Source organism: Chiloscyllium punctatum, chromosome 44, assembly GCF_047496795.1.
Source record: "Chiloscyllium punctatum isolate Juve2018m chromosome 44, sChiPun1.3, whole genome shotgun sequence".
In the NCBI taxonomy this organism is placed as follows: Eukaryota; Metazoa; Chordata; class Chondrichthyes; order Orectolobiformes; family Hemiscylliidae; genus Chiloscyllium; species Chiloscyllium punctatum.
This window is the reverse complement of record NC_092782.1, coordinates 2,191,755-2,430,534: the sequence shown is the minus strand read 5'-3', so window position 1 is coordinate 2,430,534 and position 238,780 is coordinate 2,191,755. Positions and strand designations below refer to the sequence as shown.

The window sequence follows — 238,780 nt, the reverse complement described above, 5'->3', positions numbered from 1 at the left end:
GGTGATGTCACTCCACACAGAGTATTGACATTCTGTTCAGGGATTGCTTGTTTTTCATTGGAGTGACAAGGGAGGGGTGGTGTGGAGGGGAGAGGTGAGCCGAAGGGAGTGTCAAGACAAACCTGACATTTGTCCTTATTGTTTTTACAGTTACTGTGGCTGGGCGATTTCGCTGAAGTAAGTGAAGTGCATGTTCAAATTTCAGATGTGCTACTGTGTGCTAATGTGCCAGATGGCCTGAAAACAGACCTTTGTTTATAACAGTGGGTCTTTGTACGGAGGTGATCAGAGGTTGACTTTTGAGGAGCGCTATCATGGAGAAATGTGCAGGTTGTTTTAGAGAGAAGCTTCCAGAAATTAAGGCCTTGGCAACAGACTGTATGGTCACAACAGCAGTGTGATGTTTAGCAAAAAGATAACGTAGCAGAGGCCAGAATTGTTCAAGTGCAGAGATCATGGTGTTGCTGGACTAGAGACGGCTAAATGGAATGTAAGTCAGTGGGTGCAGTGGTGATGGATAAAAAGAACTGTGTGCGAGTTAGATTGTGGGCAGTAAAATTTTGGATCAGCACAAGTTAATGTAACATGGAAGATGCAGGGCAAATCAAGACAACAACATGGGTGGGGGGGCTTCAGTTCCAGATATGGCAAGGCAGGGATAGAGGAGGCTTATGCTACTTAGGTGGAAACAGGCTGTTTAGTTGTAAGGTTTTGACAACCATTTGAATTTAACCAATTAGTTTAAATTACATTTTAACAAATTACAAGGCGAGGCAAACTTTTCTGGGTGTTTGGTTTTAATTAACAGAGGGGTTTGACCTCTCATCATAACACATGATTGTGGAATAGATTGCAGCAAGGATTGAAAAGGAATGGTTCTAATCTTTCAGATTTGATTGAAAAGCTCATATGAACATGAAACATGACAAACCTATGGAAGCGAATAAAGCAAGAAAGTTGAAGAAGTAAGACTGCTTATCAAGATGATGATGATGAAGGCAAGTTTTCCATTTGTTTTTCACAAAACCTGTTGAGAATTGTGGATTTAAATTGCTAAAAGATTCCCAGAGGGTCAAATGATAATGTTAAATGTTAATTAGTTCAGTTGTCTTAAATCTGTGGTGCTGACTCTTATTTGAAAGTGTGTATTAAATATTAAAATCTGTGACTACGCCACAACATTACTGCAGCCTTCTGTTTATAAGATGATGGGTATGCAGCAAATTTAATCTGTTTGGGGATGGGGTTATCACATACCTATTAGCTATAAGATACTATTGTGGGTTGTTGTTAATGTCTCAAACATTAATGGCACATTCCAAACCCTAGGTGATGTTTCCGCCAGCCTCTTTCACCTTAGTGTCTCTCTGGTGTGAGAATTGTTTAGTGCCATCATATCATGTTTAAGCACCTCTAAAGTGGAGCTCTGGGTATCCTGCTGGTTATCTGATTTTTGGTTACCTTGGTATATAGAAAATCCTTAGGTAAGCAACAGTCCATTATCCTGGAAACATGCCCAAGCCAATAACAACATGTCTGCTTGAGTGCCAATTTTACTCAGTAGTTTTGACTTTGAGGGGACTGTAAACATTTGAGTTCTTCCTTTGAGGAGATACCTGGAATGTGCTGCAACCAACAGAGATGGGAGTTATGGAGTTTTCATTCTTGATGTAATTGTTCATCTTTCATGGTTATATAACAGGCTTCATTAACCAACATCTTACTCCTTCAATGACCACATCTTATTAATTTCCTTTTTATTTTCTGATGGTGGCCTATAAAAGGAAAACCATGTTTAAACCAAGAAGATTGTGCAAAGGGATGACTGCAGTTTCATAAATCTCGCTTTTTTGGAATACACTGAATTTTTGGAATACACTGAATTACGTACAATCTTGCTTTCATCTGGAGCATTAAGAACTAAAAGCAGACACCATGGAACCAATGAGATCTGCAATAACAAGGATAATGGCTTGACAACAACATATTTATTGGCTCCTGACCAGGTGATCATAGCTTGTGCGGTGCCAGTGCAGCAGAGAATCGCCTAACCTGCCAAGAAGTAGCATCAAGAAATCTCCATTTGTCTCTACCTGTTGTGTGGAGATCTAAAATATTTGCAGTAATAGCTGGCTGTCTTTCTCTAGAAATGCCCTGTTTAAGAATAAAAGGACTTTTAAAAACTAGGAAGGGACAAATTCTCATTCAACGAATGAAAGAGGCATTTATGTGCAAACCAGCTTCTGTCAGCAGCAAAGAACTAAAAAAGGAATTGAAAGGAAGTAACGCATTGGGTTTTGTGGTACAGACATGAGCTATCAAATTTTTTTGTTGAATATCTTTTTCCCTCAATATCCATGTTTTGTTTACATTTTGAGACACTGAAGGGGGTGGGGGTATTTAAGAAGTGATCGAGTTTAACTTGTAGAGATAGAATTTCGGTGGCGATTGATATTTCCTAGTTGCTATTGGTTAAAGACAATATGTTTGTATACACAGTTATTTTCTTGCCCAGTGCAGTAACTGGTGGTGTTTCTCTTTTTAACCTGAATTTGCCAGTCAGGTAAATTAGGGACTTGGATAGCTTAACCAAATATTTTCACATTTGTAATAACTCTGGGAATAGCAGGGTTTGGTTTCTAGTCCAGTACACCAGAGGAGTTTATGACTAAGTTTCTATGCTTGTGGATGGGGTTTTGGAACAAAGACTGGGCATAAAGTTCATCAGTAATGAAAGGATAAAAGGAAACCAGATTTGGTAATGGAGATAAAAAGGGAATAGAACTTTAAAAGACTAAAGTTTGAAGAGAGAGAGAGAATGAGAATCATGGATTTACAAATGGGAATCATGTTTGATTAACTTGCAAGAGTTTTTTGCAGATGTTGCCAACAAAATTGATTTAAAGGAGAGCCAATAGATCTAGTGTACTTAGATTTTCAGAAGAATTTTGATAAAGTCCCCACAAGAGGTTAGTTTGAAAATATTGACTTGAAAAGAGGTATGTACTGATATGGACTAATTGTTTTCCATCGGATAGCCGAAGTAGGAATAAATGTGTCATTCTCCAGCTCTATAGCTGTTCGCAATATATAACAATGATATTGGAGATGGGGCCAAAACGCATGTTCGCTAAATAAAGCTAAGTGGGAATTTGTGTCCTGAGAATGAGCACCTGGAGTACTCTCTGCAATTTGATCTCCTTGTATCAGTCGTTCTGCTTTATCACAACAGTTGTGTTCCTTTGCAACCTCGCACTATAGAAAAGCATGCTATAGAAAACCGCTATGCTCATTCGGTAGAAAGTTAATGTTATCCAAACAACATCCACAATTTGTTAACTGCATTATAGCCAATTTGTGCTTATGAAACAACCTGTTTTAAGAAAAATTCCGATTGCCATAGACCGAGTACAAAGGAGGCTCACCAGACTTGTTCCTGAGATGAGAGGATTGTCCTATGTAGAAAGATTGAACAAACTGGGCCTCCCTTCTCCAGGGTTTCAAAGAATGAGACTGATTGTATTGTAACTTACAAAGTACATGAAGTTATAGACCGGGTAAATGCAGTGAAGATGTTTCCCAGGTTGTGGAACCGCCCTCTTGAACTGTCCTACCTTGGTCCATGAACTGTTCACAAAGGTCCAGGACACCACCCATCCCCTCCATAACTTTCATTTCCCTAGCCCCCAACACCTCATCTTCACCATGGATAGCCAGTCCCTAAATACCTCCATCTCCCATCACAAAGGTCTACAAGCCCTCCATTTCTTCCTCTCCCACTGACCCAACTGAAAAGTTCGCGAACTGAATCAATTTTTCCCATTGTTCGGATAGCGTAAGAATGCTTGGACGTAGCAAAGTATGCTGTTCACAGCGTACGCGCCAAAGACTAACTGAATGAGATCACGTGGGGCCCGAGAGCTTTTGCGTTCAACAAGCGTGTAGCAAAACAGAACAATGAAACCATGTGGTCACACACTGGCTTTTTGCGTTTGTACCTTGAATTTCGTACGTACGTTGAAGAAAAATTTTACGTACAACCCTGTTCGTTAACGGAGGCGCTACTGTATTGTACATATCTGCATTCTGAATCTGAACGAATGACGACTTCAAGTGAAACAAGTTAGCACAGGCAGCTCCTGCTGAATCTGAAGTGGATGGAGTTCCGGATTGCTGTTATATTAAGAATGGAGTTCTGACGAGGAAGTGGAGACATCCTCACAGGCCCAAAGTCGATCAGATGGTTGTTTATCAAAACATCCTACTGTCCAGATACTGGAAGGAGATATTGTGAGAAGCATGACAGGACATGCAGGAATACAGAAACTTGAGCATTGATTGTTAAATAGGCATTTTACCTGGCCAAGGCTTCATTAGGATGCTGTGAAGTTCTGTAAAACTTGTTATACATATCAGGTGGTAGGTAAACCCTAACACTTAATCAAACCAGCACTTTTTAATAGCTAAATCAGTTTTAAGAAACCATTCAGTTCACTGCGAGTAGATTGTTTAGTAGTTCATTATCCAAAATGAAAGCAAAACATCAGTATGTTCTTTCAGTAATGAATGTAGCAACACAAATTCCTGAATCAACTCATTTTTAAAAGACAATTACAGCTAAGGTTATTGTAATTCTTTACTTGCTTTGGCCTATGAATTGAAATACAATCTAACCAGCTTCTAACTTTTATGCCCAAAGTTTTCCAAAGCATAATCAGACGTTTTTTGGTAGCAAACTTCATATCTTCTGCAAATATAGGGAGCTTTGGAGAGAGAACCTCCAGTGGGCGGCACGGTGGCACAGTGGTTAGCACTGCTGTCTCACAGCGCCTGAGACCCGGGTTCAATTCCCGCCTCAGGCGACCGACTGTGTGGAGTTTGCATGTTCTCCCCGTGTCTGCGTGGGTTTCCTCCGGGTGCTCCGGTTTCCTCCCACAGTCCAAAGATGTGCAGGTCAGGTGAATTGGCCATGCTAAATTGCCCGTAGTGTTAGGTAAGGGGTAGATGTAGATGTAGATGTAGGGGTAGGGGTAGGGGTAGGGGTATGGGTGGGTTACGCTTCGGCGGGGCGGTGTGGACTTGTTGGGCCGAAGGGCCTGTTTCCACACTGTAAGTAATCTAATCTAAATACTTCCAAAACTATTCTTAAAGCATTTTGTTCATGAATACCCAACTGGAGTGGGATAAAGTGTTAAATTTATTTCTGACAGTTTCCTCATATTGGATTAAGTCCCTTCAAATTGACCTGTGGCCATGAGATAAGAGGTCCATTAGCAGTGATTTTTAAAAAATGCAGAAAGACAAATCCTGAGTTGGATTACATCTCCAAGTTTTTTGAGAGACTCCCAGTAGCAAGTAAGGTAGCACAAAACACTTTAAAAATAATTTACAAGCAAATTCAAAAGAATGGGTGCACAAACATGCTACAACTAAAGTCTCATGCAGGAGACCAAGTATTGAGGTTATTTACTATGCAGGATGGACCTTTTTGAAATGAAATGTAGTGGTCCATACAAGACATTTTGAAGGGTTAGTAAAGTGTCTTATCTGATAGATATTGCTGAGTACAGTCAAAGAATTGGTTACACCAATATGAACACCTTTTTGAAGCAATACCAGCATCGGTAAAAGGATAAGAGGGAGATAGTATGTTAGCTGGTGAAAGTAAAAGTGCAGTAGGGGAAAGGGTAGACAGTTTACAAAGTAAACCTCCTGATATCCAACAATGTTAATATGGAAATACTGGGGCAGTTTGACACTTATGTTCTTTAGAGGAGGGGAGTGGGAAGAGCTAATTCGTTTACTGAGCACTTATAATTAACTCTCTAAAGGCAGAGTCTGCACTGATCATCTGAAGAACATCCCATCCAGATCCACTCACCCATCCTATCTCCAGAAACCTGCATTCCCCATTTTCTCCCTAGCCTGCACATCCCTAGACACGATTGATAATGCACCATGGCCGATCCAACTAACCTGCACATCATTGGATTGAGAAGAAATTGGAGAACTAGGTAGAGCCACTTGGAGAAAATGAAAACTCCACACAGACACAAGGCTGAAATCCAACCTGGGTCGCTGATCCTCTACGTTCTCGGTTAACTAGGTATTATATGGATGTAGGGGATTCTGTGTCAATAAAACTACATCCTTATTGGTTGAGCACAGAGAACAACAACAGGTAGAAACAGAAATTCAATACCTGCTGGAGAACTATTTGATTGAACTTAATCAAAGCACCTGGAGTTCACCAGTGGCACTTGTTCCTAAGCCAGATGGAACAATTATATTTTTGCATGGACTACAGAAATGTAAATGCCAGAATGAAAACTGATTCATGACCGATTCCTCAGTCAGAAGATTGTATTGACAGGGTTGGCATTGGTTCGCTTCTTTCTGATGTTCATCTGTTGAAGGGTTGATTAGATGTAGGGATCCTCTGTAGGTTATCCAACCTCATTGTGTGGCTTCCCATTCTCAAACTGACTAGAAAAACAAGACTATTCAGACCGGGAAGTCCGAGTTGGGAAAGTGGTGACTCCAGCTCACTGCTTGCTCCTCCAGCCCTCAATCTTGGGCACCTGTCATCAATATTGCAGGGCCATGGGCCACAATGGCACCCATACCCTGTCCACCAGTTCTTTCAGGTTCCCGTCAGGAAAGCAGGGTGCCAGTTGCCCTCTGGGTAATTGACAGGAACTGTGCAGGGCAGCTACAGACTGGCAATGCTCAACCAAGCGAACAGCTTGGCTTTAAAGATGGCATTGGTGCCAGGAATCTCAGGAGGTTCTGACAATGCCTTATACTTCCACCTAAGGTGATTGGGAGAGTACAACTAGTTGGGTGGAGCAAAAGGGGCCGTGGTAATTATACCAAGTTTGAGAAGATAACGTAAACTTCAGGGCTCGTGAATTGAAATCTTCCACAAAAATCTCTAATGCTACTTTGCTGACTACTGATAGATTCAAGGAGAAAGTGAGGACAGCAGATGCTGTAGATCAGAGCTGAAAATGTGTTGCTGGAAAAGCGCAGCAGGTCAGGCAGCATCCAAGGAGCAGGAGAATCGACGTTTCTGGCATGAGCCCTTCTTCAGGAATGAGGAATGTGTGTCCAGCAGGCTAAGATAAAAGGTAGGGAAGAGAGACTTGGGGGAGGGGCGTTGGAAATGCGATAGGTGGAAGGAGGTCAAGGTGAGGGTGATAGACCGGAGTGGGGGTGGGGGTGGAGAGGTCAGGAAGAAGATTTGCAGGTTAGGAAGGTGGTGCTGAGTTCGAGGGTTGGGACTGAGACAAGGTAGGGGGAGGGGAAATGAGGAAACTGGAGAAATTTGAGTTCATCCCTAGCCCAATCATCCCGTGGCTCAACATTTCAACTCCCCCTCCCACTCCACCAAGGACATGCAGGTCCTTGGACTCGTCCATTGCCAGACCATAGCAACATGATGGCTGGCGCCTCATCTACCGCCTAGGAACCCTCCAACCACAAGGGATGAACTCAGATCATGTTGGTTCTTTGAAATATCTAATTGGTTCCATGCTGCTCCCTTTTCCCCTTAACTGTATTTTTTTCCTCTCTTATGATTTACTTGATTCCCCTTTGAATGATGAAAATCACACAACACCAGTTATAGTCCAACAGGTTTATTTGGAAGCACTAGGTTTCAGAGCGCCAGTCTATCAACCACCTGATGAAGGAGCAGTGCTCCAAAAGCTAGTGCTGCCAAATAAACCTGTTGGACTATGACCTAGTGTTATGTGATTTTTAACTTTGTCCACCCCAATTCAATACCGGCACCTCCAAGTCCTTTAAATGATGGAAAGGAACATACTCAATCAACCAAGCCCTAGATTTTGTGGATCTCCAGAAGGCCATTGAATCATTATGTTGACTAAAGGTGTTTGTGACTTTCCAGTTTCTTTGCTGTTGTACCCTATTTCCACTCCTCTGCCTTTTTTTTCTTTCCCCTAGCTGTCTGTCTATCTGTTCATTTCCTCACTTACTTCAGTCAGGTGAGGTGAAGCCAGATAGAAATCAATTGTAGTGTAAATAAGTGAAGATTAGAATTCCAGTGATAAAACAAATCCCATTTACATGATCTAATCTCAAGACTTTCGTTGTGAATAATATGATGTGCATTGTCATGAACTAGCAATCTGTTAAATACTTGCCTGTATTACTTGCTAAAGAATGTCCCCTACTCCTGTTGGGTCCTTCCCTCTTTGACACAATCCTCAAAGGTAAATGTGTCCTTCAACATTTGATCAATTTTGTTAAGTTTGAATAATGAGCTGTTCCTGGTCATTCCTTCCCCTCTGCATGCTTCCAATCCAATCCCTTTTACTTCCCTCAATGCTCTTTTGAAGTAGAATAGTTAAAAGAAATGCTGTAATGAAGGATGGTTTGCTGAGATGTTTAGAATAATATTAATAATGCCAAGTTTAGTTGCTCACTCCTTTTTTACGGGTGGCACGGTGGCATAGTGGTTAGCACTGCTGCCTCACAGCGCCAGAGACCCGGGTTCAATTCCCGCCTCAGGCGACCGACTGTGTGCAGTTTGCACATTCTCCCCGTGTCTGTGCGGGTTTCCTCTGGGTGCTCCGGTTTCCTCCCACAGTCCAAAAATGTGCAGGTTAGGTGAATTGGCTATGCTAAATTGCCGGTAGTGTTAGGTGTAGGGGTAAATGTAGGGGAATGAGTGGGTTGTGCTTTGGTGGGTCGGTGTGGACATGTTGGGCCGAAGGGCCTGTTTCCACGCTGTAAGTAATCTAATCTAATCCTAGTAAATCTTTCCTGAACTCTTTCCAACCTAATTGTACCCTTCCTACAATAAGGTGATTGTACCTGGACACAGTACTCCAGGAGAGGCCTCACTAATATCCTGTACAATCCCAACTTCAAGACCGAAATGTCTGACCAATAAAGGCAAGGGTGCAAAACATCACTTTAGCCACCCTGTCTATGTGACGCAAACTTCAAAGAATGATGTACCTGAACCCCTTGGTGTCTCTGTTCTGTAACACGAGCCAAGGCCCTACATTTGTGTAACTCCTGCCCTTGTTCATTTTACCCAAATGCAATACCTCACATTTATTCAAAGTAAAATCCTTCAGCTACTCCTCAGCCCATTGATGTATTTGATCAAGATCTCTTTGTAATCTTAGATAACCTTCTTCACTATTACTATGCCACCACGTTTGGTTCCATGCCTTCTTTATTCTCATCTAAATATAAATGAGCGACAAAAGTGGATCCAGCACCGATCCCTGGGAACACTGCTGGTCTCAGGCCTCCAGTCCAAAAAACAACCTTTCACCACACTCTGGCTTTACAGCAGGAGCCAATTTTGTATCTAATTGGCAAGCTTACCCTGAATCTCGTGTGACCAAACTTTACTAATTAGTCCACCATGTGGAACCTTGTCAAAGGCTTTATTAAAGTCCAAATAAACAACGCCCAATGCTCTACCCTCATCGATCTTCTTGGTGACTTCCTCAAAAAAACTCAAGCAAGTTTTGTGAAAGACTCTGAGTCGCTCGCTCGCTCGCACACGCGCTCTCTCTCTCTCTCTCCCTTTGTCGCTCGGGCGCCCTACCTCTCTCTCACATGCTCCCTGTCTCTCTCGGGCGCCCTTACTCTCTCGCACGCTCTCTCTCCCTCTCGCTCTTGCTGTTGCTCGGGCGCGTGCTCTCTCTCTCTCTCTCTCTGTCGCTGTTGCTCTCTCGCTCGCTGTTACTCGTGTGCTCTCTCTCTCTCACTTGCGTGCTCTCTCTCTCTCGCTGTCACACACACGCCTGCTCTCTCTCTGTCTCATTGTCGCTCGTGCGTGCTCGCTCTCTCGCGCTCTCTCTCTCTCGATGTTGCTTGCGGGTGCTCTCCCACTCGCGCACTCTGTCCCTCGCTGTCGTTCATGTGCGCTCTCTCTCTCGCGCGGTCTCTCTCGCTGTCGCTCGTGCACGCTCTCTTTCCCTCTGTTGCTCGGGCGCACGCTCTCTCTCTCTCGCTCGTGCACGCTCTCTCTCGGGCACACTCTCTCTCTACTGCTCTCTCACGTGCGTGCTCTCTGTCGATCTTGTGCGCGCTCTCGCTGTCGCTCGTGCGCTCTCTCTCTCTCGCTGTCACGTGTGCTCTCTCTCGCTGTCGCTCACGTGCGCTCTCTCTCTCGCGCTCTCTCTGTGTCGCTTGGGCGCTCTCTCTTTTTCTTTTTCTCTCTCTCTCTGTCGCTCGGTCTCTCACTCTCTGTCGCTCGGGTGCTCTCTTTTTCTCTCTCTCTCTCACTGTTGCTCGCGCACGCTCTCTCTCCCTCTGTCGCTCGGGTGTGCGCTCTCTCTCCCTCTCTCTGTCTTACTCGCACGCTCTCTCTCTCTCTCTCTCTCCCCCTCTGGCGTTCGGGCGCTCTCTCTCTCTCTCTCTCTCTGTATGTCTCTCGGGCTCTCTCTCTGTCACTTGGGCGCTTTCTTTCTTTCTCTCTCTTTCTCTCGCATGTGTGCTCTCATGCTCTCTCTCGCTGTCGCTCGCGCACGCTCTCTCTCTCTGTCGCTCAGGCGCTCTCTCTTTCTTTCTCTCTCTCTCTCTCTCTGTTACTCGGTCTCTCTCTCTCTCCCTCTCTCTGTCTCACTCGAGCTCTCCCTCTCCCTCTCTGTCGCTCGGGCGTTCTCACTTTCTCTCTCTCTCTGTCACTCGGGCGCTCTCTTTCTTTCTCTCTCTCTCGCTGTCGCTCTCGCGTGCGTGCTCGCATGTGCTCTCTCTCGCTATTGCTTGCTCTGTCTCTTGGGCGCTCTCTCTTTCTCTCTGTAGCTTGGGTGCTCTCTTTTTTTTTCTCTCTCTCTCTCTGTCGCTCTCTCTTTTGCGCGCTCTCTCTGTCGCTCGGGCGCTCTCTCTTTTTTTCCTCTCTCTGTCTCTCTCTCTCTGTCATTCGGGCGCTCGCTCTTTCTCTCTCTCTGTCGCTCGGGCTCTCTATCTCTCTCTCTCATGCACGGTTTTTCGCGCGCTCTCTCTCTCTCTCGCTGTAGTTCACGCGTGCTCTCTCCCACGCTGTCTCGCAGTTGCTCGCATGCGCTCTCTCTCTCGGACGCACGCTCTCTCTCCCTCTCACTCGCAGTCACTCGCGCTCTCTCTCTCTCTCTGTCGCTTGGTCTCTCTCTCTCTCTCTCACATGTGCACGCTCTCTCTCTCGCTGTCGCTCGCTCGCGCGCGCTCTCTCTGTCGCTCGGTCTCTCTCTCTCTCTCTGTCGCTCGGGCGCGCGTGCGCTCTCTCTCCATCTCTCTCGCTGTTGCTCGCGCGCACTCTCTTGCGCTCTCTCTCCATCTCTCTCGCTTTCGCTTGCACGCGCACTCTCTCTTGTGCACGCTCTCTCCATCTCTCTCGCTGTCACTTGCAGCTCTCTCTCTCTTTCGCTCTCTCTCCATCTCTCTTGCTGTTGCTCGCGCTGTCGCTCGAGCACACTCTCTCTCTCTCTCCCACTCTCGCTGTTGCTCGGGCACGTGCTCTCTCTCCCTCTCTGTCGCTCGGGCGCGCGCTCACTCTCTCTCTCGCTGTTGCTCGGGCACGCTCTCTCTCTCCATCTCTCTCGTTGTCGCTCGCACTCCCTCTCTCCATCTCTCTCGCTGTCGCTCGCACTCCCTCTCTCCATCTCTCTCGCTGTTGCTCGCACTCCCTCTCTCCATCTCTCTCGCTGTTGCTCGCGCGGTCTCTTTCTTGCTGTTGCTCTCGCGCGCTCTCTCTCTCTCGCTGTCGCTCGGGCGCGCGGTCTGTCTCCCTCTCTCTGTCGCTCGGGCGCATGCTCTCTCTCTTGCTGTCGCTCGGGTGTGCTCTCTTTCTTGCGCTCTCTCTCCATCTCTGACTCTTGTGCGCGCTCTCTCTCTCCATCTCTCTCGCTATCGCTCGCGCGCACGCTCTCTCTTGTCGCTCGTGCACGCTTTCTCTCTCTCGTTGTCACTTGGGCACATGCTCTCTCTCTCTCGCTCGGGCGCGCGCGTACGCTCTCTCTCTTGCACTCTCTCTCGCTGTCGCTCGCGCGCACTCTCGCTCTTGCAATCCCTCTTTTGCGCTCTCTCTCCATCTCTCACTGTCACTTGGGCGGGCGCTCTCTCTCTCTCATGCACTCTCTCTCTCCATCTCTCTCGCTGTCGCTTGCGCGGTGTCTCTCTCTTGCTGTCGCTCTCGCGCACGCTCTCTCTCTCGCTGTTGCTTGGGCGCGCGCTCTTTCTCCCTCTCTCTGTCGCTCGGGTGCATGCTCTCCCTCCATCTCTCTCGCGCGCGCTCTCTTTCTTGCGCTCTCTTTCCATCTCTCACTCTTGCGCGCACTCTCTCTCTCCATCTATCGCTCACGCGCGCTCTCTCTTGCGCTCTCTCTCTCTCCACCTCTCTCGTTGTTTCTCATGCGCTCTCTCTCTCTCCCTCTGTCGCTCGGGCGCGTGTCCTCTCTCCCTCTGTCGCTTGCGCACGCTCTCTCTCCATCTCTCTCACTGTCGCTCACGCGCGCTCTCTCCATCTCTCTCGCTGTCACTTGGACACACGCTCTCTCTTCATCTCTCTCACTGTCGCTCGCGCGCTCTCTCTCTCGCTGGCTTGAGCTCCCTCTCTCTCGCTGTTGTTTCCACGAGCTCTCTCTCTCATGCGCTCTCTCTTTGTCTCGCTGCCGTTCTCGCTCTCTCTCACTCACTGTCGCTCACGCGTGCTATCACTCCCTCTGTTGCTTGTGAGCGCCCTCTCTCCCTCTGTCGCACAGGTGTGCGCCCTCTCTCTTGCTGGCGCGCTCTCTATCTCTCTCGCTGTTCCTTGTGTGAGCTCCCTCTTTCTCACGCTCTCTCTCTCTCTCGCACGCGCTCTCTCTCCCTCTGTTGCTCGCGAGCACCCTCTCTCCCTCTGTCGCGTGCCCTCTCTCTCTCTCTCTCGCGTTCTCTCTCTCTCGCTGTTCCTTGTGCGAGCTCTCTCTCTCTCTCGCTGTCACTCGCACGCACTCTCTCTCCCTCTATCGCTCGCGATCGCTTTCTCTCCTTCTGTCGCTCGGGCACGCACCCTCTCAACCTCTGTCACGCGCCCGCTCTCCCTTGGTCGCACGGTTGCGCGCCCCCTCTCCCTCGGTCGCGCGCCCCCTCTCCCTCGGTCGCGCGCCCCCTCTCCCTCGGTCGCACGGTCGCGCGCCCCCTCTCCCTCGGTCGCGCGCCCCCTCTCCCTCGGTCGCGCGCCCCCTCTCCCTCGGTCGCGCGCCCCCCTCTCCCTCGGTCGCGCGCCCCCTCTCCCTCGGTCGCACGGTCGCGCGCCCCCTCTCCCTGGGTCGCGCGCCCCCTCTCCCTGGGTCGCGTGCCCCCTCTCCCTCGGTCGCACGGTCGCGCGCCCCCTCTCCCTGGGTCGCGCGCCCCCTCTCCCTGGGTCGCGCGCCCCCTCTCCCTGGGTCGCGCGCCCCCTCTCCCTGGGTCGCGCGCCCCCTCTCCCTGGGTCGCGCGCCCCCTCTCCCTCGGTCGCACGGTTGCGCGCCCCCTCTCCCTCGGTCGCTCGCCCTCTCGCTCTCTCTCTCTCGCTGTCGCTCGGGCGCACGCCCCCCCCCCCCTCCCTCTGTCGCTCGGGCGCACGCCCCCCCCCCCCCCCCTCTGTCGCTCGGGCGCACGCCCCCCCCCTCCCTCTGTCGCTCGGGCGCACGCCCCCCCCCCCTCCCTCCATCTCTCCCTCCCTCTCTCTCTCCGTCGCTTGGGCGCACGCTCTCTCACTCGCTTTCTCTCTCTCTTTCTCACTGTCGCTCTCTCACTGTCGCTTGGGTGCGCGCTCTCACAGTTGCTCGCATGTGGTCTCTCTCTCTCTCTGTCTTGCTGTTGCTTGCGCATGCTCTCTCTTGCGCTCTCTCCACCTCTCCCACTATCGCTCACGCGCGCACTCTCTCTTGTGCATGCTCTCTCTCTCCATCTCTCTCGCTGTCGGTCGCGCGCGCTCTCTTGCACTCTCTCTTTTGTGCTCTCTCTCTCCATCTCTCTCGCTGTCACTCGCGTGTGCACTCTCTCTTGCGATCCCTCTTTTGTGCTCTCTCTCTCCATCTCTCTCGCTGTTGCTTGTGTGGTCTCTCTCTCTCGCTGTCGCTTGGGTGCATGCTCTTTCTCCCATTCGCTGTCGCTCGGGCGCGCTCTCTCTCTCCATCTCTCTTGCTATCGCTCATGCGCGGTCTCTCTTTTGCGCTCTCTCTCTCCATCTCTCTCGCTGTCACTCGGGCGCGCGCTCTCTCTCTTGCACTCTCTCTCTCCATCTCTCTCGCTGTCGCTCGTGTGGTCTCTCTCTCTCTCGCTGTTGCTTGTGCGCGCTCTCTCTCTCCATCTCTCTCGCTGTCGCTTGTGCGCGCTCTTTCTTGCGCTCTCTTTCCATCTCTCACACTTGCGCGCGCTCTCTCTCTCCATCTCTCTCGCTGTTGCTTGCGTGCGCTCTCACTTGCGGTCTCTCCCTTGCGCTCTCTCTCTCCCTCTGTCGCTCGGGTGCTTGCCCTCTCTCCCTCTGTTGCTCGCGCCGCTCTCTCTCTCTCTCCCTCTCTCGCTGTCGCTCTCGCGCGCTCCCTCTCTCGCTGTCGCTCTCGCGCGCTCCCTCTCTCGCTGTCGCTCTCGCGCGCTCCCTCTCTCGCTGTCGCACTCGCGCGCTCCCTCTCTCGCTGTCGCACTCGCGCGCTCTCTCTCTCGCTGTCGCACTCGCGCGCTCTCTCTCTCGCTGTCGCACTCGCGCGCTCTCTCTCTCGCACTCGCGCGCTCTCTCTCTCGCACTCGCGCGCTCTCTCTCTCGCTGTCGCACTCGCGCGCTCTCTCTCTCGCTGTCGCACTCGCGCGCTCTCTCTCTCGCTGTCGCACTCGCGCGCTCTCTCTCTCGCTGTCGCACTCGCGCGCTCTCTCTCTCTCTTGCTGTCGCTCTCGCGCGCTCTCTCTCTCAGTCGCTCGCGCATGTTCTCTCTCTTGCGCTCTCTCTCTCCATCTCTCGTGGTTTTTTGCGCGCTCTCTCTCTTGCTGTTGCTCATGCGCGTTCTCTCTCTTGCACCCTCTCTCTCTCCATCTCTTTCGCTGTTGATCGCGCAGTCTCTCTCTCTCTGTCGTTCGCGTGGTTTCTCTCTTGCGCTCTTTCTCTCTCGCTGGCGTGAGCTCCCTCTCTCTCACTCTCTCTCTTGCTGTCTCTCTCTTGCTGTTGCTTCTGCGAGCTCTCTCTCTTGTGCTCTCTCTCCCTCTGTCGCTCGCGAACGCTTTCTCTCCCTCTGTCGCTTGGGCTCACGCCCTCTCGCTCGCTCTATCTCTCGCTCGCGCACACTCCCTCCCTCCGTCTCTCACTGTCGCTCGCACGCTCTCTCCCTTGCTGTTGCTCACGCGCTCTCTCTCACTGGCGTGAGCTCCCTCTCACTCTTGCTCTCTCGAGTGAGCGTTCTCGCTCTCTCGCGCCCTCTCTCACTCGCTGTTGCTCGTGCGCGCTCTCTCTCCCTCTGTCGATCGGTTGCGCGCCCTCTCTCCCTCTGTCGCTCGGCCCTCTCATTCATTCTCTCTCGCTGTCGTTCGTGCACACTCTCTCTCTCGCTGGCGTGAGCTCCCTCTCTCTCGCTTTCGCTCTTGCTGTCGCACGCGCGCGCTCTCTCTCCATCTCTCTCACTGTTGATCGTGCGCGCTCTCTCTCTCTCGCTGTCACTTGCGCGCATTTTCTCTCTCCCTCTTTTGCTGTTGCTCCGGCGTGCGCGCTCTCCCTCTTTCGCTGTCGCTCGGGCGCGCGCTATCTCCCCCTCTCTCGCTGTTGCTCGGGCGCGCGCTCTCTCTCCCTCTCTTGCTGTCGCTCAGGCGCACTGTCTCTCTTGCGCTCTCTCTCTCTCCATCTCTCTCGCTATTGCTCGCGTGTTTTCTCTCTCTTGCTGTCACTTGCGCACACTCTCTCTCCCCCTCTCTCGCAGTCGCTCGGGCGCGTGCTCTCTCTCCCTCTCTCGCTGTTGCTAGGGCGCTCGCTCTCTCTCCCTCTCTCGCTGTTGCTAGGGCGCTCGCTCTCTCTCCCTCTCTCGCTGTCGCTCGGGCGCACTCTCTCTCTCCCTCTCTCACTGTCGCTCGCGTGCTCTCTCTCTTGCTGTCACTCTCGCGTGCTCTCTCTCTCTCTCTCGCTGTTGTTCACGCGCTCTCTTTCTCTCTCTGTCGCTCGCGCGCACTCTCTCTCTTGCGCTCTCTCTCTCTCCATCTCTCGCTGTCGATTGTACGCTCTCTCTCGCTGTTCATTCTGCGAGCGCTCTCGCTCTCTCCCGCCCTCTCTCACTTGCTGTCGCTCGTGCGCGCTCTCTCTCCCTCTGTCGCTCGTGCGCGCTCTCTGTCTCGCGTGCACTCTCTCCATCTCTCTTACTGTCGCTCGCGCATGCTCTCTCTCGCTATCGCTCGCGCGCGTTCTCTCTCTTGCGCTCTCTCTCTCCATCTCTCTCGCTGTCGCTCGGGCGCACTCTCTCTCTTGCGCTCTCTCTCCATCTCTCTCGCTGTTGTTCGCGCGGTCTTCTCTCTCGCTGTCGCTCGCACGCACTCTCTCTCTCTCTCCCTCCCTCTCTCACTGTCACTCGCGCTCTCTCTCTCTTGCTGTCGCGTGCGCGCATTTTCTCTCGCGCTCTCTCTCCATCTCTCTCACTGTCGCTCGCACGCGTTCTCTCTCTTGCGCTCTCTCTCCATCTCTCTCACTGTCGCTCGCACGCACTCTCTCCATCTCTCTTGCTGTCGTTCGCGAACGCTCTCTCTCTCCATCTCTCTCGTTGTTGTTCGCGCGGTCTCTCTCTCGCTGTCGCTCACGCGCACTCTCTCTCTCCCTCTCTCACTGTCGCTCGTGTTCTCTCTCTCTCTCTTGCTGTCACTCTTGCACGCTCTCTCTCTCGCTGTCGCTCGCGCGCATTCTCTCTCTTGCGCTCTCTCTCTCCCCATCTCTCTCGCTGTCGCTCACGCGGTCTCTCTCTCTCGCTCACGTGCACTCTCTCTCCCCCTCTCTCACTGTCACTCATGCGCTCTCTCTCTGTCGCTTGAGCGGTCTCTATCGCTGGTGTGAGCTCCATCTCTCTCACTCTCTCTCTTGCTCTCTCTCGCTGTTGCTTCCGCTCTCGCTCTCCCTCGCGCACTCTCTCGTGCTGTCGCTTTCGCTCTCTGTCGCTCGCGAGCGCTCTCTCTCCCTCTGTCACTTGGGCACGCACCCTCTCGTTTTCTCTCTCTATCTCTCGCTGTTGCTCGCGCGCACTCTCTCTCTGTGTCGCTTGCGCGGTCTCTTTCTGTCGCTCGTGCGCTCTCTCTCTAGCGCCCTCTCTCTCTCGCGCTCTCTCTCTAGCGCCCTCTCTCTCTCGCTGGCGTGTGCTCCCTCTCTCGCTCCCTCTCTCTGTTCATTCCACGAGCTCTCTCTCTCGTGCTCTCTCTCGCGCTCTCTCTCTTGCGCTCTCCCGCCCTCTCACTTGCTGTCGCTCGTGCATGCTCTCTCTCCCTCTGTCACTCGTGCGCGCTCTCTATCCCTCTGTCGATCGGGCGCGCGCCCTCTCTCCCTCTGGCACGTGCCCTCTCGCTCTCTCTCGCACACGCTCTCTCACTCTCTCTCGCTGTCGCTCGCGCACGCTCTCTCTCTTGCTGGCGTGAGCTCCTTCTCTTTTGCTTTCTCTCTTGCTTTCTCTCTTTTGCTGTCACTCGCACGCGCTCTCTCTCTCATGCTCTCTTTCCATCTCTCTCAGTGTCGCTCGCACGTGCTCTCGTTCTTGCGCTGTCTCTCTCCATCTCTCTCTCCCTCGCTCACTGTCGCTCGGGCGCGCGCGCTCTCTCCTTCTCTCGCTGTCGTTCGTGCGCTCTCTCTCTCTCGCTGGCGTGAGCTCCCTCTCTCTCTCACTCGCTGTTGCATCCGCAAGCTCTCTCTCTCACTGTTGCTCTCACTCTCTCTCACTCGCTGTCGCTCGCGCACGCGCTCTCTCCCTCTGTCGCTCTGGCGCGCGCCCTTTCGCTCTCTCTCTATCGCTCGTGCGCACTCTCTCTCTCCCTCTCTCACTGTCGCTTGCGCGCTCTCTCTCTTGCTGTCGCTCACGTGTCCTCTCTCTCATTGTTGCTTCCGCGAGTTCTCTCGCTCTCTCTCTCCCTCTGTCGCTCACGAGCACTCTCTCTGTTGCTTGGGCGCTTGCCCTCTCTCTCCCTCTGTCGCTCGCCCTCTCGCTCTCTCTCTCTCTCTCTGTCACTCGCACATGCTCTGTCACTCTCTCTCACTGTCGGTTGCGCGCGCTCTATCTCTCTTGCTGGCGTGAGCTTCCTCTCTCTCACTTTCTCTCTTGCTCTCTCTCTCTCGAGATCCCTCTCACTGTCGCTCTACGCGCTCTCACTCTTGCACTCTCTCTTGCGCGCTCTCTCCATCTCTCTCTCCCTCTCTTGCTGTCGCTCGGGTACATGCTCTCGCTCCCTCTCTCGCTGTCACTCAGGTGCGCGCTCTCTCTCCCTCTCTCGCGCGCTCCCTCTCTCACTCGCTCCCTCTCTCGCTGTCACTCAGGTGCGCGCTCTCTCTCCCTCTCTCACTCGCTCCCTCTCTTGCTGTTGCTTCCGCGAGCTCTCTCTCTCTCTCTCTCTCTGTCGCTCTCCCTCTCTCTTGCTCTTTCTCCCTCTGTCGCTTGTGCGCAATCTCGCTCGCGCGCTCTCTATCTCTCGCATTCGCTCGCGCACGCTCTCTCTATCGCTGTCGCTCACGTGCGCTCTTTCTTGCTCTCGTGCTCCCGCTCTGTCGCGCGCGCACTTGCGCTCTCCCTGTCTCTCTCTCGTGCGCTCTCTGTCAAAGTAAGCAGGCAGGAGCAAGTGAGCATGCCTGCGGATTGTAATTTAGACAATATGGTCATGTTGCATTATTTGTCACTTTGCAAATTGGTGAATTACAACCTCATAAACCTCAATGGTTTATGCCCTAGGCATCTTTTTGCCCTAGGCATCTTCCCTAAACCGACAAACCTAAGGTGTTCCCATCATGAATACAATAGTGATGGCCAGGTGAGTGTTCTGTAATGTTAATAAACATGCCAGTGTGGAATGCAGTTGGTTGTGTGTAGAACATTGCGCAGAGCTAACAATAGCGAGCTTTTACTTCGGTAAGTTTCTTAAATACAAGGCACAGCATTAAACCAAAGTATTTTAATTGTTCGCTTTGGTTTGCAAAAGCTTGCCTTTTTATTTTTTTCCCATCACCCTCTCCACCTGCCAACAAGACACCTCTGCTCGTGCCCTTGCTGGTTTTCAGGCAGCCAGCCAGCCTGATCACTGCTGTTTTTGCTGAGGCAGTGCACTCCACAGTTCTGGGCCTAGAACTGCACCTCCATAGCCAGCAGTGGTCTCACTCAGTGAAAACCATTCTGGAACCATTGACTGGCAATGATAAGTAGCAAGAGAAAGTGAGGACTGCAGATGGTAAGTAGCAGACAGGAAATAAGGGATGACACAACAATGATAGCTTTTGGATACAGTTTTGGCATGGGTTCATGTTTTGTTTTGGTTTAGAATGTTTGTTTTCTGTTGGTTTGTTTTTATTTTGGCTGAAAATGTGTTGCTGGAAAAGCGCAGCAGGTCAGGCAGCATCCAAGGTACAGGAGAATCGACTTTTTGGGCATAAGCAACACATTTTCAGCTCTGATCTCCAGCATCTGCAGTCCTCACTTCCTCCTTGTTTTTATTTTTGTCTTGTTGCCAAATGATTGTCAATGGGTGTGATACTGGTGAACAATTTGTGGTGACTGTTATCATAAACAAATCTGTAACGAGAGACAGCCCAGCCAGTAAATGGCAATCTGCCTGATCCTCCCTCCCTTCCTCCTGCTCCTCGCCTGTGCTAGCTGTATACCTGGTGTTATCTGTTGTATGGAAGTGAGGTTAATGCAGGATGATACCACCTCTGCCAACTATTACTGAATTCAATTTAGTGATTCAAGCAGTGGAAGTTTTGGGCAAAACATTACTATCTCTGGAAGCAGGAATAGAGATAGGAGTGCTGGTTAAATGGTATGGGCTCACAGCAAGGCAATCCCCTAATGTTTTCTGGCTGCCAACTAATTTTACCAGATACGGGCCCTGGGACAAATCAATGACTGACTGTTGATTTAGGTATTTAAAGTCAATGTGCAACCAATATTATCCTTTGCATCAGTTTTCAGTGCTGAACAGAATGCACAGAGGCACAAAGTTTCACCAACTCAAACAAAGCAAGTTTTTGTTGGTAGCTGAGCTGTGGAGGGAAACACCAAGGGCATTGTAAATCAGATGACCGACTGCATCTTGAACAAGCAACAGAGGAGATGGTGCCAAAGTGAAAGGCAGAAAACTGTGTTCCACAGCAGCCCCTGCAGGCAGGGCAAGGCTCTCTGGAGGCTCAGCAAAGTGTTGGGTTCAATGCTTTTAGTCATTGACTCCTTCGGGAAAGAGCGAAATGGCAGAAATGGGGATACAGCCACATGGAATGTCTGTGCAGTGGCCAGAGGAGCCTCCAAGTGGCTGGAAATGCTGTTGGATGTGAATGAGCAAAGCTTATGGAGGCAAGAGTTATACCTCATGGTTGCTAAAGTATTATGCACTTAAGAGTGAATAACAGTCAGAGGGATGGCATTGTGGAGGTGTTCCAGTACCAAAGTCTGCAAACAATATCTACCTCATAGGAGGTGGTGAGGGAACTGTGCAGTAGCTGGAGCATGTATGAACGCCAAAAGGGGGAGACATTGCTAATACCAATAGCCTTCAAAGGAACCCTCATACTCCATACTCCACATGTGCTTCATTTTGGAGATCAATATGGCATCTGTCAGCTGGTGGCCCATCACTGAATGAAGAAGGGTATAGATTCCGTGTGCCATTATGGTGGCCAATACATCAAACCCAAGCTAGTCTGTTTGAGAGAACAGTTGGTTTCGAGGTCATGGCTAGATTTTTTTCCCCCCAGATGTAGGAGCCATGGACTGTACTCATGTGGCCTGGGAGTCTCCCCCTGAGCAGCCAGGTGTATCTGTAAACATGGAGAGGTCTTCTGCGTGAATGTTCAAGTTATCTATGATTACCAAAAGTGGATTAATGTACACAAGGTTTCCAGTATGCTGTCATGATTCCTACTTCCTGAGGCAGTCCCAATTGTCTTATCCCATCAAACCAGTCTAATGACTTTGTGGTTAGATCTGAGTGGACAAGGGATATCTGGTGCGGTTACTTTAGTGAGGACATTCTCACTCCACTATGCCAGGCAGTGAAGGATAGAACTGGTACTAATTTTTTTAAAAAAACTTTTATTTTCTCAGATATCCATTACAAACTCAGACTTTGTTTTAACTCTGCATTACTTTCAAGTGTGATAGCATACAGGAGTAGACATGTACTACTGAGACTGTATAAGGCAGTAAGACAGTAAGAAAGTAAGACAGTATTTGGAATATTGTGAGCAGTTTTGGACCCTTTACCTAAGGAAGGGCATGCTGGCCTTGGAGGGGATCTAGAGGAGGCTTACGAGAATGATCCCAGAGATATGTGGAGTAGTTGAGGACTCTGGGTCTATACTTGATGGAATTTATAAGGTGGAGGAGCGATCTCATCGCAACTTGCGGAATAATAAGAGGCCTGGATAGGGTGGGCTTGGAGAAGATGTTTCACTGATAGGACAGAGTAGAACCCTAGGGAACAGCCTCTGTGTGGAGAGAGGACCCTTGAGAACAGAGGTGAAGAGGAATTTCTTCAGTCAGAGGATGGTGGAGTTCTGTGGAACTTGTTGCCACAGAAGGCTGTAGAGAGCAAGTCATTGAGTGTATTTAAGACAAAGATTCTTGATTAGTAGGGGAATCAAAGATGCTGGGGACACAGCAAGAGAATGGGATTGAGAAGCCAATCTGCCTTGATTGAACGGTAGAACGCACCCAACCCTGTCTCTGTCTTATGGTCTTATGCAATGTGAACATTGAACATTGTGCAACCTTTGGTGAACTTTCCCATTTCTGTCCTTACAATGGAGGGAAGGTGATTGATCGAGTGGTTGAAAATGTCCAAGACACTACCCTGAGGAATTCCGACAGAAATTTCTTGGAACTGAGATGAGTGACCCACAAAACCACAGTATTCCTTCACACCAGGTATGAATTCAATCTGCACAGAATTTTCCTCCTGATTCCATTGTTTTGCTAGGGCTCTTTGATGTCACGAATGGTCCAATGCAATCATCCCCACATCTCCCCTTTGGAATTCAGCTCTTTTTGTCTATGTTTGAACCAAAGCTGGAATGAGGAATGAAGCTAACTGGCCCTGGCAGCACCCAAACTGAGTAAGTGAATGGGTTATGGTGAGCAAGTGCTGCTTGACAACACTGTTAATGACCCTAAGTATGATGACCAATCGTGCCAAAATGATTGTCTGTAAATGTTGCAATTTCTCTATCCAAATATGGACGTGGATTAAGTGCTGAAAATCTGTCAATGGGGAGAAGGATCTAATGACTCAGGAATCTGACAGAAGCACAAATTATAGATAGAAAAGCAAACTGTCATGGATATGAGTTATGGGAAATTTTAACAAAAAAATTGTCTGTACTCAGCAAGTCTGTCAGCATCTGTCAAGGGTGAACCAGATTAAAATAGCAGGTTCTTGACATTTTCAACAGAGCTGTGAAAGTGAGATGCTGGTCATCACTAGGGGTTGAATTTTCAGGGCTCCTCCTAAAGGTGCGCGTGGAGATGGGTGCAGTTTTGAAAGTACACATGCCAGGTGGTGTGTTAATTACAAGGTGCAGAACCTGGCTCTGGCAATAATCACCACCAGAACTGGAAGAGGTCAGCAGAGGAATCTCATACTCCTCCTAATCTAGGCTGATTACATTAACTGAAATGCGTGTGGAATATTTTTAAAACAGTGAACAGATTTCAGAAACCTTCAATTTCTGAATCGAACTGAAAGAAAGTAACTTTGGAGTGGGAAGCCAATCAATGTTTTCACCTTGACTCCAAAAAAAAACCTGAATTGAGTCCTCTTTTTTATAATGTGGTAAGTGGGTACCCTTGGTACTGCCCAGCTGGCATTCCATGTCCAAGCTTTGAGTGGGATTGGCACTGCTTAGGAAAATGAGGGCAGAAAGGCTGGGATTGAAGACACCAATCGCCATGGCTACCTCCATAAAAGAAAAGCTGCTGTTGAGGATACCGGCTGTCCGAGTTCAGGTCCATTGGCATCAAGGGTCAACAACACCCAGTTCAAGGACAGAAACCCCTGACATCAGGAGGGCATAGGTGGGGAAGAAGGGCAGTAAGACAATGGAGGTCAAGCCTCCACACAGGATCCACCACTGAAAGCAGAGCCACTTGGAGATGCTGCAGGACACTCTGCCTCACTGGCCAGATCTTCCACTGCGTCTATAATCCTAATTGTGAAAGAGCTCACAGCTTGTGCAGTTGTGTTATCCTGCAAGTAGCTGTCAAAGTCAATGTGGCCTTAAGCTACTTCATTTCTGGCACCTTCCAAAGCTCATTGAACATTGGTGGCATGTGATTGGTCAATGCTACCTTCACGCAAGGTAGATGACCTGTAATAGGGCAGACAGAACCAGACTGGGTGGTAGGAGCCTGACCCCTATTTCCTCACCATCCAAAAGGAGCCCATTATAGTACTGCCCAGAGAGGACTGGGTCTGCTCCTGTGGGGTTGATGAAACAAAATCCAATGTGCCTTTCAATGCAACTCCCACATTTTAATTCCGCTGTCAGTGTTGTATTCCCTTATCCTACTGATAATCGTTGGCTGCAATGCATCTGCTCTCTTATGTCTTGCAGGCACCAGCAACACACATGGTACTCCAGGGCAAGAGGGTTTCTCTGCTGCCTCAGAGGAAGAAAGGATGGGTGCCTCAGAGGACACACTGGTAAGGCTGCCATCTGACACTTCAGTGACTATCTTAGCTCAGGTCAGGAGCACTTGCTGGTGAACCCTGCACTGCCACATCCCTACAGCTGGCTGAGGAAGAACCACACCAGATCGCTGGTGCTCAGGGAACTGCCAGAGAGCAGGGACTCGCTCAGCTCCAGGCAGGAGACCCATGATGTTGGCAACTGGGAGCTTCATATAAAAATACAAGCAGACACAAGAGGTATGGTGAGAGGCACAGTCCCTGGTTTGGGGTCAGAAGGTGGTTCAAGTCCCACCTCCCCAGAGGTATTTCATAGCATGTCTGTTTAAACATATCCACAAGCAAACACAGAAATGCCAGGCAGATTTTTGAGTGCTGCCGTGGGGCACCAGTTGCAGGATATAGCCATTGTTTGGGAGCTAGGAAGACTTCACTCTATGGTTGGTTACTGGTTGAAATTGCCCAAGTTATCAATCGGAGAAACAATTTCAAATTGAGTTAAAGGACATGAGGAGTTTCAGGGTGGATGGATTTGAATCATGGATTGATTTGTAACCTTAGAATCCTTACAGTGTAGAAGCAGGCCCTTCGGCCTATCGAGCGCACACCAACTCTCTGAACAGCATCCTAGCCAGATCCACCCCTCCTATCCTCTGCGTGTAACCCTGCACCAATTGTTGATAAGAATGTGGTTTTAAATCCAGAGCACCAGCTGGTGAAGGTCAAGATCAGAATGATTGTCAGGTATAATTTTTGGAATTTGGGTGATGGAGTTTTCAAAGGGATTGGAATTTGTGTTGGGTGGAACTCAGCAAAATGGTTAACAAGATAAGAAAAGTCTTACAGGCATAGGCGATAGGGTTATAGAATGTGCCAGAAATTATTGCCTGTCACTCATTGCTCTTTCAAGAGGGATTCTGAACCATCTTAAACAGTAGTGGTCCATGTGGTTAAAAATATTTCCAAAGTATACCATGACTAACAGATGTACTGGTTTGTTATCCCAGTGTTTCTTTCTTTGTGAAGGAAATTAATATTAATTCATTGCTGCTTCTTGTTCTTAATAGCAGACAATTCTATTTTAACCTGTTTGTGTCTATAATTCTGGGTTTGGAAACTGTTTAAACAATATTTTGCAGAAACATGTTTTAAGTATGATGAATGTGTCACTAAAACAACATCAACAAAGTTGTATGCCAAATCACTTTGGTTGCTCTTCCATGGCAGTGCACATTAAAATACCAAATCTGGAAGTCTGCTCTATGCAACAGTTGTCTTGTGTACTGGCACTACCAGACCTTCTGGTGACATTACTCGAACTCTGCCCTTTCCGGAGTTAAAGCTCATCACCTAGCCATGGTGGGGCTTCATAGTGACTCCCCAGTGAGACTGAGGAAACTTTGCAGCAGGGATGTCGCTGGCGTAGGGAGAACGAAGTAAGGGGAGAAACAGAGTGAAACTGAATGGGAACAACAAAGATGAATAGGACTGCACACATTCTCTTATTCTCAGTTTCATGTCACAAGACCTCCACTGCAAGTTTAGTGTGGAGATTGAACATTAGGTGAGTATTGATAGTGCAGTAAGTGAGCATGACAAGAAAATGTTTGACTGCTCCCAAGAAGTTCTAATTGCAATTCAATTGAATAAAAGCTGCTGCACAGCTACAGATAAATCTCTCAACTGTAAAAGAATGTTGCAAAGAGACTTTGTAATTGCATCGGCTCACATCAGATCCACTCCTTTAACTGGTATGTGCAAGTGAAGTTTCATGAGTCATAGGTTTGATTAGCTGACAGTGCGATAATTAATTTGAAAAATTTTAAGTTGGTTGGTATGCTGTCCAACATCAGAATAGAAGATTGACACAGCCTAATGAACAAAGGGATTGAAGGGGTTACAGAAGAGAAATATGTGAGACTAACTTTAAATCATGACTGTACACTAGTTGGATCAAACCTTTGTATGATTAATATAGGAATATGCTGCAATTGAAATGGATGTGAAAAAATACATAAATTACTTTTAGAATCAGCATTTAGTCTTGCTTCCTTGTCAGTTTTCTACTTACTTTTAGTGGATGTTTTACAATAATAAATCAGTTAGCAGGACACTCAATTCACCTAAGATTACGATTTCTTATCAGGTATTCAACCCAATTCATGATTAATAGCTCTATGATCATTTTACCTTTGTTACATTGTCTATCCAGGACTGTTTCTTGAGAACAAAATGTTGCATTGAGTTCATTGTCTTAAAAGGCTACAGCAGGTAACACATTGACACAATTCTCAATCTTAACTGGGAGACAGTGTTTTAACATCCTGTCTTGACAGTCCAATTTTGTGAAGCTCTATTTAAGCCCCTTAATATGTGATAAAATTCACTTAGTCTGTTCTTGGGCAGAGATGCTGCTTTGAAGACAAAATCTTTTAAAAACCAGCTGCTCAAAGAATGATTGAAATCCGTTCCTTAGCATAGTTTAAGTAACAGGTGATATAGTGATGGTGATCAATCCTCCATTAGGAACCTGCCAGATGATGAATGGCAATTGTGGTCATTGGAGATGAAATTCCTGGCATCCTTTTGGGACTTAAAAGGATGCTTCCACTTGGAGGAGGGGCTAGAATTAGGGGACGTAGTTTAAAAATAAGGAGATGCCCATTTATGAGGAGACTATATTTCTCTCGGAGGGTCTTGACTTTTTGGAACTTTTGTGCCCAGAGAACAGTGCAGACAAGGTCAATTGAATATCTTTAAGGCAGAGGTTAATAGCCTCTTGACTGATAAAGGAGTTAAAGGTTACCAGGGTAGATTGAAATGGATAGCTTTGGTAACAATCAGATTAGCCATGATCTTACCATGTATTCAAATAAACCTTTAGGACTATAATCTGGTGTCCTTTTGATTTTTGACTGTGATCTTACTAAATGATAGAGCAGGCTCCATTGTTGTTGTGTTGCCATAGTCTTACCAGATCATTGGGGCTGCTCTCTCTTTGGAGAGAAGCGATTGGTGGTGACTTAACCTGAAGGCCAGCAGCCCTCAGATGATGGAAGAGGTTGAGAAGGCGAGTCCTTCCTGTTAACCTCAAACTGGTGATGGGAATTGAAGCCACTCTGTTGAGATTAAGGAACTGAATGAATGGCCTACTCCTGCTCCTAATTTGCACATTCATGTGTTATCTCTCCAAGTGATCCTTTAAGACACTGCAGAGCATGATGAAAATAGTTCTATTTTTGGTGACCTCTCACTTAAATAGCACAATCCATAGAAACTCCTATGCATCTGATTACAACTGTCCTGATATGCCCATTTGCTTCTGTATGTCTCCACTGAGCTGAAATTACATACACACGTCAGTTATGATTATAAAATCAAGGTTGCATATATAACCTACTAAAGAGCCAGACAGCAGCTTGGAAATGAAGCAATTAAAGTTAATTTGTGCACAGTTGCATGAGTAGCTCTAGTTTTTGATGTCCTTTACAATCGAAGACCTTCATGGTGACTTGTCCTTTTCGGGTTGCTGCATGTAATGAAAGGACAGTAATCAGCTCAAAGTCTGGCTGACACCAACAATGTTTATTGCAAGTGATTGTGAAGAATCCACCCCACAGCAATTGAGAATCACAGTCCTGGGTAATACCAATGAATAGTAGACTGCGTCACCATCGTAGGGATCAGTGATGAGTCCCCACTGATCCACAGTACATGCTCTCTGTGTAAGTGTTGATCATTTCCCAAAATCCATGTATGTTATTCTGCTCTGGTAAACTCATTAAGGCACACAGTTTCTCCACGCATCACCCATGAGGCTACAAGACACAGGAGAAGAACCAAGCCAGTAGGCCCATTGAACCAACTCTGTCATTCAATGAGGTCATGGCTGACCTGATAATTCTCAACTTCACTTGCCTGCCATTTCTCCCTGTAACCTTTGAAAACCTGATGAAAAATCTGTCCATCCTCAGCCCTTTATATTCTTAATGAATTCCACAGATTCACTACTCTCTGAGAGAAGAAATACCTCTTTACATGGGTGACTTCTCCCTTTGAGATTATGTCCTTTGGTTATAGACTCTACCACAATGTGTGGAATGACCTTCCACAGGTACAGTTACAATGTTTAAAAGACACTTAGGTAAGTACATGAATAAGAAACCTTTTACAAGGATATTAGCTAAGTGTAGGCAGGTAAGGCTACTTTAGTTTGGGATTATAGTTGGCATAGACTAGTTGGATTGAAGGGTCTATCTGCAGCTACCCTGGCAAGCTCCCTAAGAATCTTGTGTTTCTTTAAGGTGTCCCCTCACTCTTTTAAACTCCAATGAGCACAAACCCAACCTATTCAACTTCTCCTCGTAAGAAAGTCCTTCCCTACCCAAAATCAATTGAGTGACCCTTCACTGGGCTTCTTCCATTGCCAGTATTCCTCCCCTTCTGTAAGGGGACATGTGTTTCATGCCTAAACTATAATCCAAAAAAAGATAATTTTCTTCAGTTGTTTCCCAAGTTGCACTATGATCAATTTTGGGCAGTTTTTCATTTATTGCATCTTGTCTTGCACGTGCCTGACCCAGAACTTAGAACAATCGCAGTTTGAAGTAAATGTGAGTGCTGTGTTGTTTTGTAAGCTGAATCCATAAGTTGGATGTGTCTGTTTTATACAAGTGGAAAAAGATCTGCATGTGTCAGTAGTTTGGAGAATTAGGAACATGGAGTATTATTCTGTTCCACACTCCTGTTGTGTGTAATTTTGAATAGAAATTGGCACATACTCAATGTAATAGTGTAATCTTTTGAGTTCAAGGTGATTATACTGCATTCTTTAACAAGGCAGTTCTGGTAGAATCGGGCATCAGCAAGTTTGTTGGCAGGGTGCTGAATACGTGAGTGAGGAATAATGCTTGCCTCTCAGCTAGAATGTGGGCGGCACGGTGGCACAGTGGTTAGCACTGCTGCCTCACAGCGCCAGAGACCCGGGCAACTGTCTGTGTGGAGTTTGCACGTTCTGCCTGTGTCTGCATGGGTTTCCTCCGGGTGCTCCGGTTTCCTCCCACAGTCCAAAAAATGTGCAGGTTAGGTAAATTGGCTATGCCAAATTGCCCATAGTGTTAGGTGAAGGGGTAAATGTAGGGGAATGGGTCTGGGTGAGTTGCTCTTCAGAGGGTCGGTGTGGACTTGTTGGACAGTGTGGGCCTGTTTCCACACTGTAAGTAATCTAATCTTAAAAAAAAAGAATCTATTTATTCATTTCATCAGTCTTTTCTTGAATCCTTGCAAGCGTACTGGCAGTAGGTGCAATTAAAGAGGGTGCTATAATTTCAACACCTTGAAGAGATCTCATTGATCATTGGGGATGGTGATAGCTGGATCGGAATATGAAAGGTAATGTCAGAACTTCAATTGTGGGAAGATATGGTGTGTGGGTTGGAGGTGAGAATTTGCCAGTGGTATACATTAAGGGAAACCGTGAAAGACCTTTGTAGACATGCTTTTTTCCTGATGAAGGGCTTTTGCCCAAAACGTCGATTTCGCTGTTCATTGGATGCTACCTGAACTGCTGTGCTCTTCCAGCACCACTAATCCAGTATGTAGACAAAAGGCCTATAAAAGACACACATTGGCAATGAAGCAACAACATTTTTCTACCTTTTTAAAAACTCAATTTTTGCCTGTTTCGTCCACAAAAGAGCTTCATCATTTCTAGATTCGATTACCTACAGTGTGGAAACAGGCCCTTCGGCCCAACAAGTCCACACTGACCCTCCGAAGAGCAACCCACCCAGACCCATTCCCCTATATTTACCCCTGACTAACCCACCTAACACTATAGGCAATTTAGCATGGCCAATTCACCTGACCTGCACATCTTTGGACTGTGGGAGGAAACTGGAACACCCAGAGGGAACCTGCACAGACACGAGGAGAATGTGCAAACACCACACAGACAGTTGTCCGAGGTGGGATTCGAACTCAGGTGCTGTGAGGCAGCAGTGCTAACCGTTGAGCCACCATGCTGTCCAACTTACTGAGTGCACTGTGAATATATATAAAAAAAACCAAGGAACTTACAGCTGAAGTACCAGTGGTTCTCATTTATGATAAATCTAAATGAGCGATGTCTGGACTGCTTGGCTGATTTGTGGCAAGAACACACCAGAAGCTAATTTTGCAGGAAATATCACAAATAACTAATATTCCTGTCACAGAACATCACTTGATCTGATTAATCATTAGATTTGTGCTACAAATGAAAGGATGATCTCCCCAGTTCTGTTACATGCACAGAGTGCTGGAGAAACCCACCAGGTCTGGAAGTCTCTGTGGGGACAAAACCAGAGATAATGTTTTGGGTTCAGTACGACTCTTCTTCAGAATCTTCTCCCAAGTTACATGCAGTGTAGACCATGGATGGGTGAAAACTGTTCTGTTATCTATGCACCTCAAGATTCCTTTGAATAGAAAGTAATGGGCCTTTCAGAATTGGCACAATTGTGGACCTGATCTGTTTCAGATTCTAGGATTTGAATTTAAATGATAATGAGAATTGATATTTTGGATCTGACTAGCTGAGATTCTTAGCTTTGATTTGACGAAAGGTTATCGTACTCTGGGTTTGTCATTTGATTCAATGGGATCCTATGACAACATGATCACAGTGAAGCATTCTCATAGCTAAAGATGTTTAATAATGATTTATGTAATTGATTATGTAATCAATTGTGTAAATGATTTATATACAATGATTGTAATGTATTTTACATATGTATAAAGTACTAAGCCATTTGAGAAGCACTAGTTAATTTTAAGGTGTTAGCTGATTAGGACTGAGAAAACAAAATTTGTTTTGGTGAAGTTTCAAAAGCTTGCCTATATAACCCGTCCAAATTCTGTCACCTAGTTGACCAGCGGCTTCTATATTTGTTCCTGTGCAAAGAAAGGAATTATGCCAATGCATAGATTGTGATGTTAAACTCTAAGATCACACAATATATAAAACAACAGCATACGACTTGCCTTGGACTATCCCTAATTGCATACTATACTTCAATAGACAAGGGAAACATTGTCATGGCAAAACAGAAAAGTTGCTGGCATATGCACCAATTGTGAAACATTCTGTTTTTTTCTTCTATTATTTCAGAGATTGTTGTATTTTGTGAATTTTAGATTAAATTCTGTTTGGTTCATTTACTGTAAAGAAGGATCATATTTTGTGTAGGGAATGCGAAACAATATGTGAAATGTGTACAGAGAAAGCTGTGGTTTGTGGTTAGGGTGCTGAATGGACTTCCTTTTTAATCAGGGATTGCCATGATGTGGTAGTCAGCGGGAAATTCATGGGGCAATGCTGCACCTAATCTATGATGGCCAGAGTCTCAGTTACAACTTTGACGTTCTAGGACAGTTTGAATTGTTTTGTGAGTCAAGTGTCGAATTGTTGAATTGCTTTTGCCACTGTGCAATAATAAAATCATGTAAATAAGTTCAACTAATTTCTATCAAAAAATATTTCTCCTGTAAGCTTCTCTGATGCATAAAGATGCACATTTTGGGATGATACCAAATGTTGAATTGCCAAGGGAAACTGCAAACTTCACAAATTGAGGGGGAATAAATCCAAATTTTATTTTGAATCTCAAGTATCGGCCCAGTGGTTCAGTGGTTAGCTCTGCTGCCTCACAGCGCCAGGGACCTGAGATCAATTTCATTCCCGGGCTGTTGCGTGGAGTTTGCATGTTCTCCCTGTGTCTGTGTGGGTTTCTGTCGGATGCTTTGATTTCCTCCCACAGTTGAAAGATGTGCAAGTTAGGTGGATTGGCCATGTTAAATTGCCCCATAGTGCTCAGGGGTATAGGTGGATTAACCATGGGAAATGTAGAATCAGGCAGGGGAGCATGGATCTGCTGGGATGCTGTTCAGAGGTTCAGTGTGGACTCATTATGCCAAATGGCCTATTTCCACTGTAGGGATTCTGTGTTGATCCACCTTGTCTATATCCTAAAAGGTTGTAGCTAAATGTAGGAATTCCTAAGGATTATAAACTGAAACCATTTGGATATGAAATGACTCTGAGATCCAGTTTGATTCTTGTGACTCAACACTATCTTTTTCTTATATTGTTGAATAACAACTTCAAGGCAGTTACAATGTGACTCAGTTGATGAAATATAATCACTGAATTCCGACTGGTGTGTTCAAAAAGGGAAGTCAAACAATAACTAAAAACATGAATTTATATTTTACTGATCAACCCTATTTTATAACATTGGATCCAATGTTTTCTTCAAATTAAGTCATTGATGTCAAAACTCGAGTAATTTATATGATCCAGGTTGTTGTAAAAGGGATTACATTCAGTTCTCTTGATCTATTAAATAACTTAGACTCTGAAGCAGACTTTAATTCAATGAAAGACAATTGTAACCAAACTGATGGAACTCTTTGACATGCCGTGCAGGTGTGTTCACAAGTATCTTGCTTTGTTACTGAATGAGTCATTTTACAATTATTTGTATGTATGTATGTTCAATATGCAAATGTTCTGAGTAGATAAGGAGCAAAACTTTGGCCATGAGACAGGGCAAGCGACTGAAGAAATATTAGGGGAACACTTTGAATCTAGTGATTTATAATTCTATTTATTTTAAAAATATTTATGGAAAAGTTTGGGTAGCACAGTGTCTAATGATTAGCACTGCAGCCTCCCCATACCACAAACCTGGGTTCAATTCCACATTTGGGCAACTGTCTATGTGGCATTTGCACATTCTACTCGTGTATTCATGGTTTTCAGCAAGGTGGTTTCCTCCCACAGTCCAAAGCAGTGCAGGATTAGCCACGCTAAATTGCCCATAATGTTCAGGGATGTGCAGGCTGGGTGCATTAGCCATGGGAAATACAGGGTTACAGGGATAGGGCAGCGGGGTAGGTCAGCGTAGGATGGTCCTCGCAGAGGTCAGTGTGAACTCAGTGGGCTGAATGGCCTGCTTACACACTGTGGGGTCTCAATGATAAAGTCTTTCATTAAAAATTAAATTTGAGTAAGGCAATTTTTAATCGTATGAAACAAGAACTTTTGAAAGTTGACGATTGAAGCAGGTGAAAGGGCATCTGATAAATGGAAAGCTTTCAAAAATGTGTTAGAGCATTCAGATTGCTCATGTTCCTGTTAGTGAAAGGTAAAGTTGGTAGGATTAGACAAAGATATTGAGGTTTTATTCAAGAATTTTAAAAAAGTCCTATATTCGATCAAGAAATGTGTGTGTTTAAATGTATCTTTAATAGTATAAAGAGTATAGGGGCATTCTTAAGATGGAGATGAGGAAGACAGAGAAAGGCTATGCTGTAGCATTGGCAAATAAGGTTATGGATAACCCAAAGAGACTCTACAAGGTAAGAGCAAGAGAGCAGCACTCCTTTAAAGGTCAAAGAGGCCATCTTTGTGTTAACCCCAGGTGATGGGGGAGATAGGAAATGATTAGTTTATGTCAGTTTTTACCATGGAGAAAGAGATGGACTCTAGAGAACTCAGAAATAAATATTGATGGTTTGAAAACAGTTCACATTACTGAATAGAAAATGCTGAGGTCTTAGAAAATGTAACAGTGGGTCCATCTCCAGGACCTGATCTAGTGTTGTGAGGATGTTGTGAGAAGTTAGGGAGGAAATTGTGAGACCCTTGCAGAACTTTTTGTGTATCATTTATAACTATGGGTGAGGTGCTGGATGACTGGAGATGGCTAATGTTGTGCCTTTGCTGAAGAAAAGATGAAAGCAGAAGTGTGGAAACTAAAGACCTGTGAAGTCTATCCCTTGATCATCTCTTTTATAGACAGCTGTGTTCAATAATGCCTTTTACTGTTTACTTGCCTGAGCACAGACCTGATCTTACTACATCCACTAGGTCCTGGGACAGGAATTTGGAATACTAGTTGTTGTTTGAACCTGGTAGAGGTGGAGGGAAGATCAAGCTAAATGTCATCCAAAATTTTTTTTCGTCCCTTTCAAAACATCTGAATCTTGTCCCATTGTTGCCTTATGTCACAAAACCCCAGCATCAGCAACCTGCTAGCTTTATTTCCTACTTATTCAAGCATTGGGGTTTACAGTTTTGTATTATTCAAGTTATTGGACAGAAATTCCTTGGAACAAAAGAAGTAGGAACAGGATTAGGCTATTCAGCTCCTCGTACTGTCCTGCCATTCTATAATAACTCGACTTAGCCAAACAAGACACTCATATGTTCACCGTTCCTCTTTCCTGGATATTGAACTTGCAAAACACAATCGCTATGGCTATATGAAAGCCCTTGTTAGTGTGGCAGATAAATCTGTGTCCAGATATTCCAAAAAGGGCTGCCATGTCTTATAAAGATTCTCAGTTTTGTGATGTACCATACTTGTGAGAAAATCCAAGGGAATATGCTATATAACAATCTTCCGCCAACCTGATGGGTCTGGGGGCTTTTCGGACACCCAACCTAGCAAGATATTCTTTCCTGCGCAAAAAATGAGGATATTGAAAATTTCTTTCTTATGCGCATCTGGGCAGGCCCAGAAGAAGAGAAATTTGGTTCTTCTCCACCCTTACACCCAAAACCCTCTTCATTGCACCCGCTACAGCACTCCAGCATGTTTTGAAGCCTACCATAACACCAGAGACAACGGCTAAGTGTGCCCGTATAGACCTTGTACTTGGGAAATGTTGAAGATGCCCCTGGTTTAAATTTTGACAAATAGTCCAGAGCCAAGTGGACCATGTGGAGAATCTTTTAACTGTAAAGCATGGGTCCTATTGCAAATGGATATCTTTCTTACCTTTTCCTCAAATACATTCCCGTGCCTCTGAGGAGACTTCAACACCTAGCTCTCTCTCCCACACCCTGCAGTTGATCTGAGGAGGCACCCCCAATTGATGACATAAAGTGCTAAAAAAATGTACTCTTAGCACTGAGAACCCTCCTCTCTATGTTGGATTTATAGGGATCAGTCAGAAGTGTAGTCTTTTTTTGAATAAAATCTGAAAATGTGTTGCTGGAAAAGCGCAGCAGGTCAGGCAGCATCCAAGGAGCAGGAGGATCGACATTTCAGGCATGAACCCTTCTTCAGGAATGAGGAAAGTGTGTCCAGCAGGCTAAGATAAAAGGTAGGGAGGAGGGACTTGGGGGAGGGGGGTTGGAAATGCAATAGGTGGAAGGAGTTCAAGATGAGGGTGATAGGCCAGAGTGGGGGTGGGGTCGGAGAGGCCAGGAAGAAGATTGCAGGTTAGGAAGGCGGTGCTGAGTTCGAGGGATTTGACTGAGACAAGGTGGGGGGAGGGGAAATGAGGAAACTGGAGAAATCTGAGTTCATCCCTTGTGGTTGGAGGGTTCCTAGGCGGAAGATGAGGGGTTCTTCCTCCAACTGTCGTGTTGCTATGGTGTGGCGATGGAGGAGTCCAAGGACTTGCATGTCCTTGGTGGAGTGGGAGGGGGAGTTGAAGTGTTGAGCTACGGGGTGGTTGGGTTGTTGGTCTGGGTGTCCCAGAGGTGTTCTCTGAAACGTTCCGCAAGTTGGCGGTCTGTCTCCCCAATATAGAGGAGGTCACATCTTTTGAATAAAATCCCCAACTTGGGGAAAAAAATGAAAGAGGTCCCTGTTAGATAGCTAGTATTTCCACGCTAACTGATTGAACGACATCATTGTGTCCTTTAAATAAATTGCCCATGCAAGATACACCCCTAGCTGCCCAACATTTGAATCCTGAATCTATCATCCCCAGTTGAAATCCTGGCATTCCCACGAAAGGCATAAAATTAAATGTTTTGCCAATATTGTCTTCCCTCTGCCAAATTGCCCTCCATGCTTTACCAGTATCGATAACTATTGGGTGATGGCAATGTTCCTTGACTGTCCTCATTTTGTCCAAAAACACCAAGCTAGTCAGGGGGCACTTTGCCTGGGAGGCTTCGATATCTAACCATATTGAAAGAGGGTCCCCACAAGCCCAATCACTCACATAGGATAAAAGTGAACTTAAGTGTCTGGACGGTCACTCCCCCCCCCCCCCCCCCCCCCCCCAAAATCAGTGAGGTAGTTGCATTTGAGCTAATTTACTGAGGGGCCACTTAGTTTGCCAAATAAAGGAGCTGAACCAGCCGTTCAATCTCCTGAATATTTGCTTATTGAAAATCAGGGAGTGCATCCAGATAGGGTATAGCAAAGGGGGGAGAATAATCATCTTAATAAGTGCTATCTGACCCAACCACTAGACTCGAAGTGCCTCCCATCTTTGAAGGTCTTGTTTGATTTTTGTCAAATAATTGAACAAAATTGGCTTTGAACAGCTGATCCAGAACTGGAGTAATGAATATGCCCAAATATACACCCCCCCCCCCCCCCCCCACCGAAGTGACCACTCAAATGGGAATCAATATTCATCCTGAAGACCTTTCACAAGACCACCCATAGGCATAGCCTCTGATTTTACAAAATTAATTTTGTACCCCGAAAAGCCGCAAAGTGCGCAGATGCATTGTATCAGGTGAAGCACTGAAACTGCTGGATTTGACAAAAAAAATTTAGGACATCGTCCACACACAACGAAATCTTATGTAATTTTGACCCCACTTCTGGAGCTGATATATTAGGATCCCTATGAATGGCCTCTGCCAATGGTTCAGACACCAGTTTAAAAAGCAGTGGCGAAAGGGGACAGCCTGCTGGCTGCCCTAAAAATATTAAAATTGCTTGATCGTACCCATTGGTGATGACCGCAGCGACAGGGTCACTGTAGAGAACCCTCACCCATCTTATGAAGACTTTGCCCAAACCAAACCACTCCAGAATATAGAAAAGGTACAGCCACTCAACTCAGTCAAATGTCTTCTCTGCATCGAGAGAAATCACCAATCCCTGCATTGACTGTTGTTGACACACTTGAATTACATTAAGCAGCCTCCTAACATTATTTTAGGATCTGTGGCCCATTTATGAAGCCCGTCTGATCCTCTTTAACGATAGTGAGTAACACAGTATCCAGCCTTAACGCGAGAGTCTGAAAGAGGATTTTAAATTCCACATTTCAGAGTGAAATGGGCCTGTACAAAGCAGAGTCCTCCAGGACCTTCCCTTTTTTAAGAATAAGTGAAATATTAGTCTCTCTCAGAGGTGGTGAAAGATAATCATGGGTGTATGAGTCATTGAACATATTGAGCATTGGGCTGACAATATATTTATAAATTCTGATAGAATTTGCTAGGAAGTGGGAAAGTAGGATGAGATCCAAGTCTGTCGTATGCCAGAGATATCCTCACTTATCATCCCTTGTATAAAATTCTGTTTAATTAACTTGTTGTTAATGCTATTGGTAGCAAACTTGATCTTACGATATCTGCTCGGCCCCCAGGTCAGGAATTTGTCGTGTTAGTTGTTGTATTCTGAAATGTGATTGCAAATGGAGGTGATTGCTGGTTCAAACAAGACAACCTGTTTATTCATTATGTGTACATGGGGAAACAGCATTCTGAGAGATTGCTTTGCCAATTGTAACTGGAGTCATATTAATACATCTTGCGATCAAAAGTGTTCCTCAGGTTACAAGATAAATGTAGAAATTAGCGTTTCACATTACTGCGTGAATCCAGACTGGTCATGGTTCTACACATTATAAAGTTAATCATCCCTGTCCCAGTGTACATTTCACAACCACAAGGCTCTTTGCCCTACTAATCAGCTTCTGAACAGCATACAGTTGCCATGGTGGCTGCTTTTTGAGTTTTGAAACAATTTTGCACCTCATCTATGCATGGCAGTGATCTCATTTCCAGGCTGAATTCTCCTTAGGGTTTTATAAGACCACCATGGTCCCTTTTCCTTTTGTGTCACAGAATAGTTTAGTTGATCTGTTAATTACCATTTGCCCTTTACAAGATTCTTCCTAGTATCTGCAGGTATTACAGTGTGTGTTAAGGTGATTTACTTTTCCTCTCAAACTATTTGTTCAGTCTGGCTTGCAGGTTAAATGATTTAATTACAGCATACAATACTGTTATTTTTCCTACTTGTCAGCATCTTCATCTATCTTACTTCATTGATGTACAGTTTCTCACTCTTTCACTGGATAGAAAGCAGACAGTGACAATTCCCAACATGAAAGCCAGAGCGGTCCCCTGGCAGCTGCAGATTGCTTTGCTGGGCCTCTGGTTTTGATACCAGTCATCAAAATCACAGAGCATGCTCCATGCACCCCCTTTCTACGGATGCTTACATCTAATAGTAGCAGGCTCTCCGCATCCATCTCCAGTCCATTTGCAGTGCCGTCCAGCACTTCGATGCTTCACTTTACTCTAAACTTGCCCCTTTCGTTGAAATAATGCTGCCAGCCTGTTTTGCATGCAGGCTCAGACACTTCTGTCATGGATTGGACCAGGATGCGTCTCAGAGATTCACGTTTGCTCTCTCAGTGCTTGCTTGCTTCAAGATACTCAGCAACCCTTCATTGCCTTGCCTTTCTGAGCTTTCCCCCTCAATCAGAGCTTACAGGCACATAGCACTTGTGTTTTGACTTGCCTTTTAGTACAGACACAAAGCCTGGCACCTTCTGTTAGTTGTCTGCATTCTTCAGGTGAGAGGATGGCCATGTTGCTGTATGGCACCATGCTATGTCCATCTCAAACCCACACCATGAGTCATAAGTGTACGTGACAATCACACAACAAATGACCTATATTTCAAAGTCTGAGGAAGTAATCTTCCCTTATGAAAAGGCTGGGTAAAGGGCTTCTGGCACAGTGTGTCATGGGAAATCTGGAGTTGGTCAGGAGGTTGGGGAACGGGCCACGGTCAGGGATTGGCAGGAAGTAAGTTGAGGAACCATACACACTTCAGCTGGGGATCTAGTTACTGGTCAAAGCCATGAGCCACAGTCCATCCTGGGTGTCAATTCACTAAAATTAAAGGGGTGGGGACGTAGGAGTTATCAGGCCACTGTTGCAGGAGAGAACCTGGGCAACTGATTTGTTGGAATTAGAGACATCTGGTTGACATACAAAGGATATAATGATTGTGGGGTTGGGGGGGATTGGGGAGACAACTCAAATATTTAAGGAGGGGAAAGACAATAGGCTATTGGAATGGAAGAGATAATGAGGGAAACAGAGGGTCATTGACAGTCAGCACCAGCAGGGCTTAAGTGGTTGTGGAGGTTAGTGGATAATTATGTTTTGTATGATGGGGGTCAGGGGATAAACGGTGTTGATGAACAATTTAAATAATAGAGTTGGGTGGAAAAGCGGGGACGATCAAAGTCAGTGGGGTTGGCAGAAAGCCAATTAAGCAGGTAATATGAAAACGTGTGGGATCACCTAGTCTCAGCTAGTGTGACCACTGTTTCCTCTCGTTGCGATGTAAATAATAAAGTTGTGGTGATGACAAATCTGCCACCGCAACCAGAATGGGAGGGGTCAGTGTTTCAATCTGCAGTGGAAGGAGCTCTACATTTGTGTGATGTCAGGTTAGGGTAACAGCATTAAGGAGATGTCCACACTCTACAGGTGAAAGACATCCAGGAGCACTAAATGAACCTCAGGCATTAACTCACCGTGTGGGTTTCAAAACATAGCCCCAAGCACTTAACCACAACATACAGCAACGGGAATCCATCTCATAAGCAATGTATTGCACACTGGAAATATCACCTTAGACACTGTAGTAGCAATCACCTTTTAAAGTTCACATAGCCTGCACAAGGTGCAAGAAGTGCTCACTTCACTTGAGGAGAATTAGCAGACATTATAAAAAAAATTCATGGTTCACAACAACAATTTATCCCAGTGAGAAAGAGGGATTGTTGGAAAAGAATAAGCCAATCATGGTTAACTGAGGAAATTAAGGACAGCAACAAAATTGAAAGAGAACAGAGGTACAATGTGGCAAAGATTAGTGGTGAGCCAGAGGATTTGTAAAGTTTTTTTTAAAACAACACCACCAAAAAATAAGGGAGAAAATAAACTTTTGAGGGTAAACTTGCAAGTAATAACATGATAGCATCAAAGAGCTTCTTTAGATATATAAAGTGGGAGAGAAGCCAATTTAAACAGAGGCTGCTTAGAAAATGAGATGAGAGTGTGGTGCCGGAAAAGCACAGCAGGTCAGGCAGCGTCTGAGGAGCAGGAGAATCAACGTTTCAGGCATAAGCCCTGTATTTTCCTGATGAAGGACTTATGCCTAAAGTGAAAATTCCCCTGTTTGTCAGATGCTGCCTGACCTGCTGTGCTTTTGCAGCACCACACTCTCGACTCTGATCTCCAGCATCGGCAGTCCTCACTTTCTCCCTGCTTAGAAAATGATGCTGGGGAAATAATATTGTGGAACCAGGAAATGGCTGGAGAGTTGAATAAACTCTTTGCATCAAACTTCATTGTAGAAGACACTAGTAACACTCCAACCTGGCTATATCAAGTCAAGTTGCCATAGTCTTACCAGACCATTGGGCTGCTCTCTGGTTAGAGAGAGAGTACTGGTGGTGCTTTAACCTGAGGGTCACCATACTTCAGGTGAGGAGAAAGGTTGTGAAGGAGAGTCCTTTACAGTAATCTTAGTCGGTGAGGAATTGAACCAATACTGTTGGCATCACACTGCTTTGTAAACCAATAAATGAGTAGTAAAATGTGAGGTTATGCATTTTGGCCAACAGAATACAGGAGTTGAATATTATTTGAATGGGGAAAGATGCAGAAATCTATGGAACAGAGGGATTTTGGAGTCCTCATCTAGGTTCAGTAGGTGATAGAGAAGGCAGATGGAATGGAATATAAAAGTTGGGAGCTTTTGCTAAACCTTTACAAGGCATTCGTTAGACTACAGTTGGAATAGTGGCCCCCCTAAGTGAGGAAAGGTACAAAGGTACACTGACTTTGGAAGAAGTCCAGGAAAGGTTGACCAGGCTAAGACCAGATATTGAGGGACTGGTTTATGAGGAGAGGTTGAGTAGGTTGGGCCTGTGCTTATCTTTTTAAAGTCTAGATTAAAGTGGTGCTGGGAAAGCACAGCAGTTCAGGCAGCATCCGAGGAGCAGTAAAATCGACGTTTCGGGCAAAAGCCCTTCATCAGGAATACAGGAAAGCAACTTGTAGTAATATACTTCTTTCCAGAACAACATTTGCATGCCAACAGCTGATTATTATTTGGTTTCTTGATTACTTATATCAGAATTCTGTTGTAAGCTCTTCATTCTCCATTCAAGTGAATATAATTCCTGGGATTTTGCAGCCAGTAGCTCAGCTACAGCACTTGCCACTGATCCACAAGAAAGCTGTGCTAAAAGATCCAGTGATCTCTGTGGGAAGAATTTTCCCTGTATCAACGTGCAATTGATTGCAATATTGTTAAATTGTTACATTTAGTGGTGAACTGTTGCATCAAGCTGTTCAAATGTAATTCTCACAGACAGCTAATCAGGAAATAAAAATAACAAAAACCAAATCACTTTTTAAAAACTTTAAAAACAGAGTGATATTGAGGCTGGGTCATATGTATGAAGTGAAGGTAGAATTGAAATATTGTGAATGAACTTTTTAAAAAATCCAATTATCTTTTAAAAGACTGGATTTATGAAATAGTAATTAATCATAATGGAGGTAATGAATACTATTCCTTTAACAAAATTACTTTCTCTTGACTAGATCAGTTGTTCAGCAGCATTTGTTCAGATTGTAATTAAAAACTCAATTACATCTGATTGAACAGGAGTTAATTTTTGATGGGGTTTCTAAAAATGATATCAAAACAGAAAGTGTAAATTTGTTTTGCCAACTTGAAATGGCAGTTGTGGAATCCTTTAGAGCTGCACTGAATGACAGACATCAACTTAAAGATTTGTATATTCATTTAAAAGCCAGAAGTTGTGACCACTTTCCTAAAGGTAATGATACTGAATGATGACAGTTCAGAAGAGAAGCTTCCACCCATTCTGCATTCTGCACTAATTCTATAGTCTGATTTTGAATAAAGGACTAAAATCAAATTTGGACTTGTATTGAGGTACACGTGAAACATAAGCTAAAGTAAATAAGTTCCCAAAATTGGACAATCAAATAGAAATGGTAAGACAATGCATGCAAAAAATGTAATCATTTAAAAGAGATGTTTGCATTTTACTGAATTGACATCTTGAAAGGCAACTATGTTCCACAATATATAAATATATGAAAACAAATTTCTTTACAATGCATTTTTACAACAAGCATCTCACTGATTGACTGTATTTTGTTGAGCAGCTGGAAAACTTTGTTTTTCGTGAAATTGAAAGGAATCCTATGGAGCTGGAAAGACCAGTCAGGACACTCTTGCAACATAGTTCATTGACAATAGAAAAGCAGCCAATGTGGGAAGTGCAACAATATTCTGAAGAGTTGCCTTGAAAGAAAGGCACATTGGGAGTAAAGGAAAAAGAGAATTTGTATTTATGTTGTATCTTATTATCATATGTCAAATTTCTTGTGATGAAACAAAATCAGAAATTGTGGAGAAACTCAGCAGGCCTGGCAGCATCTATGGAGAGAAAGCAACATTAATGTTCCGAGCCAAGTGACCCTTCTTCAGAACAATTTTTTTCTAATTAAAAACTGGAAGAATTGCAGATGCTGGAAGTCAGAAATAAAAACAGAAATTGCTGGAAAAGCTCAGCAGGTTTTGCATCAGAGTTAATGGGTCCAGTACCCCTTCTTCAGAAAATTTCTTCTAATATTTCTTATGCAAACAAACCTGGTATCAAACCCTCACTCAAAATATTAAACAGATACGAAAATGAACAACCAGTTAACATTTAATCAGTTATGTGTTTTAACGCATACTGGCCTAGATTTTGCATTTGAAGTAAAAATGAGCCAATCACTGCATTCTGTTATTGAGTAGCTAAGCGTGAGAGTTGCTGTACAAGTTGATCTGCACTGTTAAACATTAAAGGTTAGTTAGACAGAGTGCGGGTATATACCTTTCTACTCAGAATTTTATTTCAACTTATGAGTCACAAATCTCTAAAATATTGACTACTTATTTGCTATCTATACCTAGTTCTCGCTCTATTATCCCTGCCAAACCCTACTAAATGATAAACATGCTGCACTATGTCACCAATCACGGACAAGGAATACCAGGAGTCTGGATCACTTACAGACTGTGAATTGGATTAGCTCAGTTGGCTGGATTGTTAGTTTGCAGAGCAGTGTGATGCCAACAGCGTGGGTTTGATTCCCATCATCAGTTTGCGGTTAAATTGCCACCATTCGCTTCTCTCTGTAATAAGAGAGCAGCCCCTATGGTCTGGTACGACAATGGCAACACAACAACTTACAAACTAGAAACTCTTTGCATTTACCAGATAATGTTGGGCCTTGTCCAGTCAAGTGTAAGTGAGTTTTAATGGAGTGATAAATCATAACTGCAGTCAAAAAGTTGAAGATTTACATTTGAATTCATTTCATCAAATTTTAAATATTATTGAAGATTTTTAAAAATATTATATTTTCTTCAGCATTGTCTTTTGAATTTTGTCTTAAAGCTATTTTTTTTGTATGTTATTTGCTGTTTAATTAGGTATCTTAGCTACTTTCAACTTTGTACTTCAATGAGGATTTTCAGTCTGATTGATTAAAGAGGTATTTTGTTGCTTACTCCATTCTCCCAGTTCTGCTTTCTCTGTAAAGAATGTTGCACTGTTGTGACCCTCATTACCACAAATTGTGTAAATGGTATAAAAAGTCTTTAGACAAAATGCAAGTGTAAAGAAGAGATACTTTTGATGCTGTAAGATCTCAGGGCAGTATGGTGGCTCAGTGGCTAGCACTACCTCACAGCACCAGGGACCTTAGTTGACCCCACCCTTGGGTGACTACCTGTGTGGAGTTTACACACATTCTCCCTGTGTCTGCATGGGTTTCCTCTGAGTGCTCTGGTTTCCTCACACAGTCCAAAGATGTGTGGATTAGATGGATCGGCCATGCTAAATTGCCTGTAGTGACCAGGGCTGTGCAGGTTAGGTGAATTAGCCATGGGAAATGCAGGGTTACAAGGATAGGGTAGAGGGATGGGTCTGGGTAGGATGTTGTTTGGAGGAACGATGTGTGCTTGATGAGTGAATGGTCTGCTTCCACATTGTAGAGTTTGCATTATATTTTCTGGTGAGGCTTATTTGTCAAAATGACTTTCACATAAAATGATTATTCCTTGCACCTCCATTAACTCGATTACGTTCTTCAATTTGGGCCCATTTGTTATTGATTCACTAAGTGGTGCAAATAGCTTTTCTCCATTTACTTCATCAAAACATTTGAATAAATGGAGACTTATTTAAAGGCCATTTCTTTTCACTTTTTACTGTAAATTGAAAATGAAGAAAAAAGAACACTGCTTTTAAACAAAGTGCTATGTTACTTTCTTGCAACAGTGAGTTGACATTGTGTCCAGACAAAATGGCATTACTTATTGTCTGCTCATGGGAACTCTGCCTTGAGACGTTGTTTCTATTGACAATCTTCACAGATGTGTGAGGTTACCAGGAGAAAACCTCAAAAAGCCTGCAGAGAAAACATCCCTCTTTACCACTCCATGTCAAAAGAGCAGGAAAAGCTACATCCAGAGACACTGAAGGAAAGAGCTCCAAAACATAATGGAAAAAGGAAAACCCCTTTTTCCCCCTTGGGGGCAGCATGGCGGCTCAGTGGTTAGCACTGCTGCCTCACAGTGCCAAGGACCCAGGTTCAATCCCAGTCTCTGGTGACTGTATGTGTGGAGTTTGCACATTGTGGGTTTCCTCCCACAATCCAAAGATGTACAGGTTAGGTGAATTGGCCAAGCTAAATGATCCATAATTCAGGGATGTGTAGGTTAGGCACATTAGTCAGGGGTAAATGTAGGGTAGGGCATTGGGTCTGGATGGATTGCTCTTTGGAAGGTCAGTGTGGACTTGTTGGGCTGAATGGCCTGTTTCCACACTGTAGGGATTCTACATTAAAAAAAACCCCCAGGATCTACTGATCAATCGGTAAATTATAGACTGTCAATTGCTTTGCAGACAACATTGTGCCATCATCAATAAGACTCAATAACAGTGTTGAAAAAGCTCATATATAGTCAGGTCTTCGGATAGAAAACTGGGTTTGTTTTTCTTTTCTATATATTTTTATACAGCCCATAATATCTGTGTCAAACTGTCATTTTTGCATGTTATTTATGAATGACTATGTATTTGTAGTAAGAGGGGCAAAATTTAAGTTGATAATTATCATTAATAATCCACTTTGGTATTTTTGGTAAAGAATAAGTTTTAATTTTTTTTTCTGTTCATGCAAACCTTGAGACAGTATATAGGGTTTGGGTACCAAATTGCAGTCATTTGGCCAGGTGCATTGTCTTTTGTGCTCCAACTAGATTCATACATATTCGTCATAGTTGAGCCTTATTATTCCACAAACTATTTGCGTGTGATCTCCCTAATTCAGTTGTGACGTTATTTAACCTTTTGAGATTGTTTTCAAGTAGATCATGGCTGACTTGTACCTCAACTCTTCTTACATGCCTTTAGTCAAATCATAGAACTGCTGCAGTGTGGAAGCAGGACATTTGGTGTATTGAGTCCACATCAATCCACTCAGACCCACCACCGTCCTCTCCCATAATCCTGTGTTTCCCATGGCTAACCTGCCTAACCTACACATCCCTTGGACACCATGGGCTAAGTAGCTTTAGTCAATCCACCTAAATGTAAACTTTGATGGACTGTGGCGGATACCAGAGCACCTGGAGGAAACCCACACAGACACAGAGTGAATGTGCAGACTCCACAGCAGACAGTCACCTGACGGTGGACTTGAACCTGGATCCCTGGTGCTGTGAGGCAGCAGAGCTAGCCACTGGGCCTCCCCAGTACTTTGGAATCTGTCCTTGATGAAAAAAAACTGATCAATCTCAGTCTTACAGCTATCAATTGATTCAGCTTTCTGGGGGAGAGAATTCTTTGGTTCTGCTATCCTCAATGTGAAAAAAGTAATTCTTGACCTACCCTAAATAGTTTAGCTTTAGTTTTGAGACTGTAGACCCCTATACTGGATTCTTCCACTTCAGGCAACAGCTTCTGTGTATATACTTGATTGGATCATACTAAAAGACACAATTAGATCATCTCTTAACCTTCCAAACTTGAGATTACAAGCCAAATTTAGGCAAGCTATACTCTTGATTCAGCACTTTGACTTGCTTTCTTTCTGGTGAATCTGTACTGTTCTCACTGTAAGATTAATAGATCCTTTTTGAGATGAAGTCATCAAAACAACAGAGTCTGATCAAAGCTCTCCCTTTGTGTATTCCAGTCCTTAGATAATAACTTTACTGAATTCTTTTAAAAAAAACACAATGTTTTGGGTCCACGATCTGGTTTTTAATGACCTGTGTGTCTGTACATCTGAAACTCTTTGTTCCCTAACAGTTCCAAGCCTGTACCCACAATGAAAGCACTCACCCAGGTTCTTACAGTGACTGAGAGCCTCTCCACCATGTGCATATGGCACAACGTGTCAGTAATCCTAAAGCCTGCCCCTAAATTTGGCATTTCTCATTTTCTCAGGGGCAGGATTGGGGGCTGTCTGTGGTCCATGCACACATGCTTTGTGGAAGCATATGACCATTTAAATAATGACCTGCCTCCATTAACATCCTCTTTGGTGAATGGAATGGGAAGTGTGGAGTTTAGATCAAGAAACACCGACCTATTTGCAGTGCGAATCTTTAGGTTGGTCTGGCTTTACCTTTTGGAGAGATGTGGTTCCCTGTAGATATGAGCCTAGGACACCTTAGGAGAAGGGATAGTAATTGCTCAATTGGGAGGATCAGGGATCATCTCAGGGGATGCAAGGTGCCATTTATGTTTGTTAATTGTGGAGAGGAATGTGTGTAAAAGATGAGTACACCCCTTGAAACTATCCAACTTTTCAAGAACTGTTGAGAGATGCCAAGACCTGGTGCATGCTGAGTGAGTTGGCAAGGTAGATGAAGTGAGTAAGGTTGGCAAATGGAAATAGATAGTCCATTGGCGAGGGGGTATGAGGGGGCTGTAGCGGTTGGGTTAATGGTCACGGAGTAGCGGAGGGATTATGAAGGGTGCACCTACACAAATTAGAGGGAATGTTGGTAGTGAGGTGAGTGAGTAGGAAAGAAAGAGCAGCAAAGGTTCCTACTTTAGGAGAATGAAATGGGTGAGCATTATTGAATGAACATGATGTAGACTATAGTAAGACAGTGAAATTGTAGTGAGTAACTCCTCTCCTAACTCCCCAAAGACTGTCCACTAGCTACAAGGCCCAAGTCTTGATGGAATGCTCCCCAGTTGCCTGGATGAGTCTGGCTCTAAAATGCAGCCCCTTTTGATAGGCACCACATTCATAATCATTCACTCCCTCCACCACCCATGCTGAGTAACAGTAGTGTGCACCCATTTATAAGATGCATTGCAGAAACTCACAGTTAGAAATCTAAATTTTTGGAAAAGGCAATGCAAAATCTATTTTCAAATTGAGCAGAACTTGGCAGGCACCATTTAAAAGATGCAGAGTTCTCACCTGAGAATGGAATACAATGGACTGTCTGCATAACAATCTAGAAAACCTTTCAAACCAGGCATTTGAATCATTGTTAACACAGGAGTAGATGATAGGAGAATATGACAGTAGAAAGACCACACCCCATCACACAGCTATTGATCGTCTCAAACAGTTTTGACTCATACTCAACATTTATTGCTTCATTTCATCTTCATGGAGCACACCCACATCCCTAGTGCTAGCCGCATCTCATGCCAATTGACACATTTCCTTTTTCTTATGGAGCAAAGTGGTCCTTTGCTAACTGGTCCTGAGGATACTTTTAGCCCAGTACAGGAGATAGTGCAAGGCATTATCTTCCAAAAGGTGAATGCATTCAGACTCCCGTCTTTGCCAATCCAGCAATTATACAGCTGACCAACCCAAACTGCTGCTTGACCATGACTGGATCATTCCTTCTAGGATCAAGGCTGCTCAAAGTCATCATGTAAGGCCATCATCCTTCACTAAACGTCACTAGGTTTCCACCAACTGTGTTGCAGCCTGTTGGGATGCACCGTGCTATAGCATGAGGTCAGGGAAGGACACGTAGGTGACTGACATTAAAGGAACACATGGGCATGATTGCTTTACTTTTGATGTGTAATATTGATCTGGAATATTGTTTTACTTTCAGTTTAAATCAGATATTAACTGGAGGCTGTAATAGTCAAAACCGAGAGAAGGGATGGCTGATGAATGGAGAATTAGCGTTGCAGTTGCCGGTAGTGCAGTTGGATGTGGCACAGACAGCTGCCCAGAAAGGGTCCAAGTTGGTTACATCCTCTATTGCTTTTCCTCCTCTTTCTGTTGCTCCTCAGCCTCTTATTGTATAGCTAGTGGGAAAGGGCTCTTCCCTCAGCAGGCTGAAATTTCCCTCTGTACAACTCCAATGAATCTTGATATTTTCTCTATTGAGAACTGTAGGGAAATCCAGGCAGCCAAAGTATTGAATCATTACATCAATGGTCTGCTGATTCATTTTTATTTTGTGTAGAAGTATGGCTGTCAATACGCTGACATTTTATTTGGTTATATGTGGGGCTTGTTATTAGGAAGTAGCCATTGTCATCCCATGAGCACTGTTTTGTTTATGGTGATGGTTCAAACACAGATGGTACAATGGATTGTTGTCGATAAGGGTGTTGTGACTGCTTCCACTGACCTGCATCATTTCTTGCATTTGGTCACACTCCACACGAAAGCTGAGACCCTGGAATCCATTTTAATTAGATACATCTCAGAGATGCTATGCGTCAGCTGTAGCATGACATATGTGTGTTCAATGGTCAACTTCTGTCTTGTGTAAACCTTGTGGAACTGTGTGCACACTTCACCTGCCCTTCTCCAGCAGGAGAGCATGCCATGTCGACACTGTACTGGGATACAGGATGTCGGTGACCTTCCTGTGCTGATGTAGGCAAATATTGACTGCTCCAGCCTGGAATGACTGAAGCACAAAGACTCACAGCAACAATCCCCTTCACTTCCACTGGGAATGAAATTCTCACTTGGTTCTTTTGCTGCAATTGAAGTTGATTTCAGAGAAGTGTAATTATCTGACACATTTTTCCTCATACAGGTTCAGCCAGAGGGTTTCCTTCAACATGTTGGGTGGCTATGGCTTGCTGTTGAGAGTCTGTCTCCCCTCTCTTCCATCTTCCAGAAGCTTGTGTTGCTCTCATATAACCTCTGGTCTGCTCATCGGCACTGTCATTCTGAATTCAAAGGAAATGCCTCCTAGTGCATTATTGCCTGGAAACAGGTGATTTATGCAGAATCATCGAAGCTAGCTGTATTCTTCAGGAACAGTGGACTCCACAAAGCACCTCTATCATCACAACAATCACCAATAGAAATTAATTAGCTGCTAACTGAAAAGTAATTAATGGTTCCTTTAAATAACTCCACCGGAGCTGTTCCTCCCTTTTGTGGAACACTTTTCTCAATAGTTCAGTTTGGGTTCGAAAGTGACAATGTAGCATCAAAAAATTACCACTTGATCTGAACACTCCGCACCCCTGTTCACGTGCTAATACGCTGACCAATATACCTCTGTAGCGACCAATTGAATTGCATAAGCAGTATAGAGTCATAGAGTCACAGAGATGTACAGCATGGAAACAGACCCTTCGGTCCAACCCATCCATGCCGACCAGATATCCCAACCCAATCTAGTCCCACCTGCCACCACCCGGCCCAAATCCCTCCAAACCCTTCCTATTCATATACCCATCCAAATGCCTCTTAAACGTTTTTAGATTTTTAGATTACATTAGATTAGATTACATTACAATGTGGAAACAGGCCCTTCGGCCCAACAAGTCCACACCGACCCGCCGAAGCGTAACCCACCCATACCCCTACATCTACCCCTTACCTAACACTAAGGGCAATTTAGCATGGCCAATTCACCTGACCTGCACATCTTTGGACTGTGGGAGGAAACCGGAGCACCTGGAGGAAACCCACGCAGACACGGGGAGAACGTGCAAACTCCACACAGTCAGTCGCCTGAGGCGGGAATTGAACCCGGGTCTCTGGCGCTGTTGCAATTGTACCAGCCTCCACCACATCCTCTGGCAGCTCATTCCATACACGTACCACCCTCTGCGTGGAAAAAGTTGCCCCGTAGATTCCATTTTGGAGGCAAAGTGGCTCTGATAGTGTGAAATCATGGGGATGATGGGGCCAGATTTTGAGGTCTTCATTGTTCTCCTTTTCTAAAAAGAACAAGTGGCTCCAGTTGCTTCAGAGCTTTGGTGCAACAATGTTAACCTCAATAAATTACAGCACGCTGGTTGTCAAGGAGGTGTTGGGCTCTGAGCGAGGCTGCTGTTATGTTTAAGATAAACTAATGCACCATGAAATTTTATTGAAAGTTTGAGTTTTTAGAAGTGTATACAGAGTAGCTATGACTGACAATTTACTTGAGACATGAGTAAGGTAAAGAAAATTCTGACGGAAGTAGCTAGGTCTAAAAATATTTTGTCATTCAGCCAAGATTGAAGGATTCTCTATTAAAGTATGCCTTTCATAAGATACGCTAAAGTTTCATGAATAGGTAAGAAATGCTAACAGACTATTTAATTGGCAGAATGTAAATGCCAATAGTTATATTGAACTGGAAGAACTGGTCACATACATACCTACTATTTGGCTCAATACACCGAACAAAGAAAATATGGCCCAACCCAAGTGATTCACTTTGAAGGTGAAATTTTCCATCAGGACATTTGAGATTAAGCAGGTGAGCAGAACAAGAAAATAAACCAAAGAACTGCGGATGATGGAAATCAGAAACAAAAACCAGAAATTGCTGGATAAACTCAGTAGGTCTGGCAATATTTGTGGAGAGAAATCAGAGTCCGTGTTTCAGGTCCAACGACCCTTGCTCAGAACGCCAACTGAACAAGTATTCAGTGAAACAACTTCACAGTTCCGCTCTGAAGATTGGAGCCAGATCCCAGGCACATGCCTCAGTGCTGTAGAGAGTTACTAGGAGAAAGTGAGGTCTGCAGATGCTGGAGGTCAGTGTCGAGAATGTGTTGCTGGAGAAGCACAGCAGGTCAGGCAGCATCTGAGGAGCAGGAGAACCGAGAGCTCTGGCCTGAAATGTCAATTCTCCTGCTCCTCTGATGCATACCAAATGCCTTCTTCATTATCCTATCTACCTGCAACTCCACTTTCAAGGAGCTATGAACCTGCATTCCAAGGTCTGTTTGTTAAGCAACACTTCCCAGAACCTTACCACTAAGTGTATAAGTCCTGCTAAGATTTGCTTTCCCAAAATGTAGCACCTCGCATTTATCTAACTTAAACTCCAGCTGCTACTCCTCAGCCTATTGGCCCATCTGATCAAGATCCCATTGTACTCTGAGATAACTTTCTTTGCTGTCCACTACACCTCCAATTCTGGTGTCATTTGTAAACTTACTAACAATACCTTATATGATCTCATCCAAATCGTTTATATACATGACAAAAAGAGGGACCCAGCACCGATCCCTGTGGCACTCCACTGGTCACAGGCCTCCAGTCTGAAAAACAACTCCCCACCACCACGCTCTGTCTCCTACCCTCAAGCCAGTTCTGTATCCAAATGGCTAGGTCTCCCTGTATTCCATGTGATCTAACCTTGCTGACCAGTCTCCCATGGGGAACCTTGTTGAATAGCTTACTGAAGTTCATGTAGATCATGTCCACTGCTCTGCCCTCATCAATCCTCTTTGTTACTTCTTCAAAGGACTCAATCAAGTTTGTGAGACATGATTTCCCACGCACAAAGCCATATTGACTATCCCTAATCAGTCCTTGCCTTTCCAAATACATGTACATCCTGTCCATCAGGGTTTCCTCCAACAAACTTCCCACCACCAATATCAGGTTCACTGGTCCACAGTTGCCTGGCTTTTTCTTACAATCTTTCTTAAATTGTGGCACCACGTTAGCCAACCTTCTGTCATCTCATCTGTAACTATAAATGGGTAAAGTGTTTTTAATACATGAACTGGTTTATGTGTCTGAGGCACAGACAACACACTTTTCAAAGACCAAAGGATTTCACCTAGAATCCTGGTCAATATCTATTCCTCAAAATGTAATATTGATTCTTTCATCCTTCTCTGTGGGACCTCACTAGGCAGAAGTTGACTGTCACTTATCAGGACTTTGCAACCGTGAGTGTCCTCCATTGGCTGGCAAAGCTGAAGTCCTGAGGTCATGAATAGGAATGGATAAGTGCAAATTTCTTACTTCTCTAATTAGTCTTTTTATAGACTTTAATAATTAAACCAAAAGAGGCTCTTTCTCTCTTCCCAGTGTGTTTAACAACCGAATGGTGTAATTAGATTTTTCCATCTCTGCAAATATTTCCCATTCAGCTCACTGATCAGCTTTTAATGATATGAGAATGGGCTAAAGAGAAGATGAGTTGATAGATCAAATGGCCTATTCTTATTGCATATTCTTGTTGTGCATATCTCTTGTCATGGGGTCTTTGAGCTTATGTCCAGCTGTACAGATTGGATACGTCCAACTGTTTACCCTACAGTTATAAGTGCTTAATTTGTGCTTAAGAAACTGTGTCAGTCTAATTGGAAGATCTGAAAGAAGCAGTGAAGTGAAGAAGGCATTACTGGAGGGAGAGAAGAAGAGGCCATAGCTTTATTATCACCAATGTATAAACTCTCCTGTATGAAACTGACAAATAAGGGTTGATGGCAAAAACAGAGTATGTCTCGCATCTTACGAAGAGCTGTACAATACCACAAAGTGACTAGGCAAGAACAGGCAAGGCGATACAATAAGACAGCAAGGAAGGTCAACCCAATAGGAGCAGGTTCAGAGTTCCTTGAAAGTGGAGTCACGGGTAGATAGGATAGTGAAGAAGGCATTTGGTATGCTTTTTTTTATTGGACAGAGCATTGAGTATAGGAGTTGAGAGGTCATGTCATGCCTGCACAGGACATTGGTTAGGCCATGTTTGGAAAATTGTGTGCAGTTCTGGTCTCTCTCCTATAGGAAGGATGTTTTGAAACTTGAAAGGTTCAGAAAAGATCTACAAGAGCGTTGCCAGGATTGCACAGTTTGAGATATAGGAAGAGGCTGAATAGGCTGGGGCTGTTTTCCCTGAAGTGTCAGAGGCTGAGGGGTGACCTTCAGAGGTTTATAAAATCACGAAGGGCATGTATGGTTATGGTAAATAGACAAGGTCTTTTCTTGGGCATGGGGGAGTCTAGAACTGGAGGGCATAGATTTAAGGTGAGAGGGGAAAGATTTAAATGGGAGCTAAGGGGCAATTCTTTCACACAGATAGTGGTGCATGTATGGAATGAGCTGCCAGAGAAAGTGGTGGAGGCTGGTACAATTACAACGTTTAAAAGGCATCTGGATGTGTATATGAATAGGAAGGGTTTGGAGGGATATGGGCCAAATACTAGATTTATTTAGGATATTTGGTTGGCATGGACGAGCTGGAGTGAAGGATCTATTTCCATGCTGTACATCTCTCTGACTCTATGACTCTATGTTGGTGAGGCAGACAAAAAATTTGGTTTGCTGATCAGTGCCTAATATTGTGCCATTGCTTAAGAAGGGATCTAAGGAGAAGCCTGGGACTTATAGACCTGAGACTCTGACTTTGATGACAGTATTTTGAAAAATAGGGTTTAATAGTATTTGGAGAGGTAAGGAATGATTAGAGATAGTCAACATGGTTTTGTGTGAGGAAAATTGTCTCTCTCACACTTGATTGAGATTTTTGAGGAAGTAACTGAGAAAATCGATGAGGGCAGAGCAGTAGTTGTTGTTTACTGGACTTTAGTAAAGTACTCTCCACATGGTAGACTGATTAGTCAACTTAGATCTCATGGGATTCAGGTGAGCTTGACAATTGAATACAAAATTGGCCTAATGGCAGGAGACAGAGTGGTGGTGAGGGTTGTTTTTCGGACTGGAGGACTTTTACTAATGGTGTTCCACAGGGATCAGTGTTGGGTCCACTCTTGTTTGTCATCTATGTAAATCATTTAGTTACGAATATAGAAGGCATTAAGTTTGGTTAGTAAGTTTGCAGATGACATCAAAATTGATGGTATAGTAGACAAGTGAAGAAGGTTATCTAAGATTGTGATCAATTGTGTCAATGGACTGAAGATTGGCAGATGGAATTTAATTTGGATGAATGCGAGGTATTGCATTTTGGTAAAATAAGCATGGGCAGGGGTTTTACAATTAAAAGTAGGGCCTTGTATCATGCTGCAGAATAGAGAAACATAGTGGGCTCATGTACATAATTCTTTGAAGTTTGCAGCACATGGAGACAAGGTGGTTAAGGCATTTAGCACACTTGCCTTCATTGCTCAATCTTTTGAGTATAGCAATTGGGACATCATGTTGAGGTTATACAGGACATTGGTGAGGCCACTTCTGGAGTACTGTGTACAGTTCTGATTACCCTGTTATAGGAAGGATATTCTTAAGCTGGAGAGGGGTTAAAAGATATGTACCAGGATGTTGCCATAAATGGAGGGTTTAAGCTTTAAGGAGGTTTGGACTTTTATTGCTGAAGCGTAGAAGGTTGGGGGGTGACCTTGTAGAAGTTTATAAAATCATGAGGACTATAGATAAAGTCAATGGCAGCTGTCTTTTCCATGTGATGGGAGATTTCAAGACTAAGGGGCCATATTTTCAAGGTGAGTGGAGAAAGATTTGCAAGAAGACATGAGGGGATCTTATTTTCACAGGGAATGGTTCATGTGTGTGATACACCTCCAGAGGAAGTGGTGGATGTGGGTACAATTACAACATTTAAAAGTCATTTGGTTAGGTACATGAATAAGAAATGTTTGGAGGGATATGGGCCAAGTGCAGGCAGGAGGAACTAGTTTAGTTTGAGCTTATGTCTTCCGTGCTGTATGACTCCATGACTCTATAAATCAATTTTATGAACAAAATATTACTTATTGAAAGACCATGTAGGCTTTTCAGAAATTCCCACAATATTTACTCTTTATCTAGTTCTATCTGTTTGAGAAAGGGTATTACCTGCAATTATTCAAATGTTTGAACCAGGCAATTGGAAATCCCTTTCTCTCTGATGTAGGACTGGCTCTCTTCTACAAAAGTTGCAGGTCAGGGCCCAGCTTCTCATGGATCTCACTGGGTTGCCAAATGGTTTTCTGCCACGAGTCTTGTTGCAAATTTTCCCTGTGAGTCTTCACTGAGCCTTTGTTGAGGGGGTGTCGTTCACATACGTGTTCTTAACTGCCCTTTCTCCTGACTTCCAGAATGTACCATGGCCTTTGACCAATGGGGTCATGAGCTGGGTTCACATCATCCATTGGAGTCACACCAACACCTTTCACTGTTGCCGCGCCGGGAGGTATAACATACTCAGGCAGTCAAGATGCAGAATGTCTGATCGATACTTCTCTAAACACAACCTTTGGGCTGGTTGTAAGTGGTTCCCCGTGAAGCTTTATGACCTCATTTATCTTGGTTTCCACTATTCTGTGTAGCCAATAGCTGCTGGCTGGCTGCTGTGTAATTTAGTTTAGCTAATTTTCTGTCAGGCCTGATTTCTCTGACTGTGGGACAAATTGAAATGTGCAATTTTGGGCCCATGGTCGCTTGACCCCCCCAAGTGTCATTTTTAAAATTTGATCACCTCTAGGAGCAGGCAGTCTTGGCTTGATGCCTCATCTGAAGGGTGCAACCTTCAGACAATCCAGCCCTCATCCAGGAACAAGTGTTTTACAAGATTATCCGCTCAGTTCCCTGAAGGAACCTTTGGAATGCAAATTGTCAGATTTACATATGAAACAAGGCTGACTTATAGATGAGTAAACAGAAAGAAACTGCTAAACTCTTTGATCTTTTCATTCATTTGTTGAAAGAGTTGCAAAGATACTTTCTCATAAACGCATGGTCTATTGTGTTATTGTTGCTGTTTTCATCATTACTATAATACTTTATAATCAATGATCTGTCTAAAATGACAGTGAAACAGAACTGGAAGAACAGGGTAAATTCACCTGTAACAAGCCAGGTTATCCAGGTTAAAATAGTGAAAATATTGGAAAGATTTCAACTCCCTGATCAGTCTTAAAGATATGTGAACTGGCTAAAGTTAAGCTGAGTTAATGGGTCAAATGGCCTATTCTGTTGAAGCCTTATTTTCTTGTCATGGGCGGCTTGAGACTATAGATTGTGTAGATTTGTTTCCCCTTCAGTCATAAGTTCTTAAACAGCGTCCAATACAATTTTATTCAAATTTTCCACATTTCGATGGTAAAATTAGTCTGATTTAGAGAGATTATAGAGGTGGCAATGGTGGAAAAATTGAAAAATTGCTATTTTGTTGTAGGGTAACATTAATCAATCTCTTTCACATGTGGAAAAATGGATATTATGTGTCATGAGATAGATGCATCCTTCCACCACTCCCAATAATTAGTGCCATGCCTGAAATATTTGCAACAAAAAAGACAGTTTGAGTGACCTTCACGGTGATTGGCTATATTGTGCTGATGATGAGAACTGGTTGCTGGGTAAGTCTCTGTGATAGATTGACATTGATGAATGAAAAGATTTGCAGTTGGAAGGACCAGGGTTATTTCCTGAGAGTAGAAAAGTATGTGATAAGGAGCGTAGACAGGGTAGGCAGGAAGAAACATTTCCCTTTGGTGGAGGGATCATGACCAGGAGGTGTAGATTTTACTGTAGGGGCAGAAGAAGGTTTACAGGGATGAAGAATTTTCTTATCCAGAGGATGGTGGGAATCTTAAATTCACTTCATGTAGATGTGATAGAGGCAGAGACCCTCATTACATTTAAAAAGTACTTAGATGTGCACTTGTGTGGGCGGCACGGTGGCACAGTGGTTAGCACTGCTGCCTCACAGTGCCAGTGACCCGGGTTCAATTCCCGCCCTAGGCGACTGACTGTGTGGAGTTTGCACATTCTCCCCGTGTCTGCGTGGGTTTCCTTCGGGTGCTCCGGTTTCCTCCCACAGTCCAAAGATGTGCAGATCAGGTGAATTGGCCATGCTAAATTGCCTGTAGTGTTAGGTAAGGGGTAGATGTAGGGGTATGGGTGGGTTGCGCTTCGGCGGGGTGGTGTGGACTTGTTGGGCCGAAGGGCCTGTTTCCACACTGTAAGTAATCTAATCTAATCTAATCTTGTAATGCCAAGGCATATAAGGCTATGGGTCAATAAAATGTGGAGCTAGAGAAAGCATGGCAGGTCAAGCAGCATTAGAATACCCTGATGAAGGGTTCTGCCTGAAATGTTGATTCTTCTGATTATCCTCTGTACTCACTGTATACCCATTACTATGTCCCCAAATACCAGGCGAATGCCATTTACAAATTCGCCGATGACACCACCATAGTCGGTCAAATCTCAGATGGCGACAAAACAGACTACAGACGGGGCGTGGAAGACCTGGAAAAATGGTGCACTGAGAACAACCTAGCTCTCAATGCCAGGAAAACCAAGGAACTCATTATTGACTTTCAGGGATGTTACTCATGCCCCCCTACACATTAACAGCACAGAGGTGGAACGAGTAGAGAGTATCAAGCTCCTGGGTGTGGTCATCCACAACAAGCTTTCTTGGACTATTCATGTGGATGCACTGGTTACAGAGGCCCAACAACATCTCTTCCTCCTCAGGCAGCTGAGGAAATTTGGCATGACGGCGGATACCCTTACTAACTTTTATAGGTGCGCTATCGAGAGTATTCTGTCTGGATGTATCACTACCTGGTATGGCAACTGTGCCATTCAAGATTGGAGATGGTTTCAGAGAGTGACGAACTTGGCCCAGACAATCACAAAGTCCAACCTCCCATCGATAAAATCCATCTACCAAGCCCGCTGTCAGTATTCGCAAAGATCCATCCCACCCTGGCAATGTTTTTCTACAATCTCTACCATCAGTGAGAAGGTACAGAAGCCTGAACACATGCACCAGCTGGTTTCGAAACAGTTTCTACCCTACTGTTGTTAGAATACTGAATGGACTCTCAAACTCTTAACATTCACCTATACCTGCGTTTTTGTTTTTGCTGCAGATCACCTATTATTTACTTATCTATGCTATTTAATTCTGTCATGCCTGTATTGCTCGCAAGTCAAAACCTTTTCACTGTACCTCGGTACATGAGACAATAAACTCAATTCAATTCACCATCTGCAGTCCTCACTATCTCCATATAAGGCTAAGGACCAAGTGCTACAAATGGGATTAGAATAGTTCGGTGGTTGCTTTTGATTGGGGCACACTTGATGGGGTGAAGGAATTTGTTTTGCATTGTAGATTTCTGTGACTTTATTGCCAGCCCCTCAGGTTATGTACATGGTGGCAGCTGGGCATTGCTCTCAGCTTTTATTAACAAGGTTTAGTTGCCCAAAAAAGTTGGTGGTAAATCACCACTTTGAACCACTGCAGTCCATCTTACCCAATGCTATTAGATTAGAAGTTCTAGGAATTTGCTGAACAATAATGAATGAATGGTATAGCGGCTCAGTGGTTAGCACTGCTGCCTCACAGCGTCAGGGACCCGCATTTGATTCCTGCCTCTGGGGACTGTCTATGTGGAGTTTGCACCTTCTCCCCGTGTCTGCATGGGTTTCCTCCGGATGCTCCAGTTTCCTCCCACAATCCAAAGATTTGCAGGCCAGGTGAATTGGCCATGCGAAGTTGCATTAGTCAGGGGTAAATATAGGGTAGGGGAATGGGTCTGTGTGGGTTACTCTTCGGAGGGTTGGTGTGGACTTGTTGGGCTGAAGGGCCTGTTTCCATACTATAGGGAATCTAATCTAATGGCCTGATTTCAAATAAAAGTAGATAAAAGTAAATGCATTTTTGCTCATCTTTTACAGCTCATAATGTTTCTAATTGTGTATATTTTGGGGAGCTATAGCAATTGTATCTTAAGCAAAAAGCAGTAATTTCCTAACAACAGGAACATTATATGGATTTGTCCTCTTCAGTTCTCAGCCCAAAGACAGATTCCAACCATATCTCCATCATAAGGAGGCAGCTCCTGAATGCACCTCAGTCAGAACAAGGATCAAACTACGTGTCATAGGTGGATTAGTGGTGCTGGAAGAGCACAGCAGTTCAGGCAGCATCCAACGAGCAGCGAAATCAACGTTTCGGGCAAAAGCCCTTCATCAGGATGAAGCCCTTCCTGATGAAGGGCTTTTGCCCGAAACGTTGATTTCGCTGCTCGTTGGATGCTGCCTGAACTGCACCACTAATCCAGTATTTGATTTTCAGCATCTGCAGTCATTGTTTTTACCTACATGTCATAGGTGCCAATCTGAACCATACTGTCTAGCTGTCCAGCCAACAGCCCTCCAAGGACTCCAAATTGTTGTGGCAACATTCTTTTCTCTATCTGTGTGATAAACTGGGTAGTGGAAACTCCACTATTCTTTCCATTACATGACTGACCAGGAATCTCTTCAGTGTTCACTGCCCGGCATTTGCATCTGTTAGAAGGATTTATAAGTTGATACTCAGTCTGTTTAGCTATTTAGTAAATGCATTTACCTTCCTAGGAGGGGAACCTCCTGTTCATCCAGTCCTGTTAGTTGAATAAGCAGCCTGATAATTTCAATACCGTGAAAGGGTTGAGAGAGTTGGGATTGAGTTCATGCTGGGTGTTATCAGCGTACATGTTAAAAATGACACCATTTTGACAAAGTCACTGAGAGGCATCATGTAGATTAAAAGTCAAAGGAAAATATTGTCTGCTTTGTCTCAAAGATATGCAGGGATGATACACAAGGTTTTTAATGTATATACTTACAGTACGTTTTTGAAATGTCCACTGAGATAAACCTCCAGCTTACCTTTAGTCTCTCTTGTTCTGTAACATCACCCATAGGTTTGTCCAATGATGCAACATGCAACGGAAGCACACAGTCAAACACCAAACCAGTGAACTTTACAGAGGTAACAGAGGAATGGGAAGGGAAGCCACTGCCATTGATTCTTTGGCTAAGAATAAAAATGGAAACAGGTGTTTGTAAGTCCAAAATGGATGACCGGAGAGGTATTGGAGGAGGAATGTGTAGACATATGTATCAAAGGCTGGATGTAAGCAGATGAAGAAAGTTGAGGGGTATTCGTTTCCCTTTGCCGCAACCACAAAAGATAACAAGCACAGAAAGTATGAAATTAATTTTGATTTCTAGGGTGGCATGGTAATTCTGTGGTTAGCACAGTTGCCTTATGGCACCAGGGACCTAGGTTCAATCCCACCTTCTGGTGACTGTCTGTGTGGAGTTTACACATTCTTCCTGTGTCTGTGTGGGTTTCCTCCCACACTCTAAAGATGTGCAGGATAAGTGGATGGGCATGCTAAATTGCCTGTAGTGTGCAAGGGTATTCAGGCTTGGTGGTTTAGCCAGGGGAAATGTTGAGTTATGGGGTTGGGGAAGTGGGTCTGGTGGAATGCTCTTCAGAGGTTTGGTATGGGCTAGGTGGACTGAATGATCATCTTCTACAGTGTTATTTAATGGATATAGTATCCTTCACTGATTCCAGTCACTAATATTTAAAGCTGGATTTTTCTTTTGGGGCCATGATGCTGCTGTTCTGATCAAATGCAAGTGCTGACCATATGATGCATCGTTAATTGTCACCTCTGAACAATTTTAAAGGATTGACCAGCTATAAGCCAGAGAATGCACTTGCTACCCAGCTGAGCATGGTGTATGTCTCCTAACCTTGAAGATTCTCCTCTAAAGCTGCATAGCTGCATCCCTAAGATGGGTGTTGTTTATTTTTGCATATAGAGGGCACCTCAATGGAGGCACCAACAACACAGTAAAATTTAAATTGAGGGAAGCCACAAAAAGCTTGACGATGATGGTTGAGGGTCAATTCCCCCCCCCACTGGACAGCAAGTGGCTGCAGCTGTGGTCCAACAACCGTGCCAGCCCACCTCACACTTTCACTATCCCATAATGAGGCTGCTTTGATAAGCTGGTTACGCTTTGGTTAAAGTGTAGAATCTGTTTGTTGACTAGAAAATTAATCTCTTCACGAAGTGGTCATTTTAATCCCTGAACTAGATTAACTGGTTACCAGCAACATGCAGGTTGGTAGTCACCACCCACCACGCTTTCTTCAACACAGCTCCTTTCACAGGGACAGTGCTGGCAAAATGCCAAGAGACCAAGCAGTGGGAAATTCCAAGGCCACCTACCCCTGATCCTACTGTCCACAAATCCCAAAGATCCACTCCTTAACGTCAGTATGATACATAATAACGCTGAATTTTGGAATCATTTTGAAAAAGATTAATTCAGAAACCCCTCATGAATAAATGCCGGGATTACTGTGAAGAGGAGTGAGGTTTAGAACTGGTTCTGGCCAATGTGCAGAAATACTTTTAAAATAACTTTGCAAGACATTTTATTTATCTTACTTTCGTGTTTTAAAAAAAGACCTCGATGAATTAAGAGGCTATAACAATGTTTTAAAATCTAAAGGGTTAAATTCACCATCAAAAGGAAAATGCTTATCAAATAAATGCTTTCAACTTCCTTGTTCTATTCAAATGAGCTAAGAGAGCAGAGCTATATAAATGGACTGAAGAAGTGGTATGCACTGGTGAGTGTAGTTCACTAGGATGAGTGTAGTGCCTACTCACATTCAAAACTAATACAATGGAAAAGCTTGTATTAGTCGTCCTCTGGGGTCTGTCCCTGTGCAAAGGTAAGTAACATCACATATTATTTTGTTCTATATTTGATTTTGAAATAAAATAGCTGATGTCTTTTTAGATTTATGCAAACTGTTATATGTAATAAAATCGTATTATCATATATTGGTTTTCTTCAAGATGAGTCTTTGTAATGGGGCCTTGCATAATCACTTATTTGAATTCTACGAAACTTAATATGAATGGTTCTTTGAACATGTAAAATCTCAAATGGCTGTCACTGTGCTGGTAGATGGGACTGAAAGCAATACCAATTCCATCAGTCAAAAGAAAATGACAAGTTCTTCTCTTTGACTGCATGAGAGAAACTGTTGTTTGCAGCAGTAATATACATTTAATCTATAAAGATCATTTAAAAATTCTTCTTTTTGTGGGCAATGGGCATTGCAAGGGCAGCCTCTGTTGCCCATCCTCACTCTCCCTTGAACTGAACTGAATAGTTTGTTATGCTTCTTCAGGTGGCATTTAGGGTGTCTGGGATACGTAAGCCATTCTGAGTGAGGAGAGCAGATCTCCCTCCCTGAATGATAGTCGTGAACTGGATGGATTTTATTTAAGACCAATCAATAATAGGCTGCATGATCACCATAACTCAGTTGAATTTTATAATTCTAGGGTTATAAATTGAATTCACAATGCTGCCATGTAATTTGAAAGCATGTTCATTAGTTTGGGGCATCTCAATTACTAGTCCAGTGATATTATCATTGTGCCACTATCTCCCTGTAATCTGTTCAATTTTAAGTACTCTTAAATTGTATTTACTATCTCCCTGGCTAAAAAAAAATCCTACAATATAACATATTTCATATCTGAGATAAAGTTGAAGAGAAATTAAAATCTGTAGAATTGAATTCCTACCTCAGTATGTCAGTACCATCATCCATAGACATTGACAATGTAGCCAGAGACCATTCATCTATTGTGACTGTGCTGATATTTTGTTACATAATCCCAGGACTAATTTTATTGCTTGATGTTCTTCTGACTGTCTTGTAGCTTTCTCTTTCAAATAGATTTCGTTTAAAGTATGGAATGGTATTTGCTTCAACCACTCCCTGTGATGAAACATTCCAGGTTTACTGAAATTTCTTCTAATCTCTCTCCCCATTCTCTATGATCTAAGTGACTGTATCAAAAAATAGGGTTTGAAAATTAAAGCTTGCCTGTTAACTATTTCTGATGAATTTGTTCAAAGATGACATTTTTATTTTTATTAAAGAGTGGCTGGAAGCATTTAGTCAAGTTTTCTTACTGGCATTAGACTAAAAATAGCTTCCCATTTTTTAAGTTTATATGTAATTTCTATACAAAAATAGGGCTCTTGCATTGTATCAATCAGATTATTAGCTCAATCTGAAGGGCTCATGTTTTTAGTGCTGTTACTGGAAGATAAAAATAGATTTGTTACTGTCCACCGTTGGCTTCCTTTGATAAAGTTACAACTTCTCTGAAGATACAGCATGGTGACTCAATAGTTAGGACTGCTACCTCACAGCACGAGGGACCTAGGTTCAATTCCAGCATCTGATGACTGTATGTGGAGTTTCCTCCAGGTGCTCCAATTTCCTCCCACAGTCCAAAGATGTGCACGCGAGTGGATTAGCCATGGGAAATGCAGTGTTACAGGGAAAGGGTGGGTCTGGGTGGAATGCTGTTCAGAAGATCATTGAGGACTCAATGGGCTGAATGGCCTGTTTCCACACCATAAGGATTCTATGATTCATTTCTACAATTCATTAGATACACCGATACAAGTCCAGCATTTTAGAAAAGCCACCCCAATGTTGGACTGAAATTTTGACTTAACAAATTTTTGCTGCAATACCAATCATTTTTTACACTGGTATGCAGGAGAATTCATTTGCAGCAACAATTACCTTTCAAAATGACTGTCAGTCCTAATCCCTTTAGAATAAAAGTTTGTGTACAAGGCAGCCAGGAACATCTTGTTGAGCCTGATTGATAACCTATTTCAAATTACTGCCTTGCTCCTAACAGCCTAAGACCTGAGGCAATTGGTCCCTTTATCTCCATTCACACATACTTTTGATTTGTGGACTGAAAACCGAATAAAGCTGTGCAGGTCTTGCATTTATAAATAAATATCTGATCATTGCCTAAATATGTTTATGCAATACTAAGAATAACAATCCCTTTAGAATACATTTGCTTTCGATTTTCTCATCTTCTACAAAAATGTTGTGGCATTGAAATGGTCCAAGAGCTTTTCAGAAACACCTTCTGAACTGACTGGTTTCAACAGTAGTTTGTATTTATGGAGTGCCTTTCATGCAGTAAAAGAGGGCAAAAGCATTTCACATGAATGTTATCAATCAGAATTTGACACTGGGCCATGGAAGGAGGAACTAAGATAAGTGGTCAAAAATTTGGCAAACAAGGTAAACTTTAAGGAGTGACCCAAAGGAGGAGAAAGAAATGGGGAGGGTCCAGGGAGCAGTTTAGAATCTGAGGACGGAGGGATCTGAAGGCACAACCATCACTGATGAATGAATGAAAACAGGAATGAGCAAGAAGCCAGAATTGGAGCACTACAGCATTGCTCGAGAGTTGTCATGATGGACACAGTTTCAGAGATAGAACACTGACAATCTCTCCAATTGTTTATTGAAGAAAACCTTTTTTTTAAAAAAAGTGCACATACTGTAGAAAGTGGCTATTAACCGGTCTGTAACTCTCTCAGGAACATTTGCAAGCTATCCAGACTGGTCAAATGCTCAAAGCCAAATTCTCTTTAATACTGTCCTCTGAAATGCTTTTGGGATGTGTTTCTATTTTAAAGACTCTATATAAATGTTTTTGATATAAGTTACATAAGAACAGTTCTCTGAAAATTCTTGGAGCATCTCAAGTTTACAATATTTTCACAGACAATGAGATGAAAACAATTGTGCTCTAAAGAAATTGCTGCTATTGGTAATTCATAAAGGTGCTGAGACAGTGATGATCACTTATGTAATTCTGAACACAAGAGCATCTAGCTTTGTAAGGTTATCATAACATAAGAATTATTTACTCCATGTTTCCAATAAAACATAAACTATTCAATTTTGAAACCTGGATATATTAGAACCATATTTTGAAATGATTTTTTGGACCAGATTAAACAACCTGAATAATCATGTGATCATTAATCAGTGTAACACAAAACAAAAAGGAGCAAGGATCAAGATTGTGTAATTTACTCTAGTGTGGGATGTTATTATTTACTTTGCTGAGGGACAGATTTATTGAATTAATCGAGCAAGCTGCAAAATATTTATTCACTCCTTATTCCCAACTCCCTTCCTACTTATGTTCCAAACTCATCACAGGAGCATTTGTTAAAGTTTTAAGATTAATATGATTAACGAAGACTGGTAACCCAAGGCTTGTTTCCAAGAATTGTTCCAATGAATTTATGATATAATGTAGAAAGGGATAATACCCCAATGTTACATGGTGAGGTTCACATTTAACTATTGGCTTTGCAGATTCCCAAACTGTGCAACTGGAATATCCAGGAGCACTAGAACCTTTGGGATTGAATACATAATTCCCTGAAAATTGCTAGGCAAGTTGAAACAGTTGGTAAGAAGGCTGACAGGATCCTTGAGTTTATAAATAGATGCACGGAATAAAAAGCAAGGAAGTGATGCTACATTTCTACAAATTATTGATCAGACGTATATGGAGTGTTATGTTCAGTTCTGGCACCTTGTTCAAGGAAGGATGTTAAAGCCCTGGAGAGGGTTCAAGCAGATTTACTAGAATGACCCCAGCAATGAGGAATTTTAGGTACCAGATATTTAGAGAAATCTGGCTTTTTTTCCTCTGCCTGTCTAGGTGGAGCTGCAGCTGCAAATTGGCATTGGGAAGGCTTTTATCAATGCCACCCCACACCCCCCTTTCTCTTCCCATTAGTGGCACTTGAGTGCAAAAGTGTTTGCTAAATAGGAACTTTAAAAAAACTCAGAAAAGGGCTGCCTGGATTTTGAAGCACCCTTTCACCTATCTGCACTGGCACCCTGCTCCCAATTTCAAGCTGGAAGAGTACTGATTGGTTGAGCCAGGAAGGCTCAGACTGGATGACTGCTTCCCAAATCTGCCGCCCTCTAATGCCTATTTGAAGGTAGTACTGAGTTTCAGAAGACCACAGACAGGAACTTGTGTGACATTTCAGTCTGAAGGTCTTTTGTCAGAACTGAGTGATAGAGTCATAAAGTTATACAGCATGGAACCAGATGCTTCAGTTCAACTCGTCCATGCCGACCAGATATCCTAAATTGTTCCAGTTCCATTTGCCAACATTTGGCCCATGTCCCTCAAAGTCCTTCCTATTCACATACCCATCCAGATGCCTTTTAAATGTGATTGTACCAAGCTCCTCCAACTCCCCAGGCAGCTTGTTCCATATGGGCACCACTTTCTGTGTGAAAGAGTTAGCCCTCAAGTCCTTTTAAATATTGCCTTAAAGCTATGCTGTTAGTTTTGGACTCCTCTATCCTGGGTTAAAGGCCTTGGCTATTCACCCAATCCGTGCCTCTCCTGATTCTATAAACTTCTATAAAGTCACCCCTCAGCCTCCAACACGCCAGGGGCAAACAAAAGCCCCAGTCTATTCAGCTTCTACCGATAGGTCAAAGCCTCCAATCATGGCGACATCCTTGTAAATCTTTCCTGAGCCTGTTCAAGTTTAGCAACATCTTCCCTCTAACAGGAAGACCAGAATGGAATGAATTAACCCAATAGTGGCTTAAACAATGTACAACCGCAACATGATGACCTAACTTGTATACCCAATGCACTGACCAATGAAGGCAAGCATGCAAAATGACTTCTGAACTACCCTACAACTCCAATTACAAGGAACTATGCTCCTGAACCTCAGACCTTTTTGTTAGGTAGCACTCCCCAGAGCCCTACTACTAACTGTGTAACAGATAAAAGATTAGCAAACATTGGGCTCGATTTTATTCTTTTTGGTAAATGAATGACAGTTTCTATTCAGTACATATAGACTTGGCCACAAACCTTCTATGGGGTTAAAGTGTAACTGTGTTTAGTGAACTTTCACAGCACAGGGCCTTCTACTCGGAATCTGGAACTTGCATGAACAGAGTTAGATTGAATGATCTTTAATGAACACACAGATTGGAATTTGGCAAGTGCCAGATAGAAATCAAATGTTAAATCATGTACGGAGTATGACAGAAAGAGTGGGGGAAAAAAATGAGACTAACACAGATATAAAAGCAGACAAGAAGAAAAGTTTAAAAATGCTAATTTTCCAACGAAAATCAAAAACTGAAGCATACTTGTAAAAATTAATGTTTGGTTGCAGAAAGGTTGTTAGCCATGAATTAAAGATGGCATTTTCTCCTATTTGATACTATGGATGGAGGTCAGCCTGTTTATTGGCCACACACATGCCAACTCCCACTATAGAGAGAACTCACTCGATGGCACTCCCATCAGGCCTCAAAAATGTTGGCCTAGGTTGCTAGAAGTTGCAGGCCATTCAGAGGCCAGCAGGTTCTGTGCCATAAATACCACAAATTGAAGCCTACTCCTTGGGCAATCCAGCAGTGATGTTTGGGCGTTGTAGGAGGTGGGGACTGTGTTGGAGGCAATAGCAAAGGGTGACTTTTAGAGTCCACCCTCTTGCACTCCATCTGTACCTTTTGGTTGCCTCCAGACTGGGCAGGCCCACAATCTGCCCCACCTTCGTAAGCAGGTTGCTCTCGTTTCCAGTTTACCATTTTTCTCACGCACTGGGAAGGCATGGCATTAATCAACATGTTGAGGTCTTTAAATGGCCATTTATTTGGTGTCAGATTGAGAAAGTTGAGTGTGGACTTTATCACCTGGAACTTAATTAGTGAGGTAGCTATAAAGGGGCAAATGTTTCTCCAGGGCTAACATGCTCAATTAGATTAGATTAGATTACTTACAGTGTGGAAACAGGCCCTTCGGCCCAACAAGTCCACACCGCCCCGCTGAAGCGCAACCCACCCATACCCCTACATCTAACCCTTACCTAACACTACGGGCAATTTAGCATGGCCAATCCACCTGACCTGCACATCTTTGGACTGTGGGAGGAAACCGGAGCACCTGGAGGAAACCCACGCAGACACGGGGAGAACGTGCAAACTCCACACAGTCAGTCGCCTGAGGCGGGATTTGAACCCGGGTCTCTGGCGCTGTGAGGCAGCAGTGCTAACCACTGTACCACCGTGCTGCCCACAATTATTTCCCTTTGTCATCATCTCTGGAGAAGGAACATTTTTATTCTGAGAATTTTTACATTGTTACACTGGAAAGGACAAGCCAAAACATTTTCAGGCTTGTTCAGTAATCAGCTAAAAATCACGTTGGGTTTTATGGAGTGAAGCTGTTAATAAATATATATATACATACACATATATTTAGATTGCTTCAGGCTATTGCTGTTAAGGTGTCTCACTGGACTGCTGGGACTGTTGAGCAATTGGTTTTGTCAACAATGTTAATTCTTTTGCTAATTTTCATAATTTTGTGGGCGGCACGGTGGCACAGTGGTTAGCACTGCTGCCTCACAGCGCCGGAGACACGGGTTCAATTCTCGCCTCAGGCGACTGACTGTGTGGAGTTTGCACGTTCTCCCCGTGTCTGCGTGGGTTTCCTCCGGGTGCTCTGGTTTCCTCCCACAGTCCAAAGATGTGCAGGTCAGGTGAATTGGCCATGCTAAATTGCCCGTAGTGTTAGGTTAGGGGTATGGGTGGGTACGCTTCGGCGGGGCGGTGTGGACTTGTTGGGCCGAAGGGCCTGTTTCCACACTGTAAGTAATCTAATAATGAGACCTATATTTTACAAAATGCATCACAGAATTGTTCCAAAGGATAAACTTGTAGAAATGGCATTACCTCACAATTTTCAAACCATGGTTCAGGATAATAATGGAAGAGGGCAGCAAGGATCTGAGAATACATGATAATAACATACATCTATATTCATTCTATTCCCTGTTCGGGTAGTGTTGTACTTGCCATTGCTTCATGCTGTTTTTTGTTATTTTAGCCTGGGCAAATGTCCTCTGCTAGAAACCCAGGTGTGATTTCCCACTGGCAAGGTCAGTGCTAATGCTGGTGTGAATTTCAAAATGATTGGAATACAGGAAATCTGGATCGAGTTTTGTCCTTCGTTTCAGACAAGATTAGATTGTATTTAGGGATGGAATAGACTAACAGAGTGACTAAAGCCTTACATGCCTTATAAAGCCATCTTGTGTTTCCATGGCTCCTCTCCTGAAGTAACAACGGCAAGTGATAAAACACAATGGAAAGTACCCATGTTACTTGTACATCTAAATCAAATGTAATAGAAATATTTTCTTTTGAACCAGGTTTGGATAGCTTATCTGAGAAACATGTCCCCGTATCTTTGGAGGAAACAATACTGGGCCGAAACCGTGGTAAGTGTGCATTTATGCTCTTATAGAGAAATACGAAATTTTAAAATTATTATTTACAAAGCATGTACCGGGAAGATGATGTTGAGAACAATAATAGGTTTTCTACTCTGGTATGTCAGGTATCAAACATATCTAAATTTATTAGAGTATCATCAATTATGGTCAAATTACTGAAATGTCAGGGAAAGTCTCCTAGTGCACCACAATCTTTAAATTTTCTTTCAAGCTATATTTAGAAACATAGAAAGGAGACTGGTTAGTTCGCTCAGCATCTATTAATCCAAAATGCCACTGGTCTTTTTTTTAATAACTTTCTTATTCTCACTTTTATTGAGCATGAAAGAGACACCATTAAAAAACAAACAGAATAGTCACCCCTCAAGTCTGTCCAGCTTCCTAATTTCACTCCTGAATGGACTAGCTCCATTTTTAAGACTGCTCTTCCATATTCTGGATTATTTCATTAGACAAAATGAGTTCTCTTTGATACTTCTCAATTGAGTACTTCCATTGTTTTAAATGCATCAATCTGATCATTGATTACTACTTAAATCCTAGATTTCCCTGTTCATCTGCACTTTTGTGTGACACTACAAAATATATTATCTCATCCCAATATACATCAGCCACTCACTTTGGCCAATTGTCTGGGAGGCACATTTATCTTAGATGATGGGACAATGGACAGTATGGGGTCAGATACTTGTTATACTTTATGTCTAACATTTGAGTTTCTTTACAGTCTGAAACAATGCAGCCTGTTTTGCATCACTACCTGAGACAAATTTCTCCCCTTCTGTTTTCCCAGTGTCTTTTACCCATTGATTATTAAATTTGGCTATTGAACCATGGAGGTTATGGACAATTGTTTGGAGGTGTCTCCTAATCTGTGTTGTGCCTGTTAACCAACCAGTATAATAGTTTTTCTTACTGATCAACTCATTCCTATTGTGGAGAGTTGGGATACTGGGATTCCTCAATGAGAAAATAACAGATCAAGAATAACATCTGAATTTGAGTGCACCACGATTAGGTTACTGAGACCCACTGTCAGGCCACTTCCTTCCATCATTATCTGATGGGATCTCAACTGTTTTTCCAGGCTTTTGCAGCACATGGGGAAATGGCGCATTCAGGACGTTTGATGACAAGTTTTATCATTTTACATCAACCTGCAACTACATTCTGAGTCGCCACTGCACAAGTGCCGCAGAGGATTTCAACATCCAGATCCGTCGAGGGTCAGATATTAAACTGGAACACGTATTCATCAAGATAGAAGGGGTCAAAATTCTTCTGGTGAATGGGACAATTTTAGTTCAAGATGCAGTGTAAGTTTTTTTTTCTGTACCTGCCCTTAACTTACTTAATGTAAACAAATCATATTGTATATCTCGTGCTCAAAATCATAAATTTTTGTTCCCTAGTACTATTGGCCATAGGAACAGAGTTTCTTTGTTTAAAGCTGTCATAACCTTGGCATTTTCCCTAAAATGTTATGCCTAGAATTTAACACAATTCTGCAGTCAAAGCATATTTAGTATTTTACGAAGGTTTTCACACACCAGTAAAGTTAAGGATCTAATGTGCTTTTTTTTAAAATTGCTTGCTCAATATACCCTGCCGCCATTAAAGATTTGTGCACATGTACCCCAAGAACTTAATGTTCCAGCACACTTGTACTACTCAGTATCTTTCAGCTCCTCTTTCTCCCTCTTCCTGCCAGAATATATCGCAAGCATTTTTCTATGTTAAGTTTCAGCTGCTGTGTGTATACTTATTTTTACCAGTCTTTTTGTGTCCTCCTGATTTTTTACCATTATCCCTAGCTTGACTTGAGAATAAGTCATCTTATTGAGCTATTGCAGTCTAGCTGTTGAAGGTGCATTCACAGAGCTGTTAGAGAAGAAATTGCAGGATTTTGTTTCAGTGACAGTGAAGGAAGGTGAACAAAGTTCAACATCAGGAGTGTATGGTGCTTGCAGGGTGTTCTGCATTCGTTGACCTTATCCTTCACGGGGCTATAGGGTATGGGTTTTGAAGTTGCCACCAAAGGAGCATTGATGAGTTATTGGTGTGCACCTTTGGCAAAACCACAGGGAGCCACTTATTACAGAATTCTCAGCCACTGAATTTTTATAGCCATTGTGCAGGCAGTTCTCATTTAACGTCGTGGTTCCATTCATCAAAATCACAGTTTTAATTGCAACAACTTTATGTGATTCATGGGTTACCAGAGAAATTAATATTAAAACTTGAGTTAGATTCCTTTTGAAAATTTTCTTGCCCAGAAAAAACAACAAATAAATTGAAATATTTTACTGGACATGTGCAGCACTGTGCAGTCCTCACTGAAATAGCTTGCAAACTAAAATAAATCACTGAATATAACAAATATTGCACAATTATTGCTACAGGTTCTGCACCTATTTTAATGATAATTTAACTGAAGTGTTCATCATAGTGTCATGGTGCACATTATTTCACTCGATGAACAAGGCCAACAGTTATGCACAAAATACTGCATCTTGTGGAATATTCCCTATATCACAAGTCACTGAATTTTGAAGTATTGAAGAGTATCTTGGTATAATTATTACTTGTAATACAGCTTCTTCATAACAAACTGCCACTGCAAACAGAACTTCTGCTTCTGTCTAATGTTGAAAGAGGTTTGCATGGGTGCAAACAATAAATTCTACTCCACTCATTTCTCTTTGGCTTTTCAGTTGTGTGATGTAAATATTACATGACAATGTATCAGCCTAATCCTGGATGTAGTTCAGGTCTTGCTGTAAATTGATATGGACTGGGTAGTACCTGAGGATTCATAAATGGTGCTGAACATCGTGCATTCGTCAACAACGTCTCCAATTTTGATGTTATGTTGATGAAGCAGCTGAAGATGGTTATATTTTGGACACCACTCTGAGGAACTTCTGCAGTTATCTTCGGAGGACAGGATAATTAGCCTCCAAAACCGCTACCATCTTTCTGTTGGTATGACTCCAACTAGTGGAGAATATTCCCCTGAATTGTGTTTAATTCAATTTTTATGGACTCCTTGACACTTGATCAAATACTGACTTGCTGTTGAGAGCAGTAATTGCTCCCTCAGCTCTAGATACTCTGTCTCTTTATCCCATGTTTAGACCAACGCTGAAATGAGATCAGGAAAAACCTAAACTAAGTGTCAGTGAGCGGGTTGTTCCTGTATACATTTCTCTTCATAGTCCTGTCAACTATGCTTTCCATCACTTTGCTGATTGAGAGCAGATTAATATGATGTTCATGCAAAGGATTGGTAGTGCTTTGAGTGTATGTAATGAGCCAACATCTTGCTCCAAGTTACGTATACACAAGCTAATTTGAAAATGATCTTAGTCTTCTAAAGTTGAATCTTGAGGTGTACATTCCTTGTATGAGTTGAGAGTTTAATGTCTTCCCAGTTTAGCTTGGAATAACAGCTTCATTCATAAGTAACTTCAATTTACAGGGTACGTCTACCATATCATGACAAAGTAATTGGCATCTATAAAATTGGAATTTACACACAACTTTCAAACAGAAAGCACACTATATCTGTGAACTGGAATAATGAAGATGCATTATGGGTGAGTCAGCGTTATCCAATAGTTTCATTCATTTTTACTTTTATTTTTTGATCCAGATACATTTATAATTCTGATATTCTTCCGAGGAGAATAATTTGTATCCTTTGGAAAAACATTTAAATCTGTGAATGTGTTCATGTATGTCTGTTTCTCAGTGATTTCTTTGTTATTGGTCGATAATTGTTCCCTGAAATAACAATGACCTTGAATGAATATTTAGAAGTCAGGCAAAGAAAATTTTCTAAAATTGCCAACAATAGTCTACATAAGTCAGTAGTAGATTAGATTTAAATAGTCTTCCTCATATATATTCATGTAGGGATTAATACATCTGTGAATTGATAAATGATTTGGATGATGGTCTAATGACAAGTGCAAAGGTTTAACTCTGTTCCCCTGTCATTCAAACTTTTGTTGCCTGGTTACATTCTGGTGGCTTGTTGTGGATTTATAAAGGGTATGTATCAGTTAGTATTTAGCCAAGTTGAACGTTTGGAGTAAGCAGAAGCATCATGTTTCAAAGCAATGATATTTGATCAGATGATTTTTTTTGTAGAAATGTTTCTTAGCTTGAGCAATTCCTTGGATCTGGAGAGTAGGAAACCCTTTAATTGTGTGTGCTGAGGACCAGTATCAAGTACTCCAAAACACAAAGAAACTGAGTCTAAATTTCCTGCTGCTCAACTGAAATTTCAGTGCTCTGTCAGCATGATGTTGTCAATTGTTAGTCATTTGATGACATTTACTGTTAGATTCATTCTCAGATGGCAGCATTGTTTAATTCCCAGTTGCCCTTGCCAGGCCATTTCAGGGGGCAGTTATGAGTCAAACACAATTCTATGGGTCTGAAGTCCCATTCTGGCCAGACCGAAGATTTCCTCTCCTGAACAAGTTTGGTGTACCACATGTGATTCTCTGACAATTCAGTAAGGCCAATTCGTGATGATCACTAATGAAATTAGGATTTTATGACAGAATTATTAACTAATTGAATTTAAATGCTCGCAGCTGCTGTACTGGGAATTGAACTTATGCCGTTTGAGTCTTAGTACTGGCCTCTGGATTAATTGTTCTGTAACATTGCCACTACATGATCATCTCTGGGGATTGTTGGTTTAATAGATATAAGTATGACAGAGATAGAAACCCATAATGTCTTGCATATTCTTTGTATAAGTTAAAACTGTCAAGCAATGGTTTTTCAAATACATGCCTAATACTTTGCAATTACTTTTTATTGTAGATAACTATCGATGATAAATATCAAGGACAATTGTGTGGCCTTTGTGGGAACTTTGACAAAAACAGCAGCAGCAATTATGGTAAAACAAATACAAGGTTGTTTTCCTTGTTAGGTTCGGATTGTTTTAGTTGCTCAGTGTTGTTATCAGACAATTGCTGACATGGGGATTCTCATTCCTGGTCAATATCATGCAGTGAGTTCAAATTTTATACTTTTTTATTACAGATTCAAGTTTTTTAAATGCAAACAAACTGGATGTTTTGGGCCACACGTGTCATAGCAACCCCCATTCAAGCCACTCATGTGAAGAGAGTTCTGTAAGTTTACAATCAGACATATCTTTTAGAAGTAATGATAACTAAACCTTTAATCTGATGGTCACAGCTGTAGAGATTCAACCATCATGTGGGTTAACCACAGATACATGTTTATTCCTTATCAAAGGTAGGGCAAAGTAATAATGTTACACATATACACACAGATTATAGATGAGGGGTGAGTCCCAGCAAAACATAAAAGTTTGAATTTGGACAAATCAGTCTTTGTAGGTCATTCACAAGGAGTAGATTGTTGAACGTTGTGGCCGTTTAAGTGGATGTCACTGGTAACATTGAGATTGGTAGTTTGATAATAGATTTTGAGATTCTTTGCTTTGCAGGTTATTTGAAGTTCTTGTGTCCTGGTTTCTTTCAATAAGTACCTGGCTGACAGACACTTACAGTGAGAGGGAGCCTGTTCCCTTTCTTTAACCTGCAGTAAACTGACGTTGTAATGGTTGGTTTCAAAACTGTGATCTTTATAGTGCATCAGTCCACGTTTTCAAACATTCGGTCATTAACAAACAGAGTAGGATTGAACTAGTGTTTAACGCCTGTTCCTGTGAATTCTTTAAAGAGGAACATAGGAACAAGTCTTTTGCCCAAACTATTGTCTTTTCTTTAAACCGTGTTCACTATTTTGGTTCTAATTGTTTATGGGTATCTGGGTGCGGGTTTATGATCAACTTTTCAAGTGAGTGCAGGGACAGTATTCTCTAGACTAGCTCAAAAAAATTCTGCAGAATACAAAATGATTTCATTGTCCTTATATTGTTTCATTCATGTAGGCATCTCATTAAATTCATCAAGTCCAAATTCGTCATGTACAGATGGATAAGAAGCAAACCCAAGTTAATATCTTTGTGACACAGATAGAAACTACTAATTTCACGCTAGTTTGGCTTTACCCTGGTATCTGGCTCTTTACCTATTTATTCCCTTTATCTCCGAATACCTGATGACTCACAAAGCCTCTCTGCAGAGTTCTGTTGACACTGGCACTTATGGTCCCCAAGGAACTCTTCACCTGGAAAGTTTGCTAAAGGTGAACATAGAGATCAATGTTTAACCCTCACATTCCAACAAAGTCTTACAAACACACATCAGATTGCAGTTCAGTTTGCAGGGTATATGCCCCTTTTATCTCAATCCCTTTGAAGCTTCCTTGACATTTCATCAGGTTTGATGTTGCAGGCTCTTTCTCTCCAGACAGTTAATTAAGTTAACCCACAGCGAGTTTGGCTGTATCTGTACTTTTCAAAATAAAAGCTCATGTTGGAAATAAAGTTTGATATGTCCATAGGTTACTGCCTGTTATGACATGTATCACTGTCCCAGCTTGCCCACTTTTTGCCTGTGTTTGGCAACTGGTAATTTCACGATGTTGATTAGAAACAGATTTAAAGCTGAGCCATGGTTATCAGGGAAGGACAACTTTGTTGATTGTGGGACTGGCGGCCAAACATGGCCCTCTAACGAAATGAAGGTGAAACCCACCATTATGAGGGTATCATGGATGGGATTGTGCATTTCTGTTGGAGCTCTGTTTGCATGAAATTCTTAATCCTCACCTTCCTGCTTCAAAAAGGCTTTGAATCCATCTATTCTCATGGTTCAGTCCTCCTTGCTATATGGAGTTGTGCAGGGTGCTGGACATTACTATCATTCTGGAGTCAATGCTGGTGCATATTGGACCTTCAGATCTGTCTAAAGCTCAGATATTGGCATCTTCAGTATGCTAACTGCTGGTTGAATGAAACATCTCATTGTTACATGGCTGGGAATCTAGTTATTTTAAATTTCATTGTTTGGTTCCTTCATAGCCATATTTGAAGCAGCAATGCTTATAGCTAGCTGATCTATTTATTTCAAGGTGTGAGATGCTCAGTGAGGTTGGGCTGGAACATTATTTTATCATGGAAACTCCCTCGTAATTTTGCACACAGATACATAATTGTGTTTGCAGACCAGGTGGAAAAGAATCCCTGACAAACGTTCCTGGGTGATCTGCGGGTGATTTGATTGCCCCTTGAGTGTAGTCAATTACCTCATTGCGCTTCAGAGAGGTCAATCAAAGATAGAAACCTGTCTCTCTCAAGACAATTTCTCTCTCAGATCTGAATGCGCTGCATCCCAAATTAAAGTTAATGTAATGTCCTTCTTCAAGGTGAGACTTGAACCTAGGCTACCTGATCCAGACGTAGGGACACTGCCACTGTAACATGAGACCTCCTAAAATGTGCTTTTAATTTTTATTAAATCATTTTTCTAATCAACCTATTCAGAAATGTTATTACACACCTCTGGGGCAGGTGGGACTTGAACCTGGGTGTCTCAGTCCAAGGGTAGGGACACAACCCTTGTGCCCAAAATGTAAAAAAAAATTTGACCTACTTTTCAAATCAACCTGTTCAGAGATGTTGTTATATACCTCAAGAGCAGGTACGCCTTGAACTGGGGCCTTTCAGTCCAGAGGTAGGTTCACTACCACTCCACTACAAGGTGGCCCAAAATGTGCCTTTAATTTTGACATTTTTAACTCTTTTCACTTGCTTCTCGCAATCTGCTTCCAAACCTATTTTCTCTTGGAAGACAAAATTGAACTTCTATCCATTTTTGTGCATGCAACATTAACATTAAATGGGTCAATATCTAAAAAGGAAACAAAGGGACCTTATCGTGAACTTGCCTGTGATCGTGAATTAATTTTATAGGAAAAGTAAAGAATAAATAAACTATGATAATTGCTCTTTAGAACCCACTGCCCACTTGCAATATTTGAGAATTCAGATTCATTTGGGTCATAGTAATCCAAAACTGTCAAGAAGTATTTCTCGTTACCAACTTCCCAGACAAGTAATGCTGGATTTTTTAGAGTCAATTGTGTAAAGGTATGTCAACATTTTGGTCCTTAAAGGATGACTGATAGGTTGATTTACTTTCTGGTTATTGTTGTGAACATGGCTGGGGAATGACTCAGTTTAGCAGATTTTCAGAAGTACAGCTGGATCAGTGTTTTGGTTACAGCAGCGAACTCTCGAAAAGGACTCTTTCTCTAAAAGCTTTCTGCCCCTCAGCAGGCTACACTGAAATGAACTCCGAATGTTATCTGAGCCAAGACATAAACATGAGGCTGAGGTCCAGTAAATCTGACTTGAGGCTTGGCTGCATAGTTAGCTTAAACTCTGTGATCTCTATGAAAAAAGGTGTCCTATTGTCCTTTTCATGACTGTCAAAAACATATCCAGGCACGGTTTCTTCTGAGAACTCTAAATGAACCAATTATTTTGACAGGCGTCCTGAAAAAAATGAATAATGAAGCATCTTCATGTCATTATCTTAATCTACCTGTCACCCCTGTCCTGTGACCTGACACAAGCTCCTCTCCTAGATTTGGCTCCTCAATCCTCATCTTCCACCTGGGTAGTGGACCCAATCTTCACCCCATTCTCCACCATCACCTGAACCTCCATGGGACTCAACCACACCCAAACCCTGAAGAGATACATGCATATCTTCTTTGGAAGTATGTGGCAACTAATTTCTCTTGTTATGAATGTTTATTTTCAGCAGTGTGAGGCAATTTCATCTCTATTCTTATCGTGCTTTGACAACAACATGATTGGGCAATACTGGAAGCTTTGTCAGGCAGATGTTTGCAGCTGTAAAGGACCAGGGTGTCAATGCGCAACTTTTGCGGAAATTGCACGGCATTGTAATAAAGCTGTCTTTACGCATTGGGAAAACTGGAGGACACAGACACAGTGTAGTAAGTAGTTTCTGTCCAATGTAAATAAAAGATTGATCAAGTTTTACTCTCAAATCAAACCTGATCTAATGAGTTAGTGTTGCGATAATAACATTTCAATAGTCAAATTAATAAAACTTAAACATTTTATCTTCAGCATTCCCCACCTGTCCAGGGAATCAAACATACAAGGAGTGTGGCCCTTCCTGTATTCCAACATGTACTGATCCGAATCCCCAACAACAGTCCAATGTGTGTGTGAATACTTGTAGCTGTCCAGAAGGTAACTACATGCTAAAGATATTGATGGTCCTGTTGATTTGCCTGTATTATTCAATTATTTAACTACTGCTCAATTCTTGTGACATTGTGTATTAACTGAAGAAATCTGAATTTATTCTGATTGAAAACGAAATGTGAAAGGGCAAAACAATAGCAGAAGCAACTAATGATGGAGATGGAGAAAGACTTTTGTGCAAAACCAAGATATAAAGTGCAAACCCATGGTTATAATGGGAAGACAGCATGCTTGACATTTAAACGTCACCAAAATTAAGTTATACAGCGCCAAACGCAGGGAATAATACAAATGTTGCTATTGAAAACCTCTGGCAAGTCTCCTCTTCCTCCTGGGAGACAGATAGTCTCAATTGTACTTTTTTTGTACTGAAGACACCAGGAGAGGTCCAATAGTAACATTATGTCTGATTTGACACAAATGTTCATAACTCAATGTTGCAGGTTCAGAGAACATATGTGTGAACCTGGGGCAGGGATGGAGATCACGGGTCTCAATGTTGCTTTTGTCTCCAGCCCGTGTGATATCCCTGACCCCCAACCAACACATAAGAGACCTCCTCATAGCAGACCTCCTCGTGCCCCCAGACCTTGGTTACTGGGCCTGGATAGACCTCCTCTATCCTGGTCAACTCCTGGTGCGAATTAAAAAGCACCTTTCTCTAACACTGGTTTAAAAGGTGACAACTCAACTTTTAGAGGAAGTGTTTTTGACTTTACATCTCCTGTTTTGAAGTTTCTGGAAGTACTACTGTTTTCATGTCTAATAGTGAACTGGTGCATCCATCAGTGAGGTCAAGGGATTTGGTAACTGGGAGACACCATGTCATTACATATGGGACGGATGTTCCAGTGTTTCTTGGTCTGCTATATTACTGAGAAACACGGTGGAGGTTGGCTAGCACAGAGGGTCATATCCAACATGTATTTTCAGAGAACACTCCTCATACCTTGGGATCACTGGGAACAAGCAGTAACACGGGCAGACACCAGGGAAACCTGCCTGATCCCTGGACCTCAAGTCTTGTAACACTTTCAGAATGGGAGGCAAAGAAAGACAATGAAAACATGGATTCATAGTTATACAGTACAGAAAACGTCCTTTGACTCATTGAGTCTGCACTGACATCACGACCAGTAAAAGTATGCAAATCCCAATTTCCTGCATTTGTCCCATATCCTTTTAATGTTATGATATTTGAAGTATTCATCCAAATATTCTTTAAAGGTTGGAGGGTTTCCAGCCTCCACTACCTTCCCAGGAAGTGTGTTCTAAATTCTGTAAAGTGAAAATGAATTTCCTCAAATCCCTTTGAATTTCCTGTCCCTTATTCAAAAACCATGCCCTCTCACGATTGACTCCTGAAACAAGTGGAACAGCTGCTCTGTACTCACCCTGTCCATACCCGTTGTAATTTTATACACTTCTGTCACATCCCTTTCTCGTCTTCTCTGCCCTAGAGAAAACAGTCCAAGCCTGTTTAGTCTCTCAATGGCTTAATTTCTCCACCCCAGGCAATATCCTCGTGAACCACCTCTAGACCCTCTATAATGCTATCACATCCTTTCTGTAATGAGGTGACCAGAACTGCACACAGTACTCCAGCTGTGGCCTGACCAATGCTCCAGCATTACCTACTTGCGCTTATACTCCATGCTATGATGAAAGCAAGTGTCCCATATATCTTCTTAACTATCCTATTCACGTACTCCAATGACTTCAGGAAATAACTACCCCAAGATCCCTCTGTTCCTCTAAGCTACCCTGTGTCCTATCATTCACTACATACTCCCTCATCTTGTTTTTTTCTTCTGAAGTGCATCACTTCACATTATCAGGGTTAAATACCATCTGGTTTGCACATCTGACCAACCCATCTATATCTTCCTGCAGCTTACAACCATCTTCTTTACTATTAATCACTCTACCAATTTTGGTGTCTTTGGTAAGTTTGCTTAACATTCCCCCACATTTTCATCCATATCTTTTATGTATATAACAAACAATAAGGTTCTAGTACTGATCTTTGTGGTACATTGCTGGACACTGGCCTCCAGTCACTCCAACAGCTTTCCACACTACCCTTTGTGTCCTGTTACTAAGCCAGCTCCTGATACATCTCGTCAAGTTTCAGTCTATTTGAAGTGTTTTAATCTCCTCAATCAGTCTCCCATTTGGAACTTTGTCAAAAGCCTTGCTAAAAACTACATAAAAACTACATCGACTGAACTTCCCTCATTCACCCACTTGATCACATTTTTGAAAAATTCTAACAAATTTGTTAGGCATGACCTCTGTCTCACAAAGCCATGCTGACTCTGCATAACTAACATGGGCCTTTTCAAGTAGATTGACTTACCTGTAAGCACCTGTTCCCAGTTACTGTAACCAGATCCTGCTCTATTTTAACAAATCCCCCAATCCAAAGCCATCATTTACAGGCCATCTTTTTGTATGTCCAGAACAAATTTGAACCATACTGTCTTGTGGTCAGCATTGCCTAAATGTTCCCCCACTGTTGCATCAAATACTGCCAACATCACAAAGGGTGGAGGTGGGGTGGGTTAGAATTGGAATTTTTTTTATGATGCATGTTTCCTACCTTATTTTGACCAGAAAAGAAAAGAAAACTCCAAACAGCAAAGTTAACGCAGTGATCTAATAAGTTTATTGTGACACAGTAGAGTTTGCACTGTATTCTCATTATCTTGCTCAGGTCTTCCCAGAACTTTGAAGGAGATGCAAATAGGAAATGGAAACTTCAACAATGCAATGAATGGAAAATCAGTGGGTGAAACTATTGAGACCATTTTCAGTGAAAATCCTGTGCTAATGTTTCAAAACCCTTCTTGACCAATGCTGACAGTATGACACTTGCTTATTTTCACCCAAGAAGGGAAAATTAGATGCAGAAATAATCCAAAATGGTAAAATTTTAGCGAAATGGAGATGGAAATATGTGAACCTGCAGACACTCCTCTAAGTTATGCATGATTCTGATGGGGAAATATATCATGCTGCTTCATAACTGCTGGATCAAAGCTCTGAAATTCCCTTGGTGCAGCCTCCTCATTGCAGACTGTAGTCATTCAAAATGGCAGGTCATCAGCACTTTCTCAATCAGAGGTGGGCAGTAAATGCTAGCCTTGTCAAAGCATCCATATCCCATGAATGAATTTTTAAAGAGTAAGCATCTACATGTATATACAATTTTGCTGTGTGTTGCGTGACCCTTCCTCCTAACACCTGAGTTCTGAGAAAGGGTCACTGGACCTGAAATTTAACTCTGATTTCTCTCCACAGTTAGAAAATTACAGCACAGTACTGGCCCTTTGGCCCTCGATGTTGCACTGAACTGTGGAACCGAATTAAAGCCCATCTATCCGACACTATTCCACTTTCACCCATATGCTTATCCAATGACCATTTAAATGCCCTAAACTTTGGCAAGTCTACTACTGTTACAGGCAGGATGTATCATGCTGCTACTACTCTCTGAGTAAGAAACTACCTCTGACATCTGTCCTATGTCTAACACCCCTCAATTTAAAGCTATATCCTATCATGCTAGCCATTACCATCCAATGAAAAAGGCTCTCATTGTCCACCCTATCTAAACCTCTGATTATCTTATATGTCTCAATTAAGTCACCTCTCAAACTTCTTCTCTCTAATGAAACAGTCTCAAGTACCTCAGCCTTTCCTCATAAGACCTTCCCTCCATACCAGGCAACATCCTAGTAAATCACCTCTGAACCCTTTCCAAAGCTTCCGCATCCTTCCTTTAATGCAGTGACCAGAACTGTACATAATGCACCAGAGTTTTGTACAGCTGCAACATGACCTCATGGCTCCAAAACTCAATCACTCTACCAATAAAAGCTAACATATCATATGCCTTCTTAACACTCCCATCAACCTGGCTTGGCAACTTTCAGGGATTTGTGTACATGGACCCCGAGATCTTTCTGCTCATCTAAACAGCCAAGAATCTTACCATTAGCCCAGTACTCTTTATTTCTGCCAGACCTGCTGAGCTTTTCAGCAATTTCTATTTTTGTTTCTGATTTATACAATTTGCAGTTCTTTTGGTTTTTATTTATATTTTCTCTGACATTAAAATTTCTGCAGTACTGTTGAAACTGTACCCATAATAAGAGTATTGCAACATTTTGCCTCCTTAAACAAAAAGTGTGTACATTGCCTTGTGAATTAATGTTCTTGTATATTAATGTTTACTTCTTTAAGGGAAAGTTCTGGATAATGTAAGAGGCACTAACAGGTGCATTACAGAGAGTGTATGTCCTTGTGAATACAGTGGGCAGATCTATCAAGTTGGAGAGATCAGAAACACTTCGTGCCAGTCATGGTATGGTTTTCAGTCCATTTACTATCTATTGCCCTAAGTGTGCCTGTATTTCTGTGGAACTACAATTATTTTGTTGTTGCTTCTTCTTTTCAATCACAGCGTTTGTGAAAGTGGAAAATGGACATGCTCTTACCGCCACTGTCCTGGGAGGTGTACCATTGAAGAAGCAACATATTTTACAACATTCGATAACACCTTCTACAGTTTGGTCGGAGATTGTTCGTACTATGCAGTTTTAGTACGTGTGGCATATTAACTGTTGAAAATTAAGTTTACAATGTTAAATCAATTAGTTTTATTTTAACCATTTTCCTTTCCCAACAAAAACAGACAAATGACTGGAATATCGAGGTAACGATCCATCAGTGTCAAGCAGCATTTAAGCAGGCATGCTTGCAGCGTGTTACCCTAATGAAGAATCAGGTGAGAATTTGTCCAGACATTTCTTTTTATTCTTCATTTCCATCAATATTATCGCTAAACTGCTGAATTAACATGTCTATCTTTTTTATAGACCAACATTGTCTTCAACAATGATGGCAATATATACTTAGATGGAAATGAAGTTGCAAGTCCTCTGAGAACAGGTTAAAAAAAATCTTTGCTCCATTTTATGAGATAAATAACTAAATGATTAAAGTGAATTAAAAATGTACTTTTTCTATTCAACAGGAGAAATAATAATATTTTGGCAGTCCTCACACTTCATTCAAGTAGCAACAACATTTGGCCTGAAAATGCAAGTGCAGATTGATCCAGTTATGCAGCTTTACATCTCGTTGTCTGACGATGCGAAAGGAAGCACCAAAGGTTTGGCTCAGAAAGAGGTTCTCGTTGATAAAAGACTCAGTTTACAGCTCTGCCTTCAAAGGGAAAAACTCAGAGTTGAATTGGCTCCACACATTAAACAGCTTGATGACATTTACACAAAGCTCCTTAGCTAATACTTTGAGTGAAGAGAAAACTTTGCCTGGCATAATTAATAGGCTGAGAGCAAAGTGCACATTAATACGGCAAAGCCCCCATTTCCAGTTGCAACCTCATGAGATCCATGGGATTAAAAGAAGGGGCCAATGTTTTCCATGCTTACTCCATTCAGAATATAAGATTTAACCATAAATAATAGTAAATTAAGCAATTATATAAGCTTTAGATACAAAATAAGATATACTTTGCACCTTTCACCTCTTTTCTTCATGCTATACATTGTAACAGTTGCATTCCAAACCTTCTGAGCCTCTTCTGCCTTCCCCTTCTTTCCTCTTTACTATGAATAGATTAGCAAAATTGCAGCTTGCTGCTGTATTCTGCTCTCTTCCCCAGATATGGCAGGCTCTCATTGGTGATACTACTCAGCCTCTATTGGCCATGGCCCATTCTCCATTCAGTTGCTCTGCCTCCAATGGTTACTTTGTGTACAGCCCATTTTGTGACCATTCCAACTCCTTTACTCTGTGTCCTGGTTTTCCACCACGTTTATGGGCAAAGGATTGGGAAGTTTCAAAGGGATTGCTCAATATAATATGATTACAATAAATGATTTTGCAAATGAGGTTTGGCAGTCCTCAAAGTTCATTCAAGTGGCAACAACATTTGGCCTGAAAATGCAAGTGCAGATTAATCCTGGCAAACGTCCTAACACAGCCATGTTAAACACAGACATAGATGTAAACTGCCATAATATATTGATATTTCTGAAATTTGAACTCAATTTTGCTTCACAAAGCTATATGAGTCTGATTAAGTTTCCTTATCTCCCAATTAAATATTGTAGAACTTTGAAAGTGGTCAGAGTGGATGTGATGTAACTGCTCTCTTGAGATGATCTGTACTGTTTGTTTCCCAGGTTTATGTGGCACTTTCAATGATGATGCCGATGACGACTTCCTTTCTGCACAGGGCATTGTGGAGAGTACACCCATTACTTTTGCGAACTCCTGGGAGACTGAAGACAGTTGTCCTGAAGCAACAATACCTTCTCCTTGCATCAGTTCAGAAAATGGTAACGATCCATTACAGTAATAGTCAGTTTACTTTGGAATTTTTAAAAATTAAGACATCAAAGTAAATCATTTGAAATTCAAGTTTGATAATGAGGTGATTTAGGAAAGTGCTCTTTCAACTACTGTTGGAATTTCAACCTGGTGCAACCAAATGGAAAGGTCTTTTCTCTATTGACGACAAGGAGTTTTTTTCAACAATGTTGCATTGATTTTAGGTTACTAAAGCATTGTCTTCAAGAAACAAACCCACAGCATAAAGTTGCTCACAGTCCTTTATACATTTCGCAATGACCAGCAGTATCATTAAAAGAAGATGGTTGATTTTGGATATGGAACCATTCAAATTTGGCCTGTGTAGTGTTGACATCCAGGCACATTGTTGAGGCAAACTACTGTTTCCACTGCTTAATGAATTGATTACATGAAAGTATAAACTCAAGGTGGTCACTAGAAGCATATTGTGGGAAATCTGTAGTAACATTTTGTGTCAAAATGAATTTAATACTCAGGAGACCTTAATATAAATGATATTGGAGAAGAGGCAATCCAAGCAATTAAGAGAAATTTGGATACATAGCTGAATCAAAAAATAATCAGAAAAGGAAAAGAGTCTCCCAATGTATCAATGCTCTACAATGCTTATCAACTGGCATTGGTAATGTTTCCTTAATAAATATGCTTTTTAAACACCTCAATAGAATTGATTCTTAAGTAGATAAGGTAATAATTTTATCAAATTGTCTCTTGAATAACTCATATACATAATTTATAAATTTCTTAGTTGAGGTGAGTTTTGACACCTCCAGTTTTGAACCACATCGACCGAACAAATGTCTTAATTCTTAATCCATGATATAACAGTTCTATTTTAGCTTTTTCATATCTAAAACATTATCTATATTTGTCGCCCTTGTGTGTCCTGCTCAAGTCCTCTTTGAGACAGAAATGCAGGCTAACTTACTCTTTGCTCAGTCCTTGTAACTGAATGGTAGAGCCCTTTTATATCAGTGCTCAACCCTGCATTCCAACCCTGCCAGCTGGTGAGAGCAATGGAAGATCAGGGACCGCAGTGCACTAAAGGCACTTGAGAACTAGATTCAGTTGGTCAGAAACTGGTTTCAGGGAAGGGTGTGAGGAATGAAGGTGGGGACATAAAATCATTGAGAATGGAGACTGGAGGTAGGCTGGTTTTGAGTAAATCAGAGACTGGGAGGTACTCAATTTGGGAATTGGCAGGATTGAAAGTTGAAGGTCTGGGAGTTGGCAGGCACATTCCTGTTCCTCCTGGTTTCGCATTCATATAACTGCAACACGCATTCATATAACTGCAACAAAGTCATACCTGGTGACCCCAAGACCTGGTACACATAATCAGGTGTGGTATACCCAGTATACCTATTTAAACCCTGCACAAAGACTTACAGATTATATTGGAAGAAGGTAAGAGTGAAACATTCCTGATCTTTGTTGTACTGCCATGGTCTTACTTTGTTACATAAAAATGGATCTTCAACGATCACAACACATTCAGATTCGCAAAGCTAATTTGACAGGGACAGTGTTAAGACATTCGTTTTAACAACTGGATTATAGATTCGAGTACCTCAGGAAATCTGAAGGATGCTACTGCATCTAACTCTATTGTACACCCCCAGATGTGGGCCATTCATCCAGGGAAAATATCAGCCATTATCTCTTCCAGTACTTTTTCTTTATTGCTATTAATTTCTCTCCCTCATAAGAAACTCAATTTCCCACAGTTCATAGGATATTCTTTGTGCCCTCAGCTATGAAGATGAACAAAAAAACACATTGCATGACATGTCCACCATATTCTTATTCCTCATTATAATGTTCTGTGTCTCTGACGTGGAAATGTTCAGTTTCACTGTCACTAACCTCTTTCTTTTCACTGATGTAGGTGTTTTTTTAATGTAGATAATAAAACGTGATTCAATATTACAGGTGTCAAAACTCACCTTTACTAAGGAATTTATAAATTCTGCATTTGGGGAATTCAAAAGACAATAATAAAATTATTTCCTTATCTACCTAAGAATCAATTCCACAGAATTGTTTAAAAAGTATATTTCTTGGACTCAATATAGAATCAATGGTACAATTTCTTGCTTTGATTTTTATTTACCAACTGACAAGCATTTCTCCTCAGAAAGTAGAACTCTAAGCTGGCATACAGGTGGTTCTACTGTAATGTATGTTCCATCAATGCAAATTCAATATAACATGATTGACAAATTGGGGACACTATTTCTAAAGCACAAACTTTTAAAATGGGTGTTGGCTCTAAAGCAATTACATCACCAATACTTTAAACGCTATCACTAAAGCATGATTTTTCTATAACATGGGGTTACACAAGAACTATGGAACAACTCTTCGTGAACAAGAGATATGAAAGTGTCTTTTAGTCTGAGAATAAATAAGAAGACTCGATTATACATGTTAATGTTTGGATACAACCATTAAAAAATAATGACACTTTGAAACTTGATTACAGAAATCTACGCCAAGCTGCATTGCTCCCATTTAAAAGATCCAGCAGGTGTATTCTCTATTTGCCATTCGACAGTGGATTACATGAAATACTATCAAGTAAGAGTTCAATCTTATAAATTCTGTCAGTTGTTATCACTTGGTCATAGACGCAAGTCACACTCCAGAGACCTCACCGTATAATTTAGGTTGCTACTTCATTGCAGTAGAGAGGGTGTGCTGTATTATCAGGCATCATTACCCTTCACAGGTGAACATTTCAAATAGGAATGGATCCTCATAGAGGCAGGGAGACTCATGGAGGTGTGAAAATGGTAGCCAGGACCCAAATGTGAGATTCCTATTTCCTGCTGCCTCAGTTGTCTTCAGAGCAGGTGAAGGTTGTGAGCTGATATCCTGTTTCCCTAATTGGCTGGCTCCGTTGCAGGGTAGGCATGTTAATGATAGGAATGGCAGAATGTAGAGAAGCATATCTTAGAATGGAAGATATGAAATGCCAGTGAAGTGGGTAGAGGGACATAGCATGGTGTAGCAGTAATGAGAGGACATGAGATTTGCTGCATGTGGGTTATGGAGGTTGGGCTCATTAGATGACAGGGATAGGGCATGTGTGTATGGGGAGGGCTAAAGGATCCTACTATTATAGGTGGGAGGAATTTCTTTCACACTGATATGGGTGCATCAATCCAGGAAATACCCTGACTCCTAGTAACCAGCTTGAAGGTGAAAATTCAGTCCATGAATTTCCTAATGGTGCTGGCCAGCAGTTAGCCCTCAAACAGCATCACGAATGCATTTAGTCTGATAATTTATGGTATCATTTGTGAAATCTTACTGTGTGGAAAGTGCTTGGCGCTCTTAACAAAATTACAGCAACACACTTAATTGGCTATAAAATGCTTTTAAACATCCCAAATTAAAGAAGTGCTTTATAAATGCAAGTATGATTGCTTTCTTTCTAGTTAGAAATTATGCATAAAGTCTTGATAATTGTGATAATTGATGGAAAGTCAATCAGCTGAAGTTTTATTAATTTGATCAAGGGATGTGTGTGTGATAGGCCAGGCCAGCATTTATAGCCCATCCCTAATTGTCCTTGAGAAAATGGTGAAAAGTTGCTTTTCTGAACCGCTGCATTCCATGATGTGGGGTCATTATGCTCCCAGTAATGTTGGGAAGAAGGTAAATGAATTGTGGCCTAGTGATATGGTTCCAAATCAGCATGGTGTGGGGCTTGGAGAGGAACATGCAGGAGATGGTGATTTCATTTCACTTGCTACCATTGTCCTCCGAGGTGGCAGAGGTTGCAGGTTTGGAAGGTGCTGTCAAAGTAATGCTCCAGAATAAACTATAATGCAGTACATCTCATGTACTCTCTGTTGAGTATTAATAAAGAATAAGACAGCACGGTGGCTCAGTGTTTAGCACTGTTGCCTCACAGCACCAGGGACCTAGGTTTGATTCCACACTCGGGTAACTGTCTCTGTGGACTTTGCATGTTCTCCCCGTGTCTGTGTCCTCTGGGTGCTCCAGTTTCCTTCTGCAGTCCCAAGATCTACATGTGAGGAGGCAATCTAAAGTGCCTGCAGTGTCCAGTGATATGCAGACAGGTGAATTAGCCTTGGAAAATGCAGGGTTAAAGGGAAAGGATGAATCTGGGTGGGATGCTCTTTGGAGGGTTGGTGAGGACTTTATGGACCGAATGGCCTGTTACCACCGTGTAGGCCTTTTATGATTCTATAATGAACAGAAGTTTATTACAGAATAACTCACACAGAAACAACACATCAAAATCTACAAAACTGAATTACGATCATGTGTACCATACATTGTGAATGGAAATTAAAAATAGAATTTTATTACACAAATATTTCAAATAAAGTATGATTGTTTTAACAATTAGCTTTATTTACTCAGATGTGTGTAGCTGCTACCTGTGCCTGTGAGAACATCATTGACTGCCTGTGTGCAGGATTGGGAGCGTATGTTCACGAGTGTGCAGTTCATGGTCTCATCATCAGAAATTGGAGAAAAGACATCTGTGGTATGCTATGATTTTGCTTATGTTTAGTAAAATGAAATAAGGAAATTAAAAATACAGGGGCAACTTGATCTTGGTGGATTCTCAAAAAAAGGTAGAATTGCTTTCGTTATCTTTTACATAGGGCTGCAAGGTTTTGTGGTCCAGCAGTAGTACCTCTGTCTGTGGTCTGAAAGGCCTGTGTCAAGTCGCACCTGCCCTAGGGTATGCCATAACAAAACTGAACAGGTTGATTAAAGTAACTGCATTAGGCCTATACTCAATGGAACTGAATACTGTGCAAAGTATTTAATGAACAATTGCTGTGACACTGACTATCACACTCTCTAAAAGTTTCATATATTTTTTTGATGAGGTCACATCTCTTCAAAGCTCCAGAGAATATAAACTCCTATTTCATATAAACTCCCCACATTTTCTTAGCAATTTCCCACCTGCTGATGTCAGCCTAACTGACCTGTTGTTCCCTGTTTTCTCTGGGCTCCTTTTCATGAACAACTGGATTATAGATTCTAGTACCTCAGGAAATCTGAAGGATGCCACTGCATCCATCTCTAATATACACCCCCAGATGTGGACCATCCATCCAGGGAAGATATCAGCCATTACCTCTTTCAGTACTTTTTCTATATTGCTATTAATTTTTCTCTCAAATAAGAAACTCAATTTCCCACAGTTCACAGGAACTTTGCACCCTCAGCTGTGAAGATGAACAAAAAACTAATTGCACAACACCTCCACCATTTTCTTATTCCTCATTATAGTGTCCTGCGTCTCTGACTTGGAAATGTTCAGATTCACTGTCACTAACCTTTTCCTTTTCACTCATAAAAATGTTATTTTTCATTTAGATAAGCCATGTCCTAACACTCAGGTGTTTGAGAATGATATGAGGACCTGTAACCGTACCTGTCGATCATTATCCCATTACGATTATACCTGTGATGTTAGAGATGTACCAGTTTATGGCTGTGGCTGTCCTGAGGGGAAGTACATGGATAATTCTGGAGAATGTATTGATAAAGCAGACTGCTCCTGTTACATGGGTGAAACAGTTATCAAAAAAGGACAAAGCGTGACTCTGAATGGTAGAATCTGGTAAGTATATTAGATCATATTCTGCAAACTTTGTGTGAGCTATCAATTAAAGATATATAAAAGTATGATCCTGTTTTATTTCTATTTAGCACATGTGAAAATGGGAAACTTTCCTGTCCTCTCATTCCTACCACCACCCAGCCAGGTGAGCTGTTGCTTCCATTTCTTATAATGTTATCAGGAGGAACTGAGATTAAAAGTTCAATCAAAACTGATGATAATGGGATTTTCTTTCTTAGGATGTCTGAATGGGAAGGTGTACAATGATTGCACCAAAATCATTGTCCCTGGAAAGAGCAAAGCAAAGACATGCAGAAGTCGAAATGTCCCATCGGTAAGTGACAATTGAGCATTCATCAATGTCTTGTTTTGTGGGCTTTAATTTTACACAACTGTTGTCCCAATGAGAACTGATTTTGGATGGCACGACAGAATGAAATTAGTAATGTGATGAGGAACTGTGATCGACGCTTTGATTTTAACTGACTGAAGCCTAGCAATCTGAGAGCACCTCAGGTATAGTCTCACATTAGAGTTTCGTAACTGGTGCAAAACCAGTGGTTTATTGCAAATTACCCAGAAGACAGCTAAGACTCAGTTACATTTCTTTGTGTCTGGAGTAGGTATAGGCCAGCACAGATGGGGATGGGCGATGTGCTTGCCTGTAAGGCATTTTTAAAATTCATTTGTGGAATGTGGCGTCACTGGCTGGTCAGCATTTATTGCCCATCCCTAGTTGCCCTTTGGAAAGTGGTGGTGAGCTGCCTTCTTGAACTGCAGCAGTCCACCTGCTGTGGGTTGACCCACAATGCCATTAGGGAGGCAATTCCAGGATTTTGACTCAGCAACTTTAGTGCATTAAATGCACTACATTAACATAGATGCATAGTCACCATCAAGTTAGCACTTTGTTCCAGATTCAAATGTCAATTTCTCCTGTGTGGTGGTTCAAAGCCATATCCTCATTTTGGGTAGCATGCAATGCTATGGGCCAAGTGCTGGAAAATGGGACTAGAGTAGATAAGTGCTTGCTGACTGGTGCACACATGATGGGCTGAAGGGCCTTTTCCATGCTATTTAACTCTGTGACTCTCCGATTCTATCAGGAGGTGCAGCTTCTGTGTGTATCAGAATCTGTTTCTGATGATCATACATTACATCGTACAGTAGCTGTAAAATAGCACCATAAGTAGAGTCATAGAGTCATACGGCATGAAAACAAGCCCCTTGGCTGAACTTGTCCATGCCGACCAGCTTTCTTAAACCAAACCAGTCCCATTTTCCTGCATTTGACCCATATCACTCTAAACCTTTCTTATCTATGTACCTGTCAAATGTCTTTTAAATGTTGTAATTGTGTCTGCTTCTACCAGTTCCTCTGGCAGATCGTATGCATCACCCCCTGAGTGAAAAAGTTGCCCCTCGGATCACTTTTAAATCCTTCCCCTCTCACTTTAAACCTATATGCTCTCATTTTGGACTCCCGTATCCCAGGGAAAAGACCTTGGCTATTCATCCTAACCATGTTCCTTATGATTTTATTAACCTCTATAAGGTCGCCTTCAGGCACCTATGCTCCAGGCAAAAAAGGTCTTAGCCTATCTGGCCTCTCCTTATAACTCAAACCTTCTAGTCTCTGTAACATGCTTGTAAATGTTTTTATGAATTCATTTTAATATGTAAATATTCTTTGTTGTTGCCTTGTTACACAATTTCAAACATACGCTAACAAACCTAACTTTTCAATTCAGGTATAGATTATATATTTTAATTTTCATATTCCTGAAACAATATAATACTTAGCTTAGGGATAATAATTGTGTAAAATTAATAATTGCACGTTTTTGCAAATCTATATTGTTTATTTCCGAATGAATTTAACAAGCCAAACTAAAAAAAAATTGTTCCCTTTGATGAAAGTCAAATAGTTTGTGTGTCCCTGGCTGTGTCTGTCCTGGTAATCTTGTGGAAGATGACTCTGGAAGATGTATTGATCCTGAACAGTGTCCTTGTTTATTTGGAGGAGAAAGTCACAAAGCTGGTACAACAATCAAGAGGGACTGCAATAAATGGTGAGATTACATAATTGTCAATATTAAAAGAAAAGGTCTACCCCTCTTGTAGGATTTTGGACCATGTGAATGTTGCAATTTTCCAATGGCCTGGATTGAGTCTGTCTACATTTCTATATTCCATTTAGTCTGAAGGAATACCACTATCAACAATTTTAAAATGGCTTGCTTGTTGCTGGCCAATTTAGCTGGCCTCTGGTGACACTTCATTCATTGTAATGAATGTTTAAAATAATTTCAAAAGGCCAAGAAGATGAAATGTAAATTTGGGTTAGGAATTTAGAGAAAATAAAACAAAATAGACTACATATTTTGGTGCAAATTTAAGGAAATCAAAATACCTAAGACTGACTTGAACAGCACAATCATATTTCTAGACTTGATTGTTAGAAACGTGACAAAGTACCAAAATGGGCATCTCAAGCCCTTCTCAATGGCAGTGGAGATGGGGAATCAAAATTGCCTTTGCCAACACTGCTCAGAAAGAATAAAAAGAAAAGCTGATACCGTAGGGATAGGAGAAATATGATTTAATCCAGGGTACAATAAGCAAAAATACATTATAGCAGAGAGAAAATTATCAATGGTAAAAGGAGAGGAGGGGAGTTCTTTTTTTACAGGATTGATTGGATGCCATAATATGTCTCTGAAAAACAGCAAACAGGCGATTGTGTAACTGGCTTATGAACCTGGTACACAGGGATGTCTGAAACCAATAGTTGAGAATAACCAAAATAACTTCTTGTTACAACATTTAGTGCTGAGGTGACATACTGGCACTATGAGAAATGTAAGAAAACTTCATTGCATTAGTATTTGGAGGGTTTGTGGACTACTTCCTCTTTTTGAATTTATCTTGTTCCTTTAAGCACCAGACTATACAGGCACAAACAGTTTGAACATTGCAATTTCAGATCTGATACTCCCTTCCTAACACCACATGACTGCAGCAATTCAAAAAGGCTATTCCCTACCACCTTTAGGGCAACTAAGGATCTGCAATAAATGCTGCAATAACTAGGTATTGACATCCAAATCCTGTGAACAAATAAACAAAAGTATGTGATTTAAGCAATTGAAGTAAGTAGCTAAAAAAAAAACACAAAGCAACATTGTTCCCATTTAAAAATCCCCATGCACCTTGCCCTAGTTACTTTGCATCAATTAATTCTAAAGCATTTCTTGTAAGCACTCATGATCACTCTAGATTACTGAAGACATTATTGAATTTTACTGTTAGGTATTGAATCATTTTAAAATATGTGGATATACCTGTTCTCTGTGTATTTCCTCGCAATGCATGGGATTTACAGATCGTCTCTGCAAGATCAATGTCATACTCTATATTTTAGCTCTGAGTGGTGATTCTAATTTAATTAGAGTTGGCCATGCATGCTGCCCACGACAGTATAGTAACTCTTTTCAGAATGGCATACTTTGACCATAATGTCTACTTTTAGTTCTGTGCCTTTCAAGTCCTAGAAATTATTTGGAGCATTGCTCAGGAGTGGCTTTTTGATTCTTGGGATTCACATTGGTTAAAATAGTACATTATTTTATTTATTTTAATAGTATAACACCCTTTTGAAAATAGCATGCTTAAGGATTTTCATGCAAATTTATAACTGTTTATGATTAATATTAATATTGCCCGGCAGAAAAAGATACTCTTTGTGAATTAAATCCGTAACCATTTATCTTTGCAATGAAAATGGAGCAATCGTTCTGTTTGGTCACTAATTTTGTCACTATTCAGCGCTACAGTCCTGGAAAAATTAACAAAACATAAAAGCATACTGTACATTTGGGCAAAACCATATTGTGTGATGTGTAGATATTTGCCTGGTTCAGAAACATGATTCATAACTTTCAAATAATGAAATAAATCTAGAAATTTGGGTTGGAGCAGTCATCAGAAGTAGAGCTTTCATCCACTTGTAGAGAGGTTCTCTGTGGTTACAATGGCCAAGACTGTAACAGTAATGTTTTTAACAAAGTATTTTTCTTGCAGTCTGTTTAAGTCAGTTCAAGTCAGTTCTCCAGCTTAAGTGACATCCTTACTCGGGAGCTATTCAATAGGAAAGTAATTTAACTTGTAAGCATTCAAAGGTTGAATTGCTCATGAGTAATTTGACTTTCCCTCAAACACAACTCCCATTAATATAAAACATTTAACAGCACAAAACGTTTTATAATGAGAGATTAATTTGTCATACGTTTTGTATAAACATCTGAACTGTATTACAAAACAATATTACTTGTGTTTTATATTACAGCACTTGTGGAGCTGGAGTATGGGATTGTACCACCAAGTCTTGTCCAAAGACCTGCCATGTTCATGGAGATGGTCAATATCTAACCTTTGATGGAAAGAGATATATGTTTGATGGCAACTGTGAATATATTTTTGTTGAGGTAACTGGATAAGAGCAAATGCTGCCCCTGTCTTTGTAGTTTACTATATTCAATCAGGTGGGATTTCTGTATTTCTTCTAAACCACATTTATATAGATTTCACATGGGAATTTTGTCTTATGAAATGGTAATACATACATGGATATCCCTATGCTTCAAATGCTGGTGGAGATTTTATTACCTTTAACTTTTTCAGGTTATATCATTTATTATTTGTATTCTCTCATCATTCAATTCATGCGGAACAATTCCCTCCTTTCCCTTTTTGAGTTCAGGATATAGAAAAAAATTTAAACATTAAACATTAAGCCATTTGTGTCAAGACTTTGCCAGCTCATCAAAATTAAATGACAGTGGTGTAGCATGGAATAGAATGAGTTTGGATTGTGATTAAAGAGATCTTTCTGTGTGTTTGGTTGCTTCTATTCTTTCTCAAAACATTAATCCAATTATCTGCCTTTCCCTTTTCCCTTTATTACCACCTATTTTGCCTTCATAACATCAGCATCCAGTAAATTGCATTTCCATTGCTATTGGTTTCTCTTTCCATTTCCCATTTATTTTGTACTTTTTATTTTCCTTTGCTGCTATTGTTTACCACTGCCATCCACTTTCTCTTCTCCTCCCCACCACCAGTGTCGAGAATGTGGTGCTGGAACAGCAGGATAGGCAGCATCTGAGGAGTAGGGGAATCGACGTTTTGGGCATAAGCCCTTCATCAGGAATGAGGCTTGTGGGCTGCGGGGCTGAGAGATAAATGGAAGGGAGGTGGGACTGGAGGGGCGAATGTAGCTGAGAATGCAATAGGTAGATGAAGATGGGGGTGAAGGTGACAGGTAGGAGAGGAGGGTGGAGCGGATAGATGGGAAGGATGATGATTAAGTCAAGAGGGCGATGCTGAGTTGGAAGGTTGGGACTGGGATGAAATAGTTGGAGGGGAAATGGGAAACTGGTGAAATCCACATTAATCTAGTGTGGTTGCAGTGTCCCAAGGTGGAAGATGAGGCATTCCTCCTCCAGGTGTTTGGGTGGTTAGGGTTTGGTGATGGAGGACGCCCAGGACCTGTATGTCCTTGGTGGAGTGGGGGGTGTCTGCTCCCCTCTTTTTATTGTGTTGCACCCTCTTCTTTGCCTTGAATTGCTATACACACGTTCTCTCATCTAATTTATTCTGTTTGTATCTATCCTGGTAGTTAATGAACTGGGCAATTCTCACTCCTTTTCCTGAGACCTCTATGGCTACCTCTCTAGATGGTTGACCCGATCCTATTTCCATGTATTAGATCCAGCCCTCTACTGGGCATTCAAGGAAAATGCAGTGTCCAGCATACCTGCTGCCTCCCTACCCATCCCTGTCTTGTCCCCATTTTACCTGGAAACATTGAAAGGTTCAGGTGTCCTTTATATGGCAAATTGATGTAATCATGCTCATGGCTGTGGGAGATCCATATGAAGGAAGTTGCTCAGCTGGTTTCTGGTTAGCAAAAATATTCATTATTCAATAAATATCTATCGGTAGATTACAAAGCAATTCAAATTGGATTTTGTAGAAAATATAATGCAGTATTACATTTCTCACTTGAGCACTCCTTGGTGCCTCAATCCAGTTGCAAAATTGCAACATTTACTAAACATGACAAGAACTATAGATGTTCAAAACAAGCACACGTGCCGAGGGGTTCTGTATGTTAACAGATCCTCAGTACATTATGGCAGATAAACCTTTGATGGTGACCTTTCCCCACTGCTCCTTTGCAGTGGCTGCATCAGTTTTAATGTGTTCCTCAGCACGGTCTTGGACCTTGGACTTTGTCAGTCTGCCATATTCTGTCAAGGACAACTCCTTGCACTAGAAGATCGACAAATTCCAGGTGGACCAAAGTGAATCAATAACGGAGTAAATCGGCATCCAGTCACAGTTGATGTTTGTCTTGGTGTGCATCCTAGGGAACTCCTGTACAGCACAATCCTGTGTCACTGAGCAGCTCAGGATCAACCTGGACAGCAACAAAAAAACACTGCATCTCTCTACAGATTTCCTTTGCAAAGGCACTTTCTAGAAGGAGATGTGAGATGGGCTCTTCACCACTGCTGTCATCGTGAGGGCAGTGTGCAGTGACACGGACAGCCTCAGTATGCATGAATGGTCTGACTGGGAGTGCCCTTCTTATCAGCAGCCAAGCTACGTCCTGGTGCTTGTTAGAGTGGATGCCTTGACAGGTTTTACTGGGTAAGCCTGTATTGGGCAAGTTGGGGTGGGAAGATGAACCACTCTTGGGAATATCTTCTGCCAATGGAGGGATCCTTCTTCACGATCACGCTCCTCAATTTGCCCTACCACTCAGTCCCTCAAACTCATTGGCCCAGTATGGCTTTCACATTCTCCTCTTCTTTGGGTACTTCCTGTATAGCCAGTGGTATCCATTGGCTGGTAATAGTGCTGCCATGGCTACCGAGCTGCTGGCCAATCTGAACAGTTGGCATCTTTCGAAGGTGTGACTCCCTTTATATATTGGGAAAAATCCAGTAAAACGTGCAGGTGACCTATCCCAGGGGTTTGACCTGTTTTGGATACCTCAATATGGAGTTCCAGTACAATGACTACATTCCTCTTCATACATTACGTGGTATTTTACTGTTTCTTTTCCCCCTCTGGAAAGTCTTTCTTTTATTCTGAGCATCCCTCCGAGAATAAAGTGGCTGTGGGACAGCTAGCTTTCTCAAAGGTAGGTTTCAAAGCCCCTTTTCTTGAGTGGGTGTAATTGAAAGGTAAATGGTACTTCATTAAATACAGCTTGAGAAATCCAGTCCTCTGTGTTGGCAACAGTATGGTGCGGGAGCCTACACCTTATAGGCCTCACTGGACCTGCTATTCACCCATAACTGTAATCCTCAGAAACCATCAACTTGAAGCTCTCCTAGCTTAATCTTTGGGTAACTTGAAGTGTGAGAGGTCATTGCGTCTGTCAGCTCCCATTCTGCATTAATCGGTTTTGACAATCTCCAACATGTGAAGAATGAACAAGGTGACGTGCCAGTGGAAAACGTGACTGTCAACATCAAAAGCTGAATCTTCACTTATGCTGGTGCAAGATAGGAAGGGCTGAAGGCATATTATCATGCCAAGCTTCCTTATGCCTTTACTTTTATGTTTCTTTTCAGGATTATTGCAATCAAGGAACTGGAACATTCCAAATATTAACAGAAAGTGTTCCGTGTTGTGAAAATGGTGTGACATGCTCAAGAAATATCAAAATCTTACTTGTGGTCAGTATTTTTAACACATTGATTTTGAACCATTGTCACAGCATCCCAACCTTTTTAATCTATAGTGTGTGGAGAAATGACATATCTGTCGGTCCATGTGGTGTAAAGTTTTTTTTGGCTTAAACTTTGCAGAAGCTCAAGTCACATTATGTGTTCACCTGACCCACATTATCTCCATATCGCTGCTGCATAATATCTTCTTCAGCTGACACAAAGAAGAATCTGTAACACAAAGCCATAGTAACAAGCTCATTTTTCAAACAGTCCCCAATCATAGCACTGAAGTTTATTCCAGTTGCCTATTTGACTTCGTCACAATCAAGTATTTTTACAAATGTACCGTTGAAGAATTCCTACAGGTTACTTTTGAAGTGATTTTTGTCACCCCCCTACCTGTGTGGAGGAGAGAAGTTTCCTAAAAACACACTGGCTAGTGAATCCAGAACATGTTCCCAGACTCCAGGCACCAGCTCCTGCTTTGTGCCAACTTATACCTTTGACTTCCTCTCTCACCCATCCAAGTCAGACAGTTTCGATGTCAGATCCCTCTACCTGCTCCACATTCTCTACACCTACATGATGCCATCGTGCTGCATGCCCTTAACCTACCAAAAATCGATAAAAAAATGTTGCAAGTATGTCAAAATGTATTTCAAAATTAAATAAGTATTTAAAAAACATAGTAGCAAAATGGACTGAAAGATGACAATGAGGCAGACAAGAATGAAGGTAGGAAGTGACTTGATTGAAAATATTCAAAGTTTATGGAATGTATTCAATAATTTGAATTGTAAAGAACAAAAGCACTGGGGGACAGTTTTTGCTTTTGTATCAATAAGCATATTAACTAATATTATATCTTCAATATACCTGTTTCAAAACAAATTTAACTTTTAATTTTAGGGCAAAGAATTCAGTCTAACAGATGGTAGAATAATTCAGTCTGACAAATCTTGGGAGACCAAGTGCATTGATAGTTCCTACTCACTTCACACTGTTGGACTCTATTTAATCCTTAAATTTTCCAACGGGATCACTGTGATATGGGACAAACGCACCAAAGTATCAATCACATTGGATCCAAGATGGAAGGTAAGCACAATCTGAATGTCAGATGTTTCTATTTATATAACTTACTAATGTGGTCATTAGTGAGCATGAATTAATCAATTTATAATTAATGATTTAATAACTTGGAGAAATTAATATTGTAGTGTTTGTAACAAGGTCAGCCAGTGGACCTCAGAATATGAGATTCCTGATTGAGGCTGTTAATCTGGTCCAATCAGGGAGCCCTGGCTAATAGATAAGAACAAACATGTCAGACATCCTGTTCACTCTGAGAATTGGCTCTGAGGGAGCTAGATCAGTGACAAGGACTCTCCATGTGTAAATAAAGGGTGATGGATAACTCTTTGTGGAGTTATTTCTAATAAGTTGTATTCCAAATTATAAATGTGTCATGCATTTGCTAAACTTATAGACTAAATTGTTTTATTTTAAATGTGTTAAACTTCCAGATGGATAGGTCAGGAAGATTTATTGTGTGCATGTGTGAATATTTTTGGGTATTGGTTGAATAAATGTAATCAACATCATATTTTGCAGTTGATATACTGAAATAATTTATTTTCATCTTAAATAGGCCTTTGGTGTAAAACATTGAAAATAGCTGAAAGAATCCACTTGGCTCTTACAGCAAGTGATTGTTTGTTTGAATTTCTAAGTCAGTTAAATAGAATAAATAATCTGAGATGTTAGTGAATAATGAAAAATCCAGGACTGAACAAATTCGGAATGGATTGAAACCATCACCTCAAGATACATATAGGCTGTAGTGACAGATCTGCTCTTGACTCCAGATTCCAGCTCTAGCTGCAGATTCAATGGCTGAGATTGCAGAGTGTAAAATTGTAATGCTTTTATTTGTGCTGAGTTAGCCATAGTCTGTTGTGCTGATAGTGAATGAACCACAGCTGTTTCTCCAAATAATGCAAGAGTTTCATTCGATTTCTGGCCAGAGAGCCAAAGGTATTGAAGTTAACAAGCAGAGCAGTCAGATTAGTTCAAGCAGAGGGGATTCTCAAAGGTAAAGGCTGAGAAGCTGGTGTGTGCAAAACAGATAAAACAGGTTATTCATATGAATACAAAACAAGGATTCAGGGTAAGATAGAAGAATTCATAACAGGAAATTGTGACATCAATAATTAACATTTTGTTGACTGGAAACAGGACACTAAAATTCCATAGAGGTCTTTCTGCTCTAATTCCAATGGGACTGTGGTGGAGGTCCCAAAGAAATGGAAGAAAATCCAATCTCCTTTGTTCTCCTTGGAGGATTTCACAGTCTCTGAACAAAGTTACAACAAAGGAGCAGAACTCCCCTTTGAACTTTTCAGGGAGATGGATTTTTAAAAATAATATATCAACGCATTTTCTATTACAGAACAAAGTATGTGGTCTATGCGGGAATTTCAATGATGATGTTGCAGACGATCTAACAACTAAGGGGAACTCTGTGGTGACTAATGCCTTAAAGTTTGGAAGCAGCTGGAAATCATCGCTGTCTTGTTCGGATGCAATGAATCAAACATTCCCTTGTGACAGAAACCCCTACTGCTTAGCATGGGCCCAGAGAAAATGCAGCATTATCAAGGATGCTGTCTTTCAAAAATGCCACAAAAAAGTGAGTTAGTGTTTCTTGTCGAAACCAATAAAATCATTTTAAAGCAGTTTGTAAAGCCCATTTTCTGATCTTGTGGTGTCTTTTACCAGGTTGATCCTACACCATTCTATGACGCTTGTGTCCATGAAGCTTGTGCCTGTGACTTGGAAGGGAAATATCTGGGTTTCTGTACTGCTGTAGCAGTGTATGCAGAAGCTTGTAATAAAGCTGGTGTTTGTGTTAACTGGAGAACCCCAGATTTATGCCGTAAGTGTTATTTTGACACCTGAAACGTAATTATAATAATTATTAAAATAATGGAAGAAAATGAATGGGTATCAGTAATTAAGCAAAAGTCTGTATGGAGTTTGCACATTCTCCCTGTGTCTGCATGGGTTGCCTCCGGGTGCTCCAGTTTCCTCCTACAGTCCAAAGATGTGCAGGTTAGATGAATTGGCCATGCTAGATTGCCTGTGGTGTTCAGGGATGTGTAGGCTAGGTGCATTAGTCAGGGGCATATGTAGAGTTATAAGGTGGGGAAATGGGTCTGGGTGGTTACTCTTTGGAGGGTCGGTGTGGACCTGTTGGGCCAAATGGCCTGTTTCTATGATTCTATGCTCATTACAAATTATGGTCCAAAACCTTCCTGAAAATTTACAATAAAATGTAGAGTTTCAAAAGAAATGTGTTTTCTTTTGTACTTTATTTGACATTACTTTTGTTTATATTCCATCTTGTTTATGAAGGACATATATCAAATATCAGATCTGCTCTGGGTGTTCTCTTGGGTTTTGGATTTGCAATTGAACTTTACTGTTCGGTACAGAATTGCAATATTAGCACACTGGGTTGTAACAACGTAGCCCTTATTACATCAGTAAAGACTAACAACTCAGAAGTAGAATGGTTGGTACAGAAGTGTCTACCATATTGCCTCATCTCCTCATCTCCTGATAATCCCAATGCCTCACCTGAACTGCTCATTGTTTTTCCTCCTGATCTTCATCATGGCCTGCCCATGACCAAAAAAAAACCTCCGTACTCTAAGTCCTGACAGGAGCATAAGAAATGTCTTTAGTTTCTTTACTTAGGAAAAAAGTCAAACCATTAAACTCTCTTTCTCAGTACCTATCTGGAACTTCAAACACACTGTCCAATGATGAACCCATCCAATACTCGTCTCAAAGATGTCAAGCTCCTTTAATATAATCTTGCATTAGATGTGAGCAAGACCTGGTAAAGACTGCAGATATCCTTCTTAAGGGCGACAGAGGAATCAAGTGGGTTTACACATTTGGCAGTTTTCATGGTCATTATTATAGAGGTTAGCTTTTCCACTCCAGACGTCTTAATTACATTTACATTCTACTCACTGCTGTGACTGGCTTCTAGACCATGTCCCCTGAACACTAGTCTTAACCTCTAAGTTTACAATCTAGAGACATTGTCACTACACCCCCAACTCTCCCAAATGGCATCACCAATATCCCAAGTCCACCCATTACCGTTTCCACATTCCAGCACAAACTGGAACCCTTTATTTTCATGAAATCTACAGAGTCACACATCTTTTATTCCAAACCTCCCAATCCTCCCAATTCACCTTAATCCGAACCATCCTCCTTTCCCTTATTCCTGCAGACCTTCCAAATTAAAAAAAAAACTGAAGTTTAGTGTCGAACCAAACAAGCATTTAATAATAGCTGAAAATGTGTTGCTGGAAAAGCGCAGCAGGTCAGGCAGCATCCAAGGAACAGGAGAATCGATGTTTCAGGCATAAGCCCTTCTTCAGGAAGATGCCCGAAACGTCGATTCTCCTGTTCCTTGGATGCTGCCTGACCTGCTGCGCTTTTCCAGCAACACATTTTCAGCTCTGATCTCCAGCATCTGCAGTCCTCACTTTCTCCTCGAAGCATTTAATAATAATCAAGGTAACGTAAAATATGAATATGATGATGTAATGACATGTCACAATAAAATGAACATGTTTCTACTGCTGCCAAATCGAAACAAAATTCTGTTATTCAGCCATATTTAAATCATGATCCTGAGAGTACATTGTACATCGGATAGACTAAAGCATTGGTCTGAATTATGTGCTCATTGAAGAATGAATGGTTAACTACTGAGGACAGATTTTTTGTGGATGTTTGTACTACAAATTGCAGTAATAGGGAAGCCATTTCAGCTTGGTATCCTTTACAGAGCATCGGTGACATTATGCACAACTAACTGTATGTCTCTCTTACCAAAATGCATTGATAAATCCTTACTTAATCACAGAGTCAAAATCAGAAAGTGCGATTTAAAATACTTAATTGGAAGTTAAGTCATGTACAGAAAACCAAATAAAGAGAGGAACAAGATATTAAGAAAGTGAGAGAAAAAGGTTAGAACAAAAGTGTTAAGATTTTTAAAAAACTTCAACAATAATTAAACTCTGAGTGAGACTCCACACATGTAAAGTTAATTTTGATGTTAAAGATGCTGTCTGGCAGTAATTAAAAATTCACTTGCATTGAAATGGCTAAGCTTTAATCATTTTTAGAGAAGAAAGTGGACATCTAGTAACACAAATTCACATCCTTCATGTATTTCAATGTCATGCCTCTCATACAAGACATTCTTTGAACTAAGTTTCTGAAGCACTAGGACAAGTCATTATTCCTATATTTAATTATGTCAGAATGGATGCTGGAAGATGCTGTCTAATTTATATCTCAATAAATGGTACCACCAATGGTCACAATATTGTTCTTACCACAAAGCCAGAGCCAGTTTGGCTTCTGATTTGTCACAAACAGCACCATGGAAAATAAAATAATCATGTACAGCAAAGTAATGGATTGATAAAGTTGAAGGAAATCACTGATGGTTATAGATAACAATCTTTATTGTATCTTGTAGCTGTATATTGTGACTATTATAACACTCCTGGAGAATGCAGCTGGCATTATCAACCTTGTGGTACCTTAACAACAAAAACCTGCTCAGACCATCACATTGGAAAGAAGTTCTCTGCAATACTTGAAGGTTCTGCTTCATTATTACTTTTTCCCTAATCATTGATTGTACATGAATTGGAGGAGCCGGTGTTGGACTGGGGTGGACAACGTTAAAAGTCACCCAACACCAAGTTACAGTCCAACAGGTTTATTTGGAAGCATCAGTTTTCGGAGCACTGCTCCTTTATCAGGTGTCGGTATGGTCCTGCTTCACAACCACCTGATAAAGGAGCAGCACTCTGAAAGCTAGTGCTTCCAAATAAACTGGTTGGACTACAACCTGATGTGTGATTTTTTTAAACTTTGCATATAAAGGTTGATTTGCAAATGCCAATTTGAGTTTACACCATTTTCTACTTATGAACTGTGTTTACAATCTATGTGACAAAATATTGATTTAAAAAATATTAACTGGTGAGGTTTAATATATTTAAGAGGTTGTTGTTTTTACTACCATTGGAAAAAATGTAACTAGAGTTTGAAATGTTTTTCTGAAGCCTTCTAACAAATTTTAAAATATTCATATTATCACTTTTTAAAATTAACAATAGGTTGCTATGCAAGATGTCCAGAGAATGCTCCTTATCTGGATGAAAATAAAATGAAATGTGTAAATTTAACTCAATGCACTTGTTATTACAATGGGATAATACTGCAACCAGATGAAACAACAAGCAATGACTGTGAAGAATGGTATGTGTTAAATGCATTCAACTTTTAGCTTACATTGGCAATGAATGAAAGGATGTTTTATCGAATGAACTTGATGTTTTGTTTTTCTTCCATTAAAACAAAAATCTGTAAAAAAAAAAATGTCACAAGGGAATGATTAAGTATTCAATTAGATAACTTTCTTGGTTATTAAGCTAGTACCAGATATCAGAAATTCAATACAGCTCTGAGTCCTTACGAGGCTGTAGAGGTTGGAGATCAAGCATTCCATTGGCAAAATGGAAATAGCACTTTTCTGGGAAAAGCTGCAAGCATCAAGAATTTGAGAAAAGTTTAATTGTGAAATGGCAAGTTTGTAACACCAAGGAATAGGAGGTATAATTAGTGAGTTTGCAGATGACACCAAAATTGGAGGTGTAGTGGACCCAAAGAAAGTAACCTCACATTACAACGGGATCTTTATAAGATGGGCCAATGGGCTGATGAGTAGCACATGGGGTTTAAGTGAGATAAGTGTGAGATGCTGCATTTTAGAAATGCAAATCAGGGCAGGACTTATACACTTAATGGTAAGGTCCTGGGGAGTGTTGCTGAACAAAAAGACATTGGAGTGTGGGTTCATAGTTCTTTGAAAGTGGAGTCATAGGTAGTGAGGAAGGCATTTGGTCTGCTTTCCTTTTATTAGTCAGAGCACTCAGTATAGGAGTTGGGATGTCATGCTATGGCTATACAGGACATTGGTTAGGTCACCTTTGAACTACTTTGTGCAATTCTGGTTTCCCTCCTATCCGAAGGATGCTGTGAAACTCGAAAGGATTTGCAAGGATGTTGCCAGGGTTGGAGGATTTGAGCAATAGGGAGAAGCTAAATAGGCTAGGGCTATTTTCCCTGGAGTGTTGGAGGCTGAGGGATGACCTTCTAGAGGTTTATAAAATCATGAGGCACATGGATAGGGTAAATAGACAAGGTGTTTCCCCTGGGGTAGGGGAGTCCAGAACTAGAAGGCATAGGTTTAAGGTGAACGGGGAAAGATTTAAAAGGGACTGAAGGAGCAACTCTTTCACGCAAAGGTTGCTGTGTGTATGGAATGAGTTGTCTGAGGAAGTGGTGGAGGTTGGTACAATTACAACATTTAAAAGGCTTCTGGACGGATCCATGATAAGGGAGGGTTTAGAGGGATATGGGCCAAGTGCTGACAAATGGGACTAGATTATTTTAGGATATCTGGTCGGTATGGACAAGTTGATCCAAAGATGTTTTGCTGTACATCACTACGACTCTATGAAATGTCCACTTGATGTAACAGATTTAAGAATTTTTGAGACAACAACCCCGAACATGTAAAATAATAAGACATCTGCTAAATAAATAATTCTAATGGTAATTATCAGGTGAAACAAATAAGAACTTTATCCAGTTTGTATCAGTCTACTTAATCTACTTTGCAATCTTTTTCTAGTGAATGTAAGAATGGAAAAGTCACATGCCGAGGTTGGTAAATCTTAAAATATTTAATGTGTAATAAAATGAATAGCCCATGGGCTAATGACCTCTGATGTTGCTGAAGTTGGCAGAGTCAAACACTGTCAGTAAAATAAACCCTTTAAGGAGTTTCAGGCTTACCTTGCCAGGCTCAGGGTTCAAGGAGGAGAACTTGGTACATGTGACATCCATTGATTAAATAGGGTGGCGAGGGGGATCTGTGGTAAAATAAGCGGGTTAGGGCTGCAATGTACTATCCCTAAGAGCACTTAAACATTCTGAATTGTTGGGCCATCTAACCAGTGATATAGAAAAGGGTCTGTCAAGGCTTCAAACAAAAAAAAAGGATTTCAATCTTTCACAATTTGTTTTCACGTGGAGCTGGGAGAAGTGATGATACTCATCCAGTTCTATTGCACTGTTGTGGATCAGTGACAGCCCACATTCAAGATTTAAAATTGTGGAATACATACATTTGTTGCATATTTTACAATAGTAATTATAATGACAGAAAGAACAACATTTTCAGATGCATCATCATTTGTGACAACATTTACAGATACTACTCCAGGTAGTGGAGTAATAGCTTTTCTTGTTGTTTAAAAACAATCAAGGGAGTTTAATTTTCTGTAGTTTTTTTGCATACCTTCTTTCTTGAAGATGTTAACTATGATTTATTTAAGTTTTAAAGAGGTATTATTTTGGAATGACATTTTTGGATTCAAAACAATGAAGACTTACTCGGCACTCAGTCCCCAGCATCAGTATCATGTATCAGCTGAACAATACAGTACAGGAAAGATGCAAACTAAAGTCCTTTATAACTATGCAATACTTGAACAATCAAATTGGATCCATGTGAAGACACATTATTTGTATCTTTATTGTATTTAACATTTGGTGAATCATTAATTCTTACCTGTTAATTAATTTATAATGCAAATGCTTTTAGTATAATCAAGTATTATAGAAGCCCTTGGGCCATTCAGAAATTAACTGCATAAAATGACAGTATGTTATTGTAATAAATGAAATAGTCTGTGAAATGGATCATTTTCATTAGTATGAACTACAACAAAGGTGAGAGAAGAATATCTACTTTATTTGTTAAACTTAAATATTTGAAATATTGTTTTCTTGCCCCTGAAAAGTTGTGTGTGTCAACATTGAGTTAACCACCCACAGTTAGGTGAATAAAAGAGACACTTCAGATCCACTGTGTTTGGGAAGATAAAATTGATCAGCATTGTTGTTCCAGATCATAATCTGAATGCTCCTGTTGGAAGGACATGCAGGTGAACATTGCCAAAGATAGGCTTAAGCTCTCCAAAGATAACTCCAATTATTAAATATTGTGCACTACTAATTTTTGCAGTTCATTTATGAAGAGTTAGACCAGGTTCTTTAAATATATTGAAATTGTTTATCACCCTTGAGAAGAAAGTAAGAAATCAGAATTATAAAAAGTATTAATAAATAGAGAAGTTAAGGAATGTTGCTCCAGTAACTGGAAAGATGCTCACCATTTTGCTATCCCAGGCCACTTATGTGGCTCAGGGTGGATTACTATTGTGGGCCTGCAATCAGGCTTTCACTTCAAAGCTGTAACGACTTGCTATAAAAATGTAGCTAATCATTTTTCTTTCTGTTGCTGTTTAGCATCATCTAAAACAACAGTGAAGCCAACACTTCCATTAACTACAACCAACAGAATTGGTAAATAATGATTAAGTTCTCTATTTTGAGTTGAAGACAACACATTTACCTTGAAACTATACCCTGTAGTATCAATAACTATACCCCATAGTATCAATAACTTTTGTATGATTGCTACATTTCAAATATTAAACTTCTTATTTTGAAGTTACTATTTTCATTTTATTGATGGAATTTATGTTCATTTCTATAGATTTATGCAAACAATCTGTTCCTTTAAGTATTCTCAATGGAAGTCAGATGAAGGCTGGTATCCATCCCTTATGGATACATTCATTCTAACAATGAGAATGTATTAAAGCTGCTATTTTCTCTGTTGTATTGATCGCACTGTTGCACTAATAGTGTGACTATTTGAAAACAGTTTGTCAATGCTCCATGATAACAGTTACGGGCTATTAGCCTATCTTGGATGTTCTGGACCAGAAATTCTGCAGATTCTTCACCAGATCAGATTTGCAAAGACGTTTTTAAAAAAAAATGTATTCATTTGTGGGGTGAGAGCATCGCTTACTGGTCAGCATTTATTGTCCATCACTAATTGCCCTTGAGAAGGTGGTGGTGAGCTGCTTCTTGAACCGCTGCAGTTCATCTGCTGTGGGTTGACCACAATGCCATGAGGGAAGGAATTCCAGGATTTTCACCCAGTGACAGTTAAGGAATGGTTTATTTCCAAGTCAGAATGGTGAGTGGCTTGGAGGAGAACTTGAAGGTAATGGTGTTTCCATACATCTGCTGCCCTTGTCCTTTTGGATGGAACTGGTCATGGTTTGGATGGTGCTGTCTAAGGATCTTTGTTGAATTTCTGCAGTGCATCTTGTAGATATTGCACACTGTTGCTACTGACTATTGGTAGTGGAGGGAGTGGATGCTTGTGGATGTAATGCCAATCAAGTGGGCTCCTTTGTCCTGGATGGTATCAAGCTGCTTATGTGCTGTTAGGGCTGCACTCATCCAATGATCTTCCTTTCTGCGATTTTAAGTTTCGATGGGACCATGGCCCAAATTGCAGAAATTGACTCGTTTGAATAATCAGGTGGTTAACCTATACCTGTATTCATAATGGGGTAACAGTGACACATGCTGTTATACATCAGAACATTCTTGAAGCCCTCATGCATTGAAGCTTGAGATGAATACTTGTTTTTGGCATTTCTTCCACAGAGTGGAAGTTAGAAGTTTATATTTGAGAAAATATTGAATTGAATTGAATTAGCTTTATTGTCACGTGCTCAAATGAGGGCAGTGAAAAGTTTACAAGTTGCCACATTACAGTGCCATCTTAGGTACAAAAGTACCTCAGTACAGATTCTTAAGAACAAATTCTGAGGAAAAGCACATAGAAAAGTAAAGAAATTGTTTGGAGACAATAAAACTGGAGATGCTGTAAATCTGAAATATTATTAGAAAATTCTGTAAGTATTCAGCCCATTGGGTGGTGGAGACAGAAATTCTCACAGTTTATACAGAACATTTATTATAATGTTTGACAAATGTTCTGAAACTTTTCAGTGTTTCTAGGTTATACTTTTGGAAGAAATAAAGAAATCTAGTTGGTAGCAGATGTGTGTACCCTTATCAGTTGTGTGTACAGGTGAGACCCTCTCAGTGTATGCATTTCAAGTTGGACTTAATGGTTAAGAATGCATTTTTCTTTCTTCAGAAGAGACAACTACAAGAATAATATGGGAAACAACTTCAACAGGTAAGTGATGTCTTTCTTCATGGAATCTTGGACTACCAGAGCACCTAGGAGACTTATAATTCATCAGGTTGGATTTTCTCTCTGGGTTGGAAATGGAGGTAAGGAGTATTTCTGAGGTTTGGGCCTATCCACGGAAGGAAGCAGTCATTCATCTTTGATTTGCCCAAGATGGTCAATTAATAAGCTCGAGGGCAGTTTCAGTGTCCAGTTAAGGATTGTGGTTGGGTTGTTTGTTGGAAGACCAATCAGAGCTGTTCCAGCTTCAAAGGAACATCAGGCTGTAATTGTAGTTAGGGATAGGGACACATCAAAATCCTGCTTTTGAATTTTTAAAATTGTTAATTTGTGGTCAGGCTCCTATTTGGAGAGAAAAGAGAGACGCTTTTCCAGAGAAAGTTATGATTTGGTCCTGCAGCCAAAAAGACAGAGGGTGTTTAGGGTTGTTTGGAATGTTGATCTCTCAGCCTGTATGACTGCCGATCTCAACTGGGGGTGATAGTAGTATCACAGTAATATTACTGGACTGATAATATAGGGAGCTAACTAATTTTAAGGATACGGACTCAGTTACCACACTAGCTACTGTAATTGAATTTAAATTCAATGAATAAAATTTGGAATTTGATAGCTAATGTTACAGAAACTACCATCATAAAACATAGAACAGTACAGCACAGAACAGGCCCTTTGGCCCTCGTTGTTGTGCTGACCTTTTATCCTTCATTGTACTATCATGCATGTGTCTATCCATGAGTCACTTAAATGTCCCTAATGTATCTGGTAGAGCATTCTACACACCCACCACACTCTATGTAAAGAATCAAATTCTGTCGTCTCCTCTGAACCTTCCTCCAATCACCTTAAAATTATATCTCGTCATAATGGCTGTTTCCGCCCTGGGGAAAAAAGTCTACGGCTATCCACTCTATCTATGCCTCTTATCATCTTGTACAACTCTATCAAGTCATCTCGAATCCTTCTTCGCTCCAATGAGAAAAGCCCTAGCACCCTCAACCTTTCTTCATAAGACATGCTCTCCAGTCCAGGCAGCATCTTGGTAAATCTCCTCTGCACCCCCTCTAAAGCCCCCCATCCTTCCTGTAATGAGGTGCCAGAACTGAACACAATACTCAAAGTGTGGTCTAACCAGGGATTTATAGAGCTGCAGCATAACCTCACAACTCTTAAACTCGCTCTCCCTGCTAATGAAAGCAAATACACGATACACCTTCTTAACAGCCCTATCAAATTAGATGGCAACTTCGAGGGCTCTATGGATGTGGGCTCCAAGATCCCTCTGTTTCTACACACTACCAAGAATCCTGCCTTTAACCCTATAATCTGCATTCAAGTTCAACCTTTCAAAGTGAATCACTTCACACTTTTCCGGCTTGAACTCCATCTGCCACTAATCAGCTCAGTTCTGCTTCCTGTCAATGACCTGTTGCAACCTACAACAGCCCTCCACACTACCCATAACTCCACCTAACTTCATGTCATTGGCAAACTTACTAATCTGCCCTTCTATTTCCTCATCCAAATTACTTACAAAAATCACAAAGAGCAGTGTTCCCAGAACCAATCTCTGTGGAACACCACTGGTCACTAAGCTCCAGGCTGAATACTTTCCATTTACTACCACCTTTTGTCTTCCATGAGTCATCCAATTCTGTATCCAGATAGCTAAAATTTCCTGTATCCCACTTTCTGAATGAGCCTACCATGGGGAACCTTATCAAATGTCTCACTAAAATACATATATATCACATGCACTGCTCTACCTTCATCAGTGTGTTTTGTCACATCCTCAAAGCATTCAATATGGTTTGTAAGACATGACCTGTCCCTCACAAAGCCATGCTGACTATCTCTAATCAAACTATGGTTTTCCAAGTAATCATAAGTCCTGTCTCTCAGAATCCTCTCCAATAATTTGCCCACGACAGAATTAAGACTGACTGCTCTGTAATTCCTAGGATTATCCCCATTCCCTTTCTTCAACAAGGGAATAACATTTGCCACCCTCTAATCATCTGGCACTATTCCAGTGGACAGTGAGGACACAAAAGTTATCGCCAAAGGTGCAATAACCTCTTCCCTCACTTCCTGTAGTTACCATTAGTATATCCCATTTAGCCCAGGGGATTTGTCTATCCCTATGTTTTTCAAAGTTTTCAGCATATCCTCTTTCCTAACATCAACCTGTTTGAGATATCAGTTTGTTTCATGCTGTCTTCAGAAACGTCAAAGTCCCTCTCAGTAGCATAGTAAAGTATTCATTAAGGACCTCCCCCACCTCCTTTCATTCTAGGTGCAAGTTCCCTCCATTATCCCTGATCAGCCCAACCCTCACTTTGGCCATCCATTTGTTCCACAGAAGAATGTAGAATGCTTCAGGATTTTACTTAATACTGTCCACTAAAGCTTTCACATGCCCCCTTCTTGCTTTCCTATGCCCATTCTTCAGTTCCTTCCTCGCTACCTTGCAACCCTCTAGAGCCCTGTCTGATCCTTGGCTCTTCAACCTTAAGTAAACTTCCTTCTTCCTTTTGACTAGATGTTCCAAATCCCTTATCACACAAGGTTCCTTCACCTGACCATCCGTTCCTTGCCTCAGTGGGACAAACCTATCCAGCATTTGCAGCAACTGTTTCTTTATTAACCTCCACATTTCCGATGTGCATTTCCCTGAGGACATCTGTTCCCAATTTAAGCGCCCCAGTTCCTGTCTAATAGCATTGTAATTCCCCCTCCCACAATAAAATACTTTCCCATACCGAATGCTCCAATCCCTCTCCATGGCTATAGTAAAGGTCAGCAAGTTGTGATCACTATCACCGAAGTGGTTTCCCACTGGGAGATCTGACACCTGGCATAGTTCCTTTCCAAGCACCGTATCTAATATGGCCTCCCTTCTAGTTGGCCTATCTACATATTGAGCCAGGAGCCCTTCCTGGACATGCCTATTCAAACTATTTGAACTAAAGAGGTCCCAATTGATATTAGGGATGTAAATGTCACCCATGACAATATCCTGTTCTGCACCTTTCCAAAATCTGCTGTCCAATCTGCTTCTCTGTGTCTTTTGCTAATGGGAGGACTCTGTAGAAAAGTCCCAATAAAGTGACTGCTCTTTTCCTGTTTCTGACTTCCACCTACACTGACTCCTCTGTAGACAAATCCTCCTTGATGACATTCCTTTCTGCAGGTGTGATGTTATCTCTGATTAAGAATGCCACTCCTCCACCTCTTTTACCCCTGCTCCATTCCACCTGAAACATCTAAAGCCTGGAACATCCAACAGCCATTCCTGCCCCTCTCTAATGGCCATAACATCATATTTCCAAGTGCTGATCCATGCTCTAAGTTCATCACCCTTATTCCTGATACTTCTTGCATTAAAATAGACACACTTCAACCCATCATTGTGATGCACCTTTGACCTATCAAGTGCCTAACCCTCCTCACAGACTCTTTGCATGCTATATCTAGCTGTTCACTACCTTCTCCACCATCTGATCCGTTGCACCATTCACACCCTCCTGCCAATCTAGTTTAGATCAATTCAAAGTCATTCAAAACCCATCAGAGTGTATTAGTTTCCTTTCAGGGCAAGAAATTTGCAGGCTTGCATGTGACTTCAGATCCACAGCAATATGATTGATTCTAAAGTGCCCTCTGATGTGGATCGGTAAGCCATTTAGTTCAAGGGAATTGGAGGTGGGTAATAAACACTGGCCAGCAAGACCCACACTTCATCAAAGAATAAAAAAAAAATTCTTTTTGCATATCAGCTATACAGTGTGTGCAGCTGGGTAGACTTTTTGGTTTCCAATTTTATATCATAAAAATGGCCTGCAGGTGGGGATGGGGCTGAAGAACTGTGAGGCAGGATGGATAACATTTAGCTCCCATTCAATCCTGAAAATCCAGAGAATCATATTTGTGTTAGCTTTTTGAACGAGCTGATCAGTTATTCCCAGTGACCTGCTGTATTTTCCATATCTCCACTGTTCATTTTACTTCAAGCATTTATCTAATTTCCTTTGGAAACTTCAATCAAACATGCTTTCATGATATTTTCAAGTACTAGGTTCCAGATTGTTGCTACTCGGTGTGTATACTGACTTTCAAAATACTTGAAAAGCAATTTGGCAGAATTGTTCTTTTATCATTGGCTTACAGCCTTACTCCCTTGACTGGTTCTGCATGAGTCAATATAACAATTGGTCTGGGCAATCTTCTCTTAGCCCCTGACAGTTATAAATTAAATCCAAACTAAAATTATCGGTCAGCACACCCTAAATGATGCCAACAGTTTTGTAGGCCATGGTCCATCAGTTTGGCAATAAAAACAAGGAGCTGCCTTCTTAGGTAATCTGTGAGCAAATGGAGAACACTGTAACCTGCTACAAGGGCATTTGATCCAACCATGAAAGACAGATCTGTCATGTTCAGAAATAGTAAGAAAATAGGCTGTGACATGAAGCAAAAGTGCACATTCTTTAAGCAATAGTACAATTAGAGGGATGGTCTGATGGAGTGTTGAAGGGGCCATCTCCATCCCTTTTCATAATGACTTCATATATGACTGTCAGATTTGAGCGGTTGTCAAATTTGTTCCGTTGTTTGTCAAAAAGCTTTTCCCCCATCAGGATCCTCTTTCCCTTTGTGTAGGCCTGTCATGTCATCTGCTTGTTATTACATTGTGGTTTGTGGACCCTGCTGTTTGCAAATTGATGATTGTATTTTCTGGATTATGATTGTGACTACATTTTGAAAAAAATGTACTTAATTGTCTGTAAAGCACTTTGGGATGCCTTGTGGTCCTAAATGTGCTGTTGTAAATGCAAGTCTTTCTTTCTTGTACTTTTTTTCTCTGACAAAGATTGGACAATCTTGTTGCTTGCATATGAGCAGAAAAGCATTATAACCTTACAAAATCTTTGATGTGATCTCACGCTGTGACAATTGTTATTCTGTGTATGACTAATGGGAAAGTACAGAGCGACCTCCATATCCACGGGTCCGGTTTCCGCGGTTTTAATTACCCGCGGTTTACCACAGCCCGAACATATTATAGGAAACGTTCCAAAACCAGGAACCAGGAGGCTGCTGGGTAGGTACGTTTCCCATTGAAACAAATGGGTTCGCACCTATCCGCCGTTTTGGGCTTCTGCGGTAGGTCTTGGAATGTATCCCTCACGGATACCGGGGGGGGGTGTGGGGGGGGTGTGGGGGGGGGGACACTACTGTGCTGCGAGTTGGCTACTATACAAACAAAATACAATCTTTTGCAATTTGTCTAGAAGCACAAGCCTTGAAGTGCTGTATCCTTGTGTGTACTTCCTGATAAGTATCAAACTTAAAGATGGATTAAAAATTAAATTCTTTCTGCTGCAGAATTGCCTTGTAATGGCATTTGGTCTTCTTGGTCTGATGACTACATAATAATAAATGTAGATCCAAATGATTCTGCATCACTTGACTATATACGCAATGAACTGTGTCCTACCACATTTTATAAGATTGGTAATATTGAGTGTCAATGCATCATAAATCCTGAGCCACTAAGTGAATCAGAAGTCAATAAAACCTGTGAAGAAGATGTGGGACCTATTCCTTCCGACAATGATGATGATTTACTGGATGCCAACCAATGTTCTTACATCAGAATTCGTGCTTGCTGTGAGCCTGCTACAGGATCCCTCACGACTGGCCTGCCTACAACCTCCGGTAATTTCAAATTGCCAGCTATTTATCTTGAGGAGAACATGCTTACCTGTATTAAGCTGTATGTGGCAATCAATAATACTGATAAGTAGTTGAAGCTTTTGAAATGAATATGCTTTTGTCACATTGGAGAAAAATATGCTTAACTGAGAGAAAAAATATAGCAAAAGGAAATACATCATCATCTTTTACAAAAGTGACATCGTAGTGCTGTCACCTATAAATTGGATAGAGAAGAAAGATTTTTCTTAATCAAATGTACTACCAGGTTAAAGCACTCCTAACATTAGTGAATATGTTAACAATAATGTGACCATATCAGGATCCATCAGCTAAATGTATTGAGAATCATTGTGCTCAGAACAATATTGTTTTTCAAGTTTGAGTTTTTAATCTTGGACGAATACTATAGGGGCCTGAATGACCTGGGCCATGCTGAGAAATCTGGGAAACATGAATGAGAAAACCAGCAAGGCCTTTTCCAACTTGGTGAGGATCTTGTTCTGGGTGTTGAAACATGTTTCTCACTAGGGAGCAGTGAGTTGCCTATTAACAGATTGTTTGTTGTCAACCTCATTAACTGCAAATCTCATTTCATTAATATACAACTTCCTGTCCTTTCCTACCACATCTTGAGGAAACTGGAATTTGAGAGTTCCTGACCTGAAAGTCAAAGCAGGTACATGGTAACTTCAGCTCACTCTTTGCTCCTTTGGGCTGCCATTACGGATATTCAGTAACAACTTCTGAGGACACATTTCAGGAATCCAGCTGCATGTATCCACATTTATGGATGCTGGTATCTGACTGTTGCCAGCCTCCCAATCCCCTCATGGCGCTTTTCCATCATACCATAAACCATAGGAACAGATGTAGGCCATTCAGTCCATCAAGTCTGCTCCACCATTCAGTGAGGTCATAGCTAATCTAATAACTCCACTTTGTTGCCTAACCCCTGGAACATTTGAACCCTTGCTGACTTAAAAATCTGTCAATCTCAGCCTTGAATACTCTTAAACAATCTAATCTTGAAAATTTACTGTGGTAAAGAATTCCACAGATTCACTCTTGTGAAAGAAGGAATTCCTTCTCATCTTTGTCTTCAATGTGTGACCCTTTATTCTGAGATTATGTCCTGTACTCCTAGTGTCTCCCACAACAGGAAATACCCTCTCTGTTAAGCCTCCTAAGAATTGTGTTTGTTTCAATAAGGTCACCTGTCATTATTCTAATCTTCAATGTGTACAGACCACATATGCAAAATCACCTTATAAGATAGTCTCTCCATACCTGGAATCAACCTAAATGAACCTTCTCTGGACTGCCTTCAATGCCAGTCTATCTTTGCTTACCTAATGACCAAAACTCTTCATAATGTTCTGGGTGTGGTCTGACTAGTGCCTTGCATAGTTTTAGCAAGACTTTTCTCTTTTTATACCTCATTCTCTTTGAAATGAGGCCAATGGTTCATTGGTCTTCTCTATTCTCTGTGAACTTCAATGCTAGTTTTGTGTGATTCATACATGACGATCCCAAATGTCTCCAAACAGCTGCTTTCTGTAGTTTTTCTCCATTTAAATAATATTCAGCTCCTGTATTCTTCCTGAAAAGTGAATGACCTTGCATTTCCACACACATTAGATTCTATCTGTTTTACCCATCCACTCAATCTCTTTATATTCCTCTGGACAACTCGCATGTTAAACTCAGTGCTTGTCTTTCCACCTCTTTTCTAATCCAGCTAGAAGACGTTTCTGCACTTTGGAGATGTACTAAGGGGCATCAGTAACTAATATTGAAGTGCCAGTTCAAGAATACTTTGCACACTGGGACAGGCACCCAGCTCACAGACTGGACCAAGCTGCACCTGCGGGAAGTTCACTTGCTCTCTTGCTGCTCACTCATCTTGGCTCCCACCTGGATGTTGACAACATCCTGCTTCGCCTCACCTTTCCTTTGCCTTTTCACACTTTGCCTCCTTAACTAGAGCTACCGGGCTCACATTGCTTTTATGTTGCCTTGTCATTAAGCTCAGGAAAAAGAGCTGGGAAGCTTGTCCATTGCTGTCAGCACTCCTCTGTCACATCAAGGGAAGGGAAACAACGTCATGTCTCACCATTGCTTTCGGTCCAGAGGCTTGAACATGGTCAGTCTGCCACTCGGCAGTCAAGGTCCTCTTTCCACAGGGCTGAGGAGCAAAATGTTGGGCAACACACCACATGTGTTGACTCTTACTGTCCTATTTTTGGGCTGTTTTCTCCTGGAATGACAGAAAGATAGGGATTGAGTGAAATGAAAGTGTGTAACACTGCTGTTAGTTCAAGGAAATGTGTAGGGAGTGTACAGGGCATGCAGATTTGGTGGTGTCTGGTCTAGGGGTGTGTGATTGTGATTGAGGAATGAATGATGTATTGAGAGTGAAAAAGCACAAATGTTGGAGGGAAGTGTGCGCAGTGGTAAAGAGAGACTGATGGAGAGGAAGCTCTTTCCTTGGTGGAGTGGAGAAGCTCATTGATCATCTTACCCCATTTCTGGGCATTCCTCTAGATAGTTGAGACCATAATGACCCAAGGGCAGGCTGGCAGTATCTGGCCTCTACTGTTGTCAAGATGGAATGGGTAGCAAATGGCCTTATGGTATTATTACTGGAATATTAATCCAGAGACCCAGGTAATGTTCTGGGGGCCTGTGTTCAAATCCTACCATGGCAGATGGTATAATTTGAATTAATAATAATCTGGAAATAAAAGTTCAATAATGACCACAAAACCATTGTTGATTGTCAGGAAAAACCCACCTGGTTCACTAATGTTGTTGAGGAAGGAAATTTGCCATCTTTACATGGTCTGACCTATATGTGACTCCAGGTTGACTCTTAACTGTGCTTTTGGCTATTGAGATGAGCAGTAAATGCTCATCCAGCCAGTGACACACACAAATGAATAAAAGCTAAAGGACAGCTCTTTCCTCAGCTGCCAATAGGGATTAGGAGGGTAGTTAATGAGATGTATTTGAGACAATATGGCTGGAAATAACATAGATTCAGAGAGTCATAGAGATGTACAGCATGGAAACAGACCCTTTGGTCCAACCCCTCCATGCCGACCAGATATCCCAACCCAATCTAGTCCCACCTGCCAGCACCCGGTCCATATCCCTCCAAACCCTTCCTATTCATATACCCATCCAAATGCATCTTAAATGTTGCAATTGTATCAGCCTCCACCACATCCTCTGGCAGCTCATTCCATACACGTACCACCCTCTGCATGAAAATGTTGCCCCTTCAGTCTCTTTTATATCTTTTTATGCTATTCATAATTATGCTATTCATAATTTATCACTGTATTTTACATCTCAGTCACCCAGCTGACTTTTGTCAAAAGTCAATAGTATTTTTTGATGTATTTTAAAGCACAAGGTGGGGGTGGTAGTAGAGTGAGAATGGTAATCCACAACTCCTGCTTAATGTTCAAGGGAAATGAGTTTGATTCCCACCACAACAGGTTCTGAAATGTGATTTCAAAAAAAAAGCTCGTCTAGTGATGAGCAGGTACCCATTGTTAATCGTTGTAAAATCCCCTTCTGGCTCAGTAGTGAGGAGGACATCTGCTGTCCTAACCTCAGCTGGCTGGCATGTGACTCCAGACTCTCAGTTGCGATTGATTCTTAACTGCCCTCTGAAATGGCCCTCACATGCCATTCAAAACAAGGGGCAATAGTAGTGGGCATTAGACGCTGACCAGCAATTCCCACATCCCATGACAAATTTAATAAAAATACTTTTTTTTCCAGAAATTAATAATAATCAGAGATTCATAGTAGCTCATTCTATGTTCCTTGGTTAAAGCAAATCCGGGGGATCAAAAATCACTCAAATGGTATACTGCTCTCAACTCTGAGAGTAGCAAAAGGTTCATAAATCAGGCCATGAAATGGCTTCTGCTGGAAGTTCAAAAATGGCATTATAATTGGGGAAAGCTTCACTTGACACTTACAAGGCCAGAGGAGGGGACAGCGTTGGCATAAAGAGTTGGTACACTGAGAGTCCCCACTGCCTTGGCATTGCAGATAGATGATGTTTATTTGGAGGCTGGTACACAAAGAGAAAAGCGCATGGATCTTACATCCATGATCATCACATTTCTTTCCAATGTGTTTGCCTGAATATTTTCAAAACCACAATTTATCTGGGCAAATCAGGTCAATGTGGCTCTGACTATTGATTCCACTAGACACTTGGAAGTAATATTACAGAACTGACACCCCAACCTACCTGACAATTCCAGGAAGTCTTTTTCTGGAATTAATAATCTGAATGTAAGGGACATTGAGCATAGTTTAGTGAAAAGTGAATAGATTTCAGATTTGCAAATCTTTTTTTAGTGGGCTACATGTGTTGAGAAGTCTTCAGTAAAACAGGAAATTTTGGTGATGCTTCACATTTCAGGAAACACCAGGTGGATTAAAACCACAATGTACCTTTCAGATAGCTGAACTTTCTCATGGAATATTTTCCTCTTTTATAGAAACAACACAGCTACCAGTGATACCATCTACAACCAAATCTACCACCAGCTACATACTAGGTAAGTTATAGGGCTTTTATATTTTCCATTATCCCGTTTCCACAAGTGAATTGTTATTCAGCATGTGGTCCCTCATTCAATAGGCAACAAACTATACCCTCCACACTTTAATTGTCAAGTTTCCTTTCTAATTTTTTACTTTAAAAAATGTTTATGCCTTTACTATTTACTAACTTATGGAAATTGTGTTTCTGTCATGACATTTGGCAGAACAGGATACAAGTCAGGAATCTGATACCTGTTGATGAATTATTTATCAACATGCATCAAATTCCATGACCATTAACACATTTTAGACAAGAAAATCTGCTGTCCTCACCTGGTGACTCCAGACTAACAGCAATGTGGATGATTCTTAATTGCACTTTGGGAATTAGGGATAGGAAATAAATGCTGGTTTAGCCATTAACGTAAACATTCCATGAATGGTTAAAAAAACATTCCTTATGAAATAACTCCACAGAGACTGGCATCCTGTCACCAAGTCACCCTTTCTTTACATGTGCCCAGTCCGCAGACTCTGACCAGCTAGCTAAGAACTAATCCTTAGAATGAGGAGAATCTCTGAGACTCCTGTTTTTTTTCTTTTAAGGAAACACCCAAGTGGTCAGTGACAAGTAGTGCCCTTCTCAAAGAGCAATGCTGCGTGATCAAACCGTGAAGGGGAGGGCAGGAATTAAATCAAAGAGACTTCTGTTTTTATCTGTCAGCCAGGCTCCCTGATTGGCTCCAGGTTAACAACAGGCTGTATTCTATGAGGTCCACCTGGCCCTCATTCCAGTCACTACACCTTATATGCCCCTGGCATATAAAGCTCCAAGTGAGAATGGTGTATTATAATATATTCTTACTAAATGATACATTTTCAGCTTTCAAGCATATGGTAGGTGTTGGGTGAGGGGGTAATACATAATTGTACTCTGCATGTGTATCTTCAGGACCATTATTTATCACTCCAGTACACACCTGTCTAACGTGAGGATGTGCCACTGGCTAATGCAGACTAACATTTCCAGCAACTCTTGTATAGATGGTATGTTATACTGAGTATAAGGGTTATTGATTAGTTGTGGTTAGCTAAAATAATTTTATTGAGCAGAATACAATAGAAGAGAACAATTTCAAATTTACAATTGCTGGAGTTGGCTACATGCAAAGGAAAGAAAGTTTTTAAGATTTGACTCTGTTTAGCCTCAGTGTATTGTGTAACCGGTTGAAATGTTTTCTCTGCTGCATAGAAACAACAACACCACCACCAGAGAGACCGACGACAATGACATCTACCACCACCTACATACCTGGTAAGGAACAGTGTTTTTATACTGAGGATCAAGTTTCTGAATAAAGATGTTGTCTTTGAACTCCATTGCTAAATGAACTTACAAATAAGGAACAGCAATAGGCTATTCTGTCCCTCGTCTTGCTCGGTTACTTCACAATAGGATGGCTGTTCTGATTGTAACCTTAAATCCATATTCCCCACCCCCCTCAACTCCTGACAACTTTTCACCCATCTGTATATTAAGAATTACCTTTGCCTTATTCAAGAACTCTGCTTCCGCCACTTGCTCAAAAAGTGAATTTCAAAGACTCACAGCCTGGTATGAGATAAAAAAAACTTGTCTTTGTTTTAAATTCCTTATTGTTAAGCAGGACCCCTAATTTTAAATTCTTCTTCAAAAAGAAACATCCCCTGTCACAACCCCTCAGGATCTTATCATTTCAATCAAGTTGCATCTCATTCTTCTAAATGGCAAAAGATACCAGCCTATCTATTTATATTGATTAAATAAGACGACTGCTCCTGTACACAGTACTGTAAATATGGTTTTGCTGGTATATTAAAGCTTATTCCCTCCTTTTCTATTCAATATCAATGCAATAAATGATAACATTTTTATTAGCTTTCTGAATTACTTGCTGTCCTTACATTCATGCACTATGAAACCTAGATCCCTTTGCATCTCAGAGCTCTGTAATTTCTCACTATGAAGGTAATATGCTGCTTATTCTTTCTGCTAAAATGTATAATTTCATATTTTCACACATAAGCCTCCATCTTCTAGATCTTTTCCCATTCAGTTTTAATATAGTTTTGTAACTCCCTTATGTCCTCTTCATAAATCACTTTCCTATCCATCTTTGTGTTTATCAAGAAATTTTGGCAACCGCATCTTTGTCCCTTCATCCAAGTCATTTTGAGGTCCCAGCACTGATTCCTGTGACACACCACTCAATACATTCTGTCAACCTGAATAAAGACTAGCACATGCCTATTTTCTGCTTCCTATTAGCCAGATAATCTTATAACCATTCCTGATTCCTGATGAAGAGATTATGCTCGAAATATTGATTTTCCTGTTCCTCGGATGCTGCCTGACCGGCTGTGCTTTTCCACACTCTTGACTCTAATCTCCAGCATCTGCGGTCTTCACTTTCTCCTAATCTTATCACGATGTCAATATGCTACCCCAAAACCATGAGTTTCATTTTCAGCATTAATCTCTGACGTGGCATTTTATCAAAACCCTTCAGGAGTTCTAAGTGCATTACATCCACTAGTTCCTCTTTCTGAAGATACTTCCCCTACAGAACTCCAATAGATCAGTTGAAGGTGATTTCCCCTTTTAAAAACATCATGTTAATTCTGCCTGATTACTTTGATCTTATCTAAAAATTCTGCTGCAATGTTTTGTTTAATAACGGCTCCTAACATATCCCCTTTAACAGATATTGAAACAATATCCTGCAGTTTCCTGCTTTCTGACTTCTGCTCTTTTGAACAAAGGAGTTACATTTGCTATCTTCTAAAAGAACATAATAAAGCACAGGAAAAGGACCTTCTAAAATCCCACCTGCCTGCACATGGTCCGAATTGCTGTATTCCCTGCCGGGTCATCTGTCTGTCTAACTGCCTCTTGAACATTGCTATCATATCTGCTTGTATCAGATCTTATAGCAGTGCATTCCACCCACTCACTACCCTCTATGTAAAACCGTTGTCTAGCAACTATAAAATTTCCCTTTGTCACCTTTAAAGCTCAGCCCGCTATAATTTAACATTATTACCCTGGGAAAAAGACTCTGACTATCCACTTGATCCATGCCTCTCATGTTTTATATACATCTTATAGGTTGGCCCTTAACTTCTGACCAAGTTTGTCTGACCTCTCCTTATAGCTAATACACTCCAATCCAGACAACATCCTGGTAAATCTCTTTCATATCTTCTCCAATGCTTCCAAATCCTTTCAATAGTGTGGCAACCAGAACTGCACACAATACTCCAAATGTGGCCTAACTAAAGTTTTATACAGTTGCAACATGACCTACCAACGTTTGTACTCAATGTCCTCCCTGATGCCTTCTTTACTACCTTATCCACTTGTATTGGTACTTTCTGAGACCTATGGACTTGCACCCTGAGATCCATCTATATATCAATGCTCCTGTCATTTTCTGTATACTTCCCTCTTGCATTTGACACTCCAAAATGTATCACCTTAATCTTGTCCAGATTAAATTCCATCTGCCATTTCCCTGCCCTACTTTCCAACCAATCTATATTTTGCTGTATCCTTTGACAACCTTTCTCACTATCCACAACTCCAACAATTTTTGTGCCATGTGCAAACTTACTAATCAGGCCACCGACATTTCCATCCAGGTCAGTTATATATATCACAAGCAACAAGGATCTCAGCACTGATCATTGTGGAACACTGCTGGCCACAGACCTCCAGTCAGAGAAACACCTCTCCACAACTACCTCTGTCTTTGAGCAAGCCTTGATGGGGGACCTTGTCAAATGCTTTAGTAAAGTCCATGTAGACAACATTATTGCCCCACACTCATCAACTATCTTCGCCACTTCCTTAAAAAACTCAATCAAATTTCTGAGACAAGACCTTCCCGCATAATGCCATGCTAATTATCCTTAATACTTCCATTCTTTTCAAATGCAAATAAATCCTGTCTCTAAAAGTCTTTTCCAATAATTTCCCTACCAGTGATGTAAGGCTCAATGTCTAAAATTTCCTGGTTTGTCCCATCTGCTCTTCTTAAATAAAGGAACAACGTTGGCTATTCTCCAGTCTTCTGGGACTTCACCTGTGGCTAAAGAAGATATAAATATCTCTGTCAAGGTCGCAGCAATTTCATTCCTTGCCTCCCTCAGTAACCTGGGATAGATCCCATTAGGTACCTGGGAATTTATCTATCTTAACATTTTTAAAGATACCCAACACCACCTCCTCCTTGTTATCGACATGCCCTAGAATATCAACATACCCCTTCCCTAATCTTACTATCATCCATGTCTCTCTCCTTGGTGAATAATGCTGCAAATTACTCACAAAGGACCTCACACACTTGATTTGTCTCAACCATAAATTTCTCCTTTTTCCTTGAGTGGAACTATACTTTCCCTAGCTACCCTCTCTTTCTCCTAACTTTTGCTAAATCCAGAGTGTTTTGCAAAATTAAAACCAATTCATTAACTAGTTCACGAGCTACTTATTTTAAGAGGCTAGGATGAGGTGTATCAGAACCCAAACATTTAATAACCTGCAGCTCAAACAATTTACTCAGTATCACTTCTCCAATGATTGTAACGCATCTGAATTTGTCCCTCTATGTCTCCTGATTTTGCAATACTTCTGAGATGTTACTTGTATTCTGTATGTCTTATACTCTAAATTTTGCCTGCTTATTAATTTTCTATACTTTTTAATGTTTTGTCCAATCTTCTAACCTACCACTTGTCTTTGCGCTATGTTATACATTTTCTTTATGGTCAATGCCATGTTAGACCTTTTTAGTTATCCATCGATGGTTTATCTTTTAGAGTTTTTCTTGTTAGATTGCGTAAGACTGTAAGAAGTAGGCCATTCTGCCCATCAAGTCTGCTCTGCCATTTAATAAGATCATTGGCTCATCTGGTAAGCCTAAACTCCATTTTTGTCCTTTTCCCTATATGCCTTGATTCTCTTATTGGTTAAAGATCTGTCTAACTCAGACTTAATGACGCAGCCTTTACATACAGCCTTCTGCGGTAAAGAATGCCACAGATTCACTACCCTCTGACTAAAGGAATTTCTCAACATCTCTACCTTTTATGGGTGACCCCTCATTATGAGATTATGCGCTCTGGTCTGGGACTCTCCTGCTGAGTGAAATAACCTCTCCACTTCTACCCTGTCAAATCCCCTAAGAATCTTGGATATTTCAATAAGGTCGCCTCTCATTTTTCTACATTGTACTCCCAAAGACTACAGGTATAGCCTACTCAACCTCTCCTTGTAACGAGGTTAACCCTCTATATCCGAACTCAACAATGTGAACCTCTTCTGGACTGCCCCTGATGCCTGTATATCCCTCCTTATTTTTTGAATTCTGAAATATCCCCTTAAATGCCAGCCATTGCATTTATACTGAGCTATCCTGCAACCAAATTTGCTTATTCACTCCAACCAACTCTGCTTTCATGTCCATATTGCTTTTATTTATGCTTTTAAATTAGTATTGGACCCATTCTTCTCTTCCTCAGACTGATCTTGATAGCTGTTACATAAGGGCAGTCTCTCTTTTTGAGGGCACTAATTAATGTCATTGCACAGTACCAGGTCTACTGTAGCCTGATCTGGTTGTGTTCAGAACATGCTATTCTAAGAAACTATTCTGAAAGCATTTTATGAATTCTTCATCTGGGCTACTTTTGCTGACCTGGATCTTCTGGTCTATATCATGATTAAAATCCCCCTTGATCAACACCATTCCTTTCAGACAAGCTGCCATTATCTCTCCCTTTATGTTACATCCTATTGTTATCTACAGTAGTAGGTTCTGGCAAGTATACCTGCGACTGAATGGATCGAGAGCACAGGTAATGGTTGTATGTTAATTAATGGGGTGACAATTGGGTGTGTATATGTGAAGAGCAAGAAATCAGTGTTTTGGTTTTGTGGTGTGCATACGGAATAAATCTCTGATTAGAAAATCATTTACCTGGACTCTGTCTGGCAAATCATTTTCTCATTAGTACGTAACACACCCAACGTGGGTGTTAGGTTCTTATACAACGCTCCCACAAATGACTTATTGCTTTTTTCTTATCCGTGCCCAAATCATTTCAACATTTTTTTAATGAACTTAGCTGATACCTCTAGTAACAGAGTCATCCTTACAGCATTTCCTAGCTTCCTTTTCTTTCTTAATGTCCTGAAGCTTTCAGTATTCTGGAAGCAACCAAACTCATCTTGCAGCTCTGTCTCTGTTATGGTTTCAGGTCAAACTTGTTTATTTCTGTTTGTGCTCTCAGTTCATCTGTTTACTTTTAAATGCATGTGCATTCATGTGCACAGTCCTTAGTTTCACTTTTGAATTTCATTTTAACCTTTAGCCTTAACTGTTGACTTACTCTGAGTTCGTAGTGTCTGTCCCTTCTTGTCATGGTCTATTTATCATTTCCTGCATTTATGTGTTTCTCTTCTAACGGTCTCTACTCTTTGATTTACTGTACCTTGCTATATTGGATCCCCTGCTCTCACTATATTGTTTACAACCCTCTCTTCTTCCCTAGTTAGACAGCTCAAGAATATTCTGGATTAGAGGTGCTGGAAGAGCACAGCAGTTCAGGCAGCATCCAAGTAGCTTCAAAATCACTTGGATGCTGCCTGAACTGCTGTGCTCTTCCAGCACCACTAATCCAGAATCTGGTTTCCAGCATCTGCAGCCATTGTTTTTAGCTCAAGAATATTGGTCTCTCTGTGGTTCAGGTGGAAACAGACCCAACAATACCATGGGCGGCACGGTGGTTCAGTGGTTAACACTGCTGCCTCACTGCACCAGGGTCCCAGTTTTGACTCCAGCCTCAGGCGACTGTGTCTGTGTGGGGTTTGCACATTCTCCGTGTCTGCATGGGTTTCTTCCGGGTGCTCCGGTTTCCTTCCACATTCCAAAGATATGCAGGTCAATTGGCTGTGCTAAATTGCCCATAGTGTTAGCCGCATTAGTCAGAGGGAAATGGGTCTGGGTGGGTTACTGTTCAGAAGGTTGGTGTGGCCTTGTTGGGCCAAAGGGTCTGTTTCCGCACTGTAGAGAATCTAATCTAAAAAAAAATACAGTCCCCACTTTCCCCAGCACTGATACCAATGACCCACGAACTGGAACTCACTTCTTCAAAACCAGTTTTTGAGCAATGCATTTATCTCTCTCATTTATATTTTTGCCTTTTGCCAATTTTCATGTGGCTCAAATAATAATCTTGGGATTATGACCATTGATATTCTGCTTCTTAATTTGTTGCCTCACTCCTCCCACTGACTATGCAGAACCTTCCCTTATGTCTTGCTTTTATCATTGCTCCAGACGTGGAGCATGTTGACAGGAATTCTAACCCTGGTGTTGGGAAGTCAATATAGTGCTGAACTCATGCTGTTTTCTATGCAGAATGGTATCAATCCCTCTGACTGGATGGTTCCTTTCTACCACTACATACTCTTTTCTTATTAGCATTCACAAGACTTCCTGCACCATGCTGTACTAGTCAGTTATGTCAATCCTGCTGCAGACCCCTCTCACAATGATACAAGCTGAAAGAATTTCAAAGCTGTTGGACAACTGCAAAGACTGAGAATCTGACCCACTGGGACCCATGTGCTGTCTCACTCACCTGTCCCTGGACACTGAGCAAATCAGAACACAGCACCCAAAGGGGTATTATTGCCTCTTGGTACAACAAATCCAGACAATTTGCACACTCCCTGATGCTTAAAAACTTGTTTGCATCTCTTCTCATTTTAAGTTGCAACCTTTATGACAAATTTCCCAAATATGGGAAATTGTGTTCCTATTTTCCGTTAATGGGAACAGAATGGAAATTGAAAGTTGGCATGGATTAATGGATGATTTTGCTGAGAGCATTACCATCCACACCCATATCCCTCATATGCCACCACAACAAGCTAGGCCTCAATTGAAATGGGTATGGTTTAACATTATAAATAATATAATCTCATTAAGTAATGCACTTTCAGGGATCAGTTATATTTATTACACATAGGTAACACTGAGGTTGTAAAGTCATATCAAGCAACTTGTGGAAGGCATGCTGTTACTCTCTGTGACTGAATCATACAGAAATAAGTGGTTATCAAGGTCCATCAAGCAGTCAAATATTGTGTAGAATTTTTATTTTTGGCTCTAAGGTAATGCAATATTTCAGAGAAATTGTGAGGAAACAACTCAAGGATTATAAAGAAATAGAAACAAATTTCTTTGTCTTTCTTGTTAAGTGAATTGATTATGGAATAGAATCATTAAGTCTAATGTCCTTATTTTACAGAGGAGAAATGTAATGGTAAATGGTCCCCTTGGTTTAATGACAACACACCTTCTGAGATCGGTCTAGGAGACTTTGAATTATTAGATCCATTACGCGATGAATTGTGTCCCTACTCTTCTGATACAATTAATAAAAGTCAGTGCCAATTTGTTGATTTCCCCGAGTGGCCAGTGAGTCAATCAATAGACAATGTGACCTGTGATATAGACACAGGACTTGTCTGTATATTCAATGAAAGTGGTTTGGGAGGAAGAAGGTTTTGCTACGACTATCAAATTCGAGTTTGCTGTGAACCACACACAGTAATAGAATGGACAACAAGTCTGCCAGAAACCATCTCTACCACCACTATTCCAGGCAAATATGATAGTTACATGCAGGGAATTAATCTTTGAGAACAAATGTAGTTAGGACTAATGCTGTTTAAATGAAAATTCTACTTCCAGGAGGATTAATACATTGACAAATAATACAGTAGCCAAGGTTAGAATTGACCTTCAATTAGCTCCCAGCCATTCCCGATGTCAGGAAGGTTCATAAGGTGCTGTGTACCATCAAATGACCACCAACCGGGAACCCTTAGGTACTGCTAGTGGAGTGGATTGTCTTTCTTCTTGGGTCAAAAGCTCCTGCTCACCAGTGGCTTAATAACAGCAGTATTGGTAAGCTGGGCAGTAATTACCTGAGTACCTTCAGAAGCATCCATAATCAGTTGAGTAAGTAGCTGTCCAATGTTAGAAGTTACCTGTGGAGATTGAAAACCAACAAAGAAAATATTATTGAGCTGAGTGAGGTAGGAGCAAAAATTTACTTTTGCAAATATTATGCCAATTGGACAGAAACAAAGAAATTTCTTAGATTTGATGCTGTTGAACCTCCAGGGTGCTGTGTAACCGATTGAAATGTTTTCTCTGCACCATAGAAACAACAACACCATCAGAGAGACTGACCACAACGAAATCTACCACCAGCTACATACCTAGTAAGGGATAGTAATTTTATACTGAGGACCAAGTTGTTCTCAACAAGGGAATTTTCTAACTCGAGGTGGTGTGGTATCAACTAAATGATAAGATATCGATTTAATTTTTAGATCCAAATTTAACTTTCTTATATGATATTCTAAACATATTTGCATCTCATTAAGATGCAATATTCAGGCAATGCTTTAGGAATTGTATTCCTTTTCATTTCTCATTGGCTATTTATATCCCTGGTTAGACCAGCATTTATTGCCCATCCCTAAGTGCCCTCAAGAAAGTGCTGCTGAGCTATCATCTTAAATGGTTGCAGTCCATGTGGTGTAGGTACATACACAGTGAGGTAACTGAAAGAGAATTCCAGGATTTTGACCCAGCAATAGTGAATTGATGATCATATAGTTAAGATATGATTTGGTGTCCCGTTCACAGTATATCTTTGTAAATAATTTAATGGAAAAGAAATATACGCGAAAAATGAAGATAAATTCAGCAAATGAGCAATAACCTCCACAACTTCTTCCTTTTTATATATGACTGAAGCATATAAGTTTGTCAAACATGATTTACAATTCACAAATCTGTGCTGAAAATGCCCAATCAGATCATTATCACCCAGGCTTCTATGTATCCCATGCTTAGAATAGATTCTAGCAAGCAGCTACTCACAGCCTGCCATCGTGAGAATAATCTACATATTCCTACTCTCTGCTTTTCATTTGTTAGCCAATTTTAAAACAAAGCTCATACATTACCTCCTACTCCACAAACTTGAATAAATTTACCTAGTCCTTCAGGGGACTTTATCAAAAATCTTCCAAAGATCTGAATATATAATGTCGACAGGCTGTCCTTTATCAATTTTGTTTGTGAAATGTTCAGAAATACCAACAGGCTTGTTAAACATAATTTCCAATTCATAAATCTCTTCTGACAATGCCCAAACGGATTATTATCAATCAGGTTTCTATTTATCCCATTCTTTACAATAATTTCCAGCATTTTCCCTAGTACTGGTATAAGGTTAACAGGGTTATACTTCCATGTTTTGTCTTAGACTCTTTTCTTAAATAGTGTCGTGATATTTGCTAGCTTCAGATCTGCAGGAATCATTCAAAAACCAATGGGTTTTGGAAGATAATCACCAATGCATTGATTATCCCTATAGCATTTACTTCTCCATCATGGCATGTAGAACATCAGGTCCTGGGGATTAATCAGTTAAGAAATTGACAACTGAACCGGAGTCCTTGTGACATGGACCTAATTGGTGTGGTGGCAAGAAGTGAGGTGATCACCCACTATTGTGCAGCACAATTAATTGCCCCAGCACCACTGAACCCATCACAGAGGAGGGTGCTGAATTTCTCCCAATGAGTGGAATGAGACTGAGAACCAACGGGCTACTCGTGGACTCATGTATTTAACATTCTGCTGTCTTGATACTCATTGCACCATATAGCGACATTGAGTAATGAGAACATGACTAAGATTCTCACGTCTGTATGGAATTGTCAAACTAATGAGGAGCTGTTATGCATTTACATATTCCAGACTTCCATACTGGTATTCTTATTAAGAAGCAGTCTGCTGTCTGCAATCATCGTGAAAACAATTATGTTGACATGGCCAGCAAACTAATCTCTTTAAATATCTCTTGAGCAGCATTGCCAAGTATTTGAATATGTTGAACATGAGGATCTCCAGCTCACTCTCTGTTCTCTGTTCTGTACAGGATTACACACAAGGTGCTCCCAATTGCTGAGATTGTTGCTTGACTATTTTCAGTACCATTCTTTATCAGTTTGGTTTGCATCTCTCTCATGTGAGAATGTGCCACAGGCTGTTGCAAACCACAGATCTGAATAACAGTCATTATCAGCCTTGAAATATTAACTGTGTTTCTTTCTCACCGGGTGCTGCCAGACCTGCTGAGTTTCTGCAGCATCCACATATTTTTAACATTTACAGAAACTCCATCAAATCCACATGATCATTCCAGTAACACTGATACTGTAGCAATGTTACAATGAAGTATGAGTTATTAAATAGTGTGGTCTCTCTGGACTGAAATAATTTTATTGATAGACTGAGTTACAAGAGAATAATTTCTGTTTTGATATTGTATCACGTGGCTACATGCAAAAGGAAAGACAATTTTTCAATTTGAATCTGCTGAGTGTGAGGGTGCAGTGTAACACATTGAAATGTTTTCTCTGATCCATAGAAACAACAACACCATCAGAGACACCAACTACAAGGACATCTAGCACCAGCTACATACTTGGTAAGAGACAATGGTTTTATACTGAGAATTAAGTTGTGCTCAATAAGTGTATTATTTCTTTAAATATGTGGTCTGTAATAGACACAATAACAAGATATGAAATTTATTTTTACATGCAAATTTACTTCTCTTGTTTCTCATCTTTGCATCTGTATTCATTAAAATGCAATCTTCAGGCAATGCTTTAGTAATTGTATTTCTTTTGTTTCTTATTAACTGGTTGTGGGTGTTGGTGACTAGACCAGAATTTATTGCCCATCTCTAATTGTCCTCAACAAGGTGCTGCTGAGCTATCTTCTTAACTGGCTATGGACCACATGGTGTAGGTACACACACAGGGCTGTAACTGAGAGAGAGAGAGAGACAATTCCAGGATTTTGATACAGCTGTGGTGAATCACTCATCATATAATTCCAATATATGTTTCTGTGTACAGTATATCTGTATAGAATTTAATGGAAAATGAATGTATGTGAAAAATTGATGTAGATTTACAAATTATTTTGCAATGAATGATAACCTCCACACACACATCCCTTATGTATGAATGAAGCACACTAGACTCCAAATGGAAAGGCAGCATCTGAGGAGCAGGAAAATCGACGTTTCAGGCAAAGGATGAAGGGCTTTTGCCCAAAACGTCGATTTTCCTGCTTCTCGGATGCTGCCTGAACTGCTGTGCTTTTCCAGCACCACTCTAATCCAGAATCTGGTTTTCAGCATCTGCAGTCATTGTTTTTACCATCCAAATGGAAAGGAATAATCTCACTGAGTAACATGCTTTCGATGACCAATATATTTGTCATCCCTAGACAAGCTCATACAGCTCAAGAGTAAATCCAGTTAGTCAGCCTTTGGATTTATTCTTAGACCTTTATTTCAACATGTTCACTCTTAATCTTTGATATTACGAATAGAATCCTACTTTGACAAGTAATTTGATACTACATCAGTCCCAACAGTCAAATATTACACTGAACTAATGCTCAGTAGTAGTGAAATTATTTGATGAAACTATGATGTGGCAATTCACCCATCTAACAGAAATTCTACAGCCATTTTCTTTTTTCAGTTTCTTGTTAACTAAGTTGATTAAGGAAGTTTCATCAAGACTTCTCTCCTTATTTTGCAGAGGAGGAATGTAATGGTGAATGGTCCACTTGGGTTAATGACAATACACCTTCTGAGATCAACCCAGAGGACTTTGAATTATTGGATTTAATGCGCGATGAACTGTGTCCTTCCTTGTCCGATACAATTAATAAAATTCAGTGCCAATTTGTTGATTTCCCCGAGTGGCCAGTGAGTCAATCAATAGACAATGTGACCTGTGATATAGACACAGGACTTGTCTGTACATTCAATGAAAGTGGTTTGGGAGGAAGAAGATTTTGCTACGACTATCAAATTCGAGTTTGCTGTGAGCCACACGTAACAACAGAATGGACAACAACAAGTCTTCCAGAAACCACCTCTACAACCATCATTCCAGGTAAATATGACAGTTATGGACAAGTAAAAGATATTTTTACTGCAAAAACAGTGAGAACCCTTAGGTCCGACTTTCGGTTTTGAGAACAAGTGAAGAGGGCTATCAGCTCCCGTCTTTTGAAGCTGTTGTAGTAAATTAAAACAAGTACATTTTTTTCGTTTACAATGCAGCAAACAATTTTCAATTAAACGTAATCTGTTGGAAAATGAGGGAATCATAGAGTTTTACTGTGCGCAAGAGAGTCAAATTCTAGTACCTACTATCCCGGAGAAAGAAGTAATGACTAAGTGACAAAATGAGTTTTGAGAAGATTTATAGCTCAGGTTGAGGTTCTGGATGTAGATTTGCTCGCTGAGCTGGTAGGTTCATTTCCAGATGTTTCGTCACCCTACTAGGTGACATCTTCAGTGGGCCTCCAGGTGAAGCACTGCTGATCATTCCTGCTTTCTATTTATCTGTTTGTGTTTCTTTGGGTTGGTGAATAAATAGAAATACATATGAAAATAAATATAACATATAAATAGAAAGCAGGAGTGATCAGCAGTGCTTCACCCGGAGGCCCACTGAAAATGTCACCTAGTAGGGTGACGAAACATCTGGAAATGAACCTTCCAGTTCAGCAAGCAAACCTACATCCAGAATAAGTGACATTAAACACATGCACAATCTCAGGTGATAAATCTAAAGGGGAGAGTTTCTGATGTCGTCTCGAAGAATAAAGGTTACATGGTTAACAGATTCTCAGAATTGCCTTGATGTTCAATGATGAACTTGAGATGACAGTTGTTTAATTGCTGATTTGCATCCTCAGCAGTAGCAAGTTCTATATTTGAGTTGTCAGTGAATGACTGTTTGCCAATTTGCTTTTTGCCCAGGTCCTGTCTTCTGAGTTGATTAAATAAACTGGCACGGAAAGAGGATGAATTGTCCATTTCTTGCTTTCAGCACCATTTTTCCTTTCATCTACTTTTCTGGATTTAAGCAAACGGTTTTGCAGGGTTGGAGGAAGCTTTGAAAATGCCCAGGCAGTTACTTCAGAATTTGGCATGATGGGTTACAACTCTTCCAAATCAATTGCCTGATCATTTAAAAAAAAATGGGACCATTGCTTTAGCCTGCAGTAGGTATGAGATCGGTTCTTGATTACCAAGGGGATCAAAAGTTATGGGGAGAAAGCGGGAAATTGACATTGAAATATCAGCCCTGATTGACTGGCGGAGCAGACTCGATTGGTTGAATGTCCGACTTTCTGCTCCTATGTCTTATGGTGTTATGACTCTATGTGCAGGTTGCACATTCAATAATCATTTACATGGAGTGGACAGTTCGCATTATTTTCTTTGATACTATTTACCACCTCTCCGTTTTAGCCCAGGTATGTAGATGCACATACTTGTAAAACTGCCACATAGATAAGATAAGGAATATGAGATGAACTTTTCAAACTTCAATGTAAATCCATGTAATGCATCTGAATGTTGATAAAAATGGATTTATATGATGCGATACAGACCTTTCATTTCTATTGCTGAACTTGTTTTGTTCACTTGTGTAATTTCATGACTAGTTTATCCAATTTTTTGCCATTCCTTATCTCTCCAAAGTTTGCTAGTCTACCGAACTCCTAATTGTCCTGAAGGTTTCTCTGTCTGGATGAGGGATCCCAGTAAATGTCTAAACAGATTCCTGTAGAATTGCCAGGGTTGCTTCACTGGTATTTTCAGATCCATTGCTTATCTGGAAATGTTGAGGTCAACCTGGATGAGTATCTCAATCAGAGATCCCATCGTTAATAAAAAACTAATTTGCAAGAAATCCATTATTAATGTGGTTACGCCTACATGACAATGAGAACAATTGTTACATATAGGACATCATTTGCACCATTTTAAGGAGCATTAATATAACTACATACTCTCTGCTTCAATTACTTTTACTGAACAGACTAAGAGCGATACATGCTGCATGAAAGTTAATGTCATCCTGACTCCAAGAACCTCAGTGTACATTGTAGCTGATTCAAATGTTTTCATATTCTCAATAGAAACTACTCTCCCAATACGGACTACTACCATCTCCATACCCAGTAAATAACAGTGGTTTGCCACTCTGTTCTTGAACTGTCTTGACACGTAGATTGTAACCTACTCAATGACAGGCCACAGAGAGTTACTGAACAAAGCTTGGCTTTAATTTGTACCCACACGTACTCTTTTATAATGATATACTGAAATATTGCTTGTAGCTTTGGTCATTATGATGTACCTTTTTGGGCAATATTTGTCTTGAAGTAGTGCTCCTGACGTAGGTTTTTGTTAGAAGTGAAATGTGAGTCAGAAGTTGGTGATAATCGATTTACGAGTTGCTGTCACACAATGTTCCTCATGATGGAACTCCATCTGTGCATCACCATTTGAGAAAAGCATATCATAATAGTGTTATGAAATAACATCTACTTGGTTGTCATAAATAATTGTCACATATTACGAAAACTGGTGATCTATCACCATATCAAGGGATGAGAGAAGGTCATGAGGGCAGTCAGTCTCACTCTGTCATGCAGGCCCGACTGTAAGATCCTTTGTATCTATTCCTCACTGACCTGAACCTTTGTTCCACTCTCTCTATGGCAATAACATCTTTTCTGAGGTGAGGAGATCAAAACTGCAGACACTGCTCAAGATGCAGTTGAACCAGGCTCCTACACAACTGAAGCAAGATTTCACTTTATCTGTGTTCAAATCCTCTTGTGATTAACACCGACATTCCATAACACTGGCTGCCCCTGCATGTTAGTCTTCAGTGATTTACTGCTTAAAAATGTGTTGCTGGAAAAGCGCAGCAGGTCAGGCAGCTCCTTTGATGCTGCCTGACCTGCTGCGCTTTTCCAGCAACACATTTTTAAGCTCTGATCTCCAGCATCTGCAATCCTCATTTTCTTCAGTGACTTACTGACAAGAACTCCTCATTCCCTATGAGCATCTAAAGTTTCCAATGTCTCTCCTTGATAGTAATACACTGCACATTTGTTTCTCATCACAAATTAGATAATTTCACATTTGCACATTATGCCCTATGCCATGTTCTTGCCTATTCAATAAGTCTGTCCAAATCCTTCTGAAAGCTCTTTATATCTTTGCCACAGCACATATTCTTACTTAGGTTTGCAGTGCCTGCTAATTTGCCAATATTATATTTGGTTCCCACCTGTTAATAGGGTCCAGTTACTGACCCTTGCAGTAACCCATTACTCAGAGCCCACCAACGTGAGGATGATCCATATATTTCTCCTCTCTTTGTTAGCTAATTATTAATCAATGGTAGTAGATCATGCCTATTTCACGTGCTTGAATACTGTAGTTATAACCAGCCTCACTTAGGGAAACCTTTTGATAGTCTTTGCAAGATTTGAGTACTCTATGTCCATTGTCTCTCTTTTATCAACTTTGTTCAGAACAAGCTCAAAAATGCCATCAAATTTGTCAAATACTATTTCTAATTCATAAATCCATACTGAGAATGCCCAATCGGATCATTATCTATCTCTAGGTTTCTATATCTGCCTGCCTTTAGAATACATTCTAAAACTTTCCCTACTACTGATGTAAGGTTGGCAGGTCTGTCTGTCTCTGTTTGTCTCTCTCTCGCTTCTTAAATAATGGGGTGACATTTGCAGGAATCATTCAAAAGCCTATGAGTCTTGAAAGCATTGAATGTCCCTGTCACACCTCCTTCTACACTCTGGGATGTGGGGATTTATTAACTTGCAACCACTTTTATTTCTACAGTAAAGCATCTGACTGATGCTTATTTCCTTCAAATCCTCATTGTCCCTCAACTCTTACCTTCCAGCAAGAAAACATTTTATGACAAAAGTAAAATGCTGCTCGTATTGAATGAAATAACTCCACCCGGGCCAGTATCCCGTCATATTTAGTCATCCTTTATTTACACATGGAGAGTCCTTGCCACTGATCCAACTCCGTCAGAGCCAGCTCTGAATGAACAGAAGTTCTGTCACTCCTGTCTATATCTGTCAGCCAGGGCTCTCTGATAGGGCTGTTAATCTGATCCAATCAGGGAACTCAGATTCTATGAATTCCACCTGTCTAACCTCATTCCAATCACTACCGTGGCGATGGAAAATAAAAACTGATCTGGTAGCAGTTGTGGGGAGAGAGAGAGAGAGTGCGAGTCAATGTTTTAAATTCAGTGCCTCTTCTTCAGAAACAGTTCTTTGCTTTCGTAGGCTATATAATGTTAGTTATCAAACATACTTTGCACACTTTGGTAACACAGAGATTATAGATTGAAAATGCTATGGGGTGAGAGATGTTCATGAAGCTGAACCATTGCACTCCATCAGACACATCATTGGGACATTGTATCGGACTAATACTCACTGATCAGAGTCTGGGGACAAGGCTTGTTAGGTTTTCTCATTTCATGGATCTTAAGGAAATGTTATCTGGCAGTCATTGTGGGCATGGAATTTAATTTCCCTCAATTCCCCCATCCCCTCATGTAGGCAGCTGAAGATCACTGCCTTGATCTTTCAAATGTTGGCTATAATTTATGGTAATGCTGGAGATTAATAGACAATGGGTGCAGGATTAGGCCATTCTGCCCTTTGAGCCAACACCACCATTCACTATGATCATGGCTGATCATCCTCAATCAGTATCCTGTTCCTGCCTTATCCCCATAACCCTTGATTCCACTATCCTTAAGAGCTCTATCCAACTCTTTCTCCAAAGTATCCAGAGACTTGGCCTCCACAGCCTTCTGGGGCAGAGCATTCCATAGACCCACCATTCTCTAGGTGAAGACGTTTCTCCTCAACTCTGTTCTAAGTGGCCTTCACCTTATTTTTAAACTGTGTCCTCTGGTTCGGGATTCATCCATCAGCGGAAACATGCTTCCTGCCTCCAGAGTGTTCAATCCATTAATAATCTTACAAGTCTCAATCAGATCCCCTCTCAGCCTTCTAAACTCAAGGGTATACAAGCCCAGTCGCTCCAATCATTCAGCGTAATAGTCCAGCCATTCCGGGAATTGATCCTAACTGTTATCCCTATCACTGAGAGACCACCACTGGTGGGAGACATGAGGGTATTTTAGTGGATGTTAGTTACCCTCCGGGAGCTCCATTGACAACCGGGCAGGAGCCTTTGTGATGTGGACTTAATTGGGGTGAAGACAAGAAGGCAGTGGGGCATCATTCACCATAATCCAATATGAAATATTGCCCCCCACCACAGGGGAGCACATTGAATTCCTCCCAGTGAGTGGAACGAGACTGAGAAACAACAGGTTTCGTGTTATTCCATGTTGTGTTGTCTTGCTATAAAAAGAACATGATAAAGAATCTCAAGTCTGCACAGAATCGGCAAACTATAGAAAAACTGTTTTGCATTTGCCTCTTCCAGTCTTGCACACATGAAACCTGCATTAAAAGCAATCTGTGAACCACCAATATGAAAATGATTGCTGATTATATTGACATGGCCAGTAATCTAATCGCTTAAGTCAACTCATGAACAGGAACAGCAGCATTGCCAAGTATCGGGATACGTTGAATATGAGGATGTGCAGCTCGCTTTCTGTCTCTGGTTCTGTACAGGAGTACAAACAAGGTGCTCCCACTGTATAAGTGCTGAGATTGTTGCTCAACTGTCTTCAGAAACACCCTCTATCAGTTCGGTTTGCATCTCCCTCACATGAGAATGAGCCACAGGCTATTGCCAACTACAGATCTGAACAACAGCCACATCAGACTTGAAACATAAACTCTGTAACTTTTATCAGAGAAATGATAATGAATTATAAGTCATTAAATAGTGTGGTCTCTCTTGACAAAATAATTTTGTTGAGCAGACTGAGATCAAAGAGAATTATTTCACTTTTGCAATCGTTTAATATGGCTACATGCAACAGGAGAGAAACGTTTTAGATTTGATTCTGTTGAGCCTCAGGGTGCAGTGTAACAGGTTGAAATGTTTTCTCTGATCCATAGAAACAACAACACCATCAGAGAGACTGACTACAAGAACATCTACCACCAGCTACATACCTGGTAAGGGACAATGGTTATATAGTGAGGACCAAGCTGTTCTCGATAAGAGTTTAACTTTCTAAGTCTGAACATTTATTAAGATGACAATAAGGCATGCCTTTATTTTTACAGGCAAATATTTTATTTTTCATTCTAAACGTCTTTGTATCTCCACGCATTTGGATGGAATATTTGGACAATGCTTTAGACATTGTATTTCTTTTTGTTTCTCATTAACTGGTTGTGGGTGTTGCTGGCTAGATCAGCATTTATTGCCCATCCCAAACTGCCCTCAGGAAGGTGCTGCTGAGCTATATTTCTGAACAGCTCCATGAGTTGTAGGTACAGACACAGGACTGTAACAGGCAATGAATTCCAGGAGTTTGATAAAGGAATGCATTTTTCTGCAACAGTTACAAGATGACTTTATGTATAATTTGCACAATCAGTAATTATTTACATCATGTATAGATTTGCATTATTTTCTTTGATACTATTTACCATCTCTCAGCTTTGGACTAGTTATGTAGACGTACAAACTTGTAAAACTGCCACATAAATAGAATAAGGAGATGAGATTACATTTTTAAACTTCAATGTAAGTACATGGAGTGCACATGAACGTGGGAATAAATGAATTTATATGAGAAGATGTGGACTTTGCATTTCTACTGCTGAAATTGTTTTGTTCACTTATGTAGTTTCATGACCAGTTTATTCAAATTTTTGCCATCCCTAATCCCTCCAAATTTTGTCACTCTACTGAACTCCTAATTGACCTGAAGTTTTCCTTGTTCTGGGTGAGGATCCCAGTAAATGTCCAATCAGCATTGGATGGCTTTTCAGGTATGGTTCCTGTAGAATGGATGGGATTGGTGCAGTGGTATTTTCAGATCCATTGCTTATCTGGAAAAGTTGAGGTCAACCTGAATGAGTACCTCATTCAGAAATCCTACAGTTAATTTACAACTAATATTTGCAGGAACTCCATTATTAATATGGTTACAGTTATATGACAATGAGAGGAATTGTTACATATAGGACATCATTTGCACCAGTATAAGGAGCATTAATAACGACATGCTGTTCTCTTCGACTACTTTTACTGAGCAGACTAAGAACGATACATGCTGCATGAAAGTTAATGTTATCCTGACTCCAAGAGCCTCAGTGTACATTGTAGCTGATTGAAATGTTTTCATATTCTCAATAGAAACTACTCTCCCAATACGGACGACAACTGAATCAACCACCATCTACATCCCCGGTAAGTAACAGTGGTTTGCCACTCTGTCCTTGAACTGTCTCGACACATAGGTTGTTTAGTGGCATGTCATTGAGTAGGTTACAAAGCTTGGCTTTATTTTTTACCCACACGTACTCTTTTCTAATGATAGACTGAAATATTGCTTGTAGCTTTGGTCATTATGCTGTAACTTTTCAGGCAATATTTGTCTTGAAGTAGTGCTCCTGACGTAGATTTTTGTTGGAAGTGAAATGTGAGTCAGAAGTTGGTGATAATTGATTTACGAGTTGCTGTCACACAATGTTCCTCATGATGGTATTCCATCTGTGCATCACCATTTGAGAAAAGCATATCATAATAGTGTTATAAAATAACATCTACCACCTTGGTTGTCATAAATAATTGTCACATATTACCAAAACTGGTGATCTATCACAATATCAAGGGATGAGAGAAGGGCATGAGGACAGTCAGTCTCACTCGGTCATGCCGGCCCAACTGTAAAACTCTCTCCTGATATCCCCCGTTGCCCCTTTGCCACAATGGCCTGGCTGATGTTGAGCTAAAACAGCACTCAGTGGGGGCAGTAACAGGCCCTGCCCAGAATTGGGAAGAACAAGGTGTGTAGTAAAATCTGTTGGCCAATTCGAGAGTTTCCTTTCCAGGTTTTCATCCCAATACGTTCCTCATCCATCACTGAGAGACCACCACTGATGGGGGCATGAGTGCCGGGTGGTGGATGTTAATTGCCCTGAGGGATCTCAATTGACAATTGGGCAGAAATCTTTGCCACTTAAGTGGTGTGGAAGCAAGAAAACATTGGGACATCATCCACCGTGGACCAGCATAAAACATTGCCTCCCACCACCACCAAACCCATCACAGGTGAGGACATTGAATTCCTCCCAACAAGTGGAATGAGACTGAGAAAAACAGCAGGTTGCTCTTGGACTCACATTATTGTACATTCTGTTGCCTTGATGTAACAATGGCATGATAAAGAATTTCAAGTCTGCATAGAATTGTCAAACTATAGAAGAACTGTTATGGACCTTACTATTCCAGAGTAACACACAGGACATCTGCATTACACTCGACCTGCCATCCACCAATACCATGAAAATGATTGATGATTATATTGGCATGGCCAGTAATCTAATCACTTTAATTAACTCATGATCAAGAACAGCAGCATTGCCAAGTATCTGAATATGTTGAACACGAGGATCTGCAGCTCACTCTTGATCTCTGGTTCTGTACAGGAGTACACACCAGGTGCTCCCACTGTATAATTGCTGATGTTGTTGCTTGACTGCCTTCAGAACCCTTCTTTATCATTTTAGTTTGTGTCTCCCTCATGTGAGACTGTTCCACAGGCTATTGCCAACTACAGATCTGAACAACACTCACATCAAACTTGAAACATAAATTCTGTTTTTCTTTCCACTAACGTTGGCAGGCCTGAGGTTTTCCACCATCCAGAGTATTTTACTTTATATTTACAGGAAGTCCAATAAATCGACATGGCATTTCCAGTAGCACTTACATCATAGAAATGTTATACTGAATTATGAGTTCAAAAATAGTGTGGTGTCTCTTGACTAAAGTAATTTTATTGACAGAATGAGATAGAGAATAATTTTAATTTTGCAATTGCTTAACTTGACTATATGCAACAGGAAAGAAAGTTTTTAGGTTTGATTCTGTTGAGCCTCAGGGTGATGTGTAACAAGTTGAAATGTTTTCTTTGATCCATAGAAACAACAACACCATCAGAGAAGCCGACTACAACGACATCTACCACCAGCTACATACCTGGTAAGGGACAATGATTTTATACTGAGGACTATGTTTGTCTCAATCAGAGTTTTACTTTCCAACTCTGTGATCTGTTATTGAGATGACAATAAGAGATGGATTTTATTTTTACATGCATATATTTTACATTTCATGCTAAACATGTTTGTACTTCCACTCATTTAGATGGAATATTTGGAGAATGCTTTAGACGTTGTATTTCTTTTTGTTTCTCATTAACTGGTTGTGGGTGTCACTGGGTAGACCAGCATTTATTGCCCATCCCAAACTGCCCTTAGGAAGGTGCTGCTGAACTATCTTCCTGGACGGCTGCAGTTCATGTGGTGTAAGTACAGACAGTGCTGTAACAGAGAGTTTTTGACACAGCGATGATGAATTGATGAGCATATATTTTAATACATGATTTGGTGTCCCGTATCTTTGTCTTTCTTTGTATATCTTTGTCCAGTATTTTATGGAAGAGAGATATATATTAGAAATAGATGTGAATTAATGGATCACTTTGTAATGAACAATAACGTCCTCATCCATATCCCTGATATTTGAATTAAGCATACTTGACTCCAGTAGGAAAGGATGCATTATAAAATCTATTCTCATTAAATAACATGTTTTCAGTGACCAAATATATTTATCACTCATTGAGGAGCTCCTAGAGCTCACTAATTATTCAAGTCAATCTCTGGATTCCTTCTTAGATTTTTATTTCACCATGTTCACTCCTTTGGCAGTTGACAATCACTGCCTTGATGTTTGATATTATGAGTGGAATCCTACAACGACAAAATAATCTGAAACTAGATCAGTCTGACAGTGAAATATTGTGTTTTTTTTTAGTTAATGTTCAACCATGGGAAAATTTCACTGTCATTTGCCCTTTTCAGATTTCTTGAGAACTAAGTTGATTACAAACAGATTTAATAAGTCCAGTCTCCTTATTTTGCAGAGGAGGAATGTAATGGTGAATGGTCCCTTTGGATTAATGACAACACACCTTCTGAGATCAACCCAGAGGACTTTGAATTATTGGATTCAATGCGCGATGAACTGTGTCCTTCCTTGTCTGATACAATTAATAAAATTCAGTGCCAATTTGTTAATTTCCCCGAGTGGCCAGTGAGTCAATCAATAGACAATGTGACCTGTGACATAGACACAGGACTTGTCTGTACATTCAATGAAAGTGGTTTGGGAGGAAGAAGATTTTGCTACGACTATCAAATTCGAGTTTGCTGTCAACCACACACAGTAACAGAATGGACAACAACAAGTCTTCCAGAAACCACTTCTACAACCATCATTCCAGGTAAATATGATAGTTATGCACTAGGGAAAAATATTTTCACTACAAAAGCAATGAGAACTCATAGGTCGTATTTTGGGTTTCAGGAGCAAGTGAGAAAGGGAATCAGCTCCTGTCTTTTGAAGCTTCTTGCAGTATATTGCAACAAGTATTATATTTTCTTTTACAATGCAGCAAACATGTTTCATTTAAAACATAATTTGTTGGAAAATGAAGGTACTATATAACAACGTTGTTTTGTCTGCAAAAACATCAAATCTTAGAGCCTACTACCTCTGCTAAAGAAATAATGAATTAGTGACATCAAACACATGCACCAACCCAAGTGATACATCTGTAGCGGAGAATTTCTGATATCGACTATAGAATAAAGGTTACAGGGTTTACAAGTTTTAGAGGTGCCTTGATATTTGATGCTGAACTTGAAACTACAGTTATTTAATTGTTGATTTGTATCTGCAGTATTAGCACATTCTATCTTTGAGTTATAGAGTCATAGAGATGTACAGCACGGAAACAGACCTTTCAGTCCAATTTATCCACGCCGACCAGATACCCCAACCCAATCTAGTCCCACCTGCCAGCACCTGGCTCATATCCCTCCAAACCCTTCCTATTCATATACCCATCCAAATGCTTTTTAAATGTTGCAATTGTACCAGCCTCCACCACTTCCTCTGGCTGCTCATTTCATACACACACCACCTTCTGTGTGATTTGCCAATTTACTCTTTGCCCTGGTCCTGTGTTCTGAATTGTTGAAATAAACTGGCAAGGCGAGTGGATGAGTTGTTCATCTCTTACAACTCCATTTTTTGTTTATGTCTTCTCATCTGGATTTAAGCAAATAGTTTTGTAGGGTTTCAGGTGGCATTGAAAATTCCCAGGAAATTTCTCCAGAGTTTGGCACGATGGGAATTCCCATCAACTCCTATCTGCATTTCAAAATTGATTAGACATCGAACAATGGGGGCCATTGTGTTTTCCTGCAGCCGTTACAAGATGACTTTATGTGCATTTTGCACAATCGATGATCATTTAGAGTTTTATTTAGATAGTTTTACATATCTTTCTTTGATAGTAATTAGCACATCTCAATTTTGGACTAGTTGTATAAATGTACAAACTTGTAAAATTGCCGTATAAACACAATGACGAATATTATATGAAATTTTCAAACTACAATGTAAATACATGAAGTGTCCATGAATGTCAGTAAAAGTAGAATCCTATCATGAGTTATTATTGCCACTGCTGAACTTTGTTCATCGATGCAGTTTCATGGCTAGTTCACTCAACGTTTTGCCATCACTTATCCTTCCAAATTTTGCCAGTCTACTGAACATCTTGCTGGCCTGAAGGCTTCCCTATTCTGGATAAGGGGTCCCAGCAAATGCCCAAACAGCACTGGATGGATTTAGGAGGCACGACGCCTATGTAATTGCCAGGATTGCTTCTCTCGTATTTTCTGGTCCGTTGGTAATGCGGAGGAGTATCTCTTTGTTTGACTGTTTATTAAAACCTAATGTTTGCAGGAACTCCATTATCAATACGATTAAATCTATACAACAGTTTCCTCAACTGCTATATATTGGATATCATTTCTACAAGTATAAGGACCATTAAAAACTTCATACTCTTTTCTTAAACTACATTTATTGAGCAGATTCAGAAGTGCCTAAATTTCAACCTCTGTGTGAAGCTACATGCTGCTGCATGAAAGTTAATGATCAAGTTTCATTCTAACTCAAACAACACCAGTGTAAATTGTAGCTGATTAAAATGTTTTCCCATTCTCTACAGAAACTACTCGACCCATACAGACTACAACTGCATCAACCACCAAATACATACCTGGTAAGTAACAGTGGTTTGATGCTCTGCCCGAGAATCCTCTCCACAAGTAACTCCGTATGGTCTGTCATTGAGTAGGTAACAACCCCTGCCTTTCATTTGTAATTCCAAATACTCTTGTTTAGTTACTGGAAAAGTGCTTGAAGTTTGGTTATTATGCTGAAAATTATAGAGCAATACTTGTTGTGAAATTGTGCTCCTGACATTGATAGAACATAGAACATAGAAAAGTACAGCACAGTACAGGCCCTTCAGCCCTCGATGTTGCACCGACCGAAGCCTACCTAACCTACACTAGCCCAATAACCTCCATATGCTTGTCCAATGCCCGCTTAAATAACCCTAAAGAGGGAGAGTCCACCACTGCTACTGGCAGGGCATTCCATGAACTCACAACCTGCTGAGTAAAAAATCTACCCCTAACATCTGTCCTATACCTACCACCCCTTAATTTAAAGCTGTGTCCCCTAGTAACAGCTGACTCCATACGCGGAAAAAGGTTCTCACTGTCAACCCTATCTAAACCCCTAATCATCTTGTACATCTCTATCAAATCTCCCCTAAACCTTCTTTTCTCCAATGAGAAAAGTCCCAAGTGCCTCAGCCTTTCCTCATACAATCTTCCTACCATACCAGGCAACATCCTGGTAAACCTCTTCTGCATCCGTTCCAATGCCTCCGCATCCTTCCTGTAGTATGGCGACCAAAACTGCACACAATATTCCAGATGAGGCCGCACCAGAGTCTTATACAACTGCAACATGACCTCAGGACTCCGGAACTCAATTCCTCTTCCAATAAAGCCCAGTACACCATATGCCTTCTTCACAGCACTATTTACCTGGGTGGCAACTTTCAAAGATCTGTGTACATGGACACCAAGATCCCTCTGCTCATCCACACTACCAAGTAGTCTACCATTAGCCCAGTAATCCATCTTAGCTACATTGAATTCCATTTGCCACCTTACTGCCCAGCTCTGCAACTTATCTATATCGCGCTGTAACCTGCCACATCCTTCTTCGCTGTCCACAACTCCACCGACTTTCGTGTCATCCGCAAACTTGTTCACCCAGCCTTCAAGCCCCTCCTCCAGGTCATTTATAAAAATGACAAACAGCAATGGTCCCAAAACAGATCCTTGTGGAACACCGCTAGTAACTGCACTCCAAGATGAACCTATACCATCAACCACTACCCTCTGTCTCCTTCCAGCCAGCCAATTCCTAATCCAAATCTCTAATACACCCTCAATGCCATACCTCTGTAGTTTTTGCATTAGCCTGCCATGGGGTACCTTATCGAACGCCTTGCTAAAATCCATATACACCACATCTACTGCTTTACCCTCGTCCACTTCCTTGGTCACCTTCTCAAAAAATTCAATAAGGTTTGTGAGGCACGACCTGCCCCTCACAAAACCATGCTGACTATCCTTGATCACATTATTCCTATCCAGATGTTCATAAATCCTATCCCTTACAATTCTCTCTAAGACTTTTCCCAAAAAAGAAGTGAGACTGACTGGCCTATAGTTACTCGGGCTATCCCTGCTCCCTTTCTTGAACAAGGGGACCACATTCGCTATCCTCCAGTCTTCTGGCACTGTCCCCGAAGACAACGACGACCTAAAAATCAAGGCCAATGGCTCCGCTACCTCCTCCCTAGCTTCCCAGAGGATCCTAGGATAAATGCCATCATGCCCAGGGGACTTATCTATTTTCATCCTTTCCAGTATTCCCCAGACCTCTTCCCTACGTACCTCAAGGCCATCCATTCTAATCACTTGTGACTCAATATTCACATCAGCAACAATGTCCTGTTCCTGAGTGAATACTGACGTAAAGTATTGATTTAGTGTCTCACCAATCTCCTCCGCCTCCACACACAACTTCCCACTACTATCCTTGACTGGACCGATACCTACCCTAGTCATCCTTTTATTCCTGACATACCTATAGAAGGCCATGGGTTTTCCCTAATCCTACCAACTAAGGACTTTTCATGTCCCCTTCTCGCTGCTCTTAGCTCTCTCTTTAGATCCTTCCTGTCTACCTTATAACTCTCTCAATCGCCCCAACTGAACCTTCACGCCTCATCTTTACATCGGCTCCCCTCTTCCCTTTTACAATGGATTCCAATTCCTTATTAAACCACGGCTTCCTCACAAGACCCTTTCCTCCCTGCCTGACTGGTACATACTTATCAAGGACACCCATTAGCTGTTCCTTGAACAATCTCCACATATCATTTGTGTTCTTCCCTTGAAGCCTATTTTTCCAATCCACCCATCCTAAGTCATGCCTCACCGCATCATAATTTCCCTGCCCCCAGCTATAACTGTTGCCCTGCAGTGCGCACTTATCCCTCTCCATCACTAGAGTAAAAGTCACCGAGTTGTGGTCACTGCCCCCGAAGTGCTCACCTACCTCCAAGTCTAACGCCTGGCCTGGTTCATTACCTAGAACCTAAATCCAGTATAGCCTCACCTCTTGTTGGCCTGTCTACATATTGTGTCAGGAAACCCTCCTGCACACATTGGACAAACACCGACCCATCTAACGAACTCGAGCTATAGCTTTCCCAGTCAATATCTGGGAAGTTAAAGTCCCCATAACAACCACCCTGCTACTTTCACTCTTCTCCCGAATCATCCTCGCAATACTTTCCTCTACTTCTCTCGGACTATTAGGAGGCCTGTAGAAAACTCCTAACAGGGTGACCTCACCTTTCCTATTTCTAACCTCTGCCCACACTACCTCAGATGGCAAGTCTTCCTCCATCACCCTTTCTACTGCTGTAATACTATCCTTGACAAGCAATGCCACACCTCCCCCTCTTTTACCGACATCTCTGACCTGACTAAAACATTTAAACCCTGGAACCTGCAACAGCCATTCCTGTCCCTGTTCTACCCACGTCTCTGTAATGGCCACAACATCGAAGTCCCAGGTACCAACCCATGCTGCAAGCTCACCTACCTTATTTCTTATACTTCTGGCATTGAAGTATACACACTTCAAGCCACCTTCCTGTTTACAGGCACCCTCCTCCGATATCGATGCCATGTTCCTAACCTCCCTACACTCAAGGTCCTGTACCCTAAAGCTACAATCCAGGTTCCCATGCCCCTGCAGAGTTAGTTTAAACCCTCCCAAAGAGCACTAGCAAACCTCCCCCCAAGGATACTGGTGCCCCTCAGGTTCAGGTGTAGACCATCCTGTTTATAGAGGTCCCACCTTCCCCAGAAAGAACCCCAGTTATCCAGATACCGGAATCCCTCCCTCCTGCACCATCCCTGTAGCCACGCATTTAACTCTTCTCTCTCCCTATTCCTCGACTCTCTATCACGTGGCACAGGTAACAAACCAGAGACAACGACTATTTTCGTTCTAGCTCTGAGCTTCCAACCTAGCTCCCTGAAAGCAACTGATCAAATCAACAATATTCTCAGTAAGATAATTGTCTGACTTGATTAGAAATACAGACTAAATAAGCAAAATCTGAGAGACTGAGCTAATCATGTTTCCTAACCTGGAAGAATGGATATCAGGAGCTGACCATTTATCACCTTGTCAATCCAAATTCAATCATGCACTGCATCTTTTATTGGAATTTGATTTGCATCAGAAGTTGATGATAGTTGATTGATTGATTAGTTGCTGTTTAACTGTCACATTATGTTCCTCATATTTGCCCTGGATCGATGTGGCACCATAGAGAAATATTGCTACAAAATAACATACTTTTATTTATCAGAAATAATTGACACATATTGCCAACACTGAGGATGTATGACGAACTCAAAGGAGGAGAGAAGGTCATGTGAGCAGTCTGTCTCATTCTAACATGCAGGTCCAGCTGTTAAACCCTACCTAGCTATTCCTCATTGTCTTCAACCCTGATACATTGTTCTGCAATTCTGAAATCCACTTTAACACCAATTGTCAGACACTGATTCTGACTAAATACAAAACTACTCTGGCTGTGAGTGTTTTTAGATAAGGTTCACAAATGTATTACCTCATCAAAACAATAGAGCAGAAAGGACACTTTACAAGGCAATGGACTCAACAGGTTAACAATGAAATACCAATTCACTATTGGCTGGGTGTGCTGCCTCGACGGAAATTCTTCTTTGGTCGTCTCTCAACACACTATGGTACTGAAAAGTGAGCCTTCTTAAGGTGCCTTAACTCTTTCCAAATCACCACCAGAGCCTCACCAATGACATTCCTGAACTTTGATTGATCCAGGCAGTGCATGATTGAATTTGGATTGACAAGGTGATACATGGTCAGCTCCTGATATCCATTCTTCCAGGTTAGGAAACATGATTAGCTCAGTCTCTCCGATTTTGCTTATTTAGACTGTATTTCTAATCAAGTCAGACAATTATCTTACTGAGTATATTGTTGATTTGATCAGTTGCTTTTAATTTGTTTTTTGGAGGTGTCCTACTGGATATGTTTTATTGTCGCTGTTATGTTTGCAATTGCTGTTTTATTTTTAAAAATTCGATTGCAAATTATAACTTTAACCAAAGCAATATCAAATTAATACAAAGAAGCACATAGTGGGCAATACTTATAAATATGTACAAACTATGTGCAGCTTGTGTAGATCGAAATCCTCAGTATTTACAAATTATTAAAAATTGTTTAAATATATTCAGTTGGTATATTTACGAGTCAGAAAAGTCAAAAAGGATTGCACAGTTCTTAACGTTTATACAAAGAGTATCCTTAGGTTATTTCATCCTGTGCTACAACTACATTAAATTTCTAACTTATCAGTTTTTGTTTTGATGCCTACTAGAGAATTGTATAGGTTCATTTGTAGATTTTAACTTTCCTTCACCATGTCATCTCCACTGGAAGGCAATAGAACATTATCCCCTATGATTTTTAGGATGACGTGTAAAAGGTAAATCAGTCACACAGTCAAATTCGGTGCTGGGTTGATATTCTATGCACCATTGTGGTGAAACTATGCAATTAGAATGTGATAAATTATCTGTGATCTATCTGAAAATGCATTAAATTAAGAATAGCTATGCCATCTTCAACTCTCCCAGTCTAGGGGTCTTCTGCATGATAATCTGTCTCAAGAAAAGAACTAATTCATAGGTTGAGAGAGTTAGCATTGTAACCACAATTCATGATGGACAGTAACAGCAGCATTGCATATGTTTCAGTGTGATGGTTCAGCTTCCTGTGATTGATAAATGACACTGAATAGTGACATCAACTCCGATTTGGAGGGTACTGTGAGGTGTCAATAATATTCTAGTCAACCAGTTCACCTCTGGAACAGTGGAACTTGAACTGGGGACTCCTAGTCCAGAGGCAGGGATGTTGTCTTTACACCATTGAAAATGGAAACCAATTCATTGCAAATGATTGCTGTACAATTATTTTTAGACTTGGTGTTTTTCGGGAGAACTCCACTTAATATGGATCTAACCTGATATCAAGCGAATTAAAACCAATGTTGGCTGCAGTTCCAAAATCATTGCAATCAGATATATACGGCAGTTTCAAACAAGCTTGTATTTACCTACTGATTTTCTGAACGCAAGGGCCAGTTCGCTGGTTTATTCTCTCTATCTGCTGATATATTAGATTAAGTTAGAATAGGTTGTAATTTTACAAATTTTTAGAACATGCAGCAGAATCTTGTTAGGTTTTAATCAGAATGAAGGAGCCTCAGTGTACAGGTCAGCAGATTGACATGTTTTTCCTGCTCTACAGAAACAACAACAACAGCAACAAGCACAATGACTACAACTACACCTTTCAGTAAGTACATCCCTGGCAAGTGACAAACCTTTTATACCTTGCACCAAGTCTTTTTCTGAAGGTCAATGTTTTCAAACTTGCTTACGCTGAAGCGTAGGTAAGTAAAGGCAACATTTCCTTTCTAATTGCTCTGAAAATGTCTGTATCACTGTTCGGTATGTTGTAACTCTGGGTAGCTTTTAGAGAATTGTACTCATGAGATTAATAGTTAGTGGAAAGGGCTAGCATACCAGGAATTTAGCATCAATTAGTGGGCAATTTGAATAGGAGTCTAGATTAGAGTGGTGCTGGAAAAGCACAGCAGGTCAGGCAGCATCGGAGGAGCAGGAAATCCGATGTGATCTTTCCAACCTTGTGTTCTGGATTGTTGAAGCTCGTATGTATATTTCCATGGAAGAAGGCAACATTACAGGATATAGCCTTTGTAAATAATACATTTGTCAATTATCAACATATTTTCCCTCAATGCCAACGCTGAGGGAGTAAAGTAATATCAGGGAATGAGAGAAAGAGATGTAACCAATCTGTGTCACTCTAGTATAAACTACAAATTTCTGTCCAGATATTGCCACTTTTCTGAGGACTGTACAGGCACTAAGGTTTTATTTCTCCATCTGCTATCAGTTGATTTTATTGACTTCCGGACAGTGGGTTCCTCCTTGGAATATCCTTACTCCACCCCTGCCATAACTGACAGCTGAAAATTACCTGCCCAATCGTTGAAATGGTAGTGGAATACTACCATTGTAAACCAACCTGATGTTGGATTAATCATGAAGCAACAGCAGAGATAAAAATTTAGTGCTTATGGAATCAAAGACCTGAATGTAAAGATCATTAAACAATTGTATTATTTCACTGATGCAATAATGTATTGAGTAGACTGATGCAGAGGTGTCTAGATTTTTGCAATCTTTCTGCTTGGCTACCTGCAACAAAAGGGTAAACCAGGTACAGACAAGCCTTAGTGTGTAGCATAGCTCGTTGAATTTTTTTTTGCCTTATAGAAACAACACCACAAATCTGGAAAAAAACCTCAACTACACCTACCAACAGCTACATACCTGGTAAATGACAGTCATTTCATAAATTACACCAAATCTGTCTCCACAAATGGATTATTTCGCTGAGTTGGTGACAAAATACTGCCATTTTCCTAACAAAGAGCTTTCCACGTATTTGATTTGCAAATGTTTGTCTCACTTTTTCACTATATTGTGATTTTTGGGCAATTGTTATAAAATTGTGTTCCAAACACAGCACATAGCAAACTAAGATATAAGTTAGTAATTTGGCACTGGCTGAGGTAAAATCCTCCAACTGACTTTCATGATCTGAGTGCATCCCTGTTGTTCAAAGCCAATAAAAAAAGCGGTCATTATACTATATTGTTACATCTTTAGATATCAAGTTTATTTGTCACATGTTCCACTAAGGAGAAGGATAGTCATACAGCACGGAAAACGACCATTCAAAAAACTCATCCATGCCAACCAGACATCCCAGTCTCATCTAGTCCTGTTTGCCAGCACTTGGCCCATATCCCTCTAAGCCCTTCCTATTCACGTATCCATCCAGATGCCTTTTAAATGTTGAAATTGTATCAGCTTCCACCACTTCCTCTGGCAGCTTATTCCATACATGCACCACCCTCTGCGTGAAAACATTACCCCTCAGGTCCTTTTAAATCTTTCCTGTCTCACCTTAAACCTATGCCCCCTAATTTTGGACTCCCCTATCCTGGCTATTCACCCTATCCATGCCCCACGTGATTATATAAACATCTATTTGGTCGTCCCTCAGCCTCTGATTTTCCAGGGGAAAGAAACCCAAACTATTTGGAGTTGAAAGGCCATGTCCCAGCAGTAGTGGACAACTGACCTTGATCAGATTGACAAATGGACTGAAGGAAGGATGTTGTGAAGCTTGAAATGGTTCAAGGATGTTGCCAGGGTTGGAGGATTTAAGCTATAAGGAGAGGATGAATAAGCTAGCGCTGTTTTCCCTGGAGCTGAGGGATGACCTTATCGAGGTTTATAAAATCATGAGGGGCATGGATATGTTAAATAGACAGGGTCTTTTCCCTGGGGTGGGGGAGTCCAGGACTAGAGGGCATAGGTTTAGGGTGAGAGGGGTAAGAAATAAAAGGGACCTAACGAGCAGCTTTTTCACACAGAGGGTGATGTGTGTATGGAATGAGCTGCCAGAAGAAGTGGTGGAGGCTGGTACAATTACAGCATTTATAAAGGCATCTGGGTGGGTACATGATTAGGAAAGGTTTAGAGGGATATGTGTCAATGGTTGGCAAATGAATCAAGAACTGTTTCGGACATCTGGTCAGCATGGATGAGTTGGACCGAAGGGTACATCTCTATGTATCTACCTAGCTATTCAGTCTCCCTGTAGCTCAAACCCTCTAGGCTCATCAACATCCTTGTAAACCTTTTCTGTACCCTCTCAAGTTTAGCGACATCTTTCCTATACAAGAGTGATAAGACTTGTTCATAATTTTCTAAAAGTGTCCTAACCAATGCTCTGTATAGCCAGAATGTGACATCCCAACTCCTATACTACATGTTCGGATGAATAAAGGCAAGCACACCAAACATCTCTTTCACCGCCATGCCAACTTGCAACTCCACTTTCAAGGAGCTGTGTAGCTGCACCCCTCTATCTTTTTGTGCGGCAACCCTCCCCAGGGCTCGATCATTAACTGTGTACGTCCTGCCCTAAATTGCTTTATCAACATGCAACACCTTACGTTTATCTAAATTAAACTCCATCTGCCACTCCTCAGTCCATTTGTCAATCTGATCAAGGTCAGTTGTACTCTGAGATAATCTTCTTTACTGTTCACTACACCGCATATTTTGGTGTCATCTGCAAACTTACGAACCATACCTCCTATATTCACATCTGAATCATTTATATAAATGATGAAATGCAGTTTGATCCTTGCAGCATGCTGCTGGTCACAGGCCTTCAGTCTGAAAAGCATCCCTCCACCATCCTCTGTCTCCTACTTTCAAGTCAATTTTGTATCCAATTGGCTAACTCCTCCGAGATCCCATGTGTCTCACCTTATTAACCAGTCTACCATGCGGAGCTTTGTCAAATGCTTTGCTGAAGTCCATATAGACAACATGTTCTGACCAATAAAGGCAAGCGTACCAAACGTTTCCTTCATCAACCTGCCCCTCTGCAACTCCACTTTCAAGGAACTGTGTAGCTGCACCTCGGGTGTACCATTCAGCCTTCATCGATCTTCTTTAACACCTCTTCAAAAACTCAATCAAGTGAGTAACCCATGATTTTCCACATGTTAACTATTTCTAATCAGTCCTTGTCTTTCCAAATGCATGTAAATTCTGTCTCTCAGAAACCCATCCAACAACTTATCCACCACTGACATAGATGGCCACGTTGGCCTTTAAGGGGCCCTCTCCTTTTGCTAGTTACTCTGTTGACTTGAAGGCACTGACAGAATCTCTTTGGATATAAATATTGAGAGAAATCATACAGGCCATCATCTTATATTATGTAGATTGGATCAGTAAAACCTATCTATTATTTAGTTTCTGATTTTCAGATTCAGGATTCACCAATCACAGAGGAACCTAGATTATCTGAATGAGATGGGCGGACACTATTTTGTTCAGATAAATGATTATTTGGTTAATTGATTTCCTCTGGGGTTCGGAAATTTCTGTGAAGTCTGCTTCCTGTTCAGGAGACTAGGCAAAAGCACACGACACACGAGACCCTGCACCCCACCACCCCCCATCCGCTCCCAGCCCCAATCCCACTCCCCCGTCCATCTCCACCCACCGTCCGACCCATTGTACACCAACAGTAAGTCTGCTGCTACCTTTATGGAGTAAGTCTCCAAAAGCATATGCATGCACACACACACACAACTTTTTGTCAGAACAGGTTCCACCTCTGCCCTGTCCAGGACAATGTTGGAGAGATCTGGGGAAGGGGAGGTTTAGGGTACATGCCTGTATCGAACACTAGGGAAACTGTGGGGAGAGACAGAGAGAGGGGGCAAGAGGTCAGTCATTTAGGTATGGTACCCGGACTGCTGAGGACTGTTCTCGGCAGCATTTCAGTGAGCTGAGTTCGTTTTTAATCATTGTACCTGTCAACGAAAGATTCGATCAGGGTTGAAACAGCTCTTTGATGTAATGTTTCTATCAGGACCTTGAGATCCCCTTTGGATAATCAGATATTTGGACAATCGAGGTTCCTCTGTACTTTTTGATAACTGTTAGAAAATCAAGTTTGTTGGGCAATGAATTCTACTGAGTTTTTCACTTCCTTCTACTCCATGTATACACAACTGAGAGTCAATTTGTGATCTTTAAAATGAGTGGACTATGAATAAGAAAAAGGAAATAGTGCCAGAGCAATCATGTAGTGAAACATTTGGCTGAATTGCCATTGTTTACAGTGAAATTGTGTAAAACTGGAAGATGATCAATTAGCACACAAGACCTCATGAAAATGCCATCAAACCTGGAATAGCCCATTTCAGGTTAGCATTGGGGTTTCTTATATTTTAAACCAATATGGTGAACACACCCAAACAAAACAAATGCATTGGTTAAAGTGGCAATCTGTTTAACTTTTATTCACATTAACTCAAAAAAGTAATATAGCATGTGCCCGATTAAGGTAGGGCAGATTCCTAGCATATGTATCTCAACAAGATGACCTTCCAGTATCTTCATACATTTCAGATAGATTAGTGCAATAAACTCTTGGGGAACATGACCCTGGTATAATTTCTAGGATAGATGCCCAAATACTTTCAGAAGCAGTGTTTATCTGGTCTGTCGGAACCACTACAGACCTATCCATTTTAAAGGAGTTTTCTCTGATTATTGGAAACTCAGATTTGAAACTTGTGTTTTACAAGTATGCATGACAATTCTAAAAACTCTCATTTTTTTTAAACAGTGGACTGAACATATGGATCACTAAATAGTTGTAATCTCAGTTCGTCAAGTTGACTGCTGGAGTAGGCTAAGATAGGAGTGAATGGATGCAATTGTCAGAGTTTTTTATGCACTTTGTTAGACACAGCAGAAAAGTAACTTGATAAACCTGCTACATTTGAACTTTAGTGTGCAGCGCATTTGATTGAAATATTTTTCTACTCCGTAGAAACGACACCACTGATTGCGACAACAACTTCAACTACAACTCCCACCAGCTCTGTACCTGGTAAGTGGGAGGTGTTATATACTTTGCAGGAGGTGTATCTCCACAAGTGGGTTGTGTATAGTGAACTGTTACTCTATAGGTAACACAATATGGCCTTCATATTTCTACATGAATTTTCCTTTCTAGCTATTTACTTTTGAAAATGTTTGTATCACTAGTCATTAGATTGTAACTGAGAACTAGGTGGGTTTTTATTAACCTGTACCCCTGAGGTGCAGTTAGGGATGTGTGTGTTAAGCATGGGATCAGCATTTAATAGCTACTCCAGTGTTAGGCCATGTATTTAATTGTCTCACTTTTCCTGACTAACTTTTCTTAAAGTTTAATTTAATTGTAACTCTCTGAAGTCTCGGATTTTAATGCAGACTTTTGGAGGGTTCCAGATGTAGAGAAATTGTCCAAGGGAGAATCCAATTTCCTGAGCAATTCCTTTGGAGTCTGCTATGATGATGATTCTGCAGTCTTTCCATGTGTAGTTCTATTGGAATAACAACTGTTAGGCCATTAGAAAATCTGGGCCAAAGATTTTGCAACAACAAAAAACAAAATTGCTGGAAAAAGTCAGCAGGTTGGACAGCATCTGTGGAGAGAAATCAGTTAATGCTTTTGGTTCATTGACCCTCCCTCAGAACCCCTGTCCACAGATGTTGCCAAACCTGCTGAGTTTTTCCAGTAACTTCTGTTTTTGTTTCTGATTTCCGCCATCTGCATTTCTCTCATTTTTCTGAGGAGTTTATAGATGGATTTAGATCAGTTAATTGAGTGGGAATAATCTTGAGGATAGATTGGACATGCTAGGCTTGTTTCCACTAGAATTTAGAAAGATAAGAGATGATTTGATTGAACTCTATAAGACCCTAATAATCTTCATAATATGGACATGGAAAAAATGTTTCCCCATATCAGAACTAAAGGACACTGGTTTATAATTATGGCTCTTCCTTTAGGACAGAATCCTTACAGTGCAGAAAGAGGCCATTTGGTCCATCGGGTCTGCACTAACCACTGAAAAACATCCCACCCAGACTTACCCCATGGCTAAACCACCTAACCTTCACATCCCTGGACACTACAGACAATTTAGCATGGCCAATTCACCTAACCTGCACATCTTTGAACTGAGAGGGGAAACCGGGCACCCAGAGGAAACCCATATAGGCCTGAGAACCGCATGCAAACTTCACACAGTCACCCAAAAGTGGAATTGAACCTGGGTCCCTGTCACTGTGAGATAGCAGTGCTTATCACTGAGCCAACATGCCGTCCACGCCTACAGAGATTAAAAGAATGTCTTTTCTCTGAGGGTTGTGTGACAGTGGAATTTTCTACCTCAGAAAGAAGTGGGGTCTTTGAATATTGAATATTTCTAATGTTAGGCAAGGAAATCAAAGATTATTGTGGATAGATGAGAATGTGGAATTCGGAAGAGATCAGCCAGGATTTTATAGAACGGCAGAGGAGTCACAAAGGGCTGAATGGTCCACTTCAGTTCCTATCATGTGTTCATATTAGCTGATGTGTGTATCAGCCTGGCTGGTAATTTAATTTCTATGCCTTGTGTTTAGTAATAGCACATGGCACATATCAGAGTATGATGGTGCAGGTTCCTGTCATAAATACTTGAACACTCACTGACTCATATACTTAGATATAATCATAATGTAGGATCCTGCTAGCGATGTTTCAAGTCCTCACTCACCTTTGCAGCCCCACAGCCACACGGAATATTCCTGCACAGCCTGGATACTCCAATTAAATGCAGAGGTTACGTTGATTATGACATTGGTATAATTTCTGCCAGATATTTTCACTGAAACTGTTTATTTGGACAGGCAATGTCAAATAGATCAATATATTAGAAGCTGTTCTCACTATTTATTAAAAATGAATATATGTGAGATTTGCATGACCTCTTGCAAAAACCAGTGTGACAGTTGTAGCATTTTGAGGAATACTTGAAGAATTGATGCACTGCACACAGGTGTTATTGTTTCTATTCTCTCTCTCTACTAAAATAATTCCAACTCGAGTAAGATAGAAACAAATTGATTTTTGCAGTGATGGTGTTTGTCTCCATGCAGCTGGAAGGCATGTTTTTACACAAGACACACGTGAGTTTGAGTCTGTAAAGTAACAGGTTGAAATGTTTTCTTGCTCTATAGAAACTATACCACCGATACAGACAACTACAACTACGTCTACCACCAGCTCCGCACCTGGTAAGTGACAGCCAAGCCTACAGAGTCAGAGGCTTCGCTCCTCTACAGGTTTCCCCTAGTGCTGGCTATCAAAGTAGCTGAGGAACCATTGCAAGGAATTTCGCTCATTAAACATGCACCTAGTACGTGACCACAAGGGAAATATTCTGCAGGTTTGTGCATGATATCCTGAGAATAATGACTTCTGCATCTTAAGATATTCCCAGGTGCCACGGTTCTTCACCCGCAGCACTGAAACCGAATGGGCAATATTTGGTAACACAGTAGCTTATCTCATTAAATAGGAAATCTCACCATTCTCACCACATATTTCTATCTGTTCACCCTCCATTCCTACCAGAGAGGACTGGGCTCATGGTAGAGAGTGTCTGTGTCTCATTGGCCCCTCACTGTGGTGCTGGATGCTTGATTCCAGAAGAAAGGCTGATAATCTGCAGTTTAGCACAGATCTCTGGCAACGCCTGACTAGCTTGCTGGAGGTGACTCTCCATGAGAGTCCCTGTTCTCCCAATGCAAGAGGCTATGTGTGCACTAAATATTAAGATTGCAGCATTCATGGAGCAGGTCCAGGCATGCCTGCATTGTCTTTAAGTGAGGACCAAGGTGTTCTTGATAAGAGTTTAACTATCTAAGTCTGTGATGACAACAAGGCATGCCTTTATTTTTACAGGCAAACATTTTATTTTTCATTCTAAACGTCTTTGTATCTCCACACATTTGGATGGAATATTTGGACAATGCTTTAGACATTGTATTTCTTTTTGTTTCTCATTAACTGGTTGTGGGTGTTACTGGCTAGATCAGCATTTATTGCCCATCCCAAACTGCCCTCAGGAAGGTGCTGCTGAGCTATATTTCTGAACAGCTCCATGAGTTGTAGGTACAGACACAGGACTGTAACAGGCAATGAATTCCAGGAGTTTGATAAAGGAATGCATTTTTCTGCAACAGTTACAAGATGACTTTATGTATAATTTGCACAATCAGTAATTATTTACATCATGTATAGATTTGCATTATTTTCTTTGATACTATTTACCATCTCTCAGCTTTGGACTAGTTATGTAGACGTACAAACTTGTAAAACTGCCACATAAATAGAATAAGGAGATGAGATTACATTTTTAAACTTCAATGTAAGTACATGGAGTGCACATGAACGTGGGTATAAATGAATTTATATGAGAAGATGTGGACTTTGCATTTCTACTGCTGAAATTGTTTTGTTCACTTATGTAGTTTCATGACTAGTTTATTCAAATTTTTGCCATCCCTAATCCCTCCAAATTTTGTCACTCTACTGAACTCCTAATTGACCTGAAGTTTTCCTTGTTCTGGGTGAGGATCCCAGTAAATGTCCAATCAGCATTGGATGGCTTTTTAGGTATGGTTCCTGTAGAATGGATGGGATTGGTGCAGTGGTATTTTCAGATCCATTGCTTATCTGGAAAAGTTGAGGTCAACCTGAATGAGTACCTCATTCAGAAATCCTACAGTTAATTTACAACTAATATTTGCAGGAACTCCATTATTAATATGGTTACAGTTATATGACAATGAGAGGAATTGTTACATATAGGACATCATTTGCACCAGTATAAGGAGCATTAATAACGACATGCTGTTCTCTTCGACTACTTTTACTGAGCAGACTAAGAACGATACATGCTGCATGAAAGTTAATGTTATCCTGACTCCAAGAGCCTCAGTGTACATTGTAGCTGATTGAAATGTTTTCATATTCTCAATAGAAACTACTCTCCCAATACGGACGACAACTGAATCAACCACCATCTACATCCCCGGTAAGTAACAGTGGTTTGCCACTCTGTCCTTGAACTGTCTCGACATGTAGATTATTTAATAACTCTCTGTGGCCTGTTATTGAGTAGGTTTGTACTCACACGTACTCTTTTCTAATGATATACTGAAATATTGCTTGTAGCTTTGGTCATTATGCTGTACCTTTTCAGGTAATATTTGTCTTGAAGTAGTGCTCCTGACGTAGGTTTTTGTTAGAAGTGAAATGTGAGTCAGAAGTTGGTGATAATTGATTTACGAGTTGCTGTCACACAATGTTCCTCATGATGGAACTCCATCTGTGCATCACCATTTGAGAAAAGCATATTATAATAGTGTTATAAAATAACATCTACTTGGTTGTCATAAATAAGTGTCACATATTACCAAAACTGGTGATCTATCACAATAGGATGAGAGAAGGTCATGAGAACAGTCAGTCTCACTCAGTCATGCCGGCCCAACTCTTTGTATTTATTCTTCACTGACCTGAACCTTTGTTGCCAAAGAGAGAGTGGAACAATGTCTTTTCGGAGGAGATCAAAACTGCAGACACTGTTCCAGATGCAGTCGAACCAGGCTGCTACACAACTGAAGCAAGATTTCACTTCAGCTGTGTCCAAATCCTGTTGTGATTAACACTGACATTCCATAACAGCAGGCTGTCCCTGCATGTTAGTCTTCAGTGATGTATTGACAAGGACACTGCATTCCTATCAGGATCTGCACTTTACAACCCGTCTCCTTGAAAGTAATACATTGCACGTTTATTTCTCGTCACAAATTAGATAATTTCATGTTTCAACATTATATTCCATTTGCCATGTTCTTGCCTATTCAATAAGCCTGTCCAAATCCTCCTGAAAGCTCATTATATCTTTGCCACAGCACACATTCTCACTTAGCTTTGCAGTACCTGCTAATTTGCTAATATTATATTTGGTTCCCACCTGCATATCATTGTTGCGTATTGTGAACAGCTGGTGTCCAGTTACTGACCCTTGCAGTAACCCATTACTCAGAGCCCGTGAGGGTGATCCGTATATTCCTACTCTCTGCTTTCTCTCTGTTAGCTAATTACTAATCAATGGCAGCAGATTATTGGACTCCATGTGCTTGAACAGCTATAACCAGCCTCACTTATGGAAACATTTTGATAGTGTATGCAAATGTTTTGAAGGATAAGTCCATCGGTTCTCCTTTATCAAATTTACTCATAACATGCTCAAAGACACTGTTAAGTTTGTCAAATACTATTCTCAATTCACAAATCCATGCTGAGATTGCCCAATCAGATCAATATCAATCAGGTCTCTATCTACGCCCGCCTTTAGACTGCCCAATCGGATCATTATCTATCTCTAGGTTTCTATATCTGCCCACCTTTAGAATACATTGTAAAACTTTCCCTACTACTGATGTAAGGTTGACAGCTCTGTCTGTCTCTATTTGTCTCTCTCTTGCTTCTTAAATAATGGGGTGACATTTGCTCCTGTCAGATCTGCAGGAATCATTCAAAAGCCTATGAGTCTTGAATGCATTGAATGTCCCTGTCACACCTCCTTCTACACTCTGGGATGTGGAGCATCAGGTTGTGGGGATTTATTAACTTGCAGCCACTTTTATTTCTCCAGTAAAGCATCTGACTGATGCATATTTCCTTCAAATCCTCATTGTCCCATAACTCTTATCTTTCCGCAAGAAAACATTTTATGACAAAAGCAAAATGCTGCTGGTATTGAATGAAATAACTCCACCCGGGCCAGTATCCCATCACATTTACACATGGAGAGTTCTTGCCACTGATCCAGCTCCGTCAGAGCCAGCTCTGAATGAACAGGAGTTCTGTCACTCCTGTCTATATCTGTCAGCCAGGGCTCTCTGATAGGGCTGTTAATCTGATCCAATCAGGGTACTCAGATTCTATGAATTCCACCTGTCTAACCTCATTCCAATCACTACCGTGGCGATGGAAAATAAAAATGGATCTGGTAGCAGTTGTTGGGAGAGAGAGAGAGAGAGTGCGAGTCAATGTTTTAAATTCAGTGCCTCTTCTTCAGAAAAAAGCTCTTTGCTCTTGTAGGCTATATAATGTTAATTATCAAACATACTTGGCACACTTTGGTAACACAGAGATTATAGATTGAAAATGCTATGGGGTGAGAGATGTTCATGAAGCTGAACTATTGCACTCCATCAGACACATCATTGGGACATTGTATCGGACTAATACTCACTGATCAGAGTCTGGGGACAAGGCTTGTTAGGTTTTCTCATTTCATGGATCTTAAGGAAATGTTATCTGGCAGTCATTGTGGGCATGGAATTTAATTTCCCTCAATTCCCCCATCCCCTCACGTAGGCAGCCTTGATCTTTCAAAAAGGGCAGCATGGTGGCACAGTGGTTAGCACTGCTGCCTCACAGCACCAGATACCTGGGTTCAATTCCCACCTCAGGCGACTGTCTGTGTGGAGTTTGCACGTTCTCCCCGTTTCTGCGTGGGTATCCTCCGGGTGCTCCGGTTTCCTCCCACAGTCCAAAGATGTGCAGGTCAGGTGAATTGGCCATTCTAAATTGCCCGTAGTGTTAGGTAAGGGGTAAATGTAGGGGTATGGGTGGGTTGCGCTTCGGCGGGGCGGTGTGGACTTGTTGGGCCGAAGGGCCTGTTTCCACACTGTAAGTAATCTAATCTAATCTAATCTAATAATTCATGGTAATGCTGGAGATCTCTCCTGATATCCCCCGTTGCCCCTTTGCAGCAATGGCCTGGCTGAATGAGAGCTAAAACAGCACTCAGTGGGGGCAGTAACAGGCCCTGCCCAGAATTGGGAAGAACAAGGTGTGTAGTAAAATCTGTTGGCCAATCCGAGAGTTTACTTTCCAGGTTTTCATCCCGATAAGTTCCTCATCCATCACTGAGAGACCACCACTGATGGGGGCATGAGTGCCGGGTGGTGGATGTTAATTGCCCTGAGGGATCTCAATTGACAATTGGGCAGGAATCTTTGCCACTTAAGTGGTGTTGAAGCAAGAAAATATTGGGACATCATCCACCGTGGACCAGCATAAAACATTGCCTCCCACCACCACCAAACCCATCACAGGTGAGGACATTGAATTCCTCCCAACAAGTGGAATGAGACTGAGAGAAACAGCAGGTTGCTCTTGGACTCATTATTGTACATTCTGTTGCCTTGATGTAACAATGGCATGATAAAGAATTTCAAGTCTGCATAGAATTGTCAAACTATAGAAGAACTGTTATGGGCCTGCCTATTCCAGAGTAACACACAGGACATCTGCATTACACTCGACCTGCCATCCACCAATACCATGAAAATGATTGATGATTATATTGGCATGGCCAGTAATCTAATCACTTTAATTAACTCATGATCAAGAACAGCAGCATTGCCAAGTATCTGAATATGTTGAACACGAGGATCTGCAGCTCACTCTTGATCTCTGGTTCTGTACAGGAGTACACACCAGGTGCTCCCACTGTATAATTGCTGATGTTGTTGCTTGACTGCCTTCAGAACCCTTCTTTATCATTTTAGTTTGTGTCTCCCTCATGTGAGACTGTTCCACAGGCTATTGCCAACTACAGATCTGAACAACACTCACATCAAACTTGAAACATAAATTCTGTTTTTCTTTCCACTAACGTTGGCAGGCCTGAGGTTTTCCACCATCCAGAGTATTTTACTTTATATTTACAGGAAGTCCAATAAATCGACATGGCATTTCCAGTAGCGCTTACATAGAAATGTTATACTGAATTATAAGTTAAAAAATAGTGTGGTGTCTCTTGACTAAAGTAATTTTATTGACAGAATGAGATAAAGAATAATTTTAATTTTATAATTGCTTAACTTGACTATATGCAACAGGAAATAAAGTTTTTAGGTTTGATTCTGTTGAGCCTCAGGGTGATGTGTAACAAGTTGAAATGTTTTCTTTGATCCATAGAAACAACAAGACCATCAGAGAAGCCGACTACAACGACATCTACCACCAGCTACATACCTGGTAAGGGACAATGATTTTATGCTGAGGACTATGTTTGTCTCAATCAGAGTTTTACTTTCCAACTCTGTGATCTGTTATTGAGATGACAATAAGAGATGGATTTTATTTTTACATGCATATATTTTACATTTCATGCTAAACATGTTTGTACTTCCACTCATTTAGATGGAATATTTGGAGAATGCTTTAGACGTTGTATTTCTTTTTGTTTCTCATTAACTGGTTGTGGGTGTCACTGGGTAGACCAGCATTTATTGCCCATCCCAAACTGCCCTTAGGAAGGTGCTGCTGAACTATCTTCCTGGACGGCTGCAGTTCATGTGGTGTAGGTACAGACAGTGCTGTAACAGAGAGTTTTTGACACAGCGATGATGAATTGATGAGCATATATTTTAATACATGATTTGGTGTCCCGTATCTTTGTTTTTCTTTGTATATCTTTGTCCAGTATTTTATGGAAGAGAGATATATATTAGAAATAGATGTGAATTAATGGATCACTTTGTAATGAACAAAAACGTCCTCATCCATATCCCTGATATTTGAATTAAGCATACTTGACTCCAGTAGGAAAGGATGCATTATAAAATCTATTCTCATTAAATAACATGTTTTCAGTGACCAAATATATTTATCACTCATTGAGGAGCTCCTAGAGCTCACTAATTATTCAAGTCAATCTCTGGATTCCTTCTTAGATTTTTATTTCACCATGTTCACTCCTTTGGCAGTTGACAATCACTGCCTTGATGTTTGATATTATGAGTGGAATCCTACGACGACAAAATAATCCGACACTAGATCAGTCTGACAATGAAATATTGTGCTTTTTTTTTAGTTAATGTTCAACCATGGGAAAATTTCACTGTCATTTGCCCTTTTCAGATTTCTTGAGAACTAAGTTGATTACAAACAGATTTAGTAAGTCCAGTCTCCTTATTTTGCAGAGGAGGAATGTAATGGTGAATGGTCCCTTTGGATTAATGACAACACACCTTCTGAGATCAACCCAGAGGACTTTGAATTATTGGATTCAATGCGCGATGAACTGTGTCCTTCCTTGTCTGATACAATTAATAAAATTCAGTGCCAATTTGTTAATTTCCCCGAGTGGCCAGTGAGTCAATCAATAGACAATGTGACCTGTGACATAGACACAGGACTTGTCTGTACATTCAATGAAAGTGGTTTGGGAGGAAGAAGATTTTGCTACGACTATCAAATTCGAGTTTGCTGTCAACCTCACACAGTAACAGAATGGACAACAACAAGTCTTCCAGAAACCACTTCTACAACCATCATTCCAGGTAAATATGATAGTTATGCACTAGGGAAAAATATTTTCACTGCAAAAGCAATGAGAACTCATAGGTCCTATTTTGGGTTTCAGTAGCAAGTGAGGAAGGGAATCAGCTCTTGTCTTTTGAAGCTTCTTGCAGTATATTGCAACAAGTATTATATTTTCTTTTACAATGCAGCAAACATGTTTCATTTAAAACATAAATTGTTGGAAAATGAAGGTACTATATAACAACGTTGTTTTGTCTGCAAAAACATCAAATCTTAGAGCCTACTACCTCTGCTAAAGAAATAATGAATTAGTGACATCAAACACATGCACAAACCCAAGTGATACATCTGTAGCGGAGAATTTCTGATATCGACTATAGAATAAAGGTTACAGGGTTTACAAGTTTTAGAGGTGCCTTGATATTTGATGCTGAACTTCAAACTACAGTTATTTAAATGTTGATTTGTATCTGCAGTATTAGCACATTCTATCTTTGAGTTATAGAGTCATACAGCACGGAAACAGACCTTTCAGTCCAATTTATCCACGCCGACCAGATACCCCAACCCAATCTAGTCCCACCTGCCAGCACCTGGCTCATATCCCTCCAAACCCTTCCTATTCATATACCCATCCAGATGCTTTTTAAATGTTGCAATTGTACCAGCCTCCACCACTTCTTCTGGCAGCTCGTTCCATACACCCACCACCTTCTGTGTGATTTGCCAATTTACTCTTTGCCCTGGTCCTGTGTTCTGAATTGTTGAAATAAACTGGCAAGGCGAGAGGATGAGTTGTCCATCTCTTACAACTCCATTTTTCGTTTATGTCTTCTCATCTGGATTTAAGCAAATAGTTTTGTAGGGTTTCAGGTGGCTTTGAAAATTCCCAGGAAATTTCTCCAGAGCTTGGCATGATGGGAATTCCCATCAACTCCTATCTGCATTTCAAAATTGATTAGTCATTGAACAATGAGGGCCATTGTGTTTTCCTGCAGCCATTACAAGATGACTTTATGTGAATTTTGCACAATCGATGATCATTTAGAGTTTTATTTAGATAGTTTTACATATCTTTCTTTGATAGTAATCACTACATCTCAATTTTGGACTAGTTGTATAAATGTACAAACTTGTAAAATAGCCGTATAAACACAATGACAAATATAATATGAAATTTTCAAACTACAATGTAAATACATGAAGTGTCCATGAATGTCAGTAAAAGTAGAATCCTATCAGGAGTTATTATTGCCACTGCTGAACTTTGTTCATCGATGCAGTTTCATGGCTAGTTCACTCAACGTTTTGCCATCACTTATCCTTCCAAATTTTGCCAGTCTACTGAACATCTTGCTGGCCTGAAGGCTTCCCTATTCTGGATAAGGGGTCCCAGCAAATGCCCAAACAGCACTGGATGGATTTAGGAGGCACGACGCCTATGTAATTGCCAGGATTGCTTCTCTCGTATTTTCTGGTCCGTTGGTAATGCGGAGGAGTATCTCTTTGTTTGACTGTTTATTAAAACCTAATGTTTGCAGGAACTCCATTATCAATACGATTAAATCTATACAACAGTTTCCTCAACTGCTGTATATTGGATATAATTTCTACAAGTATAAGGACCATTAAAAACTTCATACTCTTTTCTTAAACTACATTTATTGAGCAGATTCAGAAGTGCCTAAATTTCAACCTCTGTGTGAAGCTACATGCTGCTGCATGAAAGTTAATGATCAAGTTTCATTCTAACTCAAACAACACCAGTGTAAATTGTAGCTGATTAAAATGTTTTCCCATTCTCTACAGAAACTACTCGACCCAAACAGACTACAACTGCATCAACCACCAAATACATACCTGGTAAGTGACAGTGGTTTGATGCTTTGCCCGAGAATCCTCTCCACAAGTTCCTCCGTATGGTCCATTATGCTGAAAATTATAGAGCAGTTGTGCTCCTGACATTGATCTTTTATTGGAATTTGATTTGCATCAGAAGTTGATGATAGTTGATTGATTGATTAGTTGCTGTTTAACTGTCACATTATGTTCCTCATATTTGCCCTAAATCGATGAGGCACCATAGAGAAATATTGTTACAAAATAACATACTTTTATTTATCAGAAATAATTGACACATATTGCCAACACTGAGGATGTTTGACGAACTCAAAGGAGGAGAGAAGATCATGTGAGCAGTCTGTCTCATTCTAACATGCAGGTCCAGCTGTTAAACCCTACCTAGCTATTCCTCATTGTCTTCAACCCTGATACATTGTTCTGCAATTCTGAAATCCACTTTAACACTAATTGTCAGACACTGATTCTGACTAAATACAAAACTACTCTGGCTGTGAGTGTTTTTAGATAAGGTTCACAAATGTATTACCTCATCAAAACAATAGAGCAGAAAGGACACTTTACAAGGCAATGGACTCAACAGGTTAACAATGAAATACCAATTCACTATTGGCTGGGTGTGCTGCCTCGACGGAAATTCTTCTTTGGTTGTCTCTCAACACAGTATGGTACTGAAAAGTGAGCCTTCTTAAGGTGCCTTAACTCTTTGCAAATCACCACCAGAGCCTCACCAATGACATTCCTGCACTTTGATTGATCCAGGCAGTGCATGATTGAATTTGGATTGACAAGGTGATACATGGTCAGCTCCTGATATCCATTCTTCCAGGTTAGGAAACATGATTAGCTCAGTCTCTCAGATTTTGCTTATTTAGTCTGTATTTCTAATCAAGTCAGACAATTATCTTACTGAGTATATTGTTGATTTGATCAGTTGCTTTTAATTTGTTTTTTGGAGGTGTCCTACTGGATATGTTTTATTGTCGCTGTTATGTTTGCAATTGCTGTTTTATTTTTAAAAATTCGATTGCAAATTATAACTTTAACCAAAGCAATATCAAATTAATACAAAGAAGCACATAGTGGGCAATACTTATAAATCTGTACAAACTATGTGCAGCTTGTGTAGATCGAAATCCTCAGTATTTACAAGTTATTAAAAATTGTTTAAATATATTCAGTTGGTATATTCACGAGTCAGAAAAGTCAAAAAGGATTGCACAGTTCTTAACGTTTATACAAAGAGTATCCTTAGGTTATTTCATCCTGTGCTACAACTACATTAAATTTCTAACTTATCAGTTGTTGTTTTGATGCCTACTAGAGAATTGTATAGGTTCATTTGTAGATTTTAACTTTCCTTCACCATGTCATCTCCACTGGAAGGCAATAGAACATTATCCCCTATGATTTTTAGGATGACGTGTAAAAGGTAAATCAGTCACACAGTCAAATTCGGTGCTGGGTTGATATTCTATGCACCATTGTGGTGAAACTATGCAATTAGAATGTGATAAATTATCTGTGATCTATCTGAAAATGCATTAAATTAAGAATAGCTATGCCATCTTCAACTCTCCCAGTCTAGGGGTCTTCTGCATGATAATCTGTCTCAAGAAAAGAACTAATTCATAGGTTGAGAGAGTTAGCATTGTAACCGCAATTCATGATGGACAGTAACAGCAGCATTGCATATGTTTCAGTGTGATGGTTCAGCTTCCTGTGATTGATAAATGACACTGAATAGTGACATCAACTCCGATTTGGAGGGTACTGTGAGGTGTCAATAATATTCTAGTCAACCAGTTCACCTCTGGAACAGTGGAACTTGAACTGGGGACTTCTAGTCCAGAGGCAGGGATGTTGTCTTTACACCATTGAAAATGGAAACCAATTTTATTGCAAATGATTGCTGTACAATTATTTTTAGACTTGGTGTTTTTCTGGAGAACTCCACTTAATATGGATCTAACCTGATATCAAGAGAATTAAAACCGATGTTGGCTGCAGTTCCAAAATCATTGCAATCAGATATACACGGCAGTTTCAAACAAGCTTGTATTTACCTACTGATTTTCTGAACACAAAGGCCAGTTCGCTGGTTTATTCTCTCTCTGCTGATATATTAGATTAAGTTAGAATAGGTTGTAATTTTACAAATTTTTAGAACATGCAGCAGAATTTTGTTAGGTTTTAATCAGAATGAAGGAGCCTCAGTGTACAGGTCAGCAGATTGACATGTTTTTCCTGCTCTACAGAAACAACAACAACAGCAACAAGCACAATGACTACAACTACACCTTTCAGTAAGTACATCCCTGGCAAGTGACAAACCTTTTATACCTTGCACCAAGTCTTTTTCTGAAGGTCAATGTTTTCAAACTTGTTTACGCTGAAGCGTAGGTAAGTAAAGGCAACATTTCCTTTCTAATTGCTCTGAAAATGTCTGTATCACTGTTCGGTATGTTATAACTCAGGGTAGCTTTTAGAGAATTGTACTCATGAGATTAATAGTTAGTGGAAAGGGCTAGCATACCAGGAATTTAGCATCAATTAGTGGGCAATTTGAATAGGCTGTGATCTTTCCGGAGTCTAGATTAGAGTGGTGCTGGAAAAGCCCAGCAGGTCAGGCAGCATCGGAGGAGCAGGAATTCCGATGTGATCTTTCCAACCTTGTGTTCTGGATTGTTGAAGCTGGTATGTATATTTCCATGGAAGAAGGCAACATTACAGCATATAGCCTTTGTAAATAATACATTTGTCAATTCTCAACATATTTTCCCTCAATGCCAACGCTGAGGGAGTAAAGTAATATCAGGGAATGAGAGAAAGAGATGTAGCCAATCTGTGTCACTCTAGTATAAACTACAAATTTCTGTCCAGATATTGCCACTTTTCTGAGGACTGTACAGGCACTAAGTTTTTATTTCTCCATCTGCTATCAGTTGATTTTATTGACTTCCGGACAGTGGGTTCCTCCTTGGAATATCCTTACTCCACCCCTGCCATAACTGACAGCTGAAAATTACCTGCCCAATCGTTGAAATGGTAGTGGAATACTACCATTGTAAACCAACCTGATGTTGGATTAATCATGAAGCAACAGCAGAGATAAAAACTTCGTGCTTATGGAATCAAAGACCTGAATGTAAAGATCATTAAACAATTGTATTATTTCACTGATGCAATAATGTATTGAGTAGACTGATGCAGAGGTGTCTAGATTTTTGCAGTCTTTCTGCTTGGCTACCTGCAACAGAAGGGTAAACCAGGTACAGACAAGCCTTAGTGTGTAGCATAGCTCGTTGAATTTTTTTTTGCCTTATAGAAACAACACCACAAATCCAGAAAACAACCTCAACTACACCTATCAGCAGCTACATACCTGGTAAATGACAGTCATTTCATAAATTACACCAAATCTGTCTCCACAAATGGATTATTTCGCTGAGTTGGTGACAAAATACTGCCATTTTCCTAACAAAGAGCTTTCCACATATTTGATTTGCAAATGTTTGTCTCACTTTTTCACTATATTGTGATTTTTGGGCAATTGTTATAAAATTGTGTTCCAAACACAGCACATAGCAAACTAAGATATAAGTTAGTAATTTGGCACTGGCTAAGGTAAAATCCTCCAACTGACTTTCATGATATGAGTGCATCCCTGTTGTTCAAAGCCAATAAAAAAAGCGGTCATTATACTATATTGTTACATCTTTAGATATCAAGTTTATTTGTCACATGTTCCACTAAGGAGAAGGATAGTCATACAGCACGGAAAACGACCATTCAAAGAACTCATCCATGCCAACCAGACATCCCAGTCTCATCTAGTCCCGTTTGCCAGCACTTGGCCCATATCCCTCTAAGCCTTTCCAATTCACGTATCCATCCAGATGCCTTTTAAATGTTGAAATTGTATCAGCTTCCACCACTTCCTCTGGCAGCTTATTCCATACATGCACCACCCTCTGCGTGAAAACATTACCCCTCAGGTCCTTTTAAATCTTTCCTGTCTCACCTTAAACCTATGCCCCCTAATTTTGGACTCCCCTATCCTGGCTATTCACCCTATCCATGCCCCACGTGATTATATAAACATCTATTTGGTCGTCCCTCAGCCTCTGATGTTCCAGGGGAAAGAAACCCAAACTATTAGGAGTTGAAAGGCCATGTCCCAGCAGTAGTGGACAACTGACCTTGATCAGATTGACAAATGGACTGAGGGAAGGATGTTGTGAAGCTTGAAATGGTTCAAGGATGTTGCCAGGGTTGGAGGATTTAAGCTATAAGGAGAGGATGAATAAGCTAGGGCTGTTTTCCCTGGAGCTGAGGGATGACCTTATCGAGGTTTATAAAATCATGAGGGGCATGGATATGTTAAATAGACAGGGTCTTTTCCCTGGGGTGGGGGAGTACAGGACTAGAGGGCATAGGTTTAGGGTGAGAGGGGTAAGAAATAAAAGGGACCTAACGAGCAGCTTTTTCACACAGAGGGTGATGTGTGTATGGAATGAGCTGCCAGAAGAAGTGGTGGAGGCTGGTACAATTACAGCATTTATAAAGGCATCTGGGTGGGTACATGATTAGGAAGGGTTTAGAGGGATATGTGTCAATGGTTGGCAAATGAATCAAGAACAGTTTCGGACATCTGGTCAGCATGGATGAGTTGGACCGAAGGGTACATCTCTATGTATCTACCTATCTATTCAGTCTCCCTGTAGCTCAAACCCTCTAGGCTCATCAACATCCTTGTAAACCTTTTCTGTACCCTCTCAAGTTTAGCAACATCTTTCCTATACAAGAGTGATAAGACTTGTTCATAATTTTCTAAAAGTGTCCTAACCAATGCTCTGTATACCCAGAATGTGACATCCCAACTCCTATACTACATGTTCGGATGAATAAAGGCAAGCACACCAAACATCTCTTTCACCGCCATGCCAACTTGCAACTCCACTTTCAAGGAGCTGTGTAGCTGCACCCCTCTATCTTTTTGTGCGGCAACCCTCCCCAGGGCTCGATCATTAACTGTGTACGTCCTGCCCTAAATTGCCTTATCAATATGCAACACCTTACGTTTATCTAAATTAAACTCCATCTGCCACTCCTCAGTCCATTTGTCAATCTGATCAAGGTCAGTTGTACTCTGAGATAATCTTCTTTACTGAACTGTGTAGCTGCACCTCGGGTGTACCATTCAGCCTTCATCGATCTTCTTTAAGACCTCTTCAAAAACTCAGTCAAGTGAGTAACCCATGATTTTCCACATACAAAGCCATGTTAACTATTTCCAATCAGTCCTTGTCTTTCCAAATGCACTTAAATTCTGTCTCTCAGAAACCCATCCAACAACTTACCCACCACTGACATAGATGGCCACGTTGGCCTTTAAGGGACCCTCTCCTTTTGCTAGTTACTCTGTTGACTTGAAGGCACTGACAGAATCTGTTTGGATATAAATATTGAGAGAAATCATACAGGCCATCATCTTATATTATGTAGATTGGATCAGTAAAACCTATCTATTATTTAGTTTCTGATTTTCAGATTCAGGATTCACCAATCACAGAGGAACCTAGATTATCTGAATAAGATGGGCGGACACTATTTTGTTCAGATAAATGATTATTTGGTTAATTGATTTCCTCTGGGGTTCGGAAATTTCTGTGAAGTCTGCTTCCTGTTCAGGAGACTAGGCAAAAGCACACGACACACGAGACCCTGCACCCCACCCCCCCCCCCCCCCCCCCCCCCCATCCACTCTCAGCCCCAATCCCACTCCCCCGTCCATGTCCACCCACCATCCGACCCATTGTACACCAATAGTAAGTCTGCTGCTACCTTTATGGAGTAAGTCTCCAAAAGCATATGCATGCACACACACACAACTTTTTGTCAGAACAGGTTCCACCTCTGCCCTGTCCAGGACAATGTTGGAGAGATCTGGGGAAGGGGAGGTTTAGGGTACATGCCTGTATCGAACACCAGGGAAACTGTGGGGAGAGACAGAGAGAGGGGGCAAGAGGTCAGTCATTTAGGTATGGTACCCGGACTGCTGAGGACTGTTCTCGGCAGCATTTCAGTGAGCTGAGTTCGTTTTTAATCATTGTACCTGTCAACGAAAGATTCGATCAGGGTTGAAACAGCTCTTTGATGTAATGTTTCTATCAGGACCTTGAGATCCCCTTTGGATAATCAGATATTTGGATAATCGAGGTTCCTCTGTACTTTTTGATAACTGTTAGAAAATCAAGTTTGTTGGGCAATGAATTCTACTGAGTTTTTCACTTCCTTCCACTCCATGTATACACAACTGAGAGTCAATTTGTGATCTTTAAAATGAGTGGACTATGAATAAGAAAAAGGAAATAGTGCCAGAGCAATCATGTAGTGAAACATTTGGCTGAATTGCCATTGTTTACAGTGAAATTGTGTAAAACTGGAAGATGATCAATTATCACACAAGACTTCATGAAAATGCCATCAAACCTGGAATAGCCCATTTCAGGTTAGCATTGGGGTTTCTTATATTTTAAACCAATATGGTGAACACACCCAAACATTTCAGATAAATGAGTGCAATAAAGTCTTGGGGAACATGACCCTGGTATAATTTCCAGGATAGATGCCCAAATACTTTCAGAAGCAGTGTTTATCTGGTCTGTCGGAACCACTACAGACCTATCCATTTTAAAGGAGTTTTCTCTGATTATTGGAAACTCAGATTTGAAACTTGTGTTTTACAAGTATGCATGACAATTCTAAAAACTCTCATTTTTTTTAAACAGTGGACTGAACATATGGATCACTAAATAGTTGTAATCTCAGTTCGTCAAGTTGACTGCTGGAGTAGGCTAAGATAGGAGTGAATGGATGCAATTGTCAGAGTTTTTTATGCACTTTGTTAGACACAGCAGAAAAGTAACTTGATAAACCTGCTACATTTGAACTTTAGTGTGCAGCGCATTTGATTGAAATATTTTTCTACTCCGTAGAAACGACACCACTGATTGCGACAACAACTTCAACTACAACTCCCACCAGTTCTGTACCTGGTAAGTGGGAGGTGTTATATACTTTGCAGGAGGTGTATCTCCACAAGTGGGTTGTGTATAGTGAACTGTTACTCTATAGGTAACACAATATGGCCTTCATATTTCTACATGAATTTTCCTTTCTAGCTATTTACTTTTGAAAATGTTTGTATCACTAGTCATTAGATTGTAACTGAGAACTAGGTGGGTTTTTATTAACCTGTACCCATGAGGTGCAGTTAGGGATGTGTGTGTTAAGCATGGGATCAGCATTTAATAGCTACTCCAGTGTTAGGCCATGTATTTAATAGTCTCACTTTTCCTGACTAACTTTTCTTACAGTTTAATTTAATTGTAACTCTCTGAAGTCTCGGATTTTAATGCAGACTTTTGGAGGGTTCCAGATGTAGAGAAATTGTCCAAGGGAGAATCCAATTTCCTGAGCAATTCCTTTGGAGTCTGCTATGATGATGATTCTGCAGTCTTTCCATGTGTAGTTCTATTGGAATAACAACTGTTAGGCCATTAGAAAATCCGGGCCAAAGAGTTTGCAACAACAAAAAACAAAATTGCTGGAAAAAGTCAGCAGGTTGGACAGCATCTGTGGAGAGAAATCAGTTAATGCTTTGGGTTCATTGACCCTCCCTCAGAACCCCTGTCCACAGATGTTGCCAAACCTGCTGAGTTTTTCCAGTAACTTCTGTTTTTGTTTCTGATTTCCGCCATCTGCATTTCTCTCATTTTTCTGAGGAGTTTGTAGATGGATTTAGATCAGTTAATTGAGTGGGAATAATCTTGAGGATAGATTGGACATGCTAGGCTTGTTTCCACTAGAATTTAGAAAGATAAGAGATGATTTGATTGAACTCTATAAGACCCTGAATAATCTTCATAATGTGGACATGGAAAAAATGTTTTCCCATATCAGAACTAAAGGACTCTGGTTTATAATTATGGCTCTTCCTTTAGGACAGAATCCTTACAGTGCAGAAAGAGGCCATTTTGTCCATCGGGTCTGCATTAACCTCTGAAAAGCATCCCACCCAGACTTACCCCATGGCTAAACCACCTAACCTTCACATCCCTGGACACTACAGACAATTTAGCATGGCCAATTCACCTAACCTGCACATCTTTGAACTGAGAGGGGAAACCGGGCACCCAGAGGAAACCCATTTAGGCCTGAGAACCGCATGCAAACTTCACACAGTCACCCAAAGGTGGAATTGAACCTGGGTCCCTGTCACTGTGAGATAGCAGTGCTTATCACTGAGCCAACATGCCATCCACGCCTACAGAGATGAAGAGAATGTCTTTTCTCTGAGGGTTGTGTGACAGTGGAATTTTCTACCTCAGAAAGAAGTGGGGTCTTTGAATATTGAATATTTCTAATGTTAGGCAAGGAAATCAAAGATTATTGTGGATAGATGAGAATGTGGAACTCGGAAGAGATCAGCCAGGATTTTATAGAACGGCAGAGGAGTCACAAAGGGCTGAATGGTCCACTTCAGTTCCTATCATGTGTTCATATTAGCTGATGTGTGTATCAGCCTGGCTGGTCATTTAATTTCTATGCCTTGTGTTTAGTAATAGCACATGGCACATATCAGAGTATGATTGTGCAGGTTCCTGTCATAAATACTTGAACACTCACTGACTCATATACTTAGATATAATCATAATGTAGGATCCTGCTAGCGATGTTTCAAGTCCTCACTCAACTTTGCACCACACGGAATATTCCTGCACAGCCTGTATATTCCAATTAAATTCAGAGGTTACGTTGATTATGACATTGGTATAATTTCTGCCAGATATTTTCACTGAAACTGTTTATTTGGACAGGCAATGTCAAATAGATCAATATATTAGAAGCTGTTCTCACTATTTATTAAAAATGAATATTTGTGAGATTTGCATGACCTCTTGCAAAAACCAGTGTGACAGTTGTAGCATTTTGAGGAATACTTGAAGATTTGATGCACTGCACACAGGTGTTATTGTTTCTATTGTCTCTCTCTACTAAAATAATTCCAACTCGAGTAAGATAGAAACAAATTGATTTTTGCAGTGATGGTGTTTGTCTCCATGCAGCTGGAAGGCATGTTTTTACACAAGACACACGTGAGTTTGAGTCTGTAAAGTAACAGGTTGAAATGTTTTCTTGCTCTATAGAAACTATACCACCGATACAGACAACTACAACTACATCTACCACCAGCTCCGCACCTGGTAAGTGACAGCCAAGCCTACAGAGTCAGAGGCTTCGCTCCTCTACAGGTTTCCCCTAGTGCTGGCTATCAAAGTAGCTGAGGAACCATTGCAAGGAATTTCGCTCATTAAACATGCACCTAGTACGTGACCACAAGGGAAATATTCTGCAGGTTTGTGCATGATATCCTGAGAATAATGACTTCTACATCTTAAGATATTCCCAGGAGCCACGGTTCTTCACCCGCAGCACTGAAACCGAATGGGCGATATTTGGTAACACAGTAGCTTATCTCATTAAATAGGAAATCTCAGCCATTCTCACCACATATTTCTATCTGTTCACCCTCCGTTCCTACCAGAAAGGACTGAGCTCCTGGTAGAGTGTGTCGGTGTCTCATTGGCCCCTCACTGTGGTGCTGGATGCTTGATTCCAGAAGAAAGGCTGATAATCTGCAGTTTAGCACAGATCTCTGGCAACGCCTGACTAGCTTGCTGGAGTTGACTCTCCATGAGAGTCCCTGGTCTCCCAATGCAAGAGGCTATGTGTGCACTAAATATTAAGATTTCAGCATTCATGGAGCAGGTACAGGCATGCCTGCATTGTCTTTAATTGTCAGTTGTGTGCTGTATCTCATCTATCTGCTAGCTTTTTGTGCTTCCTTACTAATGGCTCCAGAGTCTTGTCTTTAGCCTGGCATTCAGGCTTTCCCACTCCTCCTGAGTGTTGAATTCCTGGGCTGACACAGTGTACAATATCTGCTCTGTTACTATTGGTTGGTCCTGAACCAAGTGATCCAAATACTTGAGATGTGTGCAGTCTCAACAACCTCACTGCATCCCTCTGTCATGACCCCCATACCACCCTCCCTCACCTGAAGCCTGGGTTACCTGCTGCTGCTAGAACTCTGATGCCAGAAGCTGGCACCACATGGCTGGTGCTGCTTGCAAGAACTACCTCTGAGAGGCCAGCAGCTCTCGGGAACTTGATTTTCAAAGGGTCATAGAATTCCTACAGTGTGGAAGCAGACCATTCAGCCCATCGAAGCCCACCTCTGAAGAGCATCCTACCCAGAACCACCCCGACCCACCCCATCCCTGTAGCCCTGCATTTCCTGTGGCTAATCCACCTGCCCTGCACATCTTTGGACTGTGGGAGGAAATCGAGCACCCGGAGGAAACTCACACTGACACAGGGAGATTGTGCAAACTTCGCACAGACAATCGCCCAAGTCCATCGGTTCTCCTTTATTAACTTTGCTCATAAACACCGTTAAGTTTGTCAAATACTATTCTCAATTCACAAATCCATGCTGAGAATGCCCAATCAGATCAATATCATTCAGGTCTCTATCTATGCCCGCCTTTAGAATGCCCAATCGGGTCATTATCTATCTCTAGGTTTCTATATCTGCCCACCTTTAGAATACATTCTAAAACTTTTATCAGAGAAATGATAATGAATTATAAGTCATTAAATAGTGTGGTCTCTTTTGACAAAATAATTTTGTTGAGCAGACTGAGATCAAAGAGAATTATTTCACTTTTGCAATTCTTTAATATGGCGACATGCAACAGGAAAGAAACGTTTTAGATTTGATTCTGTTGAGCCTCAGGGTGCAGTGTAACAGGTTGAAATGTTTTCTCTAATCCATAGAAACAACAACACCATCAGAGAGACTGACTACAAGGACATCTACCACCAGCTACATACCTGGTAAGGGACAATGGTTATATAGTGAGGACCAAGCTGTTCTCGATAAGAGTTTAACTTTCTAAGTCTGTGAACATTTATTAAGATGACAATAAGGCAAACATTTTATTTTTCATTCTAAATGTCTTTGTATTTCCACACATTTAGATGGCATATTTGGATAATGCTTTAGATATTGTATTTCTTCTTGTTTCTCATTAACTGGTTGTGGGTGTTACTGGCTAGATCAGCATTTATTGCCCATCCCAAACTGCCCTCAGGAAGGTGCTGCTGAGCTATATTTCTGAACAGCTCCATGAGTTGTAGGTACAGACACAGGACTGTAACAGGCAGTGAATTCCAGGAGTTTGATAAAGGAATGCATTTTTCTGCAACAGTTACAAGATGACTTTATGTATAATTTGCACAATCAGTAATTATTTACATCATGTATAGATTTGCATTATTTTCTTTGATACTATTTACCATCTCTCAGCTTTGGACTAGTTATGTAGACGTACAAACTTGTAAAACTGCCACATAAATAGAATAAGGAGATAAGATTACATTTTTAAACATCAATGTAAGTACATGGGGTGCACATGAACGTGGGTATAAATGAATTTATATGAGAAGATGTGGACTTTGCATTTCTACTGCTGAAATTGTTTTGTTCACTTATGTAGTTTCATGACCAGTTTATTCAAATTTTTGCCATCCCTAATCCCTCCAAATTTTGTCACTCTACTGAACTCCTAATTGACCTGAAGGTTTCCTTGTCCTGGGTGAGGATCCCAGTAAATGTCCAATCAGCATTGGATTGCTTTTTAGGTATGGTTCCTGTAGAATGGATGGGATTGGTGCAGTGGTATTTTCAGATCCATTGCTTATCTGGAAAAGTTGAGGTCAACCTGAATGAGTACCTCATTCAGAAATCCTACAGTTAATTTACAACTAATATTTGCAGGAACTCCATTATTAATATGGTTACGGTTATATGACAATGAGAGCAATTGTTACATATAGGACATCATTTGCACCAGTATAAGGAGCATTAATAACGACATGCTCTCCTCTTCGACTACTTTTACTGAGCAGATTAAGAACGATACATGCTGCATGAAAGTTAATGTTATCCTGACTCCAAGAGCCTCAGTGTACATTGTAGCTGATTGAAATGTTTTCATATTCTCAATAGAAACTACTCTCCCAATACGGACGACAACTGAATCAACCACCATCTACATCCCCGGTAAGTAACAGTGGTTTGCCACTCTGTCCTTGAACTGTCTCGACATGTAGATTATTTAATACCTCTCTGTGGCCTGCCATTGAGTAGGTTTGTACTCATACGTACTCTTTTCTAATGATATACTGAAATATTGCTTGTAGCTTTGGTCATTATGCTGTACCTTTTCAGGCAATATTTGTCTTGAAGTAGTGCTCCTGACGTAGGTTTTTGTTAGAAGTGAAATGTGAGTCAGAAGTTGGTGATAATTGATTTACGAGTTGCTGTCACACAATGTTCCTCATGATGGAACTCCATCTGTGCATCACCATTTGAGAAAAGCATATCATAATAGTGTTATATAATAACATCTACTTGGTTGTCATAAATAATTGTCACATATTACCAAAACTGGTGATCTATCACAATAGGATGAGAGAAGGTCATGAGGACAGTCAGTCTCACTCGGTCATGCCGGCCCAACTGTAAAACGCTTTGTATTTATTCTTCACTGACCTGAACCTTTGTTCCACTCTCTCTTTGGCAACAATGTCTTTTCGGAGGAGATCAAAACTGCAGACACTGTTCCAGATGCAGTCGAACCAGGCTGCTACACAACTGAAGCAAGATTTCACTTCAGCTGTGTTCAAATCCTGTTGTGATTAACACTGACATTCCATAACAGCAGGCTGTCCCTGCATGTTAGTCTCCAGTGATATATTGACAAGGACACTGCATTCCTATCAGGATCTGCACTTTACAACCCCTCTCCTTGAAAGTAATACATTGCACGTTTGTTTCTCGTCACAAATTAGATAATTTCACGTTTCAAAGTTATATTCCATTTGCCATGTTCTTGCCTATTCAATAAGCCTGTCCAAATCCTCCTGAAAGCTCATTATATCTTTGCCACAGCACACATTCTCACTTAGCTTTGCAGTACCTGCTAATTTGCTAATATTATATTTGGTTCCCACCTGCATATCATTGTTGCGTATTGTGAACAACTGGAGTCTACTTACTGACCCTTGCAGTAACCCATTACTCAGAGCCCGTGAGGGTGATCCATATATTCCTACTCTCTGCTTTCTCTCTGTTAGCTAGTTACTAATCAATGGCAGCAGATTATTTGACTCCATGTGCTTGAACAGCTATAACCAGCCTCACTTAGGGAAACATTTTGATAGTGTATGCGAATGTTTTGAAGGATAAGTCCATCGGTTCTCCTTTATCAAATTTATTCATAACATGCTCAAAGACACTGTCAAGTTTGTCAAATACTATTCTCAATTCACAAATCCATGCTGAGATTGCCCAATCAGATCAATATCAATCAGGTCTCTATCTACGCCCGCCTTTAGACTGCCCAATCGGATCATTATCTATCTCTAGGTTTCTATATCTGCCCACCTTTAGAATGCATTGTAAAACTTTCCCTACTACTGATGTAAGGTTGACAGGTCTGCCTGTCTCTATTTGTCTCTCTCTTGCTTCTTAAATAATGGGGTGACATTTGCTCCTGTCAGATCTGCAGGAATCATTCAAAAGCCTATGAGTCTTGAATGCATTGAATGTCCGTGTCACACCTCCTTCTACACTCTGGGATGTGGAGCATCAGGTTGTGGGGATTTATTAACTTGCAGCCACTTTTATTTCTCCAGTAAAGCATCTGACTGATGCATATTTCCTTCAAATCCTCATTGTCCCATAACTCTTATCTTTCCGCAAGAAAACATTTTATGACAAAAGCAAAATGCTGCTGGTATTGAATGAAATAACTCCACCCGGGCCAGTATCCCATCACATTTACACATGGAGAGTTCTTGCCACTGATCCAGCTCTGAATGAACAGGAGTTCTGTCACTCCTGTCTATATCTGTCAGCCAGGGCTCTCTGATAGGGCTGTTAATCTGATCCAATCAGGGAACTCAGATTCTATGAATTCCACCTGTCTAACCTCATTCCAATCACTACCGTGGCGATGGAAAATAAAAATGGATCTGGCAGCAGTTCTGGGGAGAGAGAGAGAGAGAGAGTGCGAGTCAATGTTTTAAATTCATTGCCTCTTCTTCAGAAACAGTTCTTTGCTTTCGTAGGCTATATAATGTTAGTTATCAAACATACTTGGCACACTTTGGTAACACAGAGATTATAGATTGAAAATGCTAAGGGCTGAGAGATGTTCATGAAGCTGAACCATTACTCTCCATCAGACACATCATTGGGACATTGTATCGGACTAATACTCACTGATCAGAGTCTGGGGACAAGGCTTGTTAGCTTTTCTCATTTCATGGATCTCTAGGAAATGTTATCTGGCGGTCATTGTTGCTATGGAATTTAATTTCCCTCAATTCCCCCATCCCCTCATGTAGGCAGCTGAAGACCACTGCCTTGATCTTTGAAATGTTGGCTATAATTCATGGTAATGCTGGAGATCTCTCCTGATATCCCCCGTTGCCCCTTTGCAGCAATGGCCCGGCTGATGGAGAGCTAAAACAGCACTCAGTGGGGGCAGTAACAGGCCCTGCCCAGAATTGGGAAGAACAAGGTGTGTAGTAAAAGCTGTTGGCCAATCCGAGAGTTTCCTTTCCAGGTTTTCATCCCGATAAGTTCCTCATCCATCACTGAGAGACCACCACTGATGGGGGCATGAGTGCCGGGTGGTGGATGTTAATTGCCCTGAGGGATCTCAATTGACAATTGGGCAGGAATCTTTGCCACTTAAGTGGTGTTGAAGCAAGAAAACATTGGGACATCATCCACCGTGGACCAGCATAAAACATTGCCTCCCACCACCACCAAACCCATCACAGGTGAGGACATTGAATTCCTCCCAACAAGTGGAATGAGACTGAGAAAAACAGCAGGTTGCTCTTGGACTCACATTATTGTACATTCTGTTGCCTTGATGTAACAATGGCATGATAAAGAATTTCAAGTCTGCATAGAATTGTCAAACTATAGAAGAACTGTTATGGACCTTACTATTCCAGAGTAACACACAGGACATCTGCATTACACTCGACCTGCCATCCACCAATACCATGAAAATGATTGATGATTATATTGGCATGGCCAGTAATCTAATCACTTTAATTAACTCATGATCAAGAACAGCAGCATTGCCAAGTATCTGAATATGTTGAACACGAGGATCTGCAGCTCACTCTTGATCTCTGGTTCTGTCCAGGAGTACACACCAGGTGCTCCCACTGTATAATTGCTGATGTTGTTGCTTAACTGCCTTCAGAACCCTTCTTTATCATTTTAGTTTGTGTCTCCCTCATGTGAGACTGTTCCACAGGCTATTGCCAACTACAGATCTGAACAACACTCACATCAAACTTGAAACATAAATTCTGTTTTTCTTTCCACTAACGTTGGCAGGCCTGAGGTTTTCCACCATCCAGAGTATTTTACTTTATATTTACAGAAATCCAATAAATCGACATGGCATTTCCAGTAGCGCTTACATAGAAATGTTATACTGAATTATGAGTTAAAAAATAGTGTGGTGTCTCTTGACTAAAGTAATTTTATTGACAGAATGAGATAAAGAATAATTTTAATTTTATAATTGCTTAACTTGACTATATGCAACAGGAAATAAAGTTTTTAGGTTTGATTCTGTTGAGCCTCAGGGTGATGTGTAACAAGTTGAAATGTTTTCTTTGATCCATAGAAACAACAACACCATCAGAGAAGCCGACTACAACGACATCTACCACCAGCTACATACCTGGTAAGGGACAATGATTTTATGCTGAGGACTATGTTTGTCTCAATCAGAGTTTTACTTTCCAACTCTGTGATCTGTTATTGAGATGACAATAAGAGATGGATTTTATTTTTACATGCATATATTTTACATTTCATGCTAAACATGTTTGTACTTCCACTCATTTAGATGGAATATTTGGAGAATGCTTTAGACGTTGTATTTCTTTTTGTTTCTCATTAACTGGTTGTGGGTGTCACTGGGTAGACCAGCATTTATTGCCCATCCCAAACTGCCCTTAGGAAGGTGCTGCTGAACTATCTTCCTGGACGGCTGCAGTTCATGTGGTGTAGGTACAGACAGTGCTGTAACAGAGAGTTTTTGACACAGCGATGATGAATTGATGAGCATATATTTTAATACATGATTTGGTGTCCCGTATCTTTGTCTTTCTTTGTATATCTTTGTCCAGTATTTTATGGAAGAGAGATATATATTAGAAATAGATGTGAATTAATGGATCACTTTGTAATGAACAAAAACGTCCTCATCCATATCCCTGATATTTGAATTAAGCATACTTGACTCCAGTAGGAAAGGATGCATTATAAAATCTATTCTCATTAAATAACATGTTTTCAGTGACCAAATATATTTATCACTCATTGAGGAGCTCCTAGAGCTCACTAATTATTCAAGTCAATCTCTGGATTCCTTCTTAGATTTTTATTTCACCATGTTCACTCCTTTGGCAGTTGACAATCACTGCCTTGATGTTTGATATTATGAGTGGAATCCTACGACGACAAAATAATCCGACACTAGATCAGTCTGACAGTGAAATATTGTGCTTTTTTTTTAGTTAATGTTCAACCATGGGAAAATTTCACTGTCATTTGCCCTTTTCAGATTTCTTGAGAACTAAGTTGATTACAAACAGATTTAGTAAGTCCAGTCTCCTTATTTTGCAGAGGAGGAATGTAATGGTGAATGGTCCCTTTGGATTAATGACAACACACCTTCTGAGATCAACCCAGAGGACTTTGAATTATTGGATTCAATGCGCGATGAACTGTGTCCTTCCTTGTCTGATACAATTAATAAAATTCAGTGCCAATTTGTTAATTTCCCCGAGTGGCCAGTGAGTCAATCAATAGACAATGTGACCTGTGATATAGACACAGGACTTGTCTGTACATTCAATGAAAGTGGTTTGGGAGGAAGAAGATTTTGCTACGACTATCAAATTCGAGTTTGCTGTCAACCTCACACAGTAACAGAATGGACAACAACAAGTCTTCCAGAAACCACTTCTACAACCATCATTCCAGGTAAATATGATAGTTATGCACTAGGGAAAAATATTTTCACTGCAAAAGCAATGAGAACTCATAGGTCCTATTTTGGGTTTCAGGAGCAAGTGAGGAAGGGAATCAGCTCTTGTCTTTTGAAGCTTCTTGCAGTATATTGCAACAAGTATTATATTTTCTTTTACAATGCAGCAAACATGTTTCATTTAAAACATAAATTGTTGGAAAATGAAGGTACTATATAACAACGTTGTTTTGTCTGCAAAAACATCAAATCTTAGAGCCTACTACCTCTGCTAAAGAAATAATGAATTAGTGACATCAAACACATGCACAAACCCAAGTGATACATCTGTAGCGGAGAATTTCTGATATCGACTATAGAATAAAGGTTACAGGGTTTACAAGTTTTAGAGGTGCCTTGATATTTGATGCTGAACTTGAAACTACAGTTATTTAATTGTTGATTTGTATCTGCAGTATTAGCACATTCTATCTTTGAGTTATAGAGTCATAGAGATGTACAGCACGGAAACAGACCTTTCAGTCCAATTTGTCCACGCCAACCAGATACCCCAACCCAATCTAGTCCCACCTGCCAGCACCTGGCCCATAACCCACCAAACCCTTCCTATTCATATACCCATCCAAATGCCTTTTAAATGTTGCAATTGTACCAGCCTCCACCACTTCTTCTGGCAGCTCGTTCCATACACGCACCACCTTCTGTGTGATTTGCCAATTTACTCTTTGCCCTGGTCCTGTGTTCTGAATTGTTAAAATAAACTGGCAAGGCGAGAGGATGAGTTGTCCATCTCTTACAACTCCATTTTTCGTTTATGTCTTCTCATCTGGATTTAAGCAAATAGTTTTGTAGGGTTTCAGGTGGCATTGAAAATTCCCAGGAAATTTCTCCAGAGCTTGGCATGATGGGAATTCCCATCAACTCCTATCTGCATTTCAAAATTGATTAGACATCGAACAATGGGGGCCATTGTGTTTCCTGCAGCCGTTACAAGATGACTTTATGTGCATTTTGCACAATCGATGATCATTTAGAGTTTTATTTAGATAGTTTTACATATCTTTCTTTGATAGTAATTACCACATCTCAATTTTGGACTTGTTGTATAAATGTACAAACTTGTAAAATAGCCGTATAAACATAATGACGAATATAATATGAAATTTTCAAACTACAATGTAAATACATGAAGTGTCCATGAATGTCAGTAAAAATAGAATCCTATCAGGAGTTATTATTGCCACTGCTGAACTTTGTTCATCGATGCAGTTTTTTGGCAAGTTCACTCAACGTTTTGCCATCACTTATCCTTCCAAATTTTGCCAGTCTACTGAACATCTTGCTGGCCTGAAGGCTTCCCTATTCTGGATAAGGGGTCCCCGCAAATGCCCAAACAGCACTGGATGGATTTAGGAGGCACGACGCCTATGTAATTGCCCGGATTGCTTCTCTCGTATTTTCTGGTCTGTTGGTAATGCGGAAGAGTATCTCTTTGTTTGACTGTTTATTAAAACCTAATGTTTGCAGGAACTCCATTATCAATGCGATTAAATCTATACAACAGTTTCCTCAACTGCTATATATTGGATATCATTTCTACAAGTATAAGGACCATTAAAAACTTCATACTCTTTTCTTAAACTACATTTATTGAGCAGATTCAGAAGTGCCTAAATTTCAACCTCTGTGTGAAGCTACATGCTGCTGCATGAAAGTTAATGATCAAGTTTCATTCTAACTCAAACAACACCAGTGTAAATTGTAGCTGATTAAAATGTTTTCCCATTCTCTACAGAAACTACTCGACCCATACAGACTACAACTGCATCAACCACCAAATACATACCTGGTAAGTAACAGTGGTTTGATGCTCTGCCCTAGAATCCTCTCCACAAGTTCCTCCGTATGGTCCATTATGCTGAAAATTATAGAGCAGTTGTGCTCCTGACATTGATCTTTTATTGGAATTTGATTTGCATCAGAAGTTGATGATAGTTGATTGATTGATTAGTTGCTGTTTAACTGTCACATTATGTTCCTCATATTTGCCCTAAATCGATGAGGCACCATAGAGAAATATTGTTACAAAATAACATACTTTTATTTATCAGAAATAATTGACACATATTGCCAACACTGAGGATGTTTGATGAACTCAAAGGAGGAGAGAAGATCATGTGAGCAGTCTGTCTCATTCTAACTTGCAGGTCCAGCTGTTAAACCCTACCTTGCTATTCCTCATTGTCTTCAACCCTGATACATTGTTCTGCAATTCTGAAATCCACTTTAACACTAATTGTCAGACACTGATTCTGACTAAATACAAAACTACTCTGGCTGTGAGTGTTTTTAGATAAGGTTCACAAATGTATTACCTCATCAAAACAATAGAGCAGAAAGGACACTTTACAAGGCAATGGACTCAACAGGTTAACAATGAAATACCAATTCACTATTGGCTGGGTGTGCTGCCTCGACGGAAATTCTTCTTTGGTCGTCTCTCAACACAGTATGGTACTGAAAAGTGAGCCTTCTTAAGGTGCCTTAACTCTTTGCAAATCACGGCCAATGACATTCCTGCACTTTGATTGATCCAGGCAGTGCATGATTGAATTTGGATTGACAAGGTGATACATGGTCAGCTCCTGATATCCATTCTTCCAGGTTAGGAAACATGATTAGCTCAGTCTCTCAGATTTTGCTTATTTAGTCTGTATTTCTAATCAAGTCAGACAATTATCTTACTGAGTATATTGTTGATTTGATCAGTTGCTTTTAATTTGTTTTTTGGAGGTGTCCTACTGGATATGTTTTATTGTCGCTGTTATGTTTGCAATTGCTGTTTTATTTTTAAAAATCGATTGCAAATTATAACTTTAACCAAAGCAATATCAAATTAATACAAAGAAGCACATAGTGGGCAATACTTATAAATCTGTACAAACTATGTGCAGCTTGTGTAGGTCGAAATCCTCAGTATTTACAAATTATTAAAAATTGTTTAAATATATTCAGTTGGTATATTCACGAGTCAGAAAAGTCAAAAAGGATTGCACAGTTCTTAACGTTTATACAAAGAGTATCCTTAGGTTATTTCATCCTGTGCTACAACTACATTAAATTTCTAACTTATCAGTTTTTGTTTTGATGCCTACTAGAGAATTGTATAGGCTCATTTGTAGATTTTAACTTTCCTTCACCATGTCATCTCCACTGGAAGGCAATAGAACATTATCCCCTATGATTTTTAGGATGACGTGTAAAAGGTAAATCAGTCACACAGTCAAATTCGGTGCTGGGTTGTTATTCTATGCATCATTGTGGTGAAACTATGCAATTAGAATGTGATAAATTATCTGCGATCTATCTGAAAATGCATTAAATTAAGAATAGCTATGCCATCTTCAACTCTCCCAGTCTAGGGGTCTTCTGCATGATAATCTGTCTCAAGAAAAGAACTAATTCATAGGTTGAGAGAGTTAGCATTGTAACCGCAATTCATGATGGACAGTAACAGCAGCATTGCATATGTTTCAGTGTGATGGTTCAGCTTCCTGTGATTGATAAATGACACTGAATAGTGACATCAACTCCGATTTGGAGGGTACTGTGAGGTGTCAATAATATTCTAGTCAACCAGTTCACCTCTGGAACAGTGGAACTTGAACTGGGGACTTCTAGTCCAGAGGCAGGGATGTTGTCTTTACACCATTGAAAATGGAAACCAATTTTATTGCAAATGATTGCTGTACAATTATTTTTAGACTTGGTGTTTTTCTGGAGAACTCCACTTAATATGGATCTAACCTGATATCAAGCGAATTAAAACCGATGTTGGCTGCAGTTCCAAAATCATTGCAATCAGATATACACGGCAGTTTCAAACAAGCTTGTATTTACCTACTGATTTTCTGAACGCAAGGGCCAGGTCGCTGGTTTATTCTCTCTCTCTGCTGATATATTAGATTAAGTTAGAATAGGTTGTAATTTTACAAATTTTTAGAACATGCAGCAGAATCTTGTTAGGTTTTAATCAGAATGAAGGAGCCTCAGTGTACAGGTCAGCAGATTGACATGTTTTTCCTGCTCTACAGAAACAACAACAACAGCAACAAGCACAATGACTACAACTACACCTTTCAGTAAGTACATCCCTGGCAAGTGACAAACCTTTTATACCTTGCACCAAGTCTTTTTCTGAAGGTCAATGTTTTCAAACTTGCTTACGCTGAAGCGTAGGTAAATAAAGGCAACATTTCCTTTCTAATTGCTCTGAAAATGTCTGTATCACTGTTCGGTATGTTGTAACTCTGGGTAGCTTTTAGAGAATTGTACTCATGAGATTAATAGTTAGTGGAAAGGGCTAGCATACCAGGAATTTAGCATCAATTAGTGGGCAATTTGAATAGGCTGTGATCTTTCCGGAGTCTAGATTAGAGTGGTGCTGGAAAAGCCCAGCAGGTCAGGCAGCATCGGAGGAGCAGGAAATCCGATGTTATCTTTCCAACCTTGTGTTCTGGATTGTTGAAGCTCGTATGTATATTTCCATGGAAGAAGGCAACATTACAGCATATAGCCTTTGTAAATAATACATTTGTCAATTCTCAACATATTTTCCCTCAATGCCAACGCTGAGGGAGTAAAGTAATATCAGGGAATGAGAGAAAGAGATGTAGCCAATCTGTGTCACTCTAGTATAAACTACAAATTTCTGTCCAGATATTGCCACTTTTCTGAGGACTGTACAGGCACTAAGTTTTTATTTCTCCATCTGCTATCAGTTGATTTTATTGACTTCCGGACAGTGGGTTCCTCCTTGGAATATCCTTACTCCACCCCTGCCATAACTGACAGCTGAAAATTACCTGCCCAATCGTTGAAATGGTAGTGGAATACTACCATTGTAAACCAACCTGATGTTGGATTAATCATGAAGCAACAGCAGAGATAAAAATTTAGTGCTTATGAAATCAAAGAGCTGAATGTAAAGATCATTAAACAATTGTATTATTTCACTGATGCAATAATGTATTGAGTAGACTGATGCAGAGGTGTCTCGATTTTTGCAATCTTTCTGCTTGGCTACCTGCAACAAAAGGGTAAACCTGGTACAGACAAGCCTTAGTGTGTAGCATAGCTCGTTGAATTTTTTTTTGCCTTATAGAAACAACACCACAAATCCGGAAAACAACCTCAACTACACCTACCAGCAGCTACATACCTGGTAAATGACAGTCATTTCATAAATTACACCAAATCTGTCTCCACAAATGGATTATTTCGCTGAGTTGGTGACAAAATACTGCCATTTTCCTAACAAAGAGCTTTCCACGTATTTGATTTGCAAATGTTTGTCTCACTTTTTCACTATATTGTGATTTTTGGGCAATTGTTATAAAATTGTGTTCCAAACACAGCACATAGCAAACTAAGATATAAGTTAGTAATTTGGCACTGGCTGAGGTAAAATCCTCCAACTGACTTTCATGATCTGAGTGCATCCCTGTTGTTCAAAGCCAATAAAAAAAGGGGTTATTATACTATATTGTTACATCTTTAGATATCAAGTTTATTTGTCACATATTCCACTACGGAGAAGGATAGTCATACAGCACGGAAAATGACCATTCAAAAAACTCATCCATGCCAACCAGACATCCCAGTCTCATCTAGTCCCGTTTCCCAGCACTTAGCCCATATCCCTCTAAGCCCTTCCTATTCACAAATCCATCGAGATGCTTTTTAAATGTTGAAATTGTATCAGCTTCCATCACTTCCTCTGGCAGCTTATTCCCAAACTATTAGGAGTTGAAAGGCCATGTCCCAGCAGTAGTGGACAACTGACCTTGATCAGATTGTCAAATGGACTGAGGGAAGGATGTTGTGAAGCTTGAAATGGTTCAAGGATGTTGCCAGGGTTGGAGGATTTAAGCTATAAGGAGAGGATGAATATGCTAGGGCTGTTTTCCCTGGAGCTGAGGGATGACCTTATCGAGGTTTATAAAATCATGAGGGGCATGGATATGTTAAATAGACAGGGTCTTTTCCCTGGGGTGGGGGAGTCCAGGACTAGAGGGCATAGGTTTAGGGTGAGAGGGGTAAGAAATAAAAGGGACCTAACGAGCAGCTTTTTCACACAGAGGGTGATGTGTGTATGGAATGAGCTGCCAGAGGAAGTGGTGGACGCTGGTACAATTACAGCATTTATAAAGGCATCTGGGTGGGTACATGATTAGGAAGGGTTTAGAGGGATATGTGTCAATGGTTGGTAAATGAATCAAGAACTGTTTCGGACATATTGTCAGCATGGATGATTTGGACCGAAGGGTACATCTCTATGTATCTACCTATCTATTCAGTCTCCCTGTAGCTCAAACCCTCTAGGCTCATCAACATCCTTGTAAACCTTTTCTGTACCCTCTCAAGTTTAGCAACATCTTTCCTATACAAGAGTGATAAGACTTCATAATTTTCTAAAAGTGTCCTAACCAATGCTCTGTATACCCAGAATGTGACATCCCAACTCCTATACTACATGTTCGGATGAATAAAGGCAAGCACACCAAACATCTCTTTCACCGCCATGCCAACTTGCAACTCCACTTTCAAGGAGCTGTGTAGCTGCACCCCTCTATCTTTTTGTGCAGCAACACTCCCCAGGGCTCGATCATTAACTGTGTACGTCCTGCCCTAAATTGCCTTATCAACATGCAACACCTTACGTTTATCTAAATTAAACTCCATCTGTCACTCCTCAGTCCATTTGTCAATCTGATCAAGGTCAGTTGTACTCTGAGATAATCTTCTTTACTGTTCACTACACTGCACATTTTGGTGTCATCTGCAAACTTACGAACCATACCTCCTATATTCACATCTGAATCATTTATATAAATGATGAAATGCAGTTTGATCCTTGCAGCATGCTGCTGGTCACAGACCTTCAGTCTGAAAAGCATCCCTCCACCATCCTCTGTCTCCGACTTTCAAGTCAATTTTGTATCCAATTGGCTAACTCCTCCTAGATCCCATGTGTCTCACCTTATTAACCAGTCTACCATGCGGAGCTTTGTCAAATGCTTTGCTGAAGTCCATATAGACAACATGTTCTGACCAATAAAGGCAAGCGTACCAAACATTTCCTTCACCAACCTGCCCCTCTGCAACTCCACTTTCAAGGAACTGTGTAGCTGCACCCCGGGTGTACCATTCAGCCTTCATCGATCTTCTTTAACACCTCTTCAAAAACTCAGTCAAGTGAGTAACCCATGATTTTCCACATACAAAGCCATGTTAACTCTTTCTCCTCAGTCCTTGTCTTTCCAAATGCACGTAAATTCTGTCTCTCAGAAACCCATCCAACAATTTACCCACCACTGACATAGATGGCCACGCTGGTCTTTAAGGGACCCTCTCCTTTTGCGAGTTACTCTGTTGACTTTAACGCACTGACAGAATTTCTTTCGATATAAATATTAAGAGAAATCATACAGGCCATCATCTTATATTATGTAGATTGGATCAGTAAAACCTATCTATTATTTAGTTTCTGATTTTCAGATTCAGGATTCACCAATCACAGAGGAACCTAGATTATCCGAATGAGATGGGCGGACACTATTTTGTTCAGATAAATGATTATTTTGTTAATTGATTTCCTCTGGGGCTCGGAAATTTCTGTGAGGTCGGCTCCCTGTTCAGGAGAGTAGGCAAAAGCACACTACCTTTATGGAGTAAGTCTCCAAATAGCATACACACACACACACACACACACACACAACCTTTTGTCAGAACAGGTTCCGCCTCTGCCCTGTACAGGACAATGTTGGAGAGATTATCTGGGGAAGGGGAGGTTTAGGGTTCATGCCTGTATAGAACACCGGGGAAACTGTGGGGAGAGACAGAGAGAGGGGGCAACAGGTCATTCATTGTGATATGGTACCCGGACTGCTGAGGACTGTTTTCGGCAGCATTTCAGTGAGCTGAGTTCGTTTTTAATTATTGTACCTGTCAACAAAAGATGCGATCAGGGTTGAAACAGCTCTTTGATGTAATGTTTCTATCAGGACCTAGAGATCCCCTTTGGATAATCAGATATTTGGATAATCGAGGTTCCTCTGTACTTTTTGATAACTGTTCGAAAATCAAGTTTGTTGGGCAATGAATTCTACTGAGTTTTCACTTCCTTCTACTCCATGTATACACAACTGAGTGGTCTATGAATATCAATAAGATCACATTTTGTGATCTTTAAAATGAGTGGACTATGAATAAGAAAAAGGAAATAGTGCCAGAGCAATCATGTAGCGAAACATTTGGCTGAATTGCCATTGTTTACAGTGAAATTGTGTAAAACTGGAAGATGATCAATTGTCACACAAGACTTCATGAAAATGCCATCAAACCTGGAATAGCCCATTTCAGGTTAGCATTGGGGTTTCATATATTTTAAACCAATATGGTGAACACACCCAAACAAAACAAATGCATTGGTTAAAGTGGCAATCTGTTTAACTTTTATTCACATTTACTCAAAAAAGTAATATAGCATGTGCCCGATTAAGGTAGGGCAGATTCCTAGCATATGTATCTCAACAAGATGACCTTCCAGTATCTTCATACATTTCAGATAGATTAGTGCAATAAACTCTTGGGGAACATGACCCTGGTATAATTTCCAGGATAGATGCCCAAATACTTTCAGAAGCAGTGTTTATCTGGTCTGTCGGAACCACTACAGACCTATCCATTTTAAAGGAGTTTTCTCTGGTTATTGGAAACTCAGATTTGAAACTTGTGTTTTACAAGTATGCATGACAATTCTAAAAACTCTCATTTTTTTTAAACAGTGGACTGAACATATGGATCACTAAATAGTTGTAATCTCAGTTCGTCAAGTTGACTGCTGGAGTAGGCTAAGATAGGAGTGAATGGATGCAATTGTCAGAGTTTTTTATGCACTTTGTTAGACACAGCAGAAAAGTAACTTGATAAACCTGCTACACTTGAACTTTAGTGTGCAGCGCATTTGATTGAAATATTTTTCTACTCCGTAGAAACGACACCACTGATTGCGACAACAACTTCAACTACAACTCCCACCAGCTCTGTACCTGGTAAGTGGGAGGTGTTATATACTTTGCAGGAGGTGTATCTCCACAAGTGGGTTGTGTATAGTGAACTGTTACTCTATAGGTAACACAATATGGCCTTCATATTTCTACATGAATTTTCCTTTCTAGCTATTTACTTTTGAAAATGTTTGTATCACTAGTCATTAGATTGTAACTGAGAACTAGGTCGGTTTTTATTAACCTGTACCCATGAGGTGCAGTTAGGGATGTGTGTGTTAAGCATGGGATCAGCATTTAATAGCTACTCCAGTGTTAGGCCATGTATTTAATAGTCTCACTTTTCCTGACTAACTTTTCTTAAAGTTTAATTTAATTGTAACTCTCTGAAGTCTCGGATTTTAATGCAGACTTTTGGAGGGTTCCAGATGTAGAGAAATTGTCCAAGGGAGAATCCAATTTCCTGAGCAATTCCTTTGGAGTCTGCTATGATGATGATTCTGCAGTCTTTCCATGTGTAGTTCTACTGGAATAACAACTGTTAGGCCATTAGAAAATCTGGGCCAAAGAGTTTGCAACAACAAAAAACAAAATTGCTGGAAAAAGTCAGCAGGTTGGACAGCATCTGTGGAGAGAAATCAGTTAATGCTTTGGGTTCATTGACCCTCCCTCAGAACTTCTGTCCACAGATGTTGCCAAACCTGCTAAGGTTTTCCAGTAACTTCTGTTTTTGTTTCTGATTTCCGCCATCTGCATTTCTCTCGTTTTTCTGAGGAGTTTGTAGATGGATTTAGATCAGTTAATTGAGTGGGAATAATCTTGAGGATAGATTGGACATGCTAGGCTTGTTTCCACTAGAATTTAGAAAGATAAGAGATGATTTGATTGAACTCTATAAGACCTTGAATAATCTTCATAATGTGGACATGGAAAAAATGTTTCCCCATATCAGAACTAAAGGACACTGGTTTATAATTATGGCTCTTCCTTTAGGACAGAATCCTTACAGTGCAGAAAGAGGCCATTTTGTCCATCGGGTCTGCACTAACCTCTGAAAAACATCCCACCCAGACTTACCCCATGGCTAAACCACCTAACCTTCATATCCCTGGACACTACAGACAATTTAGCATGGCCAATTCACCTAACCTGCACATCTTTGAACTGAGAGGGGAAACCGGGCAAGGCATGTTTTTACACAAGACACACGTGAGTTTGAGTCTGTAAAGTAACAGGTTGAAATGTTTTCTTGCTCTATAGAAACTATACCACCAATACAGACAACTACAACTACATCTACCACCAGCTCCGCACCTGGTAAGTGACAGCCAAGCCTACAGAGTCAGAGGCTTCGCTCCTCTACAGGTTTCCCCTAGTGCTGGCTATCAAAGTAGCTGAGGAACCATTGCAAGGAATTTCGCTCATTAAACATGCACCTAGTACGTGACCACAAGGGAAATATTCTGCAGGTTTGTGCAAGATATCCTGAGAATAATGACTTCTGCATCTTAAGATATTCCCAGGTGCCACGGTTCTTCACCCGCAGCACTGAACCGAATGGGCGATATTTGGTAACACAGTAGCTTACCTCATTAAATAGGAAATCTCAGCCATTCTCACCACATATTTCTATCTGTTCACCCTCCATTCCTACCAGAGAGGACTGGGCTCATGGTAGAGAGTGTCGGTGTCTCATTGGCCCCTCACTGTGGTGCTGGATGCTTGATTCCAGAAGAAAGGCTGATAATCTGCAGTTTAGCACAGATTTCTGGCAACGCCTGACTAGCTTGCTGGAGTTGACTCTCCATGAGAGTCCCTGGTCTCCCAATGCAAGAGGCTATGTGTGCACTAAATATTAAGATTTCAGCATTCATGGAGCAGGTACAGGCATGCCTGCATTGTCTTTAATTGTCAGTTGTGTGCTGTATCTCATCTATCTGCTAGCTTTTTGTGCTTCCTTACTAATGGCTCCAGAGTCTTGTCTTTAGCCTGGCATTCAGGCTTTCCCACTCCTCCTGAGTGTTGAATTCCTGGGCTGACACAGTGTACAATATCTGCTCTGTTACTATTGGTTGGTCCTGAACCAAGTGATCCAAATACTTGAGATGTGTGCAGTCTCAACAACCTCACTGCATCCCTCTGTCATGACCCCCATACCACCCTCCCTCACCTGAAGCCTGGGTTACCTGCTGCTGCTAGAACTCTGATGCCAGAAGCTGGCACCACATGGCTGGTGCTGCTTGCAAGAACTACCTCTGAGAGGCCAGCAGCTCTCGGGCACTTGATTTTCAAAGGGTCATAGAATTCCTACAGTGTGGAAGCAGACCATTCAGCCCATCGAAGCCCACCTCTGAAGAGCATCCCACCCAGACCCACCCCATCCCTGTAACCCTGCATTTCCTGTGGCTAATCCACCTGCCCTGCACATCTTTGGACTGTGGGAGGAAACCGAGCACCCGGAGAAAACTCACACGGACACAGGGAGATTGTGCAAACTCTGCACAGTCACCCAAGTGTGGATTCAAATCTGGGTCCCTGGTACTGTGAGACAGCAGTGCTAACCACTGAGCCACTGTGTCTTGGAGAAGGCCTGTTGCAGGACACTTAAGTTGCCTATATCAGCACACAATACATACAGCCTTCCCCAAAGGAGGTGAAATGGGGCTTTCAACAACTCCCCAGTCTGGGTGTTTGGTATCTCTCGATTCAACGTATGCTCCAGTTGTTGCTCAGATCCCCACAAAATGTCAATTGTCAATACCATACATAATGAGTGTCATTCCTTCACAACTGACTGAAAAATCGGGGTCAAAGTTTGTTCTGAGTGTTTGTGTGAGCTCAGGCTTTGTAAATCATGAAAATAAATTCAAAACTGACTTCTTCATTTCGTGCCTTCACTGTAGTGTTCTCAGCATTTCTCTTCCTTTACACTACAAATCCAGTGACAGCATCCACAACTGAGCCTTTCACCACACCTGGTAACCAATGGCTTTTATAGTTATCTCAGGAGCAAGTGATTGTGATAGATATGAAAAATCTCTCTCTGGTATTTTGTAAGGTGTTGGTTTTGTTAGGTCTGTTCTGATACACAGTGAGTAAAGATAACAGAACTATGACATCCATGCAAAAGTGGAGAGCAAACTATTCAATTTAAGTAGACTTTTTTTGGCTTTATTGCAAAGTATATTTATTGGCTGTTTTTCCAAAATGCATGTGTTTTGACACTTTTCAATACAAAAGCAATTTAAAGCTATGGTCTGATCATAGGCTTTATTTGTGAAGTTAGTTGTCAGTTTATTTTTGAAGTGTTCCAGTTCTGTCTGTAATGATGAAGTAATTGTCTCAATGTAGATGCTAAGGAAGTCTTAAAAATTGCCCTGGAACTTACGTGGTAGCGGCAAGCTATTTATAATTTTCGTCAACAGGAGGAACTAGATCGCAATTATGACAATCATTGTTGCTGTAATTGTTAACTTTCTACTTAATAAATTGTTTGGCAGCTACATTTATTCCAAAATCTTCTTTCTTTAGAAGATGAGGGATTGATAATAAAGTCAGGAGCTGAAGTAAGCTATGGAGCATTTATTTGTTCTTGAACATATTCCAAATCCACCTAGATTTCTGGACAAGTGAAAACACACCTTTTCAATGCAGGATGCTCGCCTGAACTATGGAAGTACTTTAGCTTTTTAAAAAATAAGGTAAAGAAATTCCAAGGAAATAGTCTTGCTATTGTAATCTATTTGCTGGAGCTGTTCTGGGTAATGACTTCTTGCTTATGTCACTTTCCTTTTAGTTTCAGATATTTATTTGAAATTATTTCCTCTGAATTTGCGTGCGGTTAGCAATGAGCGTTATAATGGTGTGGCATTGTGTGGTTCATGTGTTTCAGAATGGTAACTTGCGAGTTGAGGTGATTTCAATATATTCAATTTTTTAGGCATTTTAGTCAAGTTTAGGTTCCCTAATGCCTCAATGTCAATGTAGGAACAGGATTCATAAAGACCTTCTGTCAGAGCAGCTGAGACTTAGTGGCTGATGGATATGCTGATTTTTTTTTGTACAGCATTAATCAGAAGGATGGTATGAATAAGACTTTCAGCTTTTGTCCATGGGAGTCGTTAGGGACTGCAGTGTCATTGGACTTGGGCGTATGATAAAAGTGTGGTCAGAAAGCAACCAGCAGAAAAAGGATGGCCTGCTTGTAGGTGGGCGACTGAAGTGGAAAGGACTGCAGCAACACCTTAACTGGGAAGCACAGAAGTGCCAGGTGTCATAGAGATGTACAGCATGGAAACAGACCCTTCGGTCCAACCCGTCCATGCCGATCAGAAATCCCAACCAAATCTAATCCCACCTGCCAGCACCCGGCCCATATCCCTCCAAACCCTTCCTATTCATATACCCATCCAAATGCCTCTTAAATATTGCAGTTGTACCAGCCTCCACCACATCCTCTGGCAGCTCATTCCATACACACACCACCCTCTGCGTGAAAAGGTTGCCCCTTAGGTCTCTTTTATATCTTTCCCCTCTCACCCTAAACCTATGCCCTCTAGTCCTGGACTCCCCAATCCCAGGGAAAAGACTTTGTCTATTTATCCTATCCATGCCACTCATAATTTTGTAAACCTCTAAGGTCACCCCTCAGCCTCTGATGCTCCAGGGAAAACAGCCCCAGTCTGTTCAGCCTCTCACTATACCTCAAATCCTCCAAGCCTGGCAACATCCTTGTAAATCTTTTCTGAACCATTTCAAGTTTCACACCATCTTTCCGACAGGAAGGAGACTAGAATTACATGCAATATTCCAACAGTGGCCGAACCAATGTCCTGTACAGTCGCAGCATGACCTCCCAACTCCTGTACTCAATACTCTGACCAATAAAGGAAAGCACACCAAACGCCTTCTTCACTATCCTATCTACCTACAACTCCACTTTCAAGGAGCTATGAACCTGTACTCCAAGATCTCTTTGTTCAGCAACATTCCCAAGGACCTTATCATTAAGTGTATAAGTCCTGCTAAGATTTGCTTTCCCAAAATTCAGCACCTTGCATTTATCTGAATTAAACTCCATCTGCCACTTCTCAGCTCATTGGCCCATTGGGTCCTGATCCTGTTGTAATCTGAGTTAACCCTCTTCGCTGTCCAGTACTCCTCCAATTTTGGTGTCATCTGCAACCTTACGAACTGTACCTCTTATGCTTGCATCCAAATCATTTATGTAAATGACAAAAAGGAGAGGACCCAGCACCGATCCTTGTGGCACTCCACTGGTCACAGGCCTCCAGTCTGAAAAACAACCCTCTTCTACCACCCTCTGTCTTCTACCTTTGAGCCAGTTCTGTATCCAAATGGCTAGTTCTCCCTGTATGCCATGAGATCTAACCTTGCTAATCAGTCTCCCATGGGGAACCTTGTTGAATGCCTTACTGAAGTCCATATAGATCACATCTACTGCTCTGCCCTCATCAATCTTCTTTGTTACTTCATCAAAAAACTCAATCAAGTTTGTGAGACATGATTTCTCACGCACAAAGCCATATTGACTATCCCGAAACAGTCCTTGCCTTTCCAAATACATGTACATCCTGTCCCTCAGGATTCCCTCCAACAACTTGCCCACCACTGAGGTCAGGCTCACCGGTCTATAGTTCCCTAGCTTGTCTTTACCACCCTTCTTAAACAGTGGAACCACATTTGCCAACCTTCAGTCTTCTGGCACCTCACCTGTGACTATTGATGATACAAATAACTCAGCAAGAGGCCCAGCAATCACTTCTCTAGCTTCCCACAGAGTTCTCGGGTACACCTGATCAGGTCCGGGGGACTTATCCACCTTTAACCATTTCAAGACATCCAGCACTTCCTCTTCTGTAATCTGGACATTTGGCAAGATGTTGCCATCTATTTCCCTACAGTCTATATCTTCCATATCCTTTTCCACAATAAATACTGATGCAAAATATTCATTTAGTATCTCCCCCATTTTGTGTGGCTCCACACAAAGGCCGCCTTGCTGAAATTTGAGGGGCCCTATTCTCTCCCTAGTTATCCTTTTGTCCTTAATATATTTGTAAAAACCCTTTGGATTCTCCTTAATTGTATTTGCCAATGCTTCTCATGTCCCCTTTTTGCCCTCCTGATTTCTCTCTTAAGTATACTCCTACTTCCTTTATACTCTTCTAAGGATTCACTCGATCTATCCTGTCTATACCTGACACATGCTTCCTTCTTTTTCTTAACCAAACCCTCAATTTCTTTAGCCATCTCGTAGCAATCCCTATACCTACCAGCCTTCCCTTTCACCCTGACATGAATATACTTTCTCTGGATTCTTGTTATCTCATTTCTGAAGGCTTCCCATTTTCCAGCCATCCCTTTACCTGCGAACATCTGCCTCTAATCAGCACAGCCAGCAGTGTGAATAATCTACAGAAACAAGGATATGCAATGTGACTTCTTCAAGTCTTCAAATCCAGAAGTAAATGCAATCTAATGTTTATTTATTCATTCATGTCATGTGACTGTTTTGATAGGAACCCATCCGAATAAGTTATATCATGTCTCATTAATTGATTGACTAGAATACTTAAATGTTTGATTTTCCTTTATCATTCCTTCTAATAGTCCTTGGGTGAGGTTCCACAGCTGGGGTTACATTTCCCACCAAGATATCCCACATTATTAAGGTCCCATGTGAACAGAGGTGAACTGGTTCCCTTTGTTATTTAGCAAACCCCTTATTGGTTGCAATAGCATTAATTTTAAAAGAATCACCTCCCTCGTCAATAGCTTTCTCCCAGATGAAATTAACTTATGGGTTTAAAAGGAGCCAATTTAATCAGGATTTCTTGAATTAACAGAAAGTTAATAAATTGGAGAAGAAATAGTAACACAACATGCATACACAAACACTATCATTACAAATAAGAGGTGAGCTTAAAATTATAAATGTATAAAAAAAATCACATCAGTCTTTGAATTGCTTGCAGCAAGTGAATAGTTAAATGGTGCAGCTGTTGCAGTGGATATTACTGATAGTGTTGGTTTTGGGATTTGAACAGTTGGTTTCAACATTCTTGGCTTTGTAGATTGATTGAAACTCTTGTCTTACCCCCTTTTTGCAATGGCTGACTCTTGAGTGAGATGAAATATTTCCCTTTCTTTTACTTGCACTGTTGGGATGTTCAACTGGCTGTTCTCAGAGCTGAGGCGCTCACAGCATATTAGTCGATACGCTAGAATGACAGTCACTAACATTGAGTTTGCTTTTAACCCTTTTGTTTTGAACATAACTAGAAGTGTAAAACACAAACATATCTGCAGGAGATGCCTCACTGCTGAGGCGGGGAGGGGGGGGGGGGGGGGTGGTTCAATGGTCGACCTTCCTTCAGGTTTATGTTGTAAATAAAGTTCAACATTTTAATAGGAAATCTGGAGTTACGACCTACGGTCAGGACAGTTGTCCTCTCAGAATCACTGATTTAATTTCTTTGTGTTTTAACTAGGAGAATCTCCGACAACCAGAACTTCGACTATCGGAACCACCACTACAGGTAACAACAAACACATTGTGTATGACCATACCATTCACTGAAATTTAAAATATTAGATAAAATGAGCTCAGTTAAGTGGCCTCAGTATTTGAGAAAAGTCTTCTCCAATGCCAAAACTTCAAATGATATTATCTCTTTAAATGTAATTGACAACGCCAGCTTTTGATTAGTCACTGCCCTTCCCAAGTTTTCACTACACTCTGCACAAACCTAATATTTCACAAGGTACTATGAATAATTGTGAAAATGAATTGACCAAAGAAATGTTAAGTTCATCCATATATGGAATAGGCAGACAGATCGGCCCATTTTGAAGGAGGCATTAGTTCCTTATTGACTGAGATAGGAAATGAATCTGTAGCAAATCAATAAAACTTGGGAGTTAACATGGCTTACTATGTTAACCATGTGTGAGTTTAAAAATAAATCACACAACCCATCTGTTCAGATGTAATGTCAGGCATTTAATATTTCCAATTAAATGGATGAACATAGGAGCAGGAGTAGGTCATTCACTCCAACAAACCAACTCCACCATTCAAGCAGACCATGGCTAATCATTCACTTCAATGCCACTTGCCCATATTATCTCCATGTCCCTTGATATCATTTGTGTTCATTGACTTGTGTCTTCTTAAATATTGTCTGCTTAAAGATTGAGCTTCCATTGCCCTCTCCAAAGATTTACGATGCTGTGAAGAAATTCCTCCTCATTTCGGTCTTAGTCTGGGATTAGTCTGGTGACCCCCTCATTGCACTCCATCTATGACAAGTATATCCTTCTTCACATGTGGAAACCAAGACTGTATGTAATAATCCGGGTGCTGTCATACTAATGCTATATACAAATGCAGCAAGGCATCTTAACTTCTATGCTCAAATTCACTTGTGAAGAAAGCCAATATACCATTTGCCTTCCTAATCGCTTGTGACACTTGCACGCTACCTTTTAGTGATTCACACTTGTCCATCCGCAAGGATATCAACATTTCCCAAACACTCCTAATTAAAGGATTACTTTCCTCTATTGAATGGATAACATTACACCTATGCACATTGTGTTCCATTTGCTATGCACTCGTTCATTCACCTAATCTTACCAAGCCTCCTTGCATCCTTCTCACAACTTACTATCTCATCTAGTTTTGTGTCATCAGCAAATTTAGAAATACATATATGGATACAGCTTGTTAACAGCTGTGGCACCAGTACTGTTCCTTGTGATATTGCACTTGTAACGGATTGTCATCTTACGAATTACCCATTTACTCCTACTGTTCACCGTCTGTTCACCAGTTTTCAATCCACACGAGTGTAGTATCTCCAACACTGCATCCCTCCATTCCACATGCTTTAATGTGTTTACTAATGTTCTGTATGGGACACAATCAAAAACATTCTGAAAATCCAAATGCACCTCAACCCCTAATTCTCTTTCATCTGTGCTCCAAATAATACCCATTAAAAAACTCAAATAGGCTTGTCAAACATGATATTCTTCTTATGAATGCATGTTGACTCTTTGCAAATATATTGTTATTTGAGCATCTACTTATCACATCCTTTGTAATAGATTCTAACACTTGCCTGATACTGACGTCAAGTTAACAAGTCTATGGTTCTCTGTTTTCTATCTACCTCTTGCTAATTTCCAATCTGCAGGAAACATTCCAGAATCTGTAGAATTTTGAAGGATAGTTGATGCATTGGTAGCTATCTCCACAGCCACTTCCTACAACACTCTGGTCCAGGGAATGTATTAACCCAGTTAACTTTTAAAGTATTACCTCTCATTTAACACTAATTTCTTTCAGTTTCCTTTATTCTGATTTAAGTCTCTCGCTTCAAAATAAACTATAACTCTTTCAAACTTGATGTAAAGTCCTATTATATTGTGGTCACTGTTTCCCGAGGGCTCATTACAGCAAACTTGTTAATTTGTCCTTGCTCAATTCATAATGTTAAATCTGAAAAAACATCTGATCCCAACTTGGTTCTTCAGCTTTCTTCGTTAGAGGCCCAAACTGTACACACTCCAGGAATTCCTCCTCCACACCACAGTACTGATTCTGTTTACCAGTTTATATCTAAATTGAAGCTGCCCATTATTTGTGTGCTATTCAGGTAACATGTCATTCTAATTTCTTGATTAATACCAAATCCATCATTACCACTTCTTCTGGTGAACTAATAACTATTCCCATAAGATTGGTTGTCTTTTGTCGTTTCTTTGCTCCACCTAAACTGATTCACCATCTTGATTCTTTGTTCCCAATATAATAAACTTGTCCCTTTATTAAGATGATATGCCACCTCCTCTTTCTTTTTGCTTATCCATTCAAAATGACGTATTTTTGAATATTCATTTCTTCGGCTTGTCATCCTGTGACCACATCTCTAAACTGACAATTAAATCATCCCTATTTACCTCTATTTGGACGTTCAAGTCATCTACCTTATGGTGATCTAGGAGGGAGAGAGGCAGATTGAATGCAAATTAACATCCACTCAACTTTCCTATAAACTATCATCTACTCACCCATACCTTTTGAGTATAGAAGTTGGGATGTCATGTTGAAGCTGTACAGGACATGGTGAGGCCTGTTTTGGAGTATTGTGGACAGTTATGCTCACCCTATTAAAGGAAATATATTATTAAGCTGGAGAGTGTTCAGAAAAGACTTAGCAGGATGTTTCCAGAAATGGAGGGCTTGAGTTACAAAGAGAGGCTGGCAAGGCTGGAATACTTTTCAAGGGAGAGTGGGAGGTTGCGAGGTGACCTCATAGAGGTTTATAAAATCATGAGTATAGATAAGGTGAATAACAGGTACCTTTTCCCTAGGATGGGGGATTTCAAGACTAAGGTGGCATATTTTTAAGATGAGGGGAGAAAGATTTTAAAAAAGACATGACGAGCAACATTTTTAGACTGAGAATGGTCTTGCGTAGAATGAACATCCAGAGGAAGTGATGGATGTGGTGCAGTTACAGTGTTTCAAAGACATTTGGATAGTACGTGAATAAGAAATATTTGGTGAGCTATAGGCAGGTGGGACTAATCTAGTTTGGGATTATGGTTGGATTGAACAGTCTGATTCTGTGCTTTGTCTGTATGATTCTACTCCAGCAAAGTATAATTGTGCCAAACTCAAAATAGGACTACCTTCATTGCTGATTTGAAATTTGATTTGTTTTCAGTAGTTATAATTCTCATTGCATGTTTCAATGAGATTGCCAGTTCATACTGAATTGTCTTATTTCATGTGAAGATATACTCATTAAAGAATTGAGTTGATATAACCTGAACTCTTTTACACAGGATTCTTCCAGCTACAAGAGAAATATGGTTTTCCTCTAACTCACTATGAGCTAGATTCAAAGCCAAGATTTAGATATCACTGTGTCCTCTCTCTGAATTTCTGCTTAAATGTTTTTGTTTATGACAAAGTTAATAAGCTTGTCTCCTTTTATTTCACAGAACCATATTGCAATGGTATATGGTCACCTTGGTTTAATGAAAATACACCAACTATTCAGAACAAAGGGGATTCTGAGTTATTGGAGACAATTCGCTATAAACTGTGTCCTTTCTCCCCTTACCAAATAAATGACATTGCTTGTGAAGCTGTCAAGTTCCCACAACGACCAATAAGTGAAACAAAGGATAATGTTTCTTGTGATATAAACAAAGGACTGATTTGTAATTACAATGAACAGACACCGAAGAATCACCTCATGTGTTTGGATTATAGAATTAGGGTGTGCTGTGAGCCAATATTAACATCACAAATTACATCCACAGCCATTGTGCCTATAATACATTCTACAGTCTATGAGTCTCCAATTATCCATCTCACAGAGGAACCTCTAGAATCTTGTCGGTGCAATTCAAACCCACCAAGGGAGGTAAGTAAATATGATTCATTTTTTCTAATGTAAAGAATATCTTGAGTGAACACTTGAGTCAATAGGTTTTATCATGTTAAGAGATCTACAGGATGTTTCAAATTGGGCACAAGTTTTCGATTAGGAAATAATCCAGTGGCAATGGAATTTCCCTCTGGCAAATCATGACAATAATTCAAAGCTCATATTTCTGGTGAGACAAGACACAACAAAATTAAATGTTTTATTGTAATCACCCAACGATGGAACATTGCAGCTATTTTCATAGACTTCAGAGTGTCTTCATCTCTTGGTCTTTAGACTCTACCAAGTATAAAGCCATGTGTAGTAACAGATAGGAGAAATATGGCACCAAATAGATGTAACTACTTCTACGAAAGTTATGGTCAAACCTAAAATGTAACTGTGTCTGGACATTAATTGACACTTAGTTACATTTCCAAAAATATACAAAACATGGCACATTCTGAATTGATCCTGTAAATGTACACATTTCCAACAGCAAGTCTCATCAACTGAGAATCACATATGAAATCTGAGTGTGTACTCTTAATAGTTGCATAAAATTAAATCATGATTGGAATATCAATGATCACTGCCAAGAATGGCACGTGTGAAATGATGCCACGAGTATTGGTATGATAGTTTCAATGAGACAGCATATGGACTTAGCACAAGCCAACTGAATGAATTTTGTTCAGTATGGTTATGTATCTGATTCACCTGTGGCACAACAGCAGAATATATGACGACTTATAACATTCTCTTCAAAATATTTGTTTTAATAAATCCTATTTTTATGCTCAGTGGAATAATACATGTGTGCACATTAATTCCAAATTTCCACATTTCCTAACTTATATAAAGTTGAATACAAATGCTTCAACATTGTTTTTGCAGTGATATTCTGGGCAATCCCATCACTGGGGATCGGATTGTATATGGCTCCTCCTGCTCCTCCTTCTCCTATTAGTTCTTCAGGACTGGATGTTGCTGGGATTGCAGAGCATAGATCTTATCCATTGGTTATATAATCACTTAGCCCTGTCATGTTCCTTACTGCTTATGCAGTTTGCACAAAATAATCCAGTGTTGGAGCTTAACTAGTTTCCCACCTCAATTTTACACATGTTTGGCATGCTCAACTGCATTCTTCATTGAACTAAGGTTGATGTCCTGGCTTGATGGCAATGGCCAATTGGGGACATAATGCGCGATGAGATTGCAGATTGTGTTTGAATATAATTTAACAGCTGTTGATGGATCATATTGCCTCATAGATACCAGCCTTGTAATGCTATAGCTGATTGAAGTCAATCCCATTCAGCATGGTAGTAATGCCACACAACATCAAAGTAACATGGGATTGATCTTCTCAAAGACTGTACACCCCTACCAATATTGTCATGGACAGATTGTATTGGTGACTGATTGATAAAGCAACAATAAATTATTAAACGAAACTTATCTGCAAAATTCTGGAAAGCTAAAACTTATCAGTTTACTGATTCAGTGAAGCGATTTTTCCAGTTGTTATGAAATAAAGATTGTTTACTTAAAAGATAAATTGTTTGCATTAAATACTGATTACTTTCACCTTTATATGTTTACCTGCATTGAACAGGTCAATGTTAGAGTGATGAATTTGTTTTTAATTTTCTTTTTAGTGCTTGGAGACATGGAAGGAAAACTGCACAATGATTACTTGCATCAAAGGAGATACTTTTAAACTGGATCAAATTACCTGTCCTACATTAATTAAACCAAAATGTATCAACAACATTGAGCCTGTGAAAGTTCACACTGCAGATGGATGTTGTGAGAAATGGGAATGTGACTGTGAGTATCACTGACTTGTTCAAATTGCTGTCATTTTGATTATTGTTTAAAATGATGGCAACAGTTTTCAGCTTTGTGTGGGCCATAACATGGACAGGCTAGTTTCATTGCTTATCGTACATTCCTGCGAATTTTCCTTTCAATTGATATCAATGGAAAGGAAAACCAGGCAGGATGGGTCATGGGCAGTAATATTACTCCAAAGCACTAATAATCCTCTGAAATTCTGTTTTTGATTTAATTTTAGGTGAATGTGAAATATGGGGAGACCCACACTATAGCACATTTGATGGTACATGGTATGACTTCTTTGAGAACTGTACATACACACTGGTGGAAGAACGGGTTCCAAAATACAATTTCTCTATTCTATTGGATAATTATTTTTGCTTCTCATTTGTAAAGAAGTCTTGTCCAAGGGGCCTAATTATTTCTTACAATGGAAATGTTGTACATATTTCAACTGGAGGAACATATGTGGTAAGTGCTTTAATATTCTATTGTGAAACTAGATTGACAATTTATTATACTTATTATACCAGTAAAACCAACCAATATATAGCTTAAGTAAGGATGATACATCCATTAACTAATACACTCATTGCCTGTGAACCAACCATTGCCCTAACTTTCAGTGAAAAATCCTACGGAGACACATCAATCTATGAATGTAACCGTCCCCATCCCTTCTGCTCTACACAGTTCACCATTCCATCTTCCATATTCTTATGATTCCTTTCACCCTTCAAATCCTATCTGTTTACTTTCATTAGTTTTGTGGAAGATAATATTAGTATAAAAATTATTAGTACTTGCTAAGCACCTGTCCTAATCCCTGGCTGGCAGAATGGACTTCTTCATGGATTTCCAAATGATCAGCCTAACTGTTGTTGTGGTTCTGTTCACTGAGCTGGGAATTTGTCTTGCAAACGTTTCGTCCCCTGTCTAGGTGACAGCCTCAGTGCTTGGGAGCCTCCTGTGAAGCGCCTCTGTGCTGTTTCCTCCGGCATTTATAGTGGCCTGTCTCTGCCGCTCCCGGTTGTCAGTTTGAGCTGTCCGCTGTAGTGGCCGGTATATTGGGTCCAGGTCGATGTGTTTGTTGATAGAGTCTGTGGATGAGTGCCATGCCTCTAGGAATTCCCTGGCTGTTCTCTGTTTGGCTTGCCCTATAATGGTAGTGTTGTCCCAGTCGAATTCATGTTGCTTGTCGTCTGTGTGTCATTACCTAACTACAATGTATACTTCTGAAATTTTACCTTTCTAAATTTTAATTTATTATTTATTTTGTTATTACTTTGAACATTTTTGTCATTTGACAAGATTGTATTCCGTTTCATTTTCCATTTTATTCACTACTTACATATGCAGATCATCTTAAGATGCTACACAGCTAATGAAATACTTCTGAAATATTATTACTGTTATGTAGACAAATGAGGCTTTTGGACTGTGCTCCAAACAACATACATACATAAAATTAAGAATTTGAGTCTGTTCTACCATTTAATAAGGTTATGGCTGATCTATTTGGGTTTGAATTCCATGTTCTCACCTACTCTCAATAACCTTTGATTCCTTGCTTAATAAGAATCTGTTTACCTCTGTTTTAACAACTGATCATGTCTCCACAGCCTTATAAGGCAAGGAGTTCCAAAATCTCTCAAACTTCAGATTTTTTCAAAGTTCTCCACACCAAGTTTTTAACCAGTCCTCCTTAGTTCTGAACTCACCCACCATGAACTAGAAAAAAAACAGCCAAACGTGTACTTTTTTGAATAGAAATGATGGCGTACTTATTGTTGTGACGTGGAGGTGCCTGTGTTGGACTGGGTTGAACATAGTCAGAGGTCACACAACACCAGGTTATAGTCCACCAGGTTTATTAGAAATCACAAGCTTTTGGAGCGTTGTTCCCTCGTCAGGTGAAATGCAGATATATGTGAGGTGACACATTTTGGCAGGAAGAAAATTTAAAGATAATACAGTAAATCCTCCGTACCTGCAAAATCATGAATCCTGAATTCACCTATCTGCACCCCAAAAAAAGTAACAACAAAAATCAACATCTGCAAGCAAAAGTAGTGTATCTGCAATTATTAACCTATTTTTAACTTGAGCTCCAAACTTGTGAATGTCATCATTCACAAAATGTTTCTCAGGAACAGAACCATGTGGATATGGAGGAATGAGTGTATAAAAAGGAGGTGCAGGAGTAGAGGGAGCAGGTATGTGCATTGATCATTGAAAGTGGCAGAGTAAGTAGAGAGAGAAGTAGTGTTTGCAGTATCCTCTGCTTTATTAAGAGAAGCAAAGAGTACAAGAGCAAGGAGGTGATATTGAACTTGCATAATGCACTTTTTAGATGTTAGTTGGAAATTGTGAATAATTCTGGGCAACACAATGTTGGAAGGATGTGAATGCATTGGAGAGAGTGCAGAAACGATTCACTAGAATTGTTCCTGGGAAAAGGAAACTCAGTTATGCTAGATTGAAGAAGTTGTGACTGTAATTCCTGGAGGGAAGAAGGCAAAGAGAAGATCTGATAGAGATTCTCAAAATCACAAGTGGGCCACACAGAACAAATAGGTAGAAACTGTTCCCAATGGTAAAAGGAACAAGAGGGCATAAATTTAGGATGATTTGCAAAAGAAAAAGCCAGGGTGAAGCGAGGAAAAACATTTTCACTCAGCGATAGGTGGATTAAATAATGTACTGTCGGGAGGAGACAGGTTTAATTGCAGCATTCAAGTGGACATTGTAAGATTGTTTGGATAAAAATGATATGCAAAGTCATGGGGCAGAAAGCAGGTGATTGGTACTTTGTAATGATGTTCATTTAATGATCTAGTGCAGGCAAGAGAGGCTGAACCTCCTCCTTCTGTGCCGTAACACTTCCATCACTTTGTAAATCTATAATCAATATTTTATTGGGAGGATAATGGTTTCTTAGTTTCAAGATTATCCAAGCCCACTGAGTGAAACTTCTTTTGGGTAGCAAAAGAGAGAGAGAGAGAGAGACTTGAGCAATAGAGACCAAATTCACCTGCTGCTCTGGGGAGCAGATAGTATATTCGTCAATGGGACCATCCTGAGCTCCTGTAACCTGAACAATGTAAAATAACTCTGAGACAAACAAAACACCAAAATAGCAGAGAAATAAAAACAGCTTAAATGTCCTTTTAGTTTAAAAAAGTTTCAAATTAGAAATTAATTACAACATACAAATGCTTTGTGGTTTGGGACAGATTTCAAAGATGTGTTTTTTTTTCACAGTTAACTGTCAACGGAAATAATGTGAATCCTCCCTACAATGCAAATGACTTTATCATTACTAAACTGGGCATCAGCACATATATTTCTATTCCTGGTATTCGAACAACTATTACTGCTTACCCTAATGCCTTTAAAATCAGGGTACCAGAACAATACTTTCTTGACAACACTCAAGGCCAATGTGGTATGTGTACTGATTACGTGCAATTATATAACTTTATATATCGATAAGATTGGATTCAGGGATAATAATGCCATTGAATATCAAGGGGAAATAACTAACTTCTCTCACTGAAGCTGGTTCAACAAGTGCCAGGCATTGACTATCTCCAAGAAGAGACCATTTAACCACCTCTCCTTGACATTCAATGGCAGCATCATTATTGAGCCAATGTTCTTGGGTTAGTATTGAGCAGTAACTGAACTCAATCAGCCATGTGGAGATTGTGGCTGCAAGACAGGTCAGAGGTTTGGAATTTTGTCACCAGTAACTCATCTCTTGAGTCTGTGATTCCCCATCCACCATCTACAAGGCACAAGAGGGGAGGGTGATGGAATACTTGCTGTATGAGTGCAGCTCTAGCAACTCTCAAAAAGTTGACACCATCCACTACAAAGCAACCCATTTGATTGTTAACTCATCTACCACCACAAACATTCGCCCTCAAACATTCACCTCCTCCACCATGAAGGAATCTCCTCAGCCACGCTCCCTGCCTGAGGCATAGTGACCCTCAGGTTAAACCACCACTACTCATCTAACTCTAATGAGAGAGTAGTTCTATGGTTTGGTAAGATTATGGCAACCTTTTAACCACCATTGAGACAAAGAGTGGCTCAATGTGTACTGGCTACAAGATGAGCAAAAATACCTAGAGCTTTCTTCAACAGAATCTCAAACCTGTGATCTCTAAGACTGAGACGGTCAAGAGTAATTGCTGCCCAGGAACACAATCACCTTTTAAGCTCCCCTCAGAGCCACTTACCATCTGACTTGGAACTATATTGTGGTGTCTTCTCTGTCTCTGGGTCCATGTCCAGGAACTCCCTTCCTAAAGCACTGCTGGTGTACCCTCACCCCAAGCTCTGCTGTGGACTCCCCACTACCTTCTCAAGGTTTATAGGGATGGACAATAACTAGTGGCCTAGCAAAAGACACTCTGAGATTGTCGATAAACCAAAAAAATAAACAAAATGTCATTGGTAAATGTCGTAAGTTTTGATTGGTACTTAATGCAATTCCTTTGTTTTTCTGATTTTAGGATCCTGTTCACACTCCCCACCCCAATGCATAAGAAAGAATGGAAAGGCTGAGCCAAATGACTGCTGTCACAGAACTGCATTTGATTGGAGAGTTCAAGATTCCAGAAAGCCTTACTGTCAATCAGCTCCTACAAATGTGCCTTGTACCCCAATTCCCCCTCCTCCAACATGCAAACCTGAAAAAACAATCTGTGATCTTATTCAAAGCCAGTAAGTGAATTCATTCTTCATATTTCATTTCTTTTGCTGTAATAATTGAAAAAAATGACTTACACTGCCATTTATATTCTATATTTTCACCAAATTTTACTTTGTTCACAGAATGTTAATGTTCTTGTCAAGACCAGCATTTATTGCCCATTCCTAAACTTCCCTTGGGTAGATAGTGGTGAGCTGCCTTCATAGACTACTGCAGGGGCTTTTGTTGCATAATGATAGTGTCCCCACCTCTGAGATAGGAGGCCTCGGTTCAAGCCCATCTATTCCAGAGATACATAATAAGATTGCAAAACAGATTCTTTGAAAAATATCTATTCAGCTGCAGTAATACCAACACTCTGGTGCAGGTTCATCCACAAGTCCTGTTCGGAAGGGAGATCCAGGATTGTGACAAACTAATCGTCAGCTACAAAGGTGGTCCTAAGACAGACATCAGAGGCAGGTTCTTTACTCAGAGAGTGGCAAGGGCGTGCATTGCCCTGTCTGTCAATGTCTAATATAGAGTTATATATTATGGAAACTGATCCTTAGGTCCAACGCATCCATGCCAACCAGATATGGTTTAGTCCCATTTGCCAGCATTTGGCCCATTTCTCTTTAAACCCTTCCAATTCATGTGCCCATCCTGATGACTTTTAAAAGTTGTAATTGTAACAGCATCCACCACTTCCTGTGGCAGCTCGAACAATACATGCATCCTCTGTGTGAAAACGTTGCCTCTTGGGTCCCTTTTAAATCTTTCCTGTTTCACTTTAAACCTATACCCTCTAGTTTTGGACTCCCTTACCTTGAAAAAGACCTTGGCTATTCACCCTATCCACGCCCCTCATAATTTCATAAACCTCTATAAGGTCACCCCTCTGCCTCCGACGCTCCAGGGAAAACAGCCCCAGCCTATTCAGCCTCCCCCTACAGCTCAAACCCTCCAATCCTGGCAACATCCTTGTAAACCTTTTTCTGAACCCTTTCAAGTTTAGCAATATCAATTCTATAGAAGGGAGACCAGAATTGAAGGCAGTATTCCAAAAGTGGCCTCACTAATGTCCTATACAGCCATAACATGACATCCCAACATGACATGACCAATTGAAGGCAAGTGTGCCAAATACCTTCAGCACCCTATCTACCTGCAATTCCACTTTCAAGAAAGTATACACCTGCACCCCCAGATCTTTGTTCAGCAACACTCCTTAGTGCCCTAACATGAACTGTACAAATCCTGCCTCGTTTGCCTTACCAAAATACAACAGCTCAGATCTCTGATGTGTATTTAATTGTACCCTGGTAACTTGCTCCTTCTCTTGGAATTATCTGCTAATATTGGCTGGTGTTCCAATGATTGATCTTTCATGTTACCTGCCCCAACCCATGATCAGCAATTTGTTTGTAGGGTCATGCTTGCTGCCAATAAATCACTGGCAATAAACAAATAAGGCTGATGGATCAATTCGTCCTGGTTCTACCATTGGTCTCTTTTAGTATTTGTAGCAATCGCTGCCTCTGTATCACATTATGGTGAATAGAATCTGAATTTTGGGCTCAGTTCATGTCCCACCTGCTTCAGAAATGTGAAATAACATAGTTACAGTATGGAAGGAGGCCATTTAGCCTATCGTATCCTAGACTCCTCTCTGCAAGAGCAATTCACCTAGTTTCACACCCCTGGTTTTTGCCTTGTTTTGAAAATGTTTTATCTTCAGAAAGATCTGGTTGCTGCGAAGTTAAGACCTGCATCTCAAAGTGATCTAATGGATCACAAATTTTTCACAAGAATTAAATTACAATAGAAAGTAAGAGAAAACAATATGAATGTATTAGTCTCTATACAGAAATGTAATTGAGATGCTATTTTGCACTTTAAATTAATTTTAAGTCATCTATTTTTCATTATGTAGGCCATTTAAACAATGCAGAGAAAAGATCAACCTCAATAAGTACTTCAAGACTTGTACCTTTGACCATTGTGTGATAAATTCTACAATTGACTGTACCAGCTTGGAAGCTGCTGCTTCGGCCTGTGCAAGTGTTGGCGTATGTGTTGACTGGAGGCCTTTCACCAACGGCATATGCAGTAAGTATTAGAATTTTGGATATTGGCCAAGTCCATTAAAAATGCAAAGGATTTCTTCCACGTACAGGAGCTGTTCAACAAGATGAAAACTAACCAAACTATTTTTAGTAACTAAAATGGTGACAGTGAGATTCTGATTTTGTACAAATATGTAGTCAGAAAATTTTGTGTTAAATTTATAGAGACAATAAAAGCCCCAAAATGGGAACAATTTTATGATGATTGGAGTGTTATCTGTGTGATGCGAGATCATAAGGAATTGGAGCAACTGTAGGCCATTCGGCTCATTTGAGCCTCCTCCAATCACTGAACAGCTTGTGGCATTAACTTTACTTTCCCACCTCCCTCTCCCCCCACACCCCCATTACTCTTACCTCTCTTGTAGATCAGAGCTCTGACCAAAGGTAGACTATTTGAGTTATTAAAGTCTTCTTGAGAGCCATTGAAGGAGGCAAACTGGACCAGACTATGACAATAGCTGCAGGCCAACTTCTTGAAAATTTCCTTTTTGACTGTCATGCTTTGAAGATCTATTCAGTGTCTTTTCATTGGATGGTGAACCTGCCTCTGATCACTAACTGACCAATTCAGCGGCTAACACAGATGAGGGACTATGCTCCGCACTGTTTACGAGGTTTTGATTCCCATTTGAGTCTGATGGCAGGGTTCTAGGTCTCAGGAAACCTGTGTCTACTATACACTACCTACTTCATAGTCTACATTGTTAATAAATCTCTTTTGGTAACTGTTTATGATAAACCTACAACATATTTCTGTCTGTTTATCTGTTGTAGTGCTAAAACCATTCCTGGTAAAAGTCACACTCTACCAAACAAGCTAGGCATTTGCTGACCTTTGCAGGGCTTTATTTGGTTATACCATGTTTAAAGTCAGATACTTTGCCTATGTTTGTATCTAACATATTATTTTGTACTAAAGATTATACCTGCAACCACGGTTTTGTGTACAAGCCATGTCAAAGCAAGGAAGATGATCAGTGTAAGAATGCGTAAGTATGTTTTCTCTATTCAAATACAAAATTCAACTCTGTTATCTAAATGCACCCATTATTTGTGATATGATTAATAAGTCCATAATGCTACAAACGTAACTTTGAATAAAATGTTTTATTCTTCAGTACATTGATAGCTGGGGAGGCATTAACTCCCACTGAGGAAGGTTGCTTTTGTCCAGATGGAATGCTCCTATCTGAAGATAAATCCAGATGTGTTGCTTTTTGTCAAAGTAGGTTATTTTGGTTTTCTTCTCATATGGACATTATTTATCAATTTGTTAAAAGGACCACTGCACAAAATACACGACTGATTTAGTCATGATTTAGTACTTGTGTCTTCGATAGAATATATAACTCAAATGAATAGGAATGCAAAATGCTCAAGATTATACAAAGTTATTTAAAAATGCAGTCGGTCACTCCCTGTTATATTTGTCTGCCCACAATCTTGCTGCCTTAATAATTGTCTCATGAAGACTTCTGGCAGAAATACTTTATGTGCATCCTGACTAAAAACAGAGGGACTTGCTTCTCCACACACTTCTGCCAGATAATACTTGATGTGATTTCTTAAGGAATTAAGGGGCCTTTAAATTTTATAGCAATATATAAATTTTGGCCTCCCATTGGACATGGCCTATGACCTCAATCCCAGGGACTGCACACAGCATACATTTGCAAATTGCAAGTGGCTTGAAGTCGAACCTATGATTTGGCTCAGGCCTGATCAAATTGGGTACATTTAGCAACTGAGCTTGGGTGACAGGAGGAGGAATATTAGTTTCCTTTCCTTTTGTACAAATTAGAAATAAAAATGAATTTATTTTTGACATTTCTGGGAATGTCTCTTGGCCTTTGTTTAGGAGCACTGTTCACTAGGACAAGGTGGAGATCAGAAAGTTGGGGTAGTTGAAATCCACACTAAAAAAGGAATTCATCCAATATTATTGTGCCTTAAATCCAAGAAATATCTGTTCTCATCCATACCTAGCATGAAGATAATCGCAATACCTATAATGGCTTTGCAGCTAAACAGGTTAAAGAAAAAACATGTCAATAGTATTGTGGAGATTCTTCAGTTGCTGCAACAACCATTACACAAGTCAATAGGTTATGGTGTAAAATACTGTTCTTATTCTCTTCAAAGATGGCACAATCAGCCTGTTACAACAAACAATTAAAAGATACCCAATTTGTTTCTGAGAAACTGAGCAAGTTCACAGGAACTTCACTAATTAACCAATAAATCAAATGTTTTGTGTGCATATTACAATGAAAACAAGCATATTAATAAACAATTTCTTTTGTTTTTTCTAGATTGCCGTGACCAGTTTGGACATCCAAGAAAGGTGAGTGTTCCTAATCTCCGATAATGGTTTTATTAAGAAACTTGTAGACCGAATCAATTACTTATTTAACTGCCTTTTAAGATTAATGAGTGATAAAAAGAGGAAATCTATCAAGAACATATGGTATTACAATGCAGATTCAAGTAAATTGAGAACTTTTAAAGTTGAAATCGTACTGTATAATATTGGCACCGCAATCACACATGAAGTTTCTATATTTGTGTTCTTTTTTTTATTTTGTGGGTCATTGAAGTAGATGATTAAAGAGAGAATTGTGATCATTCTGATATCACTATCTTACAATTTCAACTTCACAATAAAGTATGGATATCTCCAAAAGAGCTTTTGGCTGCATGCCTCACTCTGTCCCCAGTTTATTGAACAAAAAGATGATAGGAAAAACCAGCATTAGGGATACACCTGATTGCACAACTTCTTAAAGTTTTGCAATGTGTTAGCCTGGTGAATGTAGTTCAAAAGTGCCCCACCTCTGTTTTGCCGAGGCCAGAGATGGGGAATAATATCAATGCCATATTATTTCTTTATTTTGCCAGACACACAATAAATTTATGCTGTTGCATAAGTATGGGCAAAGTGCTGCATTATCATTTTTCAGGATAATAGTTAAAAAAAAAAACCTTTCTGCACTATTAATAGCACAAAAGCTTAAATCGATGGACAAAGTATCAGTTGGGCCTGGAAATGAAATGTCAATATCGTTATTGTATTTGTGTGCTTTCACTCACAGGAGGGTGATGCATGGGAGGATGCCAATAATCCATGCATTTCATATATATGTACTGAGTTTGGAATTGTAATCAGAAATATGTCCTGCAATCAGGATGAAAGCTGCCCTGAGGTATGTGGTGATTATTACTATCATGTGTCTCATCCCCTTTGTGTATTTTTCTATTACTCTAGTTATTATTATTCTATTACAATGTTCATTTAATTGAGGAAACTCTTCTAAATACAGCCCTGGCTCTGTATTTATAAACAGCATGAACAGTTTACATTTTGAATTTAATTAATTTATTCAGCAAACTTACCAGTTCACTTAACACCCTCAGACTCCCATCAAACACCTGCAGGCATGAGAAATATTTTAAATGGATCTGTGCCAACACCACCAGACAGGCAGGTAGCAAATTGGGAACAGCAACTCATTTGAGCCTCTCTTTCATTTTTATTTAGTTTCAAATTTAAAATCATCTTCATATTTTCCACATCAATGGAAAATAGGCAGTGTGAAAAATCAGCTGCTAATAAATTTGATAAATTTATTGACTTAGACGAATTTTATCTATGAAGTGGAGATGCCAGTGTTGGACTAGGTTAAAAATCTCACAACACCAGGTTATAGTCCAACAGGTTATTTGGAAGCTAGTAATTCCCAAGTAATTCTGTTGGACTATAACCTGGTGTTGTGTGATTTTTAACTAATTTTACCTAGTTAGATTAAGTTTAGTATTTTGATTTAAAAAAAAACAATTTGGTGTTATTTTGATTCCTTCAATAAAGTTTCCTATTCTGTATTACACTGACCGTACTGTTTTCCATCACTCTCATTGCAAGTCAAATAAATATATTGTGGGCCTATCAGGTCTAAGGTAAGATGTATTCTGTCTATCAATATGTTGTTGTATTAAGGTATGTTCTTACATTTAATTTATCCCATTAAAAGAAAAATAGATAACAATGCAAATGGCATGGTTATACGAATAAACATGACAATATTTCAAAAAGGAATTTGTTTTTATTATATGCTGTTTATATTTTAGAAATAACAACCTATACTAATGATTCAATATTTTCTTGATTTATTTTTAGTCTGACAGAGTTTACCTCAATCGTTGTTGTTTTGCATGCCAATTAACACAAGGTACCCATTTAACATGCTTACATAAATTTTAATTGTTCTTTGTCACAATATTTGTTGAAATCTATTGAAATTTAAGACTTGAGTGTAAAATTAGAATAGCTGAAAACTGTGGCATCAACTTGAACAAGAGTCAAATTTCTGTTTGTAAATATTATTGCCAGAGATTTCTTCCTGATCAGCCACCGTAACTTTGGTAGAAACCCCTGTGGAAATGATGGCTTCTGATCAGGGGAACATATGAATATTTCCTGCTGTGTGTTTTGAGTATTTTTTGTAAAAGGAATGGCAGCATTCTTTCAATCTGATGCAAATTAATCTCCATTTTCAATATGTACTCTAGCATGACGTTGAAGATTTCCAACTCCCTTTCACTGCTGAAATGTTATTTCCATTCTAGGATATGGGTCTATTCATACTGTTGCTCTGTTTGCATTTTATCGCATTGGTAGTCTTTCATATTGTGACTAGGAAAAGGTGAGGACTGCAGATGCTGGAGATCAGAGTTGAAAAGTGTGGTGCTGGAAAGTACAGTAGGTCATGCAGCAGCCGAGGAGCATGAGTATCGATGTTTTAGGCATAAGTCTTTCATCAAGTTTGTGGAGGTGGAAGGAGGCTGAGAGATAAATAGGCGGGGGAGGTGGGACTTGGAGAGGTAGCCAGGAAAGCGATAGGTGGATGTAGTGGGGGGTGATTTTGACAGGTCAGAGCAGATTGCTGGGAAGGAAGATGGACAGGTAGGACTGATTAAAGAGGCCAGTGTTGAATTATATGGTTGGATCTCTGATGAGATGGGGGGAAGGGAGATGTGGAAACTGGTGAAACCGACATTGATGTCATCTGTTTGGAAGGTCCCAAGGTAGAAGAAGAAGAGAGAGGTGAAATTGACCTCTCTCCGTTCTGACCTATCACAATCACAATCCTACATATATCTACCTATCGCCTTCCCAACTGCCCTCACCCAGTCCCCACCTCCCCTCCTAGTTCTTTCTCAGCCCCCTTCCTGCTCCTCCTGCCCCACATTTCTGATGAAGGGCATATGCCCGAAACGTCAACTTTTCTGCTTCTTGGATATTTCCTGACCTGCTGCGCTTTTCCAGCATCATACATTTTGACTTTCATATTGTGAATCTACATCATGTACTTTAATAGATTGTTAGTTGCATCTGCAGGTGATTTCCAGTCAGTCACAGGCCAATACAGGAGTCAGCAACTATGCTATGTGTTTTGCGCAGCTGCCAGTTTCTGTGTTCGACAATGGATGCATTTCAGACACTAATTAAAGATGCTCAATGTATTTCTGTTGGGAGTCACATTAAGAACTTGTAATCAGAAAAGTGTTCCTGTTACTTTTGGGTTTGTCAGACTACTTTATCTTAAAGATGCACAAGCAGAGGTAAGTCATATGGCCCATCGAATCTGCTTCATTTTTCTATGTTGGGTTTTTAATAAACAAAAGAGCTGGAGTTAGGATAAGTGGAACAACTTCAGGATGACAGTCTGTAACTAGTGGTTTGCTGTGGTGATGGAGCCACAATTATTCACAATATATATCAATGACAAGTGAATAGGCAAGTGAATGCACTATAGCCAAGTTTGCAGAGGACACAAAGCTTGGTGGGATTGCTTGTGCTGAGGATGACACAAGGAATTCACAGAGGGATATAGTGAGCATAAACTTAGCAGATAGAATTTAATGTTAGAAAATGTGAGACTATGCACTTTGGCAGGAAGAATAGAAAAGCTGAATATTACTAAAATGGAGAAAGACTATAGAAAGCTGTAGGACAGAAGGATTTGGTAGCCCTCATCTCAAAGAGCTGACATACAACTTCAGGAGGTGGTAGGGAAGGCAAATGAAATACTGACTTATATTTCAAAGGGAACTGAGATAATAATAAGGAAAACTCTACAAGACACTCGTCAGACCGCATATGAAATAATGTGAAGAGTCCTTGGCTTCTTATCTAAGGAAAGATATATTTGCATTCAAAACAGTCCGAAGGAAGTTCACTTGGCTGATCTTTAGCATGGCGGGATTATCTTATGAGGAGCAGTTATGTATCCTGCACCTATACTAACTGTAGTTTAGGAAAGTGTCTTATGCTGAGGTAGATTAAATAATCTTCCTTAATTCTAACTCCCACAGTAATTTATTTTCCCTATCTTAGGTGAATGTAAAGTTAATAAATTCAATGAAACAATCAGAAGGGGATATTGTGAAGCAACTTTTGAAGCAACACAATGTCTCGGGCATTGTTCATCAGCTACACGGTAAGCAGGGTTTTGATATGTTAAAACACACAAGGCTATAATTACTGCAATGCATTCAAAAGCTGTATTTTACTTCTGAATTCTGGGTTCACATCTAACTGAGGAGGTGAAACTAAACCCCTTTCCCTTCAATGAGAAGTTAACATTAATGTTATAGTCTCTATTCCCTCTAAGATCACCCATTTTTCTGTCTATATCTATTATTACATCTGATTATGATTAAATATAATTTGTTTCACTGATCTCATTGTCATTTAAATTAATTTATAATAAGCAAATGCTTTGAGGAGAAATTTATCTCTGTCATGCAGCAGAAATGTGGCTTGAAGATTGTTGAAATCGGATAGACAATAGCCACTCCATTCCTGATTTCAAACCAATGTGTACATTTGATGATTTGTATATTCAAATCAGTTCCCTGGCCCCTTTAAACTGTGATAAAGAGAAAGATGCCGTCTGTATCTGCGTCACCAATCACAAACAGGGCTTGGGACCAATGTGGTAACTCCAGATAATTTGGAAATTCCCTTTTTCGTGTGTATGACAAGACAAGTTCCTGTCAGACTTGCATATATGTGGGTGTTCAGCCTCCTTGAGGTATCCTGCAAATCCACAGAGCCCCATCAGCCTCCTACCCAACCTAGCAATGTGCCCCTCCCTCACCTTCCAGTTACAGTCACTCTATTTGCCTGGTGCCTGGCAACTGGTCGGGAGTCTATAATTCACGCAATTTTCCAGAGCTTCCAACTGACCTCTGTCTTCTTTTGGGTATCAAGTTAGCAGTTATTGCATTGATGAAGCCTAGTTATTACTATCACTGTGACCTTCTGTTTCCCCACTCAGACAGCCCATGAGGATCATTTGCGGCTTTTCAACTGTAGGTTAAAATGCTTACCATTGGCTTCTGTATCTAAAGTTACATCTTTAGTTAATTGTCTAAATCGATCAGTTTAACGTGTGCCTTTCAGAACTGTTGTGATTGTTTCTGACACAAATGACATGGGGGAAAGTAATCATTTCTATTTCTTCCTTTTCCAACTCCTGACCACTCAATATGACACATTATCTTCCAAGGATTCATTGTTAATCTCCTCGTATGGAAATATGTCAGGAATGCACAATGAGAAAAAAAATGCTTTGTTATTTGGTAAAATTTTTATTTTCTTCAGCTGTAAACAACGGCAATGGAATAGCACAGGAAGAGATTGTTTTCCTTGAGGTGATATCTCAAATATTTTGTGTGTTGATTACACATTTGGGAAACTCAGGGAGGTGACAGAATTGCTGTGCTGTGATCACCCCACTGCTGTTTTGTCCAGGAATATCTTTCGGGTTCTACATTGTATGTCTGAGTCTCAGGTGGAAGCTTCATTGGTGCCAAAAGGGGGACCCAAAGACATATTTAGTGCCTAGTGGTTGGAATGGTGCTGTAAACAGATTGCATTGGAAAATGTGGTGGTGCAATAGGGAAATGATGTGTTGAAATAGTTTGTAAGGGAAAAGTAGATTCAGGAGAGCACGTCTGGGTTCCACAAAAATAATGTAGGTCACTGCCTCTAGGTTCCTCTCTCCCCTAATTGCAACACAACCCAGTTGGGTTAGCTAGCTGTGGGATGCTTCATTATGCCAAGTCACAATTGTACAGCTGTAAAGGCAACCATAGCTCAATTGGGTAAATGCCCACACAGGTGGAAATAGTTTCTATTTTATTAGTACAGAAAATGGAACATTAATAGTTGTGGGAATAACAATATTCTACAGCCACATACATTGGTATTGGTCCTTTTGTCAGTAACAATATCCCATGCTGGATGTAGGAGCATTCCCAAAGAAACGCTTGACACCAAGTTGCATAGCGATACTAAGACAGTTGGCCAAACTCTTGATCAAAGACATAGGCTTTGAGGAGGAGAGGGAAGCAAACACCAAAGAGGCATATGGAGTGAACCCCAGAACTTTGTGCTGACTCAGCTGAATGATGACATTCTGGAGATCTAGGATTCACAAGAAGCCTGGTTTGAAAAAGAACAGAGACCTCCGAGGATTGTAGGGTTGGAAGAGTTTAAAAGGAAGACACAAAAAGGTAAGGTCATAGAGAGAGCTGAACACAAGGCTGGCAGATTAGGAGACAAAATGGGTCAGCAGATAATGGGTGTCAAGGCACTGGCAGTAATATTCTGTTTATAATAATTCACGAGAAACAGCTTCTTTAATTCTTTTATGATATGTGTCACGAGCTAGGTAGCATTCGATGTTCATTCCTAATTATGACTGAGAAAATGATAGTGACCACCATTCTTGAACTATAGTTGATCTGGTGTAGATACGCTTCATTGCTGTCAAGAATAGAATTCCAGGATTTTGACCGATGACCAAAGGAAGGAATGGCCATATAATTCCAAATGAGGATGTTGTGTGGCTTAGAGTGAACGTTTCAAATGCTGTTGGTCCCATGCGTTTGCTGCCCTTGCCCTTTTACGTTTATGTAGATCACAGGCTTGGAAGGTGCTGTCAAAGGCAGCTTAGTGACTACACATTGCATTGATATGTCAACACATTTATCATGTGTCTTGTATAATTATGTTTCTAGGTATGACCCCAAAAGGCACCGCATGGAGTCTGATTGCCAGTGCTGCCATGAAGACAAGACCAAAAGCATGTCAGTGGAACTGCAATGTAAAAATGGAAAGATTACGAGAGTCGAATATATCAGTATCAAGTCCTGCAAATGCAAAGATTGTGGAAACACATTCCAAAATATGATAAATAAGTACCGAAAGCCGAAGCCCAAGTACCGAAAGCCGAAGCCCAAGTACCGAAAGCCAAAGCCCAAGTACCGAAAGCCATAGCCCAAGTACAAAAAGGCAAAACCAAAAACCAAAACATAAAAAACAAATACCAAAAGCCGTTATCTAGTCTCAAAAGCCTAGTTTCAAAACAAGCAGATCAACTGAACTAAATGGCATGATCTTAACAACTTAATTTTCCAAATCTGATTTTGATTTTATTCTCATGCTGTCTTGACTGATTTCTTTCAATTGAATTTCATAACATGAAAAATTATTTTAAAAAAAATGCTGGATCTTGTTTTCGATAAAGGGTATGGTTTTGTGGTGGGAGGTGTTGGAATATTTACAATTCTGTCCTGTACTTATTGTGCATTTGGGACTTATGTGATTTGAAATGATAATAAAAAAAATCTGCTGAGGACTGACTGAATTTTTGCTTCCAATTACTTACAAAACAAAATATTTCAAATTTCTAATATTTACAGGTATCAAGCTCAAATAACGTAGTCACCTAGAGCTGCATTGTTATTAGACAGAGATGATTAGTGGTGAGTTTTTAACCTGAGGATTATCAAAGATATTCAAGATTGCGGTGGAAGAAGGTTTCAAAGCCACAGTTCGTCCACTCTATTTCTTTTCTTTTTAAATTTTTTTTCTTTTCTCTCTACTTTCCTCCATTCCATGGACAGATGTAATGGACTCCTGGCCTCGAATAATCCCAACAGGGACTCCCAGCCTCAAGGTGAAGTCAGTACCTCGCTTTGGAACTTTAGGAATGTAATGCTAAACTTTTACCTTTATTTCTTTATTTTCCTAATTTACACCTAAGATTTTGTACCTGGGTACCTTTGTACCTAAGACGGTGCCAGAATGGCAACTTTGTACACTTTTTGCTGTCCTCATTCCTACTGAACGACTTTTGTCCAAAACATCGATTTTCCTGCTCCTCGGATGCTGCCTGACCTGCTGTGCTTTTCCAGCACCACCCTCTCGACTCTGATCTCCAGCATCTGGAGTACTCACTTTCTCCCTGTACTCATGTATCCCTATATTTGACAATAAACCAAATTCTAATTATATTTCCAAGCCTTGGGTGAGGGTCTAGGTTGAGAAGGTGGGATCATTACAGAGATCTTTGCCTGAACAGGAATTGAATCTGTGCTGTTGGTGTCATTCTGCATTACTGATCAGCCATGCAGCTAACTGAACTCCCAGGCTCAAACAATTATAGGGTCAACAATGCTTAATTAATTTATAGAGTCATTGACCCACATAGCATGGAAACAGATCCTTCTTCCAACTCATCCATGTCAACCAAGTTTCCTAAACTAAACTAGTCCCATTTGCATGGGTTTGGCCCATATTCCTCTAAAGCTTTCCTATTCATGTACCTGTCCAAATGTCTTTTAAATACTGTAACTGTACCTAAATTTACCACTTCCTCTGGCAATTTGCAAGTTACAAAGAGAAACAAATTTTTCCACTGTGGCATCAGGTGCGACGTTAGTCTGAGCCCTCTGACTTAGCAGGAATGTTCCTCTCCTTTTTATTCTTTAAGTTCTTTGAAAAGATGTGTGTGATCCTCACATTCTCCACTTTGGTCAGTAAAAGAATGCTTATGTCAGAGGTTGGTGAAGATAATATGGCACTCACCGCTGCAATAAGAATAACACATTGTACTTCAATGCTCAATGTCAAGACTATTATCACATTATTAATATTAGCCACTTCAGTGAAGGACCAGAGAGTGAACAATGTCTGTTGAAGAGCAATCCAGTAAGGGGGTTATACTTTGAGGAAGTGGGAGAGGCCGATATTAAACACACAAAAACTAATCATTTTTACTATAGTCTTCAACCTTAATAACTAACACAAAATGGCTCCAAAAACTGAACACAACTTAAGTTTAAGCAAATCAAACCCAGAATGAAATTAGATGATTTAATACTCTCCGATCTATCAAGTATAGCCCTGGATAAATTTTCAGACAGTAATCAATCAACACATTAATGGCATCTAAGAAAGTGTGAAAGATGAATGTCAGATAATGACATACAGCAGGTGCCATTCAATGTACAACCACCATTTTTTTGCAGGGGAATGCACATAGCATCATGATGCAAAATGTCTTCATAGCCAACCAACTGCCGCCGCGACATTAACCGCCTCAACCTCTCCACCCCTCTCACCCACTCCAACCTCTCACCCTTGGAACATGCAGCCCTCCACTCCCTCCGTTCCAACCCCAACCTCACTATCAAACCGGCAGATAAGGGAGGTGCAGTGGTAGTTTGGCACACTGACCTTTACACCGCTGAGGCTAAACGCCAACTCGCGGACACCTCTTCCTACTGCCCCCTTGATCATGACCCCACCTCCCACTCCCAAACCATCCATAACCTCATCTCCTCAGGGGATCTCCCATCCACCACCTCCAACCTCATAGTCGCACCGCCCGTTTCTACCTCCTGCCCAAAATCCACTAAACCTGACTGCTCCGCTGACCCATTGTCTCAGCCTGCTCCTGCCCCACCGAACTCAGCTCTGCATACCTCGATACGGTCCTGTCCCCCTTAGTCCAAGAACTCCCCACCTACTTTCGGGACACCACCCATGCCCTCCACCTCCTCCATGATTTTCACTTCCCCGGCCCCCAACACCTTATCTTCACCATGGACATCCAATCCCTGTACACCTCCATACCCCATCATGAAGGACTCAAAGCCCTCCGCTTCTTCCTTTCCCGCCGTACCAACCAGTACCCTTCCACTGACACCCTCCTTCGACTGACTGAACTGGTCCTCACCCTGAACAACTTTTCTTTCCAATCCTCCCACTTCCTCCAAACCAAAGGAGTAGCCATGGGCACCCGCATGGGCCCCAGCTATGCCTGACTCTTCGTAGGATATATGGAACAGTCCACCTTCCGCAGCTACAGTGGCACCACACCCCACCTTTTCCTCTGCTACATCAATGACTGTATTGGCACTGCCTCGTGCTCCCACGAGGAGTTTGAACAGTTCATCCGCTTTACTAACACCATCCACCCTGACCTCAAATTTACCTGAACCATCTCAGACTCCTCCCTCCCTCAGTCCCAACCCTCGAACTCAGCACCACCTTCCTAACATACAATCCTCTTCCTGACCTCTCCGCCCCCGCCCCCACCCCCACTCCAGCCTATCAACCTCACCTTATCACCCTCACCTCCTTCCACCTATTGCATTTCCAATGCCCCTCCCCCAAGTCCCTCCTCCCTACCTCTTATCTTCGCCTGCTTGGCACACTTTTCTCATTCCTGAAGAAGGGCTCATGCCCGAAACGTCGATTCTCCTGCTCCTTGGATGCTGCCTGACCTGCTGCGCTTTTCCAGCAACACATTTTCAGCAAAATTTACAAGGGCCTTTACATGAACACATGGTGCACCCATTGAAACAGAGAGTGACAAATGATGAAAGTTATTGCCCTATGACATTTTACGATGGTGATTATTGTAGAGTTTGGCTAAAAATGAGTGGAAGGAATGTCATTCATAATCCACCTATTAGGCAGTGAAGAGGAAGTAGCCTAATATGGTAATTGACTGAAGAAGCAAGAATAATACAGATGATATCCAATTACAGAATCACATCTAATGATAGATATTGTGATGCAAGTTTTACAATTAAGGCCGGTTTGGTGCAGTCACTCTTGATTGTTGGGTACATGCTGTTTGATATGATCTGCCGGTCTTTGGGGTGCTTAGCATTCAGACCTGACTTCACAATGGCACTGAAATTTATCTACCACATTACTCACTTGTGTGATAGGCAGAAAGTTTATTTGGCTCGATGGCAGCATACTGTCACGCAGCATAGAAACAGACCCTTTGGTCCATCTAGTCTACACCGACCATATTCCCAAACTAAACTAATCCCACTTGCATGCATTTGGCACATATCCTCCCAGACCTTTCCTATTCATGCACTTATCCTAATATCTTTTAAATGTTGCAACTGTACCTGTATCCACTACTTCTTTTGGCAGTTCGTTCCACATGCAAATCACTCCCTGTGTAAAGTGTCTGCCCTCAAGTACTTTTTAAAATTGTCTCCTCTCACTTTACAAATATGCCTTCTACTTTTGAACTCCCCCACTCTAGGGAAAAGACCTTTGCAATCCACCACTATAACCCTCATGATTTTATAAATCTCTCAGGTTCCCCTCAATCCCTACACTCCAGTGACAAAGGTCCCAGCCTATTCTGCCTATTTTTTATAAAACAAACCCTCTATTCCTGGCAACATCCTAGTAAATCTTTTCTGAACACTCTCAAATTTAATAATATCCTTTCGATAACACGGTGACCAGAACTACACAAAGTACTGCAGAACAGCCCTCACCAATGTTCTGTATAACCTCAACATGACGTCACAACTCCTATACGCAAAGATCTGAGCAATGAAGACAAGTGTGCTAAACCCCTTCCTAAGCACCCTGTCTACCTGTGATGCAAATTTCAAAGAATTATGCATCTGAACTCCTACATCTGTCTGTTTTACAACACTACCCAAGGTTTCACCATTATTTGTATAAGTATTGGCCTTGTTTGTTTTACTTATGTGCAATACCTTGCAATTATCCAAATTAAATTCCATCTTCCACTCCTCAGCCCATTGATCCAATTGATCAAAATCTCCTTGCAATCTTAGATAACCTTCTTCACTGTCCACAATTCAACCAATTTTGGAATCATCTACAAACTTACTAACCATGCCTTCTGTATTCTCATCCAAACTATTTGTTCATATAAATGACAAAAAAAGTGGACCCTGTACCGATCCCACTGGTCACAGGTCTCCAGACTGTCCAACAACCCTCCACCATCACCCTCTGTTTCCTACCATTAAGCCAATTTTGTATCCAACTGGTAAGCTCACCCTGAATCCCATGAGAACTAACTTTAGTAAAGTCTTTGACAATTAATTAGTAAAGTCCAAATAAACAATATCTACCCCTCTGTCATCATTAGTCTTTTGGGTTACTACCTCAGAAAACTCAATCAAGTTTGTGAGAAACAATTTCCCTCGCAAATAACCATGCTGACTATTCCTAATCAGTACTTGCCTCTCCAAATGAATGTAAATCTTATCTTTCAGAATCCTAACAACTTACCTACCACCAATGTCAGGCTTAAGTGGCAAACAACAGACATGTTGCTACTGCCTTGAAACAGCTAGCTTAACCTTTGTTCAGATGTTTGAAATACCGCGAGTCTAATCTGAGATGCCCTGTCTACTTTTCAGGATAAAGAGTGACCACCTTAGGGCCTTCCATGAGTTTGCATCATATATATAGAGTGAGAACTTAGGGTGATCACTATCCTGCAAATAAGATTTAAACATTAGGTTTGCACAGTGAACAAATAACCATTCATAGAGTTCCACAGAATCCCTACAGTGTGGAAACAGGCCCTCCGCACTAACACATCCACAACGACCCTCCGAATGGAAACCCACCCAGACTAATTCCCCCTACCCTACATTTATCCCTGACTAATGCACCTAACCTACACATCACTGAACACTATGGGCAATCTAGCATAGCCAATTCACCTAACCTGCACATCTTAGGACTGTGGGAGGAAACCAGAACACCCAGAGGAAACCAAAGCAGACATGGGGAGAATGTGCAAACTCCACAGAGACAGTCACCCAAGGCTGGAACCAAACCCAAGTCCCTGGCACTGTGAGGCAGCAGTGCTACTGTGCCACCCCTTCATTCAATGGAATTCCCATCACTGAATCCCCCACTATCAACATCCTGGAATTGTTGGACTAGCCATATAAATACTGTCATTGCAAGAGCAAACCAGAGGGAGTCCTGCAGTGATTAACCCACCTCCTGACCCCACAAAGCCTGTCCACCATTGACAAGTCACAAGTCAGCAGTGAATTGGAAATTGGTCCACTTGCCTTTTGATGAAGTTGCCAATAGGCCAACATGTACACTGACCCCAGAAGGTAGGCTTACAGTTAACAGTAGCAGAGAGCTCCCTACTTTAGGACCTTTGCTCAATCTACCAATTTACTTTCTTCTATGTGTGAGCCGAGTCCTGCGTGTTCTTTTAAATGAAGCAATAGGAGAAGATATTCAGTCTCACACTCTTAATTTATTTTAAACAGTAAGTGGACAAAGCATTCAGAGCTCTGGGTCTAACCCTTTTTCCCTGACAAACTACCACGTGTGCCAGTTCAAAAAGTAAGACCTCATTCTGTCCCTGCTCCAGTCTTTTATACAATAAAAAACGTCATACAAACACTGAGGTATTGGCTGTTGATCTAACTCCATTCCCCGCCTCCTCGCATTCCTGGATGTCCGACCCCATGTGACCTCCTTGGCCCGCTTCTGGGGCGCGAAACGGAATGTCACGTGACCGCCTCGCACTCTTCCGAGCGCGAAACGGAATGTCACGTGACCGCCTCGCACTCTTCCGAGCGCGAAACGGAATGTCACGTGACCGCCTCCTGCGTGGGTTACACAGCGCCTCCACAGGCTTCTAACTGCTGCATAGATTCACAGTCGCAGCCAGCCTTCAGTTTTTCGAGACAGCCATATATTTACAAGTCCCCCTTTTGGTCTCATAAAAATGAGACCAACCAACCAACCAGTTCTATACATCACATTCGCTCTCCGATGCATAGTCTTCCCCTCGTGCCAAAGCCATGGTTTCCGTCTCCATCTGTGACATCTGATAGGGCGGGGGAGCCTTCCCTTCAATTGCTGTAATAATTACCCTGTTTAACAAAGATCTAATACAGGGAATACAACAACATCCACACAATACTAACACAATAATCATACCACCGAGGGACATAAACACCGAGGGACATAAGCAATTAATCCTTTCCATTTCCCAAACCATGAGTCAAAAATACCTCCTAAAGGGTTGTCAATACCGGAATGTTCATGTATTTCTTCAGACAAAGTTCTTAGTCTTTCCAGGGCTCTGGTTACCGAGCTATCAGGTGCCGTATTATTGGGGATAAATGTACAACATTGGTCCTCGAACATAGAGCACACTCCCCCCTTCTCTGCTAACAACATATCTAAAGCCATTCTATTTTGGACTGTCATCAATGAAGTCGCTGCCAATTGTTCAGAGAGTCCTGCCACCACACCTCTAGTTCTATTAGCTAGCCTAAGTACATTGTAATGTACATAATTAATTCGGTCAACGTTTTTATTCAGCATAACTGGGAATAGAATACTGATAATTGGGAAATTCTCAAATCCTGCTGCTATCTGGTCTGCCAATTTATATTCATCAGGTACACCGCGGGGAACACCTATTGCATCTATGTAAGTGGTTGAGCCGGATGTGATATCAAACAAATCCCTACGAATTCGTGTATACGGATTTATTCCCTGTCGTCGTTCTCCTAAAAGAAATAAGGGTACTCCTAACCTGACCATTGCAAAGGTTCCAGACCAATCTGGAGGTAGACTAATATGCAGTGTTCTATCTCCACAGTACCAAAAAAGATCAGCTCTGGCCCAAACCATTGTGCAAGCATTCTGCCAGCCGGTTACATTAATTGTATCCTGACACCAGTCAGCAGGCATGCCTCCCAAGATTATATTAGACCCTCGAACAAAGCACGTATAATTGTTGTCCCTTGGTGTAAACACTGGAGGTAACGTGGAATTCTTTACAGGTGGAAAAATAGCACTTAATGTTACCACATTAAGTGCTATTTTTCCACCTGTAAAGAATTTGGAGGGTCCACCTGCATAGTAAGGGCCATCATACAATGAAATCCTATTGGGTCTATATTTGGGAACAATGGAGCTGGGATAGTAAACAGAGTTGGCCTTGCCGAAGAACACGCGACGCAATTATTCATATTCATCGAAGTTGCTGTCGCTGTCATCCAGTCGAGCCATAAGTTCTTATCCCCATACCCAGTAGCTAATTTAATAATATCCCTTCTCGTAAGGTTGTTGTGGTCTATTACCACAACTCCTGAACTTGGTTCTACCTCCATGCTTGTATTTTTAGTTTGTGGCTGGCGCATAGGAGGGTCCACTAAGGTTACCTTCAATAATCCCATGGTATCCATTCCAGATTGATCTACACCTATTACAAGATAAAAGCTTCTGTCATCACTCCCACAGTAAATCTGTACCTCTTTTGGACTAGGATTAATGTCAAATTTCGTCAGGGTTAACAAAAGTGGATTTCTTAACTCTGAAGAATGATCAAGTTGCCCCTTTGCCAGGCTCACTTGATCTCGAATGTTCCATCTATTATCCGAAAGTGGGGGTCCATTGCACCCCAGTCCATGTTAGTACATTATCCCACGATGGGCATGGGTCATAGTAAATGGCATAGAAGCAAAGATATACATCATAGTCCCTCCAGCTCCCTGTATCTTGACCACAATCAATTACTTGGCATAAATCAAACTGGTATGTTGTACTATGATTTCTATCGTGTCTGATGTGTACCTTGCTCCTCGTCTCCCTTAAACATTTATCTGCCTCTTGTCCTGTTGATCTTTTATTCCTGAATCTTCCTCCCTCGCCTGTGTGTTTGTCCCTCGTGGTTAATACTCCTATTAACAGTAGCGTAATACTTATACATAAAACAATAACAAAGACTCCCAACCTCCACAGCCTAAGGTAATGTGGGCTGCTTACAAAGATAGACATTATATCCCTCACACAACTTTGCTTAGAAACTTTGAGGACCTCTCCCCCCTTTTTCCAGAACCTTCTTCCTACAAACATTAGAAGTTTAAGACCCTTCTACTCTTTTTCTGTTCTTATTTGTTCTAGAGTTCTCGTTGGCGGTTCCGTAGCTGCACACTGGCTTCAATGGTACCAGTTTTCTCCTTTCCCCTGTAATCTGACCGCATGAGATGTCCTCTCCACCACCTTATAAGGTCCTGTCCACCTCGGCTCCGACCACTTCCATTTGATGACCTTCAACAGGACCCAGTCTATAGTAGATGGCGTCTGAGTCTGTAGTTCCCTCTTTTCCGATCCAACCTGTTTGGAGAAAGCTGACACCAGAGCTGTTAGTTGGTCATAGAAAGGTTTGTACCTTAGAGAGGCTCCTCCCCCCTCTAAGATCTGTACTCCCGCTCCTGGTCCCGGGAACTGCTGCCCTGTTGTTAACTCATACGGAGTGAACCCTGTAATAGAGTTTACTGAGCTCCTAATGGACATTAAAGCTAAAGGTCGGGCATCCACCCAACTTAACTTTGTTTGTGCACACACTTTTCCTATTTTTTCTTTTATGGACCGATTCATTCTTTCCACTTTTCCCTGTGACTGAGGATGATACACTGTCCCAAACGCATGTTTCAGTCCTAAAGCTGCTTCAACTTCTTGCAGGTCTTTGTTCTTGAAATGTGTGCCATTATCTGACCTGACTCTCTTTGGAAACCCATGCGTTGGAATATATTGGTTTATCAAGAATTTAATCACTTTCTGGCCAACCAGTGTATGCATCCACTGCTACCAAAAGGTACCGGTATCCGTTTACTCTCTCTATCATGTCAGTGTAGTCGATCACTATTTCCTGACCTGGCATTCTTGGGAGAGGGAATTTTCCCTCATGTGGTTTCGCTGTTGGTCTCACATTGTATTCTGTACACATTCTACATTCCCCGATGTAATTTTCAATCATTGCTGGCAAGAACGGATGCCACCAATGTGTCAGATACCTCTGCATCTGTGTTTTTCCACAATGAGTCAATCCATGAGCTTCCTGGAGCATGGAGGCTATCAACCCTGGGGGTAGGACTGGTCTACCGTCCGGTGACCTCCAAATCCCTTCTGACTCTGTGGCCCCTCTCTCTCTCCATACTGTCAGTTCATGAGGAGAGGCTTTCTGCTGCTCTTTGATCAACACGTTCGCCTCACAGGCAGGCAGCAGGTCATACACTGTTCTCTCTGTGTGCATCATTATATACTGTGCTGTATACCCTGCTGCTTTCTTTGCTGCTAAGTCTGCTTCCTGATTACCCTTCGCTACTACTGTGTCTGCTTTGTCATGTCCTCTACACTTGACCACCGCCACTTCTGCAGGTTTCATTAGGACCTCCTCTAATCTTTTCATATCTTTTTCATGTTTAATTGGGGTTTTTGCTGCTGTGAAGAATCCTGGCCTGATCCATTGACTAAGTTCTACCTGTATAGCCCCTGCCACATATGCAGAGCCGGTGTAGATATTTACTCTTTTTCCCTCTGACCATCCTAACGCAGCAATCATTGCCTGTAGTTCAGCCAACTGGGCTGATTCTTTGCCTGTCACTTTTCCTGTCAACACTTCCTCAAATCCCTCACTTGCCCATTGCACCACTGCATAGGCTGCTTTAAGTCCTTCCGTTGGATGTCTGTAGCAACAACCATCTGTGAACAGCATTTCTTCTGGGTCTACTAATGGAACTGCCTGTAAATCTGCCCTAACTTTGGTATCTCTCTGTACCCTTTCTTCACACATGTGTGGCTCTCCTTCTCCCATGTTGTCAGCCATGTTAATTCCTTCATGTGTAAAAATTATATGTGGTGCATTCAAAATTTTCTCTAACCTGGTTTGCCGCAGTGATGCCATTGTAAAGGCCGTTGAGTTCACATAGGCCACTATATTATGTGTCGTCAGTACTGTTAGTGTATGGCCCATGACTATATGTGCCACCTTTTGGAGAATTTTTGCTACCCCTGCCACATGTCTTGTACATGGTGGGTGTTTGTCCTCTATTGGGTCAAGGGTAACACTTACATACATCAGCACCTGCCTGCCTCCCCCTTTTTTCTGAAAAAGAACACCATTTATTGTGTGTAATTTTTCAGAAATATCGAGGAAAAATGTCTCTTTGTAATCTGGGACCGCTAAATCAGCAGCCCGCGTTAGGGCCTGTTTAAGAGATATAAAACTTTCGTCTGCCTCCGTGGTCCACTGCAAATTTCTCATGCCTTGTTCGTTTACCATGGCCCTGAGAGGGAAAGTGAGCTCCCCATATGATGCAACGAATTGTCTACTGTACCCGGCCAACCCAAGAAATGAGAGCATGTCTTTTACAGTGACTGGTTTGGTATAATGCAGAATGGAGGATTATGGGACGGAGACACCTGTTCCCTCAGCAGAAATAATTCTACCCAAAAAAGACACCGTTTGTCTGCAGCATTGCAATTTAACCTGTGACACTTTGAAACCGACACTATACAGGTGAAACAGCAACGACTTTGTGGCTTCCAAACAAGAAACATGGTCGGGTGCTGCCAAAAGAATGTCATCCACATACTGGATCAATATCACCCCCTTTGGGAGTGTCAGATCCTTGAGCTGCTGTTTTAATATCTGATTAAACACCCCAGGTGACAAAATAAACCCTTGAGGGACCCATGTATAACGTAATTGTTGGCCTTTGTAAGTAAACGAAAGAATGTCCCTCAAATGATCAGCTAGGGGCAAACAGAAGAACGCGTTGGCCAGATCAATGCACAAGAGCCACTTATGGTCAGGTGTCAGCACAGACATTGCAGTGTAAGGGTTTGGGACTGGAACTGTTGGAGTAGAAACGACACTATTAATCCGTCTCAGATCATGCGCCATCCTATATTTGCCTGTATTCTGCTTCTCTACAGGTAAGATAGGAGCGTTCCAGGCTGACTGGGAGGGTTCCAGCACCCCTGCTGCTAACAATCCTTAAATTGTGTCGGCGATGCAGGCTTCAGCCTCTGGTTTATGTGAATATTGTCTCTGCCAAATCGGAGTGTGGTCTATTAAATCAAATGTGATTGGTGTGACGTATTTGCACTGATCAATCCTGGACCTCCCTGGGGTCCCCACAACAGGGGACAAGTTCTTCTCCAATGCCCAGGTTGGCCACATTCAAAACAGGTGTTGGATGGCTGACCTCTGAATCCCCCGCGGCCCCTTCCTCTACCACGTATTCCTCAAGGAACACCTATAGGCCTGCCCCCATATTGGGGGTAGGGTGGCATCCAATCAAATGTTGGGTCTGAACTCGGCAAGTTGTTTTGTGGCGACGGTTGCTGAACCAACTGACTTGTCGTCTTTTGGGAGGCCTTCTTTATATCATTAACCTTCCTCCTAGCCTCATCGAGCTGTAACTTTAACAACTGCACTTGAGCTGACTCATTACTCTTATTATCTTCATCCTGTTTCGTCTTGTAACGATTCATGTGGTGCGTCAAGTGTTTCTCCCACTGTTCTGTAGAACAACCTGGGATATCGGGATTACTTTCTATTGCCTCTTTTACTTCCTTAGGCATCCCTGCCATAACGGCATTCCTAAATAATGTGGTCTGTAGCTGACCCGACCATGGATGGCTCCCCGCAGTATCTGTCCACTTGTCCTTACACCTAGCCAAAAAGGTAGACATATCCTCACCCTCCTTCATTGTGAAGGTGAGTGAGTGCATCGCTCCCGGTGGAATCGGGAATCTCTCCCTCATTGCCCTTCCCACACAGGTGACATGCTGTGCAAATGGGTCAGAATCAGGTAATAAGGTGGTCCCCGCAGACACTTCAATCTGCTGTATTTCCCACATACTCGATTGCTTACCCAACAATGCTCTCCAGTCACCCATAGCTAACTTGTAGCCTAATGTATATTGGGAAAATTTAGTCATCCAGGGCCCACCTCCCTCCATGGGTGGGGGCATTTTATCCAGGATGCAGTTCATATCAGTATATGTGAAGGGCTGATAAACATTCCCCAGATAACAGCCTTTGTAAATCAATGGCATTTGGTGGTGCTGATACTTTATAGGTTGTCGTAATGTGTCTCTTTGACGCAGGTTGTAACTTGATTCAGGTAGGGACTTCAGTGAAGGACCATGTTCGGTATGCATTGTGAGTGAGCCTTTCAAAGTGACTGGATAGGTGTTTGGATAATCGTCTGTCAGGGATTCTTCATCCTCAATATCTATACTACTTTTGGACTCCTCCCCATCCAATCTCTCTCTATCCCATTCTTCCCTCAAATCTCTCCATCTTCTGGCTGAGAACCCATCATCCAATAACTGACCTGAATCATGTAATCTTCCCCTCTTCTCATTCTCAGCACTATATGATGTCGAATGAGCCTCTGGCTCCTGTACTGCTAAACATCTCCCCTGTTTTGGCTGTTCTTTATTTCTACTGTGCGTCATCATCACCCTATTTGCCTCCTCTGCTTCCTTAAACCTCTGATCAACTTCTAATGTTAACTTTTTTACTTTTCTGATACTTTCTTCTACAGCTTCCGCCAGTCTCTGTTTTACTACGTTATACTCTCTTGTTCCTACTTCTTGCACATCTAACACCCCTTCTTGAACATACATAAGTGGCATTTGTATTACAGGATTTGGGGGCGGTGATTGTACCACGGGCAATTTAGGATATATTGGCGCAGATGGTCCTGCCTTCTCTGTCTCCTTTGTCAATTCTATTGTAGAGGTACCACCTACTCTCTTTTGTAATATTTCTACTGCCATACAGGCTAACGTCATGTTATGCAGATGAATCCTCCTCTCTTCTTTCTCCTCACCTTCTTTTGTCCACTTTCTTCTAAGTAATATTGACCCTTTCTTTCCCTTCATATGCTCTTCTACTTCTAATTTAGCTTGCTCTTCTACTTTTCCCAAAAACAGTGACAATTTCTTCCTCTCCTCATCCTTAGGGACTTTGCCCTGTTTCTGTAATTCCTCCCAAATCTTATCATATTTCTCCATCATTGTTTTTTGTTTGTTCCTTGCAAGCCCACTGACTAACTGACTTCTGGCTTTTCCCCACTGCTATTTTACGGGCAACTTTAAATCGGAAGAACACCCTCCGTATTCTTCATACTCTTTATCAAACTCCCCTTCCATTTTATGTATTTTTGTTTTAATCTTCCCGTCCAGTAGTCAGTTGGTTTAGATATAAATATAATCAAGCAACCAACCCAATTCTCTCTCACTGACACACCACCATCTGTCTTCAAAACACTACTGGCTTTTATACCACCCTCTGTACATTCCCCAATATAATTCTTAAAACTTACAACACATCAATCATAAACCAAAATTTGTGAGCGTTGCTTTTATGAGATCCTGCTCAATGGACTTTAAACCTCCTCACCCATACATACCTTGTTGCTTTTATGGGGACTCTAACCCCAAGGGACTTTAAACCCGTACGTACCTTGTTGCTTTTATGAGGACTCTAACCCCAAGGGACTTTAAACCTGTACGTACTATAATCAATACTTTGTCCACTTACTCTTACTAGGACACTTGCAGTATAATGACAACAATCAATTTAGTATCTCCAATTGCAGAACTTCGATATAAACAGGTGTCTGCTCACTTTTTTTTATGCGGCGCCGCTTATTGTTGTCATCAGATGTCAGTTGTCTATTGTTTCTATTTTTCTCTCTTTACGTCACTTCTCCGTCTTCATCACATCAGGCTCACCAAATTGTAGGACCTTGGCTCAATCTACCAATTTACTTTCTTCTATGTGTGAGCCGAGTCCTGCGTGTTCTTTTAAATGAAGCAATAGGAGAAGATATTCAGTCTCACACTCTTAATTTATTTTAAACAGTAAGTGGACAAAGCATTCAGAGCGCTGGATCTAAACCCTTTTTCCCTGACAAACTACCACGTGTGCCAGTTCAAAAAGTAAGACCTCGTTCTGTCCCTGCCCCAGTCTTTTATACAATAAAAAGCGTCATACAAACACTGAGATAGAATTATCTTCTCATTGGCTGTTGATATGACTCCATTCCCCACCTCCTCGCACTCCCGGATGTCCGACCCCAAGTGAGCTTCTTTTGCGCGCGAAACGGAGCATCACGTGACCTCCTTGGCCCGCTTCCAGGGCGTGAAACGGAACGTCACGTGACCGCCTCGCACTCTTCCGGGGCGCGAAACGGAACGTCACGTGACCGCCTCCTGCGTGGGTTACACAGCGTCTTCACAGGCTTCTGAATGCTGAATACATTCACAGTCGCAGCCAGCCTTCAGTTTTTCGAGTAAGCCATATATTTACACTACCAATTTATCAACTACAACACCAATGAAAGGAAATTCATTGTTCCATTTCAAATGTGAATTTGAACACTGGATCGAGCCTTTGAAAACATGTAAGAAAATTCTTACCTGCAGCTAACACACTTATTCTGTTGTCATAATCTTCTCTGGACCTATTCCTCCATCAAATAATTCTTCATTCTTCTAACACTGACTTCCCAAGTCAATGAGAATGAAAAGATATCTTATTGCTGCATTGAATAATTTTTTACTGTCAGAAATAGGTATATTCTTGGCTGTTTGGCCTCTTGAACCTGCTTTGCCATTCAAAAGGCTCATGGCTGATCCAACACTCTTCATGTCCACTTCCTTGCAGTTTCCTTGTAAGCATTGATCGAGAATTTATATTGAGTCAGTTTTTGGTCAGAGGTAATCTCCAGGATGTTGACAGTGGGGGAATTCAGTGATGGTAGCATCATGGCCATTGTGCGGAAAGAACACCGTAGAACAGAGCAAGGGACAGATCTTTAAAGGTATAATTAGGCAACTGACAACATACAACACATAAAACATACAACAAAAAAATTAGGTCAAATGACCTGAATGTGTTCCTGCAGGAGCCTTCTAAATGTATTGATAAAGTGGGTCCACCTGACCCACAAGCAGCCTTTATAAGAGTTAAAAATCACACAACACCAGATTATAGTC

At 41.1% G+C, this 238,780-nt stretch overlaps 1 protein-coding gene and 1 long non-coding RNA gene across 10 annotated transcripts; both read left to right on the top strand.

Moving 5' to 3' along the window:
- Positions 1–18,580: 18,580 nt before the first annotated feature.
- LOC140466624 (uncharacterized) lies at positions 18,581–57,736 on the top strand. Its single transcript, XR_011955233.1, has 3 exons — positions 18,581–18,957; positions 23,747–23,835; positions 57,296–57,736. It is a non-coding gene; the product is annotated as an uncharacterized lncRNA (long non-coding RNA).
- Positions 57,737–61,550: 3,814 nt separating this feature from the next.
- Positions 61,551–223,485, top strand: LOC140466665 (mucin-5AC-like). Of its 9 annotated transcripts, none has more exons than XM_072562105.1 (74): positions 61,551–61,682; positions 69,077–69,145; positions 70,248–70,476; positions 72,642–72,759; positions 74,003–74,081; positions 74,228–74,319; positions 77,890–78,088; positions 78,225–78,350; positions 82,614–82,734; positions 82,834–82,972; positions 83,065–83,157; positions 83,249–83,321; positions 83,407–83,544; positions 84,581–84,736; positions 87,256–87,350; positions 89,169–89,295; positions 90,144–90,390; positions 90,480–90,535; positions 90,630–90,724; positions 92,311–92,462; positions 94,739–94,877; positions 98,040–98,144; positions 99,048–99,236; positions 100,591–100,830; positions 100,920–101,076; positions 103,717–103,842; positions 104,366–104,507; positions 105,946–105,977; positions 107,628–107,684; positions 109,348–109,389; positions 119,652–119,711; positions 120,950–121,012; positions 128,978–129,037; positions 131,263–131,322; positions 132,455–132,814; positions 138,831–138,890; positions 140,083–140,136; positions 141,874–141,933; positions 142,880–143,239; positions 145,040–145,093; positions 150,844–150,891; positions 156,061–156,120; positions 158,283–158,339; positions 160,091–160,144; positions 164,113–164,172; positions 165,120–165,479; positions 167,272–167,325; positions 169,581–169,628; positions 170,651–170,710; positions 174,324–174,383; positions 176,538–176,594; positions 178,231–178,290; positions 179,465–179,518; positions 183,180–183,239; positions 184,187–184,546; positions 186,346–186,399; positions 188,645–188,692; positions 189,715–189,774; positions 193,607–193,666; positions 194,882–194,938; positions 201,136–201,183; positions 204,986–205,089; positions 206,757–206,928; positions 207,176–207,408; positions 210,202–210,385; positions 211,464–211,674; positions 213,579–213,754; positions 214,694–214,763; positions 214,893–214,999; positions 216,087–216,118; positions 216,867–216,977; positions 217,949–218,000; positions 220,169–220,271; positions 222,862–223,485. In XM_072562105.1, exons 1-74 carry the CDS (start codon positions 61,634–61,636, stop codon positions 223,118–223,120), a joined length of 8,466 nt encoding a protein of 2,821 aa, XP_072418206.1. In that variant the 5' UTR covers positions 61,551–61,633; the 3' UTR covers positions 223,121–223,485. The 9 variants fall into 9 exon arrangements, with proteins under 9 accessions (XP_072418206.1, XP_072418199.1, XP_072418204.1 ...); XM_072562098.1 differs by having other exon boundaries at positions 204,662–205,089; XM_072562103.1 differs by lacking the exon at positions 128,978–129,037 and having other exon boundaries at positions 204,662–205,089.
- Positions 223,486–238,780: the final 15,295 nt, after the last annotated feature.

Bases quoted from the DNA above. Each gene is read 5' to 3' on its own strand.
- LOC140466665 (XM_072562098.1), top strand. From the start codon at position 61,634: ATGGAAAAGCTTGTATTAGTCGTCCTCTGGGGTCTGTCCCTGTGCAAA. The intron at 74,082-74,227 runs GTAAAACAAATA...TTTTTATTACAG, and splicing joins AAACAGCAGCAGCAATTATG to ATTCAAGTTTTTTAAATGCA. The intron at 145,094-150,843 runs GTAAGTAACAGT...CCTGCTCTACAG, and splicing joins AACCACCAAATACATACCTG to AAACAACAACAACAGCAACA.